Source organism: Saccostrea echinata, unplaced genomic scaffold (genome assembly GCF_033153115.1).
Source record: "Saccostrea echinata isolate AGI-Se365-2 ecotype Australia unplaced genomic scaffold, CSIRO_AGI_Sech_v1 ptg000001l, whole genome shotgun sequence".
NCBI lineage: Eukaryota > Metazoa > Mollusca > Bivalvia > Ostreida > Ostreidae > Saccostrea > Saccostrea echinata.
Genome location: NW_026889750.1, coordinates 31,441,751 through 31,730,108, shown reverse-complemented (window position 1 = coordinate 31,730,108; position 288,358 = coordinate 31,441,751). Strand labels below are relative to the sequence as shown.

At 32.9% G+C, this 288,358-nt stretch overlaps 8 protein-coding genes, 1 long non-coding RNA gene, 3 other non-coding genes and 1 pseudogene across 34 annotated transcripts in view; 9 read left to right on the top strand and 4 right to left on the bottom strand.

Moving 5' to 3' along the window:
* Nucleotides 1-31: 31 nt before the first annotated feature.
* LOC133178246 (uncharacterized) lies at nt 32-11,403 on the bottom strand. Its single transcript, XM_061312993.1, has 3 exons — nt 10,868-11,403; nt 1,958-2,115; nt 32-349 (listed from the first exon to the last, which is right to left on the bottom strand). Exons 1-3 carry the CDS (start codon nt 10,984-10,986, stop codon nt 309-311), a joined length of 318 nt encoding a protein of 105 aa, XP_061168977.1. The 5' UTR covers nt 10,987-11,403; the 3' UTR covers nt 32-308.
* A 45,640-nt stretch (nt 11,404-57,043) lies between these two features.
* LOC133189504 (zinc finger E-box-binding homeobox 1-like) lies at nt 57,044-101,327 on the bottom strand. 23 transcript variants are annotated; one of them, XM_061324886.1, is made up of 7 exons: nt 101,099-101,117; nt 99,785-99,992; nt 92,218-93,422; nt 91,498-91,769; nt 87,081-87,151; nt 86,582-86,801; nt 85,636-85,825 (listed from the first exon to the last, which is right to left on the bottom strand). In XM_061324886.1, exons 2-7 carry the CDS (start codon nt 99,914-99,916, stop codon nt 85,683-85,685), a joined length of 2,043 nt encoding a protein of 680 aa, XP_061180870.1. In that variant the 5' UTR covers nt 99,917-99,992; nt 101,099-101,117; the 3' UTR covers nt 85,636-85,682. The 23 variants fall into 23 exon arrangements, with proteins under 23 accessions (XP_061181015.1, XP_061180933.1, XP_061181007.1 ...); XM_061325031.1 differs by lacking the exons at nt 85,636-85,825; nt 86,582-86,801; nt 87,081-87,151 and adding an exon at nt 57,044-59,084 and having other exon boundaries at nt 101,099-101,116; XM_061324949.1 differs by lacking the exons at nt 85,636-85,825; nt 86,582-86,801; nt 87,081-87,151 and adding an exon at nt 63,228-65,449.
* LOC133189657 (myeloid differentiation primary response protein MyD88-like) lies at nt 97,305-229,279 on the top strand. Its single transcript, XM_061325060.1, has 4 exons — nt 97,305-97,310; nt 228,067-228,254; nt 228,449-228,540; nt 228,768-229,279. The coding sequence occupies exons 2-4, from the start codon at nt 228,076-228,078 to the stop codon at nt 229,016-229,018; spliced, it is 522 nt and encodes a 173-aa protein (XP_061181044.1). The 5' UTR covers nt 97,305-97,310; nt 228,067-228,075; the 3' UTR covers nt 229,019-229,279.
* On the top strand, nt 101,213-106,823 carry LOC133189646 (MYG1 exonuclease-like). The gene is made up of 8 exons (XM_061325050.1): nt 101,213-101,427; nt 103,804-103,960; nt 104,319-104,414; nt 104,719-104,949; nt 105,035-105,113; nt 105,208-105,330; nt 105,704-105,885; nt 106,501-106,823. Exons 2-8 carry the CDS (start codon nt 103,815-103,817, stop codon nt 106,673-106,675), a joined length of 1,032 nt encoding a protein of 343 aa, XP_061181034.1. The 5' UTR covers nt 101,213-101,427; nt 103,804-103,814; the 3' UTR covers nt 106,676-106,823.
* On the bottom strand, nt 108,371-130,477 carry LOC133181306 (balbiani ring protein 3-like). The gene is made up of 5 exons (XM_061315833.1): nt 130,471-130,477; nt 130,274-130,327; nt 113,548-113,673; nt 111,761-111,934; nt 108,371-111,453 (listed from the first exon to the last, which is right to left on the bottom strand). Exons 1-5 carry the CDS (start codon nt 130,475-130,477, stop codon nt 108,371-108,373), a joined length of 3,444 nt encoding a protein of 1,147 aa, XP_061171817.1.
* On the top strand, nt 150,372-152,246 carry LOC133189492 (uncharacterized; annotated as a pseudogene).
* LOC133181295 (uncharacterized) lies at nt 156,844-178,296 on the top strand. Its single transcript, XM_061315824.1, has 7 exons — nt 156,844-157,021; nt 157,763-157,894; nt 158,636-158,759; nt 159,126-159,322; nt 172,810-172,908; nt 173,145-173,276; nt 178,106-178,296. Exons 1-7 carry the CDS (start codon nt 156,844-156,846, stop codon nt 178,294-178,296), a joined length of 1,053 nt encoding a protein of 350 aa, XP_061171808.1.
* LOC133178240 (uncharacterized) lies at nt 185,668-189,100 on the bottom strand. Its single transcript, XR_009719969.1, has 3 exons — nt 189,012-189,100; nt 186,373-186,566; nt 185,668-185,977 (listed from the first exon to the last, which is right to left on the bottom strand). It is a non-coding gene; the product is annotated as an uncharacterized LOC133178240 (long non-coding RNA).
* On the top strand, nt 206,841-206,912 carry Trnag-ucc (transfer RNA glycine (anticodon UCC)). The gene has a single exon. It is a non-coding gene; the product is annotated as a tRNA-Gly (tRNA).
* Trnac-gca (transfer RNA cysteine (anticodon GCA)) lies at nt 212,583-212,654 on the top strand. Its single transcript has one exon. It is a non-coding gene; the product is annotated as a tRNA-Cys (tRNA).
* Trnac-gca (transfer RNA cysteine (anticodon GCA)) lies at nt 217,821-217,892 on the top strand. Its single transcript has one exon. It is a non-coding gene; the product is annotated as a tRNA-Cys (tRNA).
* A 5,650-nt stretch (nt 229,280-234,929) lies between the features above and the next one.
* LOC133189635 (myeloid differentiation primary response protein MyD88-A-like) lies at nt 234,930-241,200 on the top strand. The gene is made up of 7 exons (XM_061325041.1): nt 234,930-234,974; nt 235,896-236,330; nt 236,533-236,598; nt 237,187-237,267; nt 238,956-239,139; nt 239,306-239,397; nt 239,812-241,200. The coding sequence occupies exons 2-7, from the start codon at nt 235,997-235,999 to the stop codon at nt 240,111-240,113; spliced, it is 1,059 nt and encodes a 352-aa protein (XP_061181025.1). The 5' UTR covers nt 234,930-234,974; nt 235,896-235,996; the 3' UTR covers nt 240,114-241,200.
* A 31,892-nt stretch (nt 241,201-273,092) lies between these two features.
* The window catches only part of LOC133196831 (sialin-like), a 16,076-nt gene continuing 810 nt past the window's right edge, over nt 273,093-288,358 (top strand). The window contains exons 1-9 of the mRNA XM_061332687.1: nt 273,093-273,471; nt 273,585-273,883; nt 274,047-274,280; nt 274,359-274,446; nt 274,790-274,876; nt 275,141-275,292; nt 287,533-287,676; nt 287,843-287,975; nt 288,137-288,358. The exon at nt 288,137-288,358 is cut by the window's right edge and continues 20 nt beyond it. Of these exons, the coding sequence (XP_061188671.1) occupies nt 273,093-273,471; nt 273,585-273,883; nt 274,047-274,280; nt 274,359-274,446; nt 274,790-274,876; nt 275,141-275,292; nt 287,533-287,676; nt 287,843-287,975; nt 288,137-288,358 (1,738 nt within the window). The remainder of the gene's footprint in view (nt 273,472-273,584; nt 273,884-274,046; nt 274,281-274,358; nt 274,447-274,789; nt 274,877-275,140; nt 275,293-287,532; nt 287,677-287,842; nt 287,976-288,136) is intronic.

Sequence of the window (288,358 nt, the reverse complement as noted above, 5' to 3'; positions counted from 1 at the left end):
TTTACGTAGCTCTTCGGATCGAAAATCTAGATAAAGAAAATACTTTATTGTGTAGAGAAATTATAACATAAATAAGTTTAAAGCTTTTAACACTAAGTTACAAAATAATGGAAGTTAGAGAATTATTTTGCAGACAGCACTTCATTTATGCACTATAACACACAATCTCTCCACTTCCACTAAAGGTTAACTGTTATTAAATATGATTGGTCCATAAACTCGCTCGTAATGACGTTCACCTTTCTGATTGGTCAATTGAACTTTGAGACAAATTTTCCTTTGGGTCTATTTAAACTTGTCCATTTAGTTTAATTTCGTAGCATCCTTAAGACGGACCTCTTCCTTCGCCCTGTAAAGAAAAAATATTAAAATATTGAATGATAAAGTATTTTGTTTTCAGTCTTTCAAATCTTTAACATAAACTTTGTATTCAGTAAAAAGGTATCAACATATTCATGGATATGGTTTTCAATTAAAAGAAAGTTGGCAATAAAGCTCTTTTCTAAAATCAGCATTACATATTTTAACTTGTTTCAAGGCAGAAAAAGTGTCTAATGGAATTGATATTGTTGGTATATGAGCCGAAATTGCGAACTGCGTTCTAGAATGCAGTTCACTTCTGAATCGCGAATACTGAACTGCGAACTGAGATGAAATCTGATTGCGGGTAGATTAAACTAGTCTTCGTGTGGGCTAGGATAATATACCCGATATCAATAGTGGCTCATTTGGACAGCAAACCGCTCGCAATATACGCTACATTTGGTCTTTCAATATCAAGAACTGAAGAATACGAGCGCTGTTAATTAATCACAATGTGTGCCGTCGATCGGAGAGCTGTCAATAGGTTTCGTCTTATTGGAGACATTTGTCAAGTGCGGGTCAAACTTTGTCTTCTTGAAATAGTAACTCCCAGTGGCATTACATGACCTAAATGGGGATAAGTAAATTTCGAAGAAAGGCACATGACTGAAATCATTAAGATGAATCTGTAATAAGATGTACGATCGATTATCAACCGAGAAGACTTCTGGTCTGTGACAGGAAGTCTAGAAAGTTCGTGCTAATTAGAAAATATAGTATTGCATCGACAAAATATATTTTGATTTTACAAACTGACTTCGAGTCTCATTACAGGGTTTCACTTCTGTCACACTAGAGGTGTGATACGCCGTTTGGGATTTCTACTGTTCTGACTGCAATGTTTAGGCATATAGCAGTGGCGGATCCAGGAATCTTGAAAAAAAAGGGGGGCGACCAGTTTGGGGTCGGGGTAAGGGCCCACGGCTACACCCCAAAAAAATTATTTATTAAATCTTATGTATATTTTGGACACAAAAGCGGGGCCCGGGCCCCTCTCCAAATCAGCCAGTGTATAGGGAGGCTTGTGACGGTACATTTTCTCAACCTGTACATATTGTCGCCGGCGTTGTCGCCATATTGACACTGGCGACAATAGTACTGAGATGAACCCTTTTTTCTACACTTAGAATGGGCGACAAAGTGTATCTTACACACTGGCACATTTTGTCGTCGGCAACAATGTATACATGGTGCGAACATTGCATATTTTGTCACCAAAAGTATTGTTTGAAGAATTATGTATACTGGGGTTGGAGAGAGAGAGAAAGGTTTCTTTCTATTTTTAATGAATTTATATCAAGCGTGTCAATCGCACAATTCTCCGTCTCCAGAGTGCAACTTGTTTTACATATAGTAATTTATATACTGTTACAAGGTGCTTTGAGTTTCTACAAAAATAGTTCTTTCGAGGCGGATTTTTCCTTGATTTTAAATCGGAGGCAAGATATTAAAAATTAGTTTCTTTATATGTTTGAGTTTAAAAAAGATAAAATTAGATCAAATATAAAACAAACAATGAATTGTTTACTGAATTTTTCAACCTAATGACTCTGCAAAATAATTTCTAAGTGATCAAATTCCTTTAGATCCGCACCTGGATTACATCTTGGATCCGCTGCGCAGTCGTCAATGATCCTGGCTAGAGCACGAAATAAAGAGGCCCGTCCTGCTTTTTCTGCCATATGTGTGTACATGCAAGGAAAACCCGCACAATCTCTTTTGATTAAATTGTCCTGGTTTTTGTAAATTGACCTGCAATATAGAAATAAATGGATATTTCATTGACTAGGATGACATAATCATCGAGACATCAAAATTTCTTGGGAAGAAGAAAAATTGAAATCAAAATAAACAAACAAAAATTGGATTCTCCACTGGTTTCCCTAACTTTAATTCTATTCTGTTCACGCACTTGAGAGAAAAGAAACGGCAGCTCTGGGTACAGATCGAAATTGCATACGGCAACGCCTCTTAAATTATCAATGTAAAACTTTTATTTAAATGTGAAATATTTTTCGGCATTTTTATAAACTTGTTTTGACGTTTTTTTTATGTTTTTGTTTTCGTATATACTGTATAACATCTTTATTCTCCTACGAGAAATATCCGCGAGTTTCACGACCTCCTTTTACTTAGTAATATTTTTCGCCATGAACCATTTTATTCTTGTGTTTTTACTTATATAAAAAATTTTCCCCATTGCAATAATAGAGTCAGGGTTGGATTTCAAATTGACGAATCGCTAATAAAAGATGTTACGAATAACAATTGGTTTACAGTATTTCTGTCCAAGCATGGATTTCTACATATCTATGAATGCATGTATTTGTGTAAATGGAATTTGCTGGGTGGATTAAAGTTTGAGTCAATGTTCCTTGTTTCTATTTCAAACAACGCACAGTTCGGGGAAATATTTTAAAATGATTAAGTACGTCATAGGGATGCACAATAATATCGATATTCCGGTATATTGCGATTCGTTGAGCTACGTTTGAAGGATTGTATATCCCATGTGGCAGTGTTTGTGAAATCTACATTGAATATGGATGACTGAAGTAATGGCTACATAAAACACAAAATCCTTATCCAAAAAACCATCTAAATTAAACTTCTACTACTCTTGTCTTTCCTGCCTAGTATTAATTAATTTAAATCGCTCACAAATTGTCATTTCTGATCAAACACTATCAGTAAACAGTGCTTTATATTTTTTGCCTTTTATGTTTCTATAAAATGCAATAAAGATGAATCTACAAGCGTTAATAGAAATGATAGCATGCCGACTTCCGTGTGAGTATATTTAGATTACGATTTTCTCCAACCTTGATTCAACCTACTCATTACATAACAGGGGATTGTTCCGACAAATAATGGAATTACCACTAACAGAAAAAAATCAACAATGCGATGCAAGTTACAAGATTTCCCCCTTTAAAAGAGATTGCATTGTTTAAATGCAAAGAATAGCCGGTGATTTTTTTTCTCTATTTACAAAGTTGAACCTTTTTTTTCTGATGAACTTCTAGTGTGAGTACAAATATTGACATTACATCAAAAAATGATGTAGATGATAGTAACTGATTTTGACCCAACGCTTATCAGACCCTGACCTTTCAGAAGTTGCGATACGTTGATTAGCAAATTCATTTCAGCAGTCAACGAAACATGTTGATTGGATGACCTTGCATTTTCCAGATCTTGTTGATCATCCTCCATCTAAGGAGATCAGGGAAAAATAATTTTGGATACAACTATCATAGATATAATCATTAACAAAAATGGAAACTAGTGGCAATACACAACGAGCCAATTACGTAATTAAGGCCCCTATACTGAGAAATTATGAGGTCAGCAATGAATGAAAACTCGCGCTGGGTAGGTGTACATTTGGTTTCTTGTCAAGGTGTTGGAAAGATAATACAGTGGAGAGTTTTGATAACAATGTCAACATAAAAAATACAATGTCGTTCTGACGCAAGTTTCTTGAGGACAATTACCCCAAGGTAAGCCCTCCTGGTCAGAAAACCCGAGAATACGTGCATGGAAAAAAAAAAAAACAAAAAAAAAAAAAACATTGAAAACACGTCATTCTTAAGCTTTCAACGATATCGAACTATTTTTCTTAACAAAAGATTATTTTTTCATATTCAGAGATATGTTAAAACAAAAGTAATAAAAATTTATGAACGTGAAGTCCTACTAACCGCATCCTCACAGCGTCAGGGGTCCTGACTCAACACGTTACCGTTGGTCCAATGGAAACGTGTAGTCTCAGGGCCCCTGACGTCGTGAGGATGTACTAACCGATGCATGCTTTTATATGGAAAGCATTGTTGTTCATTTTAATAATTTATCCGCAAAAAGTTATAGTTCAATTTTAGTTCTAGTAATGATTTTAATTTATTATGCATAATTCCTCTATGCCAAAAGACAAATTTTCAATAATAGAAATTACTGCAAGTCAATACGATATTAATAATTACGAAAATGAGACCATAAGTAATGAACAAACTAAGCTCGACTGCACCAGGAATCTGCAACAAGGGGTCATAAACCTTTTCCTAATGAGACATAGGACGCATACAGATCCATTTATGACACAACACCTACAGTAAGCTTATTGTTTACCCTCTAGAGACAGCATACTCGTAATATAACAGAAAAATCGCTATAACTGAGATAGGTATTAATTCACACTACATGGAATTGTGTCTGTTTTATTACGAATTTGACAACTTTTTTGCCCTAAGTTAGGTGGATATTTAAGATTTCTGAAACAGTAGCGATGATATAATGACGAGAAACAAATTGTGTTGCCATTTCATAACGCAGCGTTGTTCTGCACTTGGACAATCAACAGGTCAACGACCTTTTTTGGTATTCAAATACCCGAAATGCTAATAATATTTTTGTTCAATAAGAACTCGATTAATAGAGCTGGCATTTAATTGTGACAATGACATGGAATAAGAAATCTTTTAAATGCTTGAAAACAAAGCCTTTGGGTATGTACCGGTACAAGTCGATAAGAAATGCAGAGGAACAAGAGTTTCCAATGTTGTACCTGTGTCGGTCAAAGAACGCTTTATTTTCATTTTTCGAATAAATTACAAATATACGCGAGTAGATATATGTATTACTATTAGTGCTTCTGTACTCAGGCAGTGAATCAGTTCAAGGCAAGGAATTAGAAAATAAAGATTTAAACATCTGAAATAAATCTAAAAATGAAACATTTAACTAGCCATCTTGATTAATGCGTTTCTCTGTGCGACCCGTTTGTCATTGCGTTCGTGTAAATTTGCAATTGGCCTTGGCAAAGTTAAGCATTAAGCAAGGGTAGCGAAACAGCAATTTAGTTACCGTACATATTGATGGTCCTGCTTAGAGGCTTCATTATCACACAGAACTAAGGGACTTGATGTATCGTCAAAAGCTTCAACAGAGATCTGCAAATATTTGCTTTACAAGAATTAATTTTGAGCCGGTGCTCTGCCTTCTAATAACGATTTGGCAGCAATGATAGACATTTTTTTTGTCGAAGGATTTTGACAGCACTGTGTTCAGTGTGCCTGTTTTTTGTGTTAAATTGTACATGTAGATTTTAAACCACGACATGAGCTGCCGACAACCTCAGAATTACTCTAGCTTGCGTCTCTTCAGGTATTTCTTGACAGGGCTGGAGGAAATACGGACAAAAACCAGAAACTGCAATCTTAATATATTATATTGCCACAGAAAATATTCCCTGGTCTCCAACTTATTATTATATTTTTTTATATTTTGAATTTATTTCTTTGTTTAAGAGAAATATAAATAATCTTAGCAGGAAATTATAACATATTTGCACAAACATAGGAAAAATACATGACACAGATTTAAAGTGCGATTGCCTTAAAAATTTCTCAAATTTTGAGATGCTAAATAGGGTTAATATTTCAAGTGCTTCAAGAACTGAAAATGAACTTTATGGCTATTATTTTAACCCAGTTATATGTATGTGTACTAATTTTCTATTCCTTGTTTTTTTCGGTTCAGACTTATACCAATTAAAATACAAATTTGCAGCATACTGATACATTCATACATAACCTATCCCCCTTTTAAGACCTTTCCATTCATAAAACAAATTACTAGATTACAAAGGTAAAAGGATCGATTTCTTTCGCGATTTTTTTTTCAGGAAGTTGGGTTTTTATTTTGAAGTCCGATGTTTATTTTCTGTAGAAGCTGAGATTTATATAATTCAGAACCAATCCGTGGCATTTCCGCCAATTGTATCCAAGCAAAATCCGTGCTTCGCATCAGTAATACTGATGTCATTGTAATTCAATTAAGGATTTCTCTCCATTTGAAGTATATTATGTTAATCTTTTGAGATTATTATCATTCAATGAATGTGTTTTGTCCGGATTACAAGTGCTTCCGACGTAGATTCCACTTAGTTTCCGCAAATTACCGTTCGAAGCGAGAGTTGGATGGGTTGAACGAGAACGTGGATATCGGTGTCAGCATTGAGGGAGTATCACAAGTGATCTCTGATAATCAGTGCACAAAAAGATAAATCTCAAAAATAAAGCAGAGAAAAATGGTCTGAACTGGCATACATGTATTGCAAATACGTGTTCTCTAAAGTTGGTTAAAGCAAATCTTTCAAAGGGCTCAAAAATATACTTTTGTTTCATTCCATTTTATTTATAATCAATAATAAAAAGGATAATACGACAAAACATATGCTCAATGTGAACCATGTTTTAATTAAGTATCCTTTTCATAGATTTGATTGTGAAAACTATTTTAAGATATTCAATGTATAACGACCATATTTTGTACCTAATAAATGAATTGGCCAAAATTTTTAATCATGGTATCATTTTGAAGATGTTACCAAATAAAAATACTCCACCAAAGGAATTTACAAATTTTGATTATTGTCCAATTAATTGCACCTTGAATTTTACATTTTACATTGAGGATTTTACATAACGCAGCGCATGTGTTATTGATATTGTAAATAGTAATTGAACTTCATACAAATCTCTTGGTGAAAATATGCAAAAACTATCTCTTTCTTAAAGTATGAAATAAAATGAATCATTTACCACAAATATTTTGACAAAATAAAAGTTTTCTTCTTTTCATCAAGAACAGATATCTCTTCAGAAACTTTAAGGTGCAAAATGGCCGGCTTCTTATACGTTATCAGTCATGCCGATTTGGTTTATTTCACTTTCATCGTTATCTAGCAATACAAATTTGACTAGTTTAAAATGAATCAAAAGTATTGTTCAATATCCCTTCATTATATACATTGAATGCCTTAACAGAAGTAGTCACACTGCAAAATTTTGTTTGACATCATAAATTTTGCACAAAAAACGTAATGTTTTTATTGAAAATGTTTCTTTCATGGTTCCTTTAATCAAGTCTTCTTACCAGTATGACAGTTGATAATCTTACTGGTGATCAGGACATTTTGTAATGTGTTAACCTACCTTCTCGGTACATAACGCTTTTGAAGGAAATGAATGAGAACAAAAAATACTAGAATAAAATATCTCTGGGCAGTATAACTTAAAACTTAAGGTACATCAAGTATTAAGTTCATTTGAAATGTAAATGAAGGAAGGCTCGGGAAGTAGCACCTTTTACCAGTTCCGAGCTTCATTTGCCCAAGGAGTGGCGCGACTGCCCATCCATGTTTGTGGTATCGATATGACAGTCAAGGAAAGCGTACATAATTACCTCTCTAAGAAACATAGCCGTGCTTAATTTACATTAATGAGCCTACCCAGCTTTCCACTGCTTCTAAAGTCGGGTTTTATGTGGCATAAACAATGTAGATACATGCAAAACCGATAAATATCCCCATCGACTCGAATATTATTGAGATTAATTAACTTCCGGTTAATAGAGGCAGTTATTGTTATGCAAAGGCATGATGGGTTTGCTATTCGACATTGTAGTACTAAAGCGTGTAACTTCACGATGTGGTGGACCGAACTTTTAGGAAGTTAATGTTATCAATTTTATACTGTCAGCTTTTTTATTGAGAGGTTGTTAAATAGAATTTATCTGCCTCTTACTTTTGTTGATTAAAAGGGGAATGATAAAAAACACTTATTAAAAAATTAGAACGGGAAAAAACGGATGAATGCAACCTCCAAGCAATAGGTCAAATGACATCTGGGAGGTTCCTTTGAATTGCTAGGTCAAACATACATCGGCTATTTTAACCAACGCATTCCAAAGATATTTCAGAGACTAGCAAAGGAGAAGCTAATCGTTAGAGTTGTGGAAGTCCGTTCCGCCCTAAAAGGTCATTAAACGGGTCCCAAAGGTCTAAGAACTAGCTTGATTATGGAGTGGTGTTGTGTAATTTGAGGTGCCATGCTATTATAGTATTAGGTATAAAGCCTTCTATGGAGTTTCTCGTCTCAAGGGTAACAAATTTATCCATCTTTAGCCTTATTTTCAGGAACAACGCCGAAAGAAACATTTAACTTATTAATTTTCATCACCAGAATGAGGTATGTGTCAGTTTCTTGCATTTTAAAAATATATGGCACTGAGTGACTTTATATTGAATTAAAGTATATAAAACAGATGGTAACTTCTGTATTGAATTAAGCGAATTATAGACGTGGACCAATGCAGCTAAGCGTGAGGAGAATATCGCTTAATAAGGAAAACCCGAGGATATGTGTGGGCAATTGCTACCCTTCATCAACTATTAATGATCTCAAGTAGATATAGGCCTGGCATGTTTCTAAAACTACCTTATGTAGTGTCCATGTCCATAATTCGGTAACAGAATCCAAACATCACAATATCGATAATTAAGACGGTTTTTATGAGAACATTAATGTTAAGTGATAATTGTAACAAACGACATTTGCTTTTTATTTTTAGTTTGTATTTATGACATCGACAGCAAATTTGCAATGTAAGTGAGCGATCATACTAGAAACTTCACATTTATACCCCCATTAAACGAAGTAAAACTGATATTGTAGGATATGGCAAATTCACTTTTTTTTTTTTTTTTTTTTTTTTTTTTTTTTTTTTTTTTTTTTTTTTTTTTTAACTTTTTCGTTGTTCAACCGTAAAAAAATTGCCCGGAATATTAAATCGTTCAAGCCTTGTGGGCCCAAGCAATCAATTGCAAATTCATAGGATGTCAAAATTAATAAAATTGATTCCAATTTCTGTAATCATATCAAGATTAATAAAGTATGTTAAATGCTGCTATTAACCCCTCATTGAAAACTATACACCGAGTCCCTGAATTGAATATGTTTTATTAAGAGTATATATGATAAAGAAACAAGTGCCCCCTAGGCGACAATAAAATAAACTGGCGAGATAGAACTATAAGGTCACGAACCTCCTCTTTCCTCCCCCTCTCCCCAAGAGAATACGACATATATTACTTTTTTGGATGTAAATTTCATAATCGAAAGCAGAAAATATCCTTTTCTTTTGAGGGATTTCCTGCAACCTTTAGATATCAGATGAAATTATAGTTGAGACCAAATCATCTGAACAATCTGAATCCACCACATCGGACAAAATTATTCCGAAAAAATATGATCTTCACTGTCCAAATATTTTTTGTCGTAGATATCAATGATCCGATTATAATGCACTTCTTGCAGGCCGAAACTCTAATACATAAACTGTTCATTATTTAAACATTATATAAACAATTTTATGGAAAACAATAAATTCGACTATGCTTAAACAACATTGTTTAGATAGTGCCTATTAATAATTTTGATAGTGATATATTCGACGTAAACATAAAATAAAATTCTTTCTAACTATTGCCCTGAATGACTTTTCACACTGAATATGAAGGCGAATCACTTATGAATCGATTTTCAACTCAAGTACAAGGCAAAATCAGAAAAGAGAAATCAAAAAAGTTTTCAGGATAATTAACATGCAGGAATTCATTTACCCCCCCCCCCCCCCAAATATTATAACTCGGTTTTATGACTGTTTTTATTACTCTTGTTTATAAGGCTTACTTTTAGGAAATAAAATTAAGATAGGGGTTGTCCGTTTCACTTTGTTTAAGATATGGGTTGTCCGTTTAATTTTGTTGTCCGTTTCACTTTGTTTAAGATAGGGGTTGTCCGTTTCACTTTGTTTATTATGAAAGAAAAATACGTGCATGATTGAAGAACTATATTAAGTATAAATCTATACACAGCTTTATACGCAAAGTAATATTTTCAAATTCTTCCGAGTTTTAGTTTAAGATATGCACAGCATTAAGTAGAACGCAAAAATACTGCTAAATATTTTTTTCAATGATTTTTTAAGCTGTATATTTGAATTTACTTATGCTCTTCAAAGTTTATTTCCATATATAAAACTGTACATCTACAACAGGCAATATTACCGTATGGGAGCAATAGCACAATGATTTTTGACTAATTAGTGATAGATCATGCTCATTACTTGACAAAAAAGCAAAAAGGACAGCTGTACCTATCACGCCATACATGGGTTTCTCCGCATTCACCTAATTAAGATGGTCAAGAGATGCTTAATGGAAGTTTTACCTATCGACTCTATCATACTACTCGTAATATGGCGGTTGTAAGTTCTCTACTTAGTTTGCTTAGGGAATTCTTGACATAGTGATATGCGCCTAATTGAATTGCTCTCAATTAGTATTGTTCCAATGGACTTTTGAGCTTGATTACTATTCCTTATTTTCATATTTCATTTACACTGTTAAATTTTGAATAATGGCTTCTCTATTAGAAAATGATTTTTTTTTCATTTGAAATAAAATTCTTTTGCCCTTTAGAAGTGTAAAAACCAAGCGGCTTTTTAGAACAAGAAACATTTTGTCTTTCATCATAATGAATAACCACATGCACAAAAAAGTCATTCAAAATCAGTACAGTAATCGTAAAATGTGATAAATTATCTTTACAAAATCATATCCTTCAGAATTGACATAATTATTTTTGTTGGTTAGACTTACCAATCGTCAGGTGTCTCTATCACTTCTAACTCATCCAAAGGGAAAGCTATTGTTATACTGATTAGCGTACATAGAAATATTGTTAATAAAGATATGATATAAGAATAGTTCACAGACATATCCAACCAATAGCACAGTCCTACGAACAACACTTAACTATAAAAATAAAACAAAGTTGGTACTCTCTTCCAGTTAAGACGCTGTTCTCTCTGTAAGGTTCAAATCGTTTTTCCTAATGGCATCTTTGGTTTGGTATCAAGTCCGACTGATCAATGTTACTAATTGTCTTCAATTCTCTGCAATCGGTAGTTTACATACTATATATGCTCCTACTTCTACGGGGGTGTGGCAAAGTTTTGTGCAAGAATCCGCGTTTTTTTTACAGTACCGTTGATACGACCTTTGACCCGGAAGGAACTTTACGTCATATGAGCTCCTTGCTGCCTGATGACTTTACGAAATACCTGGTCTGCATTGTATCAGCTTTGCTATCAAAGTCGATGATGTGGGAAATATTCGACGAATCCAATGGAACAAATGAAATTATCATAATTAAGTCACGTCCTTATGGTTTCCGATCCTGAAATAACGGATATTGAAGAATTAATACGTATTTCACAAAAATTTTCGAAACAATATTAATAATGAAAAAGATGATCTCCTCCGCATGGTTTTGCTTAACTGATTTTATGAAGTCTGCGTGACGGATATTTTTTTAATTTCAAAAGCCATTAACAGCATTCTGCCATCCAATGCAGTCATAGAGGGCTTTTAGTTTTTATTGATAAAAGAGCCCAATGATGAAACACAATACAAGATTCCAAACCATGGACTGAAGCACCAAAACTTTATGCTTGACATGAACATTAAAACGATAACTTGAATTCCAGACTTGACAAACGTATGGGATATTTTCTTCCCAAAAAGTTTTTTTTCTGTAACTTTCTCTCAAGAAGGTAAATGAATTGATTATAGTTATTGTCCTTCCTGATATACTTTGACGAATAAAATATACAACATGACTTATATTTTATTTGTCAAAATAAAGTATATCAGGAAGGACATTATCTTCTTGTGTTCTTTTCCTTCTTGAAAATAAAAGCTCTATGGAGGAAAAAAATATAATGAACAATCTAAGTGTAACATATCATTCTTCAACTTAATGTAAATAATCTATCGAATTATCATCATACGAAATTCTTGAGAAATAAGCATAGGACTTAATAGTCAAAAGTTAAAATAATTCTCAATTGTTTCAAAAGTTCCGTTAGATAAACAATTTTAGACAGTGCAGAAGACATTGCATATGCTTTAAGATAACTAGAAAAGAAACAGAAAAAAACTACGGCAAGCTTTTATTCCTTTAATCATGAGGATCAAAGGGAATTCCATGTAATGCCATTTCCTTGCAAAGTGCAAATCATTTTAAAATAATGAAACTAAAATGTAATATTTAATTCACCGTACATTTACATATTGCTGCAAGTTTCTAGCTTCATTTCTTTTTTTGTACGATAATAGACTTCAATATCGTTCCTCTAGAATTATCGGTGGACAGTCTAAGAACGTTATAACTGATTGATAAGACCTGCTTTGGGCGACACTTGTATCTGTTGCAGTGATGCAGATTTATCATTTTGTACGAAGTACAGACATCTGCGCATTGGAAAATAGAGACTAGAATTTTAATTTTTTTTATTTGACGAGTAAAGTGGCTTAGAGGTTAAACTAACAATGGGATCAAATTATGTAAATAATTTTTCACCGCAGAGAATCGTTGCTCATCGATATTCCGGTAAATGTGCAAGAAAAACTCAAGCATTGATTCACCTCTTGTATTAAAAAAAAGTTAAGGAATATGAAATCGAATTTTTCTGAAAACTCCTCCTTCTTAAAATTTAATCAAAACTTATAAACACCATTCCTAATGCTATTATCCAGTGTACTCACCAGAAATTACAATCGATACCAAACTAATAGAAGAAAAGTCTTATGTAGAACATTTTACCAATCTTGGATATCAGTGTTATTTATAATTCCCAGTACATAAATTCATCAAAGAAAAGCCCAGAGGAAAACTTCTGCTCGGTTGACAGGAATCATATGTTGTTATATGTAAAAAAAAAAACCAACAATATTCTGAGAACAACAATGTATTTGTACGGGGTGCCAAATGATTGTGGCACAGTTAAGGTATATACAATTCTATGAAATAAGTGAGGAAATTAAAAGTTCTCTCAAAACGAGGTTAAGGTTTGTCACTCCTGAAAATGGTTATATCAAGGATTATTTGAGTTTATTTTAGATATTTTTTCATATAGCATGCCTCAAATTCGGAAAGAAAATTAGAGGCCAGTGTGTATATTACTGAGCAACAGTACAATAAACTTGACCTTTTTGCACTTGAATATGACTTTTAATTTTTTTTCACTTTAACTTCTATCATATTTCATCAAATGTAATCATGACAATAAAAAAATCTAAACACTCAATATAATATTTTCTTATTTAATGTTTTTTTTAAATGAATTTAGTGCTGATCGGTTAGTTAGTTGTATCGTGTAATTTAAAAAAAAAATGAAATAAAGTTTGGGCTAGTGATGTAAATTTTAAGATATGGTTCAAATTCTGCAAATTTCAGGCTAAAAAGGGATTCATTTTATCTTGACTTTTTCAATATATATCTGCAAGTTTGGCAAAGTATTTTTTTTGGGGGGGGGGGGGGGCGGGGATACGTTAAAATTCGTTCTAAAATATCATTTAAAATATGCATTGAATTTTTCTAGTATATAATAACGTGAAAATTTCTGCAAGTAAAAGTATATAGAACCACAATTCCAACATATTGAATAAAATAATCTTTAGATTATATTAGAATTTCCTTCTTAATATCCTACCACCACAAGAAGTAGTCCCTCACAAATCTCATTTCAGCCGATTTTGTGAGTTTTTTGGGTTTTTTTAATTGAATGTTGTACAATTTTTATTGTGTGTTTCAAATACTTAACAAAAATTTAAAATGTAACTGATAATTTTGATATTAAAGGTTCTGACCAAACTTTTCTCAAAACCTGTCGTGTGACATACCTTAAGGGGAAACACTTACCTTCCTGAACATGGAACTTTTGTCGAATCATAAGCATACTTAAATTTTAGAGTAGTCGGAATAACCAAGTAGGACAGATTGACTGACAGAGGGACAGACAGACGGACAGCAAACATATAGGTTCCTCCTTTTTCACCACTAAGGGGTTTAAAATGTAATATAATTGACGTTCTTGAATATGTGACTTATCTAAAAACAATAAACAATAGAAAGCAAACCTTGATAATAAGATTTTAACTTGAATGCTTTTAGAGTCTACTAATACAAAAAACCAAGTCGAGGTAACCTTTCTTATTCCGTACAACACCATAATGTTTCCCCTCTACATCTACAAACACCCACGCATGTCTGATGCAATTTTAAACTCAATCAAGCTGAATGATAATTGTTCATTTGTAAAACCCACTATCTAATTTCCTTATTTAGTGTCGAATACAAAGATTATGTAATTAAGAAAAAGCAGAGTGCGTGATAATAAAGTACAAATTATGTTTGCAATCGTCAGACTAAGCGAACAATTCGTTTCAAATACAGTTAGTACTTTTCGTACGTGATTATTTTCTTGTCTATAATTCTATAATGGTGTTATGAATTATGTGCACTAAAATTACATATCACTTAAGACTTAAGTGATTAACAGAATAGTACAAACAAAAAGAAGCAAATCAAAGCAATTTAGTGCATTTTGTCCCAGCCAGTCAGTAGATACGGTATTTGACTTTGGTCCTCTATGCTTTTTCAAGACCGTTAGCGAAATTCGTGCATTAACTTTGGTGATTTCACGTGCAGAACAGCAAAGGTTGTTGAAAGGATACGACAAACAGACACCTATGGCTCACATGAACCCATGTAAAAGAAATAATTTGATTGATACTGAGTAAACAAAGATTTAGACCATATTTTAGAGATAAAGGTAAGAACTAACTATTTTGACTTCTTACACCAAGAATCACACACGTATGTGTAATACGAAAGCCTATTGGTCCAATCCAACGCAGAAAAAAATTAGATAGCATTATAAGGCAAAGTGAAATAACACGAAGAATGACTTTATAATGTCTTTGATAAAAGTGTTTTAAGGTATTCAATGTATAACGACCATATTTTATATCTAATAAATGAAGGGTCCGATATTTTTGATCAACGTAGCATTTTGAAGGTGTTATCAAATAAAAATACTCCACCAAAGCAATTTGCAAATTTTTTATTATTGTCCAATTTATTGCACCTTGAAATTTACATTGAACTGTATGGGCAGTGCATGTGTTATCAAAATATTGTAAAACGTAATTTGTACTTCATACAAATCCCTTTATTAAAATATGAAATAAAGTAAATTGTTTTTACCACAGAAATGTTGACAAAATTGAAATTTTCCTCTTTTTATCTAGGGCAGATGACTCTTCAAAAACGTTTAAGATGCAAAATGGCCAGCTACTTATATGTTATTAGTTATGTGAATTTGGTTCATTTCACTTTCATCGTTATCTAGCAATGCACTGGTTTAAAATGATTCAAAATTGCTCAATATCCCTTCATTATATATTGAATACCTTAACGCGAAGTGAAAGGCTTAATTATTAAGCCTTTCCATAAGATGAAATAACGCGTGATAAAAAGGCATTTTGGCGCGATAAAGGTGTAATTACACGAATCAAAAGACGTTGTAATGCAAAAAAAACCTAGTTATGCCTTTCAAAATGCGTAATAACGCAAAATGGAGGCTTGATAACGCGTAGTGGAAAGGATTTTGAAAAGGCATAATAACAAGAAATTTAGAGGCATTTGAACGCATTTCAAAAAGCATAATAACCTTCATTAGAAGGCGTTTGGTAAAGAACTCATAGTTTATTGCCATCGTGCATACAATTTCATGCTAAATGTCCAGGTATAAATAAAATTTTCAAAAGTAAATGAATTTTAAAGCTATAGCAAGAAGTAACGCCAACCTATTGGTATTACAGGGGACATGAATTTCATTATTTTGTTGGAGGTTCAACACTCATTGAAATTGATTTAAATATCGTGCCTGCTAGATTGAATTGAGTAAGACTTTAAAAGGTGTATTTCAATACATAACTAACTTAGCCCATGATGGGGCATAAGCCCTGGATCCATGGGACATGGATTTCACAAATGTGGTAAATGTGGTAAAGGACCACTTATTAAAAAATCAGTAAAGAGTTTTCAGCCAGATGTCATGAAGAATTCAAAGGTGTAATAAATTTTCAATATGTAACCAACGTAACCCTACTCTGGTGCTAGAACCTTGGACCAAGGGGACATAGTTTTCAAAAGTTTGGTGAAAGGCTAATTGCTCATTATATTCATGCAAGTAGTTTGCCTGCTTGATATCCACGAAGAAAGAAAAAGATGTTTCGAATGTGAAAAAAAATCTAATGACTAGGCCTACCAGGGGCCTTATTCCCTAACACAGGGGGCATGATTTTCACGATTATAGAAGAGGGTAGACTTCTCATTATACTCATGCAAATAGTTGCCTGCTACATACGAAGGAGGATAGAAATTTGTTTTTGAATTATTGCATGAATTTAGATGGTTATAATTATGGTTAAATTAACTTAAATGAGTATCATTTAACATTCTTTGTGCCGTGGGCCTATTTTGGGCCTTTTTTCAAAAACTACGTTGAGTGCCAAGGGCCTATTTTGGGCCTACCGTTAACTCATTACGTCACAAGTAAAACGACATGACTATGACGTTCCGTCATCATTCTGAGTTTCGCGCCATTTTGGCCTCTATCAATTATTTAACCAATTTATTACTGAAAATTATAAGAAAATATTTTTTAAACAGATTTTTCATTTGTCTTGATTCTAGAAATTAAATGTAAACTGATGCATTCTGATTTGAAATTATGCAATTTCATCAATATTTTCAATCCTTGTCTGAACGATGCAATACAATGCCGTAAAAGTTCCTGTGGGATTATTTTCCAGTGATATTTTTTCCTAAAACACGGGAATAACTTTAATTTCTCCTGGTAATGGTGTTTCAAAATTTACCGGATACGATGTCCGGCATGGTTTCAACTTTTGCCGGACATGTATGAAATCTACCGGCAAATGTCGGTAATCCGGCACATTTTGCCAACTCTGCTAGTAATGCAATATCATTGTAATTTCTGTAAAAATTTTTTTAAAATCTAATATCGACATTATATATACATGTAATACAGTTTAACAATTTAACATTGAAGCCTTGTAGAGGTTTTTAAAGGACTATAAAAAGTTTTATCCTCAGGAGCATCACAAATTTGTACAGAGAAATGCAGTTTACAACAGATTACATGTCGCATAATAAAAGAAATTCGGCAAATAGATAAAGAACTCTACATATACCTTTAATTCTGGAATACATGTAGTCAGTGCATGACACTTTCATTAAGAAAAATCGAAATCTTCATGTGGCACATGTACATGTGGGTCGTCCTGCCCTCTTCCCCAAATCCACAACACACAGTTTTGATGGTATTTTATGAATTATATTTACCATTGTAAAAGTGTAAAAATCTGGAGGGAAAGCAAAAAAAAAAAAAAAAATCGCGGCTGTGTATGTGTATGGTATACATGATTAAAAAGTCTAAGAAATACAATTGGGGGGGGGGGGGCTTCCAACAAGCCCGGGGGTGTATATCGGCGAATAAGGGGGGGGGGGCAGAATGTTTAAATGTTGAAAACAAAGAAATAATTAAGGAAAAGAAACATTGAATTTAAATTTAAAAAATTTTTTTTTAGCCTTTTTTTGTCCCTTGGAGAATGTTTCACTCGAAATTGAACATCGCCAATTGCCGGAAAAGACTGCTTACGTCGATTGAGCAATTATGGCTCTTATTTCTGCAAGAAACGATTATGACATGTAATCTCTGCATGTTTATAATTTCTCATCCAATTCCATCCACTCTGTTTGTCCATATGACCATTACAGGTTTCTTTTAGGTACGATTGATTTTAACTGCGGGGTGGGTGTTAATAGCCGGGGTCAGATATTTTTGCATGCTTCTCGTGTCAGATTAATTTTTTTGAATTTGTTGCTATTAAATTAATGCTAGAATTATGGGAGGAATTAATCAGAGGGCAGGCAAAATATCTTTTCGGTCGAAATCGGGACAAGACCCCCACCCTCACCCCCCGCAAATATACCCCTAAGATCTTGATTTCCTCCAAACGTAACTAGTAGTAGTAGATTATTTCACTTCCTAACAGGTAGGCGAGGCATTTCAAATTAGGTAGATAAATCTATAAACGGTTCTCTAAAGGTTCCACACATCTCCAATGTAATTTTGAAAAATCATAATATACTGATATACAGTAGCAACCATGTCCGTTATTTTTCTAGCCTGTTATTTTAGTTGTAGGGTCGTACATTAAGAGTTACCGATCGCCAAAATGTTTGGTATGATTATGTACTCCTAAAATCGTACTTTGACGCTTTCTGTTTGAAAAACATAGTTGTAATGAAAACTTATTTACTTTTAAGGCCAATTACTACTTACATGTAGATGCATATTGTAGTTTACATGTTGACGGAATATTTACTTTCAACAAATGACATGTTTGTTAATTTTTTTAGGACCTTGAAGGTGTTTATTTATCTAGCACCAAATACAAAGCACAGGCACTTGTTTTTGTGATATTTTTTTTTAACCCATAGAATAAAAATAACATTATTTTACTATGGTTAAAAATATTGTAGAAAAAAATTGTCGTAAAAAGGACAAAATAAGTTTTTATAAATTTAAGCTTTTTCATTTGATTGAATTCAACAATCCACGGATTGTATCCGAGTTGCCGATAAAGGGTGGTAAAGACACCGAAGAGAACGAACTTTTGGAAGTAACGCACGTCTTAGTCGGTGTATTCCAGGTTATAATTCACAATTACAAAATTTGACAGTAAAAGACAGAAAAAGTTCAACATATAAACGTTTGAACAAATATAACCATAACAATTATATAATTTAATTTAGAACACTTTCCCTGGTAAATCCCGAAAAGCTAAAAGTAATACATTATGTATCACTGTGTTTCAATTACACTGCACTTGTATATATTTCTAACTTTACTCATATTTCGTTCAATATATGTTGTACATGTATACACTTGATCCACAGGTACCCTAGCTGCCTAATAATTCACGTGAATTGGATATGGGGTTACATTTTTTAAATAAGAAAAATATATAACGTCAAGTGTCTGTGACTAGATCTACTAAAATATTATTAGCATAAATTGTGAGTTCTATAAATGTATTTTTTCAGAAGGGGGCTGTCGTTGTAGAATCTGTTTTAATATTCTCTATATTTGTACGATATTCTGCAAAAACGAAAATGTATAAATTTATACCTTTACCTACGTACATTGTTTGTGACGTCACAGTTACGTTACATCATAGATTCAACGTAATAGAAAACTGTCACGGCACAGTACGTAATTTGAACAGGAAATTCATACGGCAGCAAAAGTAATTAAAAAAATAATATGCCTACCGTACGTGCAAGTCTATGTGATTTACACACCAATAATTCACACTAAACTTAAAAACATTCCTTATATTTACATTTTACATGTTTAAATGCACCAAAAATATACTCAATTTTGAATTTCTCGCTACCCTATATTATCATATTTTTATTAACGTCTCTGTAGCCTCATTGTGACGTCACTTTAGCGCGAGTTTCTCCGTGTATATTTCTACGCGTGAGTATACACAAAAATGGTTTTCAAATCAATTTCACAGTTGGCTTATTAAAAAAAACACAGCAAATGTAAATATGTAATAACGTCTATTCACTTTGCTGTGTAAGGCCTTTTGATAACGCCTTTTCAATATATGGGCGTAATAACTCTTTTTTTTCTCTAAAGTGCAACTCCTTTTTGTATTGGAAAGCGTTATAACACCTTAAGTTTAATTTCACTTCGCGCTATTATACCTTTTGAAACGCATTCCAATGACTTTTTTTCGCACTAGTACGCCTTCGTTTTGCTTTATAACGCCTTTTAACTATGTGATATTACGCCCTTTTTCGTATTTGTACGCCTTGTCACGTTGCGTTATAACACCTTTCAATTTCCCCCATAGTTTTATCCTAATAGGCTTTCATAGTGCAAGGACAAAATTGCTTTCCAAGCTGAAATTAAGACTGCAAAATTTCTCAGGTCTTTCAGTTTCATTGTTTAAGTTTTCAATTGAAAGTATCTTGTTTTATTTAACTAGTGAACCATACGAATGTATAATATCAAAGTTATGAGTACTTTCTGTAAGAATAAGATTTCAAAAAGAACAAACAAACAAAATAAGACCCTTTGAAAAAAAGGAAAAAGGTGAGTATAATTAAAATAATTTTCCTCATAGATTTTATTGCATTTTCATTTATAATGACTGAAATATTTTGCAATTGGAATGGCTGACCTAAATTTTTAACCGATAAATGTTCTTTTGAAAACAAAGTGAAACACAGCTTTCTACCTTTTGTTTTTTTCAAGGTAATGTTTTTCTCTTGTAAGACTGTTCTTTAAAAATTTAACGGAGATATGGTGAATTTATTGAAAGAAGCAAAAAGTCTTCAATCTTTCGGTACTTAAAATAAAATCACAAAAGTTCCAAATCTTGCATCTAAATTTTCCGATTATGAAATATAGAGATAACGAACAGTATTCAAAATCAAAGTATATTTAAACAATATAAATCGGGAGCAGAGCAAACACAGACCTCCAAAACATCAGAGGTTGCATCAGGTGCCATGGAGGAGTGAGCATCCCCTGCTTACGGTCACACCTGCCGTGTGCTCCTTGTCATGATCGGAAAAAAACCTGAAAAATCCGTAGACAATTCAGTGTGTAAATAATGGCCTAAAAATTAGCATGAAAAACGTCAGTCAGCATTCGACTTTATGATAGATTGTATTTGCTGACAAGATCATTGAATCGATCATAGAACTTACGAAATGATGACTTCAAACGAGACTGTTGCTATTCTTGTTCCATAACATGTTTGTCAATAGTTTGCATCGTTTCAGAAATTGTTCATACATAGAGCATGCTCTTGCGTATCGAGTCAACCGAGAGACAAAAAAACCCCATAAGCAGATGATAAGGTTAAGTGCTACATAAGTAAGGGAAGTTGACAATTGAAATATTGAAGTCATCACTTTTATTATAAATTTTGGTTGTAATATGCATAGATCACTTAGTTTAAACATGTAAGCATTTTACTTATCATTAAATCTATAAAGTAAAATTTGAACCAAAGAAAATGACACAAATCAAATAAATGATTTTGAATATAAAAACGCAAAATGAACAAAAGTAGTTGTTTTTTTTAAACTTTCACTTTTTCCCCTTCTTCTTTTTCATTATCTTTGGGTTTTTAAAGTTAAAGAGTAGACATACAAAACTCATATACCACTAGTTTAAATTACATGTCATTACGTGGTACCCATAAAATATTTATATTTTCTGAAATAAGAATCGGGCTTTTTAAAATCCATTAAAAAAAATGAATTGCTGCTTTGTAACTGAAATTTTAAATGATATACTATATCTCATTAATTCGTTAAAAATGTTTGATTGCCGGTATCATGCTGAAATGTCTTTCAAAAATATGTGTATAACTTTATATAGCTGAAACATTATATAATTTGACAGCTGTAATATAAAACTATCAAATAAATTAAATTAAGTGACATGAATGATTTCTAGCCTGTCTCAGCGTACGTACGAGTAATATTTTCAAAACCATTCCAATTATTTCATGTTATGGCTTGAAAAAAAACCCAGTCCTAGTACCATGTGTTTCTTTTCAATTCACAAAACAAACTGTTATTTTCTTTATTATAAAATGTAGCATTTGAAGGATTGGCACATTTCTCAAGGCTAGTCTCAGTTGACAAAACTTTATCATCAACGTTTATTACAATGTTTTCAAATGCTTTCTTGAACGTCACTCCAAACTTTTTTAAAAACTTGGCATGTTTACCAAATTATAATATTAAATAACAATTCCCACAAGCTAGAAACTTATATTCTAAGCTGTCTACTGTAGTTTTTCTAAAGTTCATTAGAATTTTGAATTACTGCCACGTCACCTTAAAATGTTCCATTTCTTGGTGATTATTTCTTGGGCACATTTTTAAAAATACTTTCTCAAGTATGCTAGAAAGTGATCAAACATACAAAGAAAAAAGTATTTATTTTACTTTTTTATATTTCATGTGAACGTATTTCTAGAATGTTATAAATATTCAAAACATGCCCTTATTATTGGGCAAAATTTTGTAATTCCAAATTGAATTAAAAGCACAATATTTATTTTTCAAATTACATTATTAATTACAGAAGTTTTAGTTTAACATTCTAGTTTAATCATATTTGTTTAGACCCAATGAGATAGGGGTACTGAGGACATCTATGTGTAATCATTCATGTCAGAGGAAACTAATAAATATAGGTGTTATTAAGAATTTATTGATCTTAATTAACGTTTTCTAGCGTTAAAGTTCATATATTTCCAGTTGAAGCATCAGGCGTTACTTTACAAATATTTAAGCAATGAAACTGATTCAAAAATATATTATGTACAATTAAGGAAAAACCCATCTATTTATACAAATTTATCTAATTTTCTGATTGGGTCAGATGTGACCAAATCAGTAGCACAGTAAACATGTAATTAATCACTATACGCCTTCATTAGATATGCATCAAGTTCACGGTGTGCTAATCGACGATTGTCGTAAAATGTACTCACACTATATGATTCCCTTTGTGATGGCGACGGACAGGAAACAGATGCAATCGTTCGAAGACAAATATTTACTTAATGTAATTACTTCGATAAGACCCTAATGTGTTTTATATGACAGTCTGATAACACGAAACAATCTGAGAGGTTTTTACATTTTTCAACCATGTTTTAGATGCAAATGTGGCATTCAGGGCTCTAAAACACAGGTTTATGAACTAAATAAATTTTAATCTGTACAAAGTATTTTAGCCAGAAATTCATCGTGAAAGAATAACTGTTTAGCTTGTTTTCTTTTAATGATACTAATATAAAATGATTAACAGAAAAGCAAATTAACGAAAAAGTAAATATACACACAAACATATTAAACCCGTAAACATATTAAAACATTAAGATATTGTAAACTTTTTATGATGTTCAAAATTAAAAAAAAGAATCATATAAATGAATAACAATAAGGTTAAACATTTATAAACCACAAGTCTTCTCAAAAATACCTGCAAACATTTCGGCAACTATCAACAATTGTGACTTCGAAACGAACGTGTTTGTACAGAATAAATTCATTTTGTCAATTTGTTTTTCTTCTAAAGCGTGCAAATACGCACAAGTGCGATTTTAATTATTAAAGGACATGTATGAGAAAACAAAACAAAAAAAATGTATGCCTGGATTGATATATATATATATATATATATATATATATATATCTATATATCTATATATATCTATATATCTATATATATATATATATATATATATATATATATATATATATATATATATATATATATATATATATATATATATATATATATATGTGTGTGTGTGTGTGTGTGTGTGTGTGTAGATGAACAAATATCAAATTTCTTTAACAACTTGTTATGATGTACGAGGGGTTATCAAAAAGTTCGTGGACTGATGCGATAAAATTAATACTACGTAATCTATGCTTACAAAAAATTATAAGGAACATAAAACAACAAAAGTTTAAGACATGTTGAAAATTTTAGCTCGATACGTTGAAAATTTGCCAAATTATTCTAAAATAAAAAAGGCATTATATGATCACCGTCGCTGTCGCTTTAGTTTCATTACGTCCGACAACATCATTGTTTCTCAATATCCGCTCTCTCTCTACCTCATACACTTGATTATATTACCTGGAGTTAAGTAAGGACTTAAGCCCGTCTTGTTTATTTGACTTTACGGTACGTGATCAAATCTACTATAACGCCCTTCGGGCGTTCTAGAATTTGATCACGTGACCGACTTCATGTCATATGCCAATGAAACTCTAAAAATGATATCTTATTTCTTATATTTATATTTTACTTTTATTCGTGTTACAAAGAAAAATAGGCACTATTTAGACTTTGTTATGGAAATGCAACATAACGTACCTACGACGTCATGTGACGTCACAATCGGAACTTTCCAAATGGCTCTTGCAGTTTGCTTTCCATACGCAAGAAAGTCTGATCATGTGACCAACTGCATGTCATTGAAAATTGAAAGTCAATTTAATTAGTATTGTCATATAAGGAAAGACATCGGCAAATGTAAATATAATGTCACGAACAGGTGCTTTCAATGCAATAATATATATTGTAAATGGATCTATACATAGGAACAGATACTCACTTGATTATGCCACACTATTACTAGTTTATTGGAGTTCAATTTCTACCACACACGATCAACGTCACTTTTCGACGTGACTGACTTTTGACACCCTGACTAAAAATCTACATTAACTGTGCATCTTTCATCTCTCTGAATCTTTTTGGGCATTTAAAAAACAAGTACTCTGGATGCATTTTATTTTTCTGTAGTCCGTTTAAATATTCCCTAGGTCTATACCAGTTTTTCCAGGTGCAAAACTTTATAGAATGTTGGAAAAAGACAGCCCCCCCCCCCTTCCAACACTTTTTGACGTCATTTTCAAGTCCTTAATTGTTTGGACACTCCATATAACATGTACGATAAAATTTCATAGAACTTACAGAATGGGGTAAAAATTGCAGATTTTACGGAACAATTGTGTCGTACCACGTGCCTGAATTAACGGGATTTTTTGAAGACAAATGCTCATATCAAAATAGTTTTTCTCAGTTACACTCAGGTAGCAAAAACGTCATATTTGAGGTTGCTCCGCCTAGACATACCTTTGCTTACAAAATATTAACAATTTATTTAAAAATACAACTTATGATTTATGGTTTATTCTATAGATAGAAAGGTTTTAATTTTATGGCGCTAGTCCACGAACTTTTTGATAACCCCTCGTACAAAATTTTACCATTCTGTAATCACCGTATAATCTTATCATAACGCAACTTTTTTTCATTATTATGAAACTTTGAATGAAAATTAAAATCTATGCGGTTAAAATTATTCGTTTTAATTATACAAGCATGACTTAAATAGTATTTTCATTTCAAATAAATAAACTAATAAAATTCAAAAAAAGTTTGTATCATCTGTCCTTACCTCACTTTAAATATCTAATAAATGAAGAAGAAAGTACTTTACATAAATTGCAGTCAGTGTTGATTGTGTTGGCAAATAAGTGAATAAGAATGGAATTACATAGACTTTCTATCATGTTGAAAAATTTGTTAAGTTATTTTGTTCAACGTTAACACACAAAATAATTTAATTAAGTAATGTTGATATTTTTCCGTGAGATATTCCCTTATAAGATCACTTATGCCAAAGATATCCAAAATATGTACAAATGAAAAAGGTGAAGAACAGTGATTTATCTTTAAAAATCTACAAACAATACAAATCTGTGAAAAGGGCAATCCCCCTTGGAATTTCTAGAGGTGGGATCAGGTGTCTAGGAGGAGTAAGCATCCCCAGTCGTCCGGTCAGGCCCGCCATAAGCCCTTTGTAGTGATCAGGTGAACGAAATATTCCGTGGTCAAATTAGGTATAAAACAAAGGTCTAATAATTGGTATGAAATATACCAGTCAAAACACGACCCATTGATAGGATATATTTGCTAACAATGTCATTATAACGACCATAGTATTTACGAAATGCTGACTTTAAACGAGGTTGTTGAAATCCCTGTAACTCAACTTTTCTGTCAGTAGCCAGCCTTGGTTTAATAATTGATCGTACTCGAAGCATGCTCTTGAGTATCGAATAAGTTAGGAGACTTAGGAGACATGAACACTATATGCAAGTGATAACAGAATATCACCACTAAATAAGGAAAGTTGACGATGGAAGTTTGCCACACAGTTTAGTTATTAGTTGGCCCTTATAGTCTATAGTCAGTAAAACATCCAAATATGAAACAGATATGGCAGACTCTGTGGTGTCTTTAATTTCGAGTTCACTGGTATATATCAAGTCGACATAGAAATCGAAGTAACTATTGATAATTGATAAAACATCGTCGATATATCTGAATTTCGAGTTCAGGGCCACAACAGGTGTTTTCTTCTCATGTAGAAGGTTTTGAGTAAATTCTGCTTTATAGGAATATAAAAAGGAGAACAATTAGTGCTCATGGAAATTCCTACAGATGTAAGTTGATCATTGCAAGTTTTCAGACTGAAGAACAATCTCCTTGCTTGATTTGCTTAATATATTGCTGAGAATTTGAAGGTATACATATTTACTGATGCTATAATTTAATTTAAAGAATAATTTAACCTCCCAGAGTTGGAAGAGGTGCTTTAAGTTTATGAATATTTTTTTTTAGGTTGATCAGCGTTTTCAAAGAAGGAAAAAAAAAACAACCGAGATATTTCTATTCAAATTGTGTTTCATTTGAGAAATCTTTTAGTTACACATTGCCTGTCATCTCTCTACATTTCGCAGTAAAGATGGTTTGATGTTCTTTGCTTATCATATTTTCCCAGGATCCAAACAAAATGAAGAGATTTTTAGGAGGTTTGAACCACTGCAAACGTTTTCCTGTACAAAAATATTTTATGCTGTAAGAGTTAACATGTTTACTGTATACAGGGTTATTTTCGCCCTTCAACACTTGCAAACAATTATGCCCCGCTTAAAATTTGCCAAGGCAAAGTTTTGCTTAAGAGATTATACTGTCTTTTTTGATTCGCCCTATTTTAAATTCACCCACAAGCAACGAAGGCAAAAGGGGCGAAAAATTTCTCTGTATACAGTATCGATTGACTCTTTTGAGTTTGCTTTACATTACATAATCCAATTTTCATCCCTGAAACTGTGGTCGGTTAAAGTATTTAATTTTTTGTCAAATAATGAACATTTTTTTTCCAGAATCTCTGTAGTTTGAAAATACAATGAAAGTGTAATTTTTTTGCTTGCACTTGCATCTTTTTTGACATTAAGATTATTCTACCCTTTGATTCCTAAAAGAGCCCTGATCTTTGTTCAAAAACTTCAAGGACATTGCAATATGGATAGTCCTTAAAAATATTAATTTCCATTTCCCAAGGGTGGGTTTCTGGAAATAAAACGAGTTCATGTTGGTAATCTCTAAATGATGCAAAATATTTGCTGATTAAAATATTCAGGCTTTTGAAGAAAAGAAAGGCTATTTGCGATTATGTACAAGAATTCACCCTCTTAAGTACAATGGCTACCGGAAGGCCTTCTTACTGATGAATTTTCATATTAAATAGTTTTTGTGCTAGTTGTATTAAATATAGAAATAGAACAATGCAAACCTTCTGAACAGTTTTTAACAGTTTTTCATACATTTTATCCTCCTTATAGAATGCATTAACATATTATTGTACGGTGAAAAAAAGTAGTCTTCTTATTCGATTATGTGTAATAAAATGAGGCAACAAGGGCAAACCTTTAACAAACACCTGATGGTCTTTCAGATACCCCAATTTACAAGAAGACTAGTTTGATTAAAATGCCATGACTTTTTGAACGTTCTTGACTGATAAACACACTGGGAGTTGAACGATGGACAACCAAATGGCAAAACATCGTACCAAACTCCCTCTTTTCTGAGTGCTTTTACCTCATTTACCGACATTGGTAGAAATTTGTATTTGGTTAATTTGAAGTAATATCTAAAAGCAAAGAATGGCACAAATGAAATATTTGATAAACTTGTCCCATTCTCGTTATAATGAAAGTAGATCAATCTTTACAATACGTTTCTGATGAAATTCAAAGCGATACATTTGTGATGGAATTCAAAGCAATTATAGTGGGGTTTTTTTACATTAAAAAAACTGTTATCAATCTTCGATTTTAAAAATGCATTTCAAATGCTTCATTTACGCATTTTGAAGATGCTGGAATTCAACACAAATTGGCTCTACCATTTGTACTTATTCCTGTCTGTTCAGTGAGTTTATTTTCAGATTAAACACCTTTTATTCCAATAAAAATAGCTTATACCGTAGATAAAAGATAGACCTCAAACGTTAGCGTCACAATAAACTTCGTCATGCCACGTCTAAGATGACGTTTCTTATTTGTTGTCTCCATTAAACCAAAGCTAATTACACTGCATTGACTTTTCTGTATTTTTGAATTGTCACGCTTTTTCATGCATGGTAACAAAATAAAGTTCTTGAGTCAAAGAAAGTTTATTTTTTCAGAGAAAACAAATTTTCAGTGACGTGAATTACAGTTGCCAGTATCCCGATTCAAGTTTTATTATTTTTCCGAAACACAAAGAAATTGTTGCACACATTGGACTGTGGGAGGTGTAAAATTAGATTTCTTTTATTTACTCTTAATCTGAATTAATTTAGTGCTATTTTTCTCACCGATGAAATTGAGAGGGAGTGCGATGTAACAGATAAATTTTCTTGTTTCTCTGTGTGATTCAATAGCGCCTACTTCTCTATTGTAGAAAAGTAAGGAAATGAAATCAATGAGTGACAGAGTGCGTCTAGAGATATAAACTGAGCAATGGAGATCGCAGGAAATTTCTTGTTAATGTAATCTTAAAGGACTACAAAAAGCATAGTTTGATTCTATAAATGACCATTATCATATAAACATTACTGTCAAATGCGAGGACTTCGTCATTACAAGTCTGTCGTACAATCCCTTTTTCTTTTGAGTCAAATGTTCAAATTAAACCATTAATAACCGTGGCAAAAACTCTAATTATACGTTTGAACGTTGGTTTACTTTATTAGGAGCTCCAATAGAGAACGTAATTTACCGGTTAAACAGTATATAATTTCGTCTAGCTAAAGTATATACACAATATATGTATGTATATATATATATATATATATATAGAGAGAGAGAGAGAGAGAGAGAGAGAGCGTCATTTTTCTAATTCTATAACCCTCCTCCACAAACGAACAACACCCACAACATAGTTAATAAAAAAAAAAAACTCACTGATATTATCCCCACCCCTTCCTCTAAATGTATATTCCCCTTCAACAAAAAAATCGATACACATCGAACAGAACGTTTACGTTTTAGAAAATTTAAAATGAAGCCATTGTAGATTTATATGTCCATTTATTAGAGCGATATATAAAATACATTTTCCAAAACAACTATAAGTAAACACTTCAAAGTCAGCCAAGAAAATTAATCTAGAAGATTCTCCCTTTGAACCTACAAGGTTTATTGTACACTTATAATTATTGAGATGGTCCTCGGAATATATTTGTTACATGATATAGTAGAATAATTTTGTCTATGATAAACATAACAGTAATCAGAAGTTGCCTTTGTCTGTTCATTCTTAATTTATCATAGTTCGTATATCTATTAAACTCTGTAGAATAAGAAAATTAACCTAGTAAAGCTATCCTTGTCAAAACTTGCTTAAAAGGAAATCATTTGTTCGTTCCATACTAAATGCATATTTTCGCAAGCCTACACTTGAAACATGAACACTTAAATAGTTAAAGATAAGAACAGACTCTTTGTTTATTAGCCCTGGACACCAACAAGAGAAAACCATAAAAAGAGGCAACCAAGAGACAAGGGCAACTGATATGAGACATGAATAGAAATACATAAAAGCGAAACAGGGTTGGCATCTGCGTCCTGGCCTTTGCAAATTATGCAGTTTTCATAATAAAAAAGTTAGTTTAACTTGGCCATTAAAACGGGGAAAAATAAGATGACATTTGAAAATTCAAGGTAAAGTAATGAAATAACTACAGATAAATTCCAAAAAAATTTTTTTTGATTTATTGTCATTGATTTTAGACGTAGGAAGTAATCAAACGTAATGATTTAAATATCAGATTATCATGACAGGTTAAATAGCTTGTGAATTCAACATCAAATCAAAATATTGCTGAAAAAAGAGACATTCTCGATAATTAACTTTGATATTTGAAAAACAGCCAAATCATACCAAATATTATGTTATTGTATTAATACATTTTTCTAACGTACCACTTACACCATCCTTTTTCATTAACAGATGTTTCTGCTGTCTGTTTAAAATTCCATGAAAAAGTTTTGTCTTTATGTTTTGATGTGTTAGCTAAATTTCGCTGAAACCGAGCATCAGATAGGTATCAAACAAGGATAAATTAATTTTCTAGTGTCTGAATCAAGCCTGTCAGACTGTCATTGTTCTTTGTGAATAGTTATGTCTGTTATCACGACAAAACAGGGTTACTATTGACCAGTGTTATTGTATTTGTAGGATATGGGATGGTCTTAAATTGCTTTTATGATCTTAGTTCCATGAAATGTACAGCTAAATGATTTTGATTTTGATTATTTTCAGCATTTTTTCATTGCAGCTGTTTGTAAGATTACATGTATATTACTAAACACATTTGATTTAAGGAAAGTTCATACAAACTACATATACGCCCTTACTTTACTTTTGTTTTAAGTAATATGATCATTGTTTTGATCACATATAGTAGTGTATTTTTACAAAACTTATTTCAATATATACTGCTGTAGTCAAAAATATCCTATGATAAAAAAATGTAATTTAACACACTTGAACATAAAATAACAACTTTAGAACATGAGGAACAAAACTATATAAGATACAACACATTAACCTGTAAGACGCAGTTTTAATTGCGTTTTTCAAGTTATTGGTATCTTATAGCAATAATTTTAATGATGCTGTTCCAAATTGATCAATTTCTTAATTGGTTCAATTCTGGTTCTTCTTTAAAAGATCCCATCACAATTATGAAAAAAGCATCTAAAACAGAAATGTCTTTGACAACATAGTTTTTGTATTTGATCTTGAACCAAAATCGTCACGAAGTACAATGCATGTGGTAATGTGGTATCTGGCGTTTAACAAAGTCGCAATGGGTCATGTACTTTTACTCCATAGACCGGAAGTAGATTTCCTCCCGCCCCTTTAAGGTATATAAAATCTTTATCGCGATTTGTAAAATAATACTTACTTTGTCGTTAAGGAACTAAGTTATGTTCTAGAATTTTTGTTTGAGGCTAGTACTTAATCTAGTACATAAATCGATATAAAGTTTAAAATATATCCAGATTTTCAGTATTAAAATTATAAAGGTTTTATGAAATAGGACATGCACTTCTTACAATTTCATTTCAATTTCTCTCTCTCTCTCTCTCATGCATATTGATCATTTTAGATGATTCACCCATTACTTATTTATGATAGAAAATAACATATTTGTGATTACTTTCTTAAATGTCTGATTAATCCTACTTTATATTATACCAAAACTTTTTTTCTAGACAGAAGCTTAATTTGTAAGACATTTTAGGTAATTGGTAATACATGTACACATGATCATTTAACATTCATTAAGCAGACAATGAAAAATTTCAGAAGAAAATTAGATTAAATATTATTTCACATGATATTCTTAATTTGAAGACATACATTATTTCGGTGACAAAAAATAGAAATATGGCTAACAGGAATGCTTCTATTGAAAAAGAATGATTTTTTTGTTGGAATACGGGCGATTAAGAAGTACCACGACTACGTGTATACCAAAAATTCTTATATATTTTTAGTTGAGAGAAATTTAGTAAATTTGAAGTAACCTTAACGGATAATACTATGACTTACTAGTATATATTATTCATGTTTTGCAGACATAATGTACTTGATGTTTACATTTGAGGAACCTGAAATAGAAAAAAACCTATATATTTCAAGTAAATATAGTTTATCTTTTAGGTGGAAAACGTTTGAAAAATGAAATGACAAGTCAAAGATTCTTATCCATAGTGAAAAAAAACTGAATATAAAAAGTTGTTTTATGAAAACAAAAATCAAATCTTCTCCAATTGGAGCATTTCTCAATCTTTATCCTCAGTACCCTGGATTGATGAGATAAAAATAATGACTCATTTAGCCACATAACTATAGGTAATAGCATGCCTTAAGAACAAATAATGGTTAAAATATGAAATATCCATCGACTCAGCAAGGGCAGTTTGAAATTATTTTATTTTCAGCGTTTAAAGTGAAGAAAAATTATTAGGAAATTTCTTCAGGCACAAAGTCTACTGAATGAAAGACTAGTTGCACTAAATAAGAAATTATAAACTGGAAAGCATTAAAACCCACATGGTTTGCTTAAAATGAATCATTCGTCACAATACCTAATCCCCACATGCAATCTGCTAAATCCTTTTCATTTTTTTTTCGGGCATGCATGTGAAAAAGACCAAAATGGACATAAAAGATGACATTATGTAACATTTTTATTATATGTTAGCCTTGATATATAAGATAAATGAAGTGTCTGAGGGAAATTGCGAGAAATATGAACAGATTACGTAATGTAGTAAAAAAGTATGCACTTAACGGAAACAGTTTTTACATACACTTGTAACATGCAGCAGATTTTTTTTAAAAAAAGTAAAATTATACAACCCAACTTACAATATCTATCTGCAATCTGAACATTTTAAACTATACCTTCAAACGTATAGTTTTTTCAACAATGCTAAAAGTCGATAACATCTTGGTCAATAAGGACTTAAAGACACTCTGTGTTTTCCTCTAATACCATTAAAGGAATCTTCTGCTCTATATTGTTAGGGCCACACAGGTTGCTGAGTCGTAGTAATGTAAATAGTGAATTAGAGATACCGGCAATATACCGGTATCTGAGTAGGAAATGACAGCCCTATTAAGAAGGACTATTAATTGTTTTAATTCTGACCTTCATTGAAATCGATTTTTCTCCGATGACCACACAGAATAAATTGGAACCATTATTCTGACTAGTAAAATTATCCCTCATCGATAGCAATAAATTCAAAATACAGATCATTGGATATGACCATCTGCAAGAAAAAGAAAAGAAAGACACTATGTAGTTTTTTTTATTCAAATGAATATTTTTTTTTCCTCAAAGGTAAAAGGATTTGGACTGCGGGCAAGAATACCATGATGTCATGGAAAATATTGTATAAATCTTCTCTTTGTCAGCTTCTTTTGACAAAGTCTCTCTCCCTCTTGTAAACTCCAATTAATATAAAATAACTTTCACAAAAATGTGTCTCCCTTCTGTATGCATATACTAGAAAGAAACATGTTTAATAATTTTTCATAAACAACATTCATTAATTCGTCATCATATGTAATATTAATGAGTATGTTTTGTACAAATTTAAAAAAATTATAAAATATAAAATATATTAAGGGCATAGGATACTCATATAATTATATTATAAAAATCTGTTTAAAAGTTTGTGCAGGCTTATCTATAATTATTAAAACACATTTATCACGAAATTTCACTATTAAACAACCTTCTTTTTTTCCAATCTCCCCAAAAATAAACTTTTATACCTATATTGAAATTCAATGCAAAAACATTTTTAAAAAATTGAAACCCCCCAAAATAAATACTAATTTACTTTAATTTTACCAAGTTACAGATTGATTTGAACTTAAAATGACCAAAAGATAAAAAAATTATCAAATCCCCACTTTTCAAGATTTGGGGTATCCTGTGATCTAAGTAATTACAAATAAACAAATGTGAAAACAACAACAACAACAAGGACATTGATTATTTAAAAAAAGAAATAAATCAAAACTCCATGAAGAAATATTGAAAAATGTGTTATTTCTTTCAAATATTCAGAAAAAAGCATCCAAAGATAAAAGGTTGATAAAGAAAAAAAATTACGACTTTTTAAAATTAGGCCATTGCAAGTTTTTTCCTCTGTTTAGCGTCCACCCATCTTTCAAAAACCTACCTACCTATTCGAAAAAAAAACCCACACAAGGTAAGAAATAAAAAACACAGACTTTATAGGCATAAAAAGACGTCAATCAAAAATGATTTGATTTCATTAATCTTTTTTTCCCGTACAAAAACCCATTCTTTAACGAAATCAAGATATCAGATGATTTAAATATGCCGAAAATGAAATATTGTAGACAAATATTTCGAGAAATTGACAAAAGTAAAAAATATCGACTAGAATAATCAATTGCAGGACCCCTTATTATGTTGTTTTTTTTTTTTGTTTTTTTTTTTTGGCATGGGATGTTTAAAACCAAGGGGCACGCGGACGCTAAGCATAGAAAAAAAAACCCAGAGGCCTGTTCAACAGAGGGAGCGTTCGCGAACTTTTCTGTTGGAGGGATAAGGAATTTTGGAGAGCGCTCACGAACGTTCGCTCTGTTGAACAGGCCTCTGGAATGGCCATAAGCCAAAACACAGCATACATAACTTCTTGTCTTGACTTTTAACCATCAAAACGGTTAATAACTTCCTAATGTGATTGAAGTAAGAATTATGTACAGAATGTATCGACACGTCAAATTCCTAAAAGACAAACCTAGGAAGGGTTTGACGTTGTAAAATGCATCAATTAACTTTCGAAAGTTATCGAGAAAGTCATCTCGAACAAGCATATTGGAGAAACAACTTCATCAGCCTTATTTACGATGTAGTGAAATGAAGGAATCCATATTTCAGAGCTAGCTTGATATTTATCTGTGTTGGAATACACTGTTTTATTCCGTTCCTCTAAATACTCTCAAAGGTGTGGCATTTCACAAGGATGTCACCAGTTACAATAGAACACTTAATAAGCCAATTGTAATCAACGTGTGATTAGCTTTTCAATTGTAACAATAATCGAATTTAAAAACCTTGAACAGCTGATTTCATTTAAGCGATTGTATATAGATAAATTTTCTTTTAGCGGTTAATAACGATATCTAATTGAGCTTCATTTAGTTCGGTTTTTGTATCATAATTGAGTGCGGATATGGCAACAATAGGCCTTGTTAGAATGTAATTACTCATTGACCTTGCAGAATAACTGGCTGTTTCTTCAGGTTGACACGGTCACCTAGAACAATATCTTCCTATCATCTAACCTCTTCTATACTTCCTAGAATTATTAAAGGTGTTGTATTGAAATGAAGCAATGTAGTGAAAATATGAACAAGAGTTTAATGAACCGTAAATTCTACACGCAACGAAGAAGAATTTATAAATGCTTAAGGTAATAAGAAATAACTCTGTTCGATAATTAACAAAATCTTCTTAAACAGAACTCATGTTTTTGGAATTGTTTAGAAATCGGCAGTGGGCATTAAAAGATGATTGTATTACAAGGTTCAAAGCATATTTAATGCAAGTCAAATATCAGCTGGAAACAGAAAGCGGAAAGGAACGGAAGTTAAACTATGGACAAATATAGCAATAATCTGGTGCACCCATGGATCACACAAAGGTTGAATTTAGAGCTGAATTGTAAATTAACACAAGAACTGATACAATTCTCTGTACCTAATAAATTTTATTTAAGCAAACTGTCTCTGATTTAAGAAACTTGCGTGTACATATTTTTTTTACTGATTTGAGTATATTGTGAAAAATGGACGAAAAACTGCATCAAAACGTGAGGTACGGATGAAGCCGAATAAAATTACAATGTAATCACACAGTCAAATTGTATTTATAATTTACCCAAGTATACATTTATACATATATAATTTCTTTTAAATCTGTCAATTTTATAAATGTCCATTTGTCTAAGTAAATCAAATTTTGGAATTTTATTTTGAATTACGGATGAAGTCTTATCAGGATTTCTACAAATTTAGAATACTCATACCATTATGCTTCTGCCTGCTACAGCTTCAACTAGCACATGATAAAAGAATATGCTTTTCTTTTACGGGCACAGCTGTATCATTTAACAAAAGAGATGACGATTTACATCTTATAAAACCGAGAACTAGGTTTAAAGCCAACAAAAAAGGCGTCACTCTTTTGAGGCTATAAGGGACACAGACTCTAAGAGTTTAATCGGTGTCCCTCGGATTATCCTCAGGAATATTACACATATGTCATATGTGTAATCTTCAGAATCCCAGTTTTGGTATAGAACCAACAGTTCATACAAAATATTGAAGAAATGTAAAGTTTCTATTCAAAATATATTTGACGATTTTTTTTCCGATCCCATGTGTTCTATTTCGAAATGTTTGGTCAAAAACTGTAAAGCCTGGTAGTTTGATTACTAGCCCTTCGTTTACCAGTTATCCTACTGGACAGAGCTTCTATACCAAAGCTTGGGAAAATCTGAATTGCAAATCTTCTAATGTTGTCTACGGAATAGAATGTACCCTTTGTGTGCTTATTTATATTGGTGAAACCAAGGATCACTTAATAAAAGAATATAGAGAATAAATTTCAGATTAACATCGGGGGCCAGCAGCTTCTATACAAGTATTTTAATTACCTGATCATTCTATTTTGTTAATGAAAGTTAGAATTCTAGAAAAGATTTACCATCATACTAATAGTCCATCACCTTTCCATTTACAACAAGAAGAAAACTGGATTAGAAAGCTAGGCACGGCCTTTCCTTATGGTAACAATGAAAATGCCGATAGTGTTGGGAATCTTTCAAGCCCACATTGAAGCAATGTGAATGTAATGGGACTTTTTAACAGTATACGAAGACGTAAGCATAGTCATGGACATCGGTCTTACAATAAACCTATTATACACGATGTCTCCTTTGATTAACTACTACCTTATGTAAATTAACAGTTGAATCTTCATCACATTCGCACCAAACTTTACTCTGTCCATTTGAAAATTTTGATTAGTCTATTTGTAAAAGTGTAGGAAAGCCCTTATTTGGATTCTTCGAAACCAGAATACAGGCTCGGATCTGTGTTTATGGATATTGCAAATCATAAGCTCTTTAAACCGCCACGTTTTGCGGAAGAAAAAACCGCTCAAAAACCCTTTGTTCCTTAAACTTCAATAAACCACCAAAGGAATTGACGCAGTTAATATAAGTAATATTCTTAATCACAGAAAGGTCCAGTCTTGTGTTCCACCATATTTCAAGTTGAAGTCCACAGCTTGTATTTCTTACAAATATACATCGACAATTGCTTTCAAATGTTTTAATTATTAAATTAAAAAAACTCTCTTCAGTACCTAGATATCGAGCATCTGAAACATAATCCTCCAACGTGTTCATGTTCTTCTTCACCCTACAGGTATTATCCTGCTGGACACGTCGTTACTGGTGACGTAAATAGAGTTAATAATGAGGACCTCAAATCACTTATTATAAGATGGTCAAAATTTAGGCAACACCGATCTTTCAACTACTGTCATAATTTCATAAACATTATGAATTCAGTAAAAGATCACGCCAGACGACGGGCCAAATATGAAAAAGAAGACCTTGACACTTTGTCAGAATGGATTAAATGTATCAGATGGATGTTGAAATCGCGCATAAAGCGATTGAAGGGCAATTTGAAAATCATCTATTCTGTCTTCGACGATGCAGAAGTGAAATAAGAATAAGATACATTACAAGATCAGTATGTCCTGGTCCCCGTTGACAAAGCAGGCAACAACATTGTCTTTGTTTGTAAGGCACATTATTTAAATCTTATTTTAGAGGAACAAGGATTTAATTCTGCTAGTAATAATCCAACTTATACCCATAGGTCCCTTTCTAAGGAGGAAATTCTTCAAAACCATATGTCAGTTTCAAATATTTTTTATTATTCCCAACAATCAAAATGAATTTGACTTACCATACCTATAATGAATTCCAAAACTCCATAAAAATCCTTACAAGCAAGCATAAATAGCGGGTTCCAGTAAACCTTTTACCAAGCCTCTTTCTTTACTCCTCACTAAAATATTTACAGCAGTAAAGGAAAAACTCCAGGAGCACTGTACAGCATATATTCGAGAAGTGGTGTAAATCAGACGTGGATACTTAAAAACTCCAAGGAACTTTTAGAAAATTTGAAATCACAAAATTTTACCAAAATCAATAGCATTAAAACGTAGGACTTTTCAAATACTTTATACAACCATTCCCTACAATAAATTAAAATCCAGGCTTTCTGACATCATAGACAGGTGCTTTTTCAATAAATAATTTAAATATACTTACCTTGTATTTTGTACCTTGTATAAATATATTTACCTTGTCATTGGTCAATTGCAAAACTATTTTGTCAAAAAAAAAAAAAAAAACCATTCTGATTGTACACACAATTACTGTGAAGTTGATATTAAAAAGATGCTTGAGTTTCTGATTGTAGTTTTTGGAGATCGGGTATTCCAACAATCTGTTGGAAATCCCATGGGTACCAATTGCGCCACCTTATTAGCAGACCTATTTTTGTATTCATATGAAGCAGAATTTATTGAAAAAACTTCTAAATGAAAAGAGAAAAACACTTGCAGTAGCCTTCAACTTACCATTTGAATATACCGACGACGTACTATCAATAAACAAAAGTTACTTCCATTCATATGTTGACTCGATATATCCCAGCTTGGAATAAAAGATACTACAGATTCTGACACATCTGTTTCATATTTGGATATTTTACTAGAAAAAGACTGAATTGTTAACCTAACAACAAAGTTTTATGATAAACATGATGACTTCATTTTCTCAATCGTCAACTTCCCTTACTTATGTAGCAATATACCCTTATCACCTGCAAATAGGGTTTTTCTCTCCCAGTTGATTCAATACGCAAGAGCATGCTCTACGTATGAACAATTTCTAATACGAGGCAAGCTATCGACAAACAAGTTGATAAAACAAGGATATCGGCAGTCTCGTTTAAAGTCATCATTTCGCAATGACCTTGTCAGCAAATATAACCTATCATTAAGTCAAATGCTGACTAACATATTTCATGCTAGTTGTTAGGCCATTATTTACACACTGAATTGTCTACGGATTTTCCCGTTTTTTCCCCGATCATGACAAGGAGCAGACGGCAAGTGTGACCGGTCGGCAAGGGGTGCTCAGTCCTCCATGGCACCAGATCCCTCCTCTGATGTTTTTGGAGGTCCGTATTTGCTCTGCTCCTGATCTGTATTGTTTTAATGGACTTTGAGCTTGAATACTGTTCGTTATCTCTATATTTCATTTTCTAAATATTTCCGTCGTATTGTGACGTCACAATAACACGTGTTTCTCTGTGTATATTTCTACGCGTGACTATACACGAAAATGACATTTAAATGGCTTAGTAAAAAAAAAACCCACATCAAATGTAAATATTTTTACATTCAATTGATCCATATAGTAGGTGTATCTCTCCGCAATGCAAAGATCAAAGAAAAATATATTCTAAGATACATCGAAAGAAGGCCACTGAAGTGAATTTTGACCATTGAAGATAGTAAAAATACTACAAAATTTGTAACATAATACCTACATCAAAACAAAACATTGCCATACCGGGGTACATATATCTAATTACCATCTATTGAACGTCAAGCGACACATGGCTAAAACATTTATATGCCTACATTTGTTACGGGGAGTGCACTCATAAAGAAAAATAGTTATTTCATTACAATAATCAAATATTACATCAAAAAATAAAAATAGATGAATACGCATTCATACATGTTATTTCATAAAATTCTAACTCAATAGTGACACGTTTTGTGGGTGTTTATGCACTCTAAACAAGGGTTTCCACAGTCTGATGATTTTAACATTAATCATTCATTGGAAGCAAATAAAATGCTTTTCAAATAAAACTAAATTGAAGAATTTAAATTTTGAAACCAAAAGTACATGAATTTTGTCAAAGAAAGTTTAAAGCTAATGTAGACATGAAAACGAAATGAAAGAAATATGCATACCAAAAGTGTTATTTTACTGATATGTTTCAATGAAAATTAAACATCATAAAATAAAAATGGTTTTATCACAAATGTGATCAAGAAAAGAATTGTTTAAATGTACATTTAGTTTATTGAGTTTTTGCCTCAGTACTTTAGCCACTTAATTAAATTCTCATTATGATGTCTTTGTATAACAGGGAGGTAAGGAGAGAATACAGGAAACCGAGGCACAACATGAAAATAAAAACGCGCCCTTTTCCTCGTGACGTGTTAATTGACATCACAGACAGACGACACATGTGGTTTAATGAAAGTAGGTACAGACCCCGGGGACAGAGTTAGGGAGGGACTGCACTCCTTATGCGAAATACTTAATGACTAAGGTAAACAACTAGTATTAATTAATTGCCCTTAATTGAAAAATATTATTTCATTTCCCATCGGAATAGAATTCTTTTCCAATTTAATCGATTTCTCTTTTTTACTCCCTGATAACTTTAATAAATAGCTAAATATCAAATGGCATTTTGCAATTCACTTGTTATGAAATCTTAATCTAAATGCAAAAACTTCCAGCTAGGAAATAATATCTTCATGTATGAATGATATAGTATCTTTGAGTTAAATATGTGCTGATTTAATATTAACATTATTATAATTTTTATTAACATGTTAAAAAGTCTTTCGTGTTTAGCGGAATTGATGAAAGAGCATCCTTTGAAAAGTCTCACTTGAAAATAAAAGTAATTGTTCACCTAATAATTAGCTAAAGAGGATATACTGATGTAACCTTTTTTTCGCCAACCAGTTATTTTTTTTCATTGGTAAAATATCTCTACTAAATTTGTTTTTGTTTATGAATTAATGTAACCATAAATTTCAAGAATATACGAAAAAAAAAAATGAAAATAAAAAAATTAATCTATTTACCAATTTTAGTTAAACACCTTCATAAACTTATCATAGGAAATAGTACTTAGACACGTTAATTTTACCAGATTAATAACCTTTAAAGATTCCAAATATACAACTGACATTTAGCTTTTAGAATTGAGGAAACAGATGGGAAAATTTACAAAGCTATTCTTGTACTCGAAATATTTATTCTCAAGCTAAACCTGTTTGGTCGTCCGTATTAAAGTTAAACCAATGCCACAAAACTCCTATGATCTATTTAATGCATGATGGTTTGTCCTTCTCCTAATATTTATATTAATCAAAACTATATTGACTACAATAGTGCATTCATAATTATTCTTATCCTGAAAATCTTTGATATGTATTTAAATGGCTATCGAACAAGAGTGGCAATTCAGTGCTTTTTGCGAATCAAAGAAAAGAAAAACAAAACAATTATTATCTTTTACTATTAATCTATGTACGATTTCAGGCATTTCGTCATTATACACCACATGGTAAGGATTGGCAGGTTCCTTGTAATCAATCTTCAAGCAAAATCCTTTCATTACAGGGAAAAGAATTTCTTTATGGTTAACATTATATTTTTTTCTATTTAACACCAGTCTCATGCTACATAAAACAATTAAAAATATTGTGTTTTACTGTCCTTCATAAGATTTCTTGAATCTTTCTTCAATTGAATTTCTTCAATTTCAGGAAGCTCTAAACACTGCAAACTAAAGAGTTCTATTTGTAGGGTAGTTTTTTTTGAGTTAGAGTGATCCGCCCTTAGAAGAAAAATAGATTAAATGGGAATCTACAGTTAATGACACAATTTTTTATGAATTAAAGTATTCTTAATGTTAAGTTAGACCAAGATTAAGTAATTGAATACATTATTTCCATTAATTTTCCCGATGCAAGTAAACAACAGTGATATCTGTTCATGAATAGTCCATTGTCTTTGAAAACTTTTTCTGCAGAAATAAGGCAGGTACCCCATGTTGAAAATGAACTAGAACACTGAATATGTGCACCTTTATATGATATATTTTTCTCAAAGTCTAAAAGGCATTTGAGCTTCCTTAAGAGGGTGTAATAGAATAATGCAATTTATTTAAACACTTAAGGCAAGTTCATGAAAGAGAAATATAGATTTTAAAAATTAATATTTCGCTTTTAAAATTGCTAAAGTATAATGCTGAAATATATGCTTAATGATTTTTAATACAGTAATCAACATTGCATCACTCTACTGACGCGATATCATTCAGGAATTTCGTTTTTCAATAATAAGATGAAAACTACTCCCTCATATAATAATCGGTACCAAGCCTACATCAAAACACATAGAGATGTATGAACACAACCACCATATGTTTCGTTATTTAATATACAACTAACCGATATAATTGGTATGTGTCATCTGTTTTATCAACTCATTTCAATAAAACATTTCAAATTTTAGCTCGTTAAGGTGTGTTTTTAAATGGTGTCATGGGAATAATATTTTATTCCCTAAATACTTAATTTTGATCACTTCAGATCAAAAGCAAACATTGGCCTTGTGACATTTATATGCCAATTGCGTATTGTAAAGACAGAGCGATGACTTCAGTAGCAGTGTGAACAAAAGAGTCGACACAAGTTTAATATTTTAGCCGGAAGGAGAATCATTGAAGCTTGAAATTGATATCCATTATGATTCTCTCTAAAGCGGACAGCATCAATTAGTCTTAAAGTGCAAAAATTGGACATCCTCTTATAGAATACCGAGATAGCAATCAGCAGATATTGGTGATTAATAATGGCGATTACTGTATGGCATAGACGCAGAAATTTATGATAAAAGATGCTCTATAATGACTGTAGATCTCTGTTGTGTAATTATGGAGAGAATTTAATCAGCTTTATGGCATAATTCTTTTTTTTTTATTAATTATTATTTGCACTGTGCCTAATTAACACATACATAAAAAGCAATGATCTGTATCATTTACATCGAACAACTTTGTGAATGAAAATAATAATATTAAGGATAAAAGGGGTTGGATATTTTACAGTAAACTGTAGGCACAAAGAATTGTATTTTACACTTTGTCTCATAAAAATTCGACGATTCATCTGGTCTTAATGACTTTATGGTCTTGTCTAACTCAAACACACTTTTTTTAAAAATCTTTTTGCTAAGAGTAGTTTTACCTTGGGATATTTTGGTTTTATAATCTGTGTCTTCAGGTCTGGCGTTGTGAATCTGCTGTCCTTCAGTGTTAACTTTTTAATTCTCTCTTGTCTACAGGTGATTTAGTTTTTTCTCCTTCATGATTCAGGCATGACCCGCAATTTACAGTTACATGAAACCATACATGTATATAGCGCGACAATAAAACATCTTTTTCCTCTAGTCAACTTCTTTTCAGGTTAAATTGGCATTTTTCAGAGTAACTACCTACGTCTAGCTGCGTCAAAAGTTTGAAGGAGATCCGTATCATTGCAAAATTACGAAATTTAAAACTTTAAATGTTAGAAAATTTTACTTTCAATGGTAACAATTACCTATTTTTGAAAATAAGTAATAGTATTATCTCAAAAACCCTTTGGCCTGTTGTCCTTTCTGCGTTATATTCTGGTAAAACCGAGACGAGTATGACATATGAACAATATTCTTACAAAAGTATTCACCTCTAAGAAGCGAATTGAAAAGTGTCGAAAAAGCTTCAAAAACTGCAAATTTCTTCAATAATGACATTTTTTTTCTATGATCCAATGCGTCACGTGAAATCATAATCACAAACTTGTAATCTATGTTGTTACAATTGAAAGAAAATTACGAATCTAAAGCAGGGAATTCCCATAATGTGAAAATATTTTTGAACGAATGTTTATATCTTAAAATCGTCTTCCATTTTATAAAATGAAATATGGAGATAACAGACAGTATTTAAGCTCAAAGTCCATTTAGACAAAACAAATCTGGAGCAGAGCAAATACATACCTCCAAAACATCAGAGGTGGGGTCAGGTGCCATGGAGGAGTGAGCATCTCCTACCGACCGGTCACACCCGCCGTATGCTCCTTGTCATGATCGGGAAAAAACGAAATATCAGTGTGTAAATAATGGCCTAACAATTAGTATGGAAAAAGTCAGTCAGCATTTGACTTAATGATAGGTTGTATTTGCTGACAAAATAATTGTATCGACAATAAAACTTGCGAAATGACGACTTAAAACGAGACTTTTGATATCCTTGTTTCATCAACTTGTTTGTCAATAGCTTGCCTCGTTTAAGAAATTGTTCATATGTAGATCATGCTCTTGCGTATTGAATCAACTGGAGACAAAAATACCATATGCAGGTGATAAGGGTATATTGCTACATAAGTAAGGGAAGTTGACGATTGAAAAATTGAAGTCATCACGTTTATCATAAAGCTTTGTTGTTAGGTTACCATTAAAGTCTTTTTCTAGTAAAATATCCAAATATGAAAGAGATGTGTCAGACACTGTGGTATCTTTTATTTCAAGCTCACTGGGATATATCGCGTCGACATATGAATGGGAGTAACAATTGTTAATTGAAAATACGTCGTCGATATATATCTAAATGTCGAGTTGAGGGCACAGCAAATATTTTCTTCTTTCTCACGTAGAAGTTTTTTGAATAAATTCTGCTTCATATGAATACAAAAATAGGTTCAGCTAACAAAGGGGCTCAATTGGTACGCATGGGAATTCCAACAAATTGTTGAAAGACATGATCTCCAAACCTACATAGATATTGACAATCAGAAAACCAAGCATCTTTTAATATAAACTTCAGAGTACCTGTGTGTACAATCGGAATGCATTTTATCAAAATAATTTTTGCAAAGACTAATGACAAGGTAAGTATATTTACGAGTTCAATTTTTTTAAAAGTAGGCTGTCTATGATGACAAAAACCTTGACTTTAATTTATCGTGGGGAATGGTTGTAAAAGGTGTTGAAAAGTTGTACGTTTTGATGTTATCGATTTTTGGTAAAATTTTGTGAATACAAATTTTCTATAAGTTCTTTGGAGTTTTGAAGTATCCACATCTGATTTTCACCACTTCTCGAATATACTGTTGTACAGTACTTCTGAAGTTTCTTCTTCACTGCTGTAAATATTTTAGTGAGGAGTAAAGAAAGAGGCATGGTAGAACATATACTGGAACCCGCTATGTATCTTGTAAAATTTTTATGGAGTTTTGGAATCCAGTATAGGTAAGGTAAGTCAAATTCATTTTGATTGTTGGGAATATTAAAAATATTTAAAACTGACATATGTTTTGAAAATTTTCACCATTGAAAAGGAGCTATGGGTATAAGTTGAATTACCATTTGCCCAGTTCCTCTAAAACACAGTTCAAACAATGAGCCTTACAAACAAAGATAATGTTGCTACCTACGTCGTCGGCGGGGACCAGTACATACTGATCGTGTAATCTATCTAATTCTTGTTTCACTTCTGCATTGTCGAAGACAGAAGGATAGATTGTTTTCATATTGCTCCTTAATCGCTTAATGCGCGATTTCAACATCCATGTGATAAATTTAATCCATTCTTTCAAAGTGTCAAGGTCTTCTTTTTCATATTTAGCCCACAGTCTGGCGTAATCATCTACTTAATTCATAATTTTTATGAAATTATGACGTCAGTTGAAAGATCGGGGTTCCTTTCTTATTTCACTTCTGCATTGTGGAAGACGGGATATATGATTTTCAAATTGCCCTTAAATCGCTTTATGCGCGATTTCAACATCCATCTGATACATTTAATCCATTCTGACAAAGTGTCAATGTCTTCTTTTTCATATTTGGCCCGTCGTCCGGCGTGATCTTTTACTGAATTCATAATGTTTATGAAATTATGACACCAGTTGAAAGATCGGTGATGCCTAAATTTTGACCCTCTTATAATAAGTGATTTGAGGTCCTCTTTATTAACTCTATTTACGTCACCAGTAATGACGCGTCCAGCAGGACTATAGTTGTAGGGTGAAGAAGAACATGAACACGTTGGAGGATTATGTTTCAGATGCTCGATATCTAGGCACTGTATATTTTTTATATAATTTAAAAGTTTGGAAACAATTGTCGACGTATATTTGTAGGAAGTACAAGACGTGGACTTGTACTTGAAATATGGTGGAATACAAGACTGGACCTTTTTGTGATTAAGAATATTACTTATATTAACTGCGTCAATTCCTTTGTTGGTATATTGAAGTTTAAGGAACAAAGGGGTTGTTTGAGCATATTTTCTTCCGCAAAACGCCTGTAATTTGCAGTATCCATTATCACAGATCCGAGCCTATATTCTGGTGTCGAAGAATCGAAATATGGACTTTCTAAGACTTTTACAAATAGACTATTCAAAACCATCAAAGGGACAGAGTAAAGTTTGGTGCGAAAGTGATGAAGGTCTAACTGTTTATTTATTTAAGGTAGTAGTGAATCAAAGGATACAGTGTATATTAGGTTTATTGTAAGATCGATGTCCATGACTACACCTACGTCTCTGTGTACTGTTAAAAATGTTCAAAAAATGTTAAAAATTGCAGAAAGTACCGAAAAGCGCTTCTCATGATAAGGAATTAGCTGCTTTTGAACAAGCATGTGCAATAAGTAAAACCATCGGGTGTAAATTTTTTAAATGGTTCTCAAATAGAGTCAGTTTTGCAAAGGAATGTGAAATCAAATTATAAGATAATGAAATGTTCTACATCTAAACAGTTGTCATAAAATCTAAATAGATAAAGCTACCACGCGTTAAATTTTAAAAATGGTTATCAAGTACAGTCAGTTTTGCAGAAGAAGATGAAATAAAATGTTCTACATCTTAAAAGTTGTCAAAAAATCTAAATAAGTCGTACTCTATTTCACCTTCCGTAATATGTATGGATCACTCATTTGACCTACTTTTGACTGCAAAATTGTCATTTTAATTTGCCTGTTAGCGAAATTCACTCGTAATCCTAAAATGATTAAATATCTTAAACAATTTACCTATTTATATCTGTCAGCTTGTCATTAGGTTTTACTAAATAAACTCTTAAAATATTGAGAACAAGGTTGTAAAAGGTTTAATATCTTTCTTCTATACTAACAGAACTACAAAAATGTCTGGATATGTTTTATATTACTTTTAACCAATTGTTTTGAAATCTGGTGAATATAAATGTATTTTGATATATATATTTTTAATATTTGTCATTTTATGGAGAGTGTCATTTTATACAAAGCTGTAGTCATTATAAAATCGATTTACAAAGAAACAGATCGAATATGTCCTTCAGATTTTGTATGGAAAATCTGCCTACGAAATTGGTGTTTAGTGTGCATATTTTCAGCACGACATACAATAGGATAAAGAAGTATTATAGTGGGATATGTTTTCAGTAATAAAATTGCAATATTCCTGATGCAAGAATTAAATAAACCTTAGAAAGTGTAGTCAAACATTAAGTGCAGTAAGCAAGGAAATGACATAGTAGACGTCACAACAGCTTTTTATAACATAGAAGTGTTTTGACAAAGGTCTGCAGCAAAGTGGCGTCATTGGACCACTAATATTTCGTTATGTCTAGATCTGTCTGAAAAGTTTACAAACAAAGGAGGTTTAATTTGCCCTGATATTACAGTGCTTTATTTTAAAGTCTCAGATAGATAGATACATAAAGATAAACTTAAGGTGTCACCATATGCGCATACTCTCTCTTTTCCTCGGTGTATTTTTATTTTGAAGCACTACGGGGAAAAACATTGCAAGGGAACATTACAATTAAATAATATACAAGTATTGATAAGAAACACAAATTGACGTAATTCAGACCGGGGGTTGTCTAATTTAACAGTCATTCAACAATAAAAGGACTATTTCAGGGGTATATGATATGAAAAAAATAATTGTTTCAAAAAGCCAGTTGAGCAATATAATTCACTTAGGTACATATCAGTGCACTTGAAAAATTATTATCCACAAATCTGGTAAAGTTAACTTTTTACAACAATTTCAATATACCATTGATTATAAGGTAATGTTACGGAAGTTAATGAATAAACAGTACTTTTATAAATAAACCTGAATTTGACTAATTTTCAGTATAGAACCTAAAATTTGATTTTAGAAGTCTGGCGTGAATCCCTTGTTAAGTTAAAATTTCGGGGAAAATAGTTACGGAAGTTAATCGTTAAGGAAATTAATTTTAATCAATGAAATGTGAAAATCTCGGCAATAGATAAAATAAACATTTGTTTTTAGATCTTAATCAAAAGTTAAAGTATTTCGCTCCCAAAATAATTATACTTTTATACTTTTAATGCAAAAACATTCCTAAATTACCGTTACGGAAGTTATTTTTTTTTCAAAGAGACAACTGATTTTGTGTAAATATTTTTATTATGTCGAAAATGTAATTGTCTAATTTACCTAAATCGCAGCTAGAATCGGCGATATTAAGTTCCATGGTCACTTTCAAGTAAGTTTCAAATCTTTATGAAATCTACATTCTGTGTGTGCAATTTAGAACAAAATCGTTACAGAAGTTAATTGATTTTCAGCGACATGCTATGATTTCGTTTGAAAGAATATCTTTGCAAGAAGTGCTTTATTTTCTTTTTATATAGGGAAAAAAACCTTTTATTTACATTCCATGCAATCAATTCGGAACGCTTATACAGTTAATTATTTCGTCTTGAAATTTGAAAATGAGTGAAGAGACATATATAATTGCTGTGGAATACGGTTTTTAACATTATATTGTGTTAATATGTGTATATTGTGTTCTTATCAAAACTTCAACTACACAAATGTCGCTTAATATTTACAAAACCACATATTTTTGTTAAGTCTTAGAGTTGAAGCGAAATTATAGTTAAGATATTATAAAGGTAAATTTATAAGCTACATAAAAATTGTTAATTGGGCATGTTTTTTAAAAAACTGACTGTTAGGTCTTTACAAAACTTCGTAAGACATTTAATTCTTGTCTTTGCAAGAATTTTATTAAACATCTTTCCGAAAGGAAAAAAAGAGCAAATGTATGGGTCCTAAGGTATGTCATTCGTCAGCTTTTGAGAAAAGTTTGGTCAGAACCTCAAAGTTATCAATGACAATCTAATATTTATAATGTACTTGAATCAAACATTGCAAATTGAACAACATTCAATTAGAAAACGCTCACGAAATCGTCTAGAAATAACATTTTGAGGGATAAAATCTTGTAGTGGAAGGATATCGTTACGAAGAAGTGCTCAATATCTACAGATTTGTTTTATTTGAATATGTTGAAACTTTGGCCTTACATATTTTTACCCTCATAAATTTTCTTGCTATTATATGCTACACTCATTATACGTTTCAAATAATATTTCTAGAACAAATTTTACATCAGACTTTGCCAAAAATTGTGCATATATTGAAAAAGTCAAGATAAACTTGTTCTTAGCCTGAAATTTGCTTAATTTGACTCATATCTCAAAATGGAAATCACTGACTCCAGCTTTTTCTTTCATGTTTTTAAATTACATGATACTTTTAATCGATCACCACTAAATTCATAAAAAAGCTCTTGGTATAAGAAAATATACGGAGTGTTTACATTTTTATTACCCAAACAATGATATCTTTTCAGTGCAGAACACAAACTAATATTTACATTTCCAAATATTTTTCCTATAGATTCTTTGCAAATTAGAAAAAAAGATCATGTTCTCATGAACGACCCTGGGATGAGTAAGAACATTTCCATTGTGATGTGACTGAAGTAAAAAAAATAGTGCAAACTGTTTTTTCAAAAAGGATCGTTGAATGACAAAAATATGTGGCAAGTCATCAGAAAAATAATGTAAATATAAGATATGAATTTTTGAGAACTCATGAGGTACATGAACTATAACGCTTCGCACCTGCATATTTATCATGAAGCGCTAACGCGCTTCATGAAATACGTCGGCGTGAAGCGTCGTAGTTCATGTCCTCATGAATTCTCAAAAATTAAATTCATCTCTTAAATTTACTCCACCTAATTGGCAACATTTTTTGTAAATTATATATTTTTAAAAAACTATTTGATATAAAAGATTATATTTATTGCCATGATTACAAGTAAATCTGATAAAAACTTATTTTAAGTTAAAGGGGCCTAGACACATTTGCATTGTTTACATTTTAAAATTCTTTTTTTCAAAAAATAAAACCAGCTATATGAACTGAACTCATATGAATATTCTTAGAATTCGTTGACAACGACATTCTTTTTTACATCACGTCAATCATCTGTAAACAGGGCATGAGCTCTGTTATTGTTCACATTAATATTTTATCAGGTGTGTTCAATTTGTTTAACTCTGCACACATCACTGAGCACGGACAGGCAATAATGTTGAATTTGTTTTGCTTTCTCACATTTCTACTCTAAATTTTTTCGATTATAGTTTTAATATTTTTCATTAATACACAACAAAATTTCTACTTTTCTTAAGTTTTAAGGACAAATTTTACTTCGTGAAAGTGCAAGGATTTGTGACAACCCATACCGAAATTTGTAGTTTTAATAATTTCCAGACAAAAGAAGTTTCTGAATACGTTTTTATTATATTTCAGTGTAAGATGCTCTAGCAACATAAAAGTCATGATATTAAATAGAAAATTTGAGAAAATATTAACTTCAAATCTGTTTAACCCCTTTAAATAGATAAAGAGCAAAAAGGTCAAGTTTATTGTACCGTTTCTCAGTAATGTGCACCCCCTTTTCTTTCCGATTATAAGTTATGCTATATAAGTAGACACAATTGTTACAGGTATCTAAAATATATTTCTTGAAAAAAAAATCCTTGATATTTCTAGTGTCAGAGTGAAATACATTGAGGAACAATTTTTAAATAACCGAAATGCATATTGTTTGTTGAGAAGTCGATAGATTGGCATATCCAGGGAAGAAAAAGCTGCGGTATAAAGCAGTATAATTTTATGATGTAATATACTTATTCCTAAGCCAAATATATTCCTCTCTTCTTCTGCGAGAGAAATTGGTTTTCCCAACATTGCATCAGAAAACTGTTGAGAATGATCTCATTCCGATTCATATCATGTAGAAGTCGTCACATCTTTAACTGAACAGAAGTTATTCTAAATTGATTGTGTTTCTCACAAAAAATCTGAGTATCCCACAAAAAAATAACACGGATGCACATGGAAACCACTAAACGATTAGGGAATCAGAATGCGTCCATCGGGAATATATATCTGTGATTAAATACATGTATTGCAAAGCAAAAATCATTATTGTTACTTTTTAATTTGTTGTGGAAAGCGAGTTGTGAGATGTGTCAATGTGATTAGCACCCTTTAAAAACAAAACATAAAAAAATAAAGAGCATTGAAATTAAATTCAGGACCAGTTCTAAGTCCCATCAAGTAAAATTGTGCAGATTCTTTTGAGTAATGAAGGTTTTAAACGTACGTATTATGGGGGGGGGGGGGCTCCTGACCCCACCAAACATAACGTTTTACTGTTAATTTAGGTCAAAAATGTTCATTGAAGGATCGATCCCCCCAGCCCCACTGTTTCCCAAACAAAACATTTTACTGTTAATTTAGTTTGAAAATGTTTATTGAAAGACCAGTCCGCCAGCACCCCTGTTTTTATTATATGTTGAAATCTTCAAATATAAATGTATTTAAATTTTTTCTTGTTGAAAAAGTTGACCCCTCTTAGAATTTTTGAATTTGGACAATTTTCTTCTTTTTTGTGCGCGCGTCAAAGATTTGTCAGATAATGTGCCAATAATTTTTTCTACTGCCCCAGCCCCCCCTTTTAAAAGGACACTTACTGCTTAGGTTTTGAAATATGATAAACCATAAGATGTTATAGATGTAACTTTTCCTTCCTAGTGATATTTAATTTAATACTTACGGATTACCAATAATTCACTATTGAATGATCTTTCTGGCATTCGTTATACTTTGCAAGAGTTCTTTTTTATATAAATAGAAATTGAATAACATTACAACGGAATCTAAGCGTATTATGATTTTTGTATATTCACCTACTGTAAGTTACAGCAAAGAAAAGTCATTAATATTTTTTATGCATTCTTTTTATTCTTTTAATTTGTGTTCTTTTAATTCTTAATTTCATTAATATTTTTATTTGCATTCTTTAAGTTCTTGCATCCTTTTAAATCTCGTATTTATTTTCTAAACTTTCTACACTTGCAGAACAATCTAAATGAACAGTCAACGCACCTCAGGTCGATATTGGTTGTTTGAGAGCAAACATCCCTTCAAGAATAATTTATCTCTTTTTGATGATTTCGAAATATTGACATGAATTAAATTAAAAAATATTTATTTGCAAGGTGAAGAATATGGAAAATATCAACATCTTGATTAAACTACAGTATGAACTATTATTTACTACTACTATGTCGTCCGTTACTTTGGGGCCATACCAATGGGAATGTGAATATCATAGAAATAAAATGCGTCTCATTTTGCAAGGAAAACAATTGTAGAATGTAAACAATCAAGTATGAATTTCTACAATATTGTTACAAATATTATAAATGAATAATTTGAACAAGCTTGAACCTTCAAGGATATTTACATACTAATTAATTATTTGTTAAATTGTAGCTTGTTCTGTTGAGGAAGATTTAAAATGATTGTTCCCCCTTATATCTCTATATACAATACTGAATACCCTTTGTGATCCTGTCCTGATTCTTTGGTCGATAATTTTTTTATGAAATATAAACTTCAACTTAAAGTTCATCCTCTCTTATCGAGTGTATCACCAGGTAAAGATTCAACATCTTTCTGAATTAATTAAGCCCCCATTATTCCCATGCAACCTGACTTAAGTTCAATTCCTTCCAGGATCCTTGAGAGAAAAAAAATATCAAAGCTATCGTCTCTGATCATAAATAAATAAATAAATAAATAAATAAATAAATAAAACGTTGCAATAGAAAATCCATTTAAAAACTGCTCTCCAATATTTATATGTTGTGCTTGTAGGTATTTTAAGAAGTGTAGTTTTCACTGCAAGGTTACTCCATTTTAAGGCACAATCTACTGTTGTAATATCAATGAAATGGGAATATAACGAAGAGTTATCAAGTTCAAAAGTCCAATTAAACAATACAACTTGAGAACAGAGCAAACATGGAACCCTGAAAACATCAGAAGTGGGATCAGGTGCCATGGAGAAGAAAGCATCCCATGTCGACCGGTCACTGTCATAAGCCTTTTTTCTTGATCAGATAAAAAAAAAAGTAATCCGTAGCCAAATCAGTAAGATACGGAAGCCCATTTAGGACCTATCAAAAATATTTTTGAATTCGATATAACGAATTGTTGAATTTGTTATAACGAATTTAATTCGTTATAACAATTTCTTTGAATTTGTTATAATGAATTTAATCTTTTATAACACATTTGTTGAATTCGTTATAACGAATTCAAAAATCTGTTATTATGAATTAAATTCGTAAAATTCTAAAACTTGTTATAACGAATTAAATTCTGTAAAACGAATTCAACAAATCGTTATATCGAATTCATACATATTTTTCTATAGGCCCTGATTGTTGAATTTGATTTAACGAATTTAATTCTTTATAACAAATTTTTGAGTTCGTTATAACGAATTAAATTTGTTAAAACGAATTCAACAAATTTGTTATGACATATTAAATTCGATATAACGATTTCAAAGAGAAACTGTTATAACGAATTAAATTCGTTATAACAAATTAAATTCTTATAACAAATTCAACAATTCGTTATATCTAATTCGAAAACAATCTAAATAAAATTAGATGTTCCGAATCCGCTACCGCTTCTCAAGAGAAGCGGTAGCGGATTCGGAACATCTAATTTTAATTAGATTGTATTTTAACAAGTCCTAAATGAGCTTCCTTAATAAGAAAATAACGGCCTAACAATTTCTGTTTAAAACATCAGTCAACATTCGAACTAATTACTAAGATTGTACTTGCAAACGAGGTTATTGTATTGGCCAAAGAATTTTCAAAATGTTGACCTTGAACGAGATAACTGAAACACTTGACAGTGTAATATCATCTGATTTATCAAAAGTCTGCCTCGATATGGAAATTGTTTGTTATCGGCCGCAGGAGCGGCCGATCTATTTGTGGTTGTGTTAGAATGTGCACATGGGGAAATGAGTCGTTATTTTTCATTGTTCGATGAAATAATTTCTTGTTAATAACTTTCATAAAAATCATGAATAATTTTTTTAAAACTTTGCTTAATAATAATTCTAAATGGTTGTATTTAGTTTTTAATTATTTTTTCCATTTCTCATCAGATATTTATTAATTTATGATTTTTATAAGAAATTGTTGCATGAACTGCCCCCTAACATGGGAGTGTGTAAGATATAAACACAGAACGTAATGTTTCCGGATATCAATTACAGTGACAAAATGATTAATAAATATTGAAAAAATATATAAACAAATGTACTATAGTTGCAAATGACACAATATTTTTTCTGCACTTCGCATTTATTGTGATCAAAACATTCCTATTTCAACGAAAATATCGGCATTATCACGTGAAAATGATCCAGGGATCGAATCAGCACTTCACAGTGAAAAGTTTGTACGTCTTTTTTGTCAGAAATCATTGAGACATTCATCTTGTAATAAATAATTGATGATGAAATAATCCTACCCTTTATCACCGATTTCAATATCCATGAATTAATTTATTTTTGATTAATAGAACTTTTACAATTCACCGAAAACTAACGTATTTAAAAATGCACAGAAGAGTAAAGTAAGTGTACAGTTTTGCAAGAAAAACGATCGTATACTTTCTGTACTTTCAAATTAATTTTTAGGGCTCTTTCATATGGAAATAAACATGTTTGCGGCCGATTTGATGCTTTGCATCAATTTCACTTGTACATAGAAAGTGCTCTTGCTTATCGAATCAACTAGGAGACATAAACACTATATGCAGGTGATATTGGAATATGCAGGTGGTATACTGCTACAAAAATAAGGGAAGTTGACGATAGAAAATTTGAAGTCATTACAATTATTAAGTTTAATAATTAGTTTGTCATCAATGTCTAATTCTAGTAAAACTTTCAGATAAGAAAAAGATGTGCCAGACTCTGTGGAGTCGTTCATTTAGAGATCAGTGGTATATCTCGAATCAAATATAAATCAAAAAGATAATTGTTGATTAAATGTCGGTATATTTAAATTCAAATTCAGGGGCACAGCAAGATACTTTTCATGTAGAATTTTTTTCTAAAATAAATCCTGCTTCATAAGAATACATGTATAAAAACAGGTCTGCTAATGACGTACCCATTGGAATTCCAACAGATTGTTGGAAGACCTGATCTCCAAAGATTACATAGATATTGTGAATCAGAAACTCAAGCAACTTTTTAACATCAACCCCGGAGTACTTGTGCGTACAACCAGAATGTTTTTTTAACAAAATAAGTTTAAAGATGATCAATGACAAAGTATGTAAATTTACGTGTTCCAATTTTATTGAAGGAAATGTTCTCTATAATGTCAAAAAGCCTGGTTTATAATTTATCTTGGGGAAAGATTGTAAAAAGTGTTGAAAAGTTTTAATGCTATTGATTTGGGTAAAATTTTGAGATTTCAAGTTTTCTGAAAGTTCCTAAGTTTTTAAGTATCGACAGGTGATTGACACCACTTCTCGAATATGTTGTTGCAAAGAACTCCTGTAATTTCATCTTCACTGCTGTTAATATTTTTGTGAGGCGTTAAGAAAGAAGCTTTGTAGAACATTTTTGATAAATCGTATCTCCATATCCAACTATAAAACATTGAACTTTCTGTTTATTACATTTTCTCTCTTTTTCCCTATGCCTACATCTTTTCATAACACAAGTTTTATAAGCTGTGATGTCATAGATCAGCGGTTGAGACGCCATACCTGATAAATTTTGAGATTGAAAACATTTTAAAAATTGGATTTCAAAACACATTTGGAGAAAATTGGCAGTTTTAGTCTCTGTCAGGATGGTTTGTTTACTCTTTCTATCACATAATAGGCAAAGGAAGTATTTTTACAACACTCTTCGTGAACGGAAGGAAAATCTCGAGTTTTGCCACACTTCTTATATTCTGTCACTCTGTGACAGAATATCACTTTGATATTCTTTCACAATATGACAAAATATCACTTTTATTCAATAAATAAATTGCAGTATTTTACTGCTGAAAAATGATAGGTTATATTAGCACTTGTAGAATTTAATCCAAGTTCCTCTACAATGCAATTGAAATAATAAGCATTACAAACCGTAAGCTATTGAAGTTCTATATTTTGGTAATGTTTTGTGATTTCAAAGTTCTTGAAGTTTTTTTTAAAGTATCCACAATTGAATAACAACTTCTCAATCATGTTGTTGCATAGTTCTTCTGAGTTTCTCTTCACTGTTGTCAACGTTATTGATAATGTAATCTATTAAATTCTTTAGTTACATCTGAATTACTGGAGACAGAAGGATAGATGGTTCGCATATTGCCAATCAACCGTTTAATAGAAGATTTCAATATCCACCTTATACTTTTTTATCCATTCTGTCAGTCAGGGTTTTCAAATTCAGATTTGACACTTTGGCTAGCATCTTCGCCAGAATTCATAATACTTATGAAATTTTGTCGCCGGTTTGAACATTGGTGTTCCCTTAATTTGAACCCTTTAAAATATGTGATCCAAGTCCTCATTGTTAACAATGTTCACTTCAACAGAAATGACGTGTCCAGCACAACTATAATTGAAAGGAAAACATGAACATATAAGAAGATTTTGCTGGACATTTTTGTGATTAAAAAAATACAAATGTTCACGGAATTAATTCCTTTGCTGACAAATTTTATAGTTTAAGGGATCGGCGGGTTACCTCATAATTTTTCTTTTTGTAATTTGTGGCGGTTTAAAAAACCTGTGATTGGTAAAATCCTCTTTTTTGTATTCTGGTGTTGAAAAATCCAAGCATGGGCTTTCTTTAGCCTTTTCACAATTACCATTTAAAACTTTCAAAGGAACAGAGTACAGTTTGGTGCGAATGTGATGTAGACCTAACTGTTGACGTAAGGTGGAAGTGAATCAATAGAGATATCGTTATCATTAGGTTTATTGTAAAACATATGTCCATGACTACGATCTCTTTTTTTTAAAGTCCCATCATGTTCACGTTCATACTCTGTGAACTTGAAAGATTCCCCCAAACTATCAACATTCTCGTTCAACCACATGGAAGAGTAGAATTGCCCAGCATAATCTAGTAGTCTTCTCGTAGTCTACATATGTTTATTCAAAATGTTACGTGCAATTAACTGTGAAAATATACTTGAAAATATCTTTGGCACCTCGAAGTAATTTAATAGCATGGTTAACTACAAGGTGATAGCCAACAATTGTCCATATATTAGACCCCGTATATATTCTCCACACATTAAACATAGGTAATCAAAGATTACGAAGCTCACCTCGACGAATGTTATCTTTAAGTAAGGCTAATTTCACATATTTTTTTTATTTAGTGTACATCCCAAGATCAACATGATCAATGTCCATGCAAATTTGGTTTAAGTACGACTTATAGTTACTTGGAAATAGACCTGTTCAAAAAACGGTTATCCTGTTTACTAATCAAGAAAACTTTGGTCAGTTCCAACATCCAAAGTAAGTCTGGAAGTTTTCATTAGATGCACCATCTATGCAAATTTAATCATAACAGGCCATAATGTTATATAGCTACTCCAAAAAAAAATTATCCTGGTCACTCATCTGGAAAATGTAGGTCAGATTCAGAATCCAAAGCAAGTCTGGAAGTGACCATCCCTAGCTACATCATCCATGCTAATTTGGTTAAAATATGGCTAAAATTCACTCATGTGGAAAATCTAGGTCGAATCCAGCATCCGAAGCAAGTGTGGTGGTGTCCATCCCTAGATGCATCATTCATGCAAGTTTGTTCAAGGTAGAGCTTATAGTTACTTGGGAATGGACCTGCTCCAAACACTTTAACCTGGTCACTCATCTGGAAAATCTAGGTCGGATCCAGCATCCGAAGCAAGTTTGGTAGTGCCCATCCCTAGATCCATCATCCATGCAAGTTTGGTCCAGGTAGGGCTTATAGTTACTTGGGAATGGACCTGCTTCAGAAACTTTAACCTGGTCACTCAACTGGAAATTCTAGGTCAAATCCAGCATCCGAAGCAAGTGTGGTAGTGTCCATCCCTAGATGCATCTTTCATGCAAAGTTTGGTCCAGGTTGGGCTTATAATTACTTGGGAATGGACGTGCTCCAAAAACTTTAACCTAGTCACTCAACTGGAAAATTTAGGTCGGATCCAGCATCCGAAGCAAGTGTGGTAGTGTCCATCCCTAGATGCATCATCCATGCAAGTTTGGTCAAGGTAGGGTTTATAGTTACTTGGAAATGGATCTGCTCCAAAAACTTTAACCTAGTCACTCAACTTGAAAATCTAGGTCAGATCCAGCATCCGAAGCAAGTGTGGTAATGTCCATCCCTAGATGCATCATCCATGCAAGTTTGGTCCAGGTAGGGCTAATAGTTACTTGGGTATGGACCTGCTCCAGAAACTTTAACCTGGTCACTCAACTGGAAATTCTAGGTCAGATCCAGCATCCGAAGCAAGTGTGGTAGTGTCCATCCCTATAGACGCATCATCCGTGCAAGTTTGGTCCAGGTAGGGCTTATAGTTACTTGGGAATGGACTTGCTCCTAAAACTTTAACCGGGACGCCGACGCTAACGCCGACACCGACGCCTGGGGTATAGCATAAGCTCATCTCGACTTCGTCGAGGTGAGCTAAAAATGATCTTTCAGTCTGAAGATATGAATTCACCCTAACCTTAATTAAGGATACCATTTTACAAAGCTTTTTATTTAAGTATATTTTCATGAGTACTTTTGTTTAAACAAATACAAATTCAATTACATTCCCAGAATGGGTCTAGTTCTTTGAAATTCTCTTTTCGAATAAAGATCTGCCTGATATCTACATTCAAGAATTACCTTTTCGGAAAAGTCATTGATCTTAGAAATAAAATGGAATAATGTAAATAAATGACATTTAAATTAACGGATTCATGACGTTATTGTTTCGGGTTTTGAGGGCAAACTCCCGGATGTGTGACGTGTCTGCTGTAGTTTCCGGAGTGGGTGAACTTTTTTCCACATGCTTTACACTGGTAAGGAGTTTCTCCAGAGTGGATTCGTGTGTGCTCTTTAAGGTGGTGCTTTAGTTTAAAACCTTTTCCACAAAACTGGCAAATATACTGTCGTTGTTCTGGGCGAATGTGGAAGTCTAAAAAGGGAAAAAAAATGTGTTTGTGTGTAAAGCCAAGACTAAGTAAATACTACTCTAAGACATAATTAATATTAATAGGTTATGGTTGTATTTTCTACATAACCCTATCTTTCTTGTGATTCCCCAGATATTTGATTATAATCAGTGGATTTTTTCTGGAAATAAATAACTAATACTTTTTCAGAAATGCAAAGCATTGGAATGCCTGCTGGTTACATTGGACAATAAGTTAAAAGTTGCCAAATAAAAAACTACTGATATATCATGCAAATAAATAGATTAAATTTAAGGCATGTGAATGTATACATTTCATTTGTATAATCTTGAATTACATACAAAGAAATGTATAAAAGAATATGAAACTTCCAAGATAAACTTTTAATTGGGTCCATCTCTTTCTACATAAATTGTGTTCTTTAAGTAATAATTTGTAAGTAATAATTTGCAATTCAACTCCTTTTCAATCATCTATCAAAAACCTATGATAGATATGCAACAAAAAGCCAAACAATAAAGCAATAAGAAATATGACAAACACACACGTTCATAGATGCGACAAAAGCAATAAACCTTTGCAAGCTAGACCATTACCCGTGTTTTATTTCAGAACATAAAAGTTATAACAATGACTGACGCAAAATACAATGGTCCAAAACGACTTCCCACATGTTTCCAGTTCTGTTAACAATGGGAGAATACTGACTGAATATATTGCATTATAGTCATAATATATTAATGAACGTGAATTATTACTAAAGGGTGCATTTATTGACAGGTTAAGGAAGTAATTACAAAATTGTTTACATCTGTTCCTTAACTCAATCTGATATGTTTTTGCACGGAAAAAAAATTAATCATGTCAATTTATACAAATAAAGCGAATAAAATAGCTTTAGGGATTAAGTAACTTTAAAGGTATATATATATATATATATATATATATATATATATATATATATATATATATATATATATATATATATATATATATATATATTAAAAGTGACTACGGTGGCAAATCGTTTAAATTTCACATTTTCCCATTCCTTTAAAGAATTATGACGAAAACATTTAATAATTTTTGTTATCGAATGGAGGGTTGCTAAAAGTCTCCAAATTTAAGGATTGAAAATGATACTCGCATGACGCGTTAGACAAGGAGTCACTGAATGTAGGTAAAAAAATATAATGAACAATTTCTCGGTGGGGGATTAACGGTCGCATTTGACAGGAAGTCGCTTAATATAGACATGCAGGCGGTCGCCACGACAGGTTTGACTGTATATATTGTAACAGTGACTACAGTTGCAAATTGTTTAAATTTCACATTTTCTCATTCCTCTAAAGGAGAACGACGAAAATTTATTTGATCAGAGCTTTATAACTTATTGTCTATTGTGAACACTATTGATATTTTCTAATTATTGATACATGTAGTGCACAATATAGTAGTATTCTACATGAGTCTCACACAATCCAACCCAGGTTAAAAGTTTTACAGAGTTTTGGTTTCGTTATTAATTTTCCCCCAAATTCCTGTACACAAATGAAATGATTGGCCTTAATAGAAATAACGGAAGCAGCAAATTTTCTTTGACAAAAGACGAAAAATGAGGGAACATAAGAAATAAGCAGATAAATTTACTGGAAGGGAAGTGTTTTCAGATACCTTTACCTATTTATAGCAGCTTAAAAACGTCTTCCTTATTAATTTTTAACATGCTTGAACACTTTATTTTTTATAATTTCTGTTAATCTGAGGACTAAGTTACCTTGCCAAAATAATTTTAATGGATTCATGGAAAAGAATCTCTCTCTTTTTTTAACTTGAGAATGCTTTTGTTAAAGTTTTAAACGATATATGCCTCGTATACCCCAAAATTAGTGTAACTGTGAGAAAGAGCATCTCTTTTAATTTTATCTGAAATGATGCTGCATTATTTTTTCAGTTGAAATGGTTATTCTTTCATTTATTGTATTTTACAAACATATTTATAACATTTAATCTAAAAAGGCTATTTGGAGCTGTTAGTAGAGAAACTAATGCACTGTAACATGAAGTAAAAATCTACAAAAAGACTTCAAAATACTCTTTTAAAATCTATATTTTTATAAATCTAGTTTACTATGTCTAATTATATCCCGTCATTATCCTTTTTCCATAAAACATTGATTGAATACATTTAAATGAACGAAGATTTAACGTATTCGATATGTATTTTTTATCATGTGCTTCCTACGTTTAAGCCCACGTATAATTGGATTTCTAAATTATTAACACATGAAAAAAAAAGTTACTTCACTGAATGAAAATGACAAACATCAATAATATTACGTAAAACTAAAAAGTAATATACATTAGTCTTTCTTAAAAACAGTTGCTTCCTACTTTTGAGCTCATGTAAACTTGCGGAAGAGTCTGCTCATTCTGAAAATATTTGAAAAAAATAGTTACGATTTAATGGTATCAAAGCTTTACAATATAATATATCTAATTTTATTCTATCAATTTTTCTTCGATTGAAATCTAAAAGTTCTAAATTACATGTTCTATTAAAAAACATATTCTATTAAAATACTGTGTAATAAGCATTATTAGTTTTATCTCATACCTAGATTACCCCAGGAGTGTAATAGTGAAAGCAGATGTATGAAAAAACATAAGTAGAATACAAGTGTGGCAATGACAGGAAATAGTATTATCAATATATAGATTCTACTTGTAAGAATAAACAATTATGCAGAATGATGCGTATATTGACTTCGTTCTTTTTTTAAAGCAAATGATAAAGGGTTATCAAACTTATGTTAGTGAATATTGGCACGAGTTGGCTGTACGTACAGCCAACTCGTGCCAATATTCACTAATGTAAGTTCAATAACTCCTTTATTATATAGCTTAATATTTTCCATTGATTTATATAAATCATTGAAAACTCAATATTAATGAGACTTTTTCAGTATCGTTATTAAGACTGTGAAATATCAGCGTCCGTTCCTGGAAATATTCAGTATCACACCCTTCCAAAGACCCTACCAAGCATTATAATTTGCGTATTGAGGTTTTTATTGCTCAGGCTTAAATATAGGTACTAAATTATTAATAATTTCAATTTTGTGTGAAAAGAGATACATTTTACATGGCTGCCACTACCATTATAAACATTTCTATTGAGTGGTTGACTTAAGACTTTTTTGTTTACAACGAGGCGTTCGATATTGAACGCTCGCATTCGGAATGTTTCTGGACAACCACGTATATTGCAAACTCAGCGTTCAATAAAATGCCAGGATACTGAACGCTAAAATTCTCTAGACCATAAGAAGTTTTTCATTGCAGACCATTAGCTATATTATAAAATTGTAAATTGATGTGGGGCCCGTGTTTTATGCCGTGTTCACAAAAGACAAGATAGACTAAGACCCCCTTTTGGCCCCTGATTTGTAATATCTCCAGGAGCAATGCAATAGTTCATTATAACAAACCTGTTGTCATCCTTCTTACAAAATGAGTATTAATTCAAAGGTCACAGGAGGGTCATAAAAAATGCCAATTTCTAATTTTTTTTTTTCATTTTTATGCAAGTCTTCATCAATTTTATAGCACATTTTGTTGCAGAAAACACAGAGCACAAGCATGCTTATCTATCAAATTTATATATTTCATGCACTACTATCAGATACTCACTACTTCTTGCGTATAAAAATCTCAGATAGGCAAGAGTGTGCTCTATGTTTCCCGAAGTGAAAAGTATCTCAAATTTGACGAAAATCCATCATAACTGAGGAAATTCGGTAAAATTTCCAACTTTGGCACCCTCTTGTGGCCTCTCTATACTTTCTGAATCAAAATTATTGCTGTTTTTTTTTTTTTTTTTTAAAAAGAAACATTTCAAGGTCTTAACTGCAAACTAAAACAATTTTAACTGTGTTCTGATTTTTACATCAAATAAGGGGCCACATTAAGCCGTAACCATACCTTGTCCTTTGTACTATTTACAGTTTTCAGGGTTTTTTTGAGATCGATTACTGTTGGTTATCTTCTCTTGTCCATTAATTCAACTGGAACACGTCATCTTTAAGAGTACTCAGGTGAAAAAATGTCTCAATTTTATTCCCAATAACAAAGAAACAAGTAAAAACTATACATACGATATATTAAGTTTATAAACAGCCCATTTTATTTTAAAAATTAAAAAAAAAATCATACACCAAAAATAGTATTAGACAAAAAAATATATACAAATTAATTGACTAGCATAAAATTAAAATCTCAGCAAGACACAGCGATGACCCTCAATGAAGAAAATTGATTCTGTACAATTAAAGTAAAATTCTTACATGGCTCCCATGGTACATGTAAATTAGTGCACAACTTTGATGCAACGAAGACACATGAGTTTGTCTACATATTCATATCCCACCGTCTTCAGGCCGGTGACAGCAAATTCCATCGAAAATCTTTGTGATTTCATCATGGTTCCAAATACATCAAACAATACTTCCATGAACTCTCAATAAGGATTGTTTTTACGTAAATCTATCAATTTTTTCTTGCAAGAAAGATTTTAGATTTTTCAATGTATTCGGATGTAACACATTGTCTTCCTACTACGCCCAACCCGAAACCAGTGTGACCATACATAAATAAAATTTACCAAATAATTATATAAATAGAATCTGAACAATAGAAGGAGGTTTTAAAGTGTAGTCCGATATTCTACAGAAAATGCTGAAGAATTTTCCATCTTCTTCGTTTTGTAAACTTTAAGACTATACCAGCCGTGTAAGTATGCTGATTTTTGTATTTGTATTTGATACTATGTCTCTTGAAAATAAGACATGACATCGTAACGATAATATGAATCACATCATTAATTTTTAGAATTGTCTTTTAAAGTAAGTTATCGCACGGTAAATAACAAAAATGGGAAAAAAATCTTAAATGTCAATGACTTGTATAGTTGGAATATAAATCACGCTGTAATTTAAACAAGAGGCATATGACCATATAACGCTCATCTGGCCTTGCTGTTCTAAAAAAAATCTCTCTCGATATATATCATTTAAAAAAATGATCATGTATTGATCCTATTAACCCTTACCCCTAGGACCATGATTTTAACAAATCTGAATCTGCACTAGTCTACCTGAAGATGCTTGTATATTACATGTATATGAATAACCATACCGTGATAAATCTTGAGGAAAAAAAACTTCAAAGATTATTTCTAGGGGGCTGATTCAAATTATCGAGATCAATCTTAACGTTACTGTCTTAGAACAAAAGACTTTATTAAAATTTGTTCCTTGATATTCCTTGGTAAAATTTATTCCCCTTTTGTGTTCCTTTCCTACCCCAAAGGAACATGCTTTTAACTCTTTTTTCACTACCAGAGGATGCTTAATATGACGAATCACGGACGTGCTGTTCTGGAGAGGAAATTAATACTTTCTCTTTACGATTCCCATGTAAAATTTTGATTCCCTTTTCTTGCCGTTCCATCCCTTCCCCCGGGGTTATGATTTGGACTAACTTAAACGTTTACTTTATGAAGACGCTTCATCTTTAAAGTTGTTTCTTTTTGTTAAATTTTGACCTTTGTAGTCTTACCTTAGCCCCAGGGTTCATGATTTGAACAAATTTGAATTCGCACAATATAAGGAAGCGTTCATATAAGTTTTGTTCCATCTAGTCCAGTGGTTCTTCAGAAGATTTAAAAATGACCCAACCATATTTTGTTTATTTCTGAATTATCTCCTCTTGAAAGAGAGTATGACTTTTCATTGAAAAAAAACCCAAATCCCTCCACCCAAGGATGCTTTGTGGCAAGTTTGGTTGAAATAAATCTACCGATTCTGCATGGAGGAGTAGTCTAAAATGTGAAAAGCTAAAGAGGACAGAGGACACAAGACTAATGGACGCTAGACACCATTCCATCAGATAAACTCACTTGAGCATTTGGCTCAGGTGCGCTAAAAAGGTAGACAAGTGTAAGGTTATGGTCGGTTACAATTGAAATTTCTTAACGAACTACGATCTGGTTGATTCGTCATATTGTACAAACTAGGATTTCTGACACCTGATGATGTCATAGGATTCATTCGATTCTTGTGATACAGGAAGAAACAATGACGTCTGTCCCCAGAACAGAGAGGCACGAGACACTCCGAACATCTGTAACGCGTCATCACAGCACCTCCATTTGGAGTTCTTTCCCCTTGTATCTTGCAGAGCTGGCATGGCCGTCTTCCGGACTGGGTCTCTTCCTGAGTGATCTTTGTAGGCATGTGATTTCCAAAAGGACGGTTGTTTTTCATAGGATTCTTTTGAGATTGATTTGTAGTGGCATATGTAAGGGCTAAAATAGAGGTAATAATATAATTTGTTAATCATTGAAAAAATGAATGATTAGGAGATAAACCATGGAAAGCATGCAATGTGTCTATTCTTTATTCTTCTTCGCATAAACGTGCAACGATCTGACTAAATACACTTTATCACCGATGGAAAGAAATGTATATTTAATTAGTTAATACATGTATATATTTAAAAATCCCATGGAAAGTTCCATAATCGTCGCATTTGAAATTAGAGAAAATAAGAATTTGGCCTGCATTGCGGAGACGTTCAGTATATACAGTGTACGTTAACATGTACTCTTCTCTTGCTTCAGTTATATTAACAATACTCATTCAAATTCATGTTATACCAATATCCTTTGATATTCTTATTTTTTTCCCAAAGGTTGAAGAAACAAAACCAATATGAATAAATTTTATTAGTATTTATTTAGGTGCAATAAAATATTTCATCATTAAACATAATTTTTTTTTTCTTTTTAAATATACAAAAGTATACAATTAAAAAACATTATTAGAGAAAAGTGAACATAAAAGGTATGTGGCATGTAGTTGGACAGCAATCAAATCTCATGACGTCATATAGCGATGTCCATGGGCCACACCGCTCATGTGCGTTATCTTGGCATTTTTTCTGCTTTTCACTATTTCTTAACAATGTCATCTTGCAAGAGTACTTGAAACCTTCATTAAAATAATTAGCCAAGTAGTTCTTTAGATGAATTCTTTCCCACCCTAATTTAAAAAAAATAATCTGCATTATACGACTGCTTGCATATTAATGTCATTAACGGTAAACTTGTCCTTCAAAAGAGGGTTTTAAGACTTTTTTCAATATATATTTCTTAGTGAAATTTTGATCTAGATAGTATTCTATATAGCTTAAATTTAAATTGCACCGTCCAATTATGGAACTGTTGTCATATATTTTTAACAGATTGTTTACTTATATTCTCATTTAAAACTTTGGTCCCCTGCTGGGCTCACACTACCCCCAATTCCAAAAAAATTGAAATTTCCTTTACCGAAAGATGATTGCATTTCAGTATTACTAGTTGTGGTCTTGCTTACAAAGAGACGGACGACGGACAAACCTCGATCATAATTCTACTCACTTGAGCCTTTGGCTCAGGTGAGCTAAAAAGGGAGCAAGAATTGAATTGAGTACAATTTTTTCACAATAATGACTTTTCCTCATCAAACATATATACAATATTTTTATAAATGCTGAACATGTGCAAATGCACGTACAAGGGAATAATGTTTAATCATTCCAGAATGCATCGATTTCTAAAGATGCCGATTTCATTGTCATCAACACAAATAGGCTCTTATTCATCATACTTTACGTCAAAATACGCGTTTCACAGTAAAACAACGATAAACTACTTCAAAAGGATGGTGAGCAACAATGCTTCCATGATTTCATTCCGCTTTAATTATATCGCCATTATCTTTCTACTACAATTTGCAATATTTTCAACAGAGGTATTATTACCTTCTACATAAAACTATTCATTTCTATAGATAAAAAAGAATTTTGTGTATTGCTTCAACATTTATATACTACGTAAATTTAAAAAAAAGGAATGGAATCAAAGGGCTTAAATTGATTGATACAATAAGGAATGCATTTCATATTTAAGTAAAGACCCCCCCCCCCTTTTCAAATGACGAAGAACAAATGATGGATAATCCGTACAACCTTTTACTGCAAAATTATTCTACCACTATCATATCTCAAATAATCAAATGTATACCCCTATATTTGACCGTTAAAGAATATCACTGACTTTTACCCCGTTTTAAAACAACATTAAACTTTATTATACAGCTAAAAATTACATTGTGAAAACACCATTTATAAACAGTGCTAAAATTATCAATTTTCTGACACTAAAATTGTTTAGATATAACCCCTCAAGCATTGCCATCTTGGAAACAAAAACAGAAAAGACTGTTGAAGTGGTAATAATGCACCGGCGAACGGTGTGAGGATAAAGGTTAACCTTCGATCAACCAATACTCTTCTACTTTCAAATACACACGACTATCTCTGTGTGTGAAAATTTGTGTTTGACAATACATCTCTTTTCGTTGTATATCGGTAAAGCCTTATGTACAAGTCCTCTTAAAATTCTTTTTCATGCACCAATCATTTTAGACGGTTTTGGCAAGAAACATTCCTTTTAAAGCTGCATTTCCTTGTCAAGACTGAAAAGAACTTAACTTTGAGCAAAATACATATATATCTCACACACTCCACAGGCCCGTAGGAAGCAATTTCAGTTTGGGGGGGCACAGCCAAACATTTTTCAGTTGACAGTTGAGGGGGCACTACCAAAAATTTTCTGACAAGCAAAAAAAAAAGAAAAAAAAAAAGGGTCGTCAACTACCAAATATTCCTTGACAAGCAAAAAATAAAAAAAAAAAAAAAAAAAAAAAGGTCATCAGGCGGTTTTATTGAGGGGGCACATGCTTATATTATCTATGTTTACTATAGTAATCTATATATCGGCAAAATTATTGGGGGGGGGGGGGCACGGCCCCCCCGTGCCCCCCGGTTCCTACGGCCATGACTCCATCTTCTCAGTTTTTAATCCATTCCAATATCTAAGTTCTCAACGTCGTGCAGCCTTGGGACGCAGTCCTTCCGTGAAACATTTCAAAGCAATTTTTGTTCTTACAGAGAGGCACGTTACATAATTCACACTTGTAATAGGTAAATATATCCCAACCCTTCACAGTTTTCTCTTTGTTCAGGTAACAGTTCAAACAACGCTTTCTCTTGCAGTGTACAAGATGATGCTGAGGATTGGAACAGAGCACGGGCAGAGTTCTGCGATTTTGTCTCATTCCTGTTGATTTATGAAAAAGTTGTTATTTATTGTTTTCTTATACATACCATGCTAAATGCAATTAATCATATTATAACAGCATGTAGCAACAACAGCATTTAGTAATTGATATTATACTTTATATCCATTCAAATACTTATACACACTAGAAAGTACAAACAAACAAAGAGAATGCTTTGTTGATTTGTTATAATAATTTAATTCTTTATATTCATGTTACAAGTTTTAAGTGAACGTTATCTAAAACTATTACCAATGGACTTGAAACTTTTAAAAAGGTGGTGAAGATATATCAGGCCTTTTCCTGATTTATTTATTTTTACAGTGTATAATATTCATGTACTCTTGTGATTTTTTACAGTCAGTCATTCAAAAAAAAAAGGTTATCTTTCACAGAATACATACTACATATTACTGTGAATGAAAAATATTATTAAATCATTTGTTGTAACATCAGAGGAAAGCTTGAAAAACTGCAGAATATATATGCTGCAAAATAACTATCATGCACAATTCAAGGATGATCAATATCCATTAATGTCTTTGTGAAACAAATAAAAACAGTTTCTGTTTCCACGACAGAGAGGTACGTTACATATCCCACATTTAAATACTGTTTGCACACGGTAGCCTCCCGCAGTTTTATTGCGCTTGCTGTGACAGACCACACAGTACTTCCGTTTGTTGTTTTCTGTGGACACGAGTCGATGTGGATAAAACATGGCAGAGTCATAAGAAATGTTTTCACCCTCTTTGCCTTGAAAAGAGTTTAAGACCAATTACCAAGTATTTGAAGACTAAACAACATATATATGTAAAACAACTAAAATGTTTACATGGTTTAAGGTTCAATTTAAAGTTTAGAACCCAACAAAGCAACAATTTATAGATCTCTTCCAATTGGAAAAATAACACTTACTATTAAGGATAAAATAAAATGCCAAAACTATAATTGACTATCAAGACAACTTTTTGCAATACGAGGACAAGAAAGCGATCTCCCATACTCTTCACTGACACTAGAAGCAATTCTTTTCTTGCATACTTTTCCTCCATCCAAGACACGACGCATTTCATTTTTTTTCACACAGAAAATAGACACAGAGATAATCTTTTTGTATATTTATTCATCTTCATTACATATTTCAAATTAAAGGAAATAAATAAGTCCAGATCTACTAGTATGTAAATCATAGCACATCTTAAGGACTTTACTTATACATCATTGTGTTTCGATAAGCAAAAAAGAAAATGCAGCTAAAACTCAAACTTGTTTTGAAACTAACAATATAACATAAATCAAACTGAAAAGCACCAAGCCAATTGTACAACACATCAATATGTACAGTAACTAACCGCACGAAATCCCATTTGAAACAAAAATGCCAAAATTAAGCCTTCATCTCAAAGCGTAATAGGAATCGAAAAAGTCTGAACAACTAAATTGACTGTATAAATCCTCAAATTTTGTTTACATAAATTGAACATAAAAAGTTACTATTAGGTATGCACTCCCCCTTCCCAATTTTCACAAACAATCTCTTTGTGATAATTATAGAAACAATTTCTATCAACCGATCTACAGAGCGCCACACCGCATTTACTACAGCCATGATAGGACCTGAAGATCTTGCCAGTGCCCCCTCTTAAGTCATGGAGTTTACAATACTGGCATGTGATGTAAATGTTTCTTCGGCACTTGAAGTCCCTATTCAAACGTCCTAGTCTGTGAACTTCATTGGTTCCGTCCACCGTGTTTTTGATGAAAAGAATTGATTTCCCAATGCAAGAATCCTTAGGTTTTACAAGATACTTCCGGCAACTTCTGTCAACATCTTGACTAAATGTACCTACAAGTATTTCATTTTTTCAATCATTTTATCTTAATAAATGTGTTCTTTCTTCAATTAAATTTATAAAAGTAACAGAACACTTTACTTCATTCAACGACAACTTATCAAATACATGTAATTTAGAGGGGAAAATGTTATACAAAGTATGTCCAGAAAGTAAAAAAAAGTCCTTGACTTAAAGAAACTGAAAATTCTGCTATCCACTTTCTACCTTTAGATCGCTAAATAACAGGAAAAAGGAAAAAAATCCAAACACTCGGAGAAGGTAAAAAGGATTTAATAAGATTAAAGAAATCAAACAATACTATAGCATTGTACAAATCAACTCTGTGTCTAAATACTTTTAGTTTCTTTCAGTATTTACATGTACTGGAAATAAACAAACCATTGACAATAATTCATTTCAAATCATCTGAGTTTTGTTAAATCTATTTAATTACATACAGTAAATTAATAACCACATTTTTTCAATCTTCTACTTAAGTTAAATATGGTTACTTTTCCCAAGCCTCTACATTTAACAAATTTTAAAGAGACGAAAAAGAAAAAAATCAACTCTGCAATACATACATTAACGCTTCCCTTTCTTTACAAATAACCTCTTCGTGATAATTATTAAAACAGTTTCTATCGGCAGATCTACACAACGCTACACCGCACGTATTACAACCGTAATAGGACCTGAGGATACTACCCGTAGCCCCTCTGACGTTACGGATTCTGCAGTACTGGCAAGTGATTCGTTTTCCATTTAAGCCCTCTAGTTTGTGAATTTCTTCAGTTTGGTTAGCCTTGTTTTTGATGATAAGGACCGAATTCCCCGTACTTCTTGAGTGTGCTTTGTGCTTTAGTAAATCATCCGGGAAATTTACATCAAGATCTTGACTACCTCTACCTGAAAGAATTCCATTTTTTAGAAGTTTACACACCAATTTGTGTTTGCAATTTTTTCTCAGTCGATAGTTAAGACTTTGTTCTTTATATACAGTTAAGGAGAACTATATTCAAAAGTCACTTTACAAATTTGGCACCATAAAGTTTTCGGAAAATTCTCAACAATTCAATTACATCCATTTGCTACACTTTTAATCATTAAGATTATGCTTTCCTTCTATAAACAAACACTTTTTTTTAAATGTTTTTCACTGATAAATAAAGAATCTGTTGCAATTTGACATGATTTACTATCCTAATTTTAATACTTAATCTCTTACTAGAATTTTGGGGGTGGAGTTTTCGTTGCATAAAGAGACCAATGATTTAAGTCCTCCATGACATGTAAAATTTCCTATATACAACTCAACACTTCCTCAAGCACGAAATCAAGTTTAAGTCCAAACAAATATTTTTCCCTTTAACAACGAAAATTTGATCCCACGAAAATATGTAATTTTACAGTACCTGACTACATAAACTTTTAAATTGTGTTTTATTTAGAACAAAACGCTAATTAAGTGAAAAAATAACACATTTGAAATAAAATTTAACCTTATTCAAATTCTTTATTAAGTAAACACCACCATTGATTTTGTATGACAAAATATACCGAATGCTTTAGCTAATCGCCATTTTTTACGATACACAATGGAAATTATTACAAGATACAGAGTATTTTAATATATAAATTAACATAAGGATCGTGAAAATTTACGTGAAATTTAATGCATTAAATACAATTTAATGCATTTTAACAGGTTTCTCATAAAATATACAATCTTACACACCATCACAGAGTATAAGAAAAATTCATCCGATTTCATCAGACTGTTTTCAGAACACAACCATTAAGAATTTTAAAAATCACGCTGATACTGTTTCATTTTGATGTCAAAATTCGCTGTTTATGAGTCAATTATTTTTTTGTCTCTTCTTTCTCTTATTTTTTTCTTAAAAAATCAGGTGCACTTGATCCTATTCAAATCAATCATTAACCACGATGCTACACGTCGACTGCAAATCAAACAAGTGCAATTTATGGTAATGAAACAAAGAAGAAACTAAATATTTATCTCTCCAATGTGCACACTTCTCCCTCTTTTATTACATACACATCTCCTTTCATTCCATTAAAAACAACCTCTGTGTGATAGTTATAGAAACAGTTTCTCTCCGAGGGGCGACAAAGAGCGATACCGCACTTGTTACATCCATAATATGACCTCAGAATCCTCACAGATTCACCCTTAAAAGCATACATTTTGCAATACTGGCATGTGATGCGTTTCCCTTCCAAGCGTTCTAGTTTGTGAACTTCGTTTATTTCGTCCGCCTCGTTTCTGAAGATTATAACCGAACTTCCAATTAAGGGTGGCTTGACTTTTACTGAATCATCCGGGCAATTTCCATCAATATCTTGATAACGTACACCTGCAATTATTCATTTTTATTTAAATAATGCAACATTAAGAAATGTGTGTGAGCTGAAGTCCTAAAAAAATCGTACTCAAACCCAGCATCATTAATTATCAACAACTATTAGAAAGTCAACAAAGTTTAGGCACTTTTGGAACCACATCTGTTTTACCTAGTTCATAACAGAGGAGTGTGTGTCTATGAAAAACAAGAGTCTCACTTCTAATTCTTGATTTTCAATATCTTTCAACGAAAACAACTTTAATTTTCCAAAAGAAAAAGGTGAAGGCAAAAACGAATCCCAACAACAAACCAATAAATAAATAAAAAAATTAATGAATCATAAAATAAATAACAAAATTTAAACAAAAAAATATCACAACAAAAACTTTTTTAGACTCTCAAAATAACGATCATGGAATGAATCTAAACCATGATGCAACATTCATCGTCGCACTCGGTAATTAACGCTTTCAAGTATTTCCTATCATCCATTGACTAAGATTCACGATTTACATTATGATTTGCTCCGAAGGCAAAATAAGTAAGGATTGTCCTAAATACATCTTTAGAACTTACATGAATACAGGAAAGGATCTTTATCTGTTTGAATTAAAACACGAGTTTTTCTTTCTCTGGAAGAATTTATTAAAGAAAAATACACAGTGTACCAAAAATTAAAGAAGTTATGCCGATTCCGATAAACATTTAAAGGCTTAATTCTAAGAAACGGATTTTAGGTGTCTTGATTGATTTTCTATTCATTGTTATAGAAAACCATTCAGTCAATACATTAGCAAAACCAACTACAATATGTTTGTACACTTCGAAACTTCAAATTCATCATCTACAGTTGGAATCACAACTTTGTGATAATTAAAGAAACAATTTCTTTGGAGGTCCTTGCAAAGAAAAATTCCACAGAGGTCACACTTATAGTAGGATTTACGGATTTCACCACTAGCAAATGTTGTCTTCGTCAGCTTACAGTATGTGCAATGTCGAGCGGACGGTTCCCCGCTCCGAATCAAATGATGAACTTTTTTCTTTTCCGGATCTTTTCTACTAGACATTTCAAGACTTGCGCGAATAACAGGGTCTTTCTTTTTAGATTGCTCATGATGAGTGATGTCTCTTTTAGGCTTTGGTGTTACTTTTTCGTGTTCTTTACTCCTGGACATATTCATCATTATAGGTAGCTTCTCCGAATTCATATCAATGCCTGAAAGACATGATTTTCATCATTGCTGGTGAACATTATTTAAACCAGTGTCTACAATTCATGGCTTGTAATAATCATTTATTTTAATAAATCACTTTGATTGCTCTGAATTACATTAATGCAGTAATAATTCACAACAGTATCACGGAGGAAAAGAATAATTTAAGGACACGGGGTATTCCAAACATTTTGTTTTAGAAATTTGTAAAACAGCTTGTACAGGTTTTACGAATGCTAAAGCAATATTTATCACGTTTTCCTATCAAGCCAGCCTTAATTCTTCTATCTCCCCAATTCTATACTGAAATTCAATGCAAAAAAGTGAAAAAACAAAATCCCCACAAAAAATATGTATACATTTGGTCAAATTTTTCCAAGAACAAATTAATTTGAATCTAAGAACAACCAAGTAAGAAGTTATGATAAAATTTCCATTTCCCCAAAATTTTGGGTATCCTATGACCTTTAATTACACTGCCTTCAACCGCACTGAAAAACCGCCATAACCAAGATATATTGATTGGCAAATTTAAAATATTCAACAGATGAAGAAGATTCATGACTACATTTTTTAGCCATGATTGAAATACACTGTAATTCGATAGAAGTATGAAACTTTTCAAAAACACAATAGTCATCAAATAACCAAGCAAACTTCTTACAATCCCTTAACCTGTCAATAACGCATACCGGTATGACTTGCATTTTTGCACGTCTCTTCCTCAAGCTAGAAACAACGATTCACAAGTTTTTTTTTTCTAATTTATTTTACGAGACTTTGATCACAACATACAATAATATAAATTTTACATTTCTTTATCACAATGCGTTCATAAATAATAAGCTTCAAATTTTAAAGCAAAAATAATAAAATATCCAATACAATATCTTGGGTGACCACGTTGTCATTTTTCACCCATCACATCCTCGTGGTATCTCAAGAAACAAGGCCTGAGTTGTGGCCGACATAGGGGTACCCGACAAACATTACATTCGTAGTAGGATCGGCGCACTTGCCCGCCTCGAAATCGGTCATTTCTAAGTCTGCAGTATACACAGGGCTTTTGTACCCTATACGGAATGGGCACCAGATTGTGACGACCGATTCTATTCACACGGACCAATTCTGGATCACCGTCTGAGAGCATGGTAGACAGAATGTGGAGTACTGTGTTCTCAGAACTAGACGAATGTCTTTCTGTTGAATCAGTTACATTGACTCCTATGTAAAAGATATTCATAAAAACATAGTTGAATGAACGAGCTTCAACAACAGTGATATGAAAGCATTTTACTTAAGCACAACAGAATTACAATATTCAATTATGAAGACAAACAAAATTAAACAGAAGTCAATAAAAAATGAAGAGATAATTATACATACAGAATGAAACCAAATTTTAAAAGCTGATTGATAGACAACCTTTACAGGCATTGAACAACCCCTATGCCAGAAGATTTGACTCTCGCGCCTATTTTAAGGGCTCATACTTATCACCAACCACTGAAACGACAAGCTAATCACAGTACATCAATCAACAGAGGAGGAAGATCCTTGATATTTCAGTTTATGATAACTTAAAAAACACTCCCTTGACTGAAACCTACATAACGGAACATTACAAGTTTCACAGTGATAGAAGGTCTGTTTTATATTTCCATTGGCAAATCTTTCTCCTGTTATTTTACAGTACGCACAAACTTTCCTGGCTGGCATAGACTTCAGCGTGTGTCTTACATGAGTTTTCCCCTCCTTTGTATATAACTCACATTGACCTTCTAAATTATGTATGACAGAGAGCGGAGGTAGATTAAGTTGTGGATCAACAGAAAGTTTTCTTGGGGGTAGATCAGCTGGTTTCCGTGTCCATGATGAAGCATGGGTCACTCTATGGTCAATTCTCTGGATTTTTCCTGAAGAAAATGTAAAAGCACCATGTAATAATTGTCACTCGTAATATTTAGTACTACATGATGTGACATCAAAAACAGAACATACCGCATAATACCAATACCGCATATCTGGACACTGCACTAAACTCAGAGGTTTCAGATTGTGTGCAGAGAGACCTTGTCATCATCAAGTAAAATGACTAAATACCAAGAAGATGTGAGGAAACACTACTGAGTAAGAAATCGATAGAAAGAAACCCTAGAAGAAATGAGTCCTTCAATAAATATCAGAGAAAATCCAGCGATCAAAACTGTAAATCTTGTGACATTGTTTATTTCAAACAAGAAAAATCATAATACTTCTTTCATCAATGTACATATTATATATAAAAGTATATTAAATACTGCATTTTTCTATCAAAATATTGCTAGTATTTGATCAAATATGAAGCACACACAACGCAAGCGCATGTAAAAAATCCTAACAGTAAAAAATAAAATATGCGGATGTAATATTTACACCACATCCCAAACGGATTTGAAGAATTCTTGCGCGCAATAACGTTACATCATATGAAAATTAGATATAGACCTTAAAAATCATTTTAATATCTTAAAAGATAAGTAATTCAAGAGGAATTGGCGAACTTTAGTTGATGATAGTTTAGGAAACAGTCCCTTATCTGTGGCCGACAGAGATGTACACCACAGGCGTCACACTTATAGTAAGTCTGTCTTGTGTTCCCGTTAGCAAACTTCTCTCCTGTAAGCTTACAGTACTGACATACTCGAAGAGAATACCCAGCATTCGCCACTAAAAAATGTTTCACATGTTCAGAGGATCCTTTTTTGGTGAACAACATATATCGTCCTTCCTTACTGTGAATTAAGGTTAAGGGAGGGTTGTTTTCGCCTTCTGCTATCGCGGCGGGTGGAAGAGTTCTTGTTCCACAGGTTGCCCTTGACCTTGAAAATCTGTGAGCAACAAAGGTTCCAAGTCGCCGATTCAGATCTCCCATTGGAAATATTGCTACAACGAAAGCAAGGTCTTTATAGTAACATACGATCGTATTAAGGACATCAGAGTGTACAAGGTGACAGTTAAACACTGAGATGATCGTGTAAGCAACTATTTGATATATAGATATGCTAATGCATAGTGGAGGTGCTTTGGTTACGAACTACTGCTTTTGTCATTTGCAAGTTTAAAGCAAATTAATTTTATTATCTAGTATTCCCAACTCAACTCGAAAATCAAATCAAATCAAATTTATTTCCTGTGTCGGCAACACATAATGTTAACCACTTACTACATTTTCTGAATTCCTTCACCGAAAACAGATTTCCCTCCATATAGTACTATCCAAATACATAATTTCATTAAACAAGTCTGCTTCTGCAACACTAACCCACAATAGACAACAATACAAGAAACTATTCGTCTTTTATTCAAAATAAACAACTATACAACTATAATATACATATATATATATATTATCTTACGTTCTCATCGCATTCCTTTACATGATTAATGGTTTGTTATGAAATCACTATAGACGTAGTGAAAATGATTCCCTGTCAAGCTAATACAAATTAGAATCGATTACTCTCCCCTTTTTTATTTTATTTCATACTGAAAAGAGCATCCTTCTCTCCGATTTCCATAGTGCCAGTTAAAGAAACAATCGCCAACAGAAGGCCTACACAGAGTCACCTGACACTTGTCACATTTGTAGTAAGACGTCTTGGGTCCACCAGAAGCAAACCGAACACCGTGGTCTTTACAGTAAGCACATGTCTTTTTCGAGTATCCAGGATGTGGTATTAAGCGATGAATGGCCAAAATGCTTCCATCTACAATCTCTTTTATTGGCGTGAACTCAGTCTGTCTCTTTCTTTTTCTGTGCTGCAGGCAATTTGAAGGCTCTGAAACATGAAGATTTTCTTGAAGTTCTTTTTCGAGAATACTTAACTCAGGAACTTCTAATTGCTTATAAAAGACAACTATTTCGAAAGTCAGAGATCAACTTGTACCACAGTCACTTTGCCACCTACACTAGAGTACACAAAACAGACACCACGATGAAACCACCTTTTATTATCAGAATTCACATCCTAAGGAAAAAAGCGAATAGAGAGAAATGTCTAATAAAAACACTTATATATGTTGTTTAAAGATTTTGAGTTTTAGCAGTCATTAGAAAATGTGCAAGTTTCTATTCCTTTAAGTCTTTGATGCCACTGATAGAAACAATTGCTGACAGACACTCTGCAGAGGGCAACCTGACACTCCTCACAGCGGTAAAATGAAGTTCGGACTTTCCCGCAAGCGAATCGAGCATTCGTTTCTTTACAGTAGCCACAAATCCTTTTCGCATTTCCTGGATTTGGTACAAGATTATGGTACCTCACATCACCATTCTCCAATGTCTGTACTGCAGATGCAACGATTCTCCGTTTCGTTGTATTCTTATATTCGTTTGTTTGCCGCAATGTTCCGACTGAAACATGAGAGAGAATCCTTTAATTTGTTATACAGTTTGGATTATCTTAAATAGTTTATCAAAGGATGACAAAGGATGTTCATAAAACATCTACACAGTATGATAAAATCCTTTAGAACCTGTATATAATTATAAACCAAAACAGAATCCCAAGCTTTCTATTCTGTGGTAAACTTATGTTAAAAGTAGTTAAAATACACTTCAAAGTTTTACCCAAAGAATTCAACATCAATAGAAAAGAGGTTTTTTTCTGCTTTTGCTTACACAGATCAATGATTAATCCCTCAATCAACTGTGAAGGAAGATGTTGACTTGTTCTCCAAAACTTCATGCCACCTGTAGAAGCAATCACTGACGGAAACTCTACAAAGAGAAACCTGGCATTCCTCACAACGGTAGTATGAGGTCCTAGCATTTCCACAAGCAAAACGAAAACCCATCTGTTTACAATAAGCACAATTCCTTTTCACATTTCCTGGGTTTGGCACAAGTCGATGATAGGTAGTAAGGTCTCCCACACCAATTCGTGCAATAGGTTCAACGTTTGGACGTCTCCTCTTTTCCTTTCTTGCAACTGAAAGACGAAAATGTGCCCTTAACATCGTTTTGGCGTTAAACAGGGAATATATGTTTCTACTTCTACATGAAGAATGTAACCATCTGTTCGGGTCATGCCGTACTCGAGATGGGTGTTGCATTTATACATGTAACATGCTGAAACTGATATCCCTCATACCAAATTACAGCCATTAAAACCTTTGGCGTTAAATTAGGATTCTCATTCTTTGAAAGACATTTCTTATTCTAATCATCGAAGTAGCTATTTACCAACTCTTAATAAAAATAGCCAACTAAACACAAATTTGAAGACGAAGACATATATGATGTATTCACTTGTAAATTCCATCTTATTACTGTATCCTCAGTATCTTGTTTTGCCGGAAAATGATTTTCTGTTATTTCAGATTTTCACTAGAGCATTTAGAAAAAAAAATACAAAAATCCTTTTTTTCAAGTTTTATTAAAAAAATATTGATTGAAACAATATCAAATGTACAAAATGCACCAACATAAAAATCGACAAGAATAGGAACAACACATTATCACTTTGAATTCAACATCCATCATTTTCAACACTTTGGAACTTATATAATATTGTATATGCCTTTACTTGCAGATTTTCTGAAACAATATACTCTATTTGATATGGCGATTTTGCAAAAAAAAAATTACTCTTGTCAAATGTATATGCAGACTTCATTATTCGGCACATGTCCAAAGATGTTTAGATTAATGCAAGCCCACTACAGAAAACATTCAGAATAGATGTAGGAAATCACAGTTCACAAATAAACTACAAACAGACAGTGAAACATTCTCCAAAACATATTTACACAGTAATCTATAAACAAATCTAGACACCCATACAACATCTTTACAAAATTATTAGTTGGTAAAGTTTCCAATTATGAGACATTGCTCCCTTGGTCTCCAAGAGGTCCAGTATATCCAACTAAAGCATGATACTGAATAAAACAATTTCTCATCTGAGGCCTGCATAAGGCTACTCCACAAGCCTCACACATGTAATACGATCTTACAGTCCTTGTTCCGGTTCGAATCCCCATTGACGCGCACATCTTACAATTTCTGGTGTCCTTTCCATCTGCTATATGCACAAGTTTATGTTTCAATCCAGCTTTTTCCATGGCCTCAAAGTCTTCCTGGCTTTTTGCAACTATCCCTGGTCTTGGTGCTCGAGGTCTAGGGGCTCTGAAAGACATAGGTGAACCAAACTGTGAAAGATTTATTGGACGGTGTAAGGATTGGTGCGGTAGATCTGAGAGCTGTTGTTCCCCATTCACTTCGTCATCTTGATGCTGCTGCACTGAAGAGTCATTCACTGATTCAGATCCTTGAAATGCAAGTCGAGGTCTACCAAACACATTCTGAAGGAATTGCAAAGGTCCTGTTGAACGAGAATCTTTCTCTGCAAGAATAAAAATTCTTGATGGAATCAGGTCAAAGAGTATGAAGTGATCACAGAGTGCAATGACCTCCACCATTAGTATCAACTATATTAAGAATTATCTTAAACTAAGCCAAACCTCAAGCATAAGCTCCAAATTAATGCTATCATCTGTGAAACTATTCAAAAGGCAGGCCACCTGACAGTACATCAATAAAACAAAACACTTGTCAATATCTCTAAAATTTAATGGAAACTGACTCTCAACACTGAAAATACTACCATTTTTTTTTACAGCAACAACTACATAGTATATTAATCTATCAAGTTCAACCTGAAAAGCCTGGATTAAAAATTCTCCATTCACAAATTTGAAAACATCTGTGGCATTAGTTCATCTTTCTTCACAAATTAGATTTCAATCATAAATCTGATCCATGGAATCAGAAAAGGGTTTTTTTCGAACTGACTGGGGTAGACTTGTTTGCACCAGAGCAGCGATGGTCTTTCAAGTGATGCTTCAATTTATAAGCATTTTGACAAACATCACATTTGTATGGCCGCACATTTGTATGAGATGAAAAATGAATTTTCAAATTATGTGGACTGGCAAAATGTTTTCCACAAAGTTTGCACTGTGGAAACCTTTTATCAGAATGGTACATTGATCTATGCCTTCTGTAACCTTCCCTTGATCTGAACTTTCTACCACACTGATCACACTCCGTAAAGAAAGTATCAGTGTACACACCAACTGGATTCATTGTGGATTGGAACTCGGGTCTAGAAGGTGACAAATGTGACACGCCCAATACATTAGTTGAAATGCTTATCCTTGGAGTCTGTTCATGCAATGCCATAGTCATTCCTAAAACAAGAAGAACATCATGTTAGGAAACTTGTGAATGCTTCCCATTGAAGAGAACACCAAACAAGTGTTCAAGCCTCTCTAACACCTTGAATTTTTTTCTTTGTCCATGCACACCTGATTCTGTATCTCCTTTGCTTATTGCCTTTCTAATGCAATACAGACCAAATTGCCAATTTTATTAATCTAATTATACAAATTATATCAACAAGAGTGAAAAAAAAAAAAAATTAAAAAGCAGTTGTTACACTTTTTAGATTTAATAACCACAAATAAAATAAATATATACAAAAACATATTAAAAATATAAGGTGATAAAACCAATTTTAAGCATCTTTGGCTTTAAATCAACTTTTTCCTACAAGTTCATTTATAACACTTCATATTATATCTCCACTGATGAATATTTTAAATAACACCACATACAATTACTTGTATAAGATGAAATATTCACACACAGAATTGCAACAACTAAATCTGGTGTATATAAATATTGCACTTTCAGAGTAAATCCCTATCAGAATATTCCATCATTGAGTTTCTTATTCATTGTGAGACTAGAAACATTTTCCACAGTCAACATGAGATTGTAAATTTCAGTCAGTCACATTGATCAATCTTCAGCTCAACATGTACTAGTATGTGAAGCATATCCCAAAGTATGAACATTATGTCATTGACTAATCCAGAAATCTGAGAATCTCAAGTGAATGAAAAATGGTCCAATGCCAAATCTTTTTTTGGAGCATCCAGATGACTTTTCCTTGGGCCCTGAACAGAACTTTAAAAAATAATTATCAAAGGGATATCTAACCCACCCTAACTTCCTTCATTTGTGAGTGAGGGAGTGATTTTTTAGATCATGTTTGTGTTTGTATGCTTTCCCACATACAGAACATAAAAATGGTCTGGCACTGGAATGTGACAGCATGTGCCTATTCAGCAAATAAGAATTACAAAATGTCTTGTTACATTTCCTACAACAGTTTTCTCTCCTTTGTGTATGAAATATCTGGTTATGTCTATTTAAACTGTAAGGGCAACTAAAGGTTTTCTTGCAAACACTACATATGTGTTGTTCTGAAAATCCTGCTGCCTCTCTTCTTACTGACAGTGCTGGTTTGGCATTTGTTGAAACCGAAATTAATGGCTGTGTAAGAAACCATAATCCCTCTGTTTTCTTATCTAAATTAAAGAAATATTATAACAGTTCAAGGCTAACTCTATATCAGAATACTAGTATGCATAGACAGCAAAAATGAACTCAAAGTAAAGCAAATAACTAAAACCAAATTTCAATCATACAATGTGCTGGAACTTTCAAATTATGGGAGACAAATGATAAATGCCAAATAACCCTCAAATATATAGGGTAACATGTTTCAACACAACTCTCTTAGTTCACAACTTTAATCTCCTTTTGGTTCTGGTGCATAACATTTATGCCCTTTCAAATCCTTTTTGTGTTTATAGCTTTTATTGCACACAGGACACACAAACTGTCTAATATTAGTGTGAGATCTCACATGAACAGTCAAACTGTATGAATCCGAACATTTCTTTCCACAAATCTCGCATGATGGCAATTCCTTATCAGTGTGGAAAAGTTCAAAGTGACGGCGGAGACTCGATGCACTGCAGAAATTCTTGGAGCACAGACCACACCATGTTTTGTTATTTTCCAAAATGTTTTTGCCAACGTCCAACATAGATGGGCTCTGATATTTAATTTCTGACTCCTCAACTTCTCTTTGCTTTGTAGAAAACCTTGATCCTTCAATGAGAAAAACCTTATATTTGCAAAATGCATTTCCTAAAAACCAGCTTGTCTATTATTAATGGAATCTACCCAAACAAAATGCACATCAAAGATGCTAGTAACAAACATAAGGGTAACAAACATAAGTCCACAAACTGACAGAAACCTCCCAGATGGGACAAAGTAACTGAATGCAGCCTGAATAAAACATATTGACCCATATAATATTTTAGAGTAAGACAAAGAAAAGAACAAAAATTTCACTTGATATTTTATTTTGCAATATATTCAAAATTAAATTTCTATTTAAAAACAAGAACATTGCATAACCTGTGAAGAAACATGCATAAGTAGCACCATTTTCATGTTGTAACATAGGACAACCAGTTTAATCAAACCAAACCTTTCTAGATAAGAACTTTACAGTTATGATTTTTAAGGTCTTGTTTATATTTGTAAGCCTTGTTACAAGTAACACATACATATTGTCTCTCATTTGTATGTGATATTTCATGCGTCTTCAAGTTATGCAAATCGGTAAATTTTTTATCACAGTATCGACACTGTGGTAATTTCTTTTTAGAATGTTTTATCCTTTTATGTCTCCAAAGACTAGAGGAAGAACCAAAAGATTCATGACAGATGTTACAGGAATGTTTGTATAATCTACTGACAAGAAAGCTCTTGTTTTGGTTAGATGGATCATTAGTTACCCAAATGCTATCACCATGTCCCATTGAAGGTAACTCTTTGCTTGAAGTTTCACTCATTTCCAGTATGTCCTCAATGTCGTTATTTGCTTGACCTGCAAGCAAAGGACCAATTAAATAGCACTGTGTTCAAAACAATGACATATGCAAATATTTTCCTCACAAATAGAAGATTCTATCACATAAACTAAAGATCCATGGAGAAATATCATCCAATTTAGAAATCAAGTTTGACCTCAAAACTGAAACCATCCATCAGTACAGTCACAAATCATATCTGTTCTAATTGCCTTGTATACAACACATGGTCTTATAAACAGTTAAAAAAACATTACCCACAGCATAAACCAAACTTTAAGTTCTGTTTAACTGTGAGCATAATTTCATTTTATCCGCTCTCATTTTCCAACATTCTTCTACCATCTAATTGTGCTTTGCTAGAATTTTCTGATTTTCATGAAAAGGTCATTTAAAAAAAAAAAACAAGCAAAAATCCCCAAGTTTATTCATTAATTACCGTACATTTGAAATTCACATCATACCTAGATGGAGCTTAATGCACAAGTTCTATCTACAATATGTTCAGTGTTTTACATATTTCCCTATACTTTACAACGATGGTTCTTTAAATCATGTTTATACTTGTAAGTCTTGGAACATACAGCACACTTAAAAGGCCTGGCATTGGTATGGGAAATTTTGTGAACACCGAGATTGGACAAACTAGAGAAACGTTTTCCACAGAGATTACACTGAGGTAACTCTTTATTGGAATGATACATTTGTTTGTGACGATGTAAACTGGAATGCGACCCAAAAAATTTTCCACAAACATCGCACTGACGAGGGTTCTTTCCTGAGAGAGATTTTCTATTTCGATACTCGTTGAATCCTACAGAGGCTGACAGGTATTGCTGGTGTTGGAGGGCATGGAATTGTGAAACATCAGTTAACAACTGCTCTGAACCTAGAAGAAATTAAAATGAAATGTAATCTTGATCAATTCTTGAAATTGACAAGAAAATAGTGTATGTATTTGCATTTGATTCAAAGCTAGCTTTTCAACCATTGCAGCTGCAGTCATCTCCATTTCCATAAAACATCAGCCAATAAAAATACAAGTCAACACACATCAAACTTCCTTTATTCCAGCTTAAATAAAAACTTAAAAAGCCTAAAATTGTTGAAACAAAAAATGGGGAAAAAAACTATTTTCTTCGTGACTCTTATCTTTACTGAAGGTCCTTTATTAATCTACAAATTATGAATTGTCTCATGATAATATATGTACAGTCTACAACCAATTCAGTTATGACCCATTTCAACTTCTGCAAATATGCCTCCTCCAATTCGACCTATGTTTGAATGTCTTCTGACATTTGAGGCATTTAAATTTCTTTTGATCTGAGTGAGTAAATTGGTGGGTTTTCAAGGAAGCTGCACAATGGAAGCGTTTTCCACAGATGGGGCACTTTGGGAACTTCTCGGTTTCTGTGTGGAACATTCTTCTGTGAAGATTAAAGCCTTCTTTGGATTTGAATCCCCGACCACAGAAATCACAGAAGTAGTGGTACATTTCCATAGGGTTATTATGGGTTATCCTCACATGTTTCTTCAGGCTTTCTTGAGTGGGGTATTTAGAGGAACAGAACACACAAGGAAATGTTTCCTGTTGTTTACTTAATATGTTTCTGGTCATTGAGTGATCATCTCCTAAACTTTCTTTTTTTCCCACTGGCAGGGCGGGAACACCTACATTTCCATCACCTGGTAAAGAGAGCAGTCCCTTGTTTTATATCATGGAATCAACTTGGGAGTAAATTTACAAAAAAGCAAGAAAGAACAGACACAAAAGAACCACTAATGAAGAACTGAAAATCCACGATTCGAAGAAACACAAAATAGAGGAAAATAAAAAAATGTCAACCTGCACATCATACTCTGACTTAACACATCACCACTACCACTACACTTTTTTTCCCTAAAATTTTGTTAAAATCCATGATGACTTTAAAATCAATGGTAACATAATTGCTTAAAATTTTATGAATCCTGCAGATTGTTTGGTCATTATTCCAAACACACATACCAAAAAACCCACTTGTTTTCAGTGTTAATGTATAGCAAGATCTTCTAGGATATATTCCAGCATTTCACAACATTTCTTCTGTGCTTAAAATCAAAACTTATTAAAATGTAGTTTTTTGCAAGATTTTATTTCAGAGATACATGTTAATTCATGACTCATTGATGTGGAATGTTTGGGGGGTCTTTCTCTTTGTGTCGTTGCATTTTCCGTTCAATCCACACTCTATTTGATGATATCTTATTTGCTATGGCCGCCCTTACTTTTCCTGTTGTACTGGCAGAGTTTTGGATGCAAAATTCTATTCAAAAATGTTGAAAAATGGATTGTAATCACAAGTAATTTGAAAACAAATTCACAATAATGAAATTTAAAATTGGTTTAACATAAAATTAAACAATTGCTGTGAAATCATTCTTTTGTTCTCACTGACCAAAAATTCACTACAGGAGTCCAATCATTAATAAAGATAGTCTCATATATTTTCAGACTGCAGTGAATATTTCTATTCATTACATATTGGATTCTCCAGATAAATTTTGAACATTTAAATGGAAATAGTATATGAATATATGCTAAACATAGTTTGTATAAAAGATAAACTATCTGAAACAATAAACTATCTGAAACAATTTGTTTCAGACTAATAATTTTTCATATAAAACTGGATTTGGCAAACATCCATTTTAAACACAAGATTTTAAAATAGAAATACTGCTCATAACTAGAATGGAAAATGTACTGTGAAATCACTTATATTTATGAGGATTAAATTTCGTTGTTTTCATGGTATGACAAGACCCACAGATTTATGTCTTCCACGAAATGTAAAATTTTAAATGCCTAACAACTCAACACTACTTAAACCACAAAATCAAATCCCCCAAAACCAATATTCTTTCATAAACCACGAAAAGTTGGCCCCATGAAAAAAATGTGACTTTACAATATGTACATGTAAGCTGGCAAGTTTATTTTTATACAAACATATATATCATTCTGTAAGTAACAAAGGGGTGTTCTGACATTTATAAATATGAAACTGATGCCAAAGTACCTTCAATGGCCTGGAGAATTATTGGATCAAGATTGGTCTGTGTTTTATCTTTTGTCACAATGAACAGGTCCTTACTACTGTAAAACAAGCCAAGCAGGAATCGGGCTGCAGGGGTACCGTCTGTTTTACCGGTTTTCTCCGAGATTTTGACTTTGTTCATGGCATGTACATAGTCAGGTCCACTGACATAAACTGGGATGGAATGCACCAGCTGCACCAACTGAAAACAGAAATTCCTGAAGTTAGAAATAGGCCAAACATAAACCTCCTCAAAATCAGCAATGTTTGTTTTTAACATCTAATCTTATCTCATTGAAAACTGTCAAATCACAGACTGCTGTAATTCATTTCAGTGAAATCTGACCCTTATTTTCATTCTCATTTGAGCATTAAAATTTATTGTCATATCAGGGAGAAATAGTTCTGAAGTACAACTACTGTTTAGATGTTTCATTTGTTATGAACTGGAAGTCAGAAAAAAATATGTAACAACACATACCCCAAGTCTGTTTGCCTCCTCTTCTTGATAGACACCTGCTTTATTTGTGGCCTCACGCCTATTGATTGCAGCTTGATAAAAATAGAAGATATTTATTTTAGAAAATTGTATTTATTAATTTAAAAATGCATATGTTAAGTATATTACTTAATAATACTTACATTTTTTCCTCTTTCCTGGTTTCTTCTCAAAAATATAAAGTCAACGGCAGTATCACTTAGTTTTTTTCCATGCAGGCTTTATTATACATATTTTCCCCTGCATATTGAGCTTAACTCATTGTGTTCAGTTTGTGTTTGTTATGCATGTATTCTACTGTGATCAAAACAAATTTTCATGTTAGCTTTTTTACAATAGATAAAAAAGTCTTATGTCCTCTATTTCCAACACACATATTTCTGCAATACTTGGTAAAATATGGTCCATTAGCTACCTTTTGATGTACTTTAAGCTTATTTCATGTATAGCTGTAAAGTCAATGATCAGTATCATTAACTCTTAGTAATTTTTGAATAGAATTCAAAAAAGGATGCTTATTCCAGTGCATTTCAAACAAACTACAGTTCTTTGTCAGTATTTTCCCTTCATCACAGCTGTAGGCATTGTCCAAAGCTGGAACTGACACAAAGGAATGGGACATTTGGTTCAACTTCCTTTATTTTTGAGGGGAGGGGGATTCAAAATTGAGATGATATACAGGTGTGTCTACAATGCTCCTAACCTTCTTTGGGGAGGAGGTTTCACACCATTGATTTGAAATGCAAACATTAATCAGCTGTCAAAGATGGATCCTTCCTTAAATGACACATGCCTCCCAGAGTTGAATATCCTTGTTCATTTACTCAATTTTCCACATTTTGGTTAACATTCTTCCACAATGTCCATAAAGTGTTACAGATTAAATGGCAACAAAAGTAGGGTAACACATAACAAAATGACCTACCTCTGATATGGCTGCAAGTCTTCTTTCTTCTTTTCCAGTCGTCGTTAAATAAATTCACGATATCAATTTTTAAAATCTTTGGCAGATGCCATCTAAGCATCAAGTATGTTTTCTTTTAAGTGTGATTCATGTTTGAATTTTTGTTGCTCTTCGATAGATAACTCTTTCAAGACTTGCAACCATATCCAATGCTATTCCCAGATACTATTACGATTTGTTTACACTTGAACCATTTGATTCTACTAAGAAATAAATCAGGCATGGCACATTTTTTTTAAAATTTCTGGCCATTTTAAATATGTAGTTGGCTTCCCTGATTGGCGTTAAGTAATTTATTATCATTTTACATATGACTTTAACTGTGTAATATTTAAATTGAAAATGATCGTCTGAACTGTTGAGCAATATCAAAAGTGACTTATTTAAAAAAAAAACAACAAAAAACAACTAGTATCAATATTGCCCCCATTGCAAATGACTGATCTCTAAAATTTCCAAGAGTATTAGACTTGCCATGTAGCCAATGACTGGTGTTCACTAGAGGAAAAGAAACTATCCAAGAGACTCTAAACCATTCAATGTCCACAGAAAAAAAAATCCCACAAATTTACTGAAATACTTTCCATGTTAGATAACACGTGGACTCCTCAAAGCAACAAAAATAACTTAGAGTATTTGTCTTTCCTATACAAAGAACCAAAACTCCTAATCCAACAAAGAAATGTAACTCCTATCAAAAGACTTAAAATTCTAACCAGAAATTATCAACCTACCAACAAAAGAAAACAAAACTTAAAAGAAAACCAAAGCAAACACAGACTGGGAAGAGCAATGGATGGTGAATAAATTTGAGAATACATCAAAAAAATGTAAACATCTTCATCTGGAGCTCTGTACTTCAAAGAGCTCCAAGCTCCTTTAAATTTGAAATCCCCATAAATGAAATGCTTATGCAATAAAACTCATCATTTCATCAATCACTTTCAGCCTTTCAATGAAAGTGACATACTTTTAATAAAAAAAGAGGAAAAGAAAAGAAACTGTTACATCCTTGTGAAATAAATATTTTTGCAATTTATTTCATTTCTGGAATAAGCTAATAAATGTGCATGTGGATGAAGATGCTTACATATACAGAATTGTAACAGAGAACATTTTTGGGGAATCTTGAAAATATTTGTCATCTTGTCATACCTTATGGTATACTCTTATGTGTATAACAAAGCAAGGAATATTTCATTGAATTGAGACAACACAAATGAAATATACAGTCTAAAAACTGCACACAAGATTCTTGCTTGTGCCAAAGCTTATGATTAGAGAAGAGAAACAAGTTGTATGAGCAATTATTTTCAGATTCCCCTAACAATTTTAACAACAAATGTTGATCAAGATCAAACTTGCATTTTTCCCCTTGAGGCTGTTAAAATCTTGTTTCAGCTTTATCATGTCTGAATTCAATCTTGAAAATTCACAATAAAATTAATTCTGAGTGGGTTTCATTCAAGACAAAAGTTTGATCTTAATCCTCAAATAAGGAGTTTTAAAAATAAAATGCTCAACATATCTCATCTATAGTTTAATTACAATAAATGATTTTATGAATAAAATAAAAATAAAATTTGTGAGAGTTTGCATAATTGTATTTGTACTGCTCAAATTATTCCAGTAATCAGGTTTGCTTAAATTATTACATGTTGTATTCAATATGGACATTATGCCACTCTTATTTCAAACTTTTCGATGAAAAATAAAGCATAAATGACATCAAATTCTCACAAATTATGATTTTTAATAGATTGAGACATGTCTTAGCCAATTTTATGTTTTCAATAATACTCTGTCAAAGTTTTTTTTTCATCAAACATGTATCAGCAAAATTTTGGGGGCATAACATTTTTCCATTGTAAGAATTTGTTATAAATGATTTTTTTTCACTTGCAAAGATTGCATGTACTGCTCTGACAACTAAAAATTATCCCTGCCCATGTAATTACTTTTGTGAATATTTATGGCTTCAAGTTTTATTTATCTTTCATCTGTTAACAAGTAAAATTGATTTTTTAATTTTTGCTTTTTTTTTTTTTTAATTCTTTCAACTCTTTTTTCCTAAGTGTTCTCTTGACTGAAACATGAACACAGGTTAAACAATCCAAATTTGAACACTAAAAAAAATTGTAACTTATCCCCTGATTAACTAGCAGTACCAGTACAGTGATTCATTTTGATGTGCGTCCTGCGTAAATTACGCATAAATTTTGCTCAGGACGCATTATTTCAATAAATGTGCATCCCAATGGACGCATGCATTTAATTTGTAAAATGAAAGGTATTATTTTAAATTATTTTGGTATAATCTGCTTCAAAACTTCGCCGATTGCATCATATCCACATGCTAAGTGATATGCATGAGCGATTTTAACAGGTATACATAAGGTTGTCAACAACAGGTCAGATTTCACACTTCACTGTTAAACTGCAGTTAACAATGAGACAAGTGTCAGAAAAAGAAAGTTCAATTTTGTCTGCTGTGGAACATTTCTGAAGCATATACTATACCAGTTGTATACATTTGTATTTTAACTGTACACATGTAACCTGAATAATTTCAATTTCTTCCTTAGAAGCTATTAAGTATTTGATCATTCTTCTCTCAGGTTATTTTTTTTAAAGAAAACTTTCTTTATTTCATTTAATAGAACAACTGGTCTGCTTCTGTGCATTTTATGACAGAATTTTGTATAGGCCTACGAACTATATGTGACATCATATGTACGATCTAAAAATAGAACCAAGGTGCACAGTTGACAATATATTATTTATATGCCACAAAATCATTTATTCTTACTTCCAATTGATAGTAATTATAGTATAAACCACTCACAGCTTCAATAAAACAACTGCACTTTCGGACTAAACCCTTTTCTATTTCACCAGAATTTCCTCTGTAGTATCTAATGTACGGTACCATTAAGTACCCTTGGATTTGGACGCATTGGTTTTGGCATGGGACTCATTGTTGTCAGTAAAAGGGGTCCTTTGGACCCATGATAACCATTTTCAAAATGAATCACTGCCAGTATCTCACTCCTCTTTATTTTCTTATTATTCTTTTATTAACATTTTCTTATTAACCATGAACAATGACAGAGCATTATCTGAAGAATGCACAAAGGTCAGAGATCAATAGCCCCCCCCCCCCCCCCCCCAAAAAAAAGAGAGTATATTTTCTTTAATTTAACAATGAAGTGTTTCCATTTGTATGTTCCATAAAACTAATGAAATGAATTACTGGATGTGTCACTAAATAAAATTCCTTACAAATCATCCAAAATAACGACCTTTAAAATATGACGACCAAAACAGAAATTTTTGCTTCAAAAATATTATATAACAGATGAATGTTGATTTGCCTGAACTCTCAAAATGACCTTTGTGCATTCCAAATAAGTAACAAAGTTATGTGGTCCTTACCTTTCATCTGTCCTAAGTACCAGTTTGCACTGCTGTCCATCCCACTGACATTGCTGCTTTCATTAGACATATCCTCCCTCGGCCACTCTCCTGGGGGTTCTTCCACACTGTAATCTGGTCCTGGATCATCCTCTTCCCCTCTCACTGGCTGGTGACCATGACTACCAAATGACTCATCCCCCATATACATTTCTAGATTACTCATGTCTCGTTCTGTGGCAGTTTCTATTTTCACAATACTCAAATCTGGCTGGTCGTCTAGTTTATCTTGACTGAAATGACGGATTTGGAGATTAGCATTTTATAGCAATGCTATAACAAAAGGATTACTGTGTAATTTTCATTGTTTTTAAGGTATGGAGATACCCACAAATTTATGACCACCACTAAATGTAAAATTCCATATGCATTACTACTCAACACTTCTCCATCCATGAAATCAAATCCCTACAAACCAATTTTTTTTTTCTCAAACCTCTAAAATTTGACCCAACGAAAATGTGTGATTTTACATTAATTTACATTCTGACAATTCATTCACAGTCACTTTTTCAATCTATCAAGCACTTTACGATGATAAAAATTTTTTCTTGAAAAATCTGAAATACAGGCAATCATTATAAAATGTTTCAATTATGAGCAAAAATCAACTCCCGACATTACTTAACTTATATTATGTCAGAGTATAATTGTTGTTCAATGTTTGTAATTTATACCCACCCAGTGTCCACACTTCTCCCACTAGATGATGGCCTCTCACTACTTTCACTTCTCTCTCTGACTGTGCCCTGTGATTTTTGAGAGGCAGGAGAAGATATGGTTTCTGGGAATACTGGCATGGATACTGTTTGTGATGCACTACCACTGGCAAAGGGCTTGGGTGCTGGCTGCCTAGGAATCTGTGTCATGGCCACTGGGTACGGAGCTCTGTAGGATGCACCCAAATCCTCACTGGCTCGGGATCCTGTACTGGTGTTCAACACCTCACTGGTATACTGAGAATCTGAGTAGTCGGGTATGTGAATTTTTGCCTGAGTTTGTTTCTCTACTTCTTTCTTTTGCTGAACTTTCTCTTGGTGACCCATGCTACGACTGACTTCTACAGAAGATGTGGATGATGAGGGAGAGTCTTGAATGGCTACAGGACTGAAACTTATTGGGTCTCGACTTGACCCACCAGGTGGGGGAGCTGCCTGCAAAGATTTTCCTGCTCTCTCAGAGACAGGAGGACCTGCATCACCTACAACATTCACCACTCGCAAGTCAGAAGAATGGTTGTGTTGACTAGACACAGAAAGGGAAACACTTGTCTGTATTTTCACAGGTTCCTGAATGCCACTTGAGTCCTTTTTAGGAGGTTCTGTTTGCACCAATTCAAAGCCATCTTCTCTGATATCAATAACACCTGGACCTTGAAATCCTGATCCCAGTCTTGGAACTCTATCCCATGGATCTGAGGTAGCACCATAACTTTCTGCCATACTGCTTGTATCATGAATTTTAGGACTAGATGAATGCAATCTCTGTCGCTTCACTCCAGGACTTGTGGGTCTGTGTATTTCATTTGTGCGTTTAGCAGATCTCTCCTGCTTTTTAAACAGGTCAGAGACCCTCATGTGCTTAAAGTCTGTTTGATCCTGAAAGCTGTACTTGAACTGAGCCCCTGCTGATTTGTTGATACACTTGTTAAAATCTGCACAACACTTGGTGATACTATCCACCTGCAACAGTCGGGCTATTTTCTCCACTTCATTACAGTTTTCCTCAGTCAAAATCATATAACCCTCATAGAGATACTGTAGAAATGTGTTGACAGATTCCTGACTGATGTCGGATGCCAATCTCACCTCAAGGTGTGACCCAGAGGTTGCATTTTCCATGGTTTGTAGCATTGGGCAAGCTGCCACAAGCACCACTCTATGAGCCTAGAAAAGATATGCAAAGGCTCTAAGCATCTTCATACATTTGCGGGAAAAGTTAATTAAGGCCAAAGTTTTTTTTTCACTTGGTTTACGATTCCGCCGACCCTAATTTTCACAAATCATGAAAATAAAAATAATGTCTTTTTCCGACATATTTTTCCGGATTTTTCTCAGCTGAACTGGTGGGTTTTAATTTTAGAATGCATCTTAGTCAAATAAGCGCTTACAAATATATGAGACCTTTACAAACATTTAGGTGACCGTAAATAAACACATGTGCTAACCAAAAATGGTGGCTCTGTCATGTAACAAGGTAATTCCTCACTGAAAGCAATGACACACACTTAAAGAACTTTTTCTGCATGGAAAAGTGAATAAAATCTTGGATAAATGATCCCTTTCTCCAATTGCAATGTCTCAATTGGCTAAATTCATACCGTAATATTGGAGAGTGTATGCCCAACCCTGATCGACCTAGCAGACACGGATACACCTATAGATAATAAGGATTTATCAGTGCCTTCTCAGGGGCCGAAGTTCGGCCCATTCCCAATTGAAAATGAGTTCAGTTTTTCCCAATTTGGCAGTATTTTTTCTCAATTGGTGAACAATGCTTTTATTTTGAATTATCTTGGGAAAACACTAAGTAAAATTGTCAGATTGTCTGTAATTTTAACTCATTTAGCAAAGCTACAGTCTTAACAGATGTTTAAAAACACTGTAAAAACATCGCCAACTTTTAATCCGAATTTCCTCTGTTTTTCTAAAAATGATGATATTGTGTAATTATACAGATTTATTAAGTTATTTCCACCTACTCATTTGATCTGCGAGTTAATGGTAAGGACTTTAGGCATTATTTCAGTTATAGAAAAATATATTTTCAATGCATTAATACATATTAAAAGAGGACTTTTAGAAAATGCGTTCTTAGTATAATTTTTTGCAGGAGGTTTATAATCTCCAGAAACAGATACTATAATGATCTAAATTGAAATCTCATACACACATGTACATGTACTACCCAAGTTGTATAAATGCTTTATACTCATTGAAGTCCATTTTACTTTTATTAGTCTATTATTCATAATTGATTTTGTACGAATAAGATGGATCATATTTAATTGTCATTTGCAGGGGTGTGCAATTAGCATCGCCCGACGCCCGGGACTACCATTTTTGAGGGTCGGGCTAGTAGTTTCCTGCACGGAGGTAGCCCCTTGGGCTAGTAAAAATTAAAACTACCAATGTAAGACATGAAAATCACTATCGGTCTTTTCACTCATTTTTTGCTATTAAATTCCCAACCAATGAAAAATTTCCAGGGAGCATGCTCCTATTGTTCATAAATCTCAATAATCTTATCCATTTTGCAGTACTTCCTGACTTATTTACTTCCAAAAACGATCGTTTTTTTTTTTCTAATCCGAATTTCCTCTATTCCCCTGTTTATGGTAAATACTTGCAGATATCTCATTAAATTATTTACGATCACTCAATCAACTGAAAGATAAATGTTATGTGGTTTATATAAAATATATTTCCAGTGTATTTAATGATTTAAGATGAAAAAAAAAAGATTTTCACTTCATTTTATATGAACTAGTGCAATGCACAGAAAAAGGGAAGATAATTTATTTTAAATGCATTTTTATTTTCTATCTTAATTATTAATTTATACATGATTCAATTTTACTAGTGAGAATTGAACTTATTTCTTAAAAAGAATGACTTTAAAACCCTGACTTTTTCAACAATAAACTATTTTTTTCAATATATACCGCCCCCTTCCCACAATTGGGCTAGCAACTTTGTATTTGGGGCTAGTAACTTTATTGCTGTTACTAGCCCGTGGGCTAGTACTTATTTTTTTTAATTGCACACCCCTGATTTGGTTGCCCAAATTAGAGTTCATGCTGAAATGTTAAATGAATTACCCCTGAGTACATGATTTAAGCAACATTTTAAAAAAAATTTGCAATTTCATCAAACAGCCGATAATTTTTTCCCAATTCCCCAAAAATGGTGTTTCCCAAAATAGGCTGATAAATCCATGGATAATAGTTAGGCCAGTTTAGTGTTGAGAGATACATCTTAATAGTTGAAGCAACGTTGACTGGTATTTCACTGGAGAAATTCAAATGTGTATAAAACATTTGTTAGTTTATAGAAGTAAATTCGATATACAAATCTTTGCAAATTTCATACTCAATTGAGATTAAAGTCCTTTGAATTACTAATAAATAATGAGCATTACCTACTGTACAGGTACATAACAAACATTTAAAGAAGGACTTGATTGAGAAATTATTAGGCTTTTTTGCCGCAGGTTGAACATTAAATTTGATAGCTGCATGATCAAATTATTATAACCTTTATTTCAACGTCAATTACTTTTAATATTGTTAAACACTTCAATTGTATTTTTCTTCAATCTAAATTTAACTTGAATCTGGATCCTTATTTTTAGTTTGTGGGGATACCAAGGTTTATAACACATCACATATCACTGAAGAGCACAAAATGTTGAACATCATGAACCAAGCACTGATTGACAAACAAAAATCAGAACTATATGTAAATGAAAATAACATTCAGTCTAAAGTTAGAAATGAATTAAAATTAAATAAAAAGAGTTATGTGATCTAGACAATAAAACTTAAAAGTACTATTGACGTGTATTATTTATATTAAAATAAACATTTCTGTTATTTTATAATGAAATTGTTGAATCCAAAATTATTTTTATTTTTATTTTTCGACCACCCAATGCATTTTTTTGAGACAGAAAATCGTAAACCAAAAAAAATAAAAACTTTGGCCTAAAGTATGTTTTATTTGTATTATTCTAAAATATTTGATTTCAATTGATGAACTAGTTTTAACTGTAATGGAGACCACTACAGATGTTCCCCAAATGCTAACCCTACTCCCTTTTGGTGCCATGTTCCCTATAAGCTTCATTAAATTAGTCCAAATCTTTATATTATAGACTTTTGCAACTCATTTCTTGAAGTATTTTTGGGAAATAACAATGCACATATATACAAAAGAGCACAAGTTAATCAGTACACATGCATGCTCATAGTATGCCATATTAAAGAGCTACATTTTAGATTTCAAAGAATTTTACTGAGAACATAGAAAAGTTACAGCAATCTGAATTTTAATCAATCAGAATTCAACACAAATGCATGCATGTCTCGTAATAATTTCTGATGATTCCATAATGTAGGGACTTATATTATATAAATATATTCTGAATTTCAGCTTCTTTTCTCAAAAACTCTTTGTCGTCTTGTCTATAAACTAATAATATATCTATATATTCCAAGTTTTAAAGCATTTCATCAAAAAATATAAAGTTAATGCTATATTAAGTATATATGTAATTTCACACATTGCTTGTGCACTCAAGTGCATGCTTACGCAGAAAAAATGACATTTGTTCTGCAAATCTTCACAACATGTCCATTGACCCTAAAAAGGTTTCACCTCGGATGAGTAGTTTCGCAGACAAAAAAGTGCCCAGGAAGAAGATTACAGAATAATAATAAGAAACAGGGGCGAAATTAACGGGAAATACTCGCTAAATGTGAATTAAAAACAGAAATTGCGAGTTAAAAGCGACCTGTGGTCGCTAACTTTTGCGAGTAAAAAAAAAAACGGCCTTTTTTCGGATTTTTTTAAAGTTTATTCCAGGGATGTGCATTTAGCATTGCCTCACACCCGGGGCTACCATTTTTGGGGGGTCGGGCTAGTGATTTTATGCACAGAGGTAGCCCCTCGGGCTAGTAAAAATTAAAATTACCCATGTTACATGAAAAGCACTACAGGTATTTTTATTCACTTTTTCTGCTATCAAATTCTCAAACAATGAAAAATTTCCAGGTAGCATGCTCCTGTAGTTCGTAAATCTCCATAATCTTATCCATTTTGCAGTACAGTACAATTCGTTTTTTATCATACCGGTTTTATATCATACTTCTTTTTTTATCATAGATATCTGAAACACAAAACCATTTCTTAATAATTCATTATAAATTTTGTCTGTTATTATCATAGGTAAAAGTATACACTTCGCTTACTATAATAGAAAATGTCCGTCCGTAATATTTTTTCACACCTTTTCACTCTTGGGACAATCAACAAAACAAAAGATAACACCTATCTACACCTGTGGTTCATGCACTGTCGCTTGTCTATACACAATGGCTTGATTTTCACTTTGAAAATTGCCGATAGTGAAAGACTGGGGAGATTAGTCACACTTCAGTGCACTTACCTGAGCGATTGACAGGGAGTCTGTTTATTTCATGAAGTACATGACAGGATAACACGAACTCTTTTTTTTTTCATAACTTATTTTCTTCTTATGTTAATCCTGAATTGTACGTTCGTAATAAATACGTTTTACCAAATGTGTTGAAACTAAATTTAGTGTCAATATTAACCCAAGCTTTCTTACGCTTGGTGTCTGGATCAATGTTCATAGTTAATTACATTTACAAAACTGCCCGATTAATTAAGAAATAATTAAGTGAAATTAACTCTGTCACCAGTCTGTCCAAGCGGCTTTGAATGCATATGCTCATCAGTGTATCAATTAATTTTAATTATACGGCGACATTGAGTGTAAATAGGTAATTTTTTTATGTCTACTTTGGATGAATAAAAGAAACAATTTGAATGCATGCTTTGTTGCTGTGTTAATTTATTTAATATGTGACCAAAAAAATAAACCAAAAAAAAAAAAATACGAAACGAAACATTGGTAATTTGAATTGACCATAAATTAAAAATGAAAGTAGATCAAAATAAACAAGATGGATGCCAAGGGATCTAGAAGATTGAGTTTGAAGCGTATTAAGCTTTATTTAAGTGAATTTATTTATAATAAAAAGTTGAAACAGTAAGTAAATATTGTGAAATGATATGTCAGTTAACTTGTATTTCAAATAAACCTAAAAAATCGAAATTATATGTAACGTAAGATGTATAATACATCCAATAATTTACACAAACGTCGTATCGTCAGCCGTCCGACATGAATTTCAGCCGACTATGGTTATTATAAAAGTCGCTTATTATAAAGTTTTGGCCTGACAAATAAACCATGATAATAAACGAATTGTACTGTACTACCTGACTTATTTACTTCCAAAAATGATCGTTTTTTCCTAATCCGAATTTCCTCCATTCCTTTGTTTATGGTAAATGCATGTAGATATCCCATTTAATTATTTACAATCACTTAATCAACTAGAGAAAAAGTCATGTGATTTTCAAAGAATATATTTCAAGGGTATTTAATGATTTAAGATGAAAAAAAAAATTGAAAGAAAATTGATTTTTAAATTAATTTTTTTTTCAATCATAATTGATTTATATACGATTCAATTTTTCTAGTGAGAATTAAACTTTAAATTAAAAAAAACTAGAACTGTCCAAAAGGGACAAATACCCCCCACTGGGTTTTTCAGAGAAGGTACCAAATCACTAATGTTTTCTAGATGTGAGAGGTGTTAAAGTAGGGATATTCAAAAGAAAAGAAATGTAGTAAATAAAAAAAAAGGGGGGGGTCACTAGGGGCCTATTCAGTTTGTAGAAAGCAAGAATAACACAGCACATAAACATGATAAAAAGACAGTGGCTTTAGAGGAAAATAAAATAGAACATTTTTTTGTGATTAGATCTATTTTTATAAAAGAGAACTCAATTGTTTAGCTTTTTTAAAAGTTAAATTGACAATATATTCAAAATATATCATTCAAATTAAAAAAAAAAAATAAATGAATGAATTTGTATTTTTCATTTAAATATAAATTCAGATACATGCACAAGAAACACAACAAGACACACTGCACGCCGTCAATTCAGCAAAATTCCCCCCATGCATTGAAAAATTTCTGGGGAAAACACTGTAGTGCTTGAATTTTTTAATTGCACACCCCTGTATCCGGTCATATTTCACCTTGTATAAACGACCTTAATACACACAAGGTGTAAATTAGTATTCTGTGAAATCATTCAAATAATACCTAGGTTAATTACTATGAGAAAAAAAAATGCTGGTGAAAGTTCAATAATGCTAGTTAAAAAAAATTCCACTAGCTAAAATTTGCTAGTGGCCAAAAAAGTTAATTTCAATCCCTGAAGAAACAGAGTTAAAACAATATGTTCCCAATCTTCATTTGTTGAACATAATTAAGGAAAAGGTCTGGTCTTCAACACATATAAGTATTGATATATTTTACAACAAATTAAAGGATGGTTAATGTTGATCAGTGTCCTAAGTTTCTGACAAACAGTTCAAATGACATAAATTCAGAGCTATCTACACTTTCTTTTTCTTTTCAACTTACGCGGGTTGACACTGGCCCTGTTTTAATGATGGCATCACAGAGGGTCTGGCTTTTCAACATGGTCGACAACTGTGCTAAAAGTGTGCTAGAATGAACATGGTTCATATACACTTTGTGGTAGTTTTGACTCATTTTGCTGCTTGTGTCTTGTGTCTTCTAATTCACCAGGATAGTCAGATAAGTAGATGATATGCAGATAATTCAAAGTCTGAAATTGATGAAGTTTATATTTATTCCATTAATATCATGTACATGTATATCATATTAAGATATATATGAAAAACAAAATTTTCTTCAATTATGCAACTATGACACATACAGCTGTGTCAAGTTGTACATACATATTGATAAGTACATTGTTATTTATCACCTGAGGCATATACATTTATTTATGTTTTAATAAATATCAACATACTTTGCATTTAGTAAACAATGACAAGGTTTCTCAACCTAGCCAACCTACCAACCTAGACCTAAAATTTAGGGAGACTTAACTTCTCCCACAGAGAAGTTTAAAACCCTACGATGACTTCTTGGGTCACGTGGCACATTTATCATTACATAAATGTATTAAAATTTTAAAAAATTAAAAACATGTCAATGAGTTGTCGCGTCTTGGAAATTAGATCCACAAAATAAAGATGTAAAAGTAGGCAGAGTCACAACACCAGCTGGTGTCGCTGAATTCACACTTTTCAATATGGCCTCCCCTCTGACCCTCACCTGCATGTCACAATATAAAAACAGGAGTTACAGAGGAATCTTGAATAAGTTGAATTGCTGGCAAAAGTTATGATTTTATGATTTTCTTCCAAGTTAATCTGATTATTACACCCCCTAACACCCCCCCCCCCAAAAAAAAAGAGATAAAGGTAGCTTAAAAAATTGCAGATGCATTTAGAGCACCCTCCCAAAAAAAGATAAAGGTAGCTCCCTATTGCAGATGCATTTAGAGCAGTTCGATCCACTCCACCTTCCTGTGTTACATGTACAGCTATAAATAGGAAGTAGTGGAGATTTTTGCGTGCTTCTGGCTTAGGTTACCATTTGTTAAAAACTCAGAAAACATTTATAGTAATTTTCTAAGTTTAAATAAAAAAGACTGAAATAGTTGGGCTACAACTTATTCAAGTTATATTAAATATGTATGCATGCCCTGATCACGTGATACATTTTTTTAAAAATCAATGGCGTAAATGTACAAAGTGCAACAGATCAAAATTCATCAAAAAAATATTTAAAATTCTCATTCAAACTATCATTCGCTTTTTCTTGGTTATCAAACCCTAAACAATAAAAACCGAGAGCACGCACCTTGCACTTGAAACACAAAGGCGTGACGTCACAATGTAAAAGTGCGCTTTCTTGATTTCACTCAATATTGCATTTGGAACCGATGTATTAAGCAACAAACTATACGCCGTTCTAAAGGATAAAATGAAGAAATAATCTGCAGTGTATAAAATTCAGATTACCTACAGTATACGTTTTGTTAAAGCAAATTTTCTTTCACTGCATCCGTGCTAACTTCCATTATCATAAGGTGGCCAAAGTATTAGACTAAACCAAATGCGGATGTTAAACCCGGAATTCTCTGCACAGACATTGTTGCATTACAGTAAGAAGTGAGGGAGTAAATACAGGTAAAGTTCTGTAAGGTGTGATATATTATTGACATATTCATAAAAGATTATATGTTATAGATTTCACTCTTCATTATTTTTTTTCTGGGAAATAAGAGGGGAAAAAAATCTTTGTTACACGTTACTTTCAGTTTCACTTTAGACCCGAAATTGTTTCATACATTAGTTATTTTTCATCTTTGGTTATCTTCATTGCAAGAAATCAAATGGATTTTTGGACTATCATATTTAAAAAAAATATTAATAACAAAATTATTAAAACAGATGAATAAATGTTACCAACTAGCAAGAAAACAAAACAGTTTATAACATACAGTTCTGTGTCCAGGTGAAAGTTGTATCACAAATACAAATATCTATTGGCACAGACACAATTACAATAATTGGCAAAGGTCCATTGAACATCATTAGATAATGTTTACATAATTTATATAGTATTAAGTAATTGACTTCTATGTTCAAAACAATGTCTAATAAATTTTACAGTATACTTTTAAGATTTTATGTGCACTGTATTAATCACTGTTTGCATGTAATTGTAACCTGTGTCTTTCTTTGTCCAGATTAATATTTTTCTTTGTTATATTATAAATATTTCTAAGGTATGTGTTTCTTTAAGCTTAGAATAAGATTTATGGTGAAAAAGAAAATGAGTTTCATCCTCAATCACACCAGTATTGCAAGCATTACAACATCTTTCCTTTTTTGATGTGGAAATATGTCTATAAAATACCACTTTCTATTGCAAGTTTATGTGCACTTAATCTAATTCTACTAAGAGAGGATCTCTCAGATCTTTTTCTGAGTCAATCAACAAATAAACATATGGACTTCTTTTTCTTGTGTATATATATAATTTAATTTTTTTTTAAAATAGAATTCAAGTTTGTCAGAACCAAAGATTTTTTTTATGTTTGCTCTTGAGTGTACTGGTTGATGATTCTTTGTTTTATGTTGGGTAAAAGGTGTTGAATGGAACCTTTATATTTTGTAATGTTTGAACTAGAGTAGAAAATAATTTCTAAGTCCAGGAATTGCAGTTACTTGTGGATTGGTAAAGTTTAAAAGCCAAAGAATCAGAAGATTTTAGGTGATTCCAGTATTTAATACTCGACAATGAAATTTTAGACCAAAGTGGTAGTATATATCATATGCTTTGGAACTAGCTGCAGAACTGTAGCATTATGGTTTTATATTTTAGTCTTTGACCATAACGCTACAGATCCAGTAATGCAAATTAATACTGTATGTCAGTACTTAAAAAAGCTGGCTTCATATTTTAGTGGCTTTGGCGCAGACAAGGATGCACTAATTTATGAATAGCACTAACAAATCATTTATATATGTACAATACAGGGCACGAACATGTGTGGCGCTAATTCATGATTACGCCAACAACTCCATACCTAGTGATTGCGCTAAATTTTGAATACGCCAATTTATGTGCACATACAGTATTGTGCAATTTACAGCACAAGATTTTCTGCGCACTTTGGGGATGTATTTCGGATGTATTTCGCCACTTTCCAGCATTGGTCAATCAACTACCATTCATTCCCTAATTCTAGATATATTCTATAACAAACCTGTATATTTTATCCATCTCCTAACCCTTTCTAGTCATCTCTACAGACCAATAAACTCGCTTGTTGTGAATTTGTTGTCGGATGGCATGAAATTCACAACAAGCGAGTTTATTGGTCTGTAGAGACGACTATAAAGGGTTAGGAGGTGAATAAAATATACAGGTTTGTTATAGAATATGTGGCGAAATACATCCCCAAAGTACGAAGAAAATGCACCGTAAATTGCACAATATTTGCATTACGGGATCTGTAGCATTATGGTCAAAGACTAAAATATAAAACCATAATGCTACAGTTCTGCAGCTAGCTTTGGAACTTGAATCAGTGCATCATATTGTAACAATGAAGGTCTTCAAAATTCATATCTCTTGAATCACATGATATGCTTGTACTTATCTTATGATTACAACTTTCTGCAAATTCTGAGTGGAAAATTTAACTAAAAATCTTAATATTGGATTCATTTTAACTTGCATTAGTGGACCGAATGAAATAAAATTTCATTTAAAGATGTTCTCTTCTGAGTTCTCAGTATGAGAATCTCTACATAAAGATCTTCAAATTCTAGACAGAAATCATTTTTTATGCTAAAACTTAATACTTGAAATTCCAATCTATACAGGACACCTTAATTGACCCTTTTTGGTACAGGGCCCTGTACCCTTTCAATAGCTAGGGAATATGAAATTGAAAAGTGGCAAAATTTGATTTTTTTTCTTTTTATTTTTGGACATAAATTTGTGTATATTTGACAATCATTAAATTTATTTTAAAAGTTCATTGACTATAGGGAAAGGATTCATGAGTGACCCCCAGCCAGCCAGTAAGAAGCTCAGAACAGACGCTATGAAGATTGGAACACACAATGGCTCATTTCACTGTGATGAGGTCTTGGCTTGTTTCATGCTGAGACAACTGCCAAAGTATGCTGATGCTGAGATAGTCAGGTACACTGAGTTTTCTCATTTTTTTTTTTTAAGCAATCAACTGTATATTGAAATTTAAGGACATACACAGAGTCTTATAAAGGTCAACATATGAAAGGAAATTGCATTCGTAACTGTTGGTATCTTTCGGTATGGAACAGTGGTCAAACAACATGGCAGAGAAATATCAGACATAATATTAATATAAGTGCAGTTTTTGAAATTGATAAATATTCTTAAGAACTGTCAAGTGCCATTCAGCATACACTGTATAAATATCAATATTTTTTTAATGAAAGAATCATAAAACTTTAAACAGATGGAAACTTTAAAGTAAAAAGAGATACTTGAATGTTTTAATTTAGACTTTATTGTTCAGAACCCGTGACCCTGCTGTCCTTGACACATGTGATATTGTGGTGGATGTTGGGGGAGTGTATGATCCTGCTAAAAATAGATTTGACCATCATCAAAGGTGAACAATAGTTGCTAAGTTTTTGATAACGATTCAAGTAAATGTAACTAGTCATATAGGTATATAATATTATAAGCCCTCTATGAACAAATAGATTTAATATTTTTCAACATAGTCTTCTCGAAAAGTGAATTAACTTAATTGAATTATCTCCCTTCTCAGAGGCATCACTGCCAGTAATAAAGAAATTAGTTGTAGTTGCAGTTGGATAAGATTTAATCCATTCATGCTAACATTTTCCAATTATAAATTAACTGTGTTTATATTTTGTATTTTCTATCTTTAAAACATCCTCATATTTCAGGACATTTAACGAGTCGATGAGCACAGTGAATAAGCCCAAGAAATGGACAACCAAACTAAGCAGCGCTGGCCTGGTTTACTGTCATTTTGGTAAGGAGATTGTGGCCCAAATTCTCGAGCTTCCTGTGGATGATCCAGTGACCGACATTGTATACGACAAAGTGTATGAAAACTTTGTGGAGGAAATTGATGCTATTGACAATGGAATTAATCAGTATGATGGGGAACCCAGGTACTGATGTTTGTTTACAACAATTGGTCGGTGAAAAATTACACTTAAAATATGTAACTATTTACTTCTTTTCTTTTTGACACAGGTACCATATAAATACCAACTTAAGCAGTAGAGTCAGCCATTTTAATCCTATGTGGAATGAACCAAATGCTGATGAAATGGTAAGTAAAAAGCAGTGATTTTTTTTAAAATCATCATTTAAAAAAAAAAACAACAAAAAACAAAAATGAAAAAAAACTTAAATTGATTTTTTAGGCAGGGTTTTTGAAGGCCATGAAGATGGTGGGGTCTGAATTTCTTGATAAAATTTTGTACTACAAGAAATCATGGCTTCCTGCTAGGGAATTGGTAGAAGAGGCTGTCAAAGGCAGAATGGAGGTAACCTAGCTATGCTTCCACTAATTATGAAATCAATCTCTTATTTGATTGAATGCTTTAGGAAAGAAAGCCTTCAAGTATGATGAACAAATGCAACAGGACTAAGTGAAAAATTTACTATCTATTCATGTTTAACATTTATTTTTTCATTTTGTAATATACAGTTAAACTTGTTTAATCTAGATTCACTCGTTCCATGGATATTGACAGTTTAGACAACATTTCAAACAATTAAATTTACTGAAAGACACTAAAATTTTACGTCATACAAAGCAAGATTATGGATTAAACATCTGGATTAGACAAGTTTTACTCAATACTGTAATTATGTGTGAAAATATTATTTTTTCTTTTACATACTTTTAATTAATAGGTGGATCCTAGTGGAGAGATTGTGGTTTTTAAGACAGGGAGTTGTCCATGGAAGGATCATCTATTTAATTTGGAGGCAGAGCTGAACATTAATCCACCTATAAAATATGTTCTTTACCAAGACCAGAGCAACAAATGGAGGGTTCAGTGCGTACCAGAGGCCCTGGGGTCATTTACAAACAGGTAACACAAGAGCACTGCAGAGTCATCAGTGAGGTATCACCAGATTATCCTCAGATTATACTCAGAGCTGCATTCAAGATTTTAGCAGGTAGCCTAGCTGCTTAGGTAGATATCTAGGTCTGTTGAAAACACTCTATGAATGAATGCTTGTTATTGCTACTCTAGCATACGTACCATTCAAGGTCATGCAGAGTTCTGCTTCATAGTTGCTACGATCTTGAATGCAGCCTAAATTAGTATGACTAGAGTAAAATGTCTTCAACTATACATGTAGGTATAGAATATGATGTTTTCCTCTTGCACATTAAGTTTCACTAAAAATTGGAGTTTTTGGATCATATATGCATCCAAAAATTGGAGCCTTGTTTTTAGTCAAATATCAATACAGTCTCCCAGTGTCCCTGAACAAATACCATTAGTTTCAATGTGTTCTCAATCTCAGAATCTCAGTACAAGTGCATTACTATTATAAAGTTTTTATAATTCAATCCGCAATTTTTGTTGACTTTAAAGTTGTCTTTCTTTTATCTCCAGATTATTGATCTGTTTGCCCTATAAGTAGGAGAAGATCTTTAGCAGATTTTAATAAAGTTGTCTTTTTTCTCACTGTTTCAGACTATCTCTGCCAGAAGACTGGCGAGGCTTGAGGGACAGTGTACTTACAGACAAGTCTGGGATTGCGGACTGTATATTTGTACATGCTGGAGGCTTCATTGGAGGAAACCACACTTACGACGGAGCACTGGAGATGGCAAAGAGAAGTCTTAAGATGTCACAGAAAAATACATAACACCGCAAGGAGCCTACAGGGCCATTGAAAATGAATATTATAAGCTCAGGTTATGATATGTACATTTAATACATGAGGCAATATTTCTTTGTCATAGTTGAATCTTGTCCAGCAGAGTCATGAATTAAAATTAAAGTGTTTTCTATATTGTTTAAGTATATTGTATTTAGGGAAGTCTATTCAAACTCCAGATATTAACTCTATTAATTGACAGAGAGAACATAAATTCTTTCGCAGTAAAGAATATGCCCAGTTTGTTTTATTTCACATTGGTCTTTCCCTGTACATAGAGGTATATGATTTATTCTACATTTCCTGCCATCTATAGATATTCAAAAAAAAAGATATAGATCTTTTTTTTGTGTGGGGGGGGGGGGGGGCTGTTAGAACCACATAATGTATGCAATCATAATAAAACACCTTTAAAATGTCCTTTTTCATGATAAGTATTGTTTTTTTTAAGTGATTACATTGTATTATACAACTTGATGTTAGTCATGATTTGGGGATACATTTCACTTTAGAAAATACGTTCGAGGGTTAACGACCCTACAGTATATTACTCAATTTTTAATCAATTCAAACATTCACAGTATTTGATAAGACAAGAATAAATTAAATGAACACTCAATTTGGATGTATTTTCCAAATTTACGTAAATAGTAACGATTTTTGTTCATCTACTCTTTTATGTCTTAGAACACTATTCCGATTACTATATAGTACCATTATAAATTATGACCAACTCCAATCCAAAGTTTCCAGAATCCTTTAACGAGAAAATGAATGAAACGTCCAAGAAAGACATCAGTAACCCCCAAAAAGGTTCCGCAACTCATCACAATCCGATACGAATATAGAATATCCAGAAACATCAAACAAATCTCAACAAGAAACAACAGGGAAAAAACCTCCATCGAACCCAGCTTTGCAACCACATCAGATCCAGTCGGATCTTCCGAGAAACAAAAAATATTTGAAGAAACTGTAGCCGTTTTTATAACAGAAAACACCATATAACACTTAAAAAAGACAAAAATCATGCCGCATACCTGTATAAATGCCAACAACAGGACCTCATACCAAAAACTTTAAGAGTCAGAACCATTCCACAGGGTTTATTATTGTTCATTGAGGTTGGAATTGCAGATAATAGATTCTTTAATGTTCCTTTCATTAGCATCTTTGTTTTTAAGCAGTAATTTAGCTTAAGTATCTGAGTATTGTCCAATATTCATGAAGTAGGCGGATGAGGTTACGGCAGAAATTAAGGTGTGCTTTCTCACAGTTTAAGAGAAATACAGTATTACTGTCTGGGATCCATATGAGATTTCCCCGTCAATCACACCCATATTTCGTTTTTATGCAAGCTTAAGCAGATTGTATTTTTTCTCACGTTTAGGGATTGGCCGTGTACGGTACATAAGAAAAATACACCGTACATCACCAGTCTCTAAACGTGAGAAAAAGTATAATCTTCTTGCTTAGAAACGAAATATGGATGTGATTGACGGGAAAATCCAATATTTTTGAGAAATTTGTTGGCTCTTACTATTTTTTTTTAATTCGAAGTGGGGGGGGGGGGTCCATTGAGTAATTGAATTTCAGATGTTGCTCATGCAAAGAAAAATAAATAAGGTCATTGTGTTAACAAATTTATTGACATTTATTCAGCAGTTAGCAATCATGATAAGATTACTTTCTGTAATTAAAAGGATGTCCAAATCCATGATCATATTGTCCACCATAATCGTAATTGTAGTCCCGATTTTCATGATGACCAGTACTGTGTACATTCCAGGAGTGATGTCTATAAATGACATGGTGTATTTTGCTGTATTTTGCATAATGGGAGAGGCCTGGACCAATATTATCTTTCTGATGACCATTGTGCTGATTTGGATGTGACCCAAACCCCCGGTCATAGGTGTAAACACATTTCACAGGACATTTGACGCCTCCAAACTCTTCATATTTATAGGAGCTGTGAGCATGGGGTGGACACTTACAGTGTGGCTTAGGAGGACATTTGCATTTGATTTTGCAAGAAAAGGCACAGTGCAGACCATTGATGGGCTTGTACTGGAGGACTTTTTGGCAAACCCCGGGGTATCCTTTGTAAACAGGAACTTTTGGACATTTAGGTGGTTGTGGACAGTTGCATTTCACCTTGCATTTAATGGGACAGATACGACCATTTATGTTCCTGAAGTCAAAGTCATAGTAGCACAAATTTTTGTATTCAGGGATTTTGGGTAGTTTGGGACAATTTGGCAGAGTTGGACAAAAGCAACCTATGTTGCATTTTACTGGGCACTTGTTGCCATGGATGTACCTGTAGTGATAATCATAGGTACATATATTTTTGTAATTGTGGTAAGTTTTTATTGGTGGACATTTTGGTTTTGGGGGACAGTGACAAACCCTGTCACATTTGACAGCACATCTCCTACCGCCAATAGTTTCATACCTATAAACATAACTACATAGGTGTCCGTTATGCTTTCCAATTTTTGGACATTTCGGGAATGGTGGACAAGTGCATTGGACATCACATTTTATTGCACAGACTTTGTTATGTATCTTTTTATATGTATACTTATATCTACAAAAGTCTTTCAGACCTTTATACTTGTCAAGGGGAGGACATTTAGGGAATTTAGGACATCCGCATTCTGCTTTACATTTTACAGGACAGAGGACCCCTTGTATATTCTTGAACTGATATTTAGGATTACATGTTTCCTTGTTCTGCTCCAAGATTTTTGGACATTTTGGAGCAGGGGGACAGAAGCAATTCACATTACACCGCACCGGACAAAGGTTACCGTATACCTTCTCATAGACATAAATGGGGTGGCACTGCTTGGCAATTATGGCATTTTTAGGGATTGGTGGACATTTTGGAACAGGTGGACAGCGACATGTCACTTTACAACTCACTGCACAAATCAGCCCATTCATCTTTTTATACTTATAGATAGGTTGACACAATCCTTGACCATGTGTAGGGCACTCTGGCAGTGGAGGACAGTTGCATTTTTTAATACACTTAATGGGACACTTTTTCTTTCCTATCATTTTATATGTAAACTGGTTCACACACAAATTTCCATACTTTGGATTTTGCTTGATGGTCGGGCATATTGGAGGTTTTGGACACAGACATACTAGTTTAAACCTAACAGCGCAAAGTAAATTATAGATGTTTTCATAAATGTACTTAATGTGACAATTTTTGGGAATTATTTTTGGAAGTTTTGGTAGGGGAGGACAGTGGCAATCAATAGAACAACTGATGGCACACTGTTTCTTGTGAAATATTTTGTACTTAACAACGTGTTTGCAAAGGTTCTTGTAAATCTTATGCACGGGAAGTGGCGGACACTTAGGCAGTTCAGGGCACCGACACTCTAAAATACATTTAATTGGACATCTCAAACCTTGATCAGGTTTGGAAAAGATGTATCTTGTTCTACAGAAACGACTTGATTGTTTATCTATTTTTGGACATTTTGGCAAAGGATTACAATGACATTTATTTTTACATTTGATGGCACATGTTAGACCATTAATCTCCTGGAAAATATAATCAGAAGAACAGGTTCCATACTTGGGTTTCTTCACTGGCGGACATTTAGGAAGTGGAGGACACTGACATCTAGATGTACATTTTACTGGACACAGGATTCCATTTACTTTGACATTGATAAATTTTCTTTGACAGAGATTTTTATATTTGCCATATTTAGTCAGGGGTGGACATTTTGGGATGGGCGGACATCTACACTTGTTTTTACATTTAATAGGACACTTGTTTCCATGGATGATTTTGAATTTGTAGTAAGGTTTACATAGTCTGGCATATCTACCCCTAACAAGTTTACACTTGGGCGCTGGCGGACATCTACAGATCAATCGACATTTAACAGCACATCTTTTGCCCTGGATGTTCTTATATGTAAACAATGGTTTACAAAGTTTTGTCTCTTCGGGTTTCTGAGGTGGGCATTTGGGAAGTGGTGGGCACCTGCATCTCAGCCGGCATTTTATGGGGCATTTCAAGCCATTGATATGTGTGTAACTATATTCAGGAGAGCATAAGCTTTCTTGACCTTTGGGAGGTTTAGAACATTTAGGAGCGGAAGGACAACCACACTGAATTTTGCATTTGACTGGGCAACGTTTGCCGAATCTTATCTGGTATTTATACACATGACGACATGATCGACCTTTTCCATCTTTTGGAATAGGAGGGCATTTGGGCGGGGGAGGACATAAACATTTAGATGTGCATTTTACCGGACATCTGTTACCATTGATTTCCTTATAGCTATAAATCTTTTGGCATTGCAGCCCCTTGTATTTAACTATGCAAGAAGGTTTTGGTGGACAAACACAGACTTGTTTACATTTGATAGCACAATTTTTGTCATTGATCTTCTTAAAGAGGTACTTTTCGTAACACAACTGACCGAATCCTTTTGTTTTTGGCAATGGTGGACACTTTGGTAGTGGAGGACATTGGCAGTCCAAGACGCAGCTGACTGGGCAACGGTGTCCTCTAATTCTGGTGAAAATATATCTTGGATGGCACAGCTTACCGTTTGCACCATTTGGGATCCTACATTTCGGCATTGGGGGACAAGAGCACTTATAACTGCAACGGACAGGGCACAGTTTTTGTCCAACTCTTTTGTACTTATAGGATACGTTGCAGTATCTGTGCTTTTTGCAGACAGGGCGTTTCGGACATTTACAGTCGTATAAGCACCCCACTGGACAGTTACCAGATTCTGTTCTGGCTAGTTTGAATTTTAGCTGACAGTGGGGTGGCGGTCTGGCACACTGTGGTGGAGGAGGACAGCCATTTCCGGACTCTGAAGACAATAAAAAACATTAGGATTTAATTTGTGAACATTTGTTATGGTCTTCTTAGTTCTTTCTAAAAACATTATCAGATGTATGTACAGTACCGGTCACTCACAATGTTCATTTACAAGTGTCACCACTTGTGATGTTTCTGATGATTATAATATAAAACAAAAAACATTACGAAATTTAACGAAAATTTGAAGAGATAACCTAAATGTTTTCGAGTTGATCCTCTGTAAGTGTTACTACGACAGCACACAGACAATGGTGTTCCCTCTACCGCCACACAGTGGTACCCACGAGGACAGGAGGAAGGGTAGGAACATGTCACCAGCGTATCTGTCTTTGTAAGAAGCGGGGTCTTTATTTGACAGGGGTTGCCAGCTGTCAGAAAAGAGAACGGTCTTTAACGATAGAAACAGGCATTTCTACGCATAGTGCAGTTATAAATGAGGTACATTCAAAGCAATAAATGATAGTATTGTCTGTGGAAATATATTGGATAAATTAAATTTAAATTATTATTTTCTAGTCTGTAACAATTTTTTTAAAGCCAACGGAAATGAACGATCAGCAAACTCAAAAGAATTACAGTGCTAACTCCAAATGTATAATAGAATTTTCTATTTAGACACTTACCTTGAGCTGTAACACAACACAAAGCTAGAATTATTATAATAACACTATAAAAACTATACCTTTCTAAAGCTATAACATAAGTATCTTCTTACACTATAATATGACTTGAAGCCTAAACTATAACACAATACAAAACTAGAACTATAATTAACACTTAAAAAATAGCTATAACACTGCATGTATCTAGTGCTTTTTTACACTTTAATGTGTACTTGGAGTCATCACACTTTATCTACCTAGAGCTTCTAGACATATCTTGAACTATGACACTATCCATATCTAAGAACTATTGCACTTTACATATCTATGACTTTAGCACTTTACGTATCTAGAACATTGACACCATCCATATCTAAGAACTATACACTTTACAAAGCTAGAACTATGACAGAATACAAATCTATAATACTATTCATATCTACAACTAAAACCTTTTACATATCTAGAATTATGTAATGACACTATACATATCTAGAACTATAACACTTTACATATCTAGAATTATGACACTTTACATAGTTAAACTATAACACTTTACATATCTAGAATTATGACACTATACATAGTTAAACTATAACACTTTACATATCTAGAATTATGACACTATACATAGCTAAACTATAACACTTTACATATCTAAAATTATGACACTATACATATCTAGAACTATAACACTTTACATATCTAAAATTATGACACTATACATATCTAAACTATAACACTTTACATATCTAAAATTATGACACTATACATATCTAGAACTATAACACTTTACATATCTAGAATTATGACACTATACATAGTTAAACTATAACACTTTACATATCTAGAATTATGACACTATATATATCTAGAACTATAACACTTTATACATATCTAGAGCTAACATTTTACATACATTAAAGCTATAACAATACACTGTACTTATCTAGAACTATAACACTTAAGGTAACTAGAGTAAACCACTATATGTGTTTAGAGCTATAAAACTCTCTACACGCATATGTTTCCAAAGCTTTAATAGTCGCCCGCGTGGTGCAGTGGTTAGAGCGTCTGCTCTAGAGTCGCGGAGTCAGGAGCTGATCCTTACGTCGCGGGTTCGAATTCACTGCGGGACATGGAGACCGGTCCTTCGGATGAGACCGTATAAACAGAGGTCTTGTGTTGCAGTAGGTGCTGGCATGACAAAGATCTATCACTGCTCAATAGCCCTCAGTGCCGAGCATAGGTTAAAATTGCCCTCCACCGGCAAGTGGTGGCGTCTCCATATGAGTGAAAAATTCTCGAGAGGGACGATGAACAACATACAAACAAAGCTTTAATACCTTATGTGCCAAGTGCTGTCAAAATTTACGTACCTAGAGCACAGGTGTTTTGGTAACACACAGACTTGACTGGACACGATCGAGAACTTCTACACCTGATCTTCAGTCCGTGTCTATTGGTCAGGTATCCAAAGGGACCAGCAAAGGGGTCAAAGGCATCTTCATGTATAAAGTAATCATGTCATTTATCATGTAATAATTCTTTCTCAGAGTGTTTTATTTGGATTCAATATAAATAAAATTGAGGAGATGAATTACCCGATTCCCATGAAAGACCAAGCGAGCAGTATATTCCAATTATTACTTGAAAGCTAAGTACTCTCATTTTCAACAAGTCGTCCAGCAGGGCGACGTTTATGTCCACTTCTTATTTCCTGAATTAGATTTTAAATTCCATGCAAGAACACAGATACAAATGAAATTGAGAACCTGGAATTAATATGTCCGAAAATTTTGATTTGTTTAAAGATTTTTACTCAAAGAAATTAATTCTACGAACCTGCTTTAAAGGTTTCTTATTCGATAAGTTTTCTATATAGACTTGACGGTCAATAGTTTCAGGTACCAGAGGAAGGCTAGGTAATATGCAGTACATGTTTGTTGCTAATTCAGGCGTAAACTACAAACTTTGACTTCTTAGGATTAACAATATTCATGCATAAATGAAATGATTATGTGGTATGGTATGGTATGGTATTGATTCTACAAGCTTTGAAATAAATACAGCACGCATAAGCAAAATGAGCAGAATTATTAATATGATGAAATATCCTTGTCAATCTATTTAATTGTCTATATCTAGTTCATTTTCTTTATTTTAAGATCAGTTATTCACTTAACATATACATAATGGTACGCAAGGATCATCTAAGAATGCCTATGAATTTGGACACCCACCCACACATACACCCCCTAGAACAAAATCTTTTTTGACTTTTAATTTTCATCTAGAATTTGGTCACTGATTATTGCACAATGGCTTAGAAGACCGTGTGCGTGTATCGTATTTTAATAGAATAATGTATGCCTTTCTAAATGTAGAGGGATATTTTTTCTTACGTGTGCATTACATTCACGAGAGAGTATCATTTGCTAGTATCTTTTATTCGTATCTTTTTATTTACTTATTTTTTGTCGTCTCTTAAATTATTACTAGTATATAGCTATATTATTAACCTCCAACTTCTATTCGCGTGCGAGGAATATCAGCGAGATTAACCACCTTTCTTTACTTGCGAATATTTCTGGCAGAGAACGATCTAATGTATTGTGTATTTATTTAGAATATTTCCCCAGTCGTGGATATTAATGTCGTGGATGGATTTTAAACTGAAAACTCGCGAAAAAAGGTGTCGCAAATAATAGATGGTTAACGTTCATTTCATGTGCGCAACCTTTCAGTTAAAGATTCATTATATTTTAAGTTTTCAGTTCTAGCGCGCACGAATGCAATTATTGATATCATTAATTTATTAAGTGCACTAATTGAACTTTTGATCTCTTTAAGTGAACATATCATATGAACAATTTTAATTTCTGCGCACTGTAATTCAGTTGAACACAGCAATAATGTAATTAATCAAAGCGCATAATAACTGAATTATTGCTCTCTTCAATTGAATAATTGCGCGCATCAATAGTTTTAATGCGCGTAATCATTTGACATGTCTTGTCTTTTATGATAAAGTTTTATGTCTGTCAAGCAAAGGGTTCTCAAGATATTGAGCGGACAATATTTTCTTATGTTCAGAGTAGTTTGACCCTCCAACTTTGGCCATGTGACCTCAAAATCAATAGGTGATCATTTTCTTTTATTAGTCCCCTAGCGGTGAAACCGGAGGGGACTATAGGTTTCTTCTGAGTCTGTCTGTCTGTCCCTCTGTCTGTCTGTCAGTCTGTCCCACTTGGTTTTCCGCACTTTTTTTTCTAAACGCTTGCAGATATTGAGCTGATTTTTGGTATGTGAGTGTATCTTGATGAGTTACAGATCAAGTTTCGTTCTGCTTCAATGATTTTTGGCGGAATTACGACTTTTTCAATTTTTCAGGGTTTTCCGAATTTTTTTTCTAAACGCTTGCAGATATTGAGCTGATTTTTGGTATGTGACTTTACCTTGATGAGTTATAGATCAACTTTGCATTTCATTCCGCTTCATTGATTTTTGACGGAATTATGGCATTTTCAATTTTAGCGGGAACCAGATTACACTTGCCGGTAGGGGAATAGTATTGCTAATGCAATGCTCTCAGAATGCTTGTTCTATTTAAGCTTGTAACAATATAGTCTGTTTGTTAGGCTCATTATCATTTCTGTCGCCCGCGTGGCGCAGTGGGTAGAGCGTTTGCTCTAGAGGCGTGATGTAAGGAGCTGATCCTTATGTCGCGGGTTCGAATCCCACTGTGGGACGTGGAGACCGGTCCTTCGGATGAGACCATATAACCTGAGGCCCCGTGTCGCAGTAGGTGCTGGCACAAAAAAGATCTATCACTGCTCAATGGCCCTGAGTGCCGAGTAAAGGTCAAAATTTGCAGCTCTCTACCGGCAAGTGGTGGCGTCTCCATGTGAGTGAAAAATTCTCGAGAGGGACGTTAAACAACACACAAACGAAACAAACATTATTAAGTCTTCCGTTCACAACGGAAGACTTATAGTGATTGTATTGTTTCTTTTTATTATTATTATTAGGTCTTCCGTTCACAACGGAAGACCTATAGTGATTGTATTGTTTCTTTTTATTAAGTCTTCCGTTCACAACGGAAGACTTATAGTGTTTGTATTGTTTCTTTTTATTAAGGTCTTTCGTCTTCACGGAAGACCTTATAGTGATTCTACTGTTTCTTATTATTATTATTATTTTTTTCCCCAAAATTTTGTGCAGCCGATTTCTCAAAAACTATTCAGTGGTTTTAAATGAAACTTTCAGGAATTATGCGTCGTCAAATGGACTTTGTTCATCAGAAGGAAAATTTGGAAAACTCGCTTCCGGTGCCAAGTTATTGACAGTTTTCTGATTTTAAAATGAGATTTTGTCCCCCCTTTTCTTCAAAAATGGTTTAAGATATGAACTGGAGACTTGTTAGAGATGATAGGTTATGTCTTCTAGATGAGGGGAATTACCTTTTTGTGCGTCGTCAGTACTTCCGGTCGTTACCGGATGCGAATTTAAAAAAGTCGAATTTTTAAACTTTTTTGTTTTTCTATATTTTTCTTATGTTTTAATAAGGTTAATAGAGGCTTTTCTGAAAATGCTTAATATATAATTTATTTTAGAATTGATCAATCCAAACTCTAGATATTCGCATTTCTAAATTTGAAGCGGGTCCAAAATGGCGGCTGTCTCCGTAAACTCCGATAAGTAGGTCAGAATTTACAGAGTCAGCCGAGCGTTTGTTTGAATGACAGTACCATAAGGATCAAAGAAATGTGAAGGAATTGTTGGATTGTCACATCACAATTACGTTGCAATTCTGTTTCGAACTAGAGTTTTAATCCGGGGTTTCCTCAAACGTCTACTATAATTGTTCTTGTCTGTATCTCAAAGTAGAAAAACGACATGATTACAAGTGGAAATACGATAACTACAACCTTTTGTTTTACACCACGGAAAACTGATCCTAAACCATGGTTATAAGTAAAAGCTTTTCAAGAAACTTTCCTGACTAAAGGAATTAATATATAGTAATTATTACGTGGCCATTGTTTTTCCCCATGCAGGCTTGTGTCATATTAAATGAACAGAAAAGACAAAATAAGAAAACCATTTTTTTTAAAGATTGTTTAATGAAGTTGATATAAATATTTTTTTTCTAAAAGATGTTGTTATTGAACATAAATGGTATCAGATTCCTTGACCGTCGCAGGACGAGACATGTTTTTGGGCGAAACATTCCAGTCTTTTCATGAATGTGTAACTAATCGGGATAGTCCACTTTGGGGGTAAACAGGAAAATAAAACTTGTAGAAAATCTTACCTAAATCACTGCTTTAGTGTTACTTAACCATACGATATATAATAAGTACAATATGATAAATATACTTTCTCAAGCTCGATATTTAGGTTATAAGAACATTTTGAAATTTCATTGAAGCTATCACCATTCAATAGAAAATACATTCCAAAGGAAATGCGCGAATATTTACCCGTAACGTTTCGCGCGAAATGATGTATCGTGACCAACCTTTCGTAGTAGACAAATGGTCTGATGCAGAAGTATATAGAAGTGCAGAAAAAGATTACATGGACATGCCTGTATATGGAATTACATGAAATAAAAAGTTGAATACATAAAGAATAAAAGAAAGTAAACAGTATCATCAGAGAATGGCTAAAGATATGAATATGAAACTTGCTGAGGTGATAGAGCATCAAATGTAGATATGGTGATCGACCATTATTTTTCGTCGTTCTTACTTCCGGTCGCAAACGGAAGTGAATTCAAATGTTAAATTTGCAACTTTTTGTTTTTCAATATTTTTCTCTGGGATTTACAGGGTTAATAGAGAGTCTTCTAGGAGTTTTATGTATGTTTTCATCTTTTTGATTGAAAAAGTTTGCAGAGATTTTTATGAAATTCACTTCCGGTCGAAGGTTTACCTGTCCTCAAAATTAGAATTTGTTCTCACAATATTGCTCGGCAATAGTAAACGACTGAAGTCTAAAACTTTCAGGACTGATAGTCAGTCATCAGTTTATTTGAATCGTGAGAAATTCTTGTATCGCCGTTACTTCCGGTGGTGACAGGAAGTGATGCAAAAAAGTGAATGGTTAATGGTTAGCTTTCTTGGATTTTCACGCTGAATTTCTTTTATCACTTTTTCAGCGTGATTTTTTGTTTTTATTTTCAGAATCGGACGGAAGACCTCTCATTGCTCGCAATGAGTTTCTAGTTATTATTATTATTATTCCTCCCAAATTTTGTGAGCGCGATTACTCAGAGATGGCTGGATAGATTTTCACAATTTTTTACAAGATAATAGGTTGATATGTGAAGTTTATATAAAATTCCGTTTTTTTAAAAATTCACTTCCGGTCCGACGTTATGGCCGAATTTTAAATTTTAAAATGGACTTTTGTCCGGCGTTTTTCTCGGAAACGGTTTGAGGTAAAGGTGTGAAATTTACAGGAGTATTAGGTCCTGACATTCTCTTTGTTTCGAAGTTGTTTTCGTTTGTTTCCGGCACTTCCTGTCCAAACCGGAAGTGAATTTGTGTTTCGGTCAATTTTTGACTTTTTAATTTTTTAATATTTTTTCAAGATATTATTATTTATAACAGAGGTTATTCTACAAATACAAGATATATAATTTGTTTTGAAATCAGATTCCACATTTTGTAGATTTTTGGTACCGTCATTTTCCCTATTTACCTAGTGGGCAAAGAAAGATAACTCTGACTTGTAAGTGAGAATAGAACTTTCGAGATAAAGGCGGAAATAGTATCGATGACGTTAGAAACATATACATTCTCCATATCAACATATTTAGACGTTCCATATTCACTCTTCTAAATGTAAGAGTACGTTAGTTACCGCTTCCAGTGCATGTATAATTTAAAGTTACCAGTGTAGTGTAAGTCTGTATTGATAGTTAATTGATTTACACATGTATATATCTAAAAAAAAATACTATATATGCTAGGTAGCTAATTGAAGTAAATATATTATATGCACTGAATATACATTTATAGTGATGGACAGGCATGCAGTTTTATTTATCTCGTATAGTAGTAAGTTCAGAATATCTATAAGATAGTTACTAGCCTCCTATAATCAGACTATTTTATTATTCTCTATTATTTGAATGCGAATTTCTCCCGATTTCCGAGTATTATTTTCAATATTAGAAAATATTACATACATTCGAAAAGGAACTGAGCGATAGAAAATCGTAATACAGTACTGTTTTAAAGCCTTTGGAAATAAATTGATATCTGCCACTTAAAAGAAAGAAAATCAATTTATAGATTAGATTTGTTTATTACATGTATATTTGATAAAAAGTTATTTATGACACATGATCTATACTCTATATACCCAAGGAGTTATAAAAGATGTGAAAAGGCGATTCTTGGATTCTTGTGAAATACTCAAAGAGTTAAAAAAAAATATGTGAAAACGCGATTCTGTGTGAAATAATGCTACGCTATATGTTTCTTTTGAAAAAAAAAACATAAAAAAAAATTGCACAGGTCTGTTGATATGTGGGATAAGTATACCTGAATGAGCACAATTTTATGCAATGATATATAATTATATACATGCAACTGACGTCCCTACTTTTCCTTATAATTCATAAAACATAAAACAATCTAATTCCTTTGACCCCCCCCCATCCCCACCCCCCACCCCCGGTCTTGATTAATATTTGGAGACGTTCGTGCAGCTAGGCATTTGAATTATATATTCGTTTTAGATTTAAATCTGGAACGTGGTTATAATTACCATTTACATGTCATGTGTACAGAATTTCATATTCTATAATGGTACATTTGTCATTATGATACTGAAATGTTCAATTTACATGTCTGTGAGAGAGAGAGAGAGAGAGAGAGAGAGAGAGAGAGAGAGAGAGAGAGATTCCCTCTTAATCCCGATCCTCCTATCCATTTACATAGACCCAAATATATCTCTATATCAGTCACACCCATTCTTTATTAAATGTTTTCTGATTTCACAGTCAGTCATGGTCACATCCTGTATATTTTTCTGCTTAAAAAGTATCGCACGAAGTGCACTTGTGTTTACCTGTCAATCAAAATCACTTGACGCTCTATGCAGTGCAATAAAGTAGCCTGAGTTCGAAATGATCTTGAAGTATGATCTTTAAGTAGATCTGATGCAACAAACTTGTGAAAATATAAAATAAAATAAAAAATAAAACATGTCGGTATTATGAACTTCGATTGTGGGACGTGGAGACCGGTCCTTTGAGATCGCATAAATCGAGGTCCTGTGTCGCATAAGGTGCTGACACAAAAAAGATTCCTCACTGCTCAATGGCGAAAAGTGCCAAAGTATAGGACAAAAATTTTAAATCTCCACCGGCGAGTGGTGGCGTCTCCATGTGTGTGAAAAATTCTCGAGAGGGACGTTAAACAACATATGATCAATCAATCAATCGATTGCTGAATAATTACTGTAACTGAATAATCTTTCTTATAGGTATGCTCTCAAATCTTGATATTATAACTTTACAAAACTCAGTGACTTTACGTTTAATGTGATACTAACTTAATTCATTATATTTTTTTTATATAACACCATCACAATTATGCCAGAACGTATACACAGTGAAGTTTATGATAGTAGGGTGTTTGTTCGTCTGTTTATTTGTCTTAGGAATGATTGCAAACATTTTTTTTTTTAATTGCTAATTATCCTTGCTCTATGATATTCGTATATCTCTTACAGGTGCCAAACGCAGTATACAAGACTGATCATGAAAATCAAAGTACCTTAAGTACTGAAAGGACTTTTTTCCAGTTATTTTTTTTTCTTTCACAGTAAATATGATATGTATGTTTTTTACACAGAAAAAAGCAAATTCTTACAGATTTAGAACGGAAGACTTTTTTGTTGCCATGGCAACAAGAGTCTAGTTATTATTATTATTATTATTATTCCTCCCAAATTTTGTGAGCGCGATTACTCAGAGATGTTTCGATAGATTTTCACAATTTTTCACTGGATAATAGGTTGATATATGAAGTTTATATAAAATTCCGTTTTTTGAAAAATTCACTTCCGGTCCGAAGTTACGGCCGTATTTCAAATTTTAAATTGCATTTTTGTCCGGTGTTTTTCTCAGAAAGGGTTTGAGGTAAAGATGTGAAATTTACAGGAATGATAGATCATGACATTCTCTTTGTTTCTTCGTGATTTTCGTTTGTGTCTGGAACTTCCTGTCTAAACCGGAAGTGAATTTGTGTTTTGGTCAATTTTCGACTTTTTTGTTTTTAAACATATTTTCAAGATATTTTTAGGCGTAATAGAGATAGGTCTATAAGTGCCAAATATATAATTTGTTTTGAAATCAGGTCACCCGTTTTATAGATTTCAGCTACTTTCTTTTTCCTTTCAAAAATCAAAGTACTAAAAGTACTGATAGCGCATTTCTTTAACACTTTAACTTATGTTTACATGTTTCTCTGCATACAAAAATCAATACATACAGTATCATATATAAGAATGAAGACTACATTTAATTGCAGTAAATATCAAAGTACCTGAAGTACTGAGAGGACTGTTTTAGATACCCAATTTTTTCAAACTACAGTGTAGTATAAACAGGCATGTTTTTCTATACATAAAAATCAATGCATAGAATAAGTTACCTATGGAAGGTATTTTCATTAGCCAATAAAAATCAAAGTACCGCAAGGACTGAAAGGATATTTACTATTCGTTTTTACTTCTACTTATATATAGATGTTTCTCTAAATGCAAAATTCAATTCATACACTACATGCATTAAATTTGTCATGTTTATATATAAGGACGGTGGATACTTTCATTTTTGTAGTGAAAATCAAAGTACTGTAAGAACTGACAAGTTGTTTTCTAGATAAAACCCCCTCCCCCATTTTAACTTTTAAATTTAAAATAATTTAAATATACTTCTACTGATGAAAAAAAACATGCATACAATATCTTATATAAGGACAACAGATACATTCATTTTTGCAGTAAAAATCAATGGACTGCAAGTACCGAAGGGACAAATTTTAGATTCTTTACAACTTAAATATTACATACTGTACACGTTTCTCTACAAAAAAAATCAATGCAAACGGTATCATATAGGAACGGAAGACCTTTTTGTTGCCATAGCAACAAGAGTCTAGTTATTATTATTATTATTATTCCTCCCAAATTTTGTGAGCGCGATTACTCAGAGATGGTTGGATAGATTTTCACAATTTTTCACATGATAGTAGGCTAATATATGAAGTTTATATAAAATTCCGTTTTTTGAAAAATTCACTTCCGGTCCGAAGTTACGGCCGAATTTCCAAATTTTAAATGGACTTTTGTCCGGAATTTTTCTCGGAAACGGTTTGTGGTAAAGATGTGAAATTTACAGGGGTATTAGATCATGACATTCTCTTTGTTTCGAAGTTGTTTTCGTGTGTTTCCGGTACTTCCTGTTCGAACCGGAAGTGAACTTGTGTTTGGTCAATTTTCAACTTTTTTGTTTTTTAATATTTTTTCAAGATATTATTATGTATAACAGAGGTTATTCTACAAATACTGAATATATAATTTGTTTTGAAATCAGATTCCACATTTTGCAGATTTTCGGTACCCTCATTTTCCCTATTTACCTAGTGTGTAGACAATGGGCAAAGAAAGATAACTATGACTTGTAAGTGAGAATAGAACTTTCGAGATAAAGGCGGAAATAGTATCGATGACGTTAGAGACATATACACTCTCCATATCAAAATATTTAGACGTTCTATATTCACTCTTCAAAATTTAAGAGGACGTTGGTTACCGCTTCCAGTGCATGTAAAGTTTGAAGTTGCCAGTGTAGTGTAAGTCTGTATTGACAGTTAGTTAATTTACACATGAATATATCTAAAAAAAAATTAATATATATATGCTAGGTAGCTAATTCAAGTAAATATATTATAAGCACTGAATATACATTTATAGTGATGGACAGGCATGCAGTTTTATCTATTTCGTATATTAAGTTCAGAATACGATAGTTATAAGCCTTCTATAATGCAGACGATTTATTATTCTCTATGATCTGAATGCGAAATTATCCCGATTTCCGAGTTTTACTTTCGATATTAAAAAATATTACATACACTCAAAAAAGGAATTAAGCGATAGAAAATTGTAATACAGTACTGTTTTAAAGCCTTTATAAATAAATTGATATCTGCCACTTAAAGAAAATCAATCTATAGATTAGATTTGGTTATTACATATATATTTGATAAAAGGTTAAATTATTTATGACACATGATCTATACTCTATATACCCAAGGAATTATAAAAGATGTGAAAAGGCGACTCTTGGATTCTTGTGAAATACTCAAAGAGTTAAAGAGTGTGTGAAATAATGGTACGCTATATGTTTCTTTTGGAAAAAAAAAACATGATAAAAAAATTGTACAAGTCTGTTGATATGTGGGATAAGTATATCTGAATGAACACAATTTTATGCAATGATATATAATCATGTACATGCAACTGAAGTCCGTACTTTTCCTTGTAATTCATAAAATTATTTAATTCCTTTGAAGTCCCCCCCCCCCCCCCGTCTTGAATTTGAATTATATATTCGTTTTAGATTTAAATCTGGAACATGTGAATAACATTACCATTTACATGTATACAGAATTTCATATTTTATAATTATGAAATGTTCAATTTACATGTCTGAGAGAGAGAGAGAGAGAAAGAGGAGAGATTCCCTCTTAATCCCGATCCAGGCCAAAAATTAGTTCTTTATCGGTCACACCCATTCTTTATTAGATGTTTTCTGATTTCATAGTCAGTCATGGTCACATCCTGTATATTTTTCAGCTTAAAAAGTATCACACGAAGTGCACGTGTGTTGACCTGTCAATCAAAATCACTTGACGCTGTATGCACTGCAATTAAGTAGCCTGAGTTCGAAATGATCTTGAAGTATGATCTTTAAGTAAATCTGCTGCAACAAACTTGTGAAAAAAATAGAATAAAATAAAAAATAAAATATCTCGGTATTATGAACTTCGACTGTGGGACGTGGAGACCGGTCCTTTGGATGAGATCGTATAAATCGAGGTCCCTTGTCGCAGAAGATGCTGGCATAAAAAAGATTCCCCACTGCTCAATTGCGATAAATGCCAAAGTATAGGACAAAAATTTACAGTCTCCACCGGCGAGTGGTGGCGTCTCCATGTGAGTGAAAAATTCTGGAGAGGGACGTTAAACAACATACGTATAATCAATCAATCAATCAATCAATCGATTGCTGAAGAATTACTGTAATTGAATAATTTGTCTTATAGGTATGTTGTCAAATCTTGATATTATAACTTTACAAAACTCAGTGACTTTACGTTTAATGTGATACTAACTTAATTCATTATATTTTTTTATAACACCATCACAATTATGCCAAAAGATACACACAGTGAAGTTTATGATAGTACGGTGTTCGTTCGTCTGTTTGTTTGTCTTAGAAATGATTGCAAACATTTTTTTTTAAATTGCTAATGATATACGTATATCCCTTATAGGTGCCAAATGTATTATACAAGATTGATAATGAAAATCAAAGTACCTTAAGTACTGAAAGGACTTTTTTCCAGTTATTTTTTTCTTTCACAGTAAATATGATATGTATGTTTTTTACACAGAAAAAAGCAAATTCTTACAGATTTAGAAGAACGGAAGACTTTTTTGTTGCCATGGAAACAAGAGTCTAGTTATTTTTATTATTATAAATGTATATTTTAGAAGAACTTGTTTTAATTCAATCTATATCCGAAATCCAACCTATATTCATAGTTTACATTTTTAAGGATGAAACTCAAAAACATTTCAGTCTTTCAGACTTTTAACATTCCAGTCAAAGAAGGTGAGTTTGATCTACTCACCTAAATGTAATAAAATCCTTACAAACAAACATACATTGCCGGGTCCAGAAAATGCTCTTCAAGGCCCCTTTCTTTACTCCTCACAAAAATATTAACTGCTCTGAAGAAGAAACTTCAGACGTACTGTGCTAAAGCAAATTCTAGAAGTTGTGTATATAAGATGTCCATTCTTAAAATTAAAAAAAAAAATAATTAAAAACTTCAAAAGTCAGTAACATCAAAACGTACGAATTTTCTACAATTATACAACGATGAATTGGTATGAAATAAGTCAGCCAAAATACGACCAAATGATAGGTTGCATTTACTGAAAAGATCATTATAATGATCATATCATTTACGAAATTTAATGCTGACTTTAAATGAAGTTGTTGAAATCCCTGTTACATCAATTTATTTGTCAGTAGCCTGTTTTGAGTATCCAATAAGTTGGGATACATAAATACCGTGCAGGTGATAGTAAAATATATAGTTAAATAAGGAAAGTTGACAATGAAAAAGCTGAAATCATCTCGTTTGTCATGTTTAGTTGTTAGTTGGCCCTTATCGTCTATAGTCAGTAAAATATCCAAATTTGAAACATGTGACAGATTGTCAAGCAAAGAGTTTTTCAAGATATTGAGCGGACAATATTATCTTATGTCCAAGATAGTTTGACCCTTGTGACTTGAAATTAGTAAGTAACTAGGCTTCATGAACTCATTCGAAGGTGTAAGCGTAATAAGTTAATGTCTGTCATTGGAAGGGTTTTTAATATATTTAGTGGTGGACAACACTGTCTACCGACCTACCGACTGAAAACTGCAAACCAGTATGACCCTTTTTCTCAGGGGGGGGGGGGGGGAGCATGTAATAAAACATTCGATTAGGCCAAAATAAAAATTACCTTTGTTTCCCCTAACGCGACCGACCCACTTAAATCGTGCCGACTGAAAAGTTTTTTTTAATCAGATTATTGAAATATTTTTTTTATTGTTAATCAACTTTATAAAATACAATTTCATCAAAATCCGTTTTTTATCAGAACGGCGGCTTTTGTTTGGTGTCCACACCACGTGGCCACAGAGGGTTAGTTCGTGTTATAAAACAATGGTGACGTATTAATCTTATACATCTTTAACTTATTAGAATCCTTCTAACTCTTGAGACGTCTCGTGAATTAATGTACCATGACTATGGAGTGTTAAGATGGTATTAACAAATGTGTCTTCTAAAATTTACGTACGTAGTACGCATAGCAAAGCCTGCCTCATGAGGAGATGAGGGGCGCTCCTTGTGAATACATATCAAAAATTTCACTGCATTTGATTCGTTTCGATCTAATAAACAGTTCATGTATGATCCCATTTTTACTATATGGGACCATAGGAGTTGTAAATATGTCTTTGTATGATTATTTCATCTTGATAAATAAAATTCAGATGTCGTTTCTTTATTCCTTTCATCTATGGGGTATTAACTCCGTGACTATAAAATTAGATATATGAAACTTTAATCATTTTAGATATGGTTTGGTTGAACTATACATTGTTTATACATGTACACTATTTCCAAATAGTGTTGAAATCTTTAAAATTTGCTTATGGTACGGCTTCCTGAGACGTCCAGTTTATTTTTCTTTAGTTAGGCCCTTGAAAACAGGTTGTTTCTTTGCTTTAAAATACTTTTAGAAATTGTTGAGCCGGTGGAGGGCTCCTAATTTAGACTTTTACTCGGCACTTATGGCCATTGATTATTAAGCATCAGTAAGGGATCTTTTACGTGCCATCTACATGTATACTCCGTCACTGGACTTACGTTTTTTTACGGTCTTATTCGACTGACCGGTCTCCACGTCCCACGTCGGGACCTGTGACTAAGAATAAGCTCCTGAATTACGTCGTGACTCCAAAACGAAACACTAGAATTACTGCGCCACGCAAGGCCCTTGACATTACTCGAAAATCATAGTAGGTTTGAAAAATGTACTCAAATGTCCGATGGTTCTGTATTTGCAAATCTTGTGTTTTTGTAAATATTCGATTTCAATAAATTCACGCTGGCCTGAGATATTTCACAAGTTCAAATGAATAATATTTGTGAATTAATTCACCATACATGTTGCTTCATTTGTATGATATTCGGTTTAAAAATCGGTTTCTTTTGTTCTTTCTTATTTATAAAGATATTATTCAATTTTTCAGAATGTATTTCCAAAACTGCTGTCAGAAAAAAAAAAATAATTTACCTACCTACCGACCCAACTTGAGATTTTGGGGTCGGGTTAGGGGAAACAAAGATATTTTTAATGATGGCCTGAATATCACTTTCCATGACATACCTGAATTTGTAAAATCTTCATTTGATTGTAATTATATGTTTCTGGAATAAAAAGATCTCACAATGACTGAGATCTAGCTAATATGGGGGATGCCTAAGCTTCTTCAAAATTTTATTTATTTCTCTATGCTTATTTGCAACAGCGTTTTCTGGTGCAGAAAAAATACTCCGGGGACCGGAATTTGGACTTGCATTGCAGGAAATCTGCTTAACTTTCCTTAGTGAAATTTTAACATGAAACGTACCATTTTTAGTCCTTCATTTGGCTATATATAATATTTTACTGGACCTCTTGAATAAAAAGAAAATTAATAAAACATATTTGTAGCCCTTGCTTCTCTTTGCAATAGTAGGACGACAGCTTTCTCTTTGATTCCACATTTTATTCTTGATCTTCCTTTTCAGCTATAAAAAGTATACATCCATGTTTCGTCATCCATCACTAAAGTTTATCAAATCTTCTTGTTTGTAAAAATGTTTATTTTCAAATTGACCATCAGCACATTTAACGTGTTTTTTCTCTTAGCCATTTGTAAAGAAATAAGGCACCCATCTGATAGAATAATTGTTAGATTTATTTCATTTGTCAGAACTCTATAAACTGTTATGACGATGAAATGTTTCGTGTTTTTGCAAAGTCTATCAATGGAAATTTGGCATTTTCAAATATCATGTTGCTCACGGCATCGATATTCTTTTCGATCGACCAGTTTGACTGCGATCTTTTAATTGTACTTTTTTTAATTTTAAATTTCTGAATCCATCTGAAAAATATACAGCACGAAAGATTAATCCTTCCACATATCAAAATCATATCTTTAATATGGGTTATTCAGCTATTTATGTAATGAAGCACAGTTTCACATACGCCCTCATTTTCATCTTCTTGGCAGAATTCATTTTTAAACAGTTTATAGTTCAGTGTAGTGACCATGCTTACTTTAAGAGTGAATGCCTTTGCGACAACAATATGAAAAAGCATGGGGTTTTCTGTGATTAATAGTTCTTTAATTTTAAATACTTCTACATTTATTATGATAAACTGTATATTGCATTACTTATTGAATGACCCTCGTACTGTCAAATTACTTGGGAAATGCTGAAGAGATACTAGTATATAATTTTTCTGACGGTTAAAAAAAACTATATAATTCAATCAGATGCAATTAAAAAAAAAACAACATTTTTACCAGAGCTTTGATTGATGTCCTGAAGCAAACTGAACGGAAATCATCTCCAAAGGAAACCTATTTAACGATTTATTTTAGTGAAACTATTCTCGTGAAACTTAAAATATCTATTGTAAAAAAAAAGAATCCTCTTTGAAATTCTAATTACATACCGTTCGTTACAAAACAAGAACTACAAGAAGTTAGTAATCATTTTTTTTGGTTATAACTGTTATTGTTTGGTCGTTTCGGATCTAGATATACTAATATACTAGAAGTGTTGTTGGACTAGGACAGGTCAGGGTAAAGGTAGTATGGTCAAAAATGCAAAAGCATGAAAAACCGTTTCGCCCAATCTGAAAGTTTAAAAATTAGAAAAAGTAGAGATTAAATTTTAAAGTGTCTCTAGGAATAGCGCAGTACATTTGTGTATACACAAGTGTGTTAGAAAGGAAATGTCTTAGTGTTGTGATACAAAAGCCAATGCAGGAATTATTAGCTGCAGGTATATCGACTTGAGATGGAACATTTGTGTTACAAGAGGAAGGTGAAATAGTAAGAAATGAACGTAGATAAGACATGGCAGAGAGAAATGTAATGACATGGTGATGTTATGATAAAACCTACTCTGCGTTTTAAGAATAAAATGAACGCATATAGTTTCAGAAGGAAATTTCGTTCCTGCTGACCTGAAATTGGGGAAACATTTTCTCAATTCATAGCTAGATTGCCTTCTTACTTGCCTCGTTAGATTGAAATATCAATTGATATTTTATTTTAATAAATTAATATTTTATAAATTGAAATATATATTTTCTACTGTTCTTTTGACACTCGTGTGGATCAAAAGTTTCGAACTGGCAGTATTTCTAAAGCATTATGTTCAAAAGACAGCTACGTTGAATGTCAACCAGTACCTTACTGAGAGTTTAAGGTAGTTGGAATACTGTAGTTTGCAATAGTTTCGTCAGAGATGAAATCAAACCTAACGTCATTTTGCTAGCGCAGCAAGCTGATCCTTCATTATCGATAAAAACTGTTCTCAAAAGAAGTTTGGACATCAAGTGATGGTAGCGTTAAATGAACTGAAAAGAAAAGTCTTTATTGGTAAGGTTACCGTTAAATGAAGTGAAAAAAGTCTTTATTGAGAAATGAAGCACCGAGAAAGCGAAATGGTAAAACCTATCCTCGGCTTATTGTTCCTTCACAAGGATCAGTGCACTTAAGCTATGAGAGTTGGATCCCGGTGCTTTGCCAATAATAAATTTCCGAAATTTATAAACTTTTTGAATCAGAATTATTAAACAATATCTTAAGAGCAGGGTTTGATATATTATATCACATAAAAATATTAAATAATGCCGAGCGACACTGGTTTTTGCGACAGGGGTCTAGCAGTTTTGTCACATTTCTATTGTTATTCATATGCATACCAGTTTTCAACGACATTGTTTACATCGAGCCGCAACTTGTCCATTCTTCTCATTTGCACAGAATGTGTATTTTGGTTTAAACTTATACATATCCAAAGGGCAATGTTGGACAATTTGCGGCTCATATGTAATTTTTTAAAAAATTCTCCAAACTACGGTCGGGTTAGCTACTAAATTAATAGGTCACCGAGTGTCAACCTATTTTGACCTGTTTGATATTATAATCACTTTACTCACGTGACATTCCACTGTTTGATATGCTTTCATTGTGTCTATCAATGGACTTCAGGGCTGTACACACGGATATGTATTTAAGTACAAAATCTGACTATGTATAGACTTTTAATACGGTGAATCCTAAGATTTTTCGAATCTTATAAAACTGTATTAAGAATAGGGCAATGCTCTATTTCTTAATACAAGTCTTAACTTACCTTTCATTTTTAAACCTATCAAAAGTACTCATATTGTGGTCATCCTACTTTTATCATAACAAAAAAAAAGCACATGGTAAATAATGGTCGACTTTAGCAGTAAATATATGTTTTATGGGAAGGAGATCAAAAGGAGTAACTATATGTGATTGTAAAAGTTGCTCAAATGCTGCATTATCTATTCTAAAGAAGTTTTTATAACTACTGGGGTCTTCTCTTTGCACCTCATCTATAGTGATGCATTGTGTGCGCGAAGTACATATACGAGTGTACCGCCGCTGTTTCCATTACGATGTTTTTTGTTTTTTGTTTTCAGTTTTAATGCAATGCATAATACGATAACAGATACTGCTAACAGAACCTCGTTTTCCATTATTGAGAGAAAGAGAGAGAGAAATATTGCGAGGGAAACACGTAGAAATCCCTAAAGTCTATTAACAATCTAATAAAACGTACAAACGTGTGTACAGGAAAGTATTATAATACAAATATAATACTTGTATTATACAGTAACTACAAATCTCACCGTTTGTACCGGCCTGAACAACTTCAAAATAATGAAGAATTTTGCGAAAATTTTATTAGGGTCTTAAAGTTTATCTTGTCTTCTTTCACTAAATTGTGTTTTTCGTTTGGTGTTTTGAAGGAAATTCTGGTATTGCCAGTGCAAATCAAGTGCACGATTAGTATGTAGCTGTGTTAGATCATGTCGCCTCTGTATTATGGTCTGCAGGCATCTACAGACACATCCCTAAACACTAGTATCATACCTGACATTATTTGGATTGCAGAAATGATTTTTAAAGAGATATTGAAGACATAAACGAGTGATTATCGATATAGTAACGTTGTAGAATTTTCGTTGACCATGTTTTTTTAATCTGCAATATACCTGTTCCGTCAATAAAATGTCAATTTAAATACAGATAGTTTGTATTTCTTGGAGTTTTCATGTTAACCTAGTGACTCAAATTTTAAGTTAAAATTTTATTTTTCATTTCCGAATGTTATTTATCTATACATGCATATAATAAAATATATATCACCGTGAGTACTACATACATGTATAGTTTGTTTCAATACACGTTTCTGTTACTCTACGTACTACATGTACAGTGAATTACGATTAAATGTAGTGTGACATCTAAGTCATATCATGTGAATCTTTCTTAAAACATACATTCATTCTTTGAATTGAAAAGCATTCAGCATATAAAACGAAAAATGATAAAGAAAAAAGAGGGGGCATTTTTTATCATATACGAAAACTTGAGATTGATCTAATTCGGTGCTAGGCATCAAACATATGGATACGAATCATGAAAATGATCAATATGTATGGCCAGGAATCATTTATTATTTGTGTGAATCATGAAACTACACAATCTTTCTCTCCTCCATTTAAATTCATACTGTAGAATCAATCTGGAAATAATGTGCAAATGTTTACATTCCACTTCCTAGCGATTTGAATATCTCCGCCCATTTGCGGGTACTTTAAATTCGAAAGTGGTCCAGTTCAAATTTCCGGAAATTAAGGCTTATACTTGTTCTTTTCAATGATGTTGTGTGGAATTATAGCAATATGTTTAACAAAAAATTCGAAGTATAAATATCAAAAGCATATGTATGCACAATAATCATAGATTAATTTAGCAATATCGTCTAATTTAAGGCTTAAAATGGGTGGCCGAAAAGGCTCCAAATGACACTCTAAAGTGCACTCATTCTTTCGCCAAGTTTTAACGAAGTTGTTTCACAATAATTCTGTTGTATCGGTCACTTGGCGGTACGAAGGACTAGGATTTTATCAGGATTCTTTTGGCCAAGTATGGAATCAGAGATGAAACGATTTTGTCAGTCTTGTGATACATGTCAGAGAACCGTGTCAACAGGTAATTGAGGTGTGTAACGTTCAGCTACGTAAATGATTTTAATAGATGTATCTTTTAGAAGAGTTATGTAAACAAAGTAAGACTATTTTATTCTCAATTGCATCACTGTTTTTGATTCGGAGACTATGCCAGGTGCTGAAGAACAACAGTTCAATATAAAACATTTAAAACGTTTACTGCTATTCAACCTTGCACGCTGTTGTCTACAAAAGAAGGATCTCAGTTCACAATTATAAACTTTACAGATGATTGAAATCGACCTAGTCCAAGTCTCTTTTTCTAGGTTCAATTTTACGTTTTGAAAAGTTTTATTGCTAGTTTTGAACACAAGTTTCTTATTTTTTTTCTGATCTCTTTAGAGGTTATCACTACAGTATTAATCAAAGGTTTCTAAGCCAGAAGAGCAATTTGTTTCTGCGCACGTTTTTTTTTTTTATATAAAGTAACAAGTTCTGACGTTCACATCTTTAGGGACTACCCTAAGGGAGATTAACAACTTTTTATTGAATATCTTGTACATTAAAGACCCCTTTTCTGATCCGTGCTTTAATATTTTCTCTGTTTCATTCCGTTTTACTATTGTATAAGGAACAGTTGTAATCCACAGATCACCCTTGAAGCCATCTTTTTACAGTTTGTAAAGTAATTCATCATGCCATATTACAACTAATTATGTCTTTTCTGCATCAAAGATTTGCAAATTAATTCCGTCCTTATAATTCTTTTACTTCAAAATAAGCCTCTGAGATTATTAGACCTGCCATCAATGGGGAGTCCCAAAAGTGATCTCTCTTTGCAAAGCATTTTGTCATGGAATTAATATAGGCTCTTAGTACTCTTTATGCACTTTTCGACTACCTTAACAAAAATATACTACACATGTAGTTTACTATAGTATCAAAGTTTTTACTATAGTAAATCAAAGTTTTCATTGTAGTAAATCATAGTTTTCATTGTAGTAAATCAAAGTGATTTTATTGTGAATTTCAAATCATTATATTTTATGCTCTCTAATTCATACATACATACATATTTTATATTACATGTAAATGGAAATAATACAAGTATATTCACATCTTATTTACAAATTTTACATCATTAGCATTGAATTACAGAGATTTTAAGCTTCAAAATCTTTTAAAAAATTCTAAAGTTTTGTAGTAAATCGAAGTATTACTTTAGTTAAATTTAGTAAACTATGGTTAACTTTTTTAAGGAATTTTTTTAGGGTAATCTTTTTGCACGTTTCCAAAACTTTACCAACGAGTGTTGTCATAGTTATTTCTTAGTAGTTGCCTGGTTTGGTTTTATCATTATCTTTCTTAGTCCAGGTATCAGGATGCTAGATATCAGTTAACTTCTGTTACTATTTCAGTTGTTATTTTGTTATCTTTACATTAACTGTCATCAGTTAGTAATCATGTCCTGCTCTGCGGACGTTTTATAACCTTTATTAAAATATTTGATCTCTTGGAATATCAAGGTTCTCAAAATGTCCCGCCCATTCCTAACTTACAAATAGTATGTTTCTCCTTCCACAATAATTTGATCGGTTGTACAACAAGGCTTTTTTTTTTTTTTTTTTTTTTTTTTTTTTGCTTATTCACTAAATTAGTATTAACTTGTGGTATTTCCTATTTGCTTCTTTTTCTTGCTGTGTAGTCCAGCCATCCCAATAGCTAACTCGTGTTTTAAAAACTTGTTGAATTTAATTGCACCTATCACATCAATAGCATATTAAATTGTATTGTTGATTGTATTTTACGCAAACAATGGACACGATTCAAGAAGCTATTCCCAGAGGCAGAAACATACGTATCTTAAAAGCTTAAATTCATCCCATGTGTTTTCGCCAGTTGAATTAACAGCTACATCTGGTGCATCGTTGTTGAAAAATATAAAATTAGCTTTTAAGGTCAAATGATATAGACTATTTTAAATCATGAAAAATACAATTAAATTCATATTTATACATGCATAAGTAAAATAAATAAGTTTAACAGCATAGATTTTAATTTTTCATTCAAAGTTTCATAATAACGTCCTATAAAATGATAAAAGTAATGTATGACATTTATATCGGTGATTACAGAAAGGTACAATTTTGTACATCATAAAAAGTTTACAATTTCGTAATAATCAAGATATTTAATATCTGCATCGTTAACAAACAAAATAGGCCCTAAAGTATATAGCAATCTATACAGGCATTTTTTGGTTTGTATCATCTGTCCTTAAGTTAGATCCTAGATCATGTCAATAAGTTCATTGCATTGTTACCAGTTGGAAAAATTGCTACATAGCTCTATTACCTTTGAATGTATAATAAAAAGTTCGGATATTGCTATATTTTAGTAGCGAAATTTGGGGAGAGCATAAAAATTCTATCAGAAAAATACTGGCCAATTACTCCAAAAAAAAAAAAATTTGTCTGAATTATCGACAATTTGTCTTCATTTTTTGTCTTAATCTCTATAGGGTAAAATACGTGCTTATGTCGGGTTATTTATTGCCTGTTTTTACATTTGTAAAAGTTGGAGAATTGACACAACTGATTACACAATCATTCAAAGATCTGATATTAGAATTGAACAATACAAAAATATTTTTAAAGTGTATTTTCCTTTGAAGTCAACCCTACAACAACTACGATACAGAATACTTTTAGATGGGTGTTTCGTATGCAAATTTACGAAAGCCTATTAGGATTAATCTACGGAGAGAAAAAAAAGAAAGGCGTTATTACGCCTTTTCAAAAGGCGTTATAATTGTTTTCTCGATAATTTTTTTTTTTTTTTTTTTTTTTTTTTGTTTTTTTTGTTTTTTTGTTTTTTGTTTTTTTTTGTTTCAAGCAAGATATCAAAATTGGCTGATGGATGAAATTGTCGGACATTAATCTATTTATGTCCCAAAATATTTTTCTTCTGTTCGAAACACGTTTGCCTTTATATATTTCCCACATCATACCGAAATTTATTTATCAAAATGTTTTGTACTAAATATTGCAGATTGAGTTAGGAAATGTTAGTAAACACAAAGTAGAAAAAAAGGAAACCGAATGGAAATCCAAAGGAACGTAGGAAAAAGCAATATAATTGTCAGTCTGTTTACTTGAATGTCCGTAGAATCTTACTCCGCGTCACGACTGATATGAATTTATCTAAACCTGAATGTAATTAGTTGAGAAGAAAGCATGAAAGCATGTAAGTGAAATATGAGAAAAGTCGTATCGCAAGTCATTTAGCGTGGAAACTAGCACTCTAAATATTACTTGTGATGTTGTTGGTCGTGGATGAGTGGTCTAGGATCCCAAAAATCAAGAGACTGACACATGGAACAAACCCACAGTCATAGCCTTGCCGTTCAGAGATTTTTCTAAGAATGATGCTTTCGGAACTTAACCTGCTCCTGATGTCGTGCTACATGTATGTACAACATCTCACAAACTTATCACCAGTATAATCTTCAGCTTTGCTGAGGTGTAAAATATCAAGGAAACAGTATATATAATTAATCTTCAGAATTTTAGATGATAGCAACCAGAAATACAATATATTACATGATTTTCTTTAATGCATGTATGTGTAAATTCAAAAGCCAACCCCCACCCCAAGAAAAAATTGCTAGAAGGATGGAGTTTACGTTAACAAAATTTTGCTGAATTTTCTCTGATGTATACTGACCTTGACCAATTGTTGTTGTTGCATTCTCGCGTTTATTAACCTTACGGTATATATAGTTAGGGGAACCCCCAATATATCTATATCGCCTACACAAATATCTAGCTGGTTATCCCAAAATATGTCAAATCTAAAAAAAATATTTCAACTTTGTCGGCCGTAAGACTTCTTTTTGAATTCCCTATTTATTTATTTAGTTTATATGCATCAAATACTTGTATAAATGTTGTTAGTTTCACTGTTAAGGATATTGACGAGTACTAGTAATGAAATTGACGAGTACATACAGCTAATTTAATGCAAAACATTACGATCTGTTAATGAATATCTTTTTAAAAATAGCATTTTTGCTTCTATTGATTTTCTATTACGTTTGATCAATTTACAATAGTTACTTTCATTCATACGTCGACTCAATTTATCCAAGTGAACTTGAAATAAAAGAGACCACAGAAATATTTGTGTCATATTTGGATGTTTTACTGACTACAGACGATAACGGCTAACTGTTCACTAAACTGAATGACAAAAGGGATGACTATAGCTTTTCCATCGTTAACTTCCCTTATTTATGCATACGGTGTTTATATGTCCCCCCCCCCAACTTATTCGATTCTCAAAAACATGCTCAGAGTACGATCATTTTTTTAAACGAGGCAAGCTACATACAAATAAGTTAATGTTATAAGGATTTCAAAAACACTCTTTACAGTCAGCAAATTTACGGTCGTTATAATGGCCTTTTAGATCGTTGGATTGTATTTTGTCTGAGATGTTTCATACCATTTGTTAGGTCACTGCTTTTATAACGCAGTGTACTTCGTTTACCTGATCAATACATAGGGCTTACGGCGGGTGTGACCGGTCAGCAGAGGGTGCTTACTCCTCCTAGGCACCTGATCCCACTTCCGGTGTTTTCAGGGTTCTGTGTTTTTGCCCTGTTCACAATTCGTTTTGTTTACTGTATTTATCAAATTCATCAGTGTTCGTGTTTTCACCACTTATTATACATTTCTTTAACGAGGTTCGCTCCTGAGCTTTTGAGCAGATTTTTATTTTAACCTATATTTAAAAAAATCTGAGTAATGCTTTAATTCCTACAATAAATTTGGTTCTACAATGCCAATTAAACTATATTCAGTTAAAACTCCATGATTAAATTCCATACCAAAAGCATTAAGTGAGGAACTATATTTTGTGGCGGAAGGTTTTTTAGAAGAAAATGATCATTTTTTCTCTTTTGAAGTATTTAAAGTATGTTAAGTTTGGATTCCTATTTTTACATGCAGTCTGCACACAGAGTTATTTTGTGCAGTGAACTGTTTTATACTGGTCCTAAATTATATATTTAATAAAATGTCATGAATTCAATCATCATATTTGATAAGTAAATCAAATATATTGTGAAAATCAAGAAAAAAATAGCCCTAATTTAAGCTCAAAATTAGCACTATTTTAGTAATATCTAGAAATTAACATCACAGACCCCCACTTTTAACTTTCTTTTCTGAATATACAAGATACTTTTAACCATTCTTCTTAAATTCAGTAAAATGTCATTACTTTTAAATGAGTTTTTTGCTTGTTAAATTTGTAATGCTAGCAAAATGAAATTTTTTGAGTGCAAAAAGGTCAAATAATTGAATGTGCGGAGTAATTTAAAAAAAAATTTTCATTGTCAAAAATTTTAATGGGTCTATTCAGGATGAAATAAAACTGTGTTTGTTCCCATAACTTATTTGAATAAAAAATATCGGAGGAAAAACTTAAAAAGTTGATTTATGTGTAAGACGTTTTTACAGTGCAAAAAGGTCAAACTATATGCTCTGTAGCGCCAAAAGAAGCGCATTGACCCCAGTTTTTTGTTTTGATTTTTAATTAAGCTATGTGTATAAATTCTAAAAATATACTTGGTAAAAAATTCTCATTACTTTTAATGTCAGGATCCAACCTCCTTAAGGTGCTTCTTTTCGCATTACGTAAGATTCTGATCTATTCTTTGTTCTATCTATCACTTTCATTCATTGGGTGTCTTCCAGGCTGTTGATTAGTTAGAAATAAATTGCATGTACATAAAAATGGGTAGCTAGATATTATGCAGGACATTTGACAAACCGCCGAAAAGTGCAATTGCAGTAAATAAATGATAAATAAATAATAAATTAAACTAGAGCGAAGCTCGTTGCAAAGCAACGCGTAGGTCGATCTTCCTAAGGATAAGACGGACGACGGACGTCGAAAGTAATGTATTTAGAGTTTTTATCCTAATAAGATTAACATTGAGGCAAACTTATTAAAATTTCGCCAAAATATCATATTTTTTTCGACAACTTGCGGTGTTTCGATTCGGACTTTTCCGGCCGTTAGATCCTCACTTCCGGTTGATGTCGAAAGTTACAAAGGCCAGGAAAAAACCTTAAAACTCAATTACAAATCATTTTATACTATTTCTGGTGATTAAAAAAAAAGCCTCTTCGTATGGATTGTTTTTGTTTTCGATTATCTATATGAACATTACTTTTATTTGCCGTAATTCAAAACCATTCAATTTTTTTTTAAAAATCGCTGAATTAAATATCACTTCTGGTGTCAACCGAAAGTAACGGATGCAAAAACAAAAAGCACAAGGTGTAACTCAAGGAGTTGCTCCATCTTCATACTGAAAATTTCGTGATTCTATCTTGAGTCGTTTATAAGAAAATGCGTGCACAAAATGACAATCTTAAAAATGAAAATCGGGAAAAAAGGGACCGAAAGTGATTTTTCAAAAAATAAAAAAAATGATCTGAAGATATAATATTGATGGATTATTCCTGAAAAAAAAAATAATTGAAATCGGTCGGCTAGTTTCCGAGGAAACGCGTGTACTGTGAAAAGGGAATAAAAATAATAATAGGAAACAGAAGGAAAATAGTAAGGTCTTCCGAAGGAAGTCAGAAGATTATGCATATATGTATAAGTCTGACTTTGCTGTACCTGATATGTAAGAAAATACATTATAAAACCATTCTATATTTAAAAATAGTTAATCGAAGGCCGCTACTTTGGTGGACACATGTAATTGTCCTTTCTGGCAAATTTTATTATGCCCTCGTACTTGAAGATTCGGGGGCATATAGTTTTCGGTCTGTCTGTCCGTTTGTCTGTTTGTTTCTTCTTTAACCCTGCCCATAACTTTTGATTGGTTGAAGCTTAGGGCTATCGTACGTCACATATCCATTTCTCGTGTCAGGACCTTTCTTTGGGTACCAACGTATTTGACTTCTTAACCTTGGAGCTTGATCCACTTTTGCAAACTTTAATCAAACCTAACCTTTGCCATAACTTTTGAAGGGATGGAGCTAGATTTTTCATACTTAACGTGTATGCCTTGTGACCAGACCGCATTTTTGACCTCTTGACCTTTCAGTTTGATCTACTTCTGAAAAACTTTAACCTTGGCATACTAGTAATTTCAAAAGGTTGGTGCTAGGGCTTTCATATTTCACTTATCTATATCTTGAGATTAGACCTTCCCTTGGATACGAACATTTATGACCTCTTGACCTTGGAGTTTGACCTACTGTTGAAAAAATTACTCGTGGCCTTAATTTACTTTTTAATGGTGTTAGGGCTTTCATGTTTCATGTGTGTTTCTTGTGACAAGACCTTTCTTTTGGTACCAACATTTTGACCTCTTGGCCTTGAAGTTTTATTTTGTTTAAACAAGTTCACAAATTTGTTATAGCGATTTAAATTAAATCGAATTCGACATTTAGAGCCTATAGAAAAATATTAATAAACCTGATTTTACGAATAATCGAATTGGTTTTCATTGGAATTTAATTCGATATAACGAATTGTCGAATTCGTTTATACGAGAATAAATTAATTTTAAGTTTGAGAATACGTTTAAACGAATTTAATTCGTTATAACAATTTTTTGAATTCATTTTAACGAATTCAACAAATTCGTTATTACATATTTAATTAGTTATACATTCAAAAAATTGTTCTAACGAATTAAATTCGTTAAGTCGAATTTAAAAATATATATTGATGGGTCCTAATTGAGCTTCATTAAATATCAGACAGTCAAAGATAAATTAGAATAGAGAACTGACATAATACAGTGAAGTTTATCCCATCCTGCAGTTTTCAGTAAAATAAATGGTTTCTATCCGTAATTCTAGATTTTCATCAGATTATTTCCTTTTGGCGAAACTGTTGGCGAAACCTAAACTTAATTTTTCTAATGAACTTTTGTGAATGTATGGTTTTTTATTGTATCCTTATTATTATCTGTTTTTGTCATCTTTTTATCATGCATAAATGACAGCCCGAAAATAAATCAGTGTACATGTCCTTAAAATCCTGAATCAAGGGTGAATCCCTTCCATTGCCTTAGCATGAATACGACATGAAGAAAAATAAAACTTTGAGCATAGCCCAGGAGGTAATTTTCTGAGGTCAATCTGTAATTTAGAATCAAAATCCATGAGAAATACGGAATTTCCGTATTATTCCTAGTAATAACAGAAATGTTTCAATGAACACCTACATCAACTGACCTCATGTAATTAGGAAATCAACATATACTTCAAATATAACTTGGATTCGATAATTGCTTTTTACACAAAAATCTGAATTGGTGAAAATCAATAAAACGAGTATTTTTTTTACATGCATTGGAAACGGAATAAATGTGTCTACCATAGTGTAATATTTTTTATCGCAAAATAAAGCTAAAAAAGGACTAAAAATTAGACGATATAGCATGTACAACCTCCTAATGATACACTAACTTTGTCTCAGACTCCACAATATTTGATATATGAAACCTGAAGCTTATAATAAGATGTTCCTAACTAGCGAGGGGAATCCCCTGCATACAAATAAACATCATGCAGGATCTTAATCCCACTCGGACGTTTGGTATGTTATTGCTAATTAGATGTTCTGGGGCAATATTTCAATGTTATCAATATATGTAACCGAGTCTGGAGGTAAACAAAGCCATTGAGGGTTGAAAGGAAGGGGGATTAGGGGTTGGAATCTGAGTGCATTCGATGCCGCTTTCTAATACTAACAAAAAATTAATAAAGGTTCATTGGTCAAAAGTGATACCAATCGTGGCTTGTTTAGTAGATGAAACCATTACAGCAGGCGCAGTGCATCCCTGTTGTTACACAGGCCCTTAGGAAGCAATTTCAGTTGGAGGGGGGGGGGGCAATTAAACATTTTCAGGTAAGCAAAAAAGGGGGTCATCTGACGTTGATAGAACAAATAGCTGTGTTTTCTAAAGTATACTATATATCGGCAAAATTGTTGGGGAAGGGGGGGGGGGCACAGCGGTTCCTATGACCATATTGCAGATGCAACATTTTAATGCATTTTGGAAAAAAATATTAGGCTAAGTACATTTAATACTTTCACAGGAAAATATCATTGCAACTATAAAACATAACAGTGACTATTCTTAAGCTCTGTTTTATCCTAATAACAAGTATACATGTATATCTGTGTACACTATATCAAGGTAAATTACAATCTTTATAGGACGGCCTTGACCTACCATTGCTCACCGATTATAATACTGTGTTATCATACCTCCTACTAGATGTCTGGAATGTCAGACTAATTGATCACTTATTGATTGTAAATTGCTACATAACGTATATTTTCTATTCAGATTAGGCTTAGAGCAAAAATACAGAGGTCAATCTAGGTTTATTTATTTATTTACCTTATTTAAGTTCTAATATTGCGAGGTTTAAGCAAGTAGTGATAAAAAGTACTGTTTGACGTTTTCGATAAGTAACCTATGATGGCTGTAGACATTGTTAAACAGCTAGCATATGTGTTGAGTAAGTTTTCAAATCACTGCAATATTATCATTGCCTCTGATTTGTTTCCTTGCCCCGTGCCAGAAATTTACAATCAGATGCAAAATATATTATTAGAGAAAGCTGTAATACAGATCCGTTGAAAACAACAACATTCTAATTAAAAAACAGATATATATTAGAAAAATAGAGAAATTCTTATTATATCTATGTTTCTTAAGTTGAAAAGGGATCGGACAAAACAAATTGATGTTGAGCTCTTCAAACATTCAATTTTCAGAGGGATAATTCTTCAGTAAAATAACACATTTTTAAGTCCTTCAACTCAGTTGTTTGTCCAATTCATTTGTAGTTCTAAGAGAGCAAAATAAGTGAACCTTATATAAAAAAGATATTAATTACTAGCATATGGCTTCGTCAAATTAACAAATGTTACCGAATTTAACTGAAGATACACTGTAAATCAAATCGCTAATTTCTCAAAACCCTGTTTTTGGTATGCCAGCGGGGACATGTTTGTTTTGAGCACATATTGGACCATTGTAGCACCTGTTCGAGATTCAATGTGTTCATCAATGTTTGAAAACCTCAAAGCAATATGGCCCAGATTTATCATTTTCTGGTAACACATTTTGCTTTTTTTTGTTCAGTTGCTTAACCGAGTTTGATTAATTGCAGAAAGGGAATAAAACGACCACACAAAGTACATACAATGAAGTCTTGTTTCCTCTATACAAGTATAATTCATATGAATGCTTTAACAGAATTATCTTTTATATGAAAATCTTTAGAAAGAAAATCAATAAAAGAGAATATATTTACAATGTTTTGCAAGTAATTGATAGATCTTGTAAATAGAGAATACCAACAGATGACCATGATTTTTCAACTTATTTATTATTATTTTTTTAATGATATGATTGGGAATAACATACATTATCATTGTACGATGTATATATAATCAACAACTGCAAAACTTAATATAGCAGTTTATAAACTTGTAATTGGGATTCCGATAACCTCTGAAATTTTGTAATAGAAAAATTAAAGTACTCAACTTGTTTTATATTATAGAATAAAATGTATGGAGATAACAAACAGTATTCAAGCTCAAAAGTCCATTAAACAATACAAATTTTGGAGCAGAGCAAACACGGACCTCTAAAACATCAGACGTGGGATCAGGTGCCATGGAGGAGTGAGCATCCTCTGCCGACCGCTCACACTCGTCGTGTGCTTCTTGTCATGATGGGGAAATAACGGGAAAAAATGGCGACAATTCAGTGTGTAACTAATGGCCTAACAATAAGTATGAAAAACGTCAGTCAGCATTTGACTTAATGATACATTGTATTTGCTGACATGGTCATTGTATCGACTATAGAACTTACAAAATGACGACTTTAAACGAGACTGCTGACATTCTTGTTTCAATAACTTGTTTTTCAATAACTTACCTCGTTTTAGAAATTGTTCATATACGTAGAAGTAATTCTTTACTTTTTCTATTTATTTAACAATTTCATCAATTTTGCAATATAATTTCAATTCCTCTCCTTGGTATGATTGCCTGATGTTTTTTTTTTCTATGGGTCTATAGGTTAAATGTTTGGGAAGATTTTATCCATAGATTAAAAAGAATATTAACAAAGATTGTTTTTCACATTCATACATGTACATGTAAATATTTCTATATTTTGTATATTTTTGTATTATTATTTTTGTGTTTTCTATTATTTCTATACCTTCATCACCTGAATACGGAGTTTATATCTCTCAGTTGATTCGATACGCAAGAGCATGCTCTACGTATGAACAATTTCTAAAACGAGGTAAGTTATTGACAAACAAGTTGATGAAACAACTAAAACGAGGTAAGTTATTGACAAACAAGTTGATGAAACAAGAACATCAGCAGTCTCGTTTAAAGTCGTCATTTCTTAAGTTCTATGGTCGATACAATGACCTTGTCAGCAAATACAATTTATTGTTTTTTTCGTTATTTCCCGATCATAACAAGGAGCACACGGCGGGTGTGACCGGTCGGTAGGAGATGCTCACTCCTCCATGGCACCTGGTCCCATCTCTGATGTTTTAGAGGTCCGCGTTTGCTCTGCTCCAAAATTTGTATTGTTTAATGGACTTTTGAACTTTACTGATCATTATCTCCATACATTTCAAACTAATAATCAATTGGTGTGGCATACCTCCCTAACATTTTGACAGCACATTACACGATATGATAAGGTTATAACATAAAGCTTTAGGAAGCTATTCTTGACCACGGATTGTAAGTGCAAATAAAAAGCATCTTCATAAACAAATACCTCTATTATCTCAGAACTTGGCTTCTGGAGGATTGTATTGGGAAATTCCCTAACAGCTAAACACGTTTCTACTGACCAAAAGTTGATAATAAAGAAAAATGCTTACAAAAATCTTTCATTTCAGGATTAAAATTTAAGATTTATAATTATTGAATCAGTTCTTAAACTTTACATGCATTTTATTTTCATATCGCCTGAAATAATTTTGAAAAGAAGAAAACTTCGCAAACTGACCATAAATTTATAGTAGAATAATGGATATTATAATAGATTTCTTTTATACATAAATTGGGTTTAATGTGTAGGTAATGTTACTGTTCGAAATAAGACGGTTTACAAAATCATGTATACGTAGAATTCCACGCACTCTGTACTGTTCAAGATCATTTTTACCACAAAATCACGTTGCAGACAGCCATATTATACGTCAGGTATAAATATGTATGCTGACCAAGTTATTTATAATTGTCTGTAGTTATGAGAAATTTATTGTTGGGGTTTACGAAAGCTGAATATACCACAATATAAAACTTCTGGAAGGAGATATTAAAACACACACGGCAGGCGGTCTCCGCGTCAGGGCAAGGGGCCTTAACGTGCTTTCTTCCTTCCGTGACTGTCGAACAATAAATGTGAAATTTGTTACGAAGGACAGCTGTACAGTCATGACACGCATTTGTCTTAAACAGCAGTTACATAGATTTTTTCATAAATTAATCATTTAAATAACAGTACGGAACCTGTCTCCTAGCAGTGCCGGAACAGCACTCTAGACCACTCGACCAACTATGCAAAGACAAAATCAAGTGAAATTTTTTTGTAATTTGAGGATAAAACAGTTGTTTTTGGTGTCATTTGGTGTTTTTATTTGATTCAAAATCTAATACATCTACTTATGAGGAGTTATTTGGGTGATTTTTAGTTTTAAAATTGATCACATTAACAGTACAAATAGAACACTGTTGTATTTTGTATTTTCTTCACTTTAGACTAGGGTCATTTTCCCCCAAAAAATTCTTGTTGCGGTTGGCTATACATGTCCCACAGGAATGCTGACAAAGTTGTTTGTCAAGAAACATAATACATGTAATTTGATACTGAGCATAACCAAATACTCCATATCCGGACAACATCAATTTCTACGCAAGGGCGAACTTCGCGCCTGAGGACGTGGGAAGCCCCACGCGTTACAGCAAAACCACCGTGCGTTCTCGCTCTATACCGGTAACCGTGAAATTTATTGATAAGAACAGGTGTATTTTAGAAAAGTTGGCACGCTTCTCCAGATTAACAAATGCATGACCTTTAAATATATTTGTCTTCCACTACACGTAATTCATAAGATTTTTCGTAATTCAAATTTGTACTACACATATAATTCACAAATGAAATCATCTTCTAGTGTTAAATAAAAAAAAACCCCTAATTTTTTTTATTTCGTAAAAGCTATCATTCACAATTAAAAGGTATGTCACATTTGATTTCGCAGTTCTTAAATATTTTTTATGCAAATGCCTAATAAATATGATTTGATAAAATATATTCATTTTAATTTGATATAATCTATATACATGTACGTGCATTTGTATTACAAGGAAAACACAATATCGAATATATGCAAGTTTGTCGATCTGGTACGCCTGTACTAGTTTGAGATCCATTTTATTTTTTAATATTTACATTTCCAAATATTTTTCCTTAATATTCTTTGCAAATTAGACGACTGTTCATTTTCTCATGAACTACCATGGATGAGCATGAATATCTCCATTGTTACGTCATAATACCGCACTTGACGTCAAAGGTATAGTGCAAACTGTTTTGCTTTAAAAAATGACAGTTGAATGGCGTAATTTTTGGCAACTCATAAAAAAAATAATGTAAATATAAGAAATGAATTTAATTTTTGAAGATTCATGAGGTACATGAACTACAACGCTTTACGCCGGCATATTTATCATGAAGCGCTAACGCTCTTCATGAAATATTCCGGCGCGAAGCGTCGTAGTTCATGTCCTCATGAATCTTCAAAAATTAAATTCATTTCTTAAATATACCAGAATGAATGAGACTGCCCACACTTGACTTTTTTTTTTTTGGAAAAAATCATACATTTTAGTTCGTTATTAGGGCATAAATTGTTTTCCGAAATTCACAGATGAATCAGTAGGTCACGTGGAGGGGCATATTAACAGTATGTCAGTAGGTAATACGATATGGGTTCATAAAGTATTCTTCTTGAAATAAAATTTCAAGATTTTATCAGAGGGGGGATAAATAGTTATTAGCTAATGAAGTTACATCATTATGTACTTCACAATTAGAAGGTACCACATTTTACAATAAAATGATAAATATATGTAGTATTAATACATGTACTTAAACTAAAAGAAAACAGAAATTAAAATAAAAGTAACAATGCACTAAAAAAGTAACATTTATATATACTTGAGCTGCAATTAAAGAAAAAAATACAAATAATGATACTTTACTGAAACAATAATAAGTCAATATAAACATTTACAAAGAAACAACGGAAACATTTAGTGTACTAAAATATCACCAGCACGGGTAAAAATCGTCTTAACTAATTACACCAAATAAAGTTCCAATTATTACATGCAGTGGATATAGAGGATATTCAATGTTTTGTAGATGAATATGGAATTTATTTCACGAGTTTGACAGGATTTTTTGATATTTTCACGAGTGCGATGCACGAGTGAAAATATAAAAAAATCCTGTCTCACGAGTGAAATAAATTCCATATTCATTTACAAAACATTGAATTTTCTGTTTATTACATTTTAGGAATGACTCTAATTCTTGGCCAAATTATTCGAGTATAACCTGGTTTGGGTCAGTTTACGCTTTATAATCCGCGAAGCGGATTATAAAACAGCGTAAACTGACCCAAACCAGGTTATACTCGAATAATTTGGCCAAGAATTAGAGTCATTCCTTATAATTTAATTTTAAAATCATTAAATAACTATGGGTGTAAAATTTCGTTGCTTTTTATTAGTTCAAATTTGCCGCTCAATAATACAACCGTAGTAACGGAAGTGATGGGAAGCGAGGGGAGGTAAAAACTGATACACAGGCCTAGCAGCTTGTTTACATGTGGTAAGATCGAATTATTGTTTGAAGTTTAAGGTACATTTATTAAATCTGGAATTTTCCATGAATCCCGAGGACTGGAAATGAGAGGATTGTATGGATACAGATGATTCAGCTGGTTGTCAGGGGGGGGGGGGGGTCCCCATACCAAACCAGGTTATACAGAAATAATTTGTGTTCCTTTTTGGATATTAACCAATTAGGGGCTAGAATACAAACAAAATTAAATTATTTTCTTTGATTTTCCCTTTGCCCCTTTCTTTTCTTAACACAGTGTCATAAGCTTGACGTCATAGTTGAGCGGTTGAGACGTCATAGCGCTAGCTTAGCAGTTGTGAGATTGAAAACATTAGATAGCATGGATTTTAGCAAAAAATTTGGAAATTTGCAGTTTTAGCTCTATCAAGATGGTTAGTTACTATCTCTATCGTATGACAGGCCAGAAATTATTTTTTTACTCTACTTTGATATCCTTTCACACTGTGAGAGAATATCATTTTGGTATCCTTTCACACTGTGAGAGAATATCACTTTTATTCAATAAATAAATCACAGTATTTCACTGTTGAAAATGTAATAAAAAATCTTATGAAACCCGTATATACATAACTGGTAAATGTATTACAAATAATATGATACACGTACTAACACTACACTAACGCAAATGAACCTACGGAAACATTTAAAATACATTAATAAGGACTAACACATCAGTTATAAAAAAAAATCATAAAATTGAAAATTAACATTAAAATGAATGAATTATAATTAATACCTGATAATAACTTATAAAGAAATTAGAACTTAGAGCTCATGTTGATCAGTGTTGATTGTGGCAAACCTAGATATACAGAACTGTACAAGTGAACATTTACGGGCAACGATGTAAATTATTATAAGATATTATATGAAGAAAATAACATTTAGTCTGTCTGTCTGTCAAATTATACGGATTAATTGATTTTTCTCGTATAAGTATATATGAAAGAGAACGGTGCAAGTGTGTGCGAATGTGAGCCCGAAGGGCTTTATGGTAAATACCAACCCGTATTTATAGCCCGATAGATGTTTTAAAATAATACCTTATTACTTATATTTACATTTGTGACTTATTCATATTTTATATTTGCCTGATTATAATCTTTAACGCGTGAAACGTTTTATTTTTCAAACCCAACGGCACGTGTTTGATCCATTGATTGCGCGTCGACCCTTTATGACGTCACTGAGAAATTACGTCGAACGTTTATGACGCGAGGAACCCGTGTTTATACGGATATAATTTAATTTTGGTTGTAACGCATCATTTGATTGGATAAAAAAATCAGAATAAATCGTATAACCTGGGTTGCCTACGTCACAATGACTTACGTCAAAAACGTATCAATCCGCTTGACGTTACATTTAAAATATATACAATTTAAAGTCATTTTCGAAAGAGAAATTGTCTTATTTTTTACAATTAATGATGGAAAATTAAATTATAAGGAATGAATTTAATAGCTACCCAAGTTATACTGGTATAACCTGGGTTGGAACAGTTTACGCTTTTTTATAAACCGCTTCGCGGTTTATAAAGCGTAAACTGTCCCAACCCAGGTTTACGCTTTTTTATAAACCGCTTCGCGGTTTATAAAGCGTAAACTGTCCCAACCCAGGTTATACTAGTATAACTTGGGTAGCTATTAAATTCATTCCTTAAATAGACACGCGTTGCTTTTAATAGTGTTATATAAAAGAAAACATTTGCAAATCTAAATATTTGAAGATAGCCTGGCTCAACCACGTTATATATATATATATATATATATATATATATATATATATATATATATATATATATAAGAAGAAATGATTTTTCAAACGTAACCATATACATATTGTCGCTATTATAAGTATTGACTCTATATACCATACTTTCAATACTTACTAAATGAAACTGTAAACGGTGAATAATTTGAATATTTTAATTGTTTGATTATTGAATATGACTGTCAAGTTATAGAATATATTAACTTATATTATGTGACGCATCGCATCAACGAATTCGTATTTGTAGCCACAACTTTAATTTTTAGTTGAATAAAAGTTGAAGTAACTTTGAAAGTTGAATTTTATTTACGTAATTATTTGTGAAAGAGGGTTACCTGGGTTATTTAATTCAGTAAAATCTTATGGATAATTTTAGATTAATTTCATCCGCTGGCGATGACAAAAATGGCAACATCTGCAGTAAATCTTCGAATTGTCTAGATTAGAAAATCAAATCACTAACAATAATTAAAATATTTTGGAGTCGTGTTATTTATTTCTTGGTAATGCAATTGAAATGCAAGTGGTTCATGATATTGAACACTTTCTGAAAAATGTATGTTATATAGTTTAAGCTTAACAAAATTTAAAAAAAAAAACAAAAACAAAATGAAAAAAAAAAAAAAAAAAAAAAAAAAAAAAAAACAACCAACACACAATTTGCTAAATTAATATTTTCTTCGAGAATACTCAAACAGACCGCACGCGTGTACAAAAAACGAAAATAGGAAAGCTTATACGTGTAACTATGTTAAGAAAAGCAAGTTTCTAAGAATCAAAATCACTTTTCTTGTTTATGTGTTAGATGTTGAAGACTTGTATAAATTATTATTATTTTGGAATGCAGAAAAACAAAAGTATCGAATGACTAATAATGTGGGTGAGAAATTTAAATTTTAAAAAATGAATAAGTTGATTCAGTCCGCCAGACACATAATTAACTGATTTAAATGATTAGTCACATCTTTACTTTAATTGAGAAAAAGTTAACTAATTAAACTATTTCACCTTAGCCTTGATCGTGATTATGTTAATGGGAACAAGTTACAACTAAAAACAGTAAATACGTCATCCCGGAGTTTTACGTTCTCGGAATCCCCGCATTCTCGGGCGCTGATTGGTTAATTAATTATTTACTCGTGTTTTCTGACGGACGTTAACATCTGTCATCGCAAACTGTCCGCTCCCACGAGGTGGTATATATACATAAGTACACTGGCATACCTGTATCAGTCATTCAGCGACAAGTTACTACTAAGCATGGCTCCTCTAAAAATTCTTGTGACGCTTCTGTTCTGCAGTTTCACAGTAAATGGTATGTACCTTAAGTATTACATATAAATCTTTCAAAAACTTAAAACAGACAGAATTTCTTAAATTTTTTTTTAAATCTACATTAATCCCTTTTGGAGGGGGGTTGTTATATAAAGGCTTTGAATAATAATGCTGAGGAATCATATTACATGTTCGATTAAATGCATGCTTTAAAATTATTCGTGTACTGAGTTTTCAAAATGTTACATAAATTCTTCTTTTATCACGCTATTTCTTCGTTATTACAGGTCAGAACATGTTTTCCCCATGGCTATGGAGAGCATTCCCAACCTGCCCCCACTTAATGTGTGAACCGATTCCAGAAAGGTTACCAGAATTTTGCATTGTACCCGGAAATCTCCTGTTCCAGGGCTACACGATTTGTAAAAGTTGTGACTTTGTAATTCCTGAATGTCTACCTGCAAATGATAACTTACCAACACAAAATGGTGTCGTACCATCAGCAGCGGGATCACCTGCTTCGGAGTCCGGAATCGCTCCACAGCAATCGGAGGTGCTACCTTGCTTACATATTTCTTGTCCGTCTCTTACTTCAGTTAACAGGTCATGTATAAAGGAGGGGCAACTCATTGAATTTAATGGTGCTCAGTGTAGGGATTGCGATATTGTGGACCCATTCTGTGAGGGCTTAAATCTAGATATCTGTCCTAATCACATTGTGGACTGCACAGGTGTCCCTAATTCGACACCTAAAAAATGCATAGACCAGAGTGTAATTCAGTACAATAATCAACCCTGCTTGTCATGTCCATTTCTGAAAACCACCGAACCAGGTTGTAACACACCGGAATTAAGGCGTTGTCCCGGATTACCATGTTCCGATACCTCTAAAATACCAAGAGCATGTTTGAAGGAAGGTCGGATGGTCATGTTGGGTTCATCGCAGTGTCAGCTTTGTCCAGAAGTGGACCCATTCTGTCCGAGTCTTAATCTAGCGATCTGTCCTCATCAATCTACTGGGTGTGCAAGTCTTCCCGCAGGAACTCCACAAGAATGTATTGACCAAGAAGTCATTGTTTATCAGAATAATAACTGTCTTACCTGTCCAAAAATTAAACCAGCCACGGCTTGTAGTCAGTACATTCCTAGATCTAGCCCACAGGTCCAGCTTTGTCCGGAATCATTCTGTCCACCACTTACTGGGATACCCCAGAATTGCATCACAGAGGGAGAACTTTCCAGCTTTGAAGGGGTTCCTTGCAAAAAGTGTCCGGTCATCGATCCATTCTGCCCAGGACTTAATCTACAAATTTGCCAAAATCATATTTTAGACTGTTGGGGAGCCCCACGAAATGCCCCCAACCGCTGCAAGTCCCAGTCTGTCATCTCCTTTGAAAATCGCGCATGTTTAACATGTCCCTACTTTAAAACTGAGGAACCTGGATGTATAGAGGAAACTTACAACATGTGTCCAGGAATCGAGTGTCCAGAAGTAAAAGGAGTGCCCTATCGCTGTTTAAGGCGAGGGTCCGAGAATGTGGGACAACAGTGCTCAACACAATGTCCAGAGAGACTTGCCGTTCCTGGATGTCCACCAGCACCAAGGCGACCACAACTATCACCCGCTACACCAGCTCCACCTGCACCAAACAGACCATTCAACCCACGTCTCTGTCCAGCGCTTATGTGTCCTGAAAATCCACGTTTAAGAAATGTTCCTGAGTCTTGTATTAGAAATGGGGTTATTCAAGGCATGAACGGTCAGCAATGTCCCGGATGTCCAGAGATTGATCCTGCATGTCCACAGGAACAGCAGCTTCAGATTTGTGAAAATCTTCGTTCCTCGTGTAGACCTATTCCTCAAGGATTACCATCTAGGTGTTACGAACAAGGAACTGCTTCTTATAATGGACAAAGATGCCTGATGTGTCCCGATGTTTTGCCTCACTGTATGAGATTCAATTCCTTGAACTAATTTTCTTTAATTGTGTATTCATTTAAGAAATCCAATACCCATGTATATATTTTTGTGCTTGCTTCACCTTTATTTCATGTAACTCATATATCAGTTTTTATATTTTGTTTTCGTTTTTATATTATTTATTTATGCTTGTTTTACATGCCATGTGATTTTATTTTTTATGATACAAAAAATGAATTAAAATATAAAACAATGTTTATATAGTGTGCTTTTTAAATTATTAAAAATATCAAGAAACAGGATTCTTTTAAAACCATAACTATCAAGACTATTACATGTTTACAAGAGTTTAAAAAAAAATCAGCAAAACTAGAAATAATCACATGACACAGTGTATGGCATATCTAGATAAAAAGGTGAATATTCAGTCTAGTGGCATCAAGAAACAAAGGTATGAAATATTCCTATAGAATTTCTATATATATTTTAACAGATATTTTCCTAAAGAAAGACACTTAAAAAGTAAAACTTGTTCTTGATGAAAAGAATTTCCTCGGTAGGTGGAACTAAACTGAGTATATATTTATAATAATGATTGGGATATAGCCGCTATCACAATTTTACTTGGATTCCTAAAATATAAACAACATGCCTTTAGTATAACCCCTTAAAAGCTCCTGTCATATGTGACCGATGTGCTGACCCTGCAGCTATTATTCGTCATCACCTTGTTTTTTAGAGGTACACATCAGACTTATCAAGTACACCCTATGATGAAACATTACTCCGTCGATGTTGTCATACCCAGTAATAGTTGTGTATCGACAGCTAAATAAATTTATATGTTACCGTTTACAACAGAATAATGACTGCTTACAGTCGGTCTTCGTAGAAATAGGAATTTGATGTGTGTGGCGATTTTTCGTCTTCCTGACACTTTGATGAGCCAGTTTGGCAGAAATGGCTTCCTTGTACATTTAAACGACATTTACTTATAAACTGTATTTGACATGTATTTTCATGGTGTCCATCAAAGAACAAAGTTTATGCGTTTGTTCACCATCAAATGGGGTCGTTGGGAAGTATGCATACCTGTATATTTAGTTAGAACAACAATTTATGAAATTATGAAAATATATCTATATTCTGATTTATTTTTAAACATGGAAGAACAATTCAAAACTTAAACTAAATGGGAGTCAGTAAGAAAATGGTGTTTTTATCTCTCACATATTATTTGTAATGACTAATTTTCTCCAAGGCAGTTATGCATGTAATTCAATCTTATTCAATATATTTTCCTCCCTTCTACTCCACACAAGTGTATTTTACTAATTAGCAATCTTTGACAGACTAGACATGTACTGTACTCATTGATAGTTAAGTCCCTGTATGATAAAATCTGACAATATGAACTTAATTATGTTATTTCAAGTCTATTTGAGGCAATTTATGACCATAATTGGAATATCTACGAAATAATTTCTGGCCTTGGGACATTCAGTATTAAAACTTTTAATACATTACATAGGACATGTATTTATAACCTACAGACAATGAACATAATTTTTCATTAAAGTTTCGTGATAAATATACTTGTTTATACTGTTACTATTTTTACCTCTTGTACATGCATCATATAACAACATTATAGAAAATAATTTTTCCCCTCAAAATTATACAAAAGTTAAAATTAAAAATGAAATAAGATTTGAAATATGGTAAAATGAACATTCTAATAATATTTGAAGGAATATTTTGTTGCATGGTATTTTGTGATCTGTCCAAAGCGTTCGAAAGAGTGTGGCATAAAGGTTTACTTTTTAAATTAAAGACATGCGGTTTATGTGGAAATATTCTTACCTGGCTTGAGAGTTACTTATGTAAAAGAAGGCAGAAAATTACGTATAAAAATATTTTTCGACTAGTAGAAACATTCATGCATGCTGGTGTACCACAAGGGTCAGTTCTTGGTCCTTTACTTTTTAGCTCACCTGAGCCGAAGGCTCAAGTGAGCTTTTCTGATCACATTTTGTCTGTAGTCCGTCTGTCTGTAAACTTTTCACATTTTCCACTTCTTCTCCAGAACCACTGGGCTAATTTCAACCAAACTTGTCACAAAGTATCCTTGGGTAAAGGGGATTCAATTTTGTTCAAATGAAGGGCCATGCCTTCTTCCAAGGGGAGATAATTATGAATTCGTGAAAAATTAATGGCATCATTAAAAAATCTTCTTCTCAAGAACCACCGTGCTTGAAAATATGAAACTTATGTGGAAGCATCCTCAGGTAGTGTAGATTCAAGTTTATTCAAATCATGACCCCCGGGGGGTCGGGTGGGGCCACAATGGGTGATCAAAATTTTACATAGGAGTATATAGGAAAAATCTTTAAAAATCTTCTTCTCAGGAACAGCAAAGCCATGATTTGTCATATTTATATGGTAGCATCCTCAGGTAGTGTAGATTCAAGTTTGTTCAAATCGTGACCCCCGGGGGTCGGGTGGGGCCACAATGGGCGATCAAATTTTTACATAGGAATACATAGTAAAAATCTTTAAAAAACTATTTTTTAAGAACAGCAAAGTCATGATTGGTCATATTTACATGGAAGCATTCTTAGATAGTGTAGATTCAAGTTTGTTCAAATCATGACCCCTGGGGGTAGGGTGGGGCCACAATGGGTGATCATCGTTTTACTTAGGAATACATAGGAAAAATCTTTCAAAATCTTCTACTCAAGAACAGCAAAGCCATGATTGGTCATATTGAAATGGAAGTATCCTCAGGTAATGTAGATTCAAATTTGTTCAATTCATGCCCCCCCCCCCCCCCTCACCACCACTTTTATATGTAAACTTTTCAATCTTATAAGACTGAACTGATTTCTGCTTTTTCCTAGCCATAGTGCTCAGGTGAGCGATGTGGCCCCTGGGCCTCTTTTTTTGATTTATGTTAATGATGTGTCAGAAAACATGATTTCATTGTGTAGATTGTTTGCAGATGATAACTCGTTGCAATGTTCTTCATATAATGTTGCAAATATTGAATATAACCTGAATCACGATTTAGAAATACTTGATAGGTGGTCATCCAAATGGCTTATGAAATTCAACCAATCCAAAAAAAGCATTATTTTTTACTTCAAGATCTAATTATTATCTTCCCAAACTACAATTTCAACGATGTAGATTAGAATATATTACCTCTCATAAACATCTATAGCTAGGACTACTATTAAGCCAAGATCTCAACTAGTCTGAACATATCGTATAAACAATATACATGTAGTTAAACAGGCTTACCAAAGATTAGGTCTCCTAAAAAGCTAAAATACAATATTGGTAGAAATACACTATCTAAAATGTGTATTGCTTTTATCAGACCACTACTCGAATACTGTTCTATAGTTTGGGATGGATGTTCTCTACAAGATGTTGAAAAATTGGAAAAGGTGCAGCTTTATGCTGCGAGAATAATTACAGGGTTACCCATTATAACTTCAAGAGATTCGTTATATTTAGAAACAGGATGGGAACCTCTTGCGGAAAGACGTAAAGTAGCAAAAATAAATACTATGTTTAAAGTACATCACAGTTTGGCACATGAATATTTAAAAAGTATTTTTCCTTCAATAAGGAGTGTTGAATCAAATTACAACACACGTGATCAAGAAGACTACACTATTCCTAGATGCAGACTTGAAGTATTTAAGAAATCTTTTGTTCCTGATACAGTAAACCAATGGAACAGTTTATGTATCACCACAGGAAACAGTTAAACTTTTAGTAGTTTTAAAAACAGTATAATACATAAAAAACCAGCAGACCCCCGCCTCCATTCTGTCATGGTAACAGACAACTTAACATCATACAAACTAAACTACGGCACAACTGTATTATAAATTATGATCTTTATAAATGAAACATTATTGAGGGTCCTAATTGTTCATGTGGTACAGAAGATCAGACGACCAATATCATTTCTTCTTTGTTTGTAATAAGTATCAACATGGGAGGAACTATTTAGAAACCTTTTATATCTTACTAAACCAAATATTAAACTAAATGTTATTGATTGTCACGTACATCTGTGGGGAGACGAGTCACAAAATGTTGAAATCAATAATTATATTTTTCAATCTGTACATAAATTTATAAGAGATTCTGGTAGATTCGATTAATTATTGCACCTAACACTAAAACTCTAGATAGTTATATATTTATCATGTAAAGAATGTATGTTTAAAACAAACATGTTTGTATATCAAAGTTTTTTTCTATAGACATTGACAGTTGTAGCCATTTATGGTGAGAACCTCGTAATTTGCTACTTGTGTTCAAACCATTTGTATATTATTTATATGTACAAATCAATAATACTTGAATCAAAATAATAAACTTTAATTAAGTAGATGCTAAGAAGCTCATTAGCGTACTGCCACGTACGTAAATAATATTTATAAATGACATTCCCTACAGACCATGCGCTCTTTCTTTGTTGCTTTGATGCTATTTTATATGCACCGACTAACTTCCGGTTGGGTTAACGAGTTTGACCAGGAGTTTACATTCAAGTGCCCGGATCACCAGTCTATCACACAGGTGAAGAGTTATCATAGCAATTATCAAGAGGACCGGAGGTTTGATTTCATGTGCACATCCTATACCAATTCCTCAGAAAATTGCGAATGGTCAGGTGAGATAACATCATTTCTTTCTTTATGTAATTCAGTGCATCAATCTGAATTAAAAAAAGGTCCTTTGATCCATTTATGCAGATCGCTTCAAGATCGCTACAAGGATCTGAAGAAACCCAATTAAGGGCATCGTCTCAAGCTACAGTCCGGAGCCCGCATATAGTGTAAATGATCAGAGGCCCAAGCTACAAATTCAAGAGTTTTAAAAAAATTGCAAGTGCCAATATTCTTGTATTGCTGCAAAGAAAAGGCAATGTGGCCGTTCTGCCAAGAGGCTTCAGAGTTCCCGTTCATACATCACCAGGACTTCTATTTTCGATTTTATTGAGAGACGTTTGATTGGATGATTCAAAGATCACTAGAAGAAGACCCTACTCCAGCATTCTAGGGGTTCTCGACAAGATACATGTACCTTGGTGCCGAGTCATATAAGGAGCGTAGGGATATTAACTAAGTCTCTACTTAGAGACCATTAATCGAGGTTTCTTCAGATCCTTGTGTTGCGATCTATGACAGCAGCTCGGGGTCTGCTTTTGATAACATTGTCGGTGCATCAACTGAAAGTCATAGATAAAAAGTTGCCATGCGCTTTTTATTAAGGTATAAAGAATAAGTATAAAGTAAATATAAGATAATTTTTTGCTGGCCATCATAAATTCTGATACAATTTAGAGTCGAGTGAAAAATTACAATTTCTATTTTCGCTATACACCTTACTGTAAATGTTTTGTATTGTTCAGAATATGTCAACGAGTTTGACAAACTCCTGGTTTACCAATGTCCTAACGGCGGAGTCATTGACGGAGTGTCTAGTTACCATATTAACCTGTTCGAAGACAGACGTTTCAGATTTTACTGCTGCCAGAAACCCGGTAAAGTATTCCTTTATTATTATATATAATGTGTCGAATTAAAATCGTTCTCTCTAAGATCTAAGTACCCCATGTTTCATAATTATTGGTTTTAAAAACTGACGTACTGTAATTTCTAGCAGAGCTCTTTTTCTTTTCTAAACGATCTATTATGCGAATCTGAAACAAGGAAGAAACCGATTTTATTACAATTTCCAAGTAACTACCCATCATCACAATGTCAAGGTTTTGTGATTTCGGAATTTTACACAAACCCTTGACATAAGTCGTTATTTAAAAGTTGGGCTAGAAAGCTACTATTTCATTTGTTCCTAGTCTAGGACTGGAACCAATCAGAAAACAGCTTTTATTGTAGGTAAGTTTTGTAAACAAATATGACTCGTCTTTAAAATGGAAAGTGTAAATATTGTAGGATTTATGACTAGTTACTTTTAATAAAACATCGGGGATTAATTTTTTGAAGATCGTCCCCCTTACAATCACAAAGATATGCTCTGGAGTTGGGCAATTTAAAAACGACGGATTTGAAAAATATATTCTCATTGATTAGTTTATAATTACCCATTACGTCATGTGTAACCACAAGCCCAACTTTTAAATAACGACTTATGTCAAGGGTTTGTGTGGAGTTCCGAAATCACAAAACCTTGACATTGTGAGAATGGTAACTACCACATTTTGCTTAATTTTCATCCTGGCAATTTAAAGGATCCTTCTGTTATGTTAATTTACTGTGTTTAGGTATGTGTGTTTACAACTGTAAGTATACGGGCTGGACCAACAGGTACGATCGTCCAGCGACCTACTCCGTCCCCACTGGTTATGTCATGAGAGGCTGGATCAGCATACACGACAACTACACCGAGTAAGTACAATTATTTATACAGTTTGATCCACTTACTTGCAAAGGTCACTGCAAATTTTTTTAGGAAGACATAACGTAACTATACTATGCAATATTAATATACAATGTACGGTGATGTACAAAGTAAATTCATTTTAAACAGTGTCTTTACTAATTTAAAATCAATTTCACAATTTCGACATCTTATAAGACTGAATACAGTATAAACAGCAGACACGTGTCTGTTTAATAAAAGCCATGTAAAGCTTTTCGAAAAGCCAACTGTGTTCTAAAGAAACATGTCTGTCGCCTGCTTATCATGACAGATATATGAATAAAGAGAGGGTTTGTGACGGTACATACTGTAATCATATTTTTTTTCCATAGAGATAGGCTATTCGAGTACGATATTTGTGAAATTTCTGAAACCTGTGATGGATTCCCTACAACTTCATCTACTTCGTCATCTTCCACAATTACTACTACAACACGTCATTCAGAACCCGTGCATGCGACGTCTTTCTCGTCGTATAACCCGACACTTCCTTTCTCTCTAAATACAGAGGAAACAACAACAAAACACGGTGGAAGCGTTCCTATTCTCGGCAAAAGATACTTGAATAACTTTCTGTCAAAGATATCAAAATAAAGTAAATGGCATAAATTACATGTAGAAAACCGCATTATAGTCTTATTTCAGCTGCGCTTCTTTCAACCACCACGAACATGTAATGCATTTTTAAGAGGGGGCATTCCACTGGAGTAGCGCATACCCTTTAATCATATTGCAAGCAGGAACGAGAAGTCGGTGGTGGAAGACGAAGAGGGGGATGGTGGTATATGTGGGCGACACATCTGGCACAAAACAAAATTCAGAGCACTTATTGTAAAATGACAAAATCTATGATATATAAAATAAAGTTTCTTTTAAAAAAGATAGGTCTCAGATCAGAATGAAAAATTTAAAAACTCGAGTGGGTGTCAGCCCGGTAATAGCATCACTATGCATAAAGCATTCTCTTGTTCACCGATACTTCAATATTTAGATGGAAATACAATTATTTTAAGAACCAATGAGAATCTTTTAAAAAAATTTTTTTAGAAATAACTGCAATTTAAGGATCTTGGGGTCTTGTGAAGATTAGACGACAAATCATGAAATTCAGATAATACTGGTATATATTTTTAGATGTAATGTATACGAAACTAATACATGCATGGTATCTTTTTTCCAGAATGCATTACCCTGATCGAGCTTGCGTATCTATACTTATAAATTAATAAATTTTGCAAATAAACTCCGATACGGGTGTATCAGAGTTCTTACTTACTCCTCTAAGAATACACATGATACAAGACGATGTCCGTAAACTATAATTAGATTTCAATTGCATTGTAAGTATCGTACATTAAAAGTCTACTTTTATTTTCTATAAACAGCCATGAAATAGCAAAAACGTGAGTACGGTGGCGTTTCCGGTTGGCGGATCTAAGTTACTGGCAATTTTTAATGAAACTGGCAACAAGCAATCGTTTATTTATTTCATTAAACGTCATTACTGAGTTATTCAATCAAAACTTGATTTCATTGATATAAAAGAAATAAGTTGTGATAACCGACTAAAAAGGAAAATGTGCAAATTATTTTCGTCATTCACCGATCGTAATATTGACGGAAGCTTCTAGAACATCATATAGCATCGAGCCCGATGTTAAAAAGAAAATAGCTGCTTTAACATAAAAAAGCTTTTGTGTGAATGGTCATTGAAATAATGGTAAATCATTGATAACACTGTAAGTTGTGAATATATTTATATATCGAAAGACAATTACATATATTTAGTAGGTTTTCCTAATAAATTTATCGGTAAAATTTATATTCCTCACTGAGAGCATCGTGACAACGAACCCGAAGTACAATTTGGACTTCGTAATAAACCTGCTTACATGAAGAAAAAATTAATGAATAAGGCATTGTTCAAATACAATTATGCTGTAAAATTTTGAGCTTTAATCAATACATTTCATTTTTTTTTCTGAATACAGTCTTTTGTATCAAATAGTCGGCATATTCCAGTGGCGGATCCAGGAATTTTGAAAAGGGGGGCGGGGGCGACCAGTTTGGGGTCGGGTAGGGGCAAACGGACACACACACAAAAAAATTGATTTATTAAATTTTATATATATTTTGGAAACAAAACGGTAGGGGGGCTGCCCCCCTCTAAATCCGCCAGTGTATTCATAGGGCGTTACATGTAAAAGTAATTTTTACACAGGTACTTGGGTCTTGGATTATAAATATGTAACTATGTACCTTATTGATATGTAAAAAAAAAAGAGGTAAGATACAGTTTTTACATATCAATAAGGTACATACATATCTATAAACTAGGACCCAAGTACCTGTGAATTTTTACCCCCCCCCCCCCCCCAAAATCAATTTTTCAGTAAAATGTGCATTTCACGGAAATAAAATAAGAGTATCTGAAGTGCAATATCCAAAACACAGTATATACAGTATCCATAACATAGTATATAACAGGTTTCACAATAAACGTCAATTAATGAAATTGTTATTTAAGTTTTACAAAGGGGGTGGGATGGGGGTGGAGACGTACTTCTACTTCATGCGGGATTTTTAACAAAGTATATTTCTTCCTGCTATAAGCCTGTAGGCTGTCAGTAGAAACTACAATATATATATTATTGGATTTTTTTCTGTCGGTAGTGGTATAGATTCAATTCCCCGCGCTTGCGCGGGATTTCATCTAGTTCCTGTAAAAAAAAAGACTAACGTAGATAGTCAGAAAAACAGAAAACAAAAAAATCTCCAATATAAGAGTTATCGTTCTGCGATCGGATTTTTGACTGCAGAAGTCCACAATTTGCAATTCAGTGGGGAATGGTTGTATACAGAGCTGAAAAGTCGTAAGTTTTCATGTTACTAATTTTGGTAAAAGAAGATGGGTAAACATGACGAGCGAAAAGTCTATAGTGTGATAAACATGGAGGTGAAAAATTAAATCTCAATTATATCATCCTTGATATTTCATCTAACATTAAAATATACTGTATGTAAAATCTCTACAATATGCAAAAATCCCACAAAGATTGAATTTATTTGCTTACGAAATATTGTACACACACTAAAGAGGGCAAAAAGAGTCATTTTCTCATACTATAACACTATTTTTCGATATGAGTTGGTCTTCGCTCCATATTTTTGAAATTTAATCCTCGAAGTTTGCATAAAAATATACATTTTTTGGTTTCCAAAAATATGGAGCAAAGACCCACTATACCATAAAAATATACTTTATTGACATATCATTTGCATCTTTTCGAAAAATACTTGAAGTCCATTAAGCCAAGGGTCATATCACAAACTTGATTTAAATGCCATTATTCATCAGGATTTGTGTAGTCTAGTGGTTAGCGTGCTAGTCTCGAAAGAAAATGATACTCAGGATTTTTATTGCTAGGGTTCGAACCCCACGAATACCACATTATCTTTTAAATAAAAGAATAAATTTTGCCGAGAAAAATTTCCTCAGAAAAGTTTTGTTTATCATAATTTCATAAATTTCAATCTATAAATACTGAATTCACAAAATGAATCTGATTTTTATATATCTGAAGCTATAGGCTCTCTGCACGCTATGTTCGCCCATCTCCTTTGTGAAAAGTGAACTGCATATAAGAACACAAATCAAAATTTCAACATGTGACCCAGGGTCTGAAATATTCAGGTAGGGTTCTTGTGGTCAGCTACATGTACCAGTTCTTTGAAGAAAAATGGTGATGGAACCATCTAGATAAGTTTCCGAAATCCGGTCCTGAAGTTTTTATACCTTTATATAATACTAATAAAGTGAATAAACATCGGGCTAGGGAAAATCAAAGTCGCATGTCTTGGCGTCTGAAATTTTCAGGGAGGGGTACTATAAGTAGTGGTCAGAAAAAATTGTGATGGTACCATCTTTAGTCTCGGAGATCCGTCTCTGAAGTTATTAACCCTACTATTGCCTACTATGAATAAATATCGGGCTTGGAAACATCGACATCCCCTGTCCCGGAGTTAGTAATTTTGTACAAGGTACTAGGTGTCAGATACCATTCTGTGAAAAGGCAGATCCAGCAATTTCGAGAAAAGGGGGAGGGGTTTTAGGAACCGTAGTATATCATTTCCAATATATAGGAAAAATCAAAACGTTTTATTCGTGTTCGCTCTGCTCCAAAATTTGTATTGTTTAATGGATTTCTGAGCTTGAATACTGTTCGTTATCTCCATATATATCATTCAATACTATATAATTATTAAAATCCTAATTCAATAAACATATTAAAAAAAATAAATTATGTATAGCATGATATGTGAAAAGAGAAGTTCCAACACACACATCCCGGTCGATCCTGCAATGCCATTATTAATAATTTTCAAGCTTTCGTAAAAGAAGTGCACTAGAATAACTAGAGTGTTCTAAGGAATACATCTGTTGCCTGCTCTGGCATCATTAAAAATATAATTAAGTATTGATTGTTGACCGTTAGAATCATAAAATTTTACCTCTATGCTAGCTGCAGAACTGTAGCTCTCTGGTTGAGAAAATTGACAGATTGGTTTATCTGTCCGAATTTTCTCAACCAGAGAGCTACACTCCTGCAGCCACCTCTATGCAAGCCTTTCCGGCAAAAACAACTTCGAATGTGCTACAAAGTCACCTAAGTCTTATCTGTAGAATCTAGGAGAAAACTTCATTGAACGCAACGATATTAACTACGTTATACCTCAGAGGTTACCAATCAACTCTATTTAGTCAATACTTTGATAGGAAGCGACTCCATTTTATATAAAATTTTAACATCCGTTGATGTAAATACATTTGAGGTTTTCTTCCGAGATTGCCGGAAAGGCTCGAGAAGATACGATTGCCTTCATTGTAAAAGTCTTCGATGTTTTCGAGCCCGATGTTAATTGTTCCATATAAGGAAGCGACTCCATTTTGTATAAAAAAAAATTAACATCCGGTGATGAAAATACATTCGAGGTTTTCTTCCGAGCTTGCCGGAAAGGCTCGAGAAATTACGATTGCCTCCATTGTAAATGTCTTTGATGTTTTTGAGCCCGATGTTAATTGGTTTCATATTGTTCCTTAGATAAAAAAAAATGAGGCGCTGGTTTTAAAAACTAGAAATAGTATAATCACCGTTTTTCCACAATGCTGGCAGTTGTGCACTAGTACCCAATATTGAAAATTTCAGATCCTAAGGCCAGGGAACTGATTTTTCCGAGTCCGATATTTATTGACTTATTGTTTTGCATACGAACTGTTATGAAAAGATGCCAATTCCTCTTCCTCACAGGCTTAGAGTTTAAAGCTTGTACCCTGGAGCAGGGAACTTCGATCTTTCGAGCCCGATGTTTATTCACTTAGTATTTTAGAAAGGTACTTGAGGAGCGGAACTCGGAAAGTAGTGATGTTACTGGTTTTTGTTAGAGTAGGTCCCTCCCCTCACATATGCTCAAGAGTAGGATTTCCCCCAAGGAAATTCCATATCAGATTCAATTTTCCGGGGGAAAATCCTATTCTGCGTTATAGTTATTAAGTGCGATATCCCCCAAAGCCAATTTTCCCCCAATAAAATATCATGGCTGTTTTTATGTATGAGGGGGGATGGAAGGGGGCTACACATTGTTACAAGTGTCCCTTCTTCAAATGACGACCAGTTCTATTGAAACATAAAAAGTATAAAAAATTAAAATTTGAAATCCCATTTTTATCAGTAACTGTCCAACCATTTCTTTTGAAACATTAAAATCTTTTTTTTTTCAAATATAGGTACAAAGTAATAGATTGGACAAATTTTTAACCTACGACCTGATATTCTTTTATGAAGTGATCCATATGTGTCCATAAAAACAAACAGGAATTTTACTTTAAATTGATTTCTTCTACAATTGTACTTCAAACTACATTTACATAGTATTGATATGTAAGTGTCTCTAAGTTATTGATGTTTAAATATCCAAAATAGCTGCAGTTGCCTAGGAACTAAAAATGAGTCAATTATTCCTAAAAATTTGAAATTTTTCAAAACTTTAAGAGAGTATTTTCTGTCTGCTATCAAATCCTATATAACACTGCTGGGGTCGAGGAGACATGCTTCGGCTTCCAAAGGCAGTGTTTCTTGTTAGTTTTTAGGTTTGGCTTTATAAACTTTTAGCCAAAATATTTTCAATATGATATTTAAGCATTGATAAAGGAGGGGAAATCCTACTCTGAGAAAGAAAGAGGGGTAATTTGGATCTATTGTGAGATCTCCTCCTCTAGAGTACAGATTCTGGGGGAAAAGCTGGCTATGGAGGAAATCCTACTCTACAACACCGTCACCATTTTTTAAAGAAGTGGTTGGTGACCACTAAAATTCTGCATTCAACAATGTAACTCACTTATGAATTGCGAATTGCAAACTGTGTTAAAAAATCTGATTACTTTGTCGTTCCTTTAGCATAATTATACCTTTGTTAAAACTGGAAGGCTAAGCGTACGTATTTCCATAATGTAGTTCTCTGATAGTGCCCAATATATAGGTTGCTGTATTGGGAGTTTATCAGAGTTCTTCAGAAAATGACCAATATAGGTATGTAAATGAAGGATTCGCTTTCACTGATATTCTATCTGCTGAAATATAATTTTTGTTTTTAAATCTTGAAAGTTGCTACCCCCTTTCTCCTCCTCCTCCTGAGTTGCGGTGGGATTATATTGCAGCAATTGGACACAGAATTAAGTTTATTACATGTAGTGTGAAGAAAAATATGTCAAGATAACAGAAACGTGAAATTTTGTGTAAAGTTGTATTTGATGTGAGTAAGGCACACACTACCATAAGTACGAGGAGTGTTCCAAAAATAATGTCATTACCTGATTACACCTTTATCGCGTGAAAATCGTATAAATATCTTACTGAAACCACATTGATGGTTAGATCGATCACTGAACCGTAGCGGAAGAAAATTTCATGTTCGCAGTTTCCCTGACTTAGGTACATTGTACATTGCTTTAAGAACATCAGATCCTCAGCCAGGAAGGATAACTCTTAAATTTATTATTTTATTTAAAAGTCTCAAAATGAAGCTTGAAATTTAGTTCTTTTCGCGCAAAAATTTTCATTTTATGCATTTCAATATGTTTCAAGGTTTTTGATGTCTTAGAAATGGTTTTGTAAAAAGTTTGTACCCCATAAAAAGAAAAAAATAAATTCATTTTTAGAGAAATCGAATTTTCTTTAATCTAGCATTGATACCAATGCTTACTAGCAGGATATGAAATTAGACGTGATATGTGATGTCTAGCAATGATAGCACAAGCTTTGTACACTGTAACACAGAAGTTGAAGTAAGTAGAAGAACTAATATACTGTATAAGAATAAAAAAGATGCAATTTTCTCCAAATGCCTGGATACCTAATATATATTTTTATCCTAATATTTATTTGTTGATCAATTTTCAATTAGAAAATGCATAGCTGGTATTTTTATTCGCATTTCCTGAAAATATATTTGAGATTTGATAATTTTCCCTATATTATATGATTAACTATAATGATGAACTTTGAAGAAATACCATGGGTAAAATTCATGTTACTCTGTGAAATCGGAGACATTTTTGTATTTTCAATTATTCAAAAGCTGATTTTCAGAACCTGAGGATCGGACTACCTTAATTATAGCTTGTTCAAAATGACTGGAAAAAGAGCAAACAATGCACTTGAAATTAGCTAGGGCCTATATGAAAGCTAGGTCCTTATTTGGCATAAAATCCGTAGATATTCATCGTGAGGTCTGTGATATCTATAGGAATGGTCAAATGTTTCATAGATCTGTTTGTAGGTGGGTTGCTAATAACAGGTTACGAACATATCAAAGATGCTGCTCGCCAAGGTCACCCTGCAACAGTTACAACCAATAATAACATCGTAAAAATCCACCAATTCTTGCAGAAAGACGCAAGATATACTGTGAGGCAATTGGCTCGGATGACAAACTTGTCGTTAGCACGTGTTCATGATATTTTGAAGAAAAAAAATCTAAAGCTTAGAAAGATAAAAAAAAAATATTAAAATTGTACATGTATTTAAAATATATCAAAAAGACTTGATAATTTAGTTACTGCATATGGTGATGAGACCTGGGTATACTATTTTGAGCCAAAACGTAAGAGTTCTAACAGAATCTGGGCATCAAAGAATGCAAAACGTCCTATATAATATTGCCAAAAGATTACAGATTGCGAAGAAGGTTTTATATGTTATTTTCTTTGACAATAAAGGTCCTGTCATGCAATTCCTGTGCCAAAGGTCAAAACAGTCACAGGTAACTTAAAAAAGACTGAAGAAATACCGTCGCCCAAAACGGGCATGAAGTATCTTCGACTTTGGCACCACAATGCGCCTGCACACACAGCACGCATTGTGACGGAGTATTTGGAGGCGGAAAAGATTAGTCCTACCGCCCCCCCCCCCCCCCCCCGTTTTCTCCAAAGTTGGCCCCGTGCGACTTCTTTCTGTTCCCAAAACTTAAATTCAACCTATCTGGGAAAGGTAAAAATCATGAAATGACCTTGGGTCTGCAATTTATCAGTATGTGATGGGTCTGCAATTTATCAGTATATGATGGGTGTCCCTATTGAGGAGTATGAAAAATGTTTCTAGAAGTGAATTGATCGTCTAAAAAATTGTATCCAGGCCAAGGGTGAGTACTTTGAAGGGCAGGAACGAATAAAAGGATCAAATACATGTATTGATAAATGTGGGTGAAAACAGCCAAGTGTCATTATTTTTGGGACATCCCTCGTAACCCATCGCTTTGATATGTAATTTTTAAATAAATTATTAAGATCAGCGCTTTTTTGAAAAGAGTTTCTCCACATACAAAGACTCTTAAGTTAGCAGCAACTTTACTACTTTGAATCTAGACAGAATGGTGCTAATACCTTTTAATGGTTGAATTCAGTGGGCAGTGTTAGTTACCCAGGTTCAATCAAGGGTGTATGGGGATTTACCCCGGGATTTGTCGTGAATTTGAAATGATTCTTAGAGAAATTTGGAATTGTGTTGATTATTTTATTTTTATGCCCCCGTATCGAAGATTCGGGGGTATATAGTTATTGTCCTGTCCGTGTGTCTGTTTGTCCGCAAAAACTTTAACATTGCTCTTAATTTTTAATTGGTTGGAGCTATGGCTTTCATATTTCACAAGTGTATTCATTGTGACAAGATCCTTTCTTTGGGTACCATCATATTTGACCTTGACCTTGTTTTGTAAAATTTTACCCAACTTAAACCTTGGACATTACTTTTGAATAGTTGGTGCTAGGTCTTTCATACTTTACATGTCATCCTTGTGACAAGACCTTACTTTGGATACCAACAACTTTGACCCTTTGACCTTAGAATTTGACCTACTTTTGAAAGACTTTAACCTTGGCCATAACTTTTGAACGGTTGGTGCTAGGGCTTTCATATTTCACATGTGTATTTCTTGTGAGAAGGCCTTTACTTGGGCACCATTAATCTTGACCATTTGAACCTGGCCTTGATGTTTGACTTACTTTTGAAAAAAACTTTAACCTTTTCCATATCTATTCAATGGATGCTGCTAGGGTTTTCATATTTCACAGGCATATTCCTCGAGACAAACCTTACTTTGGGTACCAACATATTTGATTTGCATTTGAGAAAGATTAACCTTTGATATGAGTTGCCATATGGCGGCATCAGTGTTTCACAAACACATCTTGTTTTTTTGTGCTAAATTGCATGGACCATGAGATCCATGCAGAAAATATATAAACAATTTTAAACCGGATGCTATGGGGAAAAGTAACCTTACCCATGCACCAGAACGCTAGACAGGTCGCTGTTAGGACAATGCATTCTATGAAGCCGGAACTCACCCTCCATTCAGACAACTCGCCATATTCACAATGACAACTCACCTTAGCTTTTTACGTGATCAAAGACAAATTAATCTGAATGAAAACGACAATTCTGCATACCGTAGCCATAGGTATATATTTATTGGCTTATTCAAGCTCTATATATTCACTCATTTTTTATAGATAAAAATACAGTCAAGTATTTCTAATATAGTGATGTTCAGAGCATAGTAGAAATAATTATACCCACTAAATAAGATGGAGAATATCTGTGGTACAAGCAACTTAAAGAGGATAAGGAAGATGGGGATGTCAGTAGTTTTGGAGATGAGTTGTCCCGTTTAACAGTAAAGTTCATATCTACTATGATACATGAAACCCTCTCTTAATTCTGAGGTTAATTTTTAATGTCACGTTACAATAATAGCTACCTAGATCAACATTTAATATTAAGGTCATCCTACAACATTACTGTATTTATCAATACAGCTTAATTTAGCAATTAGACTTCTTACACCATGATGAAAAATTTACGTTTCAAGATAAAAGAAATGTATTTGATAAAACATACTTTTAGTAAACAGAAGCCTTTCTCTAGATTTAATTATGGTAGAAACACATGCATATGGCCCACCTATTGCGATCCTTTTTTTTAAAGACAGCAACTTTGATTTTTTTTTCTTTTTTTTGTTACCGTGTAAAGAGACAATGCATTGCGTATATGGAAATTTACACACGGCTTGTTAACCAATCAAAACTCATGTTACAAGGTACACGGAAAATAAAGAGGAGTTCTAAAATCCGAGACTTTCATTCAGTTTCTACGGAAGCGAGTTACAGTTACCATGAAATATTTTTTTAAAGTTGGTAATTCCAATTTTAAAGTTGGTAATTCCAACTTTAATCTCGGCTGTTCCAACTTTAAAGTTTGCTTTTCCAACTTTAATGTTTGCTTTTCCAACTTTAAAGTTTGTATTTCCAACTTTAATCTTGGCTCTTCCAATTTTAAAGTTGGCTTTTCCAACTTTAACCATGGCTTTCCCATCTTTTTACGGCTTTTTGCGTTATATTCAGATACTTTATAGCTGGACTCGGGTTGCCGTTTTATACATGTAATTACAATGGAAAGAAACGATTTAATTATGAAAATATTGTGTTTGTTTGTTGTTTAACGTCCCTCTCGAGAATTTTTCACTCATATGGAGACGCCACCACTTGCTGGTGGAGGGCTGCAAATTTATACCTATACTCGGCACTCAGGGCCGTGTATAGCAGTGAAGGATCTTTTTCGTGCCAACACCTACTGCAACACGGGACCTCGGTTTATACGGTCTCATCCGAAGGACTGGTCTCCACGTCACGCAGTGGATTCGAACCCGCGACGTAAGGATCAGCTCCTTACTCCACGACCCAGACGCTCTAACCACTGCACCACACGAGCGATTTAAAATATCATTGTGTTTTCATACATTTAGTTCGGTTGTATTTGTAGCAATAGTAATATATAGTGTTTATTCATCCTATATATCAAACACCTAATAATGGTCTAATTTGTTTAAACTTATTCTCTCATACAAAACACAAATTAGTCGCCGGCGTGGCGCAGTGGTTAGAGCGTCTGCTCTAGAGTCGCGGAGTAATGAGTTGATCCTTACGTCGCGGGTTCGAATCCCACTGTGGGACATGGAGACCGGTCCTTCGGATGAGAACCGTAAAAACCGAGTCCCCGTGTCGCAGTAGGTGCTGGCACGACAAAGATCCCTCACTGCTCAATGGCCGTAAGTGCCGAATATAGGACAAAATTTGCAGCTCTCCACCGGCAAGTGGTGGCGTCTCCATATGAGTGAAAAATTCTCGAGAGGGACGTTAAACAACATACAAACAAACAAACAAAACACAAATTATATTTCTGATCTCTTTTGACAGAATGCAAACTACTTATCGGATACTCAAATGTGTTCAAGTCTCATAATTAAAATGTATGGTGAACCGTGATGTAATAGAGTCCTCCTGAATTTGAATACATGTAAATTCCCCTTTTTTTAATTATAGAGAAACTATCTTACAAAAATGAAAGAAACATGAATATTCAATATGATCGTTGAAAATTTACAAGTAAGCCAGAACAATTTATCATGAATTCATTCCATTTCTAAACAATTGGCAAAATGCCAATCGTCATATTGGAGTAATTTTTAAAATTTTTATCTAATTTTCAATTTTATTATTATTTTTTTTTTCAATTTTAATTATGGTATAATTTTTCTTTTCCAAAAAGTATTTATTATTGAAAGTTCTATATTTGACTTTGTAACCCATTGGAATTTTAAGAATTTTTGCAATTTGTAAATCCCTATGTCTCAATAAATTATAAAATCCCAAGCTTAATATTTTGCCAAGATAATATTTTGAGTTATATTTTGACAATAAGATCAACAATTTTTATTTTGTAGCTTGGTCTTGGAAGAATTTGGTCATTCAATATGTAATAATTTTGTCAATTCTTCAAACTTGGAATTGTGCCATTTTTAATAGTTGTCTACCCTTTGATACGTTGCGTATTTGATTATGATAAATGTCAGTTTTAGAAGAACATAGTCATCTGTTACTATAAAATACCTTAAAGAAAATACAAATTTAATTTTGAGTAAAATAAATCAAACGTATTTTTTACCATTTTGCTTGAATTGTTTAAGTGCTTTGCACTTAAATGTGCAATAGAGGGTGGCGCTTCCTACGACTGCTATGTTGGATGATGAGGAAATTTTTTGGCTTTTTTGAATTACATGTTATGAAGTCTAACTATCCACCAGATTTCATCAAGATATGACAACCTTCGATCTGGACAGTTTTGCATGGTTTTCTCGGTTTCATGGACTTGCTCTTAAAAGGTTTGGTTGAAATCTTGTCATGTACGGAGTTGTATGAAGTTATTCTCTATATAATTATATAAGATGGACCAAAAGAAATATATAATTAATGCATGGTTTTTAAAGTTGGAAGATATATGTAAGAGAAAGTCGAGGTAAAATATGATTGACACAAATTAATTGCTTACCAATCTATTTTATTAATTTTGCATTAATATAAGATGGTAATAATTAAAATGAAGGGAAAAAAGCTAAGGAAAAGGGCTAGAAAAGCTCAAATTAAAGTTGAAAAAGCCGAGATTAAAGTTGGAATTATCAACTTTGAAGTTGGACAAAATTATTGCATGGCACTAAAACGCTTCCGTAAGCTTCAGCATCGGATCCAGCATTTCCGGTTGAGGGAGGTAAAAAATATTAAAAATACAACGAAGCATCATATTCATTCGTTGCAAATACCACAAGAAAACATTGAGGTTGCCATCAATTGTCGCCCTAGAAATAAAAGTAAAATCTTGATCATCAAACTTCTTCGATTTGTGTGGGCATACGTCTGAATGATCGAGACTAAAATCGAAAAGATTTACGGAAAGCTTCTAATCGGATGAAAATCGAACAAAAACGATACCGATTTAAACTTTATCAAGTAACTGTTGGCTGCATAAAATATAAATTAGAATCAGACACATGTATCACCTATCATCCAAATTATATTTGCCTTAATGAATATAAAACACAAACTGTGTAACGTACGTTTTTATGCGACAAGTAAAATTTAATGTTGTAAAAAGGGGACCTGTCGTTTTGTGGATAGTAAATGATAAGCAACTTTATATATTACATATGAAAAACATATGTATTTTTTAAAGGTATATTTCATGGAAGTAAATATATTGTGTATCTCGTAATTTATAAAGGGAAAGAACATTCTTATGTATAATCTTTTTAATGTATAGTTAACCTTTAATTCTGAATAACTGGTACACCACCTTTATCCTAAACGTATATCATATGTATAGAGCAGCCCGGTCCTCCGGGCTGCAATAAGGATTAATTTATTGTTCCATGCTTGAAACTAGACAGCATGAAGCTAGTTGATTTTGAAGCATTGTTACGTAACAGTTGTCTATAAAAAAATATTAGTATATTTTGTATCCTTCTGAAATCAAATCTTAAATCTACAAGTAAGACAGTCGATACGCAACATCTATTGAATATATAGATTTCTCTTTTTAGGAGATGTTTCATTATACTTGTATGTTTCAGCCGTCATATTTCTTCTGATCTTGTCGTTACGAAGCTGTTTCTCAGACTGGACTTGGGTAAATGATTACGACCAACGTTTCCGATTTGAGTGCCCTAGAGGTAAGTACCTGTCTGGGGTACAGAGTACATTCAGCGACTATCATCATGACCGGAAGTTTAGCCTTCGATGTACCTCTGATTTCCGATCCATAACTCATTACTCTTACTGCAGTTGGACAGGTATTTGCCCATAAATATATTAATAAGTGAGGGTTTGTCTCGTAACGCTATCATCTAAATCGTTAAAAAATCGCTAGAAGAATTTTTATTTGTTTGCCAATTATTTTTTATTGCAGATTATGTGAATGAAATGGACATGCCCTTAATATTTCAATGCCATGACGGGGGAGTTATAAGCGGGATAGAAAGTTTTCATGACAACCACTACGAGGACAGAAAGTACAAATTCAAATGTTGTCACTATAGATGTGAGTAGAAAACTGAATTGTTCTTTCTAACAGTCATTTATCAGCGAGTCATAAAATGTTTTTATGTCATTTAAAAAAAAGAGTTTATATTGACATATTGTAATGATGGAATTTCTGTATTTACAAACAAGGTCATTATAACGACTGTAGAATTTGCGAAAAGTTGACTTTAAACGGGATTGTTAAAACCCTTGTGACATCAACTTATTTGTTCGTAGCTTCGGTTTAAAAACTGATCATATTCAGAGAATGTTGTTGCATATCGAATCAGTTTGGAGACATAAGCACCATATGCAGCTGATGCTGGAATATTTCTACTAAAGAGAAGTATACGAATGAAAAGCAGAAGTCATCCCGTTTCTCATACAGGTTAGTTATTAGATGGCCATTATTGTCTATAGCCAGCATCCAAATCTGAAACATGTGTTGCAAACTATTTAGTGTCTTTTGTTTCGAGTCCACTGGGATATATCGAGTCGACATGAATGAAGTAGCCTATCTATTGTTAATTGTTAAAACGTCGTCGATATATTTATATGTTGAAGGTCACAGCAACAGTTTTCTTCTTTTCTTGTAGAAGTTTTTGAATAAATTCTGCTTCAATGGAATATAAAAACAAGCCGGGTAATAAAGGAGTACAATTAGTACCCATCGAATTTCCAACAGATTGTTGGAAGACTTGGTCTTCAAAGACTACATAGATATTGTCAATGAGGAACTCCAGCATCTGTTTAATATCAGTTTCAGAGTACTTGTTTGTATAGGATCAGAATGATTTTGATAAAGTAATTTTGTAGATCAAGACCAATCACAAGAAAGGAGAATTTACTAGCACGACTTTTCATTAAGGAAGTAGTTGTCTATGACGTCAAAAAGCTTGCTATTTAATATATATTGTGATGAATGGTTGTATAAGAAGCATAGAAAAGTCATTTGTTTTGATGCTACTGATGTTTGACGTTTGAAAAGTTTTCAGATTTTAGATTTTCCAAAAGTATTTTGTAGGTTTTTAGAATCCACTTTTGATTTACACCACTTCTTGAATATACGTCTGAAGTTTCTCCTTCATAGCAGTTAATATTCTGGTGAGGAGTAAATTAAAATTAGGGGTTTGGTTGAATATTTACTGCACCCTGCAATATATCTTTATTTGCAAGGAAGTTTGGAATCCAGCGTGTAGGTACGGTAAATCAAACTCTCTTCTACTGACTGGGATGTTAAATGTATTTAAAACTGATGGGTGATAATGAAGAATTTCATCCTTTCAAAGGAAAGATTACGAGATGTGGAATGAAAGCCCAAGTTCTTCTAAAATGCATTTGAAATAATGAGCCTTACAAACAAAGACTATATTAATAACAATATTGTTACAGGCTTTGTCAGCTGAAACCAAAACATATTTTGCATATAATCTTTCTAATTATTTTAATATCACTTTCGGTCTACTGAAAACAAAAGGATAGATAGTTCACATTTTGCCCTTTAATTTTCTAATGCGATACTTTGATATAATATTATATAAGAAACGTTTAATCAATTCTCACAGAGTGTCAAGGTCTTCCCCTTCATATTTAGCCCTAGCTGCAGAACTGTAGCTCTCTGCTTGAGAAAATTCGGACAGAGAAAGCAGAGAACTACAGATCCAAGCGTTGTAAAAACCTTCGATTTACGCCGCCGCTTTTTTGTCGCTCGCTTCGGCTATTATTTCTTGTATTTAATGCTTTCCCCTGCTTTAAAAGTGGTATCCAATAATTATTCATATATTTTACTCCTATTCCTGATACTTTATTTACCTTTCAACAGTTCCAGACGGCCGTAATATCAGTTTAACAAATGCATTCCGACGTCGACGTTGGTGTCCTCCTGAAACAACACGCCCGAGTTTTAATTATCTCATTTCTTGTTTACGTTCATGTTGTATTCTAATCTTTATAGATAATATACATGATATTTAAACCTCCTGAAATTTTTATTTACATTTTCTTGACAAGTATATGTTCTTTGAATTACTTCTTTTCGCACGACCCCCAATAACATGGACGTCGGAATGGGAATTTTTTAAACCGACATTTCAAAACCATAAAGGGCTGTTTGAGATCGTTGAAAGGTAAATAAAATATCAGGAATAGGAGTAAAATATAAGGATAATTATTGGATACCACTTTTAAAGCATTAAATACAAGAAATAATAGCCCGAAGCTAGCGACAAAAAGCGGCGGCGTAAATCGAAGGTTTTTACAACGCTTGGATCTGTAGCTCTCTGCTTTCTCTGTCCGAATTTTCTCAAGCAGAGAGCTACAGTTCTGCAGGTAATTTAGCCCATCCTGTAGCATCTTCTATCATGATAACTTTTTTTAAATTTTGAACTATACACCCATGTACATCACCAGTAATGATGTGTCCAGCTGGACCATAGTTGGAAGAATAGAAAGTACAAGAACACTTAAGAGGATATTGTTTTAGCTAGTCAATATACGCACAGTTGAATTTGTTTAAAATTGAAAATTTTGGATGCAAAGTTGCGAAATATCTGACAGGTAAGAAATGCAAGTTGTACTCTTCGACTCAAAATACAGTGGAATACAAGACTGATTTTTTAAAAATCTTATTGATTAATTAATTAAATAATAAATTATGGAATAGTGACCCTCTGCTCTAAATTTCACGATTTTTTTAAACTTTCGAACATTGATTTTCATCAAGAGCTATTCAAATGAAAAATACAATGAGGTATGAAGCGCTGCTTATTTTTTCAGAAATGATTTTTATGTCAGATCATAATTATGAAGAAATTTTAACACAGAGAATAGGAAGAGAAATAATTTATTATCACAACATAAAATTAAAAATATGAGGTGTATATAAAATAATATTTAGTGTCATACCTATTAAATTCATATTAGAAAACGTAATAAAGCACTGCTTCCTAAGTCAGAATATCGCAATGTTATATGTGGTTGTAGGAAAAGAATGCATCTGTTAGCAAGACTTGATACATCAAACCATTTTTAAAATGGTCCTTAAAAAGATAGAACTTATTCAATTTGTAAGGGTTTTAAAACTGGATTAAAATGTTTTTGTCAAATTAAATAAAACAATTTGAGAAGTATAGGCAAGGGAAATAGAAGGTAATATTTCCATCATGTGTTATGTTTGAATGTTTGATGGAATTGAATAATAATAGGTCTCAATAATTAAACTCTGATAAGGTAAACTATGAGTAATATTACTATTTTTTACTTGGAAAAATGTCTCTTTTATCAGAGGATCGGTCCCCCTTAAACAAACACTAGCCTGTATACTGGTGTTGAAGAATCCAAGGTGACATCCTCTTGTTTTGAAATTTAAACTGAAGAGGTGGACAGAAGTACATTAATTACATTTCAACTTGTATTTTTGTATTTACTGCCATCCAAAGGGTAAAACTTCAACATGGAAGCATTACAGTATCAATTTTAATGCTATATCATTTAACTAAAAATCACAACTTTGAGTAGATGGTATTAATTCTAGATAACTTTACGGGATTTTCCTTTTAAGATCATATGAAGCTATTCATTTTAGTACAACGTTGTAAAAACAAAAAAAGAAAACCATCCAGACAAGCCATTTTGTTCCTTTTTATTTTTGTGTAGGATGGTTTAAATACTGAACATTCTTGTCTCTCCCCCTTTCTATGTAATGATATCATTATCAATATCAAAGTGTATTGGCTTAAAGAAACACAAGTGCGAGCTAGCTTACCTTCCAACTTGTTTGTTCTACATTTTAGATCTTATTTAAAAAAGAGAAAAATTAAATCTAAAGGCTAATTAATAATTTCACAGATATGTGTGTGTACAACTGCTACTACACTGGATGGTTGAACAATTTTGGAGCATATTTCAGATATGACTTTCCACAGAACCATTTCATCAGGGGAATTATCAGTTTACATAAAAACACCCCCGAGTAAGTAGTGCTGTAGACTGTGCTTTTGTATTAATAGCATTTCAAACTCGTTTACAAAAATTTACAATGTTTATTTCCAGTCTCAAGGATCGCACATCGTCTGTTATGAAATGTAAATGGTGAAAATAACGAACAATTATCAATATTTTAAAAAAAAATCTACATTTTTAAAATTCTAATTAACTTAAAAAATACTTTTTTTCCTATGAGTATGTATACTTTTATTTAATTTCACATTATTTCTCAACTGAGTATGACCTGTAAAGCAGAGCCTTATTTAAAAAAAAAGATTTTAAACATACCAAATTTAAATTGAAGAACAAGTTTTAACAGGGCAATGTTATTATATAAAAAGTAGTATGACCACATTATGTTGCCTCCCCCCCCCCCCCATATTTTGTACTGGAAAATGTTATGTTGACATTTTTTTTAAAATTGGGATGAGACACATGAAATCAAAGCAAAACCTTTGTAAAGAAAAATAACAAACTTTTTACAAGGTTCATTATTATTATTATTATAATCTCTCTCTCTCTCTCTATACATGTATATATATAGTCTAACTACGTTATCTTGAACTCAGTGTCGAGATATCCCAGGATCTGAGATATCCAGATTATAATACAGTTGGGACTTCCAGCTCTCTTTGACCTATCATGGTAATCGAGATAACGATCTTCTATATACCAAAATTCAAATGTGTATAAACAGACCAATATGTTATGATTTTTATGCTCAATGTATTCCTCACATATGCATTTCATGTTGTGTGTGACTGTGTGTGTATGTGTGGGTGTGTGTATGAGTGTATATATAAATTTGTGAAAATTTGCATATGCTTCATAAAACGATTCAAAAGTCTTATTACTTTTTTTTAGTGACAGGGTATTTGATTTTGAAATATGTTCCATTAACTTTGATTGTGAACACACCACTCAAACTACCACTACATCTACCACCACCACCACCACCACCACCACCAGGGCGACCACCGCCGCTAGAACCACATATGATGTGTACCTTCTCTCCATGGTGCACGGAGATCGTCCGAACTCTGTTTCCATCCTAGGGAGAAGGTCAAGTGCAGAAAATCTTTCGCAGAGTTTATAAGTGTAGCAGACAATTTGACAAAAAATTAAAACATTAAAAAAAAATTAAATTACGGAAAGTAAGTACACATACATGAAGGAAAAAAAATACGATTAACCTTAAATTTTTGTTTTCTTCTCTTTCCAAGTTTATCCTTTAACGTTTTTGAGCTTGTGGTTTTAATGATTGTCCCTATATTTTTGTAACGAAAGTACTAAAGAAAATTTTAAAACGTAGTTTGAATAAAAATGAGAAAGAAAGCCTAATGTGGCGATGGGAAAAGGTATGATGTAAACACCTATTCTCAATTTATTGTGCCCTATTGTCCTTGTGCAAAAGTAAAAAATGTGTGAATTGAAACTAACATTTCGATATGCCATTTGAAGTATGAATGTGTATACTTTTTAAAAGAAGGTGGGTGAACAAGGTGTGCAGAATGCCTATAGCTTCAGATATTTAAAAAAATCATATTCAATTTGAAAATTAAGTATTTAAGGAGGAGAAGGACCTTGAGCTGAAAAAATACTTGTCATTCAATTTTTTTCATATTTTGTATATTTCTAATTAAGTATGCCCCACATATCTTAAAGCAGTTACATCATTAGGTTTCTTACCTTATTTTGGGATATTGATTGACAAATACTATGCCCTACCGTATCCTAGTGGATTTTAATTCTCCATGTTTCCGGGCTCATTACTCTGTCCATAGTGGGATTTTTTAAGCATATATAAAAAATATCAAAGTGTACATGTATCTTTTAAATCATTTCAGAGTATAACTAGGATTTAATATTCGAAAAAGCAAGTTTTGTCTATCACACTGCATCTGGATAGGGAAATCACGCACTTTTTTAAGACAACTAAAACAATAAAAACGTAATTTACAATTCTATCATTCAATATTTTTTAAATTACGTTGAAATGCAAATCTTTCAAATTATTGATTAACCGTAAAAATTTCGAATGATGAAGCTGACCTCATTACTTCACAGGACATCGTTAAAGAGGACATAAGCATGACTTTTCAATTTATAGGGCAACTTGCTTGACCGGGGAAGCGAATTAGATAAAATCTGAAGCTAACAGCATTGTAAGCAGTAACTTATAGAAGGTCTATGTCGTTTTTATGCTTTATGCTGCATATCTGAGCCGTTTTTCAATTGTGATATAGATATACATGTATTTTTAAAATTTCCTTTTTAAAAAATAAAGTTTAAATTTTTGATATAACAGCTGTTATTGCGATTGTTTATATAAGGACGGTTTATCATCATTAAAAATACGCCAAAGGAAAAAAATCAGTTGACACTTGTTTAGTTGTTCCGTACCTTTTCGTGATACTGTTGTGGTCTCAATGTGATGATAAATAAACGCTTTCTAATGCTTAATTTTTAACTTTAATTACCATCTTATATAAAAAAAAAAGTTTTAACATTCTAATTATGAAAAAGATTGATCCACTCCTCTGTTTCCCTAAACTGCGCGTCCAACAAGTCGGTGACGTCATACACGATCTGTTAGTACAACAAGATCATACTCGGTGAACACTGGGGCGGTATTATTGTGTAAAAACAGGTCATAATCAGTATATGATGAAATATTTTGAGAAAAGGGGAACACAAAAATTATTTTTGCATGGCTGATGATGGACATCATATGCAGGTATATCTTATTTCGCTTATTTAGCTTACGTGTGACCTCATAGTTGTTTTTCCCGTACTCGAGAAATGTAACATGACATGTTTTTGTCAATATTTTTAAAAGGTCACCAACCCCACGACCTACGTTAAGTATTTAAACATTATTGAAATTTATGAAATTATGATCAACAAAACTTTTCTGAGAAAAAAAGATCTCGGAAAAAAATATTCTTTTATTTAAAAAATAAAATGGTATTCCCCTTAACAATAAGAATCCGGAGTATCTTATTGCTTTGAGACTAACACGCTAACCACTATGCTACACAGCTCCTGATGAATAGTGGCATTTAAATCATGTTTGTGATATGACCCTTGACTTAATGGACTTCAAGTATTTCTGAGAGAGATGCGAATGCTTTGTCATAAAAGTGTACTTTTAAGGTATAGTGGGTCTTTGCTCCATGTTTTTGTAAACCAAAAATTGTATATTTTTATGCAAACTTTTAGGATTAACTTTCAAAAAATGGAGCGAAGACCCACTCATATCGAAAAATTTTGTTTAAGTATGAAAAAAATGATCCTTTTTGCCCTCTTTAGTGTGTATGCTATTTCGTAGGCAAATAATTTCAGTCTTTGTGAGATTTTGGTAAATTGTAGTGATTTTATATAAAGTATACTTTAATGTTAGATGGAATATCAAAGAGAATTTTGATATAATTGAGATTTTATTTTTCATTTTATGTTTGTAGCACTATAGGCACTTCGCTTGTTCACCCATCTTCTTACAATTTGAAAAAAACAACAACAACAACAACAACAACAAAAAAAAAAAAAAAAAAAAAAAAAAAAAAACAGTATGTTCCCAAACTTTGTTTGGGGAACATAATGACATACTTCATGATGTATTTTGTTAGCGTTCATCGAAATGGATGCTGTTAGAAGGCTTAATTTACGTTATGTAAATAAAAAATAACATCATTAAGATAATGCACATCAAATCAATTACGAAACAACTGAAGCACTTTTGTAAGAGGAATGTAGAGTGTATAAAACAAAGCTCTCTAAAATCCTTCATTTAAAATTTGATTCTGTACTAATCAGGTAAAAGAATAGCACATCATCTAAAAGGTTTGAAAGTAAAACATTTCCCCTTATTACCTAATTTCAAGAAAGTGTGTAAAATGTCACGTTATTATCAAGTTACAAAAGCCACCGTGAGAATTATATGTATATTCCTCTGCAGATACATGTAGTGGCCAAGGGACATAAGTATCTAAATATATAGATACGTTTTTGACCTTGAATAAAGGGCACTAAATAAAGCTTCAAGTTAACCACAATTTCCACATTTGCTCACTTTAAGATTATTCAAATAATTAACTTTTTCTTTATTCAGAATCTTTTAATGAAATTTGTTATTCCTTTATCCCTCCTGGTAACATGCACGGGTACTGGAAGTTAATGTAAATATTGAGTATGTGCATGTATAAAAAAGGAAGGGTAGGGCACTCTTTTTGAGGCAAAGTCGGGTTGGGGTATTGTGGATGTTTTTTAAACGGCCTGACGCGACAAATCCTCTCTATATACTTTACCTACAATATATTTCTTGCTTCGTTCCGCTCCAATGCATTTTACTTGAAGAAATAGACGTTTTTACACCTCCAAGTGCCTAGGGATTTTGCTAGACTGCTCTATTTCCGGTTACAATCACCGGTTTTCGGTATCCAACATCCACAACCATTTATTTTGACCCGACCATGGCAGTTCTTCTCTCTCTGTTCCCCCCTCTCTCCTTACACTGTCTATTCTCTGGGACTACATTTCCTACAAACTCGAGACCCAATGGCCTTAACGGCCATCTTAGTATAATACAACACAGTAAAGGATCCATAAAAGAACAACAAAACCCAGATAGATGAATATATATTGCCCAAAATCAAGAGAAACACGATGATATGGAATCAAGCAGAATACGTGTAATTTGCCTAGTACTCAGTAACAAATCATATTTTAAGCAGATACATGTATATTTACTTGCCTGCACCTGTCAGTGCTAATAAACATGCATTTTCAATATATAATGAATATCTGTGGCCATATCCACACCAGAACCTCTAACCCAGAGGCCATGAATCTCAAAATCCTTGCACATCATACGCATGCAATTAATTTGTCTACTAAATACCTACATGTAAAGACAGAGAAGAAGATTTGTAAAGAATTTATGCATTTTCACTACAAGTTCAATGGAGTCCCGCCCTAACACAGAACCCCTGACGAAGGGGCCAAGAATTCCATAATTTTGGATGAGACACTCTTGCTTATCATAGTCATACACCTAAATGTAGTTAGTTTAATAAATACCCAGGAGCAGAGAAGATTTTCAAAGAATAAATGCATTTTAACTATATTACCAATAGAGCCCCGCCTTAACACCCAAACCCCTAGGTAAAGGGCCATGGATTTCACAATTCTGGAAAAGGCACCCTTGCTCATCATAATCATACACTTAGTTTGCTTAAAACCCAAGAGATGAGAAAAGGGTTTTCAAAGACAAAATGCATTTTCACTATATGATCAAAGAGCAACAAGAGAGTAGAACGTATTCCTAAACTGTCTGGAGCTTGTAACTCTCCATATTTTTGTTCTTGATTGTTTTCAACGTCTATAAATGTTTATCATGTATCATTTAAATCAATGAAAAAATCATGATATACCTATTCTCTCGCAAAAAATGCAATTTTATTGACAGACACTTTGTTTAATAACGATTAAAATTGAAATTTTTTAAGTCCTTTATTTCTACTTCAAAGTAAAATTTAATTGCCATATGAAATTTTAAAATTTGCCCTATTATATGAAGATTTCATTAAAGTGAGTAACCAGTTTTGTTTTAAACCACAGTTTTACTTTTGAATAATATTAGACAATTCAATCCAATTTCAATTTCAACAACAACAACGAAAAAAAAAAAAAAAAAAAAAAAAAAAAAAAAGGTTTCACCCACAAATCTGTTTAAAAAGGTTTAGAATTTATATTTAATTTAAATTTCAAACATAGTAACATAAATATCAGTAAATATTTTTGTGAACTTTATTGTATCTTTTAATGTTGTTATTTAATTATTTCATTGTTAATTAAGGCGTATTTATTGCTTGATTGCAAGTCAATTTAAAACAGTACAAACAGTGTTGTTCTCTCACGTAATTTTGTGAAAAAATACTGACACGTAAATAACAATGAAATTTATAACCAGTAAATCATCTTCGCTAGCCAAGGGATTCTGATCCGTTTACTCTTCTCACAAACCCTTGGCCTATGGCGTTGTCAAAAGTCGGGTTTGGTTTCGTCACATGATCTCGAATCTTACATGTACCACATATGCAAAGATTGCGTCATGGACAGAAATAAAAATTAAATTTTTTGGAGAATAATTAACAATAAGGTATCGAACGATGTTTATTTGTTATTTGGCGTGCAAATCTACATCTGCAATATAGATTCCTGATGATATTATTTGCACATCAACTTAAGATTGGATGACACCATAGAATTAATAAAATGGCATATTATCTTTTCGTTCCCGAGACTTAAGAGTCAAGATATATCCCGAACACAATTATTGTCATTTACAAAAAGCAATTGCTGATTGGTCGAACGATATCAATCGGCTCCAATCACAACTCGAGAAAAAAAAATCCCGATTTTTTTCAGCACCGTAGGCCAAGGGTTTGTGAGGAAAGTAGCGGATCAGAAACCCTTTGCTAGCGAAGATGCCAGTAGATTGATAATAAAAAAAAGGGAGCAATATTTGAAAAATAGAGAAATGTTTGATAAATACAGGTAAACAGTCTCTTCTGCCACATACCATATAATAGAATATTGTTTTTAATGTTCATTAGTTATAATTTAATCATATCGCGTCATTTCAGCAAAGCCTCAAGTTCATTTCAGTATTCTTAGTACAAATTGGAAAGTATTTGTTTTTATTTTGTATATGCAGCGAAATTCAATAATACTATTTTTTTAAATTGTGTCATGCATATGTATTAAGGGTGTGATATTCGGATTATATAACTCAAATGTGGGACAATGTAAGTAAGAAATAAATACTTTACAACAGTCGGCGGCAATAAATATCGATTTCTGCCATAAAATGTGATTTTCTTCTAAGACAACCGTTGAATTTACGACAAACAAATGTATATTTTAATCAACAATGGCTTATATGACTGGCAGAAAATGAAATTCTTTGAAATGTTATACTCCTTAAAACACTGTACATTATTAAAAGCTTATTGAAGCTATACTCTGAAAATCAGCATAAAATGCGAAAGCATTTTAAAAGCATAATAGAGAAATACCCAGTTTAAACATTTAAACAATAATACCCCCCCCCCCCCCCGATAAAGGAACACTGTCAAGTTACGGCAAGAGTTACGTTCTTTCGTAAAATGTTGGTATTTTTCTAATAAAGCGAAGTAAAAACTTTATTACAGTCTGTCAAAGAGGCGTAATAATGCTAAGTATGCGAGAAAAGATGGTTAAAATGCCTCTCAAGAGACATAAAAGGCGTGATAATACCTTTCCACTAAACGTTATGACTTTTTGAATAGACATAGTAACTTCTTTTTCCGTCTTATAACATTTGCACTTTTTCGGCGTAAATACGCCTTTTCATTGGCTTTATACATCTTCATTATGTCAAGGTTTTTGTGATATTCGTACACAAACCTTTCACAAAAGTCGCTATCTAAAAATCGGGCTGAAAAGCTACATTTGTTCCTGACAAGGACTGGGAACCAATCGGAAAACATCTTTGTAAACAAATATGACTTTTCTTTAAATGGAAAGTGACAATATTGTAGGATTTGTGACTAGTTACCTCAAAATATACTAGTATCGGAGATTAATTTTTGGAAGATCCTTCTCCTAACAATCACAAAGGATGTGCTACGGCTTAAGACACTTGATAGTGACAGACTTGAAAGAGATATTCTCATTGGTTGGTTTATAATTAACCATTACTTCATGTGTAACCACAAGCCCGACTTTTAAATAGCGACTTTTGTCAAGGGTTTGTGTAGAGGAGCGAAATCACAAAACATTTTTGATAGGCATCTATGTCAAGGCAGTGCCTCGGAGTAAAAGAACCATAACAGGGAGAGGGAACCAGCTAGACTAGACTTTTGAAAGAAATATTTACGCTTTTTACTAACTTGGCGTTATTACGCCTTTTGAAAGGCAATTTTTATTATATTGTTATACAATATACTGCGTTTTTGCGTTAATACACTTATATTTCGACATTGTGAAATCCTTCTTAACGTTTTTCTAACCTTTTTGGGCCATTACGCCTTTCACTTTGCATTTTAACTTCTTTCAGTTTGTACTCAGTTATCACCAGGTATACTTTGTTAATTGTATTTCCTGTTATTGAAATTCCTGTGAAGATATTGCTATTGCTGTTTTTCTGTAGTATGAATAAAATTCTTACTTATCTATATTTTATACAACTACATCATTCACGGCCAGTTGACAAGAGCCTGTATATTAATATAAAAGCAGTGTAACTTTCCTTTCCCCTCTTTTTATATATGAAACAACATCAGTGTGAAGAATACACTAATAGGATGGACCGTCTTCTGATGAAAAAATATGAATATTCCTGACATCTTTAGACATCTACGTTTTCTACATAACAGCAAAGAAACAAGTATATAATTTTATTTAAAATCGATGTGAAGATATTAAGTATAACAACTGAAAAACAGGGAGACAAATTAATGGATCTTTTTGTTCTTTTAACTTGTGCATATGTCATAAATTGCATCAAATTTTAGTCGTCTAGTTTCTCTGTTCATCACTATGGTTAATTTAACAAGCAGTTTTGACTGAAATATAAAGGAAATGTCTGTGCATCAACAGTTATAGATTCAATAGTAAGGATATAGTTCGGTATCATCGTACCCCCTGGGAGCCTGATAGCGCTTGTTCCAGCTCCCACGTTTCCCAGCACACCTACAAAAAACAATAATAATCTCTGTCCATGTTATATAAATTGATGGAAGTTTTGGATCACAATAGGAAAAAATAGTAGATTAACTGGTCGAATTACAAGATCGCTGGAAAGGATTGTGTTATTAGAAAAGTCACCACGATAAGAAATTTCAATAGTATAATTTTGTATATTGCTAATGATGTGTTCATATCATTTTTCAGCTGCAATTTGTTTCATACCACAGATAATTCAGTACTTGGAAATACAGTAAACTCCCCCAGTTTTCTTTTGCAAAGAATTCTGTAGATAAGGAAGAAAACTAAGGTTTTGGTAATGTCTTTGTTTAATGGGTCTTTGAAATCGGGAACCGTCAATCCCCAAGCAAACTTCATTTAACGGACCGTGAAATACTTACGGTGGAGCTGACAACCCACAGGACATAAAACATTCAGCAAATTTAGTACAACACTCTTCTCCATTCCGACGCTTACAGGAAAACAGAGTTTTCATGCAGGCATAAGAACATGACCCTTTGGCATTGACCTCTGCTGACATAAAGGACACTATGACAAGGGTCAAAGAAAGGATTGTAAAAAGACGCACTGACATCTGAAAATGAGAAGAAAAAAAATAAAACAAGGTTATCTCACAAATATTTAACTAACTACATGTATCTTAATATGAGGTAAAGTGAAACAATCCATTAAATAACCCAGATTGAAGTGGAAGATCATAGGAAAATAGGACTGAACCAGGTCAAGATTAAGTTGTAAAGAAGCAGATCGGTACAGTTTTAAATCTAAAATCTTATTTCTATATATATATATATCTTGATTTTAACATTGAAGTAAATGAAATTAACTTCAGAAGTATTACTGAAAGGATACCAAACGTTAAAATAGAACATAAAAATAATACAATAAACAACATGTCCTGGTCATTTATTAACGATTTTTTTATTAAATGAATTATCTGCAAAGAGCAAGAAAAACAGAGCCTGGATTACATTAAGCATTTGCTGTCTGAGTAACTCCTGGTTACTCTTATGTGTCACGAAGGTATCTAATTCGTCACATTCTCCAGACCAAAAAAAAAACCTTGGAGAGAAATGCACAGTCAATTTACTAATGAAACATATATAGGGGCCTGCATGCATAATTGATTACATTTAGCACGGAAGTCGGCTCTTTAAGATATACCCAAATGAAAATGGAAGCGCCACATCTGATGAAATATAATGTCAGTAGTACCTTAACCGTCAAAGACGCGAGCTTTGTCCCTAAAGTTTACACGTGTTGATATGGAATGTTTTAAGTGCCTATCTCTACGACATTTGCCGACCCCTCTGGGAACATTGTTCCTTCACATTAAAGGTTTTTTTTCTCTCGTTTGTGCTCTGACTTGTAAAGCATTCACTTGTGATAGTTCTAAGCTTTTATAAAGACTGTAAAAGAAATCAACAGGGATTATTTTGATATGCGTTTTTCGAAAAAAGAAGAAGAAAGAAGATGGGCGAACAAGGCGAGCGCAATGCCTACAGTGCTACAAACATGAAGGTGAAAAACTAAATCTCTTATAACAAAATTGTCTTTGATATTCCATCTAAAATTAAAGTACAATTTTTTTAAAATCTCCACAATTTGCAAAATTCTCACAAAGACTGATATTACTGGCCTGTGAAATAGCATACAAACACTAAAGAGGGCAAAAAGGATCATTTTCTCACATTATACATGTAACACAAATTCTCGATATAAGTGGATCTTCGAATCGCTCCATATTTTTAAGAGTTTATAAAGTTTGCGTAAAATTATACATTTTTTTGGTTAACAAAAACATGGAGCAAAGACCCACTATACCTTAAAAATACACTTGTGACACAACATTCGCATATTTCCGAGAAATACTTGACGTCAACTTAGTCAAGGGTCATATCACAAATATGATTAAAATACCACCATTCATAAGGAGCTGTGTAGCGTAGTGGTTAGAGTGTTAGTCTCAAAGGAAAATGATACTCAGAATTTTTATGGTTAGGGTTCGTATCCCACGAATACCACATTATTCTTTTTGATAACAAAATAATTTTTGCCGAGAAAATTTTTCTCGGAAAAGTTTTGTTTATCATAATTTCACAAATTTCAATAATGAGAACTTTACTCTAATGCTAAATTCACAAATTGATTATGATTTTTATATATCTGAAGCTATAGGCATTCTTCGCACCTTGTTCATCCATCTCCTTTGTAGAAAGTATTGAATGTTGTCAGAAATGCATGAAGTTGAAGATATTGTCTCTCTCACACAAATACAGGTGCATCACATATGAGTTTAAGTACAAAACAATAAACAAAACACAATATAAATAGTGCCTCTACTTTTCTATCAAAATTTAATCCGAAATTATGTAATGCTTTATTTTCAAAAGGACACGAATTTTCCAACATCTTAAAACCATCTTTCAAGCAAAAAATGTTGATTGCAATGACCATAAGCATTTCAATATTTTAAATATATGTGAAATTACATTGTACATGTTGTTTGTTGAAAGATCAGAAAATTCATTTACAAAGGACAACTGATCTGCGAGTCTGTAAGTAAAGGACTCAATAGTGTTGGAGGCATTTATTGTGTTAAAAACTCTGAATGTATTTCACAATAAAGTATCAGTAGTTGATGCCAAAGTCTTAGAATAAAAGATACTTACGTCTTTCCTTATTTTTTTCTACTTCTAGCTGATGATATTCAACCGTCAAATTTTATTGTCAAATTATAACTAAACAAAATATCTCTGAGGAGTACGAGGGAAATTTTATAAGAAAATCCATTTTAAACTTATTTCAACAAATTTATTGTATAAATAATTAAATCTTAGATCTGAAATGTTCGATGAAATTTTTGACTAATTTTTTGAGTAATGAATGACGTTTGAAAAGAGGGGAAAACAATTAAAAACAAAAATCACTTTGGTATTTAATATTTTGCGCATTGTTCTCTAAAATATTATATACCATCATAAAAGATTTAGAAATTTTGAGATAAGATTACACTTACCTTAAATGCACTTATTGTTCGATAAGAAGACCCTTGCTGTTGAGTTACTTTCCAAAGCACCTATGAAAGAAAAGAATGCTTCCTAATTTATAGCATTTGTGTTACTCTCGGGGGTGTGCTCAGCTATTACTATTTATATAAAGTCACGTGATGTGGATTGTGTGAGCGTTGTGTTTTAATCAGACTGAGAGCGAGAAACACTAGACAACATATAACGTGATAATTGAGGGGAATAAGAAGGCTTCTCCAGTATCAGGCAGAGAGGCATAGTTTTTACACCAACGAAATGGCTAATATATGTTAAAATGTACAAAAGTAGCATTTATCAGATCAAGTACCTACCTTTGGGTTACTTTTAGCACGAGATGTACTCAGTGATTTGACTTTATTGCTTCCTAAGATTATGCTTAAAAGCTCATTTCGAATTTCTGAAGACTAGCATTAATTGTGTAGGTTTACAGAAAAACAAAGTTGATGATGGGTACCATGCATTTAATTTTAATATATTACATAAATTTCTTGCCTTAAAGGTGCTTGGACACAGATTTGAAGTTAATATTGTCTCAAATTTTTGGTATAATATCATGACTTATATGTTTTTATAGCATTTCACATGGAAATAAAATAAAACATGAGGCCCAGGGGCCACATCGCTCACCTGAGCACTCTGGCTAGGAAAAAGCAGAAATCAGTTCAGTCTTGAAAAGTTTAAATATAAAAGGGGTTCGGGGTGGGGGGGGGGGTCATGATTTGTACAAATTTGAATCTTCATTTCCTGATGATGCTTCCATTTAAATATGACTAATCATGGCTTTGCTGTTCTTGAGAAAAATATTTTAAAAGATTTTTCCTATGTTTTCTTATGTAAAACTCTGATCCCAATTGTTGCCCCACCCTACCCCCGGGGGTCATGGCTGGATCAAACTTAAATCTACATTACCTGAGGATGCTTCCCTATAAATATGACCCATCATGGGTTTACTGTTCTTATAAAGAAGATTTTTAAAGATTTTTCCTATATATTCCTATGTAAAACTTTGATCCCCCCTTGTGGCCCCACCCTTCACCCGAGGGTCATGATTTGAACAAACTTGAATCTACATTACCTGAGGATGCTTCCATATAATTTTGATCAATCATGGCTTTGCTGTTCTTGAGAAGAGCATTTTCCCTATGTTTTCTTATGTAAAACTTTGATCGCCCATTGTGGTCCCACCCTACCCCCGGGGGTCATGACTGGAACAAACTTGAATCTACACGACCTGAGGATACTTCCATATAAATATGATTAATCATGGCTTTGATGTTCTTGAGAAGAAGATTTTTAAAGATTTTTCCTATGTATTCCTATGTAAAACTTTGATCCCCATTGTGGCCCCACCCTACTCCCGGGGTCATGATTTGAATAAACTTGAATCTACACTACCTGAGGATGCTTCCATATAAGTTTCATATTTTCAAGCACAGTGGCTTTTGAGAAGAAGATTTTTAAATGATGCCATTAATTTTTCATGAATTCATAATTATCTCCCCTTGGAAAAGGCATGGCCCTTTATTTAAACAAACTTGAATTCCCTTTACCCAAGGATACTTTGTGGCAAGTTTGGTTGAAACTGGCCCAGTGGTTCTTGAGAAGAAGAAGAAAATGTGAAAAGTTTACGACAACGACGACTACGACAACGGACAAATTTCAATCAGAAAAACTCACTTGAGCCTTCGGCTCAGGTGAGCGAAAAATCTTATTTTATCTAGAAATTATTGAAACTACAAATTTCGGGACGCATTTGATTGACACATCTATGCACTTTCACAAAGTAAACTTTGTCCTTAATACTTAAGAAAAGTAGAAATTTTGTTGTGCATTAATGAAAAATATTAAACTATAATCCAGAAAATAAAGAGTAGAAATGTGAGAAAGCAAAACCAACTCACCAGTATTGTCAGTACGTGCTCAGTGATGTGTGCAAATTTTAACAAATTGAACACATCCGTGAAACGTTAACTGTTTTTGTAAACAGGGCAAGAACTCTGTTATTGTTAATGTTTACGTTTCACCGGGTGTGTTCATGCATAAAAAAAATAATTGCTTCCTGGAGGTTGAAAAAAGTTTTGAGTCGGGCCATTTTTATTTTAGATTAGGATTTAAATGTTAATAAGGTTAATCTCTTCACAGATGTTTAACTGCTTAACTTTTTTCAAACAATATTATTATCAGCCGCTGGAGCAGCTGACTATTTGTGGTTTTGTTAGAAAGTACACATGGGGAAATGAGTCTTTTTTTTTTTAAATTTTCTTTATTCGTTCAATATCATCATCAGTCATTTAAGAAACTATCATTTAGATAAAGGAAAAGACTTTTCAAAAACAAACTAAAGGCAACAAGTATGAAAATAAGCATCTGAACATTTAATCATGCGAAGAAAAAAATACAAGAACAGTTATCAAAAAGTCCATTGAAACAATACAAATTTGGAGCAGAGCACCAGAGGACCTCCTAAAATCATCAGAGGCGGGGTCAGGCGCCAAGGAGGAGCAAGCACCCCCGCCGACTGGCCACACCCGCCGTGTGCTCATTTTCATGATCGGGCAAACGGAAAATATCGTTGACGATTTAGTGTTTAAATAATGGTCTAACAACTAGCGCGAAGAACGTCAGCCAGCATTCGATTTAATGATAGATCGTATTTGCCGGCAAGGTCATTGTTCGACCACAGATCCTGCCAAATGATGACCATAAACTAGATTCTTGTCATCCCCGTTTCATCAACCCGCCTGTCCATATTCCGCCTCGTTTCAGAAATTGGAGTTTTTAATATCTTGAATTTATTTTCAAACAAATGTTAAAAGTGTTCAGCTACAACCATATGCTGAACAATGGAACAAAATGTTTAGATACCAAACAGGGATTTATCTCAAAAATCCTATTAACAAGGAAAGTTTGTGTACAGGACATAAAGCAGATCCCTATATTCAGGATATGGGATCAGGTGAAAAAAAAGTGTCCAAAACAGTAACCAGAAGGACTTCAATGTGGTGTCCAGATGACCTCTGCTTTTTTTAATGATGTACAATATAAGGTGACCTCTGGTCTCCGTATTCATATACAACTTTATGTAATCTCTGGTCCCCGTAATGAAGAACAATATAAGATTACCTCTGCTCCCCCTAATGATGTACAATATAAGGTGACTTCTGGTCTCTCTAATAATGGACAATATAAGGTGATCTCTGGTCCCCCTAATGAAGAACAATATAAGATTACCTCTGCTCCCCCTAATTATGTACAATATAAGCTGACTTCTGGTCTCTCTAATAATGGACAATATAAGGTGATCTCTGGTCCACCTAATGATGAACAATAAAAAGTGACCTCTGGTCTCCCTTATGATTACAATATAAGGCGACCTCTGGTCTCCGTGTTCATATATAACTTCATTTGACAGCTGATCTCCATTATGATGTACAACATAAGGTACCCTCTAGTCTCCGTATTCATACACAGCTTTATGTGACCTCTGGTCTCCCTAATAATGTATAATATTAGGTGACCTCTGGTCTCCTTAATGATGTACAATATAAGGTGACCTCTGGTCTCCTTAATGATGTACAATATAAGGTGACCTGTGGTCTCCTTAATGATGTACAATATAATTGACCTCTGGTCTCCTTAATGATGTACAATATTAGTTGACCTCTGGTCTCCTTTATGATGTACAATATAAGGTGACCTCTGGACTCCGTATTCATTTACAACTTTATATGATCTTAGGTCTCCCTAATGATGTACAATATAAGGTAACCTCTAGTCTCCGTCTTTATATACAACCTTTGGTCTTATACAGTTTTTTTTTTACATCATAAGGACACAAGGAGTCACATAAAGCTGAATATGAATACGGATACCAGAGGTTACCCCACATTATACACCATAAGAGGGCGCAGGGGTCACTTAAAGTTGTATATGATTGCGGAGACTAGAGGTCATCTTATATTGTGCGTCATAAGGGAGATCAGAGGTTACATAAAGTTGAATATTAATACGGAAACTAGAGTTCTCTCTAAATTGTACATCTTTACTGATACCAGAGTTCATATTAAATTGTATACGGAGACCAGAGGCCACCTTATATTGCAGATTATTTGGGGGACCAGAGATCAACTTATATTGTACATCTTTAGGGGAACAGAGATCACCTTAAATTGTACATCATTAGGGAGACCAGAGGTCAACTTATATTGTATATAACATAATTTAGGAGAACAGGTCACATGAAGTTGTATATGAATACGGTTACCAAAGGTCACCTTTTATTGTACATTATTAGGGGAACCAGAGATCACATAAAGTTGTATATAATATGGAGACAAGAAGTCACCTTACAAGGCCGTAACTAGGCCCAGATTTTTGGTGAGGCAAGGGGGGCACTTGAATACCAAGCTGGTCAAGGGTAGAGTCCCGATGGGAGTTCTCAGGGGAGGGAAGGGGTTCCTAAAACCTTGGTTTTTAGCAAATTAAAAATTTGGAAGTTTTCATATTTTGAAATTTTTTTAAACCGTTCTAAACTACCGGTATAATGAAGCACCTGAATTACAAAACTCTAAAATTTTAGTGAGGCATTTGCCTCACTTACCTCAATGGTAGTTACGGCCTTGTCTTATATTGTACATCATTACGGAGATCAGTAGTCACATAAAGTTGTATGTAACTGCGGAGTACAGAGGTCACCTTGTATTTTACGTTATTAGGGAGACCAGAGCTCACCTTATGCTGTAGATCATTAGGGAGACCAAAAGGTCACCTAATGTTGTAGAGAGACAATAGGTTAAAAAGTGTGGTATATAAAGAATTATTTCCCAAACTGATTTTAATGACAAGCAAAACCAAAAAGGTACACAATTTCTCCACATTCACTAAATTTATTTCGTCGGAATGGGTGTGTGTGTTTAGTCAATTTGCTTGTCTTCATATACATGTATATGATTCTTAGAAGCAATTCTCATGGGGTCCGTGTTTACTAGGTCTTTCTTGGTATTTTCTTTTTGGTTAGTTTTGTTTCCTTAATTGCAGATCAGCGGGGGTGGTGATTGGAGTTCAGTATCTCCCTTCCATTAATTTTTCACATGAATTACAATGGGAAAATCTGTTCTGTAATATCAATAAGGAGGCCAGAGGTATATTGATAAGGTCGCCTATTGTGGTATGATATATCATTTGGGAGACCAGAGGTCACCCAACGTAATTTATTACCAACTCATTATACCATTATCTTAAAGTATCTGTGAAAAGTCCAAGGGGAGGGGATGATCCCCCTTTTCCCGCTAGATCTGCGCGTGTAGAGACAAAAGGTCACCTACACTGATATATTAATAAGGAGACCAAAGGTTAGCTAGTGTGACTTTGATACGGTCGCTTAACGTTGTTCATCATTATGGAGACCACGGGTCACCTAACGTAATTCATTACCATATAACTTGTATCATATATCTTAAAATATAACGGTCAATATTGTTTGCTTTACCCCCCTATTGTATATTTTCTAACTTTAGATGATTATTCTTTAAAGAAATGCATTTTCTGTTTGTTGTATTACATTTGTAAAGGTTTCCTAGTAGAAGAATTTATTCTACTTTCACTTTGCAGTTGCAATGCACTATATTTTGTAGCGGAGTAAACAGGTTTGATAGTTGTAAATGAGCAGGTGACCTTAGTTCCTAGTTGAGCGTACGTTTTATCCTCCTGCAAATAAGATCACCAGAAAATTATCTCTCTTGCCTTGAATAGCATTTCAACCAATGAAATAACTGAAATTTTTTTATCATGCAATTTCAACCAATCACAAAAGAGAGGAAGCGCATAGTCCGAAGACTGTAAAATACTTCAACTCTGTATCAAGACGGTAAAAACTCGGATAGCCCGGTACATTCTAATAATAAATTAAAATGTGATTCATTCAAACAATAGAAATTCTTTCCAGTTGATTGACCGCTACTTTCCAATAATAGATTTTTTTCTTTACATTTCACAATCTTCCTTTTAAATAGTAATAAAAATAATATTACAAATTGCTATATTTGTATATTTGTTTATATATATCAAACTTCGTTATCTCAAACTCGATGGAACCGAGGAAAAACTTCAAGAAATTCGAGGGTTGGAGATATCTAGAGTAAGATACCTAAAGAAAAAGAGCTGGGGACTTCCAAATTACTTCGAATTATCCATACTATCCACAGATATCCGTACTCGAGATACCAAAGTTCAGATCTCTCTCTCTCTCTCTCTCTCTCTCTCTCTCTCTCTCTCTATATATATATATATATATAAGGGATGACAATTTGTAACCGGTTAGCCGGTTGCTTGGTCGAAAAGCAATTGTTAATCGGAAAAAAATAATTATGTCAATTTGAACACAAATTCCTTAAAATTCAATTTAAAAAAATGCAAATAAAAATTTCTGAATGCAAGCATTTTCAAGTATCTATTTAAGCTTATTCAGAGATAATTAAACCTCTCCGGATTGACTTTTTGGGAGTAATTGGTCAATTGTTTGTTTGTTTGTTGTTTAACGTCCTTCTCTAGAATGTTTCACTCATATGGAGACGCAACCACTTGCCGGTGGAGGGCTGCAAATTTATACGTGTACCTATACTCGGCACTCAAGGCCATTGAGCAGTGAGGAATCTTTTTCGTGCCAACACCTACTGCGACACGGGACCCCAGTTTATACGGTCTCATCCAAAGGACCGGTCTCCACGTCCCGGAGTGGATTCGAACCCGCGACGTAAGGATCAGCTCGATACTCCACGACTTTAGAGCACAAGCTCAAACCACTGCGCCACGCGGGCGACGGTAATTGGTCAATATTTGAGATGTTAATTGCTGTTTAAACACCCTGTCTTTACCCTCGTCTGTCCTATGTTTCTTTAATCTTCAAACAGTGTCAGTTACAGAATTTTTGAAGCCAATTTTGAGTTTGAACAAGATGTGTTTGTGAAACACTGATGCCCCCGTATGGCAACTTATAGCAAAGGTTAAACTTTCTCAAATGCAAATCAAATATGTTGGTTCCAAAAGTAAGGTCTTGACCCGAGGAATATACCTGTGAAATATAAAAGCCCTGGCTGCAATCATTGAAAAGATATGAAAAAAGTTAAAGTTTTTTTCAAAAGTAAGTCAAACATCAAGGTCAAATGGTCAAAATTAATGGTGCCAAAGGAAAGACCTTCTCACAAGAAATAACACGTGAATTATGAAAGCCCTGGCACCAACCATTCAAAAGATATGGTCAAGGTTAAAGTTTTTCAAAAGTAGTTCAAACTCCAAGGTCAAGGTCAAAGAGTCAAAGTTGTTGGTATCCAAAGTAAGGTCTTGTCATAAGGATTACATACGTAAAGTATGAAAGTACTAGCACCAACTGTTCAAAAATAATGGCCAATGTTAAAGTTTTCCAAAAGAAGGTCAATCTCTAAGGTCAAGGTTAATGGGCTAAAATTGTTGGTATCAAAAGAATGGATTTGTCATAAGGATTATATATGTGAAGAATGAAAGCCACAGTATCAACCGTTCTAAAGTTATGGCCAAGGTTTAAGTTTTCCAAAAGTAGGTTAAACTCCAAGGTCAAGGTCAAAGGGTCAAAGTTGTTGATATCCAAAGGAAGGTCGTGTCACAAGAATTACACATGTGAAGTATGAAAGCCCTAGCACCATCTTTTCAGAAGTTATGGCCAAGGTTAATGTTTTTCAAAAGTAGATCAAACTCCTAGGTCAAGGTCAAAGGGTCAAAGTTGTTGGTCTCCAAAGCAAGGACGTGTCACAAAGATTACACATGTGAAGTATGAAAGCCCTAGAACCATTTGTTCAAAAGTTATGGCCAAGGTTAAAGTTGCGTTAAATTTTGTAGAACTGGGTCAAACTCCAAGGTCAAGGTCTAAAGGTCAAATATGATGGTACCCGTAGAAAGGTCTTGACACAAGGAATACACATGTGAAATATAAAAGCCATAGCTCCAACAAATCAAAAGTTAGGAGCAATTTTGAAGTTTTTGCGGACAAACAGACAGACAGGCGGACGGACAGGGCAAAAACTATATATCCTCAAATCTTTGATAAGGGGGCATAAAAATATTTACGTCTATTATCATGTAAACTGAGGAAAACTTGTAAAAAAAAATTTGAACAATAAATCACCATCTCTTAATCGAAACAGGCAAATGGGGTTGTGCACAAAGAAATGAATGACTTGGTAATTTGTGCGATAGTAAAAAGATACGAGATGAATACCACTATATTTTAGAATTTAATGTTTTGAGAAATTAAATTTGAGGAAAAATTTCTTGAGCCAGAAATTTTGTTGCTAATTATATATTATGAAGTTCTTGAAATTATGTGCTCAAAAGTGCTCAATTATAAAGTATGATAAACATAAATCTGTCTGCGATGGCACAGATTATGAGTCATATTTAATATTATTATACTTTCATGTTAAATACTAAAATCTGATTGGTTTAGGTACTTTTAACAATCCGTAATGTTACCCTCAGCGTTAGCAACACACTTGACAACATTACGAAAATGTCACATGCGTTCAAATCATGCGCGTACGGTTCACCGTAGAACTCTCAAAACGTCGGTTGTGCGTTTGAAAGAAGCCGAATAAACGACGTCAATAAAAGCTTGCGTCCGATGTAGCTTACTTGAAAACAGCAAACGACAGACGAAACATCCTTGCGAGTGCAAACTTTAGATGATAAAGGACTTTTTGAGTAGCAAACAAACAATAAAGAGGTTGGTAAATCTTTTCCGAAGCTTTCTTATTGAGAAAAATAGAAGCGGGGAGTTTGAAAGCTTTCTAAGCGTGAACTCAACGACAATCTCCGAATTTTTTTTTATGACATCCGAAATCAAAAAGACATTCAGTATAATAAAATAAATAGTGCACGTTTTTGAGGGTAACAGTTGAAATTGACACCCCTCGGAAAACAATTGTCAACCTCCGCTGACGCGTCGGCTGACAATGGTTTTCCTTGGGGTGTCAATTTCAACTGTTACCCTCAAAAACGTGCACTATTTATATATTATTCACTAATATGAAAATGGTGGGCTTTCTAGATTGATTGATTGTTTGTTGTTTAACGCCGAGTCGGCAATATTTCAACCATATTTCGGCGGATAATTTAGGTAATATCTCAGGTTTTTGAAAAGTTTTGGTTTCTACGGCGGCCCCCAGTGAGCCTACTCTTTTTCGAAATCCAGAGAAACAATCTTTTACGTGCCAAGGGGATTGTAATCCTTGACACGGGGTACCATTTAATGTCCCATCCGACGGACATAAAATTCTAGAAAGCAGTACGTTAAGCAAATGACCTTCAAATTCTGTGAAAACTATGAACGATGCAAAATTAAAAAAAAAAAAACTTTTAAAAATAATAAAAAGTTCGAAGAAATAAAATGGCAAAATATTTTTAAAAATAAAGTGAAAAAAATCAACATTTTACTCAAAGTTCTATTTCCACCTTTCCGTGGTGAGCAAGGATCTCAAGGTACATGTTGTACTTTATATCATTCTGTTCATGCATAAGACGCTGGCTAATAGAAGAGGTATTGTAGCGGTGATGTATATTATTTTGTAGTGGTAAAGAATATGTAGCGGTAATAATTATTTTGAAAATGTATTGGTAAAGTAATGCACCCAATGAAATATATATAGTGTTCTGATCAAAAATGAAAATGATATAACACATTCCTTTTACGTTTTGCGATTTTTAAAGAGCTAACATGATAAAAAAAAATGTCAAGAATTTTTTTTTTGTATTAACCGATTTCCCCTATATGACACTATTTGAGCAATGCGTATATAACTGTATAGATACAGATTCGTCACATTACGAATTCATTGTTAAGTCGTAACTAAACGATCGACGTTATTTCACAGTGACGTCGTAAGTGGTTGATGTGTTCAACGCATTGTATTTATACTAGCTGTGGAGGTTTGAAAAAAATGAGTCGTTTCATGGGTTTAAAACTATAAAAGACAAATATTTGTTATGAATAAGTCACAAAGGTAAATGTAAGTAATACAGTATCATTTTAAAACATTTATCGGGATATGAAGACGGATTGAAAGTGATCAAATCTACCATTTCGGGCTTTATGGGATTTGATCACATGACCAACTCGTTTTTACATCCAAATAAATGTTTAAAAAATGACACTATATTTCTTAATTATTTCTCACTTCAAATTTTAATTTGAAAGCCATTCATCGTTGATTTACGAAAAACTTGATACTGTGTCTTCAACAGGGAAGAATGAAGTGGTAGTTCCTTTCGCCAACAATCAAGGCAAGATATAGTTCCTGTATTCATTGGATCCACAGTGATAAATGATACAACTGCATGTGGGAAAGAAAATAAAAACCCGAATTGTCCTATAAATAACATATGCTAGATGAAGCGTACTACTCAAGAACAGAGTAAATTTAGGTTTGCAAATTTTGTTGTAATACTGGGAAGATTGTGTCCTTTATCGCCAGAAAGAATGAATAATTTTGGTGTTAATGGAGTTCTACCATTAATTTTAGAGAACTTTACAGAAGTGTTTTGACATTCCAACGGGGAACTGTTTTAGAGCAGAAATCGCCATTAACATTGATTCTAGTTTGAAAAAATGTCAAGGAAAAAGCAGTGAAAGTGAGATGACAAAAAGAAAAGTTTTCGTAAAATCTGATTCTGATGAGTAGTAATCTTAATAATCTGATTTAACAATCTGGTTTATTTATGAGATGAAAAGGAATGGTTCAGTTTAAGTGTTTCATATTACATTAAGCTAAATGCTATATATTTATCCACTGTTTTCTTTCTGTGTAGGAGATGCGCGTGAGAGCAATAAACTGTATAACAGTTATTATTTTTTTAAAATCTGAGTAGGACTTTCCACGATGAATTTCAATAAAGACGTATTAAAGAGTTACCGTTTCTTTACTGTATCAAAAGTGGGCGGCTAAGGCCTCGTAACATGAGATAGTGTATATCTTAATGATTTTTTTAACTACTGATACAGTAGAATTTTAAATTGCTCACTGACTCTAGATTACTTCAGGGTTGCAATTAATTTATAAGTCCCGAGTGAATATAAGATACATGTATATATTACAGACAAACCCGTTAGTCTCCATTATATCTTCGTATTTTTTTTTTTTTTTTTTTGGTAATTTTTTTTTGTATCTATTCATAAAAACCCCTATGGTAAGTAAGTAAGTAAGGTTTTATTATAGTGACATGTCTAAACATTTATTCAACATTTATGTACAACACCCAGCCCATCGACAAAGATATACATGCATAATGATAATTACATCTTGGGTATTAACTGACAATTCCTGTAAAAACTGTTAAGCCCCAAAGGAAAGACAACCTTTAATACAAAAATCTTTTTAAAAAAAAAAACCTTCAAAAATCAAGGTTGACATTGGTAAAAATGAAAATCCTCTGACAGAAGATAATTCATATGTGCACACAGTTCCTTCGCAAGTTGAACATGAGTATTGTAAAAAAAAAAGTGTTTGTAATGAAAATTGTGAGTGTTTAGGGTGTTTAAAATTTAAAAAAAAAATAGTTATCAGTTAGAAACATTGCAAAAGAATAAATTCTATGGAAAGAAACAGCATGTACATAACAGGTTCACAAAAGTGAGAACCAATACTGGCCTTCCTCACAAATCCACACTTACAAATTTGTTCAGATATCTAAAACAAAAACCCATGAGATACTGGGAGGACTCTAAAATGTGATTTGTACCAAAGTACCTCGCTACAGAAGCGTATTAGTGCCACGTAATATTTTTTTTTTTAATTGGTAATTCCAACCTTTAAAGTTTGTAATTCCAACTTTAAAGTTTGTAATTCCAACTTTAATCTTTGCTTTTTCTACTTTAAAGATGGTAATTCCATATTTAAAGTTGGTAATTCTGACTTTAATCTTGGCTTTTCCAACTTTAAGTTGGTAATTCCAACTTTAATCTTGACTTTTCCAACTTTAAAGTTGGTAATTCCAACTCAAAGAATTGGTAGAAATATGGACGGTTACACTTGAGCTGGCTTCCCCGTTCACATTTTTCTAAGTATGCAAGGTATCGATAGGAAAGAATGTCATTTGCAATGCTAAATGGAAATTTTATCTCCATCAATCACTCAAAAGATGAGGTAGAATTGCACAGGACACCATAAGGAGTAGCTCCTAAATACACCAATCCTAGCGGACAAACAAACCGCATACATTTACAATGACATTTGATTTGGTGACTGTTTTCATAACTTCTTTGTATTTAAGATTCGCCTCCGACTCTATGACCCTTCCATAATTTAAGGCAGGCAAATCTTCATTTGGTTTGGTAATACCTGAAATACACAAGTAATATATATGATGTATTACACGTTACTCTGTATTACCTGGGTTGGGGCAGTTTGCACTTTATTAAAAAAGTGTAAACTGTTCCCCAGATTTGGGTACATGTAGCTATTAAATTTGGTCCTTATAATTTAATATTCTATTGTAAGGGGAAAAAATAAGACAATTTCCTGTCAAAAATCACTTTCAACCGTACAATGATTATTACAGATGTAACTTGAAGCGGATAGAAATTTTGATGAAGCAAGTCATATTGTGATGTAGACAAGACAACTTATAAAATATAACTGTGTGTTAGAACTAGAATTAAATTATGTGTGATAAACATGCTTTATAGCAATTAATGGAATTTTGTTTTCCAAGAAATTCTTCAAGGAATTTTGTGTATTATTTACTGATCATCGAATGCCTTTTTTCTCACTTTAACTCCTAAAGGATGATTCTCTATAAGGTCATTTTCCGGCCTACGATAAAATCACTTTTAATGGGGTTTTATGTAACTTTAAATCATTCTATTATGCTTCTGTGGTTTGTTTTTTAACATCGATCACCTACGTCACGTGAATAACAAATGGTGGTGAAGTAATGAAAAATTGAGGTTAGGTCTATAAACATCAGGTCTCAAATTTAATTGACCAAAAATTATTTATCTATGTCGGACATATATCAGATTAAAGTAATGAATACAAAGATTGTTTCATTTAAGGATTAAGATAATTTTTCATGACGTGAATTTTGATGCATTCACATTTTACATATTATGATTTGTAAATCTTTACAAAATGCACACCGTATGTTTTGTTTGTTTGTTTATTGTTTAACGTCCCTTTCGAGAATTTTTCACTCATATGGAGATGCCACCACTTGCCGGTGAAGAGCTGCAAATTTTGTCCTATACTCGGCACTTACGGCCATTGAGCAGTGAGGGATCTTTTTCGTGCGAGCACTACTCATATGATTAATCAACATGCACTTGCATTAATATGGCTGTATAAAAATATATAAAGGTACGTAAATTGAGTTAACATCGTAAGAATTGCTTTGAATTCATTTTACTTTGCATGCATGCAGATGGGGACACAATAGGGGATCAATGTTTTACATTAAAATGTATTTGGAACAAATCTGTTTAAAAAAACTCAAGAACCATTGGACCAGAACATCTGAAATGTGGGTGTATTTTCTAATGTTAAATCATATCATAGCAATTAAGATATTTTTCATTTATTTCTATAATCCTTATAATGAATTAAAGAAGGATAACTGAAATTGTAATTACTCGGATTGTTTTCAAACAATCAAGTTAAAACTTCGTGATTTACCAACTAATGACATATTTCATCCACCAAGAATATTTTACAGAGATACACATACGTTCATTTTCATAAAAGATTTGGGCTCAGTCTACGGAATTTTTTTGGACAACCCTTGTATATTTTTAATTAACAATAAGATGAAATTTAAATTTGATTCCTGTAAAGAAAATCCTAATACCAAAAAAGATATCCGTATATAAGTTTCTACTTGCAATTTGTGTTGTCTTTCTTTTCATGGAGAATTTTAAAAAATATATTTTAAAAAAATCAGAGGTTGTATTTCTTATTTATTGTTTCAGTATGTTCATATTCACCAGTGAATGAAAACCGATATACATGTATTTGGTTTCTTTTTAAATACAACAGTTATGGGAGCTTCTCACTTCGACATGATTAGAATGTAATCACTCAAAATGCACGTACACTTTGAGTGATAAAAGTACGTTATTCCTATGTAATGATAAAAAAATCTATCCACTGGATCATTACGTAAATAGCTGATTTGACAGAAATTCAATGGCCAGGTTTTATGAATTGCACTTTAAAGAAGCGTCTATCGAGAAGAGCCATATACTTCGTCTTCTAATCTTACAACAATCTATGTACATGTACAATCAATTTTACTCAAATTGCGCTCCTCAGTGGTGCAATGTTGTAAGGTCAGTGAGGAATAGTAAAATCTACCTGTGATGTCACTCTTTTGTTTGAGCGCTCCATCATTTTTCAGGAATGGAGAGTTGCAAATTACATTAAAAACAGAATTTGATTTGTTCATATTCTCCTCCCCGTACCTATACCGAGGAAAGAACTTAAAAAATTTTAACAAGCTTATTTTCACATAAAGAAAATAAATGTGGTACTGTTGAGAATCGAACCCGGTACCTTCACCTTCGGAGCCAGGCACTCACTACGCTATCGAAGCAGTTGATTGACGGCAGATTTAAATAAATTCAGTGCACTTTTCTCGACTTACTTTCTCTCTATACATGTGTATATAAATAAATACATGTTGTACTACTAATATGTTAAATGTATATTTACAGTGTATCTTATAAATATTATTTATTATATATTAACATACAATAATTACAAGCATTTTAAAGGTGGATTTTACGCGGGATAATATACTCGTAGCGCTCCATTCCTTAAAGGCAGAGATTTTAAGCACCGCCTTCAAAAATACCTGGTCTGTGTACCCCTGTCAATCAAGTGCATTTAGGTACATCATTGGGTGCTAGAACTTGATTGACATTTACTTACTAGTCCCTGTGTATACACTGTACACCTTGTTTGGCACTCGTGGTGACCTTCAAATTAACTTTTGATCCTTTGATATTTTCCACACATGGTATAAACAATGGAGAGGCTGCATTACCATAATTAATTTTTTTTAGCTTGATGATATATATACACACCTTAAGTATTTGAAATAATTATAATATTCTTTATAATATATATCAAAATTAGGTATCATTTTTTGTCAAAGCTCAACAAATACTTTGAATAATAATTTTTTTTTAATGGGTGGGGATGCTTTGACACACATTCAATTACAAATTAATAAAAATTATTGAGATGAAACTTATTTACAGCTTTTTATTTCTAATTTGAAATCATCTCAAAATCCCAACACAGGTAAAGTTCGACTTCTTGGGTACTCTACTGTGTATTAAATCACTTCCTGTGTATAGGGATTAGGAGACAAACGTCCACAGGTAGACTGCTAGCCCTCAAGGCATTCACATCTGTACAAAATAGGCCCCTCCCTCACCTGGAATTTACCACCCGGTAAAAAATCCCTGCCTTTAAGTATTTGAAATAATTATAATATTCTTTATAATATATATCAAAATTAGGTATCATTTTTTGTCAAAGCTCAACAAATACTTTGAATAATAATTTTTTTTTAATGGGTGGGGATGCTTTGACACACATTCAATTACAAATTAATAAAAATTATTGAGATGAAACTTATTTACAGCTTTTTATTTCTAATTTGAAATCATCTCAAAATCCCAACACAGGTAAAGTTCGACTTCTTGGGTACTCTACTGTGTATTAAATCACTTCCTGTGTATAGGGATTAGGAGACAAACGTTCACAGGTAGACTGCTAGCCCTCAAGGCATTCACATCTGTACAAAATAGGCCCCTCCCTCACCTGGAATTTACCACCCGGTAAAAAATCTCTGCCTTTAAAAGCAATGGGCCTCGGCCCCAGCCTCGGCTCCATTACTTTTAAAGAATGGAGCGTTACTCGTACATTAACCCTTACGTAATGTCACTGGGATTTGTTGAGGCTTTTGTCTTGGTTTTTACACTCTCATTGTTGTTAAGGTCGTCTTTTTGAGATCATTTGAGTAAAAAAGGTTTGTTTGTTTGTTTGTTTGTTATTTAACGTCCCTCTCGAGAATTTTTCATTCATATGGAGACGTCACCACTTGCCGATGGAGGACTGCAAATTTATACCTATACTCGGCACTGAGGGCCATAGAGCAGTGCGGGATCTTTTTCGTGCCAACACCTACTGCGACAGGTAAAATCAAATAAAGGCACAACAAATGAATAAAAGACCAGGCCTAATTGTGTGCACGTTCATGTACAGAGCAATAGAGATTTTGTTGAGTTTCGAACTGTATTGTGTATGAAATGTGTCTTTCTAATTGAATATTGATAAAATGTATATTTTCTGCATCCATATATGCAAAACAAAATTCGAAAAAAAAAATATTACAGGACATCTCTGTTCATACGCAATTTTGCTGTTTCGTTGATTTTAATTTTTAATTAAACTTAAGTTAATTTAAACATGGTATATGGGAAAGGAGTTTTTTCCCATAACTTTTGAGTGCAGTTAATTGGAAGTGTAATCATCAGTTATTCAAATGACTCTATGGTAATCTATATTTACTAATCTTACATATGAGTTCATTCCATATATGTTTGATGGAAAAGTAATAAACAAATTTATCAAAATGGAGTGTAAATTTAGAAATGGAAAAACCAAAGGTTACCTGGTATGCCATATCTGTAATTGTACTATTTGTCTATCCTCATACTCATGCATGCTAAAATTTGTTTTTATTTGTCATCATTGTTTACATTTATATCTCTGTATACAATTGTAAAATTGTGAAGAGATTGATAAATTCAGTTCAGCCAAATCTAAAAACGTATATATGATAAATTTATCGTAATTTTTTGTTTATAATAAACAAAACCATTTTTTCTGTTGTAAAGTTTTTCTTATAATCCAAAATATCTATAAATGAAATCTCCATTTCTCTAATGAATCTCAAATAAATCAAGGATTCAGCCAATATCGCTTCTTCCGATAAAGTTTTTTTTTAAAGAATTTTAATGATAGCAATAAAAGTGCATTCATTTCCTAGTATCCACCCGAAGAAGGCAAAGATAAGGAACTTTGATCAAACAAAGATTTTTTTCCTTTCATAAAAGTAAACATTCTTTGGAATATATTTTCTTAATTAAGTTAATTTTGCACAGAAAACTTAATAGTGCTGACATACAAGTCTGAAGATGTATAAGTTATATTAAGAAATATTAATAATTAATAAATTTGTTTCTGGAAGTATGCTGAGCACATTTACTAATGAGGTAGAAAAACTGAAAATTAACCATCATCTTAAAACGATTGAGCAATTAATATCGTACATTAATTGATCTAAAAAGTAAAATATAGTATAGTCATAATTTTTTTTAATTATTCAAGCTTTTTTTGGTAATGGGTTTAAATAAAAAGACAGTATTATTTATTAACGAAATCATTGTACAAACTACAAATATAATGAAAGAGTTAAAAAGCAGATGAAACAGTGTACTATATTTATAGACACACATGCCAAGATAAAAACACACACAGTTCTAGAAGTGTACGTGGCAGATGCCTCGGGGGTTAGTAAAGTGCAGACATTTTTTGTGTAACTAGTAGGAAAAAGAAATTCATCAACATCTTAAATCAAAACAAAAAAGAGGAAAAAACAAATAAAAAAAAATCTTGCATTAGAGAAAATAAATCTATTAAAAAAGTGGATACGATATAAAAATATATGAAAAATATATTTCCAAATATTTCACTATGTTTATGTGCGCGTCGGTGGTGTAATGGTCAGCATGGTTGCCTTCCAAGCAGTCGATCCGGGTTCAATTCCCGGCCGACGCACTTCATTTTATTTTATTAGAATATTTTAAATATTTTTTTCCTTGAAGGGGGGTGGGTGGAGGGGGAGGGGGTGAGGACGAATGAGGCAATGGGCGAAATTTGTTCCAGACAATTATATTATTATCTCGCATGAAAACCGATGAATATTTTTGATATTCCAATTTACATATTTATGGACATACGCAACGTAGTTTTGAACTTTAATTTCTTATTCCCTGTATAATTTAAAAGTTCCAATGATTAAAGGACCTTTGTGTTATTTTATGATGCCTGCTAATACGATACACCTCCCCTAAATCAAAGATATAAGAAATATATGCTAAAAGTATATTTTTGTTAATTTTTCTTTTAAAAAATACAAGGATTTCCATCATTTGATATCTGTTCAAAACTCCAGGTAGTGTATGCTGATTTTTTGTGTAAGAGCATTTTATGGTCCTATGATTTTAAATTGAAAATATCTTGGAAAATTATCAGTGAGAAAGGTACATTGTAGAGTACGTGCACATTATTGACGATCAGAGAGCTACACATCCACCCACTGAAAAAAAGTGTATACAATGTATTAATTTGTATACAAAAAATGGGCACATTGTTTTCGAGTAATATGTTTGTATGTTTATAAGCTGTCATTTGGCTTTGAATTTTTTTTTTAAATGAAAATATAGAGAGAAAGAAGGAAAAAATATTATTATATAGCAGAAACATAATCATTGAGCGCTTCCGTCTTAAAGTACATATACATTAATTATTTGAATGTACGTGGCAGATGCCCATGGGTTACTGTTTTACACACATATTTGTGTTTCTAAAATTAGATAGGAATGAGAACATAAACAACATACAAAAGGAGAGGACAAAGAAGTATTCTTGTCATAGTTAAGGTGAAATGAAATCAATAGAATTTAATGTATTTGTAACTTAAGAGTATATAAAATTGAACCAATAGATCATAAGCATTTTCCTTTTCTAAAATAAGGATGTAATAGCAGCGTCGGTGGTGTAATGGTCAGCATGGTTGCCTTCCAAGGTTCAATTCCCGGCCGACGCATGTTTTTTTTTTTTAAATGAAAAAATATCCCTGTCCTAGGGTGGCTGCCACACTAACTACGGTGACTGCTGTAGGACATATGCTTGAGATTTTTTTTTAATTCGTTCCCTCGAAATAAAAATTCCTTCCCGCGAAATAAAATTCCTTCCCACGAAATAAAAATTCGTTCCCACGAAATAAAATTTCTTCCCACGAAATAAAATTTTCTTCCCACGAAATTATATTCGTTCCCATGAAATTAAATTCGTTCCCACGAAATAAAAATTCGTTTTTGTAATCCCACGAAATGAAAGTTGCGTAAGTGTTTGGCGCAGTGATATTGTAATTCAGTAATACTTTGTCGTTTGAGGAGGTTGGTTTAGCGTATTTAACATACTCAAAGACACTTGTGTTGATAAATTACTTTTTTTCACTCGGAATGACACACAATCAGATTTAAGAGAGTCTATCAGAAAACGGATATAGTATCAGTGATCGACATTTAAGAGGGATTTTCAAGAAACCTTGGTTTCACTACAGATCTGCAGCCTCCACAACAGATTCTACCTTGAATTAAAATTATAGCATTTACTGATGGGAAAATTTAGTTTGCATGAATACATAGTAAAAACTCGTGTGCAGCACATTCAGGTACAGAAAGTGTGTCATTTTAAATCAAAATATTTTGAAGAAATATCAAAAATTGTTTTTTGTGAGACACAACGTACGGTTTCTGTTTGCCATGACATCCAATTAAATGATTCAATGCAATAGTTAATGACAACTTAAATATGTACAGTAAGATAGTAATATACATCTCTCCCTGATAATGGTTAAAAATACAAGTATTATTCAACCTCAGTTGAATACGTTGCACTATCATTCATCTTATATTATAAGCATAGAAATTAAATCAAATTTATTTCGTGAGAACGAATTTTATTTGGTGGGAACGAATTCTTATTTCTTGGGAACGAATTTAATTTCCTTGGAACGAATTTAATTTCTTGGGAACAAATTTTATTTCGAGGGTACGTATTTTTTTAAAAAAAATCTCAAGCATATGTCTAATTGCAGCCACCGTACTGTCCTGTTTGTTGACAAAATGGTTATTAAATCTAATCAGTTGCTCTTCCTGTTGCTAGGATGTCTGATGAGGCTTTAGTAAAAAAATAATGCTTTACATGCATTTTGTCAGTAGACGACGTACCCGGAAACTGATAATTCATACTGATAAATTTGAAGATATTAATATTGATTTGCTGTTGATCCTATTCATATGAAGCAGAATTTGTTCAAAATCTTATACATGAAAAGAAGAAAACATATATATCGACGACGTATTGTCAATGAGCAATTTTTATTTCCATTCTTATGTCAACAAGATATATTCCGGTGAGCTTGAGATAAAAGATACCACAGAGTCTGACACATCTGTCTCATATTTGGATATTTTATTAGAAAAAGACGTTAATGGTAATCTAACAACAAAGCTTTATGATAAACGTGATGACTTTAACTTTTCAATCGTCAACTTCCCTTACTTATGCAGCAATATACCCTTATCACCTGCATACGGGGTTTATATCTCTCAGTTGATTCGATACGCCAGAGCATGCTCTACGTATGAACAATTTCTAAAACGAGGTAAGTTATTGACAAACAAGTTGATGAAACAAGAATATCAGCAGTCTCGTTTAAAGTCATCATTTCGTAAGTTCAATGACCTTGTCAGCAAATACAATCTATCATTAAGTCAAATGCTGACTGACTTTTTTCATACTAATTGTTAGGCCATTATTTATACACTGAATTGTCGACGGATTTTTCCGTTATTTCCTGATCATGACAAGGAGCACACGGCGGGTGTTACCGGTTGGTAGGGGATGCTCACTCCTCCATGGCATCTGATTCCACCTCTCATGTCTTCGAGGTCCGTGTTTGCTCTGCTCTTATTTTGTAATGTTTAATGGACTTTAGAGCGCGAATACTGTTTGTTATCTCCGAATATTTCATAGGTAGTTTTTCTTGAAGTCGTCAACTCCTGGTTATATATCTTTATTATCAGAAACACTAGAACTGTAAATAAGAAGTACATCTGCGTGCTCAAGTTCATTTCATCATCATTCACATCCATCACTTCAATTTGCAGGCAGAAAACAAGTTCATACGTTATTTTCCTTAAATGTAAAATGTGTGATAACGAACAGAGACCTATCTCAGAAATACGACTTTTGCTTATATTTTTTTATGTGAACTTTTTTATCATTTCACGCTTTAAAAGACTTTTGGTTAAAGAATTATAGCGATACATTGTGCCTCAACTATTCACTTGAAACTCTGGAAGGAGGGGCATGTTAAAATGATTTGAACATCATAAGTTCATGCTTATAGAATTCCTTGATACTACTGTTAACTTATGTAAAGTTATTCAGTGCAAATTACGAAAAAAGTTGGGATTGAATTTTTAATGTTTAAAAACATTGAAACGTTCAATTAAATAACTTTTTTGATAAATAAAAAAATGAAATCTTATTAATATTTTCATTCTTGTAAGGATATGCTTTATATCATAATTACATACAGATATTTATAAATTTCTATTGTACTTTAAAAAAAAATTGATAAGTATGTTTTCTTTGCTTGGAAATTTCAACATTAATAAAAACATTTTTTTTTTCACAGTTAAGCAATAACATGCTTTATTTAATACTTCAATGTGTACATATTCACCAAAGAATAAGATCCAATATATGTGTTTTCTTGTGAAGAAATCATGGTAGCTTCTTACTTCGATATGGTTAATTATGTACACGAATAAAAAGATATTATGTACACGAATAGGAAGTTATTATGTTCACAAATAAAAAGTATACATGTATTAAAGTATTTTAATCCTATACTTAGCTTATATCATAGGAACTCTTTGACAAGATTTTATGAATGGTAGTAGTTCGAAATAATGTTTTATAGCAAGAAGATGACCTGGGGCCAGCGGATTCATAGAATTTGTCCTCTTTAATCATATACCTGTATATTACAATTCATAACAAAGAATTCTACCATTTTGTGCATAAGGACATTAAACTTTTAAGGGTTAAGTGACACAAATTCTATAATATTATTCAATTATTATATTTTCAAAGTGATATTTTATCACAGTGTGAAAGAATATCAAAGTGATATTTTGTCACAGTGTGAAAGAATATCGGAAGAGCGGTAAGATTTTTCCTTCCTTTCTGATTTCACGAAGAGTGTTGTAAAAAAGAAGTACTCCCTGGCCTGCTTTAAGATAGAAAGCGTAAATAAACCATCCTGATAGAAATTAAAACTGCCAAAGTTTCTCCATCATATTGTTAAAATCCATGTTTACAATGTTTTCAATCTCACAATCGCTAAGCTACATGTATGCCGTCTTAAGCGCTCAATTATGCCTATGTCGTGTTACGAAAAGACAGAGAGAGAGAGAAAAAAAAGTTAACCCCCTCCCCGATTTTTCAATATTATGAGGTTGAATATGGAATTTACTAGTATTTCACTCGTGAGGTAGGAGTTTTTGATATTCTCGATTGTGCTTCGCACTCGTGAAAATATTATATTAAAAAAAAAAACAAAAAAAAAAACAAACTTCCGTCTCACTCATGAAAGAATATCCTCTATTTATTTACAATCAGTTTTATACAAATACTCTTTAGCACTATAAGGTCAATAATGAATTGTAATTCCATTAATACTGGGAATATGTTGAGGCTATTGTCTTGCTTTTCTCAGGGTTAATATTTATGTTTGACCTTTCTTGTGATCATTTTAGTTAAAGAGGTCAAATCAAATAAATGAATAAAGTAAACACTTTTAGCATACTATTTCAGCTGTATTTGTATAAATTGTATTTCTGAACAATATTGATAAAATTTAAAGATATTCATGTTTCTGCGCTTTTATTTAAAAAATAATGTATCATTTTTAATCATCTATCAGGATATAAATATGGGTTGGTCACGAGATCAAATTCCATAAAGCCCGAAGATAGATGTTTAAAAATGATACATTATTACTTATATTTACATTTATGACATTCATATTTTATATTTTCCTGATTACAATCTTTAACACATGAAATGTTTCATTTTTCAAACTCAACGGCACGTATTTGATCCATTGATTGCACGTCGACCCTTTATGACGTCACTGAGAAATTACGTCGAACGTTTATGACGCAAGGAACCCGTGTTTAAACGGATATAGATACGCGTTGCTCTTAATAGTGTTATATGAAAGAAAATATTTGCAAATGTAAATATATACATGTGTAAAAGAAAATTTGAACACAAATTTATTTTCAAGACACCATATACACACAGTTTTGCTATTTTGGGAATTTAAACATCATTGAAAAATGACAGTGTCCTTTCTTTATTGCTTTAATTTATGTACAGTTAAGAGAAGGTATATTCAAAAGCTATCAAAACAACGCTTTTATAAATTAATGTTCTGTTTTCCATTTAATTAAATTATTATGAAAAACTATGAATACATTCAATATTATGATGCAATAATAAAACAAAATGGAATGACGCCTTATCGATTCTTTGATTGTGCGGTATGTACTTGAACGTGTTGTCGCGCATGATAAGACAGCAGGGGATATAGCTCAGTGGTAGAGCATTCGACTGCAGATCGAGAGGTCCCCGGTTCGAACCCGGGTGTCCCCTGTGCACAATATTTTTAAATGCCTTCGTGGTTAATTATATTTTTTACCACTATTGCTGCAGAAAAAAATCTTTCAAAAAATATGAGTAATGTAATATTGATAAATTTCCTTATCTTTGGAGTAATACACCAGTATCACTTGCATATGGGGTTTATGACTCCCATATACATGTAATTCGGTTTGCAAGAGCATATTCTGCCTACGAACAATTTACATAAGGCTATTAAACAAATAAGTTGATAGATAAAGAGAATCAACATTCTCGCTTAAAGTCAACATTTCGCAAACCCTATGGTCGATAAATGACTTCTTTTTGAAAATACAGTCTAGATCTGTCGTACGGTCAAATGTCGACTTACGTCTTTCATACCAATTGCTTGGCCATTATTATTCATATTGAACTGTATACAGATTTCTCCATTTACCAAATCATGACAAAGAGAACACGGCGGGTGACCGGTGGACAGGGGATGCTTACTCCGCCATGACACCTGTTCCCACCTCTGATGTCTTCAGAGGTCCTTGCCTGAAAACAAGGATACTTTCCATAGGTAAGACGGTCGTTCAATAAGTAATGCAACATATGGTTCATGAAAATGAATGTAGAAGCAGTTAAATTTTCTTTTTTCACAGTCATCGCAAAGTTCCATTGAAGAATTCCTACTGCTGTTTTATACTGTCTTCAGATAAAATGAAACGTATGTGAATACTGTTCTTTGACCAGATTTTATGAATGGTACTAGTTCGAAATAATGTTCTATAGAAATAAAATGACCATGGGGCCAGAGCTTCATAGAATGTGTCCTCTTCAATCATTTATATCAAATTCATAACAAAGAATTTTACCATTTTGTGCATGGGAACAATTAAAGAGCCATTCTCTGTAATGACTTGAACTTTTATATAGGACCTGTGGCACGCATAGTCTCAGAATTTCTCCAAACTCTCTATGATAAAAGTCTCAAATCAGGCAAAAATGGGTTGCTATGTGTCATGGTTACCATAGCAACAAGTCCTAAAGTTTGAAAAATGGCATTTTTAAACATGTTCAGAGTCCCACAGTTAACGTTTGCAGCAAAGCAAACAAGTGGCAATGACTGTTTCTGAAAGTTGAAGGCCTGATGTCTTAAATGCATGACAAACATGTTTGGTAAATCAACTATAACAAATGTTACTATGGAAACAAAGTATTCAAAAGTAATGATTTTGTTCATTTAATCTTATAAAGTCATACACTTAAAAATGAAAAACAATTATAGGTTGAAAGGTAAGCAAATAATAGACAAGAGATCCTTGTAACATATACCAAGGACGAAATATGATATTTCTTATAGGTTGGCAATGGTTGCCATGGTTTTAATACCACGAAGGGATTTTGAATTTACTCTCTTAGTGTTTTAATCTTATCCTATCTTTTTTAAAAGCATATTTTTATATAACTGATGATCAATTTTTAAAGGCGTTGGTGTGACCCTAATTTTCACATTTCAAAAAATTCAATTTCAATTCTTTAAATAGTGCGTTGCTATGGAAATAAGGCGAAAAAACATGCATAAAAATCTGAAAAAATACTCTGTTTCCTTGGATACGTACCCTTTGTATGTAGATTCCCAAAACTTTAATGATTGATATATGTGAACAACTAACCTGACTTTCAATTTTGACTACCACCCAATCTCTAACTGGATGCAAAAAACTGGCACAAAGGGTCTAATATTGACATAAAATTAACAAAATCGAACATTTTCTCTTCTTGGTAACCATAGCAACAGTGTTGTATTTTTCAACAAACTTTATCAATATATGATATTCAACTTTAGTTCTGCCAGATAAGTACTATTCAAGGTGAGTCAAATAAAAAGTTTCTCGATTAAAAGGTTAGTAAATTCCTAAAGCAGCAAAAAGATATCACTTTAAACAACTAGTACATTGTTTCCATGGTTACACTGCAAAGTAACAATTAATCTCAATTTTTCTTATGTTGTCGGTGTTGCAAGGTCCTAAGGATGTATATGTGCCAATCATGAATCTTATTGTTTTTCCTCGAGATAGTAGCATTAACCCAATCATAGCAACAGATTTTGCATGGTGACACTGTGTTACCATGGCAACCATGAAAGCTATTTTTAGAATAATATTGCCAATACCTAATAACATAAGGTCAAATATTTTTCATTGTTTTTCTTAGTTTGTTGATTGAGTTTGACCATGTAACATCTATCATTTGTGAATATTGAGCGTTTTTCAGCATTTTTCAGCATCTAAAATGTATTCCAAATGTACCCATGGTTACCACTTACTTAGAGATAAATTCTAAATAGTTTCTTTATAGCATAAGTGGCAACAAGGTGTCATGTTTTTGGGAGAATGGTTAGTTTGTTTTTCTTAGTCTTTATTAAGGCTTAATAAAGATTTGAAGTAGCTGAAAATCTCAATTTTTTCAAATTTTCTGGCTGTTACCATGGCAACCAAGACACATAGCAACGAAATTTTATTTGATATATGTTTCTGGTGTCAAGTTGTAATAATGGGCAAAGTTTCATCAAAATCGGTAACCATGCGTGGCAAAGAAGTTTAAGTGGTTACCAAGAATCGCTATTAACTTCTAAGGGTTAAGTAACACCAATTTTATAATCTTTTAAATTATCATATTTTCAAAACAGTGAAAAACTGTAATTTATTTATTGAATAAACATGATATTTTGTGACAGTGTGAAAGAATATCAATGTAATATTTTGTCACAGTGTGATATTTTGTCACAGTGTGAAAGAATATCAGAAGTGCGGCAAAACTCACCTTCCTTTCTGAATTCACAGAGAGTGTTGTAAAATATACTCCCTGGTCTGTTATAATATAGAAAGCGTAAATAAACCATCCTGATAAAAACTAAAACTGCCTAAGTTTCTCCAACATGCTGTTAAAATCCATGTTTGCAACGTTTTCAATCTCACAATTATTAAGCTATGACGTCTCAAACGCTCAACTATGACTTCACAGCCTATGTCGTGTTACGAAAAGACAGAGGATAAAAAATTGAAAAAAAGAAAGAAAAAAGAGAAAAGACAAACACCCCAAGATATTTTTAAGATTTTGTAGTTGAATATGGAATTTATGGAATTTACTAGTATTTCACTCTTAAGAAAGAATTTTTTTGGATATTTTCACTCGTACTTCGCACTCGTAAAAATAGAAAATAAAATAAAATAAATACCTCCTGTTCCCACTCATGAAATAAATTCGATATCCAATTACAAAACATTAAATATCCTCTATTTATTTACAATCAGGTTTTTTTTTCTTTGAAACTTTTTAGCACTATAAGGTAAATAACGAATTATAATTCTATTAATATTGGGATTTGTTGAGGCTATTGTCTTGCTTTAAATTCTCAGGGTTAATATTTAAACTTGACCTGTCTTGTGATCATTTTAGTTAAAGAGGTAAAAAAAAAAGCACAAAAATGAATAAAGTAAACAATTTTAGCATACTATTTCAGCTGTATTTGTATAAATTGTATTTCTGAAAAAGAATATTGATAAAATTTAAAGGTATTCATATTTCAGCGCTTTAATATACATGTACAAAACAAAATTTGAACAAAAATATCATTGTGAAGACACTATATACACAATTTTGCTATTCCAGGAATTTAAATATCATTGAAAAAATGTATTTTTTTCCTTTATTTTTATATGTACAGTCACATGTAGGTATATTCAACAGCTATTCAAAAGAATAGCTTTTCTCAATTTATGTTCTGTGTTACATTTAATGAAATGATAATGAACCAGAAGTCTCTGACGAGACTGTAGCTCTACTGGTTTGTACTTATAACAAAGGAAGATAAAAGTACAATTTGGACTTGAAACTTTGCAACAGCAATAAATAGAATAATGATCCTTGGTTTAGTCTCTTTTTGTGGCAAGGTTTATTGCAATCAGACTAAAACTGTAGGAGGAGTAGCCTTTTAAAAGAATTTTACAGAAATTTCGATTTTAGTAACCATGGCAACATCATTCAACAAAATAAAACACAAGAAAGACAATTATGTATCTCAGTGTAGTCTACTTGTGTGCCAAGTCATATTGAAATCAGACCAAAACTGTAGGAGGAGTAGCATTTTGAAAGTATTTCAAGGAAATTTCTATTTTCAGTAACCATGGCAACACCATCCATCGAAATCAAAAATGATAGAGAAAATTATGTTTTTTGTGTAGTCTACTTGTGTGCCAAGTTATACTGAAATCAGACCAAAACTGTAGGAGGAGTAGCATTTTGAAAGTATTTCAAGGAAATTTCTATTTTTAGTAACCATGGCAAAACCGTTCATCAAAATCAGAAACCGATACATATAATTATGTATCTCAGTATAGTCAACTTGTGTGCCAAGTTATACTGAAATCAGACCAAAACTGTAGGAGGAGTAGCATTTTGAAAGTATTTCAAGGAAATTTTATTTTTAGTAACGTGGCAAAACCGTTCATCAAAATCAGAAACCGATATACCAAATTATGTATATAGTGTAGTCTACTTGTGTGCCAAGTTATATTGAAATCAGATTAAAACTGTAGGAGTTGTAGCATTTTGAATGTTTTTCACAGAAATTTCTATTTTTAGTGACCATGGCAACACCATTCATTGAAATCAAAAACCGATACATAGAATAATGTATCTTTGTGTAGTCTACTTATGTGCCAAGTTATACAAAAATCAGACTAAAACTGTAGGAGGAGTAGCGTTTTGAAAGTATTTCCCAGAAATCTCTATTTTTAGTAACCATGGCAACACTGTTCATTGAAATCAAAAACCAATACACAGAATTATGTATCTTAGTGTAGTCTACTTATGTGCCAAGTTATATTGAAATCAGACCAAAACTGTAGGAGGAGAAGCGTTTTGAAAAATTGTTTACAGACAGACAGACGGACGGACGACGAACACCTTACTATCGCATAAGCTCTTCTGGTCTCTGACCAGTAGAGCTAAAAACTATGAGTACGTTCCAAATTATGATGCAATTATGATAAGGAAAACAAGATTAAATCTACTAAACGAAATTAGTTTTATCAAAGAGAGTGTTATTTAAAGGGTTCATGGAATGACGCCATATCGATTTAGATTGTGCGGTATATACCTGAACGTGTTATCGCACAAGATATGAGAGCAGGGGATATAGCTCAGTGGTAGAGCATTCGACTGCAGATCGAGAGGTCCCCGGTTCGAACCCGGGTGTCCCCTCTGCACGATTTTTTTATATGCCCGCATGGTTAATTATTAGGGATGTCAAAATATTTATTTTCCTTAGTCGACTATTCGATAGCATTATTCGAACGATAGTCGCATTTTCGGAACATTTTCTGAAAATAAAATTTTATTTCAAACTTCACTGGTACATGACGTATTTACAAATTAAAAACCTTTTTAATCATATTTATACAAAAAATATCATCAAATGCCTATGTTGCACAGGCACCTAGCGTGTGGATAGCGTGTGAAATAAAATAAGATCGTTATTTTCTCAAAGATGTATGAATTCCCCATCAATCATATTCATAAATCAGTTTTTCCTTTTAGGAATCATTAAAAAATTAGCAGCACGATATTTTTTAAAGCTTATAAAAATAAATGGGGGGTGGGGGGGGGGTTAGGGGTTAACAAACACTATCCACACGTTATGTGCCTGTGATATTGTTAAACAATGAATTATTACTACAATTCTTAATTGCCCCGGCTATCAAAATGTCCTTACAATGTACGGTAAGTGAATTGTTTTAATAATTATCGAAGTGTCCAAACATGTCACGGCTACGGTGTGTTCCAACATTCTTAAAATAACAAAAGATAATTGGTATGTTATGAGATCAATCATGTCCAATTAATAAATTTACAAACAAAGTCCAGAAAAGTGATGCGTAATTTATTATAATTTTATTACATATCCATCAGTTTAATAGTGTATTTTATTCATTGAATAAAAGTTATATTTTGTCACAGTGTGAAAGAATATCAAAGTGATATTTTGTAACAGTTTGAAAAAATATCAAAAGTGCGACAAAACTCTTGATTTTCCTTCCCTTCACGAAGAGTGTTGTAAAAATACTTCATGGCCTGTTATAAGATAGAGAGAGTAAATGAATTATCCTAACATTGACTAAAACTACTATTTAAAGTTTCTCCACATATGTTGTTGAAATCCATGTTTACAATGATCGCTAAGCTATGACGTATCACTGCTCAACCATGACGTCACAGCCTTTGACAATGTTACGAAAATAAAAGGAAAAGGGAAACTCAAAGAAAATGTAATAAACAGAAAATTCAATATTTTGTAGATGAATATGGAATTTATTTCACTCCTGAAATAAATTCCATATCCAACTACAAAACATTGAATATCTTCTATTCACATCCACCCAATCTTATGTAATAATTGCTCTTATCTGTCTTGAATGTCAACTTCAACTAAAAAGTAATAAATTTAAGAGTTAACATTTCCACGAAACGTCGATTTAAGAAAATGTTTTTAATATTATCATAAGTAATAATCAGCAAAATAATTGTATCACTTTCAATCAATTAATTTTCAATGATCGATAATTTTGACATCCTATTTTAGTCCTCATACTTTTTTCTAATTTTGTTGCCTGAGGAAAATATTAACAGTGAAGGAGAAACTTAAGCAAGACTGTGAAACAACATAATTCAAGAAGTAGTGTTAATCGAGTGTGGATACTATAAAACTCCAAAGATCTTTAATTCTGTTTTGTTAAATCAAAAACACCAAAACGGGTAACTTTATACAATTATTGCCCACTATAAATTATGAGATCATGTAGACAACTGCTTCTTTAATAAAATTGGAATTTGCAATGTTTTTATCACTACTATCTACAGTATTTATCCCTTCAATATATATTTTTTTTAGGTATACCGGCTTTTATCTTACTGTATTCAAATAGTGTTTAAACATTAGTCTGCAAAAAATTTAATGAGATTGCTTTATTCTTATATTCTATATTCTTTATGATTTTTTTTTATTTTTCAGGCCTGAAAAGGAAGATATGATATATTACATCTAAGACCACTGAAATACACCACCCAGAAGACATGTTACGCAGATACAGATGTTTGTGTCCATATTCTTCTGGAAAACTTTGTTCTTAAGTAAGATTTGAAGGCCAAATTATTCTTTGCGTGCTACAACGACAACCAGATTACATGAAACTGGAATTGATGAGCTGTTTATCACTGAGAAGACGGTTCACAGATTAACTGCTATACAATCATACAACACACAAATGATACTCAACTTCAAGACATCAGCAAGATTATTCATTATCTAAAAACTGTGAAATGCAAAACGCAGATGAAAAGAAACAAACAAAAGTATCAAAGGCATGAAATACCACTAATGAAATCAAAGTCAAACAAGAAATGTTTCCTTTGAGTTCAAATTTTGAAGAATATTTTTAAAGTAAATATTGTATTTAATGTATTTGTTGCTTTTCCCTCTTGGGTACTATTCAGCATTACCTGGTACTGTCCATTATGATCGAGAGAAAAAAAATTTGTCCATTCTTGAAGGAATTACAGTTTTTCCAAACAAATGGACACTTACAAGAAACTTAATGGATTGTTTTAGGAGTTATCCCAACAATAAACTATAGAATAGACAATTCAAAAAAAAAAAATTACCTCACAATTATGTTTTTAATTGAAAAGAAGTTTTTCAGTATGGCTTTCATTTCGACATATAGATCTATCGATGACGTTTTATCAGCAAACAATATTCGTCTTCATTCTTACGTTGATTCGATAGACATGTACTAGTATTCAAATGAACTTAAAATAAAAGACACCATAGAGGCTGTCTCATCTCTTTTATGTTTTGATGATTTACTAGAGAAAGATATTGATGGCTAACTAATCACGAAACTTTATAATACACTTGACGACCTTAACTTTTCTATCGTCAAATTTCCTTATCTTTGGAGCAATACACCATTATCACCTGGATATGGGGTTTATGACTCCCATGGGATTCGGTTTGCCAGAGCATATTCTGCGAACGAACAATTTACATAACGAGACAGGCTATTAAACAAATAAGCTGAGGAATAAAAAGAATCTACAATCCCGCTTAAAGTCAGCATTTCGCAAACCATATGGTCGATAAATGATAAATGACTTCTTTTTGCAAATACAGTCTTGTACGGTCCACAGTCGCAAAGTTTAATACTTTTTATTCTGTCTTCACAAAGAAATTTACTTTTAAAGTAAGATTAAAATTTTTATGTCAGGTATATTTTTAGAACGAGGGGTGATCAAAAAGTTCGCGAACTAATTGAATTACTTCCCTAAAAGAAATAAAATTAGCTTTTAATGTTCATTATTTTTTAAAGTAGTCCTCTCCGATTTTAATGCACATCTGCCACCGTTCGGCCCGTACGCTAATCACGTGATCCAGGCGCTCTCGTGACATGCTCCTTAGCGTTCTCTTCACAAAGCTAAAAGATTTTTCCGATTCTTATATTTCTTACCATGCAAGTTATTTTTAATACTAGAACAGTCCAGAAATGGTCAAATCTCGGCAATAGGATGGGTGGATAAGGATATCCTTTACGAGAATGAGCATGGTGACATCACAACCCGAGTCCTCTGTCTTGGGAGCGTCGTTTATCCAATGTGGATAAAGTATGGGCGCCTTCTTTTTATCATATATGATATGTTTAAAGTCTGAAGTAAACGATATTTTAGGGATTTAATAATTAAATTATTGTTAAGCTATTCAACTACATCTATTTTTCTAACTGTAACTTGGCGATCTTTCATAACAAATTGCTCAACTAAGGACAATTCTCTTCCCCAGCTTCCTTTCACTGGGCAACATAACAAACATCATTTTTAACCATCTCCTTTCCTTTCCTAAAACAATCAATCCAATTAATGATTGAACTTCTGGCAAGTCTTTCGTCTTCATAAACCTTGTACAAATTTTATATGCTACTGCAAAGGAATTTCCAAGATATACGTTATACTTGACAGCCGTTCGTTCACCTACATATTGACGTCATTTTATCATTGTGAATTCAAAAACATGGAGCAAAACATTACATAACATCTGTTATTTATAGAACATGTGTTTGACTATATGTGTGCCAAATTTTATTCCGATCTGAAGTGTTGTTTTGTAAATAAAGATACAGTTCGCGAACTTTTTGATCACCCGTCGTATATCTATACACATAGCTTAGTTCAAAATCAAAACAAAACTGGGGGTCAATATGTTTCTTTTGGCGCTACGGTACATTTAAAATGACCTTTTGCACTGAAATTGTGTCTAAATCAAAAATTACATCTTTGAAGTTTTCCCTCCAATATTTTTTATCCAAATAAATCATGGTACAAAATATACCATCATTCTATCTTAAAAAAACACATTAAAATTGTGTCAAAGAAAAAAGTTTCAAATTGTTTCGCATAATCCATTACTTGACCTTTCTGCTCTTACAAAATGTCATTTTTCTGTCATTAAAAATTTAAAAGCACTAAAATTATTCTAAAGTCTTAAAGTTTAGCTGAATTTAAGCAAATTGATCAAAGTTATCTTACATACGCAGAAAAGAAAATCAAATGTGAGGTCTATAATGTAAATTTTTAGATAATACTAAAAAGTGTTAATTTTATGTTAAAATTGTCTGGGTTTTTTCCTGGACTTTCAGAATATATCTACTATACTAGTATCTTTCCCAATATGATGATAGAATTGATTTCATAGATATTTCAGAACCAGCATAAAACATTTCACTGCACAAAATAGCTCTGTGTGCAACCAGCATCGAAAAATAGGAGTCTAAACTTAACAGTACTGTAAATACTTCAAAAGCCTAAGGGAAAATTGACCATTTTCTTCTTTAAAAAATCTTCCGCCACAAAATATAGTTCCTGGCTTAACCCTATTTGAATGGAATTTCATCGCGGTTTTTTCATTGAATATAGTTTAATTTGCATTGTAGAATCCAAATTTATTATAAGAACTGAAATATTTTGCAGAATTTTAGAAATAAAGGTTCAGACTAAAATCTGCTCATAAGCTCAAGATTGAACCTCCTTAAAGTGCTGAAAAATGTCAAGTAACTTTGGTATATAGCATCTAAATATGTGAACTGAGGTGAATTTAAATTGTGAATGTTAGGATCCCTTCATCCTCATAGCTAAAGAGGTGGAGCGAAACGATCAAAATTAACAATCTTCAAAATCCCTTTCGCATATTCCTAGACATCTCCAAAAAATCAAAATTGAAAAAACTCGTGACCCCTGAGTCCAGTATCAGGCCCAAGGGTGGGACTTAAGGGGATGAAGGACACATGGTCACATGACTTTGTTAAACTACGTCATAGTCTCCATTTATATAAGTGCAAAACGTGTAAAGCCTCAGTTCTTGTATAAAATTCTGACAATTTTTTTTTCTTTAATTACCATCTTATATTAAAAAAATAAAAAGTTTAACATTCTTGTAAACATTAACAAATTATAAAAAAAAAAAAAAAGATTGATCCACTCCTCTGTTTCTTTAAACTGCGCGTCCAACAAGTCGGTGACGTCATACACGATCTGCTAGTACAGCAAGATCATACTCGGTGAATACAAGGGCGGTATTATTATGTAAAAACAGGTCATAATCATTATAAGATGAAGTATATGAGAAGCAGGGAACACAAAAATTATTTTTGCATGGCTGATGACGGAAATCTTATGTAGGTATATCTTATTTCGCTTATTTAGCTTACGTGTGACGTCATAGTTGGTTTTTCCCGTACTCGAGAAATGTAAACATGACAAGTTTTTGTCCTGCTTATGTCGTCTTTAACGATGTCCTGTGCAATATTGAGGTCAGCTTCACCATTCGAAATTTTTACAGTTAATCAATAATTTGAAGGACTTGCATTTCAACGTAAATTTAAAAATATTGAATGATAGGATTTTTTGTAAATTACGTTTTTTGTTGTTTAAGTTGTCTTAAAAAGTTCGTAATTTTCCCTATCCAGATGCAGTGTGATAGATGAAACTTGCCTTTTCGAATTTTAAACCCAATTCATACTCTGAAATATTTTAAAAGATACATGTTCACTTACATATTTTTATATATGCTTTAAAAATCCAATTATGGACAGAGTAATGAGCCTGGAAAAACGGAGAATTAAAACTCCACTTAGATACTGTAGGGGATAATATTTGTCAGTCAATATTTCTAAAATAAGGTAAGAAACCTAATGATATAACTGCTTTAAGATATGTGGGACATACTTAATAAGAAATATACAAAATATAAAAAAAATTGAATGACAAGTATTTTTTCAGCTAAAGATCCTTCTTCCCCTTAATTCATAATATATTGAAATTTTATTCTACATATGAAAGTAAGAAAGACTTTTACAAAATTTAAGAAAAAAAAAATCACTTTGTGAAATTCTTGCTCCCAGTGTCGTAGGTTCAGGGTTGAGGTTTAAGGCTGAAGCTAGTTGGTTAAAAAGTAAAATTTAATTTCAAACTTTGCAATCTACTTAACTCTGGACATCCTGCAATGAGCATCTTTGCAGGATTATTATGAATATTAATATGTCGACAAAAATTGCGAACTTCTTACTCTGGGTCCAGTATTTATTCCGCTGGGTGGGGTGAGGTTGTCAAACATTAAAATTGCATTAGATCTTTCGAAATCTTTGGACCTCTAACAGATATTCTATGTTCTGGTAGCAATGACCTACGAACACTTCATCAAAATTGTCAAGTCCATATCCTTGGGTCATATGGATAACACATAGCTTATAAAATCTCTTTACTTATTTGTAAGTGCATGTTTGTAACATATACACTTTATGCGTAGTGATAATGAACGAGAAGGCATCTGATTATTAATTTTATGCCACATGCTCCCAGAGGTTTCTATCAAATTTAACGTAATTTTAATCCACTATACGGTATGTATAAACTTTTTGTTTTCTGAAACTAATATTTCTTAGAAACTATACTTTTGATTTGAGAAATAATGGTCTACATAGCTTTAGAATTCAGGTTATTACATGAAATTTCTTTTTTATAAACTTATAGACATCATGTGACTACTGATAAAGATAAAACAGTGATATGCAAACAAAAAGGTCTTTAGCGTGATAAATTCGTTTAAGAGTCAATTTGGGACCTAATTCGGAGTCATCCAGTGTGTGAAAATGAAATTTCTGTTGTTTGCAAGGCGAACTAGTCGTAGGTGTATAGCAGTAAGATGATGAATTAGTTTCAGTATCAGTTATAACTATGATTGTGATTTCAATAACGTAAACATCTCGTTTACAAAGGACATCCGGGTCAGGCTTATAAAAATATTGATGTCCACAAATGCCCCCCTCTCCCGTAATCAAGGCGGGAGATTAATAGACTAAAATCTAATACTAGACAAAAATCTAATTACATGTAGGTAGGCACAAAAGGATTGTTAGGATAGAATATTCTTTACAGCAATGTTTCCTGTTTAAATTTAGAGCATATTTGATAAGTCTTACCCATAAAGTCAATATTATGATTAAATGATAAGCCTAGGGTATCACATAAGGCCATTGTTTTTAACACGCTTTTATAAAGATAGAGGGTTAATAATATTTCTCTTATCATGTTATTTAAGATATTATATTGAAAATTGAAAGATCGTCCCTCACAAATTATCTAATACTTTTGACTGAAAATCTAAACATTTATACAGCTAACAATTTTTACGTAACCAGCGATCAGTCATTGTACATGTAATATATGCAAAGTCATGTTCATCCTCCAAGTAGATTTATAGTGTTTGAACGAGGCTTTATTAGATGATAAAATAGTAGACTGTATTCAAAATTGTACGAAATCTTATTTCTTGAAAATGGGTTTCTGGGAAATGCTAGTTTTCTTTTAGCGGTAGATAGCCGTGTAGCTGTAATAAGTTAGCCCAGAATGGTATGTACAGTTAAAACTATTTAGTATATAATGGATTAAGTTAAAAAGCCTACATCAGACTTTAAAAAAAAATAATCAAGTTAATTATATCATTGCGTCACCAGAATTAAATAGAAATATGCATTTTGGAAAGGTTATCAGATATCTCTCTGATTTTAATTTCCCCACTCCTCTTTGTAATGATTTTTTTTCATATACAGATAAGATATTTATACTTTCTAAATTTTTGGTTTATAATCGTTATGCCCAAATATTTTGTAATAAAGCTTATGTCCTCATAAACTGGTTGTTATCTCTCGATGAATAAAAAATGCCACAAAAAAGAGCCTTATTTAGAACTTATTTAAACTAACAAAATTTGTTAGACGGATTCTCTGACTTGCCTTTGATTTGTCTATCAAAAGAATTTTTTATTTATATTTTTATTCTGTGAAATTGTCCAATAATTTTACGTTTTTATAGATATACATGTAACATTAAGAAATGATGTTCGATTTCAAAAGAACTTTGCCTGCTATATAATCTTTAAAGTATTTTTAGTTTAGTATGTTCATGACACGCAAAGATTTTAAGCTTCCTTCAAACATTGCCAAAATTATCTCAGCAAAATGGATTTGTTTGAGTCTCCTTAAATTATATTGATTTAAAAAAATACCCATATTTGAACTTTTTTATACTCCTTTGGGACTAATATTATGAAGCATCAAATATGCGTGTTAACAAATTTTGTAGATTTGTATATAAAAGGTGAAGATAAAAAACTGTGATTAATCTTATAAATCTAATGACGAATACAAATCGTAAACAGGGCAAAAACACAGACCCTTGGAAACAACAGAGGTGAATCAGGTGCCTAGAAAGAGTAGCATCCTCCGTCGATCCCTCTGTATTGATAAGGTAGACGGGATTATTACATCTTCAATAGTGAAATACTGTGATTTATTTATTGAATAAAAGTGATAATCTCTCACAGTGTGAAAGGATACCAAATTTAAAGTGATATTCTCTCACAGTGTGAAAGGATATCATAGTAAGTAAAAAATAATTTCTGGCCTGTCAAACGATAGAGATAGTAACTAAACTGCTGTCTTGATAGATACTAAAACTGCCAATTTCTTCCCAAATATTTTGCTAAAATCCATTTTACAATGTTTTCAATCTCACAACTGCTAAGCTATGACGTCTCAACCGCTCAACTATGATGTAACAGCTTATGACAATGTGTTAAGAAAAGACAGAGGGAAAAGGGAAAATCAAAGAAAATGTAATAAACAGAAAATTCAATGTTTTGTAGTTGGAATTTATTTAACTCATGAGATAAGATTTTTTAAATATTTTCACTCGTGCTTCGCACTCGTGAAAATATTAAAAAAAAATTCTGCCCCACTCGTGAAATAATCATATCCAACTACAAAACTTTGAATATCCTCTATTTATCTGTAGTCAAAATGGTATATAAACAATTGGCCTGACAAATGGTGGGAATCATGTCAGTCGAAAAACGACCTTGCATTATAATGACCATAGAATTAGAAAAAATGCTGACTACTATACTTAAAAAACCCTGTAACATCAACTCATATATCAGTAGCTTGCATACCCAGAACATTCTCTTGGTAGATAGTGTTATGATCAGTAAGATTTGTCCATCTCTTTTTTTTTTTTTTTTTTTTTTTGTTACAACATCTGTTTTATATAGATTGCCGTAAAACAACTAGAAAAAGTTCAATGATTGTTTAAAATACTTTTTGGCAATGTCCCCAGTTTTGAGTGTATTCTTATAAAAGTTAAAATTCCCGACATTCTGGAATATGACCTTTAATTTGTCAGCCATTCACTTCTCCCGATTGTGTAATTCTGGATAAGGAAGGAAATCTGTACTACCAATAACACTATCGGTATCAGATATCTAAAACAGAAAATTGAATGAAAGGTAATGACTTGGTTTGAAAAAAATAAATTTTCAATCCAATAGGTATCCCTAAAAATCAAATTATTATCCCAACAATTCATGAGGTATAATGAACTTTGTTACTTCCTTTTTCAAATGCAAGTATTGATTCTGAAGAGTTTCTGTCTACTAAATTTCAATTAAATTCTGTTGAAAACTTTAAAAAAAACCTTCGCATTTTTATTTGATCAAGTAAAAAATATCTTATCAATGTAATAAGTCTAGCTGTTCAACATAAACACTTCCTGGGCGACGTCCGAATGAACCACTACTTCCCTGTCTGGAAACACCGCAGTACTTTATACATACACATGACTTAAAATAGGATATTCATATGGGTTTCTTAAAATTTTCCAGCTGGGACTTTATATGATTAAAAGCTCTATAAAAGATACTGCTGGTAATGTAAGAAATAAAAAAGACTCTTTATATAAAAGTCTAAAAGTTTAAAATCTGAATTATTATCAATAGAGCAGTGGAATGACTGTAAATGACTTCGACGCCTTTGTGGTCTACAATCCCGTAGGGACCGATTTGGAGTTTGTTAAATTGATGGCGTCTGTGATGGAAGCTCCACCCTACAACCTTAAACTTTTTATCCCCTGGAGGGACTACGCCCATGAAGACCACTACGTTTCGGCAGATCTTATCGAAAACAAGTAGGTGTAGAAGTGGTTATTGAGTACAGAGCGCAGAAAAAATGTATCATCAATATTGTATACAAGTATTTCCACCTCAATCTTGTAAAAGGTGGTAATCATAAATTGCATTAGCTTACATGTAAAAATTAATTTTTATTAGGGAGCTTTTCATAAATTTTAAGAACAATTAATTTAAAATATGTCAAATTTAGATGCCAAAAGTGTATTGTTGTGCTGTCGGATAATTTTGCTGGAAGTCAGTCCGCAGAGTTTCAGCTGAAATATGCAACATCCCTCTCACCAGGTATTCATAATCGGCAACATTTCTCTAAAAAATCTATTAAATATTTTAAGACAGCTCTGTCATTTGAAAAAAAATGTTTACAAGGATGATAAATTTTAAAGTTTACATTCAAAAATTGAAGATTTATTGGACTTTGGACCAACTTTTTCAATGTTACTTTTTCTTGTTTCTTTCAACTGTAACTATAATCCATATATACATATCTATCGAGAATTCTCCTATCGTAGCTAACCTACACAATCGCGTGATTCCCATTTGCCTGGATAGATGCAAGATTCCCGAGGTTTTACGATATGTGTGCACTCTTCAATACTACAAAGAGGATACCAGACCGTGGTTTTGGAAACGTCTGTACAAGGCATTCACAATCAACACAGGAGCGGATCTAACACAAAATTTAAAAGAGGGCGTTAATCTTCCTGATATTGTTTTGGACACATCTGCCCGTATTTTTAAACTCCAATGGACCCTGACATAATGATATACTAGTACACTGAAATGGTTTTGAACTTGGGGTGGGGTTATTGAGACGATTCCTTTTAAACTTTTCAGAATTAAGAACTATGAGCAAGTTCTAATTACTTGGAAAGGCTGCATTTCAAATATTACTCAGGTATATGACATGAAAATCACCTCAGGACACATTTTACATGTATTTGTTATTTCATAGTCTTTGTGATAAATATGCAGTTTAATGGCTGATGTGTATATCAGGCTTTGAATTGTATTGCTTGCCGTCTTTTTACGTAATTATGTATAATGACATATGCATAATCTTTACTTCTTCTGAATGTCATTTGATCTATTTTATGACAATCATATCATAATTCCTATAATAATTTTATCGTTTATACTTATACATGTATATTGTATATCATACTTACATTTTTTTTTAAAAATAAAGTTTGTGTATGGCCTTGACTTCATATGTAATCATGTCTAATTAACTCGGGATTCATATCACTTGCCGTTGTAACTTGGTCGATATATCTATCTATCTATCTATCTATCTATCTATATATCTATATATATCTATATATATATATATATATATATATATATATATATATATATATATATATATATATATATATATATATATATATATATATATATATATTAGGGATGTCAACGAGTACCCGGTTAACCGGGTACTCGATCGAACGTCCGAGTATCGAATACTAAAAATGGTACTCGCTTACTCGGATGTGTATTTTTTTTTATTTCAAAGAACATATTTTTATCAAAAAATTTTCAAAAAAATAACTTAAATATGCGCACGGTAATTAGCGTGTCGTCATCTACACCTGTAAAATACCAGTTATCGCCTGTGGCTGTGTATATACAGTAATTAGTGACCAATAATTTGGTACACAGCTGTTCTCACCTATTGTGGCCCTTAATTTTTGGATGGCTTCAATGATTGTTTTCAGTGAACATCGTTTAAGTATGATCTGTTATCCTCAAATCATTTTTAAATTTTTTAGTTTATATACGACAGCAAAATGCATAACCCACTTCAAAAGTGAATACAGGGTGTTTCATAATATATGTTACATTTTTAAATCTAATTATTTTTCTTACCTATCATATTTCTTGTACAAAATATATATCATTTTAAACATCAAATTCTGCATTTTTGTTCCATGAGAAAAAGTCATGGATATCATGGTATTACACTGATTAATTTGAATATTTTTCGAAATGGACTTAACTTTTCAACATATTGCTGAATTGTAAAGCATTTTTTTTTCAATACATGTCGCCAACATTCATTCAGAAGTTGTAGAAGAAGGAAATAATCCAAAAGAATGGAAGCTTTCTAGGATGCTATTCAGAAGGCTAGTAAGAAGGCTAAAGGACAGGGACGGGCAAAATGCGATAAATGACACGGTGCTTCAGAAAGCCTACGGACTTCAAGAGCCGAAGATTTAATTGGTGAAGTAGAGACTCTTAATTTAGCAAACTCCTGAGAAGTGTCAGATGGATGCTTTAGAAATTTATGCTGGCAATATCAGCATTTCCAGCATATATTGGACTTTCAAATATGATATGAAGTTATTAGCGTACAAATTTTCAATAATGATATACCCAAAGGAAAGAGTTTGACCTCTGCATTTGTCAATCTCAATCTTTGGGCCTTTTTCTGTAGGGGTTCTTTAGGAACAGGATCTACAGTCCTAGACCAGAGATACTGAATGAACTCAAAAAGATCGTAAAACTTCAAATGAGAAGTCTCTAAGCAAACATGTGTGACAAGGTTATACAAATTTCAAGAAGCAATTTTCATTTGTAGTTGAAATAGTGGATATCATGTAGAACAATGTAATGTTATAAGGGCTTTTTACGTTGTGAAATTCAACATTACAAAAATGACGTAAATTAGAAATTTTGCCAATTTTCATTAATGTTTGAGATTTTGTCCAGTGTTTAATATTTTAGTTGGCAATTGTACATAATGAATCTTATGGATACATGTAACAAATTGATGAAATCACTTGTCTGTATCTTTTTATTGTGTTTGTCAAATTGAAGATTCAAAATGTAACATATATTATGAAACACCCTGTAAATAACTAAAGATTAAAAAAAAAATGTTGTAAGTCAATTTGCGTAGTAAGTTAGTGTATTGGGGGGGGGGGGGGGCAACAAATGAAATAATATTAGACTAGCGATCCCAACAACGTCCGTTCCTTCTCTTTCGCTAGTCTAATAATCACAATGCAAACCTGCGTAACAGATTGTCCTAGCTCCTTTTGTGTTAATGAAATAGATCCTAAACAAGAACTGTAAACCATTTGTAATTTTTATGTATTAATTGTGTCTTTTGTGCTTATTTGATAAATAAAGAAAGGGGTGTACAAGGCGATGGCGGTCCCCCGCTCTGAGACAATATATTTCTCATTTATCAAAGTTCACTGAAAAGTTATATTTTTCTAAAATAATGTTTCAGTAATGTCATCTTCAACACATTTAATTCAATTATTTTATTGAATGACTTTTTGATTGATTATTTGTTTTTTAAATTGATAGGAAAGCATATTTAGTGGAAAATGGGTTTATTAGAGACATAAAAAATAATTTTGAATATGAATGGGTCAAGTTTCTATTTATAAACTTGATAAAAACAGCTTTGGGGTTAAACAGGGCTTAACGGGGCTCAAGAAAATTAACACACTTGTGTTTACATTTTTACCGAATACCCGGGTACTCGACCGGAAAAACGTCCGAGTAACCGATTATCAAAAATTGACCGATTTGACATCTGTAAAATTAGAATAAACTAACATCTATTTTGGAAGGATTTCAATTTATTATGTCTTTGCATTGAATTTCAATATCGTTAACAAGTATAGTTTCAGCAAAAATGTAAAATAATGATGGCTTGATAGGAAATATTCATAAAATTGTATTTTAGCAATAACTTATCCTGTTTTTCTTTCTTATTTTTGAGTATCCTATGTTCTTAATTGGACACAAGTTTATGTACTTCATATTACATATCTGTTTAATGTTTGGTTTTTGCCCAATCATAGAGTCTATGAATTATCGAGTTTACAGCTTTGATGTAAATGTGTAGATACATGTAATATTGCCCTGAAAAAAAAATATCAAGACTAGTTCGTTCCTACAAAACTGTTTATTTATCTAAAAATTCCCCAACTATTGTGTCTGTATAGATGTGACAGGCAAATTGAATTTCTGTAATATCACAACAGTTGATAATTAATCTAATTTAATCAAATAAGCTAAATAAAGGAACATAAAAAATGTATATATTCTTGTTTCGGAATGATACGTGTTTTGGGAAGCGCAACGACTCATTTCCACCACATTGTAATACGTAATATTTGGTTCAGTTCGAGTCCGAGAAATCGTATACATGTAGAGTTAATTATCCTCCTTAAATACGGTTTGTCATTATTTGATATGATTTGTACATAAACATTTCCCTGTAACTAATATTTTCAAATTTTCGTTTCCTGTTATTTCTTGAAAACAGTAATATTAATATTAGTTTTCATAAATTCATATCTTTAAAACAATAAGAATGTTAAAGTGTTTTAAAATATTATCTTGCAGATGAAGGATTCACCTTGTCTTTTATACTGATGGCATACTGAAACAAGAAGCAAGAAATATATAAATAAACAAAAGCAAGTGACAATTTTATGTCTGGAACTGTCAATTACTGCAGAGCAACTGATCTCTGAGGTAGTAACATTCTTCCTCTTTATGCCCTTAATATATTTGTAAGAAACATACTTTGAATTTTCGTGAATTCAGAATGCTTAGAAGTCGCGGACTGCTCGAGTAATTACCAAGAATTTGTAGAAGTTATTGGCTTCGACTTTCAAGACATAAAAAAAATTCAAAGACAAAGTAAGCCAACTTAAGGAAGAGCTGTATCTGTGGGGGAAAAAACTGAAGTATCATCTATACAATAGATAATTTAATTAAACATTTGCAGACGACGGGGAGAGCTGATGCCGTCATCGCAGAGTGCGCTTTCTCAAAAGTAAGGTTTATTTTGACTCAGTAACCTCAGTCGAGCATGTTTTTCCCGGGAATGTCAGTATACTAGTATATATAAATATCACTAATGTGATGCATTTGATAAAAAAAAAAAACACTAGTAGTCAACATTTTATTAATTAACTATTCTGTGATCGATCTTCAACTTCCATTCTCCATATCATCTGCATATCTATATATCTCTTTCTTCTCATTTCAAAATAAGGGATGAGTATGTGCTTTTTTCACTTTCTTGAAAAAGACATTGACCGTTTCAAAGCCTGTTACAAGAGAATTCATAAATTTAGTAATTGATTTAGCATCCAAGGAGTGAGTAAGCTGTAATTCGATTTCAAATTCTTATGAAGGGCGGCTTTTGAGTGGTTAAGAAAGTTAATATGCCTGTATACCTAAATGGTACACAAATTTTGAGAAAAATGTTGATATTTTACTTTAAGACTTAAAAGTTCCTTATGCTGCAATTACGTATTCAAAATTAACTTTAATGAGTAAGTTTCAAATGAAAACAACAATTACCGATTTTTATGTATATTTATTATTAACGTTTTGTGAAAGTGGGATTATGTTTTTTTAAAACGTGAATATTTCAACAGAATATTTCATAATCAATTGTCATGTTATACAGCATTTTGTCAACTTTTGTGTGCAACAATTACATTATTTCAATAACTGTATGCGATGTGACTATATGTTTAACATTTCAATACATTATTCTGTCGAGATAGCTACATGTAACATTTCATGGCATGAAAAAGCACATAATACCAATAATATATATTTATGGATATGAATTGGAACGTCGATATTTTCCAAAATTCACCAATGCCCATTTTTTTAAAGTTAAATTTCTGTAGAGAAAATAGTAAAAAAAAAATTGACCTTCAGTATGTATGTAATTTCTAAACAGTGTTTTTGTATTCATAATTCTTATATCATACTTTTACCTTTTATACCTTTTTATTTTACTTAAAGTTTGGAAAAAAAAGTGATGCTTTTCTAATACATTTGTTTCTCATAAGCCTTAGGCATGTCAGTGTATTAATGTGGAAAGAAGCTATTATTTCAGTAGGCAAACATTCGACACCCCCACCCCTCCAAAAAAAGAGAAAAATCCAAATAATAATTGATAATTATTTACGTGGTAAAGCATTGGTCGACCACATAACCATATACCTGTTAAGTATTTTATACCCTGGCACCCATGAAAGACATCAAAAAATGCTGATATAATGTTACCAGCCAATCAGAAGGGGCTTTAAACATGGAATAAGGAAGAAAAACTACCCATAGAGGGGAAAGGGGTACCGATACGCTTCGCTAACTTTGATGAACACGCACTTTAATGGACTTTAATGCTTCAAAGGTAAGGAAAGACAAGTCTCTAATAATCTGTTTGACAAATACTCTAGTTAGTAACACATTATGAAATCATTTTGCAATCTAATAATCAAACCGATAGGTCATATTTTTTATGTCTATAAGTAATATTATAACGAATATTTAACATTTCCCCTTATCTATCCCTGGGGCCTTGAGCAATTTTTTTTCATTCGTGAGGGAACAAACCCTTTAAAAATAGCATTTTTGTTTGAGCGATTTTATCTTTCATGTCGTTTACGCACGTAATAAGCTTGGGCTCCCAGTCGTGCATATTTTTGCACAAATGACTTAAAAATTACAATGTATATTCGAAATGTGTCACTGAGATTTTGTGATGGGGATTTAAATAAGAGTGTTTAAAATAAGACATATACGTCACAAAAGAGAACTGGGTATTCCCTTTAAACAACGAGGAAGTTAGGTCACAGATATACAACGAGCTCCATAAACACAACAAAACTGGACCTACTTAGAGGAAGATTATCACAAAACTTGCGATGACAACAAGTGAAGAACAAGTATGTACTAATGTTCAACATTTTCTTCTTTCGCTTTCTTAAAGATAAACCTATATGTAAAATATACAGTCTATGAGTTGATTGAGACAGGCAGAGTTTGAAACTTTGATTGGACGAAACCTGTCTGTAAAATGAGATAAGGGACAAGGTAGATTTAAAACATCTCATTCCAAGCACATAATTTTGAGTGCTTGCAATTGATAAAATACTTTGTGTCTACGTCACATAGAATGTCTTGTTAATTACATTTTTAAAGTCAGCAAACTAACAAGACTCGAGACAATGATCATGTTAATAACATTCGTCCCATATGCCAGCACTATTACAGGGGGAACGGTGTACAGGATCTGTTTCAGTTTTATTACATAAATGACGTTAAACTGCAACATATCCCAAGTTATTCCAGAATTATAATTATATAAATCTCCCAACAATTGTATTGTAATTCACTCATCATTAAAGAATTTTCCACACATTCTCGAAATAAATCTTTCATTTGTAGTATCAATTAAGTTTGCACTTAAAGTATATGCTCAGGCTAGAGTTACTTGTACTTAATCTTATCAAACAGATGTGACAAATTGTACTGGATCGATATAACTAATAAAAGTACTTAAAATAGGTATATTCTGAAGTTCAAAAGCTAATTTCTACTACATGGTATGTATCTAGTTCAGCCCAAGTATGAAGAATGTTATACGTGTAGTGTTTTCCTCATTAAATTCGACTCGTAGATAAACTATATTTGCAAGATTTGATTGGTACACAAACATTTCCCTGTCATTACATGTATTACTGGTATTCCCAGCTCTGAAAGTATTTCCTCTTATCCTTTTACAAACATACTAATCACATTTGTTTTCATAAAATTGAATATGTATTTAGATTTCAAAAAAGACATCAATATATCTTTTCTTGCAGATGAAGGATTCACCAAGTCTTCAGTACTGATGGGTAACTGAAGTAAGAAATGTTTAAAATAAAACAAATTAAAAGAACTGTGTTATCTTTATAATCCAAAAATGTCCATAACTGCAGAACAACTGATATCAGAGGGCAGTAACATTCCTCTCCATGCCCTAAATATGTCTGTGAGAAACAAACTGGGGAGTTTCTTGGATCCAGAAGGGTTTGTAACGGGAGACTACTCAAATGATTATCAAGGACTTGCGGAAGTTATTGGGTTTGATTTTCAAGACATCAAAAATTTTCAAAGACAGAGAAAGCCAACTCAGGAAGTGTTATATCAGTGGGGAACAAAACCTGAACTTTCACCTACAGTAGATAATCTTATTAAACATTTGCAGACGATAGGGAGAGCTGATGACGTCATAACGGAGTGCGCCCATCTCATTAGTAAGGATCTGTCAATAAGTTATGTCACAGGAATTTGTGTGCTTGTATAATATAAATGACCAGTATTATGTGTTGAGCATAAATAAGATTTTAGTTAACACTATTTTGTGATTAAACCGTCACTGCTTTCATGATAGACATTTTCTACTACTATATTTGCATTTAAAACTTAGGGATATCTGTATGCTTTTTTTCTTTCTAGAAAAAGACATTGATCGTTACAAAGCCTGTCACAAAGACATTCCTCAAGTGATTCAGGATCCAAGGAGTGAGTTCATTGTTTGTATTTATAGTTATTAGTCTTATATACATGCAGGTCGCCTTTGAGTGGTTGAGAAAGTACTCATTGAGGTATAACAATGTTTTGATAATTACAAGTAGAACACTGTCATTTTACACTATGGGTGTACAGTGCTTTATGTTGAAATAAATGTATTCCAAATATAACAATTTGCAATAAAAAGAATATACTCATTGACATAGTGTTTTTAAGGAATGATTTTTATAGCTTCCCAAATTGTACTGTATTGTCGGTTTACGCTTTATAAACCACGAAGCTGTATATAAAAATCAGATTATATAAGTATATCTTGAGTATCTATCAAATTTATTCTTTATAATTCAATTTTCTATCATTAAGTGTAAAAAATAAATGAGACAATTTCCCTTAAAAATGACTTCAAGTTGTACTGAATTTAAGTGTAACGCCAAGCAGCCTGAATCGTTTTTAACGTAAGTCATATTGTGACGTAGGCAACAAAAGTTATAATAACGCAGTCATTGATAAGAATTGTAAAGTAAGGGAAGGTCCATTGCTTTAGAAACATTCTCATTCTCTTTAATATGTATGTTATAGTATCTGCTGGCCCAATACCATCAACTGAACAGGTGGCTAAAAAAGACACTATAATAACGATCCAAGACGTCCAGACCAAAGGTATGTAAATTTGTGATGTAGCAACAGTGATGAATTTGACAGGAACAATTTGTTTGTCTGTTAAGTCATGTTTTATTGAAACAGTGCATATATATAATCCTCTCCCTACTATTCAATAAAAAGCATATTGTCATTCAACACTCAATTAGAAAACTAGGAGTTCTAAAAAAAATTGTGGCTTCAGCTTCGAAATGAAATACTGTAAAATCACTTATTTTCGTGGGGTCAAATTTTCGTGGTTTGAGGAAAACTAACTTGTTCGAGAGGATTTGATTTTGTTTTTTTAAGAAGAAACATGATAAAGCAGTATGTAATTTTACATTTTGTGGGGGATATAAATTCGTGAGTCTCCTCATACCACGAAAACGGCGAAAATTAACCCCACGAAAAATTGCGATTTCACAGTAGGCTAGAATTGTGTATTTTAATTTTTTGAAGATTTCTGGCATAAAAATGCAAAAATAATATTTACTTTGACAATTCCTTCAGATTTTATTTGTAAATTAAGGCCAACACGGCATCATATTTTTAGCACAGACTCCGAAATCTTTCTTTGACCATTTAACAAGTTTTCTAAGAAGCGTGAGCATATAATTGAAAATATGACGATGATCAATTTACAAAATTTAGTACCTGATACAAGAGGCAATATTTCTGCATACACTACCAGGAATTCCTTAAATTATTCTTTACCAAAATACAGATTAGAACTATATAATAAATCATTTATTCCTGATACTGTTAGAAAGTGGAATTCCCTTAGTCTTAAAACAAGGGAGGCAACTTCTATCAAAACTTTTAAAAACTATCTGCACAACAGTATTGTAAAACCTCAGAAATATTTTTCATATGGAAAAAGGTTTTTGAACATAATTCATACAAGATTAAGACATAATTGTATTTTAAATTCTGACTTATATCGCTGTAACCTAATAACCAGTCCTAATTGTTCTTGTGGACTACTAGAAGATGCATATCATTTGTTCTTTGCTTGTAAATATTATGTAAAAGCAAGGAATTCCTTAATGAATAAGCTATTGTCATTTAATTATTTATATGTTATAGATGTACATTTAATGCTATGGTGCGATGATTCTCTTACTATTGAACAAAATGCTGAACTTTTCAAAACTATTCAAACTTTCTTAAATGAATGTGGTCGTTTTTCAAAATAAGCTTACTTTTTTTTTCTTCTTCTTACCAATTCAAATTATACTTTTTACAGATTTTCAATTTAATGTTGACCATTAACATACAATCATTTGTTAGGGTCGTTTAAATAAGTAAATGGGTTAAATGTGGACCATGATTGTCCTTATGCAATCTTTAGTAAAAGGAATCCAATTTTATTATCAAACTGTAATAATGATTAAAGTGGCATTCTTTTCTTAAAGTTTCATAAGAGTCGAGCGTTTACAAAGAGATAATTAGGAAAATAACCCCTTAAAAACCGATAGAGTCACAATTAAGTCAAATTTGTAGTGAATGTTCTTTTATATGAAATCAGATCTTTTATGCGAGGATTCGGTCTCATCTTGGCTTTACATTTTTTACAGTATCATCTTCACCGAATGGCAATACTCAAAATTTTTCAAATTTACAAAACTGCAAAAAGGATTTTTACTAAAACTTATCTGCAATTTTTAAAAGTGTCTGGTTAAAAAACAGTATGTTTACCTTGTCAATAGATGACACATTATATTACGACGCCTTTGTGATATACAATCCTGCTGGAAAGGATTTGGAGTTTGTGAGGGAAATGGCCGACAAGCTTGAGTCTCCGCCTTACAATATGAAGCTCTTCATTCCATGGAGGGATGACCTTCCAGGAACGGCTCGTTATGAAATCAGTGCACATATGATTGCAACAAGGTTCTTTTCTTTTTAGTATTGTTCATTCATTATCATTATCAGCCTTCTGATTGGGTATTAGTTGATTAACGAAAAAATCTACAAATTTTACAATTATAAATGCTTTAATTTTGTTTTAATATCTATTATTAAGAAATAATGATTTTTTTTCTAAATTTTTCATCAGATGCCGAAGAACTTTGGTTATTTTATCTCAAGATTTCTTGAAAAGTGCTGCCGCAGACTTTCAGTTAAAGTTTGCCCATTGTCTCTCGCCAGGTAAGCGAAATTCACACACCATATATTATAGAAATGTTCAATCAAGTTTTTTAAACTGTTTTAAATTAAGGAATAACTTTTGTTCAAGCGTAAAAAAAAGTGTGAGAAGTTTTTTTCCAGACAATTGTCATGTGAACAAACTTTCTGATCATCATAATAAAAAAGTTATTCATTTAATATACTTACATTTTTCCTGATCCTTGATTCAATTTTAATTCAAGAATTATAAATCCAAGTCTTCAAGTACCACCAAGTGTATTACTATGCCACACACAGGGAGATGAGCAAAAAGCTTTAAGAAGATATAGATGTATTTACTTATTTGTAGATTCACCTCGGACAAAGACATTAGAAAATTAAAATATTTTGAAATAGAGTGATGGTCATTAATATGCAAAGGTAACTTTTCCACAGGTGCCAGGAGCAAAAAAGTAGTCCCTGTGTTTTCGTCCCCCTGTAAAATGCCGGACATCCTTAGATCAGTGTCCTTCGTGGACTTCACTAATCCAGGTCTAAGGGACTGGAACTGGCCTCGACTTAGCGCTGTACTACAGTGTCCCCTAAATCCTGACCCCCGGGACTATATGAGTGAGGAAGAACTTGAAGAGTTAAAATTAAACGCCGGGGATCTAACTACCAGGGGCTGGTGGTCCACAGGGGTCCTCACCATGAATTTTCCAGAGGAATCAGAAGATAACACACCATACAACGGATGACTGAATTCATTAGTAATATACATGTACTCGTGTATGTTTCTTGGAATTTGAACGAGTTTAACCTTCAATCATTTGGTCTAATATGATGGCATACTTGATTAATCGAAAAAATTGATAAATCTATCATTTGTCAGAAGATCTATAATTTTCCAATTCATTTAAATTTATAGATTGTTGGGTTTGATGATATATAGTTTCACATTATTATAATGTGATACTTGTTACTTTATTTTATTTTGAGAATGATACAAGGGGCCTGAACACAGTTGCAATGACGTTTTGTCTACAATTCTGAAATTCTATTTTCATTCAAAAATTAACTTCAGTTAAATGAATTGAATTAATATACACACTCTTGAAATTCAGTGACGACGACATTCTTCTGAACATATTATTAGTTCAAATATCTAAATATCTTTGATAAATTTATTAACATTGGCACGAGTTCTGTTATAGTTAAAGTTTTACCAGGAATCTTCAATTTATTAACTCAGCACATACTGAACCCGAACTACTGATAACGCTGGTTTGCTTGCTTTGCTTACATTCTTGATTTTAGTTTTTAATTAATATTTTTCATTAAAACACAACAAATTTTTCATTTTCTTAACCGGTCCTTCGGATAAGACCGTATAAACCGAGGTCCCGTGTCGCAGTAGGTGCTGGCACGAAAAAGATCCCTCACTGCTCAAAGGCCATAAGTGCCGAGTATAGGACAAAATTTGCAGCTCTCCACCGGCAAGTGGTGGCGTCTCCATATGAGTGAAAAGTTCTCGAGAGGGACGTTAAACAACATACAATCAATCAACAATCAATCATTTTCTTAAATTTTAAGAATAGACTATACTTTGTGACAGTGGAATGAATGTGTGTCAATCAAACTCGTCCTGAAATTCGTTGTTTAAAATATTTTCAGATAAAAAAGTTTGTAAACGAGCTTTTATGATATATCGGTCTGAAATGCTCTAGAAACACGTAAGCCATGATATTATACCGAAAGTTTTAGAAAATATTAACTTCAAACATATGTTCAAGCCCCTTTAAAGTAATTATTTTTTACGATTGTAATAAATGTTACCCAACATTCTGGTGCTTTTCGTTAATTGTACTTCATCTTTGACATTCGATCACTGTAAACACAGATTGATTTACACGGTCGGTGATTAATTAAAAGAAGACAATCCTATATGGGAAAAAAGTTGTAAGTGCCTAAACAGTGCCTGAATAGTGTTAGAATATATTTTTAAAAGAGAAGGGAACTCGGAGTTATTACGTTCCGAACCTTAAACCTGAGGAGTATTTCGATGACTAAAACGAGGAATTTTGGTGAAGGAGTGTAACCATATCTGTGGAAATGAAGCTTACGTTATTTCTACATGTAATAATTGTATAATAATATATTGTTTATATCTCAGTTAATATATTTTTATTACAAAAAAAAAAAAAAGAAAGAACATAGACATTTGGTAAAATAAAAAAAAAACAAAAACAAACATTAAGCATTATGTCTTTTAAACAGGTATATAGATCACTGTTAATACCAACCTATCCATAATTGTTTGAAATATGAAACACACACACACACAAACACACAGCCACACACAGTAACAAAAACAACGACGACGACAATTACAAAAGAAGAAGACCATGGGTCAACTGTTTATTGTGAGTTATAGTTATGACCAACTTAACCTACACCTGAACTGAAACTCTGGACTACAAGTAGTCTGGTAAAAGGCAAATAGGATACTCTCATCTTGAAATAATAATAATAAATTTCAATATATTACCAATTAAGCTCAAGGGATATGAATTTTAAAGTCTTGAAAGAGAGCTAGGTGCTGATCATCATCATGCAAACAGTTTTGCTGTTTGTCCAAGAGTAAAAATAATTTTCATAGATGTATATTTATTTATGACCAAGTAGTATAAGAAGTCTAAGACCCGGGCCTGTAGAAGGACGTCATCATATGTTCATACTGAGGAAACACGAGCATAAAGTAGCTAATATGTCTTCTATAGTATATTATCGCCATTTTCACAGTGTTGGTGATTTTTCATACTCACTAATGTTATAATTCACTCTGCATCAAGATTTTTGATTAAACCCATAAAATTATGACCAAAGTACATGTATGATCAAATGATACCCCTAACAAGTTAAATGATATATGATACTCCCATGTTCTATACAACAAAAATATTAAACATTTACTACTGAAAAAATGGGGTATAATATGTGTTATGCTGTTGCAGCTGAAAAATGGCTTTATTATTCATTTTTGTTTCAGGAGATTTACGATAGAAAATCTTAGTGATAGATGTTAAATCATTGTGAAATTATCCTTCTTTTATATGAAATTTACTGTATGAAAATCAACAAAATACACACACTATTAAAATATGTAAAAATGCAGATAAGTTATGTAATTTCATATAATTCTACTGTTTGAACTTGTAATTCAAAAATATATATATTGATGCATTACTCTAATTTTAGGCTCATTTCAGAAACTGAGTTAACGAGGTTCGCTCCTGAGCTTTTGAGCAGATTTTCATTTTAACCTATATTTAAAAAATTCTGGATAATGTTTTAATTCTTGCAATAAATTTGGATTCTACAATGTCAAATAAACTATATTCAGTTAAAACTCCATGATTAAATTCCATACCAAAAGCATTAAGTGAGGAACTATATTTTGTGGCGGAAGGTTTTTTAGAAGAAAATGATAACTTTTTCTCTTTCGAAGTATTTAAAGTATGTTAAGTTTGGATTCCTATTTTTACATGCAGTCTGCACACAGAGTTATTTTGTGCAGTGAACTGTTTTATACTGGTCCTAAATTATATATTTAATAAACTGTCATGAATTCTATCATCATATTTGATAAATATAGCAAGTATATTGTGAAAATCAAGAAAAAAAATTAGCCCTAATTTAAGCTCAAAATAAGCACATTTTTAATAATATCTAAAAATTAACATCACAGACCCCCACTTTTAACTTTCTTTTCTGAATATATAAGATACTTTTAACCATTCTTCTTAAATTCAGTAAAATGACATTACTTTTTACCGAGTTGTTTGCTTGTTAAATTATTAATGCTAGCAAAATGAAATTTTTTTGAGTGCAAAAAGGTCAAATAATTGAACATGCGGAGTAATTTGAAAATTTTTTCGATGTCAAAAATTTTAATGGGTCTATTCAAGATGAAATAAGACTGTGTTTGTTCCCGTAACTTATTTAAATAAAAAATATTGGAGGAAAACTGTAAAAAAATGATTTATGTGTAAGACGTATTTACAGTGCAAAAAGGTCAAACTAAATGCTCTGTAGCGCCAAAAGAAGCGCATTGACCCCCATTTTTTGTTTTGATTTTTAATTAAGCTATGTGTATAAATTCTAAAAATATACTTGATAAAAAATTCTCATTACTTTTGAGATCAGGATCCAACCTCCTTAAATGATACATGGGACAGTGTAGAAAAATTTGAGTGGATTCTTCGAAACTTCAGAAAATGACACATTTTCTTCTTACTGGCATAAAATCAAAAAAATTCTGTAGTGTCCGCAACATGTGCTAATGTTGGTATTCATTATAAATTATATTTCTTTTATTTTACATGTAAGAAGCAATACAGCGTACTAATCTATCTTCCAAAAAATATCAGACTTTAGCTCAGTGTTGCCCGGATTTCTGGCAGATATATTGTGTTTTAGAGTCTGAAACTCTGTAGAATCCGCAACAGCTTTTTTAATTCACAGTTTTTTCAAGGAAATGTACTGAACATGATAACTGATAATCACTATAATTATCCAAATATTCAACTCAAACATATAAGGTTACAAATATTAGTGGAACTATAACTTCCGACTTAGAATAACACCCATAAAAACTAATTCATATATATTATTCAAAATCTTTCAATTTTCAGTCTTATGTTATATATTGTAAGTCAATTTTTATGTGGTATTTAAAACTGCATTATAAGTGGAAACTAAAGAATATATCAAGATGTTAATTGTTAATTTATAAGTCTAGTTCTAACTAATGCAGTTGTGTTGCCGACAGTACATATAACTACATACCACATTCATTTATTATTTTCAATTTTTATTTCATTAAACATTTCTGAAATGTAAAACACTTCTCCGATATTTAGCTCCTTTGATAATAACGGTTGTTATCTGGATTTAGATAGCAAATGTTGATTTTTGTACAAGATAAACTTCAAACTTAAGTACTAGTATATATTTTGGGTTTTATTTTCCAGGAATGCCATTCTTGACTAGACTTTTTTTTTTAATTTCCCTATAATATAATTCCATTCACAGTACATAGAGAACTAGTAAGAGATCAACTTGATTAAGGTGTTAAGTTTATTCCATTCAAACCAAATATGGCGAATTTATCAATATTTGAAATATATAGTGTCCTCAACAATTTAAATTCTGAAATAATGATAGATTCTTCAATAAATTCTTATTTTGTGAAATTTATCTATAAAACTATTTGTTTTAACTTGTTTAATTGTATTAACATCTGTGGAACCATATACATTTTTAACTGCATATCAATTATACATCAATAAATAAGTAATGGTCCTTGTTATGTGGTTATTTTCATCTCAATAAACCACATCCTACATCTTTTAATATGATCCATTTTCAAGAGTTGATCCTGTGGTATATAATTCAGCCTAGAAATGAACATTTATCAACAATTATTTTTATTAAAAGTGACTAAAGATTTTACTTGTGGTTACTTGTAGTGTCCGCAACAAAAATACTATGCATTTTCAAAGCTAGATAAGACGGAAACGAAGATATCCAGCATATTATGACAAATGTGTTTGAAAGGATCACTTCTAGGTAAATATATGTGTTGACCTATAGGGCCGATATTGGTTTCAGTCTTCAGAAAAAGCTTATCGATATCCGTTCTGGTCGCCGACTTTAGGCCACAAGCGTGTAGTTTCTTGTTTCTCATGTATCGCTTTAGTTGTAGTCAACTGCGTGTTCATATGACCCTACTTCGGTATTTTCAGATACATCCTTTGTATGAGGGTCCTTACTTGATGCCTGGGTAATGGCAACGGGAGATAAAATCTTAACTGACCTTACCACATTCTTTTCTAATCTGTAAACCTTCCTCCTGCATTTTTGGCATAAAATGTCGCCAATGCACATAATTTTCCCGAGGAATGAACTGCATTTACTCTGCATAGCTCAGTATCTCTCCCACTGGCACAACAGTACTATTACACAGAGATGTTCTTGAAAGACAAATGCAGAATTTTTGCTCGGCATGGTTTTTTTTCGTGACACCTGCAGTATCGAGTAACACAAAGTGAATGATTCGTGTCCTCGAACAAAGTGTGCTTTCACTGAGGTATAGTTCCGGTTGATTGCGTTTAGCTAAAGAGAATTTATGATCTTCATTTCCATAAATGTCTTTTATATCAACAGCAAACATATATTTAATGAAGAAAATAGAAGTAAAATGCAAAAGCCTGTATAAAAAAAATTAAATTCGTGTTTATACAGGTGAAAATCTGAAAAAATAACAGTATGCCAACAGGTGGATTCGAACCAGGACACTAAAAATGTTCATGCTGAGAGTCTGCGGTCTATCTTTCTGAGCTATACAGACCATTAAGATCAAAGTCATAGATATAAACCACTATGATAGAAACAGGTTTTCGCATTTTTTGTAGGTCTTTTACGAATTTCGACCCTAGGGAAGAGGTGCCGCTAAAAAAATCTTGTTTTAAAATATTCCTTAGATTAGAATCTATCAAAATTTCATAATTTAATTTAGGGGCAGGCCTGCCCTGAAGGACTTCTTTGCCAAAATTCACGCAAAAATTAGTGAGTTAACGGACAAAATACTGTTTTGATCAACTTTGGGGGTTAATTTCAAAGTTGCAAATAAAAAAAAATTAGGTTCAAAATGCAAATTTGAAAAATTTAGACAAATATGCGATAGAAAACAACTAAAGAACATTGATTCTTAAATATGACTTTTTCCGCAAAATAGTTCTCTCCTATAGTTCAAATCTTTTGTTATAACGAATACATCCTTTAGAAGTATTCAATTTAATTTTCACATGATAATTATATAAATCTTATGTGTAATTCTAAAGGTAGATAAACTTATAGATGGGAGATAAATTAGGCAAACAAATTATGAATTCGTTAATGTGTATACAATTTTTGTTTTCAAAGAGAACATAGCATTTTTTTCTTTTACAGCAATCAGAGACATTATCAAAAGCCACATGAAGTTTGGAATTCATAAATATGTTTTAATATCTTTATTAGATAATAACAGGTGTAATGTAGTATCCGCAACACAAGATCGCACCCAAAATTTGACTTAGCATATTTTTTTTTTTAATAAGCGTGCTTATATTAAAAAAAATTGGGACTTGTGTGCATAGGTATTGCACTTTCGAGAAAACATGTCGATAATGTGCTGCATGACTTCTTTTATTTTTGGTCCAAGTGCAGCACATTTAGCACAAATACTGTGAAATATTTGTATGTTTTACTGCTGCTCCGTGACGTTCTACGACGTCATCTTTTTGGCCTTTTTTTATGAGGACTACCTGTCTTCTGAAACTGATTTCTTTTCAACGAAGCTAAATATTAAGTCATAATTTGGAATCAGAAACGATGAAACAATTCTTAATTTGAACGTGTAGAATTTTTCCGTCTTTGTGTAATTTTACAGAAGATATGACTTCAGACATTATTTATAGTGCCTTCGTTGTAAATTACAGAATTTTGACCTGCTCCGTGATCCGATTTTCGTATTTTTTAAGTCTAAATAAGTTTGAAATAACCCAAGATATTTAAAAAATTTTTAATACATTTTTAATACCAATAACTCTCGTAAATATCAGTATTTTAGTAAATAACTATTTGCTCATCATAATCATGCAAACAGTGGCGATTTACCAAAAATAGTTAAATAGCTTCACCTACAAGTATTTGTAAAGATTTGTGGCCGATGAGCAATGCATGACAAACAAAAAAGGCTAGCAATGACCCAAACGACTTAAATCTGAAATAAAAACAAATATTCCACACCATTTCGTCAAGGAAGTCAAATATTGCCTTTATATAAAGGAATGTATGACAGGGTTTTAAACGTCCTGGGCGCATGTTTATATTTAGAATTGGTAACTTTTTTAGAACACCATCATCGGGCTTCCACATATTCTCATCACTTTGCCTCTTTTTTCTCCTGAAACTATCGATTGGACTGATTAAGGTAACTTAGCCATTTATATTTTATTTTTTGAGAGAAACTAGCAAAAAATTGAATGGGATAGCATGATTGATTTAAAACATCTTGTCATGGTTTACTATGTGTTTTTCTATGTAACCGATTTAAGTGAAGGAGAATAGACATAAGTTGTCAATTCTGTGACAGAAAGAACTTACTGAGAGTCAATAGGCCCAAGAACAGTCCTATTTCTTTCTCAGGATGGACAGTCTGGGTCTTTTTTCCTATCTACAATTTTCTGAACTTATGTAGTTTAGGATGATTTTCCTTATTTCTATTAAATAGTATATGTAGCTTCAACATCTTTTGTTCTTATTAAGGATGACGTTTACTTAAGGTTTTAGTTAACAGAAACGTACTGCTATAAAATACAAGAACTTATATTAAAAAAAATTGTTTTAAATGTGCTGAATATAATATAATAAATCAATATCAAAATTAAATATTTTCCTATTGTAAGAAGATATGTATAATAGTGCTGAGGAAATTCGGACTAAATTTTATTAATTTTTATGCCCCCGTAATCGAAGATTCGGGGGCATATAGTTTTTGTCCTGTCCGTCTGTCTGCCTGTCTGTTTGTCCGCAAAAACTTTAACCTTGCTCATAATTTTGATTGGTTAGAGCTATGGCTTTCATATTTCACATGTGTATTTCTTGTGGCAAGACCTTTCTTTGGGTACCATCAAATTTGACATCAGAATTTAACCTTGGTCATAACATATGAACAGTTGGTGCTAGGGCTTTCAATCTTCACATGTGCATTCCTAGTGACAAGTCCTTCCTTCGGATACCAACAACTTAGACCGTTTGACCTTGCAGTTTGACCTACTTTTGAAAACCTTAAACCTTGGCCATAACTTTTGAACAGATGGTGCTAAGGGCTTTCATACTTCACAAGAGTATTCCTTGTAACAAGACCTTCCTACATGTATGGATACCAACAACTTTGACCCTTGACCTTGCAGTTTGACCTACTTTTGAAAAACTTTAACCTTGGATATAACATAATTTTTGAACAAGTGGTGCTAGGGCTTTCATACTTCACATGTGTATTCCTTGTGACAAGACTTTCCTTTGAATGCCAACAATGTTGACCCTTTGACCTTGACGTTGGAGTTTGACCTACTTTGAAAAACTTTAACCTTGGCCATAACATTTGGTTCTACGGCTTTCATATTTCACGTAAATGTGTATCACTTGTGACAAGACCTTGACTTGGACACCATTTGACCTTTACCTTGATGTTAACGTTTTACTTACTTTTGAAAAACTTTTCAACGGTTGGTGTTAGGGCTTTCATATTTCACAGGTATATTCTTCGAGACATGACCTTTCTTTGGGTACCAACATTTTTTTTTATCTTTTGACCTGGAGTTTGACTTGCATTTGAGAAACTTTAACCTTCGCTTTAAGCTGCCATACGGGGTCATCAGTATTTCACAAACACATCTTGTTCTTTTTAAAATTGTTTTTGAGATAATATTCTGAAAGTTAGAATTAATATCATTTTGTATGTATTATACATGTATGTGTTAAAGCTCATGTATTATTTCAAATAATTAAATAGCATGTCATGAAGAATAACAAAAATATAAACAAACACCATTCCAGACAACGTACATGTATCTCATAAATTTGATCATTGAACTAATTAAATTTTAATACCAGCAGAAAAGGGTCAATATAAGTAAACTGAAGCTATAAATAGTTTAAAGATCTACTCATTCAAATTTTTGTAATATCAGTTTAAAAATAGGTTAATTTATAAAATCAACGGAGGAAATTCGAAGGAGTTCAGGGAACTATGGCTTTTTTTTTTGTAGAAAAGCATTGTTATTGACCCTCATTTGACCCTTAGGGTGAAAATGAAAATTTCATAATCTTTTATCTACAGGGTACCATGCACCAATTACATTCGGAAAGATGAGTTGGCTGCTGCTTTAAATGTAGAAGTAGTTTGAGGGAGAAGATAGTGTGACAGACGGACGGACAAACGGACGTACGGAACAGGATAACAACAATATAAGCAAACTTTCTTTAGAGAGTACGGGTATAATAAATCAATGTTATCGTGTCAGAATTGTATAAGTGTTTCTGTTATATATTTTTGTTTAGTGTATTTTTTTCCAGAACCTTACCGGGTATATACAGTTTATAAAAAATGACTCTCGGATGTGTTAGAAAAGAACTAGATTGGCCAATATTTTTTATTCTACTACAGTTATTGCCGAGATCAAAGAAATGCCAAGGACATTTTTCCCTGTAAAATCACAAAGTTTAAACGTCATCATCGGGCTTCACAGGATTTGATCATGTGACCAACCAAGTTCATTTCCCAGTGAACTTTTTAACATTGTTGTTTATTTCTTAATTGAACTATAATAAAAGCGTGTTTAGAAATTTCTTTTTTTCTGGAAATTATTAAAACTACGAATTTCGGAAGTTTATATTTATTTAACTTGAGATCGGAATCATGCCAGACTTCAAGAATCATACTTCAGCCTTCTATACTGAACATCAAAAAGCGAAAAAAATGGTCAAATTCAGATTTACAAAATAATAAGGCTTGCTTTAACTTCCGTAACATTACCTTAAAATCAATTGTATATTGAAATTGATGTAAAAAGTTAGCTATACTAGATTTGTTGGCAATTCTTTTTTTTTTTTTTTTTCAAGTTCACTGATATGTCCTTTAAAGAATTATGATGTTCAATTTGCTATTTGAAACAATCAGTTTTTTCATGTTTTATACCCTGAATTGGTCCTTTTATCGTAAAATGACTGAATTATGTCCAGGCCCCTTTAAATAAACTGAACAGTCTTTTTAATTTTTTTTTAAAATGGGGATGATTATTGGTAGCATATTAATAGGACTTCATGCTTATGAATGTATGATGACAACAAAAAAGTACATCACTTTTTAAAATCAAAAACTACAAGCAATAAAAGGATACAGAAAAATGAAGAGGATAAAGGAATGAAATTGTATTAGAGTAACATGCACTAACCTCATGTACGTAGTATCTAATAAAGTATTTAATCTCAATTTTGTAGAATGTCGGGTGATGAGAGAATTAAAGGTAAGATTTAATGGAGGAGTAAGCATCCCCTGTCGACCGGTCACATCCGCCGTGTGCTCTTTGTTTGTTTGTTTGTTTGTTGTTTAACGTCCCTCTCGAGAATTTTTCACTCATATGGAGACGCCACCACTTGCCGGTGGAGAGCTGCAAATTTTGACCTATACTCCGCACTCAGGGCTATTGAGCAGTGAGGGATCTTTGTCGTGCCAGCTCCTACTACGACACGGGACCTCGGTTTATACGGTCTCATTTGAAGGACCGGTCTCCACGTCCCACAGTGGGATTCGAACCAGCGACGTAAGTATCAACTCCTTTCTCCGCGACTCTAGAGCAGACGCTCTACCACTGCGCCATGCGGGAGACTGTGCTCATTGTCATGATCGGTCAAACGGAAAAATTCGTATACAATTCAGTGCTTAAATAATGGGCTAATAATAAGTATGAAAAACGTCAGTCAGCTTTCGACTTAATGGTAGACTGTATTTGACAAGGTCAATGTATAGATCTTGCGAAATAATGACTTTAAACGAGACTTTTGGTATCCTTGTTTCATCAACTTGATTGTCAACAGCTTGTCTAGTTTTAGAAATTGTTCATACGTAGAACATGCTCTCGTGTGTCAAATCAACTGAGAGATTAATTGATAGAATGTTGTTTAAGGTCCCGTTCGAGAATTTTTGACTCATATAGAGACGTCACCATATACTGGTGAAGGGCTTCAAATTTAGACCTTTACTCGGCAATCAGGGACATTGAGCAGTGAGGGTTCTTTATCGTGCAAACGACTACCGTGGCACGGGGCCTCGGTTTTTAAGGCCTCATCCAAATGACCCACAACTTTCACTTTAAAATCCCGAGCGCTTGGCAATGGGACAGTTGCTACCTATTTTTTATCGACTTAGGTCAGTCGCGGCCGTGATTCGGACACACGACCTTCCGATCACGGAGGGAGGGCCCTACCGACTGAAGCACAACTGGGAAATATAAACATATATATATATATATATATATATATATATATATATATATATATATACAGGGATAGGAAACTCCTTCAGCGCCATGTTTATTTACCCAAAACAATTGTACGCGTGCCCAGAAAAGTTGAAGAACTTATCATGGTCTAAAGTCCCAAGAAATGAATGTCGGTAGACCGAAGATTTTGATACATGCAATCTTCAAAAAAGATTATCAGAACATATTCCTCACCTTTGCATACTCTCATTCAATGTTTATAAGTTTTGTTAACATAAAATTTGTGTGACCTTGACATGGACAATAACAGAGATACGGTAGGTATGACCTTTGTTTTTCCGGCACTTATATTTTGCAGTCTCACTTGCTTTACAGTGCACTCGAGTTAGTCAAAACTTTGCAAAATTTAAACATAATGTTTTTGGTTTTCTTTCCTAATAATTTTTAATTGTTTATTTGTTTTGTTATGTTTGTTTGTTTGTTTTTTGTTTTGTTTTGTCTTTTGTTTGTGTGTGGATGGGTGGGTGTTGTTTTATTGGTTTTGTGTTTTTTGGGGGTGGGTTTACACTCTGTATCTTTATTTTATGTATTCTTTCATAGAATTTTGAAGAATTTAAAAAAATCTGTTAAGTATTCGTTCAGAACAAGTCTTATCTAAAATAATTATGAAAATTTAAATACAATGTATGTACTTGTATTTTAAAATTTAAACAGCTATTATAAAAGTGAAAGTGTACTTGAATACACAAAAAGTTTATTTCAATAAGATGCATTTAATTTATTTTTATTTATATAATACACGTAAATATTTTTCTCTTTACAATGATTTCAATGTCATTCAATTAAAAAAAAATAGTATACACAAATTATAAACAACTGTTTTCAACTAAAGTGGAAAATTGAATTTTATATTCATACAATTGAATCCTAAGGTATTTCTTGGGACTTACTCCCTAAATGTTCATTTTGCCATTTACTTTACGTCATAGACTAAATAATTCCGTCGATCAAATTTCAATGATAGTAAGCATGCAACATATTTTAGAACAGAACCAGGAAATTATGTTTAGTTGTATGGAAAGAGTGTGGGGATTGTTGTAATATGTCTTACAGTTTTTTAAAAAAGAAAAATTTAGAATGCTAAACAACATGTATGAATGGTTTAACGAATACTTCTTAATAAAATTTTATACATGTAATTCTTGAATCTCTGTTTTGTTTAGACACATACAATAGTAAATCGAAAGCTGGCAGTCTTGACGAAAGTGCAATTCTCTGCGTTGAGGATGGTAAGTTTATTATTAATACATGTATGTGTTTTGTTAACATTATAGAAAATTTAATATATTCAGTGTGAAATGTGTTGTTATAAGTAGATTTGGATTAGATGTCCATGTCATTCCGTTGTTTGTTCTACTATATTGTTGAAGACCTGGGATGCATATATTATGCATTGGAAAAATATTCACCCGTTTTTCCGTCTGTATGTTTGTTTGTAAACAGTAAAAATGCTACTCTGCCTACAATTCTGATCTGATTTTAAAAAACAATCAGTAACTTGCAGGCCCGTAGTAACCGGAGCCCCAATATTTTTTGCCAGATGCACTTTACTATAGAAAACATAAAGCTAATTGACAGCTTTGCCCCTCAATAATTTCGCCAGTACCTACTACGAGGGGTTATCAAAAAGTTCGTGGACTAGCGCCATAAAATTAAAACCGCTATATGTACATCAATGAATTTTTAAACATTTAATCAGCATCATCTTTTCTGTCTGTAAAATAAACTATAAATCATAAGTTTTATTTTTTAGTGAATCTTAAATGTTTTTGTAAGCAATGGTATGTCCAGGCGGCGCAACCTCGAAAAGAACGTATTTTCTACCTAAGTGTAACTGAGAAAAACTCTTCTTATATGAGCATTTGGCATCCGAAAATCCCATTAATTCACTAGTGTGATATGACACAATTTTTTCGTAAAAGTTGTAAGTTTTACCTCATTCTGAACATTCAATGAAATTTTATCGTAAATTTTATTTTGAATGTCCAAACAGTAAAGAGGTTAAAAATGACGTCGAAAGGGGGTAAGGTGTCATTTTACAACATTTTATAAAGTTTCAGCCCCTGAAAAACCTTGCATAGCCTTAGAAAATGTTTAAACAGGCTACAGAAAATAAAATTCAACCAAAGTACTTGTTTTTAAATACCAAAAGAGATTCAGCAAGAAAGGAGATACACGGTTAATATCGATTTGTAGTCAGGGTGTCCAAAGTCAGTCACGTCGAAAAGTGACGTTGATCATTGGTTGACGTTGAACTCCGACAAGAAAATTATGCTGGCAAAATCAAGCGAGGATATTTCTCTATGTATAGATTTAATATTTACAATATTAATGCATTGAAATCAGGAGTTCATGACATTGTAAAGTCATATAAACAAGACGGATTTAGGTCTTTACTCCAGAGAATCTCATCAAGATAAGTGTATTGGGGCAGAAGGACCGTGCATTGAGAAATAATGACGTTGTCGGACATCATGAAACTAAACGGCGACAGCGCCGGGTGATCATATAATGCCCTTTTTATTTAATGATAATTTGGCAAATAATCATCATATCAAGCTGAAATTTTCAACACTTCTTCAAATTTTGTTGTTTTATGTTCCCTATAAATTTTGTAATCAACGACTACATAGTATTAATTTTATCGCATCAGTCCACGAACTTTTTGATAACCCCTCGTAAATATTAAAAAAACAATGCTTTTTTATGTTTGTGACCCTCAAGAAAGCCTGATGGATTTTTTTTGCTTGTCAAGAATTTCCTCACTGAAATTGCTTCCTATGGGCCTGACTTTGTTTACAGTAGACTATATATAGAGATATTTTTGTTTCGTATTACTAGACTAGCTCTCATACATTTATAGTCTGATTTCACATGAAGACATCAAGATTCATAATCTGAATATTAGACTTTAATTTCAATGATGCCATGTTTTACAAAAATTAAGTATGGGCGAAATTCTTTCAAATAACTAACTAATCATAAAGTTTAGGCTTGATTTCAGTAAAAACTTAGTGCATAATTGCTTACATAATTCTGTATGTCAGTTTTGTATTTCAGTTTATTTTATTGCCATAAAAATATGTTCTTGTAAAATCCTTCATCTCCATGCGCAGCGCGGGGGTCCATACCCCTAAAAATCCACTTTAAAACATTTTTGACAAGCAAAAAACAAACAAACCTAAACTTGTCCAATTCAAACTCTTCTTCATATGTTTGTGTGTTGGGGGTGGGGAGGGGGGTGGGTGGGGGTAGGACAAGTCGCTTTCCCTCATATATACATATCTATGAGTGACTGTCCTTACCATTTTACCAGGGGCCCGTGTTTTCTAGGGGTCCAAAGTAATATTTTCCTTACTTTACTATACAAATTTCAAAACTTTTGAAATTCTCGGGGGCAGAGTCCGACCATCTGAACCCCCCCCCCCCCGATCCGCTCATGATCTGCTTAGACAATTTAATAAAACCTAATGCACAAGTAACGAATAAAGCAACAGCCTCATTAGAGACTCTTGGTTAGATTTCATGTTTTATTTTTTTGTGTTTAATAGTGGAAAAAAATGCACCACAGACATTCGATGTTTTTGTATCTCCAAGCGCCGATCTTGAAGACGGGGCAAGAGCTGTGCAAGAATTGGTAAAGTTACTCGAAACTTTTTTCAATGTGAAATGTTTTGTGCCATTCCGCGATAGTTTACTTGGAAATTCTGAGTTGACTTCTCGAGCACATATCATCAACAAAAGGTAGGAGAAACATTGATCATGACAAAAATATACGGAAGCATATTAGTGCCACGTAATATTTTTTTAAAGTTGGGTTGGTAATTCCAACTTTAAAGTTGGTAATCACTCCTATAACTTTAATCTTGACTTTTCTAACTTTAAAGTTGGTAATTCCAACTTTAATCTTGGCTTTTCCGACTTTAAAGTTGGTAATTCCAACTTTAATCTTGGTTTTTCCGACTTTAAAGTTGGTAATTCCAACTTTAATCTTGGCTTTCTCCAACTTTAAAGTTGGTAATTTCGACCTAAAAGTTGGAAATTCCAACTGTAAAGTTGGAAATTCCAACTTTAAAGTTGGCTTTTCCAACTTTAAAGTTAGTAATTCCAACTTTAATCTTGTTTTTCCAACTTTAAAGTTGGCTTTTCAAACTTTAAAGTTGGCTTTTCCAACTTTAAAAATGGTAATGCCAACTTTAAAGTTGTTAAATCCAACTTTTTTACTTGGCTTTTCCAACTTTAAAGTTGGTAATTCCAACTTTTTTCTTGGCTTTTCCAACTTTAAAGTTGGTAATTCCAACTTTTTTCTTGGCTTTTCCAACTTTAAAGTTGGTAATTCCAACTTTAAGTTGGAATTACCAATTTTTATCTTGGCCTTTCTATCTTTGTTTGGCGTTATGCGTTATATTCAGATACATGTACTTTGAGCTCAGTGGCGGATCTAGAGGGGGTGGGTTACGGGTGTTGCACCCCCCTTTGGATTTGCTAAAAGAGAGTGAAAGAGAGGGAGAGAAAGTGAGAGAGGAGAGTCACGAATATTTGTTGTTTTATTTTTCCAAAAAAGTTTTTGCTTTCGTTTAGTTTTACCACATATTTTTTCGTGAAGTGATGCTATACCGGTTTTATGTCAACATCATAAACGTGTTATTTTGAATGATCAATTCATGGATTATTTACGTAAACGAGATGGAGATTGACATCTGATTATAATTATAATACATATACATGTATTAATATATAAGTGTCTCAATCTCCAAGTTATCGAGTTTGAATATCCAAAATACCTGCGGTTGCCGTGGAACTAAAAATGGTTCATTTATTTAAAAAAAAATTGAAATTTTGCACAACTTAAGAAGAGTATTTACTGTTTTCAAATCCAATATAACACCGCTGGGGTCGAGTGGACATACTTATGTTTCGGCTTGCTAAAGCAATGTTTCTTGTATTGTTTGTTTTTATTTTTGGCCTTTTTCTCCCTTTGAAAAACTACTAAATTCAAATAATCACAAAATAGGATGTGGTAACGAGGTAGATATTTACTAACAATAACATAATTTTTAAAATTTTCTCACACACTCTTTCTTCAATGGGTCGATCTAGATAAAATACTGGGCTTTTAAAGGGCATTTTTTTTTTAAATCACTAAAGCTAGGTGGCCTGATTTACATTTAAATTTGAAATTTAGTATTTTACTTTTATTTTAATTTTACGTATGTAAACGGGGCACTCTTTCTGAGTATAGTTTTTTGCTATAGTAAACTGGCATTTTCTAGGATTTGGACAGTTAATTAGTTTTTTCTTTGCTTTTTTTTTTTTTTTTTTTTTTTTTTTTTTTTTTTTTTTGCTTGTCAAATTTTTTGGCAAGTATGCCCCTGCCACTTTTGAAACCGTTGCTACGGCCTGAGTATTCCTATCAAGTTGTCGTTTAACTATGTAAACGTACGGTATAAAAACTCCTATTTCCTCTTCAACCCCCCCCCCCCTTTAAAAAAATTTCTAGATCCGCGCCTGTAGCTGGAATCGTGTTGCTGTTTTATACATGTAATTACAATGGAAAGGAACGGTTTAATTATGAAATTATCATGAAAGACGGAATTATTTCAATGTGTTTTCACATACAGAATTGATACATTTAGTTCAGTTGTATTTGTAGCATGTAGTATAGTGTTGATTCATCCCCTATATTAAACACAAAATATTTGTTTAAGCTTATTCTCTCATACAAAATAAAATATATATATGATCTCTAAAATAGGTTTGGTTGAAATACTGTCATGTACGATGTTGTATGAAATTATTCTCTGTATAATTATATAAGACGGACCCAAAAAATTATAAGGGTTTTCAAAGTTTGAAGTTATATGTAAGGTCATAGGGAAGGTCAAGTTAAAACATAATTGACACAGATTAATTGCTCACCATTCTATTTCAGTGTATTAAAATTTTGCATTAATAAACTTAATATTTAATTTAATATATAATAATTTGAAATAAAGGGTAAAAAGCTAAGGAAAAGGGCTAGAAATGCTCAAATTCAAAGTTGGAAAAGCCAAGATAAAAGATGGAATTGCCAACTTTAAAGTTGGAAAAGCCATTATTAAAGTTGGAATTTCCAACTTTAAAGTTGGAATTTCTAATTGGAAAAGCCAACTTTAAAGTTGGAAGAACCAAGATAAAAATTGGAATTATCAACTTTAAAGTTGGAATTACCAACTTTAAAGTAGGAAAAGCCAAGATTAAAGTTGGAATTACCAACTTTAAAGTTGGAAAAGCCAAGAAAAAAGTTGGTAATTCCAACTTTAAAGTTGGAATTACCAACTTTAAAGTTGGAAAAGCCAATATTAAAGTTGGAATTACCAACTTTAAAGTTAGAAAAGCCAACTTTAAGGTTGGAATTTCCAACTTTAAAGTTGGAAAAGCCAACTTCAAAAAAATATTACGTGGCACTAATACGCTTCCGTAAAAATATGATTTTTTTCTGCAGATATGAGTCTTTCTTTTGAAAATATTCTAGTTCTAGCAAATATTAAAAACTAATAATACAAAACTTATACACTGCGCATGTTTCAATTAAGATGCAGACGAGTGTTGATATTACTATCTGTCGACTTCCACAATGTTGGCGCAAGCCGGTTTACATTCAGGATTGCCCATTCTTTGTCACCAGGTACTGCAGGCTTTTCATTGCTTTTCATGGAATATTCACTTGCATTTTTATGTGAGTTTGAATTTATATGTTTATATGGACACGTAGGTGGCGATTTTGGAAAAGTTGTTCCTGTTGTCATGCAAAGAAATGTGAACATACCTAACATATTGCGCCCTTTGTCGGTCTGTGATATGACACAGAGAGAAGATTTAGGAAATTCCATCAAGCGTTTGGAGTCCATTTTGCGTGCACCTACCATCAAATGTGAGAAGAGGTATTCATAGAAAGCATCCATAAATTCAATGTTCGAATTTTCTACCTGACCTAGTTTTAACCATTTTAACACCTCCATTTAAAAAGGAAGTTCAATTCTTTTTTCCCTTTTTTTGTATGAATAGTGAACAAAATAAAAGATTCGATGAAACATCGGCCTTGGATTTGGAAAGTCTGAAAACAGAATTAAGTCAGCTACAAGAAAACTATGATTCAACAGATACATCAATCAGATCGGGTTCTCACCGGAAAGTAACCGAAATATTCACGACGGTTCATGACTGGCTGTTTGATATTTACAAATCTTTATTTCTTGAAAAGAGTGGCAAGTATAATAAAATGATCTTCGTTGTTTATATTAAGAAAAGACTAAACCTTTACGTAATATCTGAACAATTTAACGTTCTTGAAAAATGAGTTTATCTTTAACAGATGTCCAGAGTCGGCAGTGTTCTGAGAGTTATGAATACGATGCTTTTTTGTCTTGTGACGAAAAAATCACAAGTTACGTTTGGGAAACCTTTCTTCGACGCACAGAAAATGACTACAATCTCTTTTATCCCTATCAGGGACTTGCCAGTAGGAGGAAATTTATACGAGGAAATCGCCGATACAATAGAGAAGTACTTTAAAGATTACACTTGTAATGGACCCGGCCCTTTACTTCCATAAACTTAAAGCATATACAATTGTAGTCTATAATGTCGTCAATCAACTTAACACAAGGTTAAATAAGATGTAAAACAAAGATTTTCTATATGAAGAAAAAATGAAAAAAAGTATGTAACAGAAATGTAAATGATTATTTTTTTCTCGCAAAATCCGACATTGAAACAGCAAGGTCTATTGTGTAAAGGAAAACTAATTTCTGTCGTAGCTTTTTGTTAGCTTTTAGTTTAAAGTTCCACAAACATATTGCTTTAGTCTGTTTCTTACTTTTATTTTTTTTTTATGCCCCCGGATCGAAAGATCCCAGGGGTATATTGTTTTTGTCCTGTCTGTCTGTTTGTCTGTCTGTTGTCAACTTTAACCTTGCCAATAACTTTTGATTGGTTGGAGCTATGACTTTCATAATTCACAAGTGTATTTCTTGTGACAAGACCTTTCTTTGGGTACCATCATATTTGACCTTTTGAGTTGACCTTGGAGTTTGACCCACTTTTGCAAAATTTTATGAGACTTTAATCTTGGCCATAACTTTTGAACAGTTGGTGCTTGGGGTTTCAAACATCACATGTGTATTTCTTGTGACAAGACCTTCCTCTGGATATCAACCTCTTTGACCCTTTGACCTTGACCTAGGAGTTTGACCTACTTTGAAAAACTTTAACCTTGGCCATAACTTTTGAATGGTTGATGCTAGGGCTTTCATACTTCACATATGTAATCCTTGTGACATCACCTTCCTTTGGATATCAACCTCTTTGACCCTTTGACTTTGACATAGGAGTTTGACCTACTTTTGAAAAACTTTAACCATGACCATACCTTTTGAATGGTTGATGCTAGGACTTTCATACTTCACATATGTAATCCTTGTGACAAGACCTTCCTTTGGATACCAACCACTTTGACCCTTTGACCTTGACATAGGAGTTTGACCTACTTTCGAAAAAACTTTAAACTTGGTCATTACTTTTAAATGGTTGGTGCTAGGGCTTTCATACTTCACATATGTAATCCTTGTGACAAAACCTTCCTTTGGATACCAACAACTTTGACCTTGACGTTGCAATTTTACTTACTTTTAAAAACCTTTAACCTTCGCCATAACTCTTGAACAGTTGCAGCTAGGGCTTTCAAATTTCACAAATATATTCCTCGAGACAAGACCTTTCTTTGGGTACCAACATTTTGTATCTTTTGGCCTGGATTTTGACTTGCATTTGAGAAACTTTAACCTTTGCCATAAGCTGCCATACCGGGGGCATCAGTGTTTCACAAACACATCTTGTTTCTACTTTCTTCTCCGGTACTTTTTTTGTCCTCGATTGTTCTCAAAAACTTAGCATCCGATTGATATGAAACCTTTTTTAACAGGCATGATTTGAAGATGTGCGGAAAGAAGGTCATTTTGCACGCACTTGCATGCACGTGCGTGCGCTAGCAATGAGTGAAATGACTGATATAATTGATAATAAAACTTTAAAGTTTCCTATTTTTGAAGAAATGCCTTGGCATTGAGAATATAATCAAATATTAGAATTGTACACAAGATGATATATTTAAAAATCATGAACGCACGCGCATGCACGTGTGCTTCGCTCTGACTGGCTGACACAAAAGATCTCAATAACTTCCTTCCTTTCAAAAATCAACTCGCATGCACGTATACTGCAATTTGCAAACCTCTTTTACTATGCAACTAGAAAATAGGCACTTTTTTTACTTTTTAAAATTAATGTACAAAGCCTCTTACTGTTGGCATTGCTACGGAATTCATTGTTACTGTAATTTATTGTTACCTTAATTAATATTTTCCTAATTACCTGCAGCATATTGTAAAAATCAAAAACATTATTTTTAAAGTTATAAGTTAATTATATATATATATATATATATATATATATATATATATATATATATATATATATATATATATATATATATATATATATATATATATACATTTATTGTGTTTTTCTACTAAACCAACTTTGATATTGATTTGAAGGCAATTTTGTGTATACTCACGCGTAGAAATAAACACGGAGAAACGCGCGCTAACGTGACATCACAATGAGGCTATTAAAAAAAATATCAAAAATATAACGATATACATTTAGGACAACGAGAAATTCAAACATTGAGTGTATTTTTGCAGCTTTTAAATATGTAAAATGTAAATACATGTGTATAATGAATATTTTTTTTTAAGTTTCATGTGCGTTATTGGTGTGTAAATCACACAGACTTGCACGTAGGCATATTTTTCATGAAGCGCTAGTGACAAGTCTGTGTGATTTACACACCAATAACTCACATGATGACGAAACTAAAAAAAAAAACCATTACTTGATTGAATTTTGATGCTCTCTGTGTTTATCAGCCAGAGATTCAACTTAATTGCTACATGTATTTTAACTGTAAATAGGAAATGCAGGAGACTAGTCATCATCATTTCAACACGTTACACGGAATGTGAAAAGTGTGATTTTGAACTGAAGTATGCACTGCATGTGGCTTATAGTAAGTCAAGTATTATAATTACTATAAACATCTGACTGACACCTGAACTCTTTTGATTTTAATTAACTTAAACAGTTAATTAGTAGAGTTGTTTAATTTACGTGATTGAAGATGTGCGGAAGTTATATTAGATATACTGCCAGCTCTTCTGGATAAGGACGTAGAGGTGCCACTTACTCTCTCGAACATCACGTCATGTGATCTTTCAGATGAGAAGACACGTGACAAGGAATTTAAAAAGCTGATCGATGAACTAAGAGCCTAATTGTAGGTTTGAAAAGAAATTTTATTACCAATTGCTTTTTATCTGATCCGAGTCGAATACTGAAATTTGTTTTAATACGTGTCTGTTTATCAAGAGTCTATTAACTTATGTATCTTTTTACATCGTGGATTTTTTTTATTCTCAGGCTTGAAGGATGGTTTTGGAATTCCAAAAGAATTGACCTATAGGAGAGAACAATTTCCAGGAAAAAGTCGTATTCCAAAATCAGTATTCATTAGCTACTTTCTACTGTATATAAATGTGTATGTCTATTTTTTTCAAATTTGCATTTTGAACCTTAAAGTTTTTATATGCAATTCTAAAATTTACCCTTAAAGTTGGCTAAAACAACAGCCCCCCCCCCCCTTGAAGCACCCTTTTTGTACAATTTTAGGCCTAGAAAGCTTCAGGACAGGTCTGCTTCTACATAGAATTATAATTTGATAGAATGTGATCTAAAGAATAATTTAAAATACTTAGTAGGATTTTTAGGAGGACCCCTGCCCTGGGATCGAAAATCACAAAAAGTCCCCCCCCCCCTAAAAAATATAATCTGTTTTTGACAACCTGGTTCGTATTTATACAGATTTATTATATAGTCAGAATAGCGAAGAAGATTAAGCTGCTGGCTTTTAAAGCTGATGATACCTTTTAGAATCGTGGTTCAAACCCACACTTTTCAAACATTATTCATTGTATTTTTCTTGAATTATCTATCTTTGAGGAATTTTCATTTTACATATAAAATCTATGTAACTTAAACGCAGTCAAGCGAAACTATGCCTCAGCGTTGCACTTTTTTCTTCGAGGTCAAGAATTTTTCACTCTGTATTACTCTGAACAGATATTCCCGTCTGCGCTGAGCTACAATGGATTTCTGTTGTACATGTATATAGTTCTTTATTCATTTGATATCTAGAATTTTATCAATTCAGTGTATTAAGTTTTATGTGTATGCCATGTGTATTACTATATTGATATTTGAACTTAATACTAACAATATTTTTAATTTAATTTTTGAAGTTAATGGTTTGAATTCATATCACAAGTTTTCAAACGATGGAGCTACATATCAGTAACTTCACTCCCTTGGATTCTATTTATATAATTGGTATAGGTTAATGATATGTTTTTATTATTTCCACGGAAATCAATTGAACATATATAGTAGAAATATAACACAGATATTTATTACTACAGACATTACCGCTCCAAAGAAAAGTAAAAAAAAAAAAAACTATCGAAAGAGATTTTCGAGAAAGAAATACAAAATGCGTCATCAGTAACAAGCTTCTTAGTTTAAGTCTATGAAAAAGTCCCTCCTATTTCTTCATACTACATGCATTTGAGAAGAGATATATGAGAAGCCATTAACGGGAAGCAGGGGGATAAAACGTAGGTAACCGGAAAGGAAATTGATAAGATTTTAGTAAGGACTAAAACAATCCCGGCCCTATATGTTTACGGCGGATTTAATATAAAGCGATTCTTTGATAGCATCTACTCAGAGGATAAACCTTTAATGAGTGGAGTTGAAAGTGTTTCCAAAAGATTCTTGCAGAAAACAAAAGTAAAAATATGGCTAGTTTTTGTGGCAGAAGGGAATCTATATAAAACAAATGAAAAATTTGTATCCATTTTATTCCCTCAATTCCTTCACGACCCTATAAGGTTCGATTCGAAACTGACCTCGCTCAGTATCGCTGTATGGGAAAAGTATGAACAACGAAACGTCTATGTGTTGAGTTACAGCTGACCAGCTTTATATTTTTAAACATTATTTCATACGTTATACTAAATAAAGCTTATATTGACATAGCAGCATGTATAATTAATATAAACAAGATGTGTTTGTAAGATACTGATGCCCCCTTTGGCAGCTCATGGGCAAGGTTCAAGTTTTCAAGAGAGGTGAAACTCCAAAATCAACGTCATGAGGTCAAACATATTAGTCCAAAAGAAAAGTCTTGTCACAGGGAATACAACTGAAATGTGAAAGCCCTTGCACCAACTGTTCAGAAGTTATGGTAAAGATTACAGTTTTGCAAAATTTAGTCAAAATCTAAAGTCAAGGTCATGAGGTTAAAATATTGGTACCAATGAAAGGTCCTGTCACAAGGATAACAATTTGTGGAAATGAAAGCCGAATCACCAACTACTCAAAAGATTTCGCCAAGATTAAATTTTTTGCTGACACATGTGCCTGAATGCTAAGCCCTGCTAAGAAATTGAGTATTGAAGTAAGTTTTTATACTTTAAAACGCTCACTTCTTAAATGTCTTCAGCTTCTTGTCTTGATTTCTATAGATACACTTTTTTTGCAATCTAGATGATCAAGACAGGCCTTAGCTCTGTGAGTTGTTCCTCGCACTTTTTTGCTTGAATCATCAGCTCCACATGAATGACGTAATATTAATAGTCTTCTCTGGAGTGACATTCTCATTGACGTCTTCAAGAATGATGGTTGGTTACTGTATTGTGTGTCAGTAAGATCCAGTAGAATGGTTCTGCCAATATCATTCTTGATATCAGGGGAATTATAAAGTGCAATAATGTTGTCTGTTTCACTACCAAACACGTTGACAGAGACAGCAATTACTTTTAACTAATCATTGGAATTGCTCTTCAGCAAAATGGGCTTTTTAGATTTCAATTGCAACTCCACCAACTTGTCTGTTTGTGTAAATTTGAGGTTTGTGAGATCGAAGTACTATTTATTATATTTTCAACAGTGAAATACTGTAATTTATTTGTTGAATAAAAGTGATATTCTGTCAGTGTGAATGGATATCAAAATGATATTCTGTCACAGAGTGACAGAATATTAGAAGTGCGCCAAAGCTCGAGATTTCCCTTCCCTTCCTGAAGAACGTTGTAAAACATTCTTCCTTGTCTATCATAAGATAGAGTCAATATACCATTCTAACAAAAACTGCCAAAGTTGCTCCAAATATTGTGTTGAAATCCAGTGTTTACAATGTTTTCAATCTCACGATCCCTAAATAAAATGTCTCAGCCGCAAAATTATGAAGCCACATCCTATGACACTGTCTTACAAGAGAGAGAGAGGGGTAAAGAGAAAATCAAAGAAAATGTAATAAACAGAAAATTCAATGTTTTGAAGTTAAATATGGAATTAATTTTACTCGTGTGACAGGATTTTTTTTCCTTAAATTTTCACTCGTGCTTCGCACTCGCGAAAATATCATAAAATCCTGTCCCATTCATGATACAGAATCATGTCCCACTCGTAAAATAAATTTCACATTCAACTACAAAACAAGGAATATCCTCTATATATTCAGATACAAACATCATCTCTGAAGAGTGACTCACAGACAGCCAAGTCTCAGTCAGAATAATGATTTCAGATAAATTGACCAAGAGATCTTGTGATCAGCATTGATATAATAGTAGATTTGTGGTCCACGTCCATGCAAAGATGGCTTTACTATCTTCTAATGATTTGTCCTCAGATAAATGTTGCATTTCTTGTAATAAACACAGATCTTAGTAGAATGAAAATCTAAAATATGAAGCCCCTGAAGATTTTTTTTACTCTACTAAGAGCCACATAAGCGTGTCCATCTGTATGGCGGTTTTTAAAGCTGGTCAACATCTATGAGATAGTTAGGCCCTGAACTTAATGGTTTGTGCACACCCGGCATATTTTGAGAGGATAAGGTATTCTCTTTATTCACTGTAAATGAGATTTCTGTCCTCTTAATTGGTGTTGCAGATGGAAATACTCTTTGCTATCTATCTATCATCTATCTATCTATCCGATACAAAAAGATGAAGTGGGGCTGAAGTTATTTCTGCTATATGACGTAATGGAAGTGAAGTGCACCAATTCTTAATATGTTGATAAACAATTCTCTTCATTTCATTTAATGATCTTACTAAAGTAGTGTAGGTTTCACCAATAAAAACACCTGGTTGAAGCTAAATACTGAATTATATGGCTGTTAAAGCTGGAACATTGAAACTTGTCGCATTTGCTAACTGCTAACTTCAGTACGTTGTAAAACTGCTGAATCAGGAGAAGATCCTTCTTCGACACACTCGCTATCTTTTTGCTTCGTACTAGGAGAAATTCCATCGAATATACAAGTAGGAGGACTATTTGTTCCCAATTTTTCCATTGCGTTGTCAATCATGTTTGTACATGTATTCCACTTCTGTTTGCTTTGTGTCAATTTCAGCTAAGTTAGCTAAGTAAAAATCCTCATACGATGGGAGTGAAAGTAAGTCTTCTTCATTATGTCATGGTACGTAGGTAAAGCAATATTTGAATGTAATGAAATGAATCTGCTCCTTCATTTTTGACTTCCTGTGATAACGGAGAACTGCATGGGATGGTGGCTTCTTCCTCTTTCCACCGCTTTATTCAAGTATCACAAATCAACTGATTCATTTAGTTTAGTATCAGCTTCCATCTGAGATATCACCAGAAGTTTTTTTTTTTTGAGTTATATACAGGAATAAAACAAATTGCGAAGTATGCAAGGCAGATATCTGATATGTTTGAGGATCTAGCTGCATTTAAGAATGCCTTCGCACATCTAGGGACATCTTGGCATCTTTGTTGACCAAATTTCAGGAATAGTCTCCTGTGAAATTGCATGTAAAATCTTCCCCATTTCACTTTCATCCTTTGTTATATAAGCCACCATATATTTTTAATACAGGCATACGGGTCAAAACAAAATTGAACATAGATGTTGGCTCACCAAGCTTTCAGTAAACCTGGATTACAATAGTTTGTATGAATTACTTGTGGAGAACGTTCAAGGACAACAGTGCTTCCATACTTTGTCGTTTTAATGGCTGTCTCATGGTCTTTACTTGAAACTCTAGTCATTGTAATCAAGCTAATTACAGCAAACGGATTTGCCTCTTTACCAGAAAGAATATAATGAAATTTGTTCAAAACACACAGAATTTTCTGTCTGGTTGCTGCTAGTTTTATTGGGTCATCAATTTGTAAAGCTTTAGCAATGACAGAGGTCTTCAGAGTGTAGCTTATGGAAGTTGAATCTGCAGAAAGTTCCCTTTTTTCTTGCTGAATGCTTATACTGCTGAACAGAAGTAACCAGAGAGTGAAACTTTGAATCCTTGCCTTCATTTGGAATTTGATATTTGAGATATAGTTGACAATTAATTTACTCAATCCTCCATTACTATTTTGGCTTGTCAATCCATATAACTATGAGTGCATTAGGTAAACCTTCTTGTTTGAACTCAATCCTAAATGAAAAGCGCTTAATTTTTCTTAAAGGATGAGTAGAGGACAACTAAAACGTCCTGAAAACTGTCTAAAACCGATTATTAAAATGCTTAGCTACGGTCACGGGATTGGATCGTAGAACTGAACATTTTTCGTGATATGATAGATTATTAACCTGTTAATCTGTTAATTTATTTTGTTGGCGTGCTATAACCTGCAGCGTGTTCCTTCCCTTTAGATCTACAGATGATAACGTAACAAAGAATGTTAATATTTCTAACTGCTTTTCTGTTGCAAGAAGTTTTTACATGGTTTTTTGCCAATAAGGGGGTTACCCTCTGATTGTCTGCAAAAAACTGATAAGCATCCTTCAAAATTAGCCCAGAAAGTCTGTCATGGTCTTTGATAAAGCTTGAGTCAATGTTTCTATCAGCAAGGATATCAGTAATCTCGTTAAGAGTCTTTCGCAAGTTCTATGGTCGATAGAACGTTTTTCCTACTTATTTTTAGGCCATTATTTAAACACTAAATTGTCTACGGATTTTTTGTTTGCCCGATCATGACGAGGAGCACACAGCGGATGTGACCTGTCGACAGAGGATGCTTACTCCTCCAAGGACCTGATCCAACTTCTGATGCTTTTAGAAGTCCATGTTTGCTCTGCTCCCGATTTGTATTGTTTCAGTGGACTTTGAGCTTGATAACTGTTCGTTATCGCCATATTTAATTCAGTAATTGTGGTTAGTGTTTCTCTGTGATCAGCCTGCATTCTTTGTTGGTTTTTAAATTCATGTAAAAAGATGTTTTCACTTCTTGGTTTTTGCTGGTCTAAACACAATGTTAGCCTTGTATCATCTATGGATATAGGAAATGTCTTTACAGTGGATGTATCAATGCACTTATTAACATCTGCTCTGATGATTGAATCAGCAGCAAACCGTAGTTGGTCTGGTTATGCATGATTTGCACGTGCTACTGTAAATGCACATGCATATGGTCCACAAGATGACGTGGTCTGTTGGATTAAAACTTTTATGCAGACTGTCCTAGAGTATAATCATCAGAAAAATTGTGTAGATACATGTATAAGATCATTGGCCTTGTCATGATTTGCTCTTTTTAGGAGCGTTTTTTTTTTATTTCTAAATTTTTAAAATTATTTGTGCATAAATAATTTTAGAGAGTGTTACTTTTATCTATTTGTTATGGTGTTCTGCAGGTTTCATGCATTTCCCTCGACCCAGTAAATCAACATTAAGTCATTTTCTGTCTAAATATATTATTTCAAAAGAATTTGATGAATTGGCAATTAAATTCAAACAAACAGAAGCACGGAAAAGGGGGTGGGGGAGGGGATATCTTTTACCATGCTAAGGTCATCAAAAATCTTTAAGAATGGCAATATTCTAGACGTGCTTACAGAACAACGAATCATAAACTTTATCTTGAAGTCACAAGGGTCCTGCCATGAGGTTACCCAATGTGTATCAATGTAATGTATATTCACCGAGTGATAATCAGAGGCAACTCATAGTTGTATGTGTTGATCTGATTTTAACGTTGCTTCAATCACTACAGACCATTTCTCGCCAATTTTCACATTAATCCACTGTCGAGACATTGAACATATCATAATCTATTAATAATTGCATTCCTTTTCAGTATGTCATATGTAGATTATACTCCTTTATCAGCTTCAGCTCTGTTTCTTTTCAATGGATTTTTTTTAAATGGTGTGAATTCTAGGCGCTCATGCATGATTCGATAGTTTCTGTAAGATGCTGAACACTTTATTACAATTTGCAGAAAAGCTGCATTCGTGGTTGCCAAGTGTCTTCTTGGATTTAGAAAAAATAATCAAACTTTTTTCCTTTTATTTTATTTATTCATTTATTTATTTTTTATTTATTTATTTATTTATTTATGATGAGCAACATCTGCATCCCTTTAATTCCTTTCTTAACCAAACTACCACAGGCCAAATAACTGAATAAAAGACTTTTTACCTCACTAATTTTTTTAGCACTGCTATTAGCTTGTTTTAATTTAAAATACTTAACATTTAAGATGAGTTGACAAATGTATGTTGTATCAAGTTCATTACAGTATAAATTCACTCAGCTGATTCTGGGCTAAATAGTTATATATCTAATCAGCTGTACGATATATTCTATCCATGAATTATCTCGTGCTCTGTTTTTTTTTTAATTACCGGAGGGGGGGGGTCTTTTCCGAAGATCTGTTTGATAACGATGCACACTTGTGTTTTAAGTGAGTTTATCCACCAGGACACCCTAAGAACGCGTAGGAAGTGATTTTGAATCAACAACATATACGGCTTTTTTTCGGAAAACGAACAATTTTTCATTGTTTTTTTTTTCTTTCATGGAAATTTATTTTGACGATTACTTGAAATATTAAGATAACGAACAGTATTCAAGCTCGAAGTCCATTAAAACAATACAAATCGGGAGCAGAGCAAACACGGACCTCCAAAAACAGAGGTGGGATCAGGTGCCATGGAGGAGTGAGCATCCCCTGCCGACTGGTCACATCCGCCGTTTGCTCCTTGTCATGATCGGGGAGTAACGGAAAAAAGCCTTCGATAATTCAGTTTGTAAATAATGACCTAACAATTAGTATGAAAAACTTCAGTTATCATATGACTTAATGATAGATTGTATTTACTGACAAGGTCATTGTATCGACCAGAGAACTTACGAAATGATGAACTTTAAACGAGACTGTTGATATTCTTGTTTCATCAACTTGTTTGTCAATAACTTACTTCGTTTTAGAAATTGTTCATACGTAGAGCATGCTCTTGCGTATCTAATCAACTGAGAGATATACACCCCATATGAAGGTGATAAGGGTAACTATATTGCTGCATAAGTAAAGGAAGGAAAGAATGCTTAAAGAATAAGGTAGAAATTTCTCATACAGTTTTAATGTTACAGTTAACTAACTCACATCTTTTGGCACACGCTTAAAATGCATTGCACGGTACAATTAAAAAACTGAACTTATAAAAAATTACATGTTTTTATGCCCCTGCAATAAAATGGCCGGGGGGCATATAGTGTTACCCTGTTCCGTCATTCTGTCATTCCGTCATCATTGACTTTCCGTTCATTATCTCGAAAACAGTTGCACACATTCAACTCAAATTTGACATATGAATACGTCATAGGAATGTTCGAATTTGGTCATGGTCCGATGATTTTTGAAAGAGTTACCCCTCTTGTACTTAGAAAAAAATAAGAAATTTTCAGTTTCCGCTCTTTAACTTTTGAAGGGATGTATGTATACGGTCGAAATTGCATGTGCAGGTATTTTACCAGAAAATACAGGTCAAGTTAGAATTTGGTCGTGGTTCGATGATTTTTGATATAATTATCCTTCTTGAACTTAGAAAAAATAAGAAAACTTTTGTAGGGATGTATGAGGTTGGAATTGCAGTTGGAATATCCCTCTTGAACTTAGGAACGCGGACTACATTAAAACTAAATAAGGCCTTTGAAATTTTGGCTGCCTGCGGGGGCATTCGTAAGCTTAAGACACATCTAATTTTTAAATATAAATTGGCTTTTATCGACAAATAAGAATCTCATTGAATTATCACTTTCTTTAGCCACACGGTCTACGGGGAAGGATAATATGGGGCAAATTTACACTTGGTTGATTTTATTGATAATTTATTCATTCAGTCATTTGTAAAAATTGTAATTCTTCTTTTGATTAGATATTGACAAAAAATGTTATTTACCTCAAGAACTGAATTACGTCAAGAATATACAGCGTTCATTATTGTTTAAACGCTGCATGTAGAATCACAGTACCTGACGCATGGATGCCCCCCTCCCACCTTCTGGGAATTTTTTCAAGGCCTTGAAGAAATTTCCAGAAGGGGGATAGAGTTGCCTGTGTATAAAATATTAGCTTATTGATAGTCCAATGGCGGATCCAGGACTACTTTCTAAAGGGCGGGGGAACAAATCTAATTTGACAAAAGAGGTTGGGGAGATGGAGATCAGTCTAAGAAGCGACCATTTTTCTTCAGATATGCATGGTTTTCTTCAGTAAGATTCGTAGAGAGTCCATTTTTAGGAGAGAGTTTTGTAGTAATTTGAAGGGTAGTTTACTCTGAAAATTCTACAAAAAAGGATGCTCGGTTTAGGAGAATGTTGTACCACTGACATTCATGAATACGGCTAGATCCGCCCTTTCATTCATTGTACTGATTTTTTTTTACTGAATATTTAATTTGCATATTCATAAACAATTATTGAGTACTGACATTCTACATAACAAACAATTATTCAACTAGTTTTGTTTCCAGACCTTAAAAACGGTGAACAGAAAAAAATAACGAGTTTTATATTTAAATATTTCTACAATACGAATTGTTGTGTAAGTTATTATTTACTCAAGGAGCGTATAGGTCAGTCACTCGAAGTCGAGATTGGGCTCCAGAACGACTCTTTTTAGTTTGGTGTTATTATGCTGGACTTTATCAAACAGTAATTTCTGTTTCAATCCCTCGCAGACATCAATCAGATCATATCTGATTCTGGGACGCGTCTAAGCACAGCCTATTCGGCGTGACTCTCCTGGAACCAGGTAAAGTAAAAAGTCAGCTTTTATGTATTTATGTCTACATTGTTTATATTGTGGATGAAAAGCACCCAAAAATTAAACAAAAACGAGTAGAATGTGTATATTTATTTTATAATTTTATCTGCGGGATTGAGGGGAAAAAATACCATTTATAAATAAAATCGTTCTAGAACATACTAGAACAGAAATTGACTTCGATAGATCATCGCAGAAAATCGATATTTAAATGGCAGGAACACTGGTCGGGGAAAAAAATGTATAAAAGAAGATTTTTTTTTTCTGATTTTGTTTCTTTATTAAAAAGAATTTTATTTCTTGGTTCTTTTAATAAATAAATTAATATATTTACATTATTTTCAATTTTCAAGTGAAATGGATTAACATTAGTTTTTTTTTCTCTGCCAGCATTATTTCTAAACACGTTGAAAACATTGCAATGAGAATGGCTGAAGTCTAAACAGATAAAACAAAGTTTAAAATTGACGCCTACCCAAAATTCACTTTTTAAAAGAAACTAGTTTGTGAACTAGAGCATTTCTCCTGCTCCTAAATCACACATTATTTACTTCCACATGGAAGTACATTTCATATACATGTAGAGCATAAATTAGATAGGATCATCAGTCATTGGTCTCCAGTTAAGTCGTGTCAGTTCGTCTTAATTTCAGATAGCAATGTCATGTGACAGTGGCGGATAAAGGATTCTTAAAGGGGGGACCTATTGGGGTATCCAGAAGCAATATTCCACACCAAAGAATCGATTTGTTAATCTTATATATACATTTTTAGTCACAAAAGGGGGGCGCCCCTCCCCTCCCCCTACCCCATCTAAATTCTCTAGTGTGTGACCATATAAATATATTCACAATTCCTAACAACTGAAAAATCGTTTCCTATATAAATCTATACTAATATAAGTCTAACATTTCCAATGTCTTAACTGAGCGGTCAAAAAATCTCCTTTTGGCCAGGAATTCAGTAGACTTAAACAAGCTAGAAAGATTGTCACATGATTAGACAATCACTGCTATTCAATACGATGAGTTAGTAACCCTCGAAGTACAATATACACCTCCGCCTTCGGGGCTCTGTGAATACTGTACTCCTAGGGTAGATAAATCAACGTATTGACGTAAAAAACAGTAATACTTGTATTTTCACATCAATTTGGGTATTTATTTATTCATTGTTTATCGTGTTACTTTAATTAAGAAAAATTATAATTTATCACAATTTAACGCACGATAGCTTATTTTTGAGTGCATTTAAAATTAACAAAATACAAAACACTAATTTTTGCAAATAATTATACTTTTTGCAGACTTATTGAATTGAAGAAAAATGGGGACCTCTGAAAAATCCGATTCCTCGGTCCTTAATGATGGTACACTTATCACAAACACCACCACAGACCTGAAAGATTGTGATGATTCTGTTGAATTGAAACCAAACCCCACCTCAGAGCAGGAGAAATTGAAGTGGAAAAACAATGATTTTGCAAATAGAACTGTCTTTCCAAATGTCAGGTCCACACGGAACAGAGGATCTGAGGAAAGACACTTTATACGTAGCAGAAAGAGTAAGAAACCAGGAAGTGATACTATACTCAGAACTTTCCGACGCATGCGTAGTGTCAATATGTGTTACCCCCATCATAATTCAACAGCCTCTGATTTCATGGAACAGCTACAGTCGCTTCCATACAAGGATGCACACAAAGGCATGTTTCACTTCGATTGCTTTCTCGACTTCTTAAACAAAATCTTTTCTTAGAGTAGAAATACTTTTTCTTGTTTAAATCAAAATTGTTTAATAATAATTATGTCCTTTCAGTTCCGTGGTGGACGTCTTGGCGAGTGCGCTTCTCTGGTCTGTGTTTCGTCGGTTTCTTTTTCTTGTATGCCCAGAGAGTCAACCTCAGCATTGCTATCGTCTGTATGATAAAGACGGAACTCGCGGAAGCTAACACGAAGTATCAGTCAAACTTTACCAATATGTCAACCTATAGGACTCTTCTCAATAATTCCACAATAAAATATCAGCAGGGCTACCTTAATCAGTCTAGCCACGCTTCAGAAATTCCACACAGTGTGCCAAAACTATGTCCAGACCCACTTCTCTCTGAACACATGGTACGGATTTTAAAAATATTATACAAAATTACTAGTCTAAGACAATGCCGACTGACAATGTTAATATATACATAATGTATAGTGTTGCTCCCACCAAAATACTCCATTAACTGATCATTATAAAAGTTAAATATATCCTCAAGCGCTCATGTTACTTTTCTAGGAAGGTGAGTTTATTTGGGACAAAGCTCTTCAGGGAGCCATTCTTGGAGCTTTCTTTTGGGGATACACAGCTATGCAGATTCCGTCGGGTGTTCTTTCGGAACGCTTTGGGCCACGCCTGGTGATTTTCGCAGGAATGTCATTGGTGTCCGTCCTTACTATCTTGACACCAGTCCTTGCCCGAGGAAGTCCCAACCTGCTTATAATAACACGTGTCTTTATAGGAATAGGAGAAGTAGGTATAAAGATAAAAAAATTTTGAGTCACTTAACAATTGGATACTTGTGCACAAGCTTTTTTTTCTCTTTGATAGGCTACGATGTATCCTGGAGCTCAAGCATTTTGGGCCAAATGGTCTCCGCCCCATGAAAGAAGTAGGCTTGTAGGATTTGCATTTGGAGGTGAGCTAATTAAGACACTGAAAAAGCAGCATACATATTTCGCATGCACGGATCTAGGGGGGATTTTCCTGGAATTTGCAGAGTTATTATAAAAGTATATACTGAAGCAAATAAAAAATGACTTTGGAACCCCCCCTTAGAAAACGTGGACCCCACCACAATCCCCACGATTTTTTTTTTTACGTCTGCTTGTCAAGAAATTTCTGGATTGGACTTTCTTTTTTTTTTTGCCTGGAGTGCCCCCCCCCCCCCCCCGGAAAAAAAATCCTTGATCCGCACCTGTTTCGGTTTCATCGGTCATCATTTCTAGGATATAATCCTGAACCTTTTGGGTATATTTCAGGCACTCAGCTTGGAAATGCTCTGGCGTTTCCAGTATCCAGTCTTTTTTGTGAATATGTAGGCTGGCCGTGGATATTCTATTTCTTAGGTAAGGTGATATAACTTTCCTCCTAGAACATGGCAGACGAAATAATATCTCTGCACATATAATTATATTTTTAAATCTGCAATATTCTATGTACAACAGAATCTTTTGTTAATTTTACCTCTACAAAAATATCCTTTTCTGTTGAAGAAGTATAATTCATACTTTTTGTTTGTTCATTTTAAATATTACTTTTACACAATTGCAATCTACTTAGAGACGTACATTCCTATAGGAAAATATTTCGATAGGTAAATTTATTCTTAGGATCCTGCTCGTTGCTCTGGACACTGTTTTGGGGGTTCTTCGTAAGGGACAGTCCAGGGGAAATGCCAAATATAACAGAAATCGAGAAAAAATATATCGAACACTCGCTCGGAAAACAAAATCTGCCAGAGAACCCTTATCTGCGAAAGAAGGTACGAAGTGTTTTGACCAAACTGAGCCAAAGACTCAAGTGTACCTTTCTGATCGAAGAGTGTCAGTCTGTCCTGTCCGTATGACTGATACTGTCCAAACGGTGAAATTCAGTTGCTTGAAAATGTTATAAACAAGCTAAGTCAGAGAATTTGTGTCCCCCGCTTAGGGGAAAAAAAAGAAGAGCATTCGCAGTTCGGGTGGAGGGGGGTCACACTGCCCCTCTGGATTTGTAGAATTACTAAATGCATACATGTATATTGAAGCAAATTAAAAAAAATGTCAGTGTGGATATAAAGATTTGATTGCTTATTCTTTAATAGGTGTATTAGAAGATTCTTTTCAATATATAGAATATTTATCACACTGTATTAATGATTTTATGAGTTTGTACACGCAAGACGTCATTATAACTTTTTCATTTCACATGTTGAATAGTATCATTTAGTGAATCAAAAAAAAAAAAAAAAAAAGAATCGTCTGGGGATTGAACCCGAGTCTCGTGTTTGCTAAGCGAGCTACATACCACTAAACCACGGAGGCTCTTGATTATATAGCAAATTAAATGTTAAATGCAAGCATTAGGTCACATATAATGTTTATATTCACGTTCGATATTGTCAAAAAATTACACAATAAAATTAATGTTGTCTTATTTGGCCTTTACTAAACAGTTCTAATAGACGTAATTAGAATATAAAGTCCGCCGACAACCTGTATTATACTTAATAACTCTCCACATGCCCCTGTGCTAAAAATAGTGCAAACCGACTTTTAATACAATAAATAAAAAACAAGCTAATTCAGAGAATTTGTGTCCCCCGCTTAGGGGAAAAAGAGGAAGAGCATGCGCAGTTCGGGGGGAGGAGGGTCACACTGCCCCTCTGCAAAATGCAAAGATATCGCGAGGAAACGAAAGTGCTACAGACAGACAGAAATACAGACGGACGGACGGACAGACAGACCCAAATTAATATCTCCCACTTTCAGTGAAAGCGGGGGACAAAAATAGCAGTTTGTCTGAACTACTTGGGCTATATGCTATTGGGGAAGTATGCTTTTCATTTTGAAAATTAGTGAATATAATTTTCAAAAAGTATATTTTGCCAACAAAAGAACACATTGCATCTGCAGAAGACCTCCTTCTCATTTTTCAAATCAAATTTAAGGAATACAGCTGAAAAAATTCTTTTCAGTAAACTCGTTTATTTCATACCGATACCTGATTACTCACACATTTGACCTTGGCATTCTTGATTTTTATCTTTTCATTTCTGAGTAGAATACGAGACTATTGGCCATATGTGATTACATATTTGCATGTCAGTGTACAATCAGTAGTTAGAATCCTTTCCGCAGTGAGCATCTCTGTAAAAGTTCCAGATGGGGGGGGGGGGGGGGTTATGATAAATACTGTCATTTAGAGAAAAAAAAACTTTCCAGTTATCAATACACATATAAACATCAAAACTTTCCAAGTATCAATACACATATTTCTTCCAGAAATAATTGAATTCAGTTAACATTTTTATCTTCTTTTTAATTAAATAAAATGATTGAAACTTATATCAATGAGAAATATGAATTTATTAGTTGCATATAACTTGGAAAATGTCTGATGTTTGATCTGCAGACTGTATAGTAAACATTTGATTAAAGGGTCAAATGGTAGACACAAAATTTGTTTGTTAATGCCTATTTCAGCATTTGATCTTTATCTCAAGGACATGAAATCAAATCAGAAGGATTCTTGTCATCTTGTCAGGACGTTTGAGATTAAAAGATCAGAAGTGACCTTTATAATTACTATATGTCACAACATTGCTCACTCCGTCATTATACCTTTGACCCTGACCTATTTAAAAATCAGTTGGCCTCCTCCACTCTCTTCAAAATTAACAGATTGAAAGGTCAAGGTTACTAATTAACTAATTCCCGCGATATTATCAAAACCTATCACTTAATTTGACTTCTTCTTTGTTCTTATAGCATCTCTGTACATTGTGTATCATTAGAAGTAAGAACCTCGGTTAAATTTCCTTGTGATCTTTATATACTCCTACATGTGTATAAAAGAATTCTAACATTACTTTTGTATCTCTATGCCAATTCAAAAGTATCTCGCCGTGAACCTCTAGCATGTTGCAGCATAGCAAGTCTGCGCATGCTACAGAGTTAATGAAAACACACAAAGAATATGTGTTCTTTTGACTTTATTTCCATGTTCCCACACTCCGGCCTGGAGCAGTATATGAGACTATAATCATTAGCCTAACTCGGCAATCTGAAGAAAATTTCTTCGTTTGAATATGTCCTTACGGCTAATGGAATGATTTGCATAGCATCTTAATAATATTGCACAGATAAGAGGTACTGTGTTTTGCAGTTTAAACTAGCTTGTTTTTTCAAGGTCATCAGCAATCACGGCCCTCCATGCCTCTAATATCTCTTGTGGTCTGGTGAACTCTCTACAGGCCAAATTTTCATGGAACTTGTCACAGTTATTGAATTCAAACAACTTTGAATGTGTTAATGTAATATTTGATATTTGCGCAACAAGTCCTATATAAACATCATCAATTGGTAGCCATTTCACTAAATGAAAATTTGAAACCAATTTTTTGGCAATGGTTCTGCTTACTAGATAAGCACCCCCTGGAAAATAAGGCGGAAGTACATTGTGAGGATAATCTTCTTTTGAGAGATACCATTTGTGATTTGGATTACGATAAATCGTATTGCCTTTTTCGACTATGCGTCCTATAAACATGGTCTGTGGCTCTTTATGGGCCTTTACCTGCTTCATCAGGTTAACAAAATTAATCCTAAAGTCATCATCTTTGTATACAACAAACTCGGAATCCACGCAGTAGTCGCTCATCCATCTGTACCCCATCACTGTTTTATACGTCAGATTTCTGTAAGCGTCAACGAAATTTCCCTGGATAATGTCTCCGTATATTTTGCTCTCTTTAAGAACATCCTTGTCTCTAGTGACAGACTGGCCTAACAGAAACAACGTCTTAACCGAATCTCTGAAGTCTTTGTACCTCTGACTTTTAAAACGTATCCATTTTCTGAAATGAAAATTTTCTGGAGAAGATTTCACGAGTATTAATATTTTGCTTCCATTATAAGTTTTGAAGGAATCGCAGATTGAAGAAGGGTTTGTCATATATGTAATTTGTGCATAAAATGGCGTTGCTGTTGCCTTAGACACGTTTAGACTGGTGTCATTCAGATCCCTTTTAGTGATGCCGTAGACTGAGGAAGGTTCTTTCAGATCATTGTGTTCAGGTCTTTTTACTGTATTTGTAACCAGAATTATACTCATAAAGGATATAAAGATACATGTCAGGAACACTTTGAAAAGGAAGCTTCTCATCGCCAGCACTATGGAAACAATCTGAAATTATATAATTAAACAAGTCAATAGGTAGGGAAAAAGTTACAAATAATGAATGCTTCTTCAGAAAGTACTGTATTCATCCTCTTTAAGTACCGTATTCATCCATTTTAGTAAGTACCGTAATTGTTCCTACATATTCCCTTTTAACACTGTGATACCCTTCTGAAGTCCCAACTCTAACCTCGGGGGCCATATGATTAAACCTGAATCAAAATTACTTTGGTATGTTTCAGTATTACATGTAATATGACTATCATCATTCGATTTCTTCCCCTGGTTTTCCAGTGTAAAACTTTGATCTCCTATTTTGCCCGAGGACAATAAATTGAACAAAAACTTGAATCTACACTACCTAATGATGATAGAATAATAATATAAATAATCATATCCCTGTTGTTGTTTAAAAGGTTTCTAAAAATTTTTTTTCTCATAAATTCCAATGCAAAACTCTGATCTCTAACTGTGACCCTACCCTACCCTTCTCCTGGAAGTCATGATTTGAAGAAACTTGAATTTATCTATATTACATACATGTATCAGGTAGCTTTCATATAAGATCTGGTCAAGTTGCTCTTGTGAAGAAGATTTTTTAAACGATACTTTCAAATTTATACTAGTTTTTTATTTTCTCCCCTTGAAACGAGGTATGGGTCTTCATGAACAAACTTGAATCCCCTTCACCGAGGGACACTTCATGGCAAGTATGGCAAAGTAGTTCTGGAGAAGAGGTCGCAAATATAAAAAAAAATACAAAAAAAAAGACGGCAGACGGACAGCCTTTGACTATGGTGAGCTAATATAAAAAAGCAAAATTGATATCTTAGCTAGTTAATCCCCAAGTCAAGTTTTCTTACAGTTCCTCTACATGTAAATAAGATTCAAAAGACGCGTTATTATCGCTTTTCAATATGCATACTGCAGGATTCAAATATCATAGGCTAAGATATTCCATCCCCTTAAATATGCTGATATTACAATAATTTTAAACCATTTAAGAGTAGAAAAAGGATTAACAAAGAGACAAGAGAAATTTTCAAAAATATGGTTAACTTAACAGTAATTAGTCAACAAAGACTACATTGAGTCTATGGGGACAGGCAAATTTATAAAAATAAAAATTCAAATACCTAAAATAATTATGAATGCTACGGTGGAGATAAAATAACGATTAAAAACGATTTTATTAAACCAGATATTTTTAAGTTGATTTTTATTGATAAAAAAAAAACGAGGGGAGATAACTCTTCAAAGACAGGTCAAGGTCATATATTAGGACACATTTTACTTTACATATTGATCGTATTAAATGGATATACTGAATTGTCATGTCTGTTATGTAATATGAGAGATGGAATACATAAAGAAAGTGCACTGAATCATTACCCATCTTCCAATGAGTTTCTTGCTAAGACAAAAAAGTCCTTTTATTATTAAAGCATGTAATTCACAACTGCGATATTTATAAAAGGCTTATAAAACATTAGATAGCTTGATGCACAATCAATTTCTTTCAGTAAAGAAAGGGTGTTTTTCATGACAAGTAATTGATAAACAAATAATCAAATGTAATATTTATAATTGCTTATGTTTTAAAGCCTGAAAAAAAGAACTGATCAATTTTAAACTACATGTTCATCCGAAATTACTATGAAAGAGAAAACCTGCTGAAAAAAATATAAATGTTATAAATACACTGTACTTCATCATTTGAACCTAAATATTGTGCGACCTTTACTAGACTCAATAATGACGATATCTTAAAGTCATATATGGCGTATTTTTTTTAAGTTCAGACTAACTAAAATTAAAAAAGAGCTTTCTACTTGTTTTATTACTTTATCTAAATATAGGACTTTCCTGTATATTACACAATTTAAATCAATCACGTTTCAAAGGTATTAGAAATTTAAAACAATAACCGATTTATTTACCGACTCCGCATTTAAATAACAGACAGTTTAAAGTCAATTTAACTATAAAAACATGAGATTATTCAAGTTCAAAATGGGTGAAAAATTTTAATTTGAACGTAAATAACATACATTGTATATCACGTTTATCTACACTCAATCTCGTATTTGTATTTTTAGCTCAGATACGCCATATATAGCTTTAATAGATTTACAAGATGGTGTCAGTAATATATGATAAGTTCAGTTCAAATTATTAATTTTCGTGGATTGAGGACGTAATCTATTATATAAATACAAGACACAGTATCCTTTGTGAAAATGACCATACTTGTAATCAAAGGGACCAGACCTGCTTAAACGATTCTGTACCGTCTATATATTTTACCCAAATCATGGTTTTGTAATAAATATATACATCTGAGAAGCTGATAAAATATCTTAAAGTGCAAGAAGAATGTGCGTAATTTTATTTACTGAGAATCCGTTTGTCGTACAGGTAGTGAGGCTAGTACACTGTATCTTTTTTCGAATTTTACTCTGAGTTCAATTTACGCTCACATTTATATTACCGAAAAGTGCCCTACATGTAATAAAGAATAAGAATTTCAGTTATAAATTGTTATGTCTTAGTGTACAGACGACATACAGAATCAGTCTTAGTTTTTCAATGTTTATATCAAATGCTATCGAGATAAATTATATGTTGTCATAATTACCCACCCACCCCCCGTCCCCTTTCATGGGAAGGGGTCTGGTTTTAAGACCATCCCGATTTTCATTAATGGTATACAACCATTTTTATTTTGAAAAAAAATCGATATTTTTCAAACATTCGTTTTTATCAATTACTTACTTTAATTTGGAATTATAATGACCACACTACATGTACATGTATCACTAAATTTTACCGACAGTGGAAAGCTCAACTGATACAAGTTACTTTGTTTTCTTTAGCTTCGTGGCATCGTCGGAGACCCCGCGGTTGATTACGCTTCGTTCCTCTCATGTAATGGAGAGAGGGACGAAGAGAAATCAACCATGGCTCTCCGACGATCGCTTAGCGGTAGATTTTTTTCCCGAGTTAAATCAGGATATGAAGAATTTCTCCCAGGGTTGTATGTAAATTTTGAAGAATTAATGCAAAATTTTGATTTCCATGCTCTAAAGGCATCAAAAATAGGACCTCATCTCGTTGACGTTTGTGTCATATGCCTGATTAAATGTTGAATTCTACTAGTAATTTGATACCCTAGGGAAGGTTTAATAAGACGACAACGAATGCGTCATATCACGACACTGTGTTCGTGCTAGTTCAATAAAGCTGAAAAAAGAAAATAAAACCGTTTGTACAATTAAAGGAAATTTTTTAAAAAATCATTTGTAGAAACAATTTTATTGTTTAATTTAATGGGTTTTTTTAGTGTTGTCAAATCAGACAATTTTTAGTAACCGGTTACTCGCTTACTTTTCCGATCGAGTAACCGGTTACTCGGATGGGGTTTCTTTAGACCTGAAAACATCCTTTTTTGGCGGTATACTCAATGATAACTGAAATACATTTTGTATATGTAACGTAGTTAACATTTCTATAAAAATCTTATCATTTGTATACCTGTATATATAAAACAAAAATGCACTGCTTATGAATTTTATTCTTAATTACAAACTCACAGTATTAAGTATATTCTAAATATTATTTTTTTCTCGAACATCCCGTAATAGTTTGCTGTTTTGTGGGATGTCCTTTATAATATATCGCTTGTTTCAGAGTTAAGTTTCAAACTTAGGTGGTTTAGCATATTTGTTGTCCCAACCGTATATGTTAATTCCATTTCAAACATTTCAAACCTGACGGATTTAAATTCAGTCATTTTTTAAAAATTATTTTAATGCATATGGCGGCGTCCTCTTTAATCTTGTACTGCGGACTAGCGCAGATTTGTGTGAAGTAATTATATTTAACTCAAGCCTTCAAAACTTGTATACCCCTTGGCAATGAAAGCCACCAATTAGATAAACAGTGAAATACTTATCAAAACAACTTGATCGTATTTGTAAAACGCTAGATCAAGTCTATCGTTAAATAACGGTAAATAAAAAAAGAAATTTAAAAACAAAATTGCATTTTTTCCTGCTGATTTAAACATGCTAAAATGTAAAATTTTATTATACCCGAGTAACCGAGTAGCAGTTTTACTAACCAGTACTCGCATCGTTCGACGATTAACCGGGTACTCGTTGACACTACTAGTTTTTTTGTTTGTTTGTTTTTTTTTTGGGGGGGGGGGGGTCAAGTTTTTAGGAGATCGATGCTTAGCCAACTATTTCAATCAGTATCTCAATGCGCTCGGAAACGACGGAGAGTTTTACAGACTTTTTTCAATGAGTTGCCATACACCCGGTAAGTCTAATTGCTTCAGCCCATACTGGTTCTATGCATTGGCGCTCGTTTCAGGAGAGTCGGGTATAGTCAGTGTAGTGTGTCTTCTTCCAAGTGTGTATGAATATCTCAGATGTTGTTCCATGTGCCATAATTGGTTGAGCTTCTTTTAATAAATTCAAGATCTACTGAAGAGAATTTTTCTAATATGACTTCCACTGGGCGGATAAAACGGTGCGTTAGAATCAGTGTCCCCTCAAAAATAGTTTTTATGTACTGAGAACGGCATGAGCAAAGACCTAATGCTTTAGGTCTAGGTACCAATGACGTTTGAAATTAAAATATATATTGTTCCCCAAAGAGTATGGAACGTCTACCCTCCCGAACTAGTCAGTCAAGTATACTTAATCTTTCCGAAGACCCTGGTAACCTTACTCTTTGTTTTCTTATATTCACACAGCGTCTAATTTTTTTCTAATATTCAAATGAAAGACCATGTACTACTTGTTAAAAATATACCAAGTAAACGATTATCGACTCGATGTAAAAAAATAAAAAAAAATTAAACACTTAATTCAATTCACATTAGTGTGTACCAAAAATACAGCTCTACTGTGCTCAATTTTGCAATTAAAATACTTCTTAATTAAAAGAACGAAGAAACTCAATTCTTGGGGCTTCGAGTGCAAGACCCACTGAGCCTAAAGGCTATCCGAAACAAGATGTGTTTGTGAAACACTGATGTCCCCGTATGGCAGCTTATGGCGAAGGTTAAAGTTTCTTAAATGCGAGTCAAACTCCAAGGTCAAGGTCAAGAGATCAAAAATGTTGTTACTCAAAGAAAGGACTTGTGTCAGTGGATATACGTGGTAAAAATGAAAGCCCAAGCACCACCATTCAAAAGTTATGGTCCAAGATAATGTTTTCTAAAAGTGGGTCAAACTCCAAGGTCAAGGTCAAAGGGTCAAAATTAATGGTACACAGGGGAAGACCCTGTAATAAGAAATACACATGCAAAATATAAAAGTCCTAACACCAACTGTTCAAAAGTTATGGCAAAGGTTAATGTTTTTCAAAAGTAGGTCAAATTCCAAGGTCAAAATTGTTCGTTTCCAAAGGAAGGTCTTGTCACAAGGAATATACCTGTGAAATTTGAAAGCCCTTGCACTAACTGTTCAAAAGTTATGGCCAAGGTTAAAGTTTTTTTTAAAAGAGGGTCAAACTTTGAGGTCAATGTCAAAAATATTCATATCCATGGAAAGGTCTTATCACGATGAATATACCTGTGAGATATGAAAGCCCTAGCACCAACTATTTAAAAGTTATGGCCAAAGGTAAAGTTGGGTATATTTTTGCAAAAGTGGGTCAAACTTAAAGGTCAAATAGGGTGAGTTAACCATGCATCGGACACATACCTTGCTTCGGACAACTTTAAGCAATCAACTTTCATTGAACCTGGGTCTCTCCGTGTTTTTAATTGTTTCTGTCTTAAAGGTGAAGAATTAAACTTTTTATTGATGCCGATCTTTATTTTCATGTTGTGATAAAAATACCACAAGAATAGCCTTGAAATTACGTCATATTTTGCATCATCAAAGGGGAGTAACCAGAATTTTACGATTTTGCAATTTTTAGAGTTGTCGTTCTTTTAAACAGACGTCAACGGAACGGGTCGGATCTTGGTAAAATTTGTCAATGATTGATAATATTACAGAAATTTTTCAAATATTTTACTTCAATGTTTCTATAATATATTTTAGAGTTGTTTTAACTAGTATGTTTATTTCACCGTACATCGGACAAAAATTAACCATGCATCGGACACTTTCCGATGCATGGGTAATCACTTTCATTTTCATGTAAAAACTCAAATGACAGCTGTTTTTTACGGAAATAGAAAATAGATATTCTAAATTTTCAGTGAAAATACAAATTATCGATATATGACGACTAGAAGTGGACTCAATTTATTTCTTTAAACTAGATGATTACATGTATAACCTACGAGACAAAGGCGCGAGTTGCCATATTACTAGCATTGTAAAGCCTTTTTAAGGCGATGTGATGCAACTAAAATCTCTTCATATTTGTGGATCGAAATAGTCATTCAAATTTAATTACAAGGTTAATTTTTAAATAAAAGATAAAAATGTTTCGATAGCACTAATTTTAAAGCACCGAGATCAAGGTATGATATTTTTCTGGTTTAAATATCGTATGTCCGATGCATGGTGAATATTGTCCGATCCATGGTGAATTCTGACTTATTTCGAAAAAATCGGTTTTTAATGATATTTTCTCAATAAATAGTGCACGATTGTGTCAAAAATTTATATTTTAACCACATACTACATGTTAAGTTCCATTTTGATAATATTCGGTCGGTAGCGATATCGCTAGAACTTGTTGAAGTGCAAGGGTGTCCGATGCATGGTGAATTCACCCTATGTTGGTACCCAAAGGAAGGTCTTGTCACAAGGAATACACTTGTGAAATATGAAAGCCATAGCTCCAAACAATCAAAAGTTATCGGCAATGTTAAAGTTGGACAAACAGACAGACAGACGGACGGACGAATAGGGCAAAAACTATATACCCCCAAATTTTCGATTACGGGGGCATAAAAAAAATAATTTTTGCATAAGAGATGAAAGGATCTTTATACTTTACATGTGCATTACCTTTTCGAATACATGTATACTGTGACTTTTGACCTCATGATCTTGCAGTATGACCAAATTTAAACTTTAGCAATACATGTAACTTTTGAATGAGAAAAGATATTGATTTCATGTTTCTTATGTGCAACACCTTTCTGAAAATACATCCTATTGTTTTTATTTTGACAGTAGATTTTGTAACTGAAGACTAGGCTTTCATATTCTTACATAAGCATTATCTGTGTCAAGATCTTTCCAAATGTACTATGATTTTTTATTACTTCATGACCTTGAAGTTTGACTTACTTTTCAAAAGAAATTAACTTGGCTGTAACTTTGCACCAGAACATATTACTTCAAAAATCTAAAACTTCCTCTTAGCATGATGGACAGACAAGACTGTTACAATTGGTCCTCAACCGATAAGACCCCGAAAGCGGGGGACCGCAATCTCTGAATTTGCTTGTTTTACTTGATACTAATAGGCTTTCGTATTTTGAATACAAAATGTGCAAATGTTCACAAAAATATGTAAGTAAGGTATTTTGTCGCCCATTCTGCAGGGTGAAAAAAGCATTGGTACATATTGTCGCCAGTGTCAATATGTACCGACGGATGAATATGTGCAATGTGGGTAGGTACATATTGTCACCCGCAACAATATTTACCGCGTGATAAAATGTATCATCATAGACCACACGAAATTGTTCACTATGGGCTTTTCGTGCATATTCGAAACACCTCTGCATGTAGACCAAGTCTCTTGATGCGGATTTATGATATTTACAGCCAAAATAAAAATTCTCATTTTTTGCACTGTAATTTTATATCCCATTTGGGATATTATATTATTTGGGCGATTGGTCCCAACCTGATGGAAGTCAAGAACGATAAATGATATCCTTTGTATACACGTAAATATTTTTCAGAAAACAGCATTCTCCCACCCAAAAACCTTGAAAGGAACAAAAAGTTTTGCTTTATTCTGAATAACTACGTGTATAAAGATTTCGGTAACAAAGGTCTTTGTAAGGAAGATGAACACTTTGGAAGAACGCATTGTGCGTGAACAAACTTGACATTTTCTTAACAAAAAAAAAAGAAAGAAAGAAAAAGAAAAAACCATAATGCATGTAACAAAGTGCTATATAACATTTTTGAGTAAGTTTTTCTATTATGTCACAAATGTAATAAGTTTTACCATATACACAGAAAAATGCTGAATTTCGACGGAAGCAGTTATAGCATACGCCGGAAACAGTTATTATTACACGCCGGAAACAGTTATAACCGTAGACGCTGGTTTCAGGATGGTGTATTTTTTTGTATTGTGTGTTTTCTATGTCTGTCCAAACACACTCATTAGAATAAAAAAAATGTAAAATATAGAGGCGTCCCGGAATTACACGGAAAATCTAGAGAGAACAAGTTTGGCGCGGTTTCTGACCTCTTTAGATTTTATATAGGTGTGAGATTCCAGGACACCTCTACATTTTACATTGTTAGAAATCGTCACTTCCGTTGCTTTTACGTTTAGGAGTGCATGTTTTATAAGGCAAGTGCAAATCGGCAAACGATAGAATGGAGTTATTCAATCATTTTTGAAGCTAGATCTCAATTGACATCGGTAGGAAAAGTTTAGATATTGATTACAATCAAGTGTGAACCGAGGCATCCCTTGGAATCCAAAATGGCAACTGATGAACCTTCCTTCTTTTTATATACAGTAAATGAATATGATTTTTTTTAAACGTGCTAATTTCAGCGATTTTTTATTTTTATTTTGATGAATGTAGTCAGACACATCTAGAAAAAAAAACATAAAACAAAAATACACCATCCTGAAACCAAGCGCCTATGATGGAATCTTGATTTTGCAGGGCAAACCTTGGAAATCTATTTTGACGTCACTTCCTGTTTGGGCTATTCTTGTGACCAATGCAGCTGGTAACTATGGTGCTTATATGCTGTTGACTCAGATTCCGACATATCTGAAAGAAGTGCTCAAGTTTAACATCAAGTCTGTAAGGATCAAGTTGTTTGACCTTTGATTTATAAAGGATAACTTGGGTTCATATACTCAGTGCGTCATTTTTAAGGATTATTTTTGGTGAAAATCTTACTTACGACATTATATTTTCTTGCTTTTCAGAATGGAAAGCATTTATATTATATTTTCTTGCTTTTCAGAATGGAATTTATTCTATGATACCATATCTAGCATTCTGGATGATGATCATTGTGGCTGGAATATTTGCAGACACACTTATTTCACGGCAAATTCTAAGCATCAAATGGACAAGAAAGCTATGCTGTGCAATAGGTAAGAAGTCTTTATTGTCTTATCAAGATATTTTTGAAGTAAAATTTTCATCCCCAAAAATATTTTCAACTAAAACGTACAAAGAAGGTGTAAATGATATATTTTTAAGCTCTGTTTTATCAGTTTGGTTAATTCTTTATTGGGATTACGTCACTTTATAGGTCATTTTGTTCCTGCAGCTTTTTTGATTGCTCTTGGTTATATGAAGTGTTTCCAGCAGGAAGCAGCCGTTTTCCTACTAACGCTGTCTCTTGCCTTCTGTGGTTTCCAGTTTCCGTCTGTTTTTGTAAACCATGGTGATATTGCTCCCAACTATGCTGGAACTATATTTGGTTTTACCAATACTGGAGCGAGTATTCCGGGGATAATTGCGCCGTACCTGG

Bases quoted from the DNA above. Each gene is read 5' to 3' on its own strand.
- LOC133178246 (XM_061312993.1), bottom strand. From the start codon at position 10,986: ATGTCTGTGAACTATTCTTATATCATATCTTTATTAACAATATTTCTA. The intron at 2,116-10,867 runs GTAAGTCTAACC...TCTATATTGCAG, and splicing joins ATAGAGACACCTGACGATTG to GTCAATTTACAAAAACCAGG. The intron at 350-1,957 runs GTGCGGATCTAA...TTTTCTTTACAG, and splicing joins GGATCCAAGATGTAATCCAG to GGCGAAGGAAGAGGTCCGTC.
- LOC133189635 (XM_061325041.1), top strand. From the start codon at position 235,997: ATGTCCATAACTGCAGAACAACTGATATCAGAGGGCAGTAACATTCCT. The intron at 236,331-236,532 runs GTAAGGATCTGT...TTTTCTTTCTAG, and splicing joins GGAGTGCGCCCATCTCATTA to AAAAAGACATTGATCGTTAC. The intron at 236,599-237,186 runs GTGAGTTCATTG...TGTATGTTATAG, and splicing joins AGTGATTCAGGATCCAAGGA to TATCTGCTGGCCCAATACCA.
- LOC133181306 (XM_061315833.1), bottom strand. The intron at 113,674-130,273 runs GTGAGTAAAGTG...TTATACATGAAG, and splicing joins ATCAAACAGTGGAATGTCAC to ATGCCTTTGACCCCTTTGCT. The intron at 111,935-113,547 runs GTACGTAAATTT...CTTTTCTGACAG, and splicing joins CCAAAACACCTGTGCTCTAG to CTGGCAACCCCTGTCAAATA.
- LOC133181295 (XM_061315824.1), top strand. From the start codon at position 156,844: ATGCACCGACTAACTTCCGGTTGGGTTAACGAGTTTGACCAGGAGTTT. The intron at 157,022-157,762 runs GTGAGATAACAT...TGTATTGTTCAG, and splicing joins AGAAAATTGCGAATGGTCAG to AATATGTCAACGAGTTTGAC. The intron at 158,760-159,125 runs GTAAGTACAATT...TTTTTTCCATAG, and splicing joins ATACACGACAACTACACCGA to AGATAGGCTATTCGAGTACG.
- LOC133189657 (XM_061325060.1), top strand. From the start codon at position 228,076: ATGACTGTAAATGACTTCGACGCCTTTGTGGTCTACAATCCCGTAGGG. The intron at 228,255-228,448 runs GTAGGTGTAGAA...TGTCAAATTTAG, and splicing joins GCAGATCTTATCGAAAACAA to ATGCCAAAAGTGTATTGTTG. The intron at 228,541-228,767 runs GTATTCATAATC...CTCCTATCGTAG, and splicing joins TGCAACATCCCTCTCACCAG to CTAACCTACACAATCGCGTG.
- LOC133189646 (XM_061325050.1), top strand. From the start codon at position 103,815: ATGAGTGACCCCCAGCCAGCCAGTAAGAAGCTCAGAACAGACGCTATG. The intron at 103,961-104,318 runs GTACACTGAGTT...TTTATTGTTCAG, and splicing joins GCTGATGCTGAGATAGTCAG to AACCCGTGACCCTGCTGTCC. The intron at 104,415-104,718 runs GTGAACAATAGT...CTCATATTTCAG, and splicing joins AGATTTGACCATCATCAAAG to GACATTTAACGAGTCGATGA.
- LOC133189504 (XM_061324864.1), bottom strand. From the start codon at position 99,916: ATGAGTCAAAACTACCACAAAGTGTATATGAACCATGTTCATTCTAGC. The intron at 93,423-99,784 runs GTAAGTTGAAAA...TATCTTTTCTAG, and splicing joins CAGGGCCAGTGTCAACCCGC to GCTCATAGAGTGGTGCTTGT. The intron at 80,123-91,497 runs GTAAGGACCACA...TTATTCTTGCAG, and splicing joins GTACTTAGGACAGATGAAAG to AGAAAGATTCTCGTTCAACA.